Source organism: Musca autumnalis, unplaced genomic scaffold, assembly GCF_047663935.1.
Source record: "Musca autumnalis isolate F117 unplaced genomic scaffold, ASM4766393v1 scaffold_5, whole genome shotgun sequence".
Taxonomy (NCBI): Eukaryota; Metazoa; Arthropoda; class Insecta; order Diptera; family Muscidae; genus Musca; species Musca autumnalis.
The window spans coordinates 94300964-94544756 of NW_027412088.1; the positions used below are offsets into that span (position 1 = coordinate 94300964).

Here is a 243793-nt window from a genome sequence, read left to right on the forward strand (position 1 = left end):
CCTGAAAAATGGGCAGGTTGGTCCCGATGCTGAAACCTGACAAGGATCCCAGCAAAGGTGAATCGTACAGGCCGATCTCACGTCTCTCACCAATAGCAAAGATATTTGAGGCGTTACTTCTCTCCAGCATAAGATCGTGTTATCCAGTTCAGTTGCGGATCATCAACACGGGTTCCGGAAGCAGCATAGTACCACAACAGTACTGCAGTACTGTACCATTTCCACACACACACACATCAGCCGAGGTCTCAACAAGAACAGACCGTGCCATATGATAGTGATGGTAGCATTGGATCTGACTAAAGCTTTTCATACGGCCAGACGTGCTAAGCTGTTCGAAGATGTCGGGAATATTACACTCCGGCTGAAACGCTGAGTCACCAACTATTTATATGGTCGCCAGTTATACGTGGAATTAAGAAACAGAAAGTCCAAACCCCATAGAGTGAAACAGTGAGTTTCCCAAGGAGGGGTGGTACCTCCGGAACTTTTTAACCTCTAGCTTTCTGCATTTCCACGCCCTCTCGACGACACTGAGTTAATTACGTACGTTGCTAACATTCGTGTCAGGTAAAACGCATCTCATTGATCCTGTTGAGCTCTCGAGGAATATGAAAATATCCGCTACTAAGTCAACTGCCACGCTGTTCACCTCATGGACGGCGGAAATGAAGTTCCTACTGAATGTGCAGGCCAAAAGTCCAGTTGCGCCAGTGTGTTTTGAAAGCGTAAGTGATACGCAATGGAAAAACTTGCAAACCTGCCAGAATGCAGCCCTGAAAACAGCAACAGGGTGTCTCCTCATATCATCAGTGGACCATTTACATGAGTAGTCTAAGATCTTGCCAGAGCCGATGACGAACATGATGTTGTCGACGCAATATTTTCTTGGAGGCAAAACCATTCAAATCACCACCTAATGGATAGGTACCCCTGCCCAGGCGTATCAGGAAAGATCTTCATGCTCTAGATCTAGATCAACAAGCTTCTAAGGCAGGTTTGACAGATATTCATACCTAACTATGCAGTCGCCTAACGTATACAAGGAATACTGTGTCCTTGGTGATCATCACTATCCATGGCAGCGGTAGAACAACAGCTGCCAAGACAAGCGAGACTTGTTTTGGCGCAACTGAGGTCTGGTTGGTGTAGCCGCCTCAATTCTTACTGGACCAGGATTTATGATGCAAGACAGAATATCTGCAAAATTCGCATGATACTGCCCAGCCAAATCAACTCACCCAACTCCACTCTCAGTACGGACCAATCACATTTAAGTGGGGCCATTTCTGAATTTGGGATTGGCACGGCAGCCGGTTCTTTCGTACCGGATAGATCCGAAGCGGCTGCCAACCCAGCAACAAACCTATGCTTCAACATAGGTTTTTATGCTGCTGCAACAAGAACAACCATATATATTTTTTTCTAATATCCAGTGTTTGACTCTCCCTTTTTTAGGGTAAATTTGCTTACCATAACTTAAGACACGATAGACTTCCGCAAAACAAATGTATATCGTCATGAAATTTTTTGGCGGAAATGGATGACGGTAGGATTATATTCAGAATGGACAAAAAGATTGTGTGGGGAAATAGCCAACGTTTCATTCTTTTGCGAAGATCTCCGCAACTGATGTCGTCTCTGATGTATTCCAAGTGAATCCGCTAAACTTTAAATAAAAGTCGATATGCTATCCAAATTTTAATTGTTTTAAACATTTATGGTTCTCCAATCATAACCAGCGACAGAGGTCAAATATAGAAAAAATATCCAATTCAATTCACTTCCTTTTAAAGTACCTCTTTTTATAATGCTATTCAACTCCTGCTTTGATTGACTTGTGTTTTCAATCTATGGAACAAATTTCCTTAAATCCTGAGTTTTTTTAATAAGTACATAACTAAACGTATCATACACAGATAGTGTTTTTTATACTGATTCCAGCGATGTATAAGTTGTTGCGGAAATGTATACTTCCTGAAAGTTACACAAAGGACTGGCCGTAGGTCCTTTGTGTAGTCGAAATTTGCAGCAGTCTGTAGGCGAAAGTCAAATCCCCGACCGGATATTAAATAAGATTTTTTTCTTCAAGGTCAAATAGCTAAAAAATAAAGTGCAATATAAACAAATTTTGACTAAAACAAACTACAAAAACGTGTTACTTTTTGGGCAGTCCATTTTCGAACTTTCGAGGTCTATATCCTTAATTTTCTGCGAATGGTTGGTAAAGAAAATATAATCTTCAACTGTTCTTGTTTCAATCAAATTTTTAAAAATCCAAATTTTTTAATATTTGTTATGTATGATTTATGTATTAAAATGCATTTGTTGGCTTATATAAAGCTGAGCTACCGTTGCCGGAAAATTTTGAAAAATTTACCACATGTAGTATTTTTTGTGTTGATTTCAACGATATATTGTTTTTGTTCTGGGAAATGTATAGTTCTATAGATATGGTCATCTGAAGTTCCGAAAATCCCCTTGTTAAAGGCTGGTTACTTAGAGAAAATTTTTCAATTTAAAAGATAGTTTGTTCCCGTGCCTTAGATTGGCTCCTGTGCTCCTGTCCATAGGAGAAAGTTTTAAAGCCGAAGGCCGCCTATTTAGAAAAATCATTATAATTTTGAAGGAAATTTTGGCAACGGTTGCTCAACAAAATAGTCCATTTGTTTTAACTACAAACTCAGGTATATTTATTTTAAGATGTCTTACGTTTGCCTTGGCGTAAAAGGAAACCAGACCAACTATGAAATCTTTCTTTTTGAAAACAAAGAAAGATTTAAAATCTTTCTTTTTGAAAACAAAGAAGGATTTAAATGAGGTAATTTCAACCCCCATTGTTTGGCATGATCTAAGTATTCTGGGGATGTCGTTAGAGAAAACATGTAAGGGAATGTCAAGAAACACCCCTTGCTTCTTATCCTATTGCGTGAGAACAGAACAAGAAAAACTGGAAAATCCTGAAAAGACAAAAGAAAATGAAAATTTCCTTAATAAATCTTAAAAATATGCTAATGTTAGCAAACGCAGATGTTCATCCAACAGCTGCAAAAAAATCACCCCAAATTATAATTGAAATCAAAACTTGAGACGCAACAGGCACAATCCTTTTACGCGTTGTTGGTTGCAATCATATTTACAGGCCGGGGATTGTGCAATATGCTTTTTGAAAATACATAATTTGCAACAATCCACGGTCTTCAAATAATTATGCCTTTTCATCACACACACACACACATTAGCACTCACTAAAATCGCAAAAACATAAGTTAACACAAAGAAATCAATATCATTTAGACATAACCTCATTTTCTTCTTTGAATAAGCGGCAAAGTTAAAAGGTTTTTTGACCATGTTCTTGTTTAATAATAAATCGAACACAAACCAAATATTGTAATTCACGTCACGTCTCCTTTAAATATATAATTAAACTTTTTTAAATTGGCAATGTAAAAAGTTTTCCTTTGTTTTCTCTTTCTCAAAACCTTTGTTGTTTTCTCATTGTTGCTGTAGCTTTCGCGATTTTTTTTCCTCGCCTTCTTTGTGACTTTTCCGTTAAAACTGTAATTTTTAAAACGGTACTATTGTTGTTGCAAAATCGCTCACGAAGTTATTATTTTGCGAAAACTTAGAACTCCTATCCTCTTCGATTTTTGAAGACAAATGAAAAATAAATCAAAATTTTCCCTCCAACAAAACATAAAACGAAGTCGTTCTCGGGTATGTTTTAACGGCGGTAATTCTTTTCATACCGCCGTTGACAATCAAACACCAGGCCAATAGAAAAATTTAATGACGTCGTCAAAATTATGAAAAAGTAGTTAGTGAAAGACGTAAGGTAGTTCTTTATTGCTTAAACATACCTTTATACCCCGGTTACACTATTGAAGGTTATAGCACGGTTATACTACAGCTTTTTGGCGGGTTAACCCACTTCACGAGGATTTATTTGCTTAATCTGCTCAAATCTGACCAGATTTGCCATACAAAAATTAAATCCTCTCAAGGCTGGGTTTATTTTAAATCAGGCACAAATCCACCAAAAGTACAGTGTTGTATTCGCTATTTGTGCGAAAAAATGCAACTCTACTCAAAAACTACCAAAAGATGCAACTGTTTTTGCAACAGAGTTTATCGTGTTTTACACGTTTACGATTGGTCGCATGAGATTTTATGGAATTAATAAATCTAAAGTTATTTGGAAATCATAAAATTATTTATTGTTTTCATTAGACACTTTTTTAACAAAAAGTACGATTGATACCATGATACTGGGTGTTTTTTTAAGCCCGATAGAACTTGAAATTGTAAAAAATAACACAAAAAATTAAATTAATCAAATTAATCAAATTTTTTTTTTATTCGAAAGATCAATACGTGACATTAACATTTGAAAATGATTTCGGGCATATGGGCACCGCGGCTGTTCTTGACGAAGTGCATTCTGGACGTCCAATTTTTTGCCACTTTTTCGAGCACTGCTGGCCGTATGTCACGAATAACACGAACAATGCTGGCCTCCAAGGCATCAATTGTTGCTGGTTTATCAGCATAAACCAGTGACTTCACGTAGCCCCACAGGAAATAATCGAGAGGTGTCAAATCGCACGACCTTGGAGGCCAATTGACAGGTCCACTTCTCGAAATCAACTTATCGCCAAATTTTGATTTCAATAAGTCGATGGTTGCGTTCGCCGTATGGCACGTAGCGCCATCCTGTTGAAACCACACCTCCTCCGGATCAATGTCAACCATATTTTCAAACAAAAAATCATTGATCATGGTGCGATAACGATCTCCATTGACCGTAACGCGAGCTCCGGTCTCATTTTTGAAGAAATAAGGTCCGATGATGCCACCAGCGTGAAAACCGCACCATACGGTGCATTTTTCTGGATGTAATGGAGTCTGTAGGGTCTCTTGTGGATTGGTCTCACTCCATATGCGGCAATTTTGCTTATTAACAAACCGTTAAGCCAAAAATGCGCCTCATCGCTGAACACAATTTTGCGCCATACAAATGACGATGTCGTCTATAAGTTGCGCGAATCGACGACTGATTTTCAAAGTAAATTTGGATAATTTCGTAGCGTTGTTCAAGCTTGAGTCTATTCATGAAGATTTGTCAGAGTATACTGAAACAAATAAAAAAAAAAGTTTCATCAAAATTTAATTTTTTGTGTTACTTTTTACAATTTAAAGTTCTATTTAGCTTAAAAAACACCCTGTACAAAAATGTATCCCTGTGTGTAAAATATACCAATATGAGCAAAGAGGGAACGATATCTCATACGAGGAATTGTAAAGGTGTAACACACGACTTTATTAGTTATTTTGTATGTATACGTAAACAAACACCAGCTGACAGTTTATACCCTCGAAAAGCTAAGTGTAACCAGCAAAGATTAACCCACTGGATCTATTAAACTCAGTGGGTTAATACCCCGGTTACACTATTGAAGGTTAACCCACTGCGTTTAATAGATCCAGTGGGTTAATCTTTGCTGGTTACACTTAGCTTTTCGAGGATATAAACTGTCAGCTGATGTTTGTTTACGTATACATACAAAATAACACATAAATATCAAAAAATTAGTTTCCAAAAATTAAAATGGTAACTATTGAAGCATTACAACAAGTATTTAAACAGTATTGTGATTGATTGGAAGACAAAAAATATGGGACAAAATGCATAATTAGTGAGCAAAGAAAACATTTACCGAAAATGTAATAAAGTCGTGTTTTACACTTGTACGATTTATCGTATGAGATATCGCCCCTCTTTGCTCATTTCGTATATTTTACACGCAGGGATACATTTTTGTATCATGGTACTTTTTGTTGCAAAAAGTGTCTAATGTAAAAAAAAACAAATAATTTTATGATTTTCAAATAACTTTAGATTTATAAAGGCCATAATATCTCATACGACCAATCGTAAAAGTGTAAAACATGACAAACTCTGTTGTAAAAACTGTTGCAACTTTTCGTCCTTTTTGAGCATAGTTGGATTTTTTTGCACATACATCGAATACAACACTGCATTTTTGGTGGATTTGTGCCGAATTTAAAATAAACCCTGCCATGAGAGGATTTAATTTTTGTATGGCAAATCTGGTCAGATTTGACCAGATTAAGCAAATAAATCCTCATGAAGTGGGTTGACCCGGCAAAAAGCTGTAGTGTAACCGTGCTTTTAGAATAAATTTCAATAAATGTCAATTCTTGACAGTAAAAAATGTCAACCCTGCTATTGACAGAATAGGCCATAATAAGAAAAAAATTGAAATCATCTGTTAGCTGTGGCCTACCATATACATTATTGCACCATGGTACAGATATAATGTTATTCTAAGTTTACATTTACGAAATCCACTCGATTTCAACTGTCAATTCCATGGCTTAAACGTCAAATGAAATCCAATCGATTTCAGATGAGTTTTCATTTAACGTATACGCAAAGGAATTGACAGTTGAAATCGAGTGGATATCGTAAATGTAAACCAATCATTACATTCATATAAACATAAATATGAAGCAACATTTACATCTATATTATTTCTACAAAATCTAACAAACAATTTTTGTAAAAAATATTTTTCAAACGTATCGTTCGTACTCAAACGAATCCGTTTATAATTTGGTTTTTATAAAAAATTGATAACGAAAGGCACTGTATGTCAGTGTTTCCGTTATGTCAATTTTTTACATTTTTTGAATTGTTCTCATTAAAAAATATGTTCCTTGTAGCAATCCCAAAAAAATGTTCAGTAACAGACAAATGGTTTGTTCGAGTACTGCAAGAATCTACTAATTTTTACTATTTTTTCGATAACATAAAGGAAAAATTGATATCGTAGTAAAAACTTGTAGTTTCTTGCAGGTTCTGGAACAGAGCAAAAGTCAGGGATTTGTTGGGAATATAGTAAGAGTATTTTCTTAAGTCCCGGTCCACACTAGCATGAATTTCATTAAAAAATTTCATGAAATTAGGTGTTCTTAAATCGTACTACAGTAATTTTATGATTTTACTCTACCATGGATGTCGATCTAGAGACGCATAATTTCATGCGATTTTTTCAATGAAATCACTCTAGTGTGGACTGGGGCTAATCAAAAACCAAAGGATTGTCATGTAATGCTTGGTTTACATTTAAATGCTTTTATATACATTCTGGATATTTTGCAATGGCTTGTATTTTTATTGCATCTTTGAAGTGATTAAAAACACATTCCGATGAATTCTTTTAAATTTAATCCATCAAAAGGCGTGCTATGAAAGCAATATGAAATGCTTCCTAACCCCGTGCTCTCTTGTAAAATTCCTCTGTGAATTCATAGAAAAAGATGTAGTGCAGCGGCGCTGTACTAGTAATTACACTGCGTCCAAGTATGCAAACTTTCAATATCAAAAGTTATTAATTTAAGTCCCTGTCCACAAAGTGGTTTCATTGAAAAAAATTCAGAAAATTATGGCTTTCTAGATCGACTTCCATTGTAGAGTAATATTATGAAATTGCTGTAGTGTGGGATTCGATCTAAGAACGCCTAAATTCATGAAAATTTTAAATGAAATTCACTCTAGTGTGGACCGGGACTAATAGCACGGTTGCACTAGAGTTTTTTGCCGGGTTAAACGCCTATTAGACTATGAACTTCTACTATGATTTAAACTGTCAATTCCATACAATATACGTCAAATAAAATCCAGTGGATTTAGAACTACGATTTATTTGTCGTATATACTATGGGATTGACATTTGAAATCGAGTGGATTTATAAGTCTAAACGTACTATTAACCCACTTTATGAGGATGTTATTGACATTTGCGCTATGGAATTGACATTTGAAACCCACTGGTTTAATCCGTTTTATTGTAACAGGGGTATAACATTCAAATGTAGTATTTTCCCAAATGTATTACTAGGCGTTTACACCAGACAATTTGTCTTCAAATACAACTCTGATTTGCCAACACATACATACATTTGTCGCTTGTCTCCCAGCTGTCCATCATATTTTCACAGACAGTCGTGTTAACAAATTTCTGACATTTTCGTAAAAATAAGTGAGATAAGTGAAATGTGTTGAAAACAGAAAACAGAAGAACAAGAACATGTGTGAACGAAAAATAAAAAGAAATCGACGATTTTCATTCATAATTTTACAACTGTTTTTGCAGTTGTCTGGCAAGTTTTGGGTTTTTGATAAACAATTGACAATCCTGTCATATGCAAACACAGGGTTCATCGTTCGTACTTAACATGGTACAAATACACAGGTAGCCGCATCGGCAATTGTTGGTAACATAAGATGTCAAAATTTGACATCAATTCAATGCAATTGACACATTATGTTACCATCAGCTGGCGTGATAATGCTACCTGTATTATTGTACCATGGTACTTAAGAAGTTAAAGTGAGAACACAATGAGAAATTCATGCTTATCCAAGCCTGAATTTGTATAAAGGAATAAAGGAATCCAAAATCGCAATTGAATTAGGTAGTACCAGTAGTGGGATTCTGTAACTCATTTTTGCTGTTACCGACAAAAATCGGTAAAATTAAATCGCAAAATTATGACTAAAAACATAAAGAAAAGTTGGCAGCACTGTTTGTGTCGGTAGAGGCTAGCGACTACTTTTTATTCATCGTTAACTTACCGAAAATGTTCGTTAATTATCGAAATTATAAGCATTTTAATTTTACCGACAATTATCGATAACAGCAAAAATGAGTTACAGAATCCCACTACTGGCCTTTATTCGTTTACTTGAAATTGAGCGTGAAGCAAGCAACAAAGTTCATTGTATTTTAGCCCCGGTCCACACTAGAGTGATTTCATTGAAAAAATTGCATGAAATTATGCGTCTCTAGATCGACCTCCATGGTAGAGTAAAATCATAAAATTACTGTAGTGGGGAATTCTATTTAAGAAGACCTAATTTCATGAAATTTTTTAATGAAATTCACGCTAGTGTGGACCGGGACTTAAACTTTAAGGCCTGGGGGCCAATTCTTGTTCTACGAAAATTCAAAATGAAAAATATTGTCTTTATAATATTTTTCATTTGACATTTATTTCCTTTACTCAGTAGTCACACGCGCAAAATTTGCACGAAACTTTCCCATTATTTTGGCGTTCATAGACCGAGTTCCCCAATACAGCATTTTCATAAAATTACTTTAGTATGGAACTCGATCTGTGAACGCCAAAATAATGGGAAAGTTTCGCCGCAAATTTTGCGCGTGTGACTACTGAGTTATAAAATTTGTCGTTTCACATTTTAATAGAAACTGAATTGAGCCCCTGGGTACATAAGCTGCCTCGCCTGCTTGTCTTGCTTTCCTGCTTCATTTCTGACATAATAAAAATAAAAGACTAAAGAAGGCCGAGCCAATTTCGAACTAGGTTGCGCTTTTCTTTTTTATTCTTTTATCAGAAGCAAGAAAGCAAGCAGGTGAGGCAGCTTATATACCCAGGCCTTTATATGTCTACCGGCAAATATCACCATTCCCCATATACAAATGGTATATGTTTATTATAAACAAACTGCAAAAACTCACAAATTACATACTTTCACATTCATATTTACATACATATTTAGGGTCATAAACAACAGAAATTATCAACGTTTATTTGTTAAATGATCGAATTTGATAATCAATATCAATTTTGTTTGCAAAAAAAGTAACGAAAAAACCTAATGATAAGATTATATATGTATGTATATCGACACAAGTTTGATGGAAAATAAACACTTTCTTCGCTCTTTGAGGCTCTTCATTGCCTGTAATCCGATACACTTTATTTAGTTACTAATTGAACGGGAAAATTAAACGGTCGCTGAACTATGGCTCCGGCACCAAAATGTAATATTGTTTTAGATTCGCAGTTGCCCAATTGGCTAGAACAAATTAGTCTGGATACAGCGGTATCTCAGTCTATCGGTGATGATTTTCAAAAAGTGTTAAATGTTAAAATTGAAAATGCCTCAAAAGATGGTGAACATTATTCATCATTGATGATGCGTTTGAATGTAGATGTGGAATTGAAAAGTAAGTGAAAGAAATGTCTAGTAATTTCAAAGCAAATAAGTTTAAACTATTATTAAAAAATATAATTAAGCAAAGACATACGATGGTAAAGATTGGACATAGTGCATAAGGCCATGTTTATATTATAGCCTTTTGCAGGGTTAACCTTTTTAATGAGGATTTATTTGACGTATACGCCAAGGAATTGACATTTGAAACCCAGTGGGTTTGTTAAATCTTGTTATATATAAACGTACTATAATGCAGTTCAATTTTACTATTAAACCTTAGAGTACGTTTACATTTACGAAATCGAGTAGATTTCAACTGTCAATTCCTTTGCGTATACGTCAAATGAAATTACATCTGAAATCCACTCAAATCCAAATCAACCAATAAGATTTGAGTAAATTTGATGTGTACAGTCTTTTTTGCTTGATGTTGCCATGTTTTTACAAAATGTAACAATTATTTTAAATGGACTTTAAGGTAAGATGTATGAATGGGCCTTATGGCCCCGGCACATACGGTATTTTTGTTATACCACAAAAATGAACAGCCACACTAACAAGCAACAACAAAGCTGTCATTCAAAACTGACAATGTGTACCCAGCTTAAGGAACAAAGCTAATAACTAAATATGATACCTATCAAGGCATATTTATTATAAGGTATATGCATGAATTACAACAACAAACAAATTTACAAAAACAACATTGTTGTTATTGAAAATTAATTGTCAAAGACAAATATTGAATAATAGGGTCGTTCGAAAAATTTTTTCAGGAAAAACATAAATACATTTTGAAAATCATCAAAAATAGAACAAATTTGAATCAAAATGTAAATATAACGCATTCAGAACTCTCGTATGTAATTTTTATTACAGGTTTATGATGAAAAGAAGTATTTTATCGTAGCAAATTTCGAAGCTTCAAATTTCACGAGTAGACCCTATTACATTTTGAAAACCAAATTTACAAAAAAAGACAAAATACAGCTGATTGTCACTTCTACCTTCTATAAATGTGCCTTGATACCTATCTTTGTAAAATGTTCTCTACCTGTGAATTTTTGTTACAAGTATTTCCAATGGATATTTAATCTCAGCCGTTTTAGTTTTAAATCTTATTCCTAAACAATTGCATTTCCTGAAATGATTTGTTAGGTACATATGTAGGTAGTAAAAGGGGATTATTTCTTAATCCCATCGATGGCTAATCACGGTTGAATGGGCCGTTTGGAAATAGTACATTTATATTTACGAAATTGAGTGGATTTCAACTGTCAATTCCATTGCGTATACGTCAAATGAAATCTCATATGAAATCTATTGGATTTCATTTGACGTTTAAGCAATGGAATTGAAAGTTGGAATCGAGTGGATTTCGTAAACGTAAATCTAGCATAAGGTGGCAACATGTAAGCGAAATGTTTCTCGGACCACACTAACAGCAAATTCACTGAAATTTTGACATGAAAGTAAAAGAAAATTTAAAATAAAACGGTCTGTTTGTTTCATACGAATATTGCAATAAAGCAAAATTGCAGAACAAATGGAAGCGTGTACACCTGTTTCTTAAAATTATTGGTTTGTTCCAGAACTCAAGAATCTGTAACTTTTTACTATTTTTTTCGATTTGTTTTAATTTGGTTGAAGTTTCAATCTGGTGGCTTAACTTCAGCATTACTTTCTATTGGTACTGATCGCTACCAATATCATTATTTCATCCCGGCGAAGGGAATTATCAATTGGCTTTTCAGTTTTTGAAAGGATGCCTTTTAAGCAAAAAAACGAACTCTTTAAGTGTCTAGTATTCTCATATGAATTAGAATCACACTCATGGTATAAGTAAAGAGGTAGATTTAAATGAAAAAAATCTATAGAACCCTTGTTTTTCTTGAATTCCTAAAACTTCAAAATAAAAGCAACAAGTCGGTTTGTTTACAATGCATCTTTTGAGCATTTTATAAAAAACGCGAAAAATGAATGAAGAGTTAAGTTTTTTCCACATAATCGAGTTGTGAATATGATAAACTATTGTTTCAATGCAAATCTCACCAATTTCTTGCATACAAATGGTCTAAAAACAATTTTAAAAATCATTGAATTCGATTGTTTTTAAAATTGTTTGGCATATTATTCAAACACCACACACACATACACAGTTTGTTTATATTGTTTTGAAGTTTTAGGCATACTCGAATGAAAAAATTTAAATTGACATAAAGCTTTGGCTAACCTTTCTTATTAAACCATGATCACAATCACTTTTCGGCTTTCCCAAAAAACACCAAAACAAAATATTTTGCAACATGCCAGCACATTTAAATTAAGAATTCATCGAATTCTGTTGAAACTTTCATACGAAACTTTCACGGCTTTTGGGAGAGAGCGGACGTGAAGGAGCTATTTCATCTCCGCTCTCTCTAAAAAACTGTGAAAGTTTCGTATGAAAATTTCAACGTTTGGTTTTAGAGTATGGAACAAATAAAAATACAAAAAAATAAATGTTCTGTTCCAGAACCCGCAAGAAGCTACCATTTTTTACTACAAAAATGATTTTTCCTTTATGTTATCGGAGAAATATTAAAAATTAGTAGATTCTTGCAGTTCTGGAACAGACAAAAAATAAAACAAATAAAAGTTGACAAGACTGTTGCTGTCGGTACAAGTTTGTCTTGTGCCAGACTATAAAAATTTTCATGAAAATATTTTGAGGTTTTGGGTAAAAAGGGAGAAAGGGAGCTCCTTTACCTCCGCTCTCTCCTAAAAGCTACAAAATTTTCATGTGCTATTTTCAATGTCTGGCACAAGAGTTTACGACTACTTTTTATTAAGGCCTACGTACATAAGCTGCCTTGCCTGGTTGCCATGCTTGCTTCTGATAAAAGAATAAAAAAGAAAAGGGCAACCCAGTTCGAAATTTGCTCGGCCTCCTTTATTCTTTTATTTTTATTATGTCAAATATGAAGCAGGAAAGCAAGGCAACCTGGCAAAGCAGCTTAGTACCTAGGCCTTTATACCCTCAGCATTTAAGGCCTGCGTACATAAGCTGCCTTGCCTGGTTGCCTTGCTTTTCTGCTTCATTTCTGACATAATAAAAATAAAAGAATGAAGAAGGCCGTGCAAATTTCAGACTGGGTTGCCTTTTTCTTTTTTATTATTTTTTCAGAAGCAAGCAAGGTAAGCAGGCGAGGCAGCTTATGTACGCAGGCCTTTATGCTAACGAGGGTATACACTTTCATACGGGCAACATGTGCCCCATCGAAATAATGCTTTTAGACCCCAAGTATGTTTGGATGAAGTGTGTTTCAGACAATTTGGAGTTGATTTAGCCATGTCCGTTCCTCTGTCTGTCAGGCTGGCTGGAGCGCACGATAACTCTCGAATGGATCAACCGATTCGGTCCAAAATTTGGCTTTCGTAATATTTTGTCCCAACTTAGTTTAAGTTCGAAGATGGTCCACTCCTTCCGGTACCTCCCCCACGAAAGTTCGGAAAATTTCTGCGCACGCTAACTCTTGAAGGGAGTAACCGATTTGGTCCATACTTTGTACATCGTGAAATTTCTACCAGACTTAGATGAGGTTCCAATATGGACTCAATCGGTCCACTTCTTCAGGTACCTCCCACACAAAAATTCGGAAAAGTTCAGTTTAGGACCAGCTCTCGAATCGCTTTGATTTTTCTTGTAGCAACGTGCATTCACTGCCATTAATTCGACGGTATAATTTTCATCAGGGGCAAGTCCATACTTCCTGAGAAAATAGCCTGAAAGGTACAATAAACCCCTATGACACCGTGTGTAGTGGTTGGAGCGCAAGATAACTCTCGAACGGATCTGCCGATTCGGTCCAAAATGCGGCCTTCCTAATATTTTGTGCAAACTTAGTTTAAGTTCGAAGATAAGCCATATCGGTCCACTTCTTCAAGTACCTCCCCCACAAAAGTTCAAAAATGTTCGGAAAAATTGTGCGCACGATAACTCTTGATTGGAGTGGCCGATATAGTCCATACTTTACACATCCTAATATATCTACCAGATATAGATCAGGTTTGAATATGGACTATATTTGTCAACTCCTTCGGGTACCTCCCACCCAAAATTTCGGATAAATTCACTTTAAGACCTGGGGCTCAATTCTGTTTCTATGAAAAAGTGAAATGAAAACTTTTATAAAGGAGAAAGCTGTCAAATGAAAAAAATTATAAAGGAAATATTTTTCATTTCAAATTTTCATAGAACAAGAATCCAGCCCCTGCTCTCGAATCACTTTGATTTTTGTTGAACCAACTTGCTTTCGCTGCCTCAATTACTACAGTAAAAGTTTTTTTCAGGGGCAAGTCCATACTTCCTGGGTAACAGCCCGAAAGTTGTAAAAACCTCTATGAAGGCCTGCGTACATAAGCTGCCTTGCCTGGTTACCTTGCTTACTTCTGATAAAAGAATAAAAAAGAAAAGGGCAACCCAGTTCGAAATTTGCTCGTCAGAAATGGAGCAGGAAAGCAAGGCAATCAGGCAGATCAGCTTATGTACGCAGGCCTTGACACCATATGTAGTGGCTGGAGAGCTCGAAACGAATACTGCGTTCGTTCACACTATGGATATTGTAATATTTCTTCGAATATTAGATGAAATTCGAAGGTGATGCTTATAGGTCAACTCCTTCAGGTACCTCCCCCATAAAAGTTCGAAAAAATATTCGCTAAAATGGTAAGCGCAATTTCTCATAGACGTAGCAACCGATTTGGTCCAAACTTTGGATCTCTAATTATTGTCGAAACTTAGTTTATGTTCAAATTTGGGCCCTATCTGTCGAATCCTTGTGCTACCACACACACAAATGTTCAACATTTTCGTGTGGTTCGAGGATCCTTTGGACTTTTTGTTACCGAAGGTAATCCTAGGCTAGTGTGATAAAAAGCCCTATCTATCGATATCGATTTTTGAGCTTTAATCCTATCCATACTTTTTTCGGTTCATACGCCAAATATTTTGAAAACCCCCCTAAAAACATATATTTTTTTTTTGGAAAAAAGTATTTCAGTCCACACAGGCTGAGGGTATATCTCTGTCGGCGAAGCCGACTGATACTTTTTTACTTGTTGGTCTCTAACTTTCCGAATAATACCATTAATTACATTTTAATTTTACCGATTTTTTCGGTAACTCAAATAATAAGTCATGGTACAAGAATAGTAATAGTCATGGTAATAAAATAGAATATTCGAATATTTTATATTTTTTCACAAACACAAATTAATAACAAACTTATTTTGTTTTTATTCTTAAATGTCATGACTTATTATTGTTGTTCTGTTGTACAGGGTTGTATTTACCTAAATTTGACAGATGCGACTACCTTTTATTATTCTACCATAAAGTGGTCTGTTCCTTTACTTTTGAAAATGGTAAAACCGGCAAAAGTTGTAAACTGCTCCTATATGAATGGTATGGTGTCCGAAGTAAAGGAACGCTTTTCGAGTAAAAAGTGGTAAAACTTGAAGATTCTTGCACATAAAGGAACAGAGCTATAATGAGTTAGAGAATTGCACTACAGAAATTACTTACTAAGCCTACTTTATCGTATTGACGCACTTTCTGAAATATATTTATTGTACCTGAGAAAATGTGGAGCGATGCTTAGAATTTGTTAATCATCAAAACTGCAGCTGGGACATTCGATGGTTATTTTTTAAAAAGTTTGTAACATTTGTAGCGAATTTTTATGGCTTTGAAGGGCTATCTAATCTATACACGGAAACTTACCGAGAAATGAAAATGCGAAAATAGCCTGAAGTAACAATCAGTAGAGCTGTTTCCAACTCTTCATGTAATCTTTATTACATACGTATGTATGTAGGTTACAGTTGTGGAAAACAAGGTATTTATATGACATATTTACCATGGAATTATCAACTTAAATGACGACATTTGGTGCGTTTGGGTTACAAATGTCAATTCCGTAGCGTAAACGTCAAATAAGTCCAATTTCGTTTGAGTCAAGGCACATTTATATAAGGTGCAAGTGACAATCAGCTGTATTTTTACCTTTTTTGTAAATTTGGGTTTCAAAATGTAATAGGTTCTACTCATGAAATTTGAAACTTCGAAATTTGCTACCATAAAATACTTATTTTCATCGTAAACGTGTAATAACAATGACCTACGACGGTTCTAAATGCTTTACCCAGCAAAATTTATTTGAAGTTGTTCCTTGTGAAGTAGTGATTGAATAGCTTTTTTTGAATCAGTCCACGCAAAGTCATGAAAAATGCAGTCCGTTCTTCACATTTTGACAATGTCCGATTTGAATCCATTTCATAAAATTTTCACATTTCAAAAATTTCAAAATTTTGCAAAAAAAAAAACTTAAAAAGACAAAGAACATAATTTGTTTCTTGTTAATTATATTAACAGCAATATGTTTGCATCCATAAAAAGTAATTTTTATACAAAAAATAATAAAAGTGATTTCGAACTACATCTTTGTTTGTAGCCAAAGAAGTAGTTGAATCATATGTTGTTGTGATTTATTCACTACAAAGAACTAATGCAAAATGTGTGCTTAAGAAGTAAATTAGACAGTATCCTCACTGCACCATGCCCTTGTAAAAATCATGACTTCTTTCACGTAAAAAGATGTAGTCCGAAATCACTTGCACTCATGATTTAACTACTTCTTTGGCTACAAACATTTTGCTGGGTATATATACATTTTGATTCAAATTTCTTCTATTTTAGAGGATTTTTAAAACGTATTTATGTTTTTCCTGAGAACATTTTTAAAACGACCCCATTAATCAATTGCTCTGTTCCAGAACCTGCAAGAAGTTACTATTGTTTACTACGATAGCATTTTTTCCTTTATGTTATCGAAAAAAAATAGTAAAAATTAGTAGATTCTCGTAGTAATGTAACAGACCAAATATCTTTATCTATCTTGACATTAAATTTTCAATAACAACAATGTTGTTTTTGTAAATTTATTAGTTGTTGTAATTCATGAATATACCTTATATAAATATGCCTTGGTTTCTATATATACATCAGGGGAAACTCCTTGATTTAGTCTACTGGGTTTGAATTTCTTGTTTCTGAAGGTACTATTCTCGACATTCTCGAACAGCTTATCATGGCTGACCGTATCAAATCCATCATTGTTCTATGGCACGGTCTGTTCTGGTTGAAACCTGGGCTAAAATCTATGAAAATGGGGTGCAGTGATCCACAACTGGATAACAGTCTCAGATGCTGGGGGAAGAGTAACGCCTCAAGTATTTTTGTTACTGGTGAGAGAAATGCGATCGAACTTTACGATTCCCCTTTGCTGGCACCCTTGCCAAATTTCAGCAACGGAACCACCCTGCCCATTTTCCAAGGCTTCGGGAACTATTACGGTGGCTAACGATAGGTTGAGGACCATATTCAAATATTTCACTCCTGGGTCATGCAGCTGTTTTAGCATCACCAATGAAATGCCGTAAAGTCAAAGCGATTTGGATGATTTTGTGCCTGCAACATCAACGGACATCTGTAACCATCAACCATTTATGTCGTTTGCGATCTCTTCCAGCCAACGACATAAACACTTCTCGTCGCCCGGTCGCCATAGGGGCACTCGATAAATTGTCGGCAAAAGTAGCCCGCAGGCCTCTACGGATCTGTCATAACCACGCCGTTAAACATGATAGATGTCCGATCGCCTTAACCGTTGCCCTTCATATACTCTAGCCACCTTTTCTGCTTGTATTCACCGACTAACTTATTGACTTCCGTTTTCAATTCTCTGACTCTGGGGACGCTAGGGTTCGTACGGCGAAGCTCATCACTCTCATTCGCTAATCCCATTGCCACTGCTGGGAAATTAGGCATTATTTCAGGTACTCGACCAGAGGGAATATGGCAAGCGGTAGTAGCTGTGATAATGCCTCGGAACATCCTTTCTGCTACCCGAACATCAGAGGGATAGGGTAGTTCTCTAAAGTGTTGGTTGGTGAATTCTCTGAATCCTTTCCATTTGACAGGTCGCTAAGTCACGTAAGTCGTCAAACCATGTGACACGATGGACATGTCAGGCGAACTATAGCAGTCTCCTCTAGTCCTGGCGGGTGCGCCCTCGTTCACGGTGCAAAATTTGGAACTATCTAATTGCTCTGCTCTATGCCACCTTGGTCATTACTTAAGGCCTGAGTACATAAGCAGCCTCGCATGATTGCCTTGCTTTCCTGCTTCATTTCTGGCATAATAAAAATAAAAGAATAAAGAAGGCCGGACAAATTTCGAACTGTGTTGCCTTTTCGTCTTAACTCATTTACTTTTATTATGTCAGAAATGAAGCAGGTAAGCAAGGCAATCAGGGTTTGGGTAATAAGTTGCCTCTCCTGGTTGCCTTGCTTTCCTGCTTCATTTCTGACATAACATAAAATAATTTCGAACTAGGTTTCCCTTTTCTTCTTTAAGGTACATATGGCGCGTAAGCAATTCAATCTAGGTCTGGGTACATAAGTTGCCTCGTCTTTGCCTTGATTTCCTGCATCATTTCTGACATTTTAATAAAATAAAATAATAAAGAAGGCCGAGCCAATTTCGAACTAGGTTGCCTTTTTCTTCTTTGGTCGCGTTACAACAACCACATGAAAAATTCAAGAACAAACTTGGCATCACTTACACATTTTTCATGTGGTTGTTGTTTTCAACGCGTGACGCGTGGTTGTTGTAACGCGACGCTGAACGGACCGTATGTGCCGACGACTCACTGGGGATCAGGTGGGCGTAGCACGAAGCAACATAATCCCTATCGCTATACTCACTCAGCAAGTCGGCCCTGAACAATTTCTGAAATGTACCCATTCACGCCTCCCGTTGCATCTCACCGACTTAAGGCCTCCTCACATATGGCGCGTTGAGCGTTACGTTACAACAACCACATGAAAACTTCAAGAACAAACTTGGCATTACTTACACATTTTTCATATGGTTGTTGTTTTCAACGCGCAACGCGTCACACAACGGACCGTATGTGCCGGGGTCATTATGGTGGATGATATCGGTGTCGGTGAAAGTCCTTGAAATTTCAATTTCAAAAAAGTGTAAAACAGTGTAAAAACCTCGCAAAGATTTACTAAAAACTGAAAACAAAATCAACGTTCGAGTAAAGTTTACCGTTGGGCACTGAGAAAAAAATGTCGACGCCAGCGCTGTCCACATCCAAAAATGAAAAACGACCAAAACGACTCAAATCTTAACTCGAACGTTGATTCTATTTTGTCTGAAATGAAGCACAACAAGTCAAGCGGCGAGGCTTCTTAAGGTAGAAACGCAATGAAATACGCCGCTTTTTCACGCTCTGTTTCATGTAAAAGATTAAAGGCCAAGTACTACCTATTTCAAATGAATTGTATAGCATTGGAATTAGGTAGTACTTGGCCCTTTAATCCTTTACGTGAAACTGAGCGTGAACAAAGTCCCGGTCCACACTAGAGCGATTTCATTGAAAAAATTGCATGAAATTATGCGTCTCTAGATCGACCTCCATGGTAGAGTAAAATCATTAATGAACGCTGTGGCTTTGTCACGATTCCCTTGTATGCAACCTTTGCAATTAATCATATTTTACTATATTTAACCAGGCCACGACTTTCATTTTTTTTGATAGGTACACGCCTCAATTCTATGTAAAATCTCGTGAATCGTCACATATTCTCATGTTTTAACGCATAAAGCGAAGCAAATAGTGGATTTAAACATTTAAAATTTTTGTAATTTGATTTTTTTTAATTTTTCCGTTAAAATATAATTTTTTCTTTATTTTTCAGATGGTAATACAAAAAACGTATCATTTTTCCTTAAAGCTTGTCAGACCAATGAAGCTATGGCTAAAATGTTAGATCTATTTCGTATCTTTCCCAAGGAAAATGAAATGTATCACAAAATTTTGCCACGCTTCAAGCAACTCTATGCCGAGGCTGGAAAAACTGTGGAATTCAGTCCCAAGGCATATACATTTGATGCAGATGTCGATAAAGATTACGTCCTGCTGGAAGATTTACTAGTTAAAAGCTATAAAAATGCCAATCGTATCGAGGGTCTTGATATGGATCATATGCAAGCAGTGCTTAAGAAAATGGCAGAATATCATGCCGCCTCAGCATGTTATGTTGAAAAATATGGTTCGTACGGTGAAGATTTTACTACAGGTATATTCCGTGAAGAGAATCGCGGAATTTTAACTGAATTTAATAAGTCAACTGGATTCCTTACGCAATTAAAGAAATGGCCAAATTGCAAAAGCTATTATGAAAAGCTGGAGAAAAGTGATGATTATTTGGTTAGTTCTTTGCTTGAGAATCAACGCGTCAATTCGGGTGAATTTAATGTTCTCAATCATGGTGATTGTTGGTCCAATAACATAATGTTTCAATATGATGCCTTTGGAAAAATTAAGGACATACTTTTTGTTGATTTTGCTTTGGGCAAATATGGTTCGCCGGCAAATGATTTATACTACTTTATATTGTCCTCATGTTCGGCTGAAATCAAACTGACACAATTCGACTACTTCATACGTTTTTATTATGATCATTTGGTGGAAAATCTTAAGCTGTTGCAGTATACCCGTCCTCTTCCGAAATTAATAAATATTCATGGGACATTGCTGAAAAATGGTTTGGCTGGTGAGTAAAACTATAAATAAGATACAAATTAATTAATTATAGATTTGAAATTTATTGCCCATTTCTTTGGATAATCAATTGTTATTAATTTAAAGTTATTTCTTGTATTACCTTTCAGCTTATATGGTTGTATCCAAAGTCTTGCCTGCAGTAATTTTAGACAAATCCGAGGAATCCTATTTGGAAAACTACATCAATGATAAATCAAAAATGGTTTATTCTATGTTCAATAATCCTAAATATGTGAAGCAAATGTTAAACATTTTACCTTGGCTAGATAATCGTGGTCTTTTGGATTGGAAATTGACTACTGTTATTTTGTAAAAAAAAAATAATAATTGTAAATAAAAATGTTGTGCAAATATATTTTTAAATAATTATATACAAGGAAAATTTATATAATAGCATAATAGGATTTATTTGACGCTAATGGAATTGACATTTGAAACCCAAACTCACTGGGTTAATCCGGTTAAGTTTAACCGGGGTATAAGGTAAATGCATGAATTTCAACAACTAATGCTAAGTTTACATTTACGAAATCCACTCGATTCCAACTGTCAATTCCATTGCTTAATAGCCCGTTTAGACTATACCCTTATACGATGATTAAGGGCATTATTTCGATTTAAGTCCAATTTACATATGCATATTAAATGATTTCGTTTTACGAAATCCTAGAATCAAATGAAGTGTATTTACATCTGTTTTTTTGCGTCATTTGCTTACGCACACAATCGCACATACACACTTATACAATAACACAAACACACGCACCCAATATACATATTTATTCAGAAAAATAGGAATTTCAAATGTGTATCAAATAACTTAAATTAATTCCAAAAACAAAAATACATAATTTTTGCAAGTTTTTTAACCATTTATTTTCACTTTTGTCATCTTTTGTTTTTCTACAACACACACAAACAAACAAAGACATCATAAAACAGTTGCATTTTTTGGTAGTTTATGACGAAAAAGCAGGGTTGCGTATAAAAGTATGGTGTTTTCGTGCGTTGTTTAGAATAAATGACGTAGCTATCGTCATTTATTTTTGTATGGTAAATGACGCAAAATGTTGCCTGTTTTAGCAAATAAATGACGAAACAGCTCTAAATGACGAAAAAGTTGCTAATGTAAATTGGACATTAAGTGCTTAATCCACCCAAATCCACCTTGATTTACCATACAAAATTAAATCAACTCAAAACTTGGATTTGTTTTAAATCAAATGTTAAATCGAAATATTTTGAAATACAACACTGTTTTTTGCTCCTAAAATGCAACTATTGCAGTCTGTACCAATATTGGCAACTATGTTCATGTGTCGTTTATTTACTAGGGTTATGACTTTATGACCTTTTTTCTCAAAAATGATTTCCTGCAGCGAGAGTGAATGATCTTTTGCCTATTAATGCCAAAAATAACGTTCATTCCATTTAATCATTAAAAAAGGTCACGCACAAACCACTTTGACAATTTTTTTTTTTGGAAAATCCTATGAAAAAAAAAAATGCTCCAAAATTTTTTTCCTGTTGCACGAATAAATGACATTTTGCCTATTAATGACTAAAATAATTTTTATTCCATTTAAATATTGAAAAAGGTCTCGCACAAACCACTTTCAGTTTATGTGATACGTGGAATAAAGCTATATATGATATAAAATGATATATACCTATGTAACAATATGACGATAAAATTGGTAAGAAACAAAAGCTTATGTCATTCTGGATATGTCGTGTGGCTTTAACGATTGTTTTGAGTTATTTATGTGCTTAAAGTGACTCCCAAATTTTTTCCAAAAAGATCATCTATAAAAACTTTAAAAGCTTTTTGTGAGTGAGCTTTTTTCTATCGAATCACCTTGTAATTAAGATTTTATCTAATCTTATGCAAAAGCTCATCCAAATATGACACAGGGATATGAGGTTGTAAAAAAGTCATAACCCTATTATTTACATTTTTCAAATAACTGTAAACACAAACACACAAAACAAATAGAAGCGGAAAAATAGAAAAATATTAAATAAAAATAAAATGGATGTAGCTTTAATTTAATATAAATTGTAAACAACATATTTAATAGCAAATTGTCAGATTATTTTTTGCAGTATTCCACTCCATTTTTAATTATTTTTGCAAATTCGCGTATGTATACGTAAACAAAGATCAGCTGACTGGCATCTTATATCATTTTAGACTAGTCTAAACAACTAGGATTTGAAAGTTGGATTTAGAAATCGAGTCGATTTAAAATGACTAGTCTAAACGGGCTATAAACGTCATATGAAAACCAATCGATTTCAGAGGAGTTTCCATTTGGCGTATACGCAAAGGAATTGACAGTTGAAATCGAGTGGATTTCGTAAATGTAAACCAAGCATAACAAATTTACAAAAACAAAATTGTCGTTATTGAAAATTTAATGTCAGGACAAAACCTATAACTTTGCGTGTGCGTTTATGGCTATATTACACCATATGCTTTTTCACATGTATGACATCTGCTGGTCTGTATATTAGTATACCCAGAGTGACAACATACATGTTAAAAAGCGTATGGTGTAATGTAGCCATTAGAAAATAGAATAAATGTATTTCAATATAACATACATGTATTTCGTTTTTGTTTTTTGGACGCACACGCAAAGTTTTAAGTTTTGGCCTCAAAGAAAATATTGAATAATGGGGTCGTTCTACAAATGTTCTCAGGAAAAACATAAATACATTTTGAAAATCCTATAGAATAGAACAAATTTGAATCAAAATGTAAATATAAAGCATATAGAAGTATTTTATTGTAGCAAATTTCGAAGATTCAAATTTCATGAGTAGACCCTATTACATTTGAAAACCAAATTTACAATTATCACTTCTATCTTATATAATAGTACGGTTACATTAGAGTTTTTTGGCGGGTTAACCCACTTCATAAGGATTTATTTGAAGTTTGCGCTATGGAATTGACATTTGAAACCCAACCCCACTGGGTTAATCCGGTTAAGTGTAACCGGGGTATAAACTTGCCTTGATTACATATAATTTCCACATAGTCTTTGTCACTTTCTTCTAAAATTTCATTGACATCCACACATGTATATGGAAATTTTAATATTTTCATTGGTTTGAGAGTTATGAATTTAAAACATAGAATAATAGTACGGTTAAATTAGAGCGACATGACCAAAAAGAGAACGGAGAAAATGTGAATGTAAATTGCCGAAAATCATCGGCAATGCCGTGCCAGATGTGACCATGCTTGCACTAGAGTTTTTTGCCGGGTTAAGCCACTTCACCCCTTCTTGCCTATAAACTCATTTTCTTGTTAATGAAATGTTCATAGTCTGGCATAAGACATACATACACATAGCCCAGAAAGTCTGCGTTCACCTTACTACTTTTCAAAAAAAGATACTAAAACATTATACAGATGAACCTCGATTATCCGTGAATCGATTATCCGGGAACCTCCATTATCCGGGATAGATAAATGTTGGTCTTTTTTCCATTTCCTATATTTTTCGTTATAAACTTTATTATCCGGGAATAAAAGCACACTTTCCAATAAATTTGGTTAAGCAAACAAAAGATAAACAAAAGAAAACTGGAAATTCTCCCATATTACACAATTTGTATATTAATGGTATTACAAAAACCATGGGACAAGTCAAATCAGATGAATCTGAAGATGGTATTATGTATCCTTCTAAAATTTTGTATATTACCTTTACTAGGCGTTTACACACAGACAGTATTGGCAAGACAATAGCAAAGTAACAAACCATTTTCACCAATACATTCATATTTTTCTCTATACATATTTAAAAAATTATAAATGTATTTGTGAAAAAGGTTAGTATTTTTGCTATTGTCTTGCCAATACTGGCATTTGTAAACGCAGGGTTAGCAAAAACTACAGACTCTATTATTATTGTACAATACTATGCCATTTTTACTTAAAAATATGTTCAAAAACTGCATAAAAACATTCCCTCCATTATCCGTGAAAATCGATTATCCGGAATGCCTCCGGTCCCGACCATCACGGATAATCGAGGTCCGACTGTATACATAAATAGGTAAATGAGAACAGTTTTTCTTTCATAAATATTTTACTCCCACTCTTTAATACATGAATAAAAAGAAAAATTCCAGAAAATACATTACTATTACGAAGATAACGGTATAAAAGTGTTACAACTGCTAAATTTAGTGCCCCAAAAAGTCTGCGTTCCCCTTGCATGTTGTAATAGTACAGTTAGTTTTTTGAAATTTTTTGGCGTTTTCACATTTTTTATCAATATTGTCCCAACTGGTCATTTTATGAGCTCATTTGCACAAATATCTTAAAAAAGTGAATTACAGTCGAAATCGCTTATAACGTCGGTCAAGGGACCGACCAAATTCGGACGCTATAAGCGATAGTCGTTATAAACGATATTAATAAAAGAGGTCAAATCATGGTACAATAAATTATAGGTAGGCCAGGTATGAAAATCGCTGAAAAACACAACCCTGTAGCCATGGCTTAAAACGTCAAATGACATGCAGCAATAATAAAGGTAGATGTATCTGCATAGTTAGCCGATTTTACAAAAACATATGGATTTAAGAACTTCGCTGTTTATGATAAAAGCACCAAATAAAGTAAAATATAAAAATCACTAGCTATACTGCAGAATATTTATTCTGTTCCAGTACTGCTAGAAAAGACTTCCAAAAATAGCAAAAGTTATACCCAAACTTACGACAGTGAAAACAAATATGTCATTCGCTTCTATTATCTTCTACTTGACAAGTTTGGCTGATCAAACATCAAGATTGCGGGCATCTGCTTTGCATATACGTTGACATTGCAGCTAGAATTTTTACAATATTTGTAGTTTTTCCGTTCCCGTACTTTTAGAACAAATTTCAATTATAATCAATATTTTACAAATCATTATTTCGCAAGTATCACTATTAACCAATTTAATTTTGCCAATGCTAAAAAAAATTTTCGTCCTTGTTCTCAATTTTAAGATAATATCTTACAGTGAAGTTTTTGTTGGGAAAATTTACCGATGCCTCTACCTTTATTATTGTATAATGTCAACAACAGTAAGAAATGTCAACCCTGCTTTTGACAGAAGAAGCCATAAAAAGAAAAAAATTGTAATCCGCTGTTAGCTGTGGCCTACCTATGAATTATTCTACCATGGGTCAAATTATACTATTTATAGTGACTTTTGGGTATAAATACGTTGTTTTTATTATGTAAATCAATAAATTACATTCGTTTTTTTTTTACTTTTTTAATTCTATATGCACACGTATAAAAGACTTAAAAACAAAATAATAAAAAATAAGGACAGAATGAATTAATTATTCTGCAGGTATATTACGTTAATATAGAATATGGTTTTATTTAAAATAGCCTGTTATTTTAGTTTCGGCTTTTTTGGAATTCATAACTTTAATTTTAATGCAGATCTGAGTTTTGAAAGGGTTTCCAAAACACCTTCTTTGTTGTAACATCTTCTGAGTAAACACATTTTTAAAGAGTTTCTACTGCTAGGTATGTCTCTGACACTGGCGGTAATTGAAATTCTGGTTTTGTAGTATCCTCAATTTCTTCGTTAGATTTGCCTTCATCTAAGAATTCCAATATTATGTTGTCGTCATTATAGATGGCATCGATGGCAATTAACTCATCAACATCTTATACGTGTTGGAAGAAATGAGAATAGAGACAAATGTCTTCAAAATCGTTCAAAGGACCATCAATCCCGCATAATGAAAACAATTAGCAATGACAGAAGACGCTTCAGAAGACTCCAGGCTTCATCTAACAATAACACTGCATCCAACGCATTCAATTTCGTACTTTCATCCTTTTCTACAACAAAATATTCAGAAAAATTGTTCTTCCTGGTATGGTTCGACGTTATAATTCAAATATTTCACAAAAATCCGACGTTACAACCGATATGACGCTATAAGCGATGACGTTATAGGCGATATTTATTTGTGTGGAATGACGTAGGGGATGGAAGATACCAAGGAACGGTCCTGACCGCAATAATCGGCAATAAATCGGCTGAAGAATAATAAGGCAGCAGGGGCCGATGGCTTACCAGCCGAGCTGTTCAAAACCGGAGGCGACACGCTGATAAGGTGTATTCGTCAGCTAGTTAGCACCATCTGGCAGGAAGAACGAGTACCCGACGATTGGAACCTGAGTATCCTGTGCCCCGTCCACAAGAAGGGAGATAAGACTGTATGCTCTAACTATAGGGGCATAAGTCTACTCCCTATTGCCTACAAGATCGTGTCAGGGATATTGTGCGAACGACTAAAGCCAATGGTCAACGAGATTATTGGACCATACCAATGCGGCTTTAGACCTGGCAAGTCCACCATTGACCAGATATTTACCCTGCGGCAAATCCTGGAGAAGACCCAAGAGATGCAGATCGACACCTACCACCTTTTTGTCGATTATAAAGCAGCCTTCGACAGCCCGCTGCGCTCAAAGGTATTCCAAGCCATGTCTGAATTTGGTATTCCCGCAAAGCTCATCCGGCTTTGTAAAATGACTTTAACTGACACGAGGTCCTCAGTTAAAATAGGAAAGAACCTCTCCGAAGAGTTTGGTACCAAAAGAGGTTTCAGACAAGGAGACAGCCTTTCGTGTGACCTCTTCAACATCCTGCTAGAAAAGGTTATACGAGAGGCAAACGTCAAAAGAAGTGGCACAATCTACACCAATAGTCACATGTTACTTGCTTATGCTGATGATATAGACATCATGGGTCGATCAGTAAAAGAAGTAACTGATACCTTTATAAAGGTCGAAGGAGAATCTGCTAAAGTGGGTCTGGCGGTAAACGGTGAGAAGACCAAGTTGATGGTGTCGACGCGCAATGCGTCCATTGAGCTCGGACCGACTGTGGAAGTTGGTTCCTATAATATTGAGGTAGTAAAAGACTTCGTCTACCTCGGCACCTCCGTCAACACAACAAACGACATCAGTTGTGAAATAAAAAGAAGAATTGTATTGGCCAACAGATGCTACTTTGGATTAAGTAAGCAGTTTAAAAACAAAGCCACATCTCGTCAAACAAAAATAACGCTCTACAAAACACTGATACTACCCGTGCTGATGTATGGCTCCGAAGCCTGGGTACTTGCGCACGCAGACATGGCAGTGCTTGGTGTGTTTGAGAGAAAAATTCTTCGAAAGATCTACGGACCAATCTGCGTTGACGGTGAATCTCGACGTCGCATGAACCACGAGCTGTATCTGCTATACAACGACATCAATATTGTTAAACGTATCGAGATGCAGCGATTGCGTTGGCTAGGCCATATCATAAGAATGAGCGATGATGAACCCGCTAAAAAGGCGTATGAATACATGCCACATGACGGTGCACGCAGAATTGGCAGGCCAAGGAATAGATGGCGCAAACAAGTGGATGATGAGATGAAAAGGCGCGGTATTCCAGAGTGCAAAGCAACAAATAGAGAGGAATGGAGATCTCTTCTTAGTTCGGCCTATAGAACAAATGTTCTGTAATGGGCCAGCTAAGTAAGTAAGTAAGTAAGGAATATAAAGGGCAGAAATTCGGGACTTTTGGATTTCGTCGTTATAAGCGATATGACGTTATAAACGACGACGTTATAAGCGATTTCGACTGTATTTCAAGAATGGAAAACAATGACAAAGAAATTAGGATTGATAAAAGGAAAATTCTAGGTAAATTATGGAAAAAATTATCGTAATATTGGAGAAACAGAACATTGGTGGCGTTTATTTAATTGGGATAGCTGTTACAATTTTGATTTTTCAAAATAGTCTGGCTTAATCCCTTTTGTTGTTTTAATATTTAAAACAACAAGTTTATTAGTGGAGAAGGTTTGGCATTGTTCGCCAAGGGGTAAGGCAAGGAAGACTAGTTTCGATCCACGCCACTGGATCTCATCAGTTCCCTTTGTTTCTTGTTTGTGGATATTCTCCACCGAAGTTATTTTTCAATAACTTCTTCAACAAGGAACTTTTTATACCCAAACATCAATCGTCAGCTCGAAGTATAAACGTAAACAAAGAAAACCCTTCAATGAGAAGTTTTTCTTTGGGTACCTAACACAACTCCGACGAAAGTGTTTACGAAACAAAGCAAACCTTCTTCCACTCGTTGATTTTTCAACAAATGCACATACCCAAATGCTGTTTGGTAGCTTATATACCAACAACACACAAAACCGTGCCAGTGTTTCTCAAATAGAACATTGGTGGCGTTTATTTAATTGGGATAGCTGTTACAATTTTGATTTTTCAAAATAGTCTGGCTTAATCCCTTTTGTTGTTTTAATATTTAAAACAACAAGTTTATTAGTGGAGAAGGTTTGGCATTGTTCGCCAAGGGGTAAGGCAAGGAAGACTAGTTTCGATCCACGCCACTGGATCTCATCAGTTCCCTTTGTTTCTTGTTTGTGGATATTCTCCACCGAAGTTATTTTTCAATAACTTCTTCAACAAGGAACTTTTTATACCCAAACATCAATCGTCAGCTCGAAGTATAAACGTAAACAAAGAAAACCCTTCAATGAGAAGTTTTTCTTTGGGTACCTAACACAACTCCGACGAAAGTGTTTACGAAACAAAGCAAACCTTCTTCCACTCGTATGTGTCGTTGATTTTTCAACAAATGCACATACCCAAATGCTGTTTGGTAGCTTATATACCAACAACACACAAAACCGTGCCAGTGTTTCTCAAATAGAACATTGGTGGCGTTTATTTAATTGGGATAGCTGTTACAATTTTGATTTTTCAAAATAGTCTGGCTTAATCCCTTTTGTTGTTTTAATATTTAAAACAACAAGTTTATTAGTAGAAACACTGGCACGGTTTTGTGTGTTGTTGGTATATAAGCTACCAAACAGCATTTGGGTATGTGCATTTGTTGAAAAATCAACGACACATACGAGTGGAAGAAGGTTTGCTTTGTTTCGTAAACACTTTCGTCGGAGTTGTGTTAGGTACCCAAAGAAAAACTTCTCATTGAAGGGTTTTCTTTGTTTACGTTTATACTTCGAGCTGACGATTGATGTTTGGGTATAAAAAGTTCCTTGTTGAAGAAGTTATTGAAAAATAACTTCGGTGGAGAATATCCACAAACAAGAAACAAAGGGAACTGATGAGATCCAGTGGCGTGGATCGAAACTAGTCTTCCTTGCCTTACCCCTTGGCGAACAATGCCAAACCTTCTCCACTAATAAACTTGTTGTTTTAAATATTAAAACAACAAAAGGGATTAAGCCAGACTATTTTGAAAAATCAAAATTGTAACAGCTATCCCAATTAAATAAACGCCACCAATGTTCTATTTGAGAAACACTGGCACGGTTTTGTGTGTTGTTGGTATATAAGCTACCAAACAGCATTTGGGTATGTGCATTTGTTGAAAAATCAACGACACATACGAGTGGAAGAAGGTTTGCTTTGTTTCGTAAACACTTTCGTCGGAGTTGTGTTAGGTACCCAAAGAAAAACTTCTCATTGAAGGGTTTTCTTTGTTTACGTTTATACTTCGAGCTGACGATTGATGTTTGGGTATAAAAAGTTCCTTGTTGAAGAAGTTATTGAAAAATAACTTCGGTGGAGAATATCCACAAACAAGAAACAAAGGGAACTGATGAGATCCAGTGGCGTGGATCGAAACTAGTCTTCCTTGCCTTACCCCTTGGCGAACAATGCCAAACCTTCTCCACTAATAAACTTGTTGTTTTAAATATTAAAACAACAAAAGGGATTAAGCCAGACTATTTTGAAAAATCAAAATTGTAACAGCTATCCCAATTAAATAAACGCCACCAATGTTCTATTTGAGAAACACTGGCACGGTTTTGTGTGTTGTTGGTATATAAGCTACCAAACAGCATTTGGGTATGTGCATTTGTTGAAAAATCAACGACACATACGAGTGGAAGAAGGTTTGCTTTGTTTCGTAAACACTTTCGTCGGAGTTGTGTTAGGTACCCAAAGAAAAACTTCTCATTGAAGGGTTTTCTTTGTTTACGTTTATACTTCGAGCTGACGATTGATGTTTGGGTATAAAAAGTTCCTTGTTGAAGAAGTTATTGAAAAATAACTTCGGTGGAGAATATCCACAAACAAGAAACAAAGGGAACTGATGAGATCCAGTGGCGTGGATCGAAACTAGTCTTCCTTGCCTTACCCCTTGGCGAACAATGCCAAACCTTCTCCACTAATAAACTTGTTGTTTTAAATATTAAAACAACAAAAGGGATTAAGCCAGACTATTTTGAAAAATCAAAATTGTAACAGCTATCCCAATTAAATAAACGCCACCAATGTTCTATTTGAGAAACACTGGCACGGTTTTGTGTGTTGTTGGTATATAAGCTACCAAACAGCATTTGGGTATGTGCATTTGTTGAAAAATCAACGACACATACGAGTGGAAGAAGGTTTGCTTTGTTTCGTAAACACTTTCGTCGGAGTTGTGTTAGGTACCCAAAGAAAAACTTCTCATTGAAGGGTTTTCTTTGTTTACGTTTATACTTCGAGCTGACGATTGATGTTTGGGTATAAAAAGTTCCTTGTTGAAGAAGTTATTGAAAAATAACTTCGGTGGAGAATATCCACAAACAAGAAACAAAGGGAACTGATGAGATCCAGTGGCGTGGATCGAAACTAGTCTTCCTTGCCTTACCCCTTGGCGAACAATGCCAAACCTTCTCCACTAATAAACTTGTTGTTTTAAATATTAAAACAACAAAAGGGATTAAGCCAGACTATTTTGAAAAATCAAAATTGTAACAGCTATCCCAATTAAATAAACGCCACCAATGTTCTATTTGAGAAACACTGGCACGGTTTTGTGTGTTGTTGGTATATAAGCTACCAAACAGCATTTGGGTATGTGCATTTGTTGAAAAATCAACGACACATACGAGTGGAAGAAGGTTTGCTTTGTTTCGTAAACACTTTCGTCGGAGTTGTGTTAGGTACCCAAAGAAAAACTTCTCATTGAAGGGTTTTCTTTGTTTACGTTTATACTTCGAGCTGACGATTGATGTTTGGGTATAAAAAGTTCCTTGTTGAAGAAGTTATTGAAAAATAACTTCGGTGGAGAATATCCACAAACAAGAAACAAAGGGAACTGATGAGATCCAGTGGCGTGGATCGAAACTAGTCTTCCTTGCCTTACCCCTTGGCGAACAATGCCAAACCTTCTCCACTAATAAACTTGTTGTTTTAAATATTAAAACAACAAAAGGGATTAAGCCAGACTATTTTGAAAAATCAAAATTGTAACAGCTATCCCAATTAAATAAACGCCACCAATGTTCTATTTGAGAAACACTGGCACGGTTTTGTGTGTTGTTGGTATATAAGCTACCAAACAGCATTTGGGTATGTGCATTTGTTGAAAAATCAACGACACATACGAGTGGAAGAAGGTTTGCTTTGTTTCGTAAACACTTTCGTCGGAGTTGTGTTAGGTACCCAAAGAAAAACTTCTCATTGAAGGGTTTTCTTTGTTTACGTTTATACTTCGAGCTGACGATTGATGTTTGGGTATAAAAAGTTCCTTGTTGAAGAAGTTATTGAAAAATAACTTCGGTGGAGAATATCCACAAACAAGAAACAAAGGGAACTGATGAGATCCAGTGGCGTGGATCGAAACTAGTCTTCCTTGCCTTACCCCTTGGCGAACAATGCCAAACCTTCTCCACTAATAAACTTGTTGTTTTAAATATTAAAACAACAAAAGGGATTAAGCCAGACTATTTTGAAAAATCAATATTGGAGAAACTATAGGTAGAACATATTAGTCCATTAGACGGACAAAGCTCAGATTTGGAAAAATAAAAGAATATTACTAATTAAGGTCTGTACGATAACCCAAAAATTTGTACAAATTCGTACAAATTTTTACTGAATGCTGTTCGATAACAAAATTATCCTGCAAAAGAGAGCGAGTTTGGAGAGTTTTGTGACTGAGAACTTGCAAATTTTTCCTGGGAAAATTTGTCCCGTAAAAATTTTTAGGTTCCGCCAGCTGATTTTTAATCAGCTGTTAAATGTAAACAACTTGAAATGTTAACATTTGTAACCAAGAAAATTTCACAAATTCACATTTTCTTAGATTTTAAAGCGTTGTGGATAGGTTTAGTCCCGGGCCACACTAAAGTAATTTCAATAAAATTTTGACATGAAACTTTGCATTTTTTTGGGAAAAATTCATAATTTCAAGAAACTACTGTACACGGTTTCATGTGTTCTGCAATTTTGCTTTGTTGCAATATTCGTATGAAACAAACAGACCGTTTTATTTTACATTTTCTTTTACTTTCATGTCAAAATTTCAGTGAAATTACTCTTAGTGTGGCCAGGGACTTACTGTTTTAAATAAGTCAAATGCAATTTGAAAATTTATGTTTTTCTTCCATTTGGTTTAAAATATCAAAAGAAACAAAAACAATTTTCATACATTTTCGGAAACAGCTGACTTTCTTGCAAGTTTTTGCAAAATGTTGTTCGAATACTTTCTGCAAATTTTCTTGCTTGAGAGAGTAAAATTCATTGAGAGAGGAAATTGCTGAGTAATTATTGCTGGGAAAGTTGTCGTACACACCTTTACTAGGCGTTTACACCAGACAAATTGTCTTCAAATACAACTCTGATTTACTAACACATACATACATTTGTCGGCTGTCTCCCAGCTGTCCTTCAGTTTTTCACAAACAGTAAGGCTAACAAATTTTTGACATTTTTTGTAAAAATGTGTGAGATAATAATTGAAATGTGTTGAAAACAACAGAACATGAACAAAAACAAAAAATGTGAACGGAAAATAACAGGAAATCGATGATATTCATTCATAATTTTACAACTGTTTTTGCAGTTGTCAGGACGCCTACGTCACATAGGCAAGTTTTGGTATTCTGACAATCAATACATGAAGTCAACTGTCCTGTCTTGTGTAGACGCAGGGTTATATAAAAACCTCTAACCAAAACACACCTCAATCAGTTTAGGTTTGCCGTGCGACAAATTCAAACAAAAATATTATTTCATGATTGCCACCTAGTGGTCATTAGCTTTACTACACAATACACGTATGGAGGCAAACTTATAACGACATCTACCAGCGCTTAGTAAAGCTACCAAAGATATGTAATGCAATAAGGTGGACAATTCCATTGCTACTATACATCGGCAGATGGCGCTGCAGGTCCAACATAATGTTACAAAGAAAAAGTTTGCATCCGTGGATACAGTTTATTCAGTAGAAGTGTACAGTACACGCGCCGTTGGAGTACATCCCCACACAGCAAAAAGTTTGCATCTGCGGATGCATTTGAATCACTACAAGTGTACAGTACAAGAGCCGTTGGAGTACATCTTTTCCTATGAATACACTTATGAATTTTACAATGGAGCGCGCAGCTAGGATGCACTCCATTTTGCTTCCACAGCACACAGCTAGGATGCACTCTATTTTCGATCCAAATCACAGCTTTTGATGTAGTGTTTTGGATTGAATTTAAAGACACTCTTCGGAATGCATTTTTAGTCAGTCTAAAGATACAATAAAAATGCAAGCCATTGCGAAATATCCCAGAATAAATAAAATGCATTTATTATTTGTGAAAACAATAATACAAAGAACTTTATAATATAAACACAAATTAAAACAATGTTTCCATTAAATTCAATCACATTTGACTTAACTTTCTCCGTTCTCCAATTAATAAAAGCGCATCTGATTTTGCTTCATCATACTAAAGGTTTTTTATGTTGACTTCCCATCACTAGTTCAGCTTTCGACATGGACTCCAACTGCACTCCACTCCATTAAAAATTTCGGCCTCGTGGATTAACGCAAAAATGTTCGCAACTTAAGTTTTTAGTTTTTTATTTTAAACAAATTCTTAGAAATGTATGCACTCTCTCTTATTTTTAGAATAAATGATTTCGCCAGCGGTGGGTAGGGATCAACCAAGTGTTTTTTTTTTTTTTTTTTTTTTTTTTTGTAGGGATCTCTATAGCAACTGTTTATAAATTGTATCCAACGGAGTGCATTTTTCATAACTCCGTGTGGACTGCATCGAGAGATGTTGTGAAATCATAAATCCACATGCACAACTTCCAAAATTTTTTGCTGGGTTATTTTAAATGGATTTTAAAGGCAAGATGTAAGAATGGGCCTTAGGCCCCTTTTTTTGATTTTTACATTTTACATCGGACTAGGTTGCCGGCTTGGCCTTCTTTATTCTTTTATTTTTGTTATGTCAAAAATGAAGCAGGAAAGCAAGGCAAGGAGGCAAATAAATCTCATAGATTTTCGTGGTTTTATTCCGGGATATGAATAAACATGACATTCGAATCCACGTGATAGCTCGGCAAGGAATTACATATATGTTTGAAGTGGGCAGGACAGTGTAATCAGAATCATTGGTCAAAAGGTCACTTTGAAGTGAATTGTATTTTTATGCTTGTACAGATCAAGAAATTTTTAACACCGCAATAAAACGGAGAGTTAGTTTTGCTATATGAATATTGAGCTTTGAAATTTATATTCACATATTTAATTCACACCCACTCTCAAAGCGTAGGGTATGAAAAGAACATATACGCCATTTTTAGCATTCTGATTATTAGTGATGCTGAGTTTAAATCTATAATATTACCACAGCAAAGTAGGTTATATGAATACTCTACATATTTTGGCCTCGTAGAAAAATAGTGTTAAGGGCATTGGTATATGTCTTATATAATAGTACCACACTTGAGTTCTTTTGAAGCTTTAGCTAACGTTTTTCCTCTTTAATAATAAGGATAGGGTAGCATGGGGCAGCTTCGTCACTGTTGCGCCTTCGCCAGCGCCGATTTAATTGATGCTACATGAAGGTCGTCCAAGGGGAAGTTATGAGTTAATCGAAGATCTACAACTATCTCTTTGGTGATCTTTATGCAGCTTCATTAAAATCGGCGCTGGTACAACAGTGGCGAAGCTTTCCCATGTTATCCTACATAGTTGACCTTCATGTAAATGCCTTAAGAAGATTTGTCTCAATAAGGCGGAACTTACCTTGTGTAACCTCCTTAACATAACATATGTTCATATAAAAACGCCATTGTTAAAAGAAATCAGCTAAATATTGCAATAATGTTGTGTCGGTAACTCTAAACGACTACTTTTTTTTGGTTTTTAACACTAATTTTCGGTAATTAACAACAAAATTTACCGACAAAAATCGTTAAAAATTGTTTACAGAATAACACTTACCGAAAATTATCGTTAACTATCGACATTCGTCGTTAATTCTGTCGTTAAGGAGTTACAGAATCGCACTACAGATTTCGAAATTAACTCCAACTCCACTTTATTTTTTATTTCTTTATTTACAACTAATACTTAGAATTTTAGACACTCTTTTTCTGTATTTGGAAAAAAAAGACTGAGGCCCATACCTACCCAGTTGTTCGGGTAACTAGGGAATAACTAGTAATTTTGCTGCCAACTGGTAAACACCCCTAGTTACCACCCAATCTACTCGCAATGCTATAGACTGGTGAATTTAACATGGGGATGTCATAGGAAGGGGTCTCTTCTCACTGCATTACCAGTAACCACCCAATTCGATAGTCGTGTGGAAGGCAATTGTCTCTTCATTGCATTACCAGTAATCAGTCAATTCGATAGTCGGAAATGATAGCCAAAATGACTAGTGACTTGTAATCAGTATACAAATTTAAGCAATATAATTATATCAGTTAATCTGTACATTTCTTATATACGCTAACCACGCTTTATTTAATTACATAACGTGTGTATACATACATATATTGCAAATGACAATTTAATATTCATCAGGTTCCTTGTTGTGAATCCTTTATACTGGAACTAATGTTTATTTTGTCCTGGGAATGTGCATCTCCAGTGTGCTTCAGATAATTCAGAAGTATCTGAAATAAAATGTATACAAGTTTAATGAGATAATACAAAAATGTATTGTCCCAAAAAAGTATATTGGTACGAAATTAGGTTTAAATAATCTCCGTGTAGACGTTGTTTTATTCCCCAGTACGATTTGTACCAAATAAAACATGGTTCGTTTTAGATTACGTTTCTACAATGCTTTATTTACATTATTACACTTATTCGGAACCGACTGTAATTACGGAGCACACATCTTGTCTCTAGTTAGCACGCAGCTATTATTTAACCGATCTGTTCAGTTCAACGCTTAAAACACAACTAACTCAATGTTGCCGTTCCAACCTGTATTTATTCCCAAAATCTCCTTGGTCTAGAATTATCCAGAACATCTGGCAACACCTCGAATCTGTGCAGCGAACACACAGACGCACATTCGCACTAATGCTTGGTTTACATTTACGAAATCCACTCGATTTCAACTCAATTCCATTGGTTAAAAGTCAAATGAAATCCAATGGATTTCATATGTGATTTCATTTGACGTTTGAGCAATGGAATTGACAGTTGAAATCGAGTGGATTTCGTAAATATAAACCTAGCATAAGCGAACAACCATACTCACATACATGGGGGAAGACAAAGAAGTAATTACAACAACATACAAATGCAAGAAATAAGAAATGGCAACTAAACGATAATTACATGATTATGGCAAAACAAGAGCACATCAAATGAAAGGTAAAGTAAGAACTAGAATGATGAAGACAATTCTACATGGTAGTTGCTGTTGCTTAAATAAAGTAACTGCGTAATAAAAAACTTTACGTTACAATTCAAATTTTTAAATTAACGGAAATAAAACTAGATTAACTTAAAACTATCAGTTACATTCGTAACAATATATTACTTACCAAATATTCTTCTTAAAATATTCATCCTCATTAACACATTTTTCGCAACTTTATTTAACAATGAGTTTTTGCACTTCAAAAATACTGTTTCTTAATTCTGAATAAAAAAATAAATTTTAAACAAAATTACAAAACATTTATTCAATTTTGTTTTCAAAAAGAGAAATTATGTTGAAAAGAGATTTCAAGAGAGAAACATTGTTGGTCTGTTCCTTTACTTTAAAAAATGGTAACAGTGGCAAAAAATGGTAAAAGTGGTGAACTGGTCTCATATAAATTGTATGCTTGTTAAAGTAAAGGAACGCTTTGCAGGTTAAAAATGACAAGAAATGGTAACCTCAGGCAGGTAAAGGAACAGAGCTTGTATATTCCCATATCCACCAGTAGTCTATAAAATAGTCAATATATTACACGCTGCATTACCTGTAACTAGAGAATTGGCATGATAGGCAGGGGAGCCCATTTCTAGCCATAGCCATAGGCTATTTTGTGTGCCATTTTTGGGTGTGAAGTAACTAGGATCAATCAGTAACTAGTTACATAACTATGTCAAAGTATATAATAGCTATTTATTGAACAACTGGGTATATACGACCGTATGCCCAGGGCGTGTGTGGTGAAAAAAGTAGAACATATGTATTCTTATGAGAACTACCGAAATACGTCGAGCGTATACTTTTTGTAAGTTGAACAAATTCAACTATGACCCAGCAAAATGTTCGATGTCAAAGATGCTATTCAAGAATGGGTGCAAGTGAAATGGAATGTCATTTTTTTAGCATCTTCACTCATTCTTTTTACAAGAGCGTGACCCCCAAAAGATGCAATTCATTTTCAGATCCTAAGCATGTCATCTTTGCTCACTCGGTGGAATGACATCATCAACAATTCTTTGGCATGGCATCTATACCAATCCATTGGCATGTCATCTTAACCGATTGCCTAGAATAGCATTTTCACTAATGTTTAGCATGTCATTTTCACCAACCCTTTGGCATGAAATTTTCACGTCTTGTTCGGAAAATGGAAAATGCTGTATTGAAATATGATTTTTTATTAATTCATAGGAATTTGTGAAATAAATATTATTTAACTATCATCAAAAATATTACATCCATATTTGCAGTTTGTTGTTATGTTTGTATATCAGTTGTAAGAATTTCGATGGTTTGTAACCACAAAGCTACATACTTAAGTTTGTTAGTAGCATTGGTAGAGCAGTTGAAAATGTGCAGCGTGTCGTGCGGGTCTGTGCTGCATGATAGGCAGATGTTATGCACGGTGTCATCAATCCTTGCCCTATAGGAATTTACGATATCAATGCCGACTGCAGCGGTTGGAATTCAGGAGAGGTATAGGTTAGACAGTTCCGGAAATATCACCCCAACCTTGTACAACTCCCTGTCTCACTCTACGGATCTTGGACTTCTTGATCCTAAATTCTACGTACGACTGGCATCCACACATATAACACACACATATAATTTTATAATATAATCCAACGTTTTAAACTTGACAGGAGCGGCTTAGTCTGCTCGATGACCTCAAACAGCGTGGGGTGCTTGACAGTATCAAAGGGTTTTGATAAGAAAATCGTCATCATCACAGTTCTATCGCACGGCTGGCTCTGATTAAGTCCTCGACTAATATGTGTGGAGATGGCATACAGCGCAGTTGTTGTGCTGCTTACGGGTCCCATGATATTGATCGGCAACTGGACAGTTATTTCTGATGCTGGAGAGGATTAAAGCCCCAAAAGTCTTTGCTACGGGCGACAAAAGCGAAATCGGTCTGTACAATTCACATTAGCTGGCATCCTTGCCATGGTTCATTAGCTGGGAAATTTGCAGACTTCGGGAACGATGTGGGTGCTAGCGACATGTTGAGATCTTTAGTGAGATACTCGACTTCCGGTCGTCCAGCTGTTGGAGTTTTAGCACCGCCACTGCTCGCAACAGAGTTAACCTCATCCACAACTGATTTTGGTTCATCTTACAAAAGGTTTTTTACTTTCCATCACCAGTGCAGATTTCGACATGGACTCCAACTGCAAATTACTATTTCGTGAATTTTATTTTCCAACACTTGTAAGGCCGCCATCAGACCATCTGCTTTTTCACATGTGTGTAGTCACTTTGGGTACACTACATGGCACAATTACCCAGGTAGTGGCATCGTAAAATTTTGAATATGTTATGTCAAAACTTTCTTTATGTTTTTGGGGAAATTACAACAAAAATAATTTTTTTATAAAGGGATTTGACTTTTCATATTCGATCAGCTGGTGTGATACCACTACCTGGTAGTTCTGCCATGGTACACTAATATACAGAACAGCTGATCCCATACATGTGAAAAAACAGGTGGTCTGATGGCGGCCTAAATAATAGCTCTGTTCCAGAACTAAAAAGTTTTTACAATTTTTACCACTTTTACACATTTTGCGTTCCCGTACACAAAATTTATATGAAAATCGCTTACGACTTTTACAACTTTTACGACTTTTACCACTTTATAAAGTACGGGAACAGGCCATATTACTCTTTTTTGTTTTGTAGGGATCTACAAATCGATTTGCTTATAAGGTTTTGTAGAGCAGGGTTCTCTAGACCAGGTAAGGAAACTTTTATAATACCAAAGAGTTCAGTCCGACTATATTTTTATCTCACTGATTGGAATTTCTTAGCATAATAAATTTTATATAGCTTTAAACTTATTTAGATAAATAAAAGAAAATTTACATGTCTTTACAAAAAAACACAAAATGCAACTCTATTGGATCGATAAAATGGGTTTAAATGCTGATGAAAATATCGGATCTTTCACGACTTCATTTGAATGGGATCAAATGCTATTGAAAAAGATCGGATCTTTCACGACTTCCTTTGAATGGGTTCAAATGCTGATGAAAATATCGGATCTTTCACGACTTCATTTAAACCAATGCAAAAGATCTAGTGAAATCACGGCATCTCATGGAACCACTTCCATAAAATTTTACTGGGGACAGAACGTTATTGTTTGTATGTGTGTGTTTTGTATTTTAAAAACAAAAGCCCAACAAAACATGAAATACAATTCATTGCAAAGGAAAATTATTTATTTTACGAATGAAAACATTTAAATAAGTTTTGGTCGCGGATTTGGTGTTTTAAGTGTAATTTTGGACTCAACTTAGTTGGGTAATACGGACGCTCAGAGAGCGTTGTTGTAGTAGGTTGGTGAAATATTTGTGTACGTCGCGTCGTTATTTAGGTTTAGCAGTGAGACATATTTGGTCTGTTCCTTTACTTCTAAAAATGGTAAAACCGGCAAAAGTAGTAAAAGTTGAAAACTGCTCCCATATGAATTGTATTGTGTCTGAAGTAAAGGAACGCTTTTCGAGTAAAAAGTTGCAAAACTTGAAGATTCTTGAACGTATAGGAACAGGGCTATTTTGTCTTAAATATAGGTATCTTTAAGCGAGTGCTTCTAAAATGTATCAAACGGAGTGAATTTTTCATAACTTCGTGTGGATTGCATCGAAAGATGTAATGAAATCATAACTCTACATTGCACTATTTCCAAACTTTTTTGATGGGATCTTTTTCTATGGATTCACTTATGAATTTTACAAGAGAGCGCGCAGCTAGGATGCACTCCATTTTGCTTCCACAGCACACAGGTAGGATGCACTCCATTTTCGATCCAAATCACTATTTTTTCATATTTGATTGAATATTTGTTTTCTAACATGAATGAAAACTCGTTAGATTTTCAATTTGAATGTTTCCTTGTCATTCCACTAAATGCATAATTTATCGCAAAAAGTAGAGTTCATGCAAATAGGTTTGAGGTCGCTGGAAATTCATTGTTTCAATCTTTTGTTTTTGAAATAAAAAAACACATGTTTATTAGGGCTTCATTTTTTTCAAACTTATCAAAATACCACACCATATTAACAAATGTTGTACCGCCTCTATAAACGGTGTTTTAGTGTACAGCACGCCGTTCGTACTTGGAGGACGTTAAGGCCTGCGTACATAAGCTGCTTTGCCTGGTTGCCTTGCTTTCCTGCTTCATTTCTGACATAATAAAAATAAAAGAATAAAGAAGGCCGAGCAAATTTCGAATTGGGTTGCCCTTTTCTTTTTTATTCTTTTATCAGAAGCAAGCAAGGTAAGCAGGCTAGGCAGCTTATGTACTCACCCCTTTACATGTCATTGATATGAAGAAGTTTTTATGGAAATAATTTTTGTTCTGATGAAATTTGTGTGTCTAAACACAGACCAAGGGAACACTTTGCGGGTAAAATGTGGTAAAAACTGGTAACCTCAGGTACGTAAAGGAATACGGCTCAAAATAAATTATTTGCAGTTTCTACCGCCGCATCAAAACGCGATTTTGCCCAGGCCATTGTACCTATATTTGGTGTTCCGGTACATCGGCTATTGAAAACTTAATTATAAGCAAGGCCTATAGAATGTCGGCCATTCAGAGTTCTGTTAACAACTTTGACAACAAACATAATAGGTTTTTGGTCTTTTCGAGACCTGCAAGAATCTACTAATTTTTAATATTTTCTTCGATAACATAAAGGAAAAATTGTTATCAAAGTTTTTAACAATATAAATTGTGTTATTTGCGTGATTTATATTTTGTGGTCATATGAAATGGTATGCTAGTGTGAACGCAAAAACTAAAAGTGGTATGGACTTTGACAAACATAAAGGATGTCGAATGGATAAAAGAAGTAACAGCTTAACAGCATATGACATTGATAGACAGTGTAAACACCCCTTTAGTGTCCCACTGTATAAACTGTGATTATTGCTCTGTTCCAGAACCTGCAAGAAGCTACTATTTTTTACTACGATAACATTTTTTCCTTTATGTTATCGGAAAAAAATAGTAAAAATTAGTAGATTCTTGCAGTACTGGAACATATATGTCTTCAGTTTAAATTCTTCTTCGTATATGATCTTCCGAATTTGTGTAAATTGGTGCAAGAAATTCTAACACATCCAACATTAAAATTAGAAACAAAAAACTGGAAGCCTGTATACACAAACAATGTTTAGAAATGTCTTTCTCTCTCCTCGATTTTGAAAATAGAAAAAATGTATTGAAAGTACCAAAATTTTCAGAGTTATGTTGAGAATATGAATGAAAAGTGTGTAAAAATAAAACACACATTTGTCCCGGGCCACACTACAGTAATTTCACTGAAATTTTGATATGAAATTATGCGTCTCTAGATCGGCGTCCATAGTAGAGTAAAATCATAAAATTGCTGTAGAACACCTAATTTCATGAAATTTTTTAATGAAATTCACGCTAGTGTGGACCGGGACTTTGAAAGGAAGAATACTGTCTAAGGGGTAGTTTACACTATATGTAAATGTCATATGACATGAACTTTTCCATCGTTATATATTCGCTAATATGTGCAATATTGGAGATTTTCCTTACGCAATTTACTCCACACCAGCAATAATGTAATAAAACTACGTATCCACATTGCCTCCGTGGGTAGATATGGAATGATTTTATTTTGTGTCATATGACATTTACATATAGTGTAAACTACCCCTAATCGGCAGTGGGATTCTGTATTTTTTTGCGTTAGAGGTAGTTTACACTATCTATCAATGTCATATGACACGAAAAAAAAAACATTCCATATCTACCCACGTAGGCAATGTGGAGACGTAGTTTTTTTTACATGTTTGCTGGTGTGGGCTCACAGAGTAAATGACGTAAGGAAAATCTCCAATATTGCACATATTAGCGAATATATTTACATATAATGAAAACTACCCCTTACCGATAAAAATCTGTAAAATGAACACGCAAAATTATGAATGAAAAGTTAATTATCGAAACTATAAGCAAATGAAAATTTCCTGTTATCGATAATAGCCGGTAATTCTGTCGTTAATGGGTACTTTACACGACATGTATTTTACATGGTTTACTAGGCGTTTACACCAGACAGTTTGTCTTCAAATACAACTCTGATTTACTAACATATGCATACATTTGTCGTTTGTCTCTCAGCTGTCCATCAGTTTTTTACAGACAGCCGGGTTGACAAATTTTTGACATTTTTGTGAAAAAGAAGTGAGATGATAATTCAAATGTGCTGAAAACAAATGAATATGTACAAAACAAAATATGTGAACGGAACACAAAAAGAAATCGGTGATTTTCATTCATAATTTTACAACTGTTTTCGCGGTTGTCTGGACGCCTACGTCACACAGGCAAGTTGTGGGATCTTGACAATCAATACATGAAGTCAACTGTCCTGTCATTTGTAAACGCAGGGTTAATAAAGAGCAGTACACATTGTCAGTTTTGAATGTCGATATTTCGCAGTTATCGATAACTGTCCAACAGTCCAGCAACCACAAAACATTTGGTGGATGCATGATGAATGACAAAAATGAACGGCCACACTAGCATGCGCCAACAAAGCTGTCATTCAAAACTGGCAATGTGTACTCAGCTTAAGAAAGGTTAGCTAAAGCTTTCTGTCAATTTAATTTTTTTCTTTCGACTGTTCCTAAAACGTCAGAACAATATACACAATCTGTGTATGTGTGTGTGCTGTTTGAATAATATGCCAAAGAACTTTAAAAACAATAGAATTCAATGATTTTTATGATATGTTTACATTTACGAAATCCACTCGATTTCATCTGTCAAATCCATAGGTTAAACGTCAAATGAAATCCAATGGATTTCAGATGAGATTTCATTTGACGTTTGAGCTATGGAATTGACAGATGAAATCGAGTGGATTTCGTAAATGTAAACTTAGCATTAAATTTGTTTTTAGAACATGGTTATGGAAGAAATTCCTCAGCTTTGCATTGAAAAAAAAAACATTTTATCATATCCACAACCCGATTATGTGGAGAAATCTTGACACTTCATTCATTTTTCGCGTTTTTTATAAAATTCTCAAAAACGGTATTGTAAACAAACCCACTTGTTGCTTTTGTGTTTACTAATTTTGACGTTTTATGCTTGGTTTACATTTATGAAATCCACTCGTTTTCAACTGTCAAATCCATAGGTTAAACGTCAAATGAAATCCAGATGAGATTTCATTTGACGTTTGAGCTATGCAATAGACAGTTGAAATCGAGTGGATTTCGTAAATGTAAACTTAAGGGTTGCTTACACCATCTATCAATGTCGTATGAGATGCCAAATTTTCTACCTGCGAATGTTGTACACATAGTGTAACCACTATGAAAATTTTCATCTATCAAAATGATTTGGCAACTCATATGTAAATTTTTCATTTAGGGAGCGCTCTATTTGATACGGCATTCTCGTATGTAAGCATAAATTTATCAGCTGTTTTCTGAAATTCTCAAACAAAAAATGAAAAACAAAATCTTTTAAAAAAGAAAATGGAAAGGTATGTATATTTAAATATTCAGTAAAGTAAATAAATGGCGTTTATAATGTTATTTTCAGATCGATTGGTCGAAAGAAGCAGTCTTTGAAATGATTGTTTGGTGGCAAAAACATGAATGCCTCTATAACTCCAAACACCAATTCTACCAATTCAGTTTCCTTCAACCAAAATTAAAATTTGCGCAAAATTGCAACTCAACAATATGTGAATAATGACAAAAACAGCTGTTTTTATATTTTTAGGTTATGTCATACGAAAATAACACTTGCAGGTATGAACGCACAAATTGAACGTTGTATGGATGACGTCAATTTTGACAAACATAGAGAATGTCGAATGGGTGAAAGAAATGGCAGCTCATATGACATTGATAGATGATGTAAACAGCCCTTTAGCATTAGGAATTCAGGAAAAACAAGGGTTCTATAGATTTTTTTTCATTTAAATCTACCTCTTTACTTGGTATGGTATTTTACATATGTGCTGTCACTTTGCATATACATTTTTTATATAAAAAATGACAACCCATATGTAAAAGACATATCGTGTAAAGTACCCATAAGCTGGGTACACATTGCCAGTTTTGAATGTCGATATTTCGCAATTATCGATAACTGTCAAACCGTACAGCAACCACAAAACATTTTGCGGTTGCATGATGAATGATAAAAAAGAACGGCCACACTAGCAAGCAACAACAAAGCAGTCATTCAAAACTGACAATGTGTACCCAGCTTTAAAGGGGTGTTTACACTAGCCATCAATGTCATATGACCCGAAATAAAAACACACCATATAACATAACACACAGACAATGTGGAGACGTAATTTTACTGCATTTTTGCTGGTGTGGAGGCAAAAATAAATGGTTGCTGGACGGTTTGACAGTTATCGATAATTGCGAAATATCGACATTCAAAACTGACAATGTGTACCCAGCTTTAAGCGGGGTACAGACGATCAGTTTTAACTGTCAGTTTTGCTCAAATAATCGGTTGCTTGCCAGTGTGGCCGTTCAATTTTGTCAGTCATCAGGCAACCACAAAAGCGACGATTGATCGGGCCATGTACCGCACCAAACGTCAACATTTGTTCACACATTTTGACGTTTGGTCTCCCGATTATTGTTATCGATGTAACACCTTTGCTCTGTTCCAGAAACTGCAAGAAGCTATTAATTTTACTACGATAACAATTTTCTCTTTATGTTATCGGAAAAAATGGTAAAAATTAGTAGCTTCTTGCAGTACTGGAACAGGCCACTTATTATTCCACCATGCTAGTTATAGCCCGTTTCCACGGTACGTCGTTCGTTCTCTATTCGTTGTTCCACCCATAACTACGAATAAATTACTTATTTCCCCACACAAAATTCTATGAACGAACGACGATTTTTCTACGTTGTTCGAGTAGAAATACTCTCTGAACGACGAATAAGTATGTCCCATCCCTAACAAATAAGATAATTTATCGAAAAAATTAATTATGACATGTCTAAATTCAAAATTGAAAAATTTGTTATTAAACCAAAAAATTTTAGAAAAAAGGAAAAAGATGAATGATAATTAATGTACTAAACTTTTTATATAGATGCAGAAGGAAAATGGTTGTGTTTCCTTCTTAATTCCACACACATTTCTTGACCATTAGTTCAAAACCGCGTAAAAAATCAGAAACAAAAAAGGAAACAAATAACTGAAAGTTTGTGTACACAAACATTTGGTCTGTTCCAGTACTACACATTTCTACACATTTTTACTCCGATAACCGATTTTTCCTTTATGTTATCGAAAAAAATAGTAAAAATGTGTAGAAATGTGCAGTACTGGAACAAACCAATTGTTTTGACATACAGTTAGTCAACTTAATTATTGCAAAACCAAAATTATTACAAAATTTTAAATAAAACACCATTTTATTGGTATAAATATATATCATTATTAATATTTTTGTTAACAATACAATTCTTACACATGTTTATTAATATAATAATATAAAAAGTAGCTAAATTTCACTAAACATTTTCTTAAAATTAACAAAAATGAGTAAAACTCATTATTTGCACTGTCAACTAAAGAATTGCAAAATTCACAACTTTTCAGTCTTTCACGGTATTTTTCAAAAAGTTGGTTCTAATATTTCGTATTCCCACATTTGGCATCAAAACCAGCTTGAATTTAATAAATAAGTTTCGGAATGTCATATTCCAATGGTATTTTTTAGCCATTATTCTTTATTTTGTTTTATTTAGTGCCCCAGGTAAGTGGGCGACCTATTCCCGACTTTTTCCTTCAGGTGTACCTATGAATTTTCGATGGGGTTAATAGCTAGACACTGGAACGGGGTGTAAATGACTTTGGTACAGTTGTATAACAACCAAGTCTTACATAAATTAGATTTATGCTTAGGATCGTTGTCTTGGTAGTACTTATATTGCAATTTGTTTAAATTTCCAGGGTCAGCTGGCCCAAATTTCTTGACGCTTTTGGTTAAATATTTTCTTAAAGCATCTAAATACACCTCCTTTGTTATTGTTTCTTCCAAAATCAGGATTTTACCAAGGTCACTGCTTGGTATACAACCCCATACTATAAGTGACAGTTTTCCGAACATTACGGTATGTATTAAATTTTTGTTTTCCATGGCTTTCCAGGGTTTTCCCAATACTTTTTGAAGTCCATTGTGATAGGACAACATAATTTTAGTCTCATCAGAAAATATAACACCATCCCAATACTAAATATGGCGTGAAAAGTTGTCTATAACAAGTCGGAATAGTTTCTATATATTGTGATAGGAGGGCAATGGTTTTTACCTAGTCTCTCGTGATGAGTGTTTGTTATTATGTATCACTTTTCTGACTTTTCCATGTGACACACTTACTCCAAAATCATTTTTAATTAGAAAAAGCTATTTTCTGGTGCTGCTTTGGGCTATTTCGTTAATTTCTGTAATCATTCTACAGTCAATTCGTGAGGTTACTATTTTGGACCTGTCCTGTATCGCCCTCAGTTTGAACCTGGCTTCTTTCTCGGTGCGGTATATGATGTTGTATACACTTCTTAGCTTACGAGAGGTGATTTTAGGTATTTCTCTTTCGGATTTACCATTATTATAACTGGAATAGACCAAATGTAGCATATTTTCCGAAACCGTTAACCTGACTTTCTCTTTTTCTGAATATACCGTCTATGTTACACACACAAAAATTAATTTATGATCAAAAATTATGGATCTACATGTCCACATACCATAAAAATCCTTAAATGCAAAAAATCGCGGGTGAAACTCAACGATTTTTTGCACATTTATTCATTTTGCAATTATTTAGTTGACACCACAAAAACCATGGTAGAACAAGAAAAGGTAGCAGCAAAACCCAGCTGACTGAACTGGGTTGTAGTGTTAGTGTCAAATTCCATTCGACATTTTATGTATTTATTTCTATGTTCGATGTATATTAGGGATATATATTTTTGAAGAACAAATTTATTCATCAGAAAAAAAACTATTTCCCATAAAGACGGCTTCATATCATTGACATGTAACCTCCTCCAGGTCCGAACGACATGCCGCACACTAAAACATCGCTTATAGAGGCGGTACAATATTTGTTAATATGTGTGGTATTTTGTTAAACTTGAAAAGAATAAAGCCCTAATAAACATGTGCTTTTTTGTTTTCAAAAGCAAATGATTGAAAAATCTTCTCTTTTTTCAATGAATTACCAGCGACCCGAAACATTTTTGCAAGTATTCTACTTTCTGCGAGAAATTATGCATTTAGTGGAATGATATGGAAACATTCAAATTGAAAATCTAACGAGTTTTCATTCATGTTTTCCAAAATATTCAATCAAATGTGAAAAAATATTAGTTTTTTAAATTCCAATAATTTATAGACATTTCCTTGTTTTGTTTACATTTACGTTGACACTAAGGTTTACAAACAAAAACAAATTCCTTTGTGGTTGTTGTTCGAGTTGTATTTGTTGTAGTATTAACTTTACCTTGTATTTGTTCTACCATGACAAAAACCAGGTACCTATCCTTTTTGCCCGTTGTTTTTGTTATTTCCAACCGATTTCTGGATTTATTGGCTTGATGTTGTCATTAACAGGTTAATCAACAGATATTTACAAAAAGCCCAACATTATTGAAAGAATTTCTAGTAGTAATTCCTAATTAAACGTCTAAATTCTTAAAAATCCATCGTTTGCAATAATATAGTTGACTAACTGTATCTCTCTCTCTTTAATTTTGAAAATAGAAACATATAAAAATGTATTGAAAATGCAAATTTATTCAGAATTTATGGATAAAATGAATGAAATGTGGGTAGTTAAATATAGAAGATACATTTGAAGGAAAGTCTATTGCTTTTCCTATTCATTTAATGTATATTTTATATGTTTTCGGTTCAAATTTTCTTGAAAACAAGGAAACAAAAATTAAGGAAATTTTGTTTATGTTTCTGTTAATTACGAATGGTGTCGTGTAAACGGGTTAATTCATGTACGTCGTTCGACAGGCGAACAACGTAATTGAAACGCTAGTATGAACATGACATAAGCAAAGCCTATAGAATGTCGGCCATTCAGAGTTCTGTTAACAACTTTTGACAACAAATGGTCTGTTCCAGAACTGTAAGAATCTACTAATTTTTACAGCCAGTTTCTTCGAAAGAAGAATGTGTGCGAATGAAACACGCCTAAACTCTTGTGTGTTTTTTATTTTTTTTTCGTTTTGAAGCAAAAGCAAAGGTAACATTATTTCGAAAACTAAAGTTTGGGCGTGTTTCATTCGCACACATTCTTCTTTCGACATACAGAAACAGACTGTAAAAATTAGTAGATTCTTGCAGTTCTGGAACAGAGCATTTATATTAATGTGATTTGAGTTTCTTTGTGTTTTAAATCACAATCAGCGTTGCCAGTATTTTTCAGCCTCTTTTCCCCAAGTTCTCCAAAATGTTTCCCCAAAATTCCCCAGATTTTATTGAATTTCCCCAAAAAAATCCCCAAATATTTTTTTTTTTTTTTCAATAATTATTAAAAAAATCAAAAGTAGTTTTTTTTTATTTTACTACTGAAATTCATTTCAAGAATCTACTATTTTTTACTATTTTTTTCTATAACATAAAGGAAAAAATGTTATCGTAGTAAAAATAGGAGCTTCTTGCAGGTTCTGGAACAGAGCAAATTACAAAAAAATCAAAAGTAGTTTTATTTTGCTATTGAAATTCAATTCATGCATTTTATTTTACATAAGTGAGTTAAAAATTGGAAAACGTCAACAAAATGTTTGTACTAAATAATACTTCATTCATTGAAATTCAATTAATTTGGTTTCACATTCGTAAAGTACTTATTCTTATACTTTTAATAGAGTTCATAATAGAAAAAACTCTTTCTACAAATCCATTATTTGTAATTTCTTGAAAAGGAGTTAACACTGCTGCATCTTTATATAAGAAAATATAACGCCAAAATGTGTAAAAAGGTTCTTATCATGGTGCAAGAAAGAAGGTGATACAATAATTCCAACTGATGTCTTTATTTGCGGTCAAAACATATTTCTAAAGATTGGGTCACATTAGGCAAATATTTGCTCTAGCGACCGGCAGTGTGCGCTTACTGAGAGCAAATGAGCATAACAAATGCAATGAAATTTATGTTCACTTGCTCTCAGTAAACCATAGATGGTCAAAATTACTCTTAAATATGTTTTAAGGGAAAAATATAACAGCGTTTTTGTTAGAATTTTTTTACTTTTTTAATATTTTTAACACACAGACGACATCTAAACAATTACAAAAAACTATTTTATAAATAATAAAATAACTAAACAACATGTAAATGTTTATTTATGTTGTAACAACGAAAAAGAGAAACAAACCACAGCAACGCTGGCGTGCGTGAAAGCCCATCTATGCAGTAAACACACACTCGCTGGATCAAATATTTGCCTAGTGTGACCCTAGCTTAAGCATATTTTACCGTTTTCTTCTACATTTTGTGCATATTTCGAACAAAAAATTTTGACAGCAAAAGAAGACTACGGCCTAAATTCGTCTTTTGGATCCCCTTGGTTCTTATAGAACTAAAATTGGGTTGACCCAATGAATTGCAGCAAACATTGGGGGAAAATGCTTGTAAGTTTAAAAAAATGCATACGTTTCAGTATTTGTATTAACAAGCTTTTAAGATATTCGGCACAGGTATTTTTAACATTAATAATTTTTGACTCATTCAAGCATTCAATTGTTTTTTTTTTTTTAAGTAAAGCGTAGGTCTATGGTTCCCAATGGTAACCGATTATTTGAGCAAAACTGTGTGTTGCCCGCTTTATCGTGACAGTTATAGATGGTTTCAAAATTCGAGTGCCATTTATTAGAAGCTGTTCCCAGGCCCATTTTATCGCTTTGAAAACTTAGATTAACCATATAATTCTCTTTTATAATTGGAGCCATGAATGTTACATAAAGTTTAATTTCATCATTGCTTATTAATTCAGAAATCATTTGGCAGTTAAGCAGTTGAAATTATGAAAAAATTGTATTTTAATTCAACCCATTGTTCTAGTACACGATCAATTGCCGAACCGCATGATAGCACTTCAAATCTGTTATAAATTATACCAAACATGACGCATGTTATGTGTGCGTTTTGAATAATTATTTCAGATAATATGAAAAATAATTTCCCCAAAAATCCCCAAATATTTTTCAGATTTCCCCAAAAAATCCGCAATTCCCCAAGTCGAATTATTTTTCCCCATTTCAGAAAAAAATTCCCCAATTTGGGGAAAAATCCCCAATACTGACAACGCTGATCACAATAATGTTTTTGACAACAAACATAACAATCAGGTGGGTTTAAGGGGTGTTTACAATTGCTCTGTTCCAGAACCTGCAAGAAGCTACTATTTTTTACTACGATAACATTTTTTCCTTTATGTTATCGGAAATAATAGTAAAAATTAGTAGATTCTTGGAGTTCTGGAAAAGACCAAATATCTACAATATCTGACATTCATAGTCATATGAGATGTCAAATTTGCTACCTGTGAATGTTGTACACATAAGCTTTGTTCCCGTACTTTTTAATAGTAAAACTCGTAAAAGAGAGAAAAATTGTTGTCACACAAAAGTTTTTTCAAAAAGTTCGGGAACGCAAAAATGGAAAAAACATCAAAAAAGCTGGAACAAATGTCAAAGTCGGCATACCAGCCAATCAGACGCCGACATCCATGTTACTATTTTTTACACGCTCAAATTTGTCGAGTAAAAAGTTTTTAAAGAGAGCGTCATTCAGCGCCATTTTTGTTTAAAGAGAAATTAACATTTTACAACTTTTTTGTGTACGGGAACGCTTTTTCGAGTAAAATGTGTAAAAGTCGTAAAAATTCTAAAAACTTTTTAGTTCTGGAACACAGCTATAGTGTAACCACTATGAAAATTTTCATCTATCAAAATGATGTGGCAACTCATATGTACATTTTTCATTTAGGGAACGCTCTCTATTCCGCCATGTATTTTCGTATGCGGTTGAGAAATTAATTGTTAGAAGAAAACAATTTTACCAAAAAAGGAAGGAAATATGTAAAGAAAACGAAAATGTGAGTGCTATTAAAGTTTTTAACAATATAAATTGTGTTATTTGCGTGATTTAAATTTTGTGGTCATATGAAATGGTATGCTAGTGTGAACGCAAAAACTAAAAGTGGTATGGACTTTGACAAACATAAAAGCTGTGTTCCTTTACTTACCTACGTATCCACATTGCCACAAAATATTTTGTGGTTGCTGGACAGTTTGACATTTATCGATATTTCCGAAAGATCGACAGTCAAAACTGATCGTGTGTACCCCGCTTTAACTAGTTACCATGGCGGAATAAGAAGGTGTCAAGGCCAGAACAGAATCAATCGTCGCTTGCTTTGCTTGCTTCCCAAATGTCAAATTATAAAGGAATGCCAGAGCCTTCTAAAGGAGAACGCAGGCGGATTTGCAAAGAGTCTCTGGCATTGCTTTATAATTTGACATTTGGGGAAGCAAGCAAAGCAATCGACGATTGATCGGGCCATGTACCACTCCTTTCTTTATGTTATCGGAAAAAAATTGTAAAAATTAGTAGATTCTTGCAGTACTGGAACAGACCACTTACTATTCCACCATGCTAGTAACAGAATCGCACTACTGCTGTAAAATTTAAAAATCAGGTAATAAAAAGTGAGAGGGAAAGAAAGATATAAAAGAAAGAAAGAATTTTACTGTGAATTACGAATGGTGTCGTGGAATCATGTTAATTAGTGTACGTCGGTTGACAGGCGAACAACCTAATTCAAACCCTCGTGTGAACAGGCCATTAAAACCGCCAAAGTCGATCACAAGATAATCGATTTAGCGATTTTCCCTACAGTCAATAATCGACTTCGACTTTCCGACTTTTGAATACAAAAAGTCGATTATTCGATAGTCGACTTACCTATCCCTACGCTCGCATAAACGCAAATCGTGAAGTCGTCTCGCATAAACGCTAAAATAAAGAAGAAAATTAGAAAATTGAAAATTCGTGATTTTTTTGCAAATAAGAAACAAATAGAATATAGAAAACAAAACGTTGTTCACAATAATAGTGACAGAAGTGAAAAAAATATAGTTTTTTGAGTGGCAAAAATATCAACTACAAACAAAAGTAAAGTAACAAAGCCAACCAGAAAGAATAGAAGCCACTAAATTCCTTTCGATTTTTTATAGACGCGGAAAATAAAACAAGGTGAGTACAGATGAGAAGGAAAATGAAAAAGTGGTCAAGTCATCATTGGAAAACATCGATAATTAGTATGGAGCCGTTGATTTTTGATATGCAAAAGGGGCGGGCGGCAGAAATGTGCAAAAATATTTGTGGTTTTGTTTGTGAACAAAGTACTTTTTGCAAATATTTAATGTCCGCATGTGAATATATGTGTGAGTTCGTGTGTGTATATAACATATAACGAAATTATGAGTTTGCAATGCTAATTTCTTTATATTATTACATATTTCGGCATAAGTTGAATGTTTTCATTAAGCTCGGATCGGGACCAAATTTTTGTCACAGGTAGGTCTCGTCACCCTGATCACAAATATATACAACATTTATTGCGGAAGTCCATACTTCCCGAGATATGGGCCTCCGAAGTTCCGAAAATTCCCTTGTTAAATGTCGGTTACTTAGAGAAAATTTTTAATTTAAAAGAAAATGTTGTTCCCGTTCCCTAGATTGGCTCCTGTCCATAGCAGAAAGTATTAAATCCCCGGCCGAAGGCCGGCTATATAGAAAAAATTATAATTTTATCCGACCTTAATGCTTAAACTCAACTTGCTCCCATATTTCAAGAATTCTTGTTCATTTCTTGTTGCCCTTTGTGCTCGCTCTGCCTTTCAGCGGTTGCAGTACAACGGTACCGTCAAAAAATGCTATTGGTTTTATGGTTGAGTGATTTTTATTTTATTTTGTGGTTTATGTTGTGTATATTTTTTGGTTTCGTTTTATTTACATACATACATCTATATGGAGGTGCGTCGTCTTTATAAGAATGTGTGTGTGAGATGTGTTTGCGCCATTTATTATTGTATTGCTGTTTCCCTACCGCTTAATTTTTATCAAATCTTAAAGTGCTTTTGGGTTTTTGTAATGTTATTAAAGTTATTTATTTCTTGTGCAAATAATGTTTCATTTCTCATCATCATAATGTTTTTGTTGCTTTCTTCTTTCAATATGTATTATTTGACTTCATCTGTGGTGTTGTTCTTATTTGTGCGCCTGCGCCAGCAGAATTAGGGACAGGAATAGCAGTGTTGCATTTTTTTGACGAACAAACGAAAGTAACAACAACAAAAACAATGACAGTGGCATCTGCACCAACAACAGCAACAATTCATGCAAAAAGATGAAGATGGCCGCATTTTTTCTTCGTGTCATATTTTGCTCTTGTTTGAGAGGTGCATTAACCTTTTGATGGTTTCTTTTTCAAATTGAAAAAGGGTTTCTTTTTTTTCGTAGAAATTAATTCCAATTGGATGTTTTGTCTCTTTACTAATAAGAAGAATGGGAACAACTCTAGTTTAGTAAAAACTCTCCGATTTTTTTGAAAAATTTTCCAGAGGTAGATATTGGGAACAAGTGTCGTTTAGGGGCACCTCTCCTATCGGTCCGAAGTTTTTACCATAGGTAGCCCTTGGGTCCCTGATTACAACGATATATAATTTTCCGACCTTCGGCCGGGGATTTAAGACTTTCTCCTATGGACAGGTGCAAATTTCGGGAACGGGAACAAAATTTTCTTTTAAATTATAATTTTTTCTATAATTAGCCACTTCTAAGAGCCATATCTCTGGATCCAGAGAAGGTATTACAACATATAGCACCATTTTGGAAAGGTTAAAGTGTGAGCTACATTAAATGGCACCCCATAATGGGCCCATCTTCGAATTTTTGGAGGGTTTTATGGAAAAAACCGGGTCCAAAAATCCGTTTTTGGGTTATATCACCTGACCCCCTGAAAATAACCACATCATGACCACTTGTTGGATAGGTATTTCCATAAGCTTTAAAATGTAGCAATCGGGTCCAATAACCGGGTCCGTCCCCCAAGAAAATTATGCATTCCCGTGATCAGCGCAACAATATCTAGCTCTGGAAAAAATTTCAAAAAAATCGGAGAGTTTTTACTAAACTAGAGTTAAGCCGAAGTATTTCAGCCATGTAAAACTTCTCTACAAAAGTGGTGTCTTAGACACGCCGTTCGGACTCGGCGATAAACTGTAGGTCCCATTTCATTGAGCTAATATGAATCGGGGTGCACTCATTGATATGAGAGAAGTCTCCCTTGTCCCTTATGGGATGTTTGTGGAACAATTATTATTATATTATAGAGTTAAGCCGAAGGGGCCCCATTATGGACGACCAATAAATTTATCCCAAGTTAATGCTTGCACTCTAATTCTTAGTTTAGCTATAATTGTCGGTTAATCTGAAAAATGTACCATAGATACCTAGATATCGATGCCCTTATTACGAAAATGTTGCAAATGCAAAAAATATAGTAAAAATACAAAAAATCCCAAGCCGGGTTTGGCATCTTAACAGTGTTTTGAATCGGTTTTTTGATAGCTGCCGAGACAATGGCCAGGTTTAGATAAATCTCCTCCAAGCTTGGTCTTTTCGGGAAAAGAAATTTTGTTACAGTTGTTGTTGTAACAGTGTTTATACCCTACACCACACTGTGGTATTTGTGCTTTTGTATGTAACATAGTTTGAATGTTCCATAGTTCCTTTTTGCGTTAGGTTAGGTTAAAGGACGCGCAGCTGTCATATAGACAGCCACTCCACTCGGAGACCTTGTGGTCCACTGCTTTTGGGATATACCTAAATATAATCACATTCTGAGTCGATTTAAGCATGTCCGTCCGTACGTTCGCGACGTACAGGCCACATATCACTTTTTTTAACCATAGGAAGAACGATATTGCTTTTGGTGAAAATCGGTTCAGATTTGGATATAGCTCCTAAATATATTTGCGGCCGATTTCACTTAATCGATTTCGATGAAATTTGGATTGTGTGACTGAATATAATCACTTTCAGAGTCGATTTAAGCATGTCCGTCCGTACGTTCGCGACGTACAGTCCGCATTTATTGTCAGATACAGCTGAAAATTGAAGAGCACATATCACTTTTTTAACCGTAGGAAGAACGTTATTGCTTTTGGTGAAAATCGGTTCAGATTTGGATATAGCTCCTAAATATATTTGCGGACGATTTCACTTAATCGATTTCCATGAAATTTGGATTGTGTGACTGAATTCAGTATGGACTTCCGCAACACAAAATGTATATCGTTGTAATCAGGACCCCAAGGGCTACCACCAGAATATGTGACAAGGTGATACGGGAACAGTCCATAAACTTTTTTTAAGCAGAAATCGGTTCAGATGTGGATATAGCTTCCATATATATTTTCGTCAAATTTGAGGTATTTGATGCAGCAAACACGCCATATCTGTCAAATTCGACAAACTATCGATTGAAATAACTTGCGGATCAGTCACCAACGTCCTTCTTCCCAGGGTTCGAGAGTGTCTAAACCGTTGACAATAATATATTTATTCCGTCGACTTATGTTACAACTCTTCAGATAATTTGACCACTTGTTTCGCTTATGCTCCTGTTGTTAACTTTCAGTGTCAGATTCGGGGTCACTGGGGTTGACTCGACGAAGCTTAGCACGCTCATTTGCTAATCCCGTCGCCTCTGAGAAGTTTGGTCTCACTTCGGATATTTGATCAGGAGGCATATATTGAGCGGTTCCAGCAGTGATGATGTCTCGGAACATCCTTTCTGCTACCCGAACATCGGATGGTTTGGGCAGATGTCTGAAGCGGTGATTATTGAACTCTTAAACTCGGTCGGTCTGCTCATGGGGACAATTATGGGAGATATGGAGTCTGATCCAAGAGAAACGATGGGTTGTCATGTGACATAATTTATCAGACCAGGTGACACGATGGCCATGTGTGGCGAACTGGACACTCTCCGCTAATTCGTCGGGGCGTCCCCATTGAATGTGCAAAATGTAGAGCTATCAATCTACTCAGCCAGTCGTGCTGACCACTCTGGTCGTTTCCGGGAGAGAATGCCATAAGTCATGATGATCATTAAAGTTCCCTAAGGCCAGGCGGTTATGACCTTCAAAAAGCGGGACCTATAACTTGGAGTACAGCTATTTATGGGTGGGATCTATACATTCCGCAATTCCAACTCGGCTAAACTAGACCAAATATGAATTGTTGGAAGCAAAATGTTCAAAAATTTTATGAAATAAGGAGGGAGGGGGATAATCTGTGCCACACCTGGATACGTCCCTGCACTGAGGTTGCAGCCGTTTGCCGGAACACGGGTGTTGTTTGATTCCGGGTCAATCCGCTATCGAAAAACCCGCCGCCGTGGGGTTGCTTTTGGTTTCTTTGGCTTAATCATCGAATACTCGGTCAATTTCTCTTACATAATTAAAGAGAGTGTCTGTGGTTTAAAGGATTTTTTACAGACCCCTTTCTATCTAGACGTTACCCTCCTGTAGCCAAAGCCTGGCTACACTCATGTCAAAGCTCATCGAGTTACAGCTTATGTACAAAGAGTTATTTTTTTCAAGTTTCTTAAAAGTGAATGTTAGCAGCAGTATCCTCATCCATCTTATAAACATTTGTATTAAAAGCCAGACCGTATTGTTACACTAACTAGTTGCCGACTAAATGCACCATACACTGGTGTGCAAAATAATAGAGCCACAGTAGTTACAATGCATTAAACGTTTCTAAAAACACTACCGCGCAGTGTGTTTTGGCGGACTTAGCATTTTTATAATAAAATAGTATCCCATAAATAAAATTCAATCAATATTTGTCCAATTTGGGGTAGTGATATGATTGGGCCTATAAGGAGGTGTGAAAAATAATAGAGCTAACCAAAGTTAAAAAGAATATTTCTTAAAAAAATTGTAATTCGACCATTAAAATTTTAGAAAAAAGTTAGTTATCCTATCTAGCATTATTTTCCAGAATAAATTCGGCGCCACTTATTGCAATTTAGACCCCGGGAAGGGGCCCAGAAATAAAGATAATACCCAATACGGACCTCGAATATACCGCAATATCGTAACAATAGTTATAATTTGAATGGAACTGGCTAAACTTCCAGCAAAAATAAGGAAAAACTAAAAACCGATTGAACAAGTAAAAAAGTATCAGTCGGCTTTGCCGACAGAGATATACCCTCAGCCTGTGTATATTGAAACAAATTTTTCCCAAAATACGAATGTACAGTCGAAATCGCTTATAACGTCGTCGTTTATAACGTCATATCGCGTATAACGTCGAAATCCAAAAGTCCCGAATTTCTGCCCTTTATATTCCACACAAATAAATACCGCTTATAACGTCGTCGCTTATAACGTCAAATCGGTTGTAACGTCGGTTTTTTGTGAAATATTTGAATTTTGCTATCGGTTATAACGTCGAACCATACGAAGAAGAAAAATGTCTCTCAATATATTGTTGTATGAATATATGTATATGGGTTGGACAACTGAATTACGACTCACATGGAGGCGCTCTCAAGTCAGTGAAGCTAAAATTTTTGCCACCCAATGTCAAAAATTTATTTAATAATATGTTTTTAAAGGACCTTTCAAAACTCAGATCTGACATAAATTTAAAGCTTTCGTTGGAATTCAAAAGCCAAAACTAAAATAACATACTATTTTAAAGTGAACCATATCCTATATTTACGTAAAATATCTGCTGATGAATGTATTTAATATCGTTATTCTTTATTATTTTGTCAAGTCATTCATATATAGATGAAAAAGATGAAAAAGTAATAAAACAACGCATTTATACTCAAAAGTCACTATACATAATTTAATTTCACCTCTTTTATAAGTATCGTTTATAACGACTATCGTTTATAGCGTCCGATTTTGGTCGTCCCTTGACCGACGTTATAAGCGATTTCGACTGTATTTAGGGTGTTTTAAAAATGTTGGCCGTTTGAACCGACGAAAATGTTAATTAGGATTAAAGATCAACAGTTTTGCGGAGGAAATACTAAAAGGAATGGATCGACATTGACCGTTATGGAAGTGGATCTCCAGCCATAACATATGGTGCCATAGGGGGGTTTTACACTCTTCGGGCTGTTCGCTCAATAAGTATGGTCTTGCCACTAAAAAAAACTTTTGCCATCGTAATTGAGGCAGCGAATGCAAGTTGCTTGAACAAAAATCAAAGTGATTCGATATCAGGTCTTAAAGTGAACTTATCCGAAATTTTGTGTGGGCGGTAACGGATGGAGTGGACAAATATAGCCCATATTTCAACCTGATCTATATCAGGTAGATATATTAGGATGTGTAAAGTATAGACCAATTCGGCCACTCCCTTCAAGAGTTACCGTACGAACAATTTTTCCGAACATGTTTGAAATTTTGTGGGGGAGGTACCTGAAGGAGTGGACCGATATGAGTTATGTTCAAACTTAAAATATGTTTGGACAAAATATTACTAAGGACATATTTTGGACCGAATCGGCAGATCCGTTTGAGAGTTATCTTTCGCTCCAACCACCTCACACGGTGTCATAGGGGTTTTTTTTTTTTTGCAAATTTCATGATATTTTCTCAGGACGTATGGACTTGCCCCTGATGAAACCGTCGTATGAAATGCAGTGAATACAAGTTGCTAAAACAAAAATCAAAGCGATTCGAGAGATGGCCCTAAACTCAACTTTTCCGAAAATTTGTGTGGGAGGTACCCGAAGGAGTGGACCTATTGAGACCATATTGGAACCTCATATTACTCTGGTAGAAAGTTTACGCTATACAAAGTATGGACCAAATCGGTCGCTCCCTTCAAGAGTTATCGTGCGCACAAACTTTCCGAACATTTTCGAACTTTTGTGGGGGAGGTATCGGAAGGAGTGGACCGATGTAGCTCATCTTCGACCTTAAACTAAGTTTGGGCAAAATATTACGAAAGCCAAAATTTTAACCGAATCGGTTCATCCGTTCGAGAGTTATCGTGCGCTCCAGCCAGCAGGACAGACACTGAAACACATTTCGTCCAAACATACTTGGGGTCTAAAACCATTATTTCGATGAGGCACATTTTCATCGTGTCAAAGTGTATATACCCTCCTTAGCCTAAAGGCTGAGGGTATAAAAATGCTGGTATTTTTATGATTTCAGTGTATAAAATGGTGGATCTTGTAAGGAATATCACAAGTTTTGCCCCACCTTTGTACTAAAAATTATAATCACGTGATTTTGAAATAAAGACAGGATATGTTTATGCATCGATTTTTAAAACCACCCTAATGGACACCCGTTCTTTTACATTTTCATCATGCTAATCAAGGCTATATTGGGTACATATAACCGCATCACAATCACAGGATTTCCATTAGAGTTGAGTTTAACATTTCTGTCCAGATCTTTTAAAATTGTTGTTCCATGTCTACTAATTCTTTCCATAGAATTTCTTACATTTTAGAAAAATTATTCATTGAGTTTGTTTTTCAACTCGGAATTATTGCAAACATACTAGCAGAAAATATCGAAGCAATGTGCTAATAAACTCAGTTGTTAAGTAAAATGCTTAACTTGAAGAGCAGTTTGTCATGCCCAACTCATTCATATTTGTAGCTTAGCAAAGAAGATACAAACATTAGCTATTCCATTCTAAATGAAAACGAAATGAAGGCATTGTTGTCTTGGTTATTTATTTCTCACAACATTGCTTTCACGATTACGTTAAATTTTTTTTACGTAATATCAAGCTTTCCATTTACACCTAACTAACAACAACGAGTAAAGCCCTCCCCAAAGAACAGCTTTAAATGGAATTCATTCATGCCATGTCCGTCCGCCGTTGGTCTCAAGTTTACGAGCAAATGAAAAAAAAAAACAAAGCCAGTGAATCTATGTTATGACCGACTGCCAAAACAGACAACAATTATTGAGATTATTTTGTATGTGCTGGCGGACTGAATGACAGACAGACGGGTGGGCAGGCAAGTAGTGTGGGAAAATCTACTAAATATGGAATGCTGCTGCTGTTTGTGTTCTGTTGTCTTGCTTTTAATGATGTTTTTTTTTTCAATTCCAAACAAGGTAGTAGTAAAGTTATCTCCATATAGAACGAACGCCGTAAACAATAATGGTAGGTAGCTTTTCTGGTAGCAGAAAACCAGCAGCTTTAACACAGCTGAGTGCTTTAGTGTAACCAATCTTTAAAAGTCATGAACAATGTAAACCAACTACCAGCAGCTACTGGTAGTGAAAACTTCCATATTATTTGTGGTGTGTGTTACAAATCTTCCCAGGCAATATTTGTTGTTGATTCTATGGCAAACAATCGTCGTTGATGCCATGCTTGGTTCTTGCATCAACAACAGCAGAAAACAACAATGATGCTGTGCATCCATGATGCTGCTGCATTATTACTTTTGTAACCAAACTCCTCTCGAGTATGTATTGAAGATATGGTTACAAAACCAAAAACCAGTCAAGTCATGCAACAAACAAAAAATATGGAGAAAAGAATTTGGTTCAATGTCAGCGACAATAACAATGCTTTGCTTATTTTGGATACCATAACACAACAACACTGCACCAGCAACAGCAGAACCCCAGTACATGCCATAAGAAAAAAAAAAATAAACGCCAAAATGATATACTATGTCCATAAATAATAATAAACAAAAACATCGGACATGAAAAAAAATCATAAAAACAAAAAATTAGACACCAAAGAAAATAAATATACAAATTTATGCGATTTTTTTTTATTTTCAGTAATTTTTTTACGATCCATGTTGTGGTGACAAAGTATTTGTATGTTTTGGCCAAACATTGTCAGATGCAGTAATGCGCCTTTTTCTATAGAAGACGAAAATGAATTTATCTATTACTCATACTATGGAATTTATAAATGTTTTCCTAAAAATTCTCACGTGAGACATTTTAAATATATCGAACTTATGGCCTTGTACAATCGGGGGCGTTGACTGTATATATTGAATCGAAAATGGTTAGTTTATAGGATACCCAGCTGCCGTTAATTGTTGACAGCCACTTCACTCGGTGACCAGCGGTCCATTGTGTTCATCCTGAAATAAGATACGAAAGGGGGGTTGGAGAAGGGAGAAAGACAGGAAAGGGATAGAAGGAGATTAGATATAACAGAGAGATGGGGAAGCATTATTTAGTTGTACTTTCGTAGTCTATGATGACCCGCCCCATAGCCATTTCAGGCTTCTGCAGTAGGTTAACATGGCTGCAGGATCAATGGAGGATAAATACCCAGCAAAATGTTCGATGCCAAAGATGACATTCAATCATGGGTGCAAGTGATCTAGCATGTCATCTTTTTAGCATCTTCATCGATGAATTTTATATGAGCGTGGACCCCAAAAGATGACGTTCTTTTCTGGATCCTAAGCATGTCATTTTAACCAATGCGTTGACATGTCATTTCCACCAATGCTTTGGCATGTCATTTCCACCAATGATTTAACATGTCATTTTCACCAATGCTTTGACACGTCATTTTCACCCATGCTTTGACATGTCATTTTAACCAATGCTTTGGCATGTCATTTTCACCAACTCCTTGGCATGAAATTTTCATGTATTGTTTGGAAAATGGAAATGCTGTATTGAAATATGGTTTTCATGAAAAACAAAACTCTTTATTAATTCAAACGAATTCATGAAATAACTACAATTAATTTATCAGTTTAGTTTCTCAAAAGTTTACATCCAAAATTGCAATGTAATCACCACCGCTGCAACGCAAAAGATTACTTCCTCCGTTCTCCGCAACTGATATTCTTTCATCTTACAAAAGGTTTTTTCAATTATCTTCCCATCACCAGTTCAGATTTCGACATGGACTCCAAATGCACTCCTTTAAGTATTTTTTTTGTAAATTACTTTACCACCGTGGTGCAATGGTATGCACGCCCGCCTTGCACGCAGAAGGTCGGTGGTTCGATTCCCCGGCCAGGCAACATCAAACAATTATTCAACGGTGGCAAAATACCCCTCAGTAATGTTGGCGACATTTCCTGAGTATTTCAGCCTTGAAAAACTTCTCCACAAGTGGTGTCTTATGACACGCCGTTCGGACTCGGCGATAAACAGTAGGTCCCATGTCATTGAGCTAAATATGAATCGGGGTGCACTCATTGATATGAGAGAAGTCTCCCTTGTCCCGTATGGGATGTTGTGGAACAATGTTTTTTTATGTTTACTTTTATTTTATAATTTTAGTATTTTATAACAACATTATGGTAATTTATACTCTTTTGTTTAGTGACGGAAATATGTAGGGATCTACAACCCGGCTTGCTTTAGGGATCTCTAAGAACAAAAAGTAACGAACGGGGAGGAGAGACTTTTTATGGAAAATACCATTTATGCTTAATTAATTTATTTTTAATTGTTTCTTTCCAAAAGTAGTTTCTTCTTTATTTTCAGATTCTTGTTCCTTTTCGTTTCGGACTTTTTTTTTCAAATTCCAAGAAGCAAGATTTGATTGATTTCATTCTATGTCAGATTTAGAACAGACAAGGGAACTTTTAAAATAGCAATGTGTGCAGTCCGATTCTATTTTTAGCTCGATGGTTGGGACTTCATATAATACCAATTGTTTAGAAGTTTTAGTTGTTTGATATGCAGGAAATGTAAGACAACATCACGACGACAGTTCTAACAACTTTGGTTTGTTCCAGAAACTGCAAGAATCTGCTTATTTTTACTACGATAACAATTTTTCCTTTATGTTATCGGAAAAAATAGTAAAAATTAGTAGATTTTTGCAGTACTGGAACATACCAAAATGAAAATAAACAGGTGTGTAAATAAAAACACAAACATCATCTCTATTGGATCGATGGAATGGGTACAAATGCTGATGAAAAGATCGGATCTTTCACGACTTCCTTTGCATTGGTTCAAATCCTAATGAAAAGATCGGATCTTCCACGACTTCCTTTGAACCAATGCAAAAGATGACATGAAATCACGTCATCGCAAAGAACCCCTTCCGTCAAATTTTGCTGGGTAAGAGAAAGATACCAACTCATGCATACCAAACAGCCTATGTCTTTTGATTCACAGTGTAGGACACCTGCAGAGAAGGTGGTCGATTGTTTCAGTGTCTTACATAGCCTTCAATTCTCAATGTTGTTGTTCTCCAACTTGCTTGTCATAGATCTGTTGTCGCAGTAACCAGTAATCACCCCAGGGATATCAACTGTTCCGAGCTAAAATGAATTTTTACCCAGAAAGACAGAAAATTAAAAAATCGCACATACAAGTTTTTATCCATTTCTTCAATAAAATATCCTACTCCCATGCTTGTTGGGTAAAAAGCGCTACAGCCGCTACCTTAAACAGCCAAAGCCGCTACTGTAGCGGTTGTAAATAAAACATCGATATAACTCCTAAACAGTGGGTTTTGTACGTCAAAAATCACCACAATTAATGGGAATACCACCAACTTTGCATCCCTGAATGACCTCTACAGCGATTCTGATTTCTGATTTATGTAGTGGAAAGAGACGCAGTTTTACGCCCTGAGATTGCCGGTCAGATTGACTTCGATACATTACAACCAGTTACGTCTTGCCAAATACTTACGGTTATGTCTGCGTAGATCTTACGTCTTGCCAGTTCTTCAATTGTCTCATTTCACTCAACATTGCCAACAAAACTTAACAACTGTTTTACAAGTTGTTACGATAGATCTGGAGGACAAAATCAATGCCAATCTCACTTCCTACATTTTTGAAGGAAAGATACTTACAGCTATCATCGCTAAAATCCAAAGCCACCATCTTCCCGTCATGGAAGAACGAGGAGAAGAAGGATATTGGAAATGAAGGTTGAATAAAGGACAGTACCAACACTCCATAAACCTTAAATACTCGGCGAGATGTTCGACCACCTCCTTCCCATCCCGAAACATGCAGTCGCCTTAAAATCCAATGTCCATCTCTTGCACCACTTGGGGAAAGGACAAGGAGATCTAAACAATGCAGCCCCCTATTTGGACCTCACCCAAAATAATGCCTTTCGGCAGACCAGTAAGCCCTAAACTCCTGTGAAGTCAAATGTGTTCTGTAGCAACATCTTCCAGCGGTTATGGAGGTCGAACGGTCTCAGGAGAGGACCACACGAAACGGTACATATTTTCTATTGTACAGGAGGTCGTCTAAGAGGGAGCCACCGTGGCGCAGTGGTAATCACGTCAGCTTTACACTCAGAAGGTCTGCTGTTCAATCCCTGACCAGAACAAAACATTTTCGGAGGTGGCAAATTCTCTTTGTGTAATGTTGGCTTAAATTTACTGAGTATTTTAGTCATGAAAAACGTCTCTACAAGTGGTGTCGTAAGACACACGCCGTTCGGACTAGGCGATAAAAAGTAGATCTCCATATCATTCTGCCAATGTGAATCGGCGTGCACTCATTGATATGAGAGAAGTCTCCCTTGTCCCTTCGGGGATGCTGTGGAAAAATATGTAACGGTGCTCGTGAAACAAATTTAAATGGAAGATGCTTACACCTGGGAAAACTGCTTGAGTGCCTTTTAAATAAATCGCGATTCATGTTGACATTTTGAAGGATTTTTTTTAGGTTTTCACGATTTTTCTTGGAAACTGCAAGTCCTATCGAAATGGGGCTAAAGAAAATTTTATAGATAAGAAAATTTTCTATAAGATTGACTTTTATTATATCTTCGTAGCTTTTAGGTTATTGAGATATAGAAGTTCAAATTAGGACAATGGATTGACTGTTTCGCCGCCTTATAAAACGATGTCATGACTGCAATTTCCCACCTTAAACTTAAATACAGTCGGACCTCGATTATCCGGATGGTCGGGTCCGGAGGCATTACGGATAATCGATTTTCCTGGATAATGGATGCAATGCTTTTATGCAGTTTTTGAAAATATTTTGAAGTAAAAATGGCATAGTATCGTACACTAATACGAAAATCTGCAATTTTATTTTTAAGTTTGTTACGGCAATCCACCAAAATTTTAAAAGATACTTAATATCATCATCAGATTCATCTGAATTGACTTTGTCCCATGGTTTTTGTGATACTATAAATACACAAATTGTGTAATACGGGAGAATTTCCCGTTTTTGTTTGTTTACCTCTTGTTTGCTTAATCAAATTAATTGAAAAGTGTTCTTTTAATGCCGGGGGTAATGAAGTTATAACTAAAAATAGAGGAAACGGAACAAATTCCAACATTTCTTTTCTATCACGGATAATGGAGGTTCCCGGATAATCGATTCACAGATAATCGAGGTTCATGTATCTCAAAAATAGTACAACCTAGGAAAAAATTATGAAAGCCAATCTTTTAGAGAATTTTCACAGCTACAACAAATTCTTTAGTCCAATTTCGAAAGGATTTGCAGTTTTTGGTATATGGTTTTAGACCCCAAATATTTTTGGACGAAATCCGTTTCAGATAGTTTGGTTTGTTGTCGATTTAGCCATGCCCGTCTCTCAGTCTGGCTAGTTGGCTGGAGCGCACGATAACTGTCGACCCGGATACTGCGTTGGTACAAACTTTGCATTTCGTAATATTTATGCGAAATTTTAGATAAAGTTCGATGATAGTACATATCGGTCCACTCCTTAGGGAACCTCCCTCACAAAAGGTCGACATATTTGTTTAAGTGCAGTTTGCGTTCCTTTGGATATTTTTACTGAAATTACTCATTGTGGTCCTGTTTACGGCGAAATTATGTTTCTCGTGGTTAAGTCCATGCTTCCGGATATAAAGCTCCAAATTAATTACATTAATTTAATTAATTACACAGTGTCCAACTGAAATGAGAGATGGGCACGATATCTATCAAAAGAAATGTTTCCCAAAATAAGATCTACTTCCAAAATGGACTATGTCGGTGCATTCCTTCAGGTACTTCCTAAGCAAAATTTTTGAGCTTTAATCCAAATCGGCATTAATACAAAACGTTCAAAATGGTGGGCAAACAATTCTGAAAACCCCTATATACATAATTTTTTGGGGAAATGTTGACAGTTTTCGAACTGTCGGTAGATGAAAGTGACAATTTACACAGGATGAGGGCATATACATTAGACAAAAAAAGAAACAAATTTTTGATTGGAACTCCTACCCACCACCTAATTTTTTTCCATTTGACCCAAAAACCTTTTATATGAAGTTTTATGACGATCGGTTAACCCCTGCCACCCGAGCGATCTTTGCATTTTCACGAAAATTTTCTATAAGCCACATTTATGGTCCAATCGTTGACAATTTTTTACCAGTTCATCGGATCGGATTTTGATATAGCTCCGATAGGCCGATTTTAGTTATTTTTGGACTTATATTGCTATATCGAAATCTGATCCGATATTCACACATTATTGTAGGCTTCGTTTTTTAGCCACATTGGATTAAATTCGATTGGATCATAAATGTGGCTTTTAGCAAATTTTCGTGAAAATTCACCTTTGGCCCCATACAAATTACTATGGAAACAAAGATCGCCCGGGTGGCACGGGTTAACCTTAACCGATCGTCATAAAATTTCATATATATAGTTTTTGGGTTTTGGGAAAACATTATACATATATCTCTGTCGATCAAACAAAATGACACATTTTACATGTTTTATAGACTCTTTACGATGGCTTTTGTGCGTTCCACTGTAAATTCGAGTTGTTTGCAAAATTTTCATAAACATTAGCATTCTACTAATCAGCAGCCTTCCTTATCAATCAACAGCGGTAATCTGCTCAAAATAATTTTAAAATCTTGTCAAACTCATTCATATAAACCATGTCATTAAATTTCCAATAAAACGAGACAAAAAGTGCTACCATAGTCATTTGTATTAGCCCAAATTGGAAAAAAACTGCTATAAATTTAAATTAGCCACAGCGGCACGTTGTTGTCACCAACTTGCCGCCATCCATCTGCCCCCATATATTTTTTTTATGATTTCCTTGTGACAGCCTAATGTGCGAATATTTGCGGGGGTGTGAGAATATTTTCAACACAAACACTAATTTATCTCCAAGCAAACAAAAAATGAAGCTAAACAATTTGGGTTAAGAAACGGACTTATTTTAGAAACAAAAGCAAAAATTCCAAAGATTTTTATGCTCTTAGAAATTAATTGTCGTGTGAAATTTTGACATGTACTTTGGTATGTTTATGTTTTCATATTCTGAAAAGAGTTTGGCAAAATCACATTGTAAGAGGACAACAAGTTATCTTTATCTGCACCCCAAGAGCTGCCGGCAAGGGACTTGAATGAATGATGTCAATGAACTTATCTGCTTGTCGCAGAAAGCTGATAGCGACTTAAAAATGCTTTCTAATGTGGCCGAGTTCTTAAAGGTTTGGGTTGTTCTGCCCCTCTATTCTGCATTTTCATCTCCACAGTGCACGTAGTAAACAGTATGACTTCAGATTTAGTGGCTTTGCTCATTAGTTAGCAGTTTATAAAAAAATATTAAATACTTTGATAAATTTTCAACACTTTTACTAACGATTAAATTTTTTTCTTTCTTTGCAGGTAAGCTGAATAATTCATTTCTCGGAATACAATTTGGCAAAAACACGTACATATGTATTTATGTATGTTTAAATGCATGCAGTTTAAAGTTTTGTCAAACACATCGCACTGTGGTTCCGCACGCGGACAAAAATCGAAGAATTTATGTCGACAAATTTGATTGCGATTGAAATAAATATTCTCTAAACACATTAAATGTTTATTATCCAATATTAGTTTTGCCAATTTACAGCGGTAATATGCCAAGTTAAGTCGAAGAAGTTGAGATTTGTACGTGGTGCCTTAAAAACGAAAAATAGATCCGCAAAGCATTCGTAGCTTATGAGTGAAATTATAAAAAACAAGTAAGCAAAGGCTATAGTCGGACGGGGCCGACCATGTAATACCCTACACCTTTACCACTGGGTATTAGCTTTTCACAAATCAAAATTTCTTTATGGAACAAATAAACTTATTGTAAGAAATAACTTTGTGGATTCTGGTACCGTATCACACCAAGCTTAAATAATAATATAATAATTGTTTCACAAACATCCTACAAGGGATAAGGGAGTCTTGCCTCATATCAATGAGTCAGTGTACCCCTATTCATATTCGCTCAACGATATGGGACCCACAGCTTATCTCCGAGTCCGAACGGCGTGCCCTAAGACACAACTTGTAGAGCAGTTTTATATGGCTGAAATACTCAGAAAATGTCGCAAGCCTTACTGAAGGATATTTTCTACGGTTGAAAATGTAATTTTGGCTGCCTGGGGAACCGTTTTGCAAAAAGATGGCAAAGCGACCCATGCTGCAGTGTATGTATAAAAATCCAAATGGACAATTAACACGTTAAGGTACCTTGTAATTTGCAATAATGCAAAAACTGGGAATAGGAAAATGTGGTTCTCCACACAAAACACATTATATATTAAGCAGTAGGCCCGTTATCTAGCAGACACGTGATTGCAATTTGCATCAGGGGGAAGATCAGTAGTTCTATTTCCATATGTAGTCTACTTTACCGGCATATGCCCTCTAGGAAATAAAATATAGACCAAAAATATTTTTTTGTATTTTTTTATACAAAAGTAATGGTCCATTTCACCCGCTAAATAATATCAGATCATCATCCAAAATTTTAGACTTCTTCTACCTAAACTCTTACATAGTGCAAAATTTCGTGATTATTGAGCTATAATTGCGAACTCTAGCGTGATTATGATAACACTACAAACAAATAACTGGGTATATTAGGCTGTAACTCTGTTATCTTATCATGTAAACCAACACTATTGAAATCAATAGAAAGGTCAAGCGTTCCTCTTCCAAGTATAGCTTACATGCCCGGAATGTCTCCTCCTGGAAAAAATATATAAGCTGTATATTAAAAATTTTCACAATTTTCACACAAAAGTTCTGGTCTATTTAACCCTCTAAATATTATCTGATCACGATCTCAAATTGCAAGCTTCTACTTTGTCATATACTCTTACCTTATTTCAAATTTCGAGGCGGTCGGACTATTATTGCGACCTACAGAGCAGCTACAAAATCGGATAAAAATTATGTTTTTGGTCCATTTCATCCGCTAAATATTTCACGATCATCACCAATTAAAATAGCGATCTATTCTGATGTGAAACCGACCTCCATACCAAATTTCGTGACGATCGGTCCATAATTGCGGCCTGGAGTTTGATTACAATTTATAATGGACAGACGGACACACGGACGGACGGACACACATCTCAAAATCGCTTTATCTCGCCGAGATATGAAGATTGGTATACCACATTGGGGGTCTCCGACGAATATTTCGCGGTGTTACATGAATTTTTAGCAAAACAAACTTATAATGTGGTGTAGGGTATAATAAGAGGCAAATGTAAAATTTCCAAAATGAAACTTATAGTTGATGGCATTGGTAATATTCTTACGAAAAAAAACAACAAATTAAAAATTCGTTTTCTAAAGGTACAGTTACATTAGGCAAATATTTGCTCCAGCGACCGGCAGTGTGCGCTTACTGAGAGCAAGTGAGCATATATTCAATGTATTATAACACTCATTTGATCTCAGTAAGTGCACAATGCCGGTCGCTGGAGCAAATATTTGCCTAATGTGTTCCTTAAAAATAAATTCTTTGTAAATGACTTTTTGTGCTATTTTTAATATTATTGCCATAAACTTATCTTGAGTTTTACTAATGTTGGTACCGTAAGGGCAAGTCCATATTTTTTTAAAAATATAGGGGAAAGTCTCAAGTTTACGATAAAAAGAACTCCAGATGCCACCATATGCCACCCTGTAAGTTTTTCCCCTTATACCACGCCTGTAAAATCGCCAAAATTTCGAAAATCGGCAGGTACGTTTATATAGGAGCTATAACGAAACGTGGACCTATATTGAACATTTTTTGCAAGGAGGTATGGTGTTTCCTCACAACATAAAATGCAAAATTACAGCCAAATCGGTTGGAAAATTTGGCTAAAATCGAATATCTGGAGGTACTTTTTTATGGGAGCTATACATAAACTTGGACCTATATTGAACATTTCTTGCAAGGTGGTATGTTGTTCCCTGAGAACAAAAAATTCAAAACTACAGCAAAATCGACTGGAAAATTTGGCTAAAATCGTCAAAATATAAAAAATCGGGGGGCTACACCCAAATGTGGACCTACATCCATTAAATTTGTTTTTCTCCCTTGTAGGCTCGTTATAAAACTATGTTTAAAATTTCGAGGCGTATACTCGATTATAACTATTTTTGGCACTCCTTTCCATACAAGTGGGACCACTGTGCATCGCGCTGATTCTTCCACCTCGTTTTATGCAAATGAAGAAATGAATGTAAATTTAACGAGAGAAAACAACAAAAATGATGTCAAAAAACGAATTAATATGAAAATGTTTGTTTTAAGCATATTGCGGCAGCTCTTAACTCAAACATTATCATGCACACATAGGTGACAATATAATGACATGGACCAACACCACCAATATGTTGTTGTAGTTTTTTTTTCTCTGCTATGTGTTATATGGCATCATAAAAAAACAAATCTGTTTAAATACGCATTTGTAAAAAAAACAACAAAAACACATGGCATAACTATTTAAACATGACTTTATGGTCTGTCATTCATTGGCGGCTTTAAAATTTAAGCTTTTGTTAGCTCTTTTGACTGACGAGAACCAGTCATAGCTATTAATCATTTGTAATTATATCTTCAAAATATTTTTTGACACTTCTTCTGCTGCCTCTTTGTAGCTGTTGAATATGCAATTATGAATTTAAAAAAATAAAGAGATTGCAACATAATATTTTAGAAGTCTTCTTTAGGAGGCCCATATAGGAGGGCTTCTTCATATATAAGGCCTTTATGAGGTTATCTATAAAAAATTCCCTTTATAAGGTCTTTTGTATACAATACAACTATCAACTATAGAAGTTTCATTTAGTAGGTCCCTTTGGGAGACCTTTTACCTACAGAAGACACTTTTTTGAGGTCTGCTATCTACAAAAGATCTCTTTACGATATCTTACATTTCTATAGTAACCATTAGAACGCATTCTTCTATAGAAAAAAATCTTTAGAAAGAAGAAGACCTCCTATCCTTCTTGAGAGAGGAATATTCTCCTATAGACCTTTTGTCTATATGAAAACTTTTATTTATAGAAAACCCTTAGGATATATTCTACGGGTAGGAGGAAACACCTTTAAGAGTTCTCCTAAAGAGGTCCTCAGCAATCTTAAGATCTTCCAAATGTGTCGTCTATAGACCTACGTCTAGAACGAAGAAACACACAAGGTGTCTTAAGTTTCCCCAATATAGCCAATATAATAGAAAAAACCTCGAAACAATGCTTTGGGAATCTCCCAGTATTTGAAAAAAAAGGAAAGATGCTTTAACGGTAAATGCTACAATGCGAGGAAAAAAACCTTTAAATGTCTTAATGAATTTAGAATGCATATTACAAATGAAAACAAGGTGAAATACAATGAGAGTAGTCGACTTTATAAAGAGATGAAACAAGAGTATTACGTTGCTTTAGATAAAAAATTAGATATCATTCAAAATAGCAAAGACTGGTGGAAACTTGCTAAAGAAATACGGAATGATTGCAATACAACATGTATATTCGTCCCAACAGATGAGCTGAAAACATACTTCGAACATCTACTTAATCAGCCAAAAATATCTCCAGATATAGTCTGGCTTAATCCCATCGTTGTTTTTTTATACCCTCCACCATAGGATGGGGGTATATTAAGTTTGTCACTACGTTTGTAACTACTCGAAATAATCATTGTAGACCCCACAAAGTATATATATTCTTGATCAGCGTACAATTCTACATCGATATAGCCATGTCCGTCCGTCTGTCCGTCTGTGGAAATCACTCTAGCGTCCGAACGGATTGACGTAGGTTGATGAAATTTTGGGAAAATATGTTATTTTTACGTAGGACTTTTGGTATTGAAAGCGGGCTATGTAGGTCCACGCTTTCGTATAGCCCCCATACAAAATGACGCGTGACGCGTCGTCGTTTTAAGGAATTTTTAAGATATTTGGCCCATTTTACCACCGAATTGGTTGTAATTTGGTACTTTGTGTCTCCAGAGGCCAAAAAATATTCCTACCAAAGTTGGGTTATATAGGTCCACGTTTTGGTATAGCCCCCATATAAGGCCCCATATAAAGTACGCGTCATTTTAATATATTTTGAATGTATTAGACCCATTTGACCACAGAATTGGTTGTAATTTGGTATTTTGTGTCTTCAGAGGCCAGAAAACATTCCTACCAAAGTTGGGTTATATAGGTCCACGTTTTGGTATAGCCCCCACATAAGACCCCTTATAAAGTACGCGTCATTTGAATATATTTTGAGTATTAGACCCATTTGACCGAAGAATCGGTTGTAACTTTGTATTTTGTGTTTCCAGAGGCTAAGAAACATTTCTACCATAAAATGTTTATATAGGTCCACGTGTTGATATAGCCCCCCATAATACAATATCTCCCGATTTTCGATATTTTGAACGTTTTAGCCTCATTATCACACCGAGATGGCTGAAATTTGATATTTAGTCTTCTTTAGGCGTATAAAACTTTCCCCCAGAAATTGTTAGGTATAGGTCCACGCCATCATATAGCCCCCATAGAATGGTACCTTCCGGCCTTGGGTTTTTTAAGGTTGTAGCCACATTAATCCACCGAAATGGCTGAAATTTGTGGTGGAGGGTATAAAAAGTTCGGCACGACCGAACTTAACGCTTTTCTTACTTGTTTAATATTTAAAACAACTAATTTATTAGTGGAGAAGGTTTGGCATTGTTCGCCAAGGGGTAAGGCAGGGAAGACTAGTTTCGATCCTCGCCACAGGATCTCATCAGTTCCCTTGTTTCTTGTTTGTGGATATTCTCCGCCGAAGTTATTTTTCAATAACTTCTCCAACAAAAAAACTTTTTATACCCAAACATCAATCGTCAGCTCGAAGTATAAAGGTGAACCAAGAAAAACTTCAATGAGAAGTTTTTCTTTGGCAACGTCAAACTTTTGCAAACACTTTCGTCGGGGTTGTGCGAGTATAAAAAGAAAAATGAGATTACCAAGCAGGACTATAGGAAAAGTTTTGAGTTTCAATTAGCTGACATAATTTCGCATATACATTTATCTAATGAAGTGCGATATATATAATAGTTTCCAAGCTTTGCCTTCGTCTGCCGCAACAACAACATCCTAATAACCTGAAGATCGGCTTTACCACCCGTGAAACGTAGTGTAATGGTTGGATGCGTGGGACTTCGGTAGACTCCTAATTTTTCAATGTATCTCTAAAGGCCTAACAGCTCAACTCGAAAGAGAATTAATTAAATATCACTATAAATGGTTTTCGCCTTAATAAGGCAAAAATAAAAAAAGTTTTTTGTTGAAGAAGTTATTGAAAATTTTCTATCAAACCAATTACCTTTATTGAAGTAAAAGACGCTCTGAGAAAGGCGAAAACAAAAAAGGCTCCTGGTGAAGACCGTATCCCATATGAGTTCTTCAAATATGCTCCGGAAATACTCTTATATGAAGTATTAAAATCTTGCAACGATTGTATACAAGCGGAAAAATAGATACATCATTCGTCAACAGGTACCTAATTATAGCGGTATATCATTTATGAACTGCTTACCGAAGATACTGGTGAGGATTTTGACGGAACGATTATCCAGATGGGTGGAAAAATACAATAAATTAAATGAGTATCAATCTGGGTTAAGAAAAAATTATTTCACATGTGACAACATATTTAATCTCACTTCTGTCATTCATTTAAACTGGATAAACAATAAAAAACCTATGCTTTCTTTGTGGACTTCAAAGCGGCCTTCGACAGCGTCTCAAGGAAATCCCTCATGTATGAGCTGAATAACATAGGAGTCTCAACCAAAATGTTACAATTCATAGAAAATGTGTGCAAGAACACGAATTTCATGGTATGGACTGGTAAAGAGCTCTCCCAACACTTTTCTACGTCAGCTGGTGTAAAACAAGGTCGCAATATACCTGGATGACTTACACGATTATATTGGAGGTGGTATTAAGCTCGGCGAGCTAAATATACGAATATAGCTTTATGCCGACGATATAGTAATTATTGCCAATGATGTAGTCGTATTATAGAATACTAGCAAAGTGCCCGCTACTTCGTATGCGGAAAGGGTATAAAAAAAAAATAACAATATATAATATGGAAATGGCGAATTTTAATCAATATTTATATTAGTACTGTTCGTCCCTTTTTAGTTCGATTTTCAAAAAGATCAGCCTTATCTCACCTTTACACATTAACAGCGAGACAAACGTTGCAATACTCACTCTAACTCCGAAACATACACATTCCAGCACAGTCCCTACACCCAATAAATTGAGTACACTTATAGCACGTTTTTCGACGACATGTCTCAATCCATCACTAACTTGAATACAAAATAAAAACAGTAATCGTAATTCTAAGTCTCAAGATTCCAGGTGTATCCGTTCATCCAACTCCAAACTGTATCAACTCCAAACTGTACCATTTAGTACTTTTCGTAGCCATAAGTACAAATTTTCAAAACTATCTCAGTGCTATGTTCAAACAATAACCTTAATTCCAAATTTCAGGATTCCAGATATATCCGATCACTCAAATCCAAATTTAGTACCATTTAGTACTATTCGTATCCAAAGTACGAATTTCTAATCCTACCTCTATTAACACTCCAACATCAATTTAAATTCCCAATTTCACGATTCCAAAACTATCAATGAAATTCAAATTGTACCATATTTAGTACCATTTAGTACTTATCCTACCCATAACTAAAAATTTCCACAACTTTATCAATGCTACACTCCAACAGTACTCCTTATTTCAAATCTCGGGATTTCAGCTATATCCGTTCACCCAAATCCAAATTGTACCAAATTTTGTACCTTAGTATTATTCGTACCCATAAGTACGAATTTCCACAAATACCTCAATCCTACACGCCAACAGTAATATTAATTCCAAATTTCAGGATTACAGCTGCATCCAATCACAGCAATCCAAATTGTACCAAATTTGGTACCATTTAGTTATTTTCGTATCCAACGTACGAATTTCCAAACCTACTTCTATCAACACTCTAACAGTAATCGTAATTCCGAATTTCAGGATTCCAAATGTATCCGATCACACAAATTAAAATTGTACCAAATTTGATACTTTTTAGTACTTTTCGTACCCATAACTAAACAATTCAAAAACTTCATCAATTCTACACACAACAGTAATCCTTATTCCGAATTTCGGGATTTCAGCTATATTCGTTCACCCAAATTGTACCAGATTTGGTACCATTTAGTACTTTTCGTACTCATAAGTACAAATTTTCAAAACTACCTCAGTGCTAAGTTCAAACAATAAGCTTAATTCCGAACATCAGGATTCCAGATACATCCGATAACTCAAATCCAAATTTGGTACCATTTAGTCCTATTCGTTTGTACGAATTTCCAAACCTACCTCTATCAACACTCCAACATCAATTTAAATTCCGAATCGCACGATTCCAAATGTATCCTATCACTGAAATCCAAATTGTACCAAATTTAGTACCATTTAGTACTTTTCCCACTGATAACTAAAAATTTCCAAAACTTTATCAATCCTAAACTTCAACAGTACTGCTTATTCCAAATCTCGGGATTCCAGCTATATCCGTTCACTCAAATCCAAATTGTACCAAATTTTGTACTACTCGTACCCATGAGAACGAATTTCCACAACTACCTCAATCCTACACGCCAACAGTAAACTTAATTCCAAATTTCAGGATTACAGCTGCATCCGATCACCGTAATCCAAATTGTACCAAATTTGGTACCATTTAGTAATTTTCGTATCCAAAGTACGAATTTCCAAACCTACCTCTACCAACACTCCAACAGTAATCGTAATTCCGAATTTCAGGATTCCAAAGGTATCCGATCACACTAATTAAAATTGTACCTAATTTGGTACCATTTAGTACTTTTCGTACCCATAACTAAAAATTTCAAAAACTTCTTCAATCCTACACACCAACAGTAATCCTTATTCCGAATCTCGGGATACCAGCTATATCCGTTCACCCAAATCCAAATTGTAGCAAATTTGGTACCATTTCGTACTTTTCGTACCCATAAATAAAAATTGTTAAAACTACCTCAGTGCTATGTTCAAACAATAAGATTAATTCCGACTTTGAGGATTCCAGATACATCCGATAACTTAAATCCAAATTTGGTACCAATTAGTACTATTCGTATCCAAAGTACGAATTTCCAAACCTACCTCTATCAACACTCCAACAGCACTTTTAATTCCGAATTTCACGATTTCAAATGTATCCTATCACTGAAATCCAAATTGTACCAAATTTAGTACCATTTAGTACTTTTCCTACCATAACTAAAATTTTCCAAAACTTAATAAATCCTACACTCCAACAGTACTTCTTATTCCAAATCTCGGGATTCCAGCTATATCCGTTCAACCAAATCCAAATTGTACCAAATTTGGTACTATTTAGTACTATTCGTACCCATGAGTACGAATTGCCACAACTACCTCAACCCTACACGCCAACAGTAATCTTAATTCCAAATTTAAGGATTACAGCTACATCCGATCACCGTAATCCAAATTGTACCAAATTTAGTACCATTTAGTACTTTTTGTTCCCATATGTCCGAATTTCCAAACCTACCTCTATCCAACACTCCAACAGTAATCTTAATTTCCAATTTCAGGATTCCAAATGTATCCGATCACCCAAATCCAAATTGTACTAAATTTGGTACCATATAGTACTTTTCGTAGCCATAAGTACAAATTTTCACAAGTATCCCAATCCCACACTCCAATAGTAATTATAATTTCAAATTTCACTATTCCTGCTCTATCCGATCACTTAAATTCATATTGTACCAAATTTGGTACCATTTAGTACTTTTCGTACCCAAAAGTACGAATTTCCAAAATACCTCTATCCTACACTCCGACAGTAATCCTAATTCTAAATTTCAGGATTCCAGGTCCATCCGTTCCCCCAAATCCAAATTGTACCTTATTTGGTACTATTTAGTACCTTCCGTACCCATATGTACGAATTTCGAAAACTACCTCCGTATCTCAAACCTACACTCCAACAGTAATAGTAATTCCAAATTTCAGAATTCCAACTTTATCGGTTCGCCTAAATTCACATTTTACCAAATTTAGTGCTTTTTGTATGGCTGACTGATTAATAATCAACGCTCAGACGAAACGGCTGAAACTAGAATCTTGAAATTTTGTGTGAGGTTTAATCTTGAGGCGAAGGTGCTCGATAAGGCTGGGTTTTTGGAAATTCGTCCTAGAAGGATGCGAAAAGCACTAAAATGTACTAACAATTGTCTCATTTGTGTGGCTGACCGCCTTATAATCAATGCCCAGACGAAACGGATGAAGCTATAAGCTTGAAATTTTGAGTGTAGGTTGGTGTTGGTATGTTGGCGTGAGATAAGGCTCGGTTTTTGGAAATTCGTACTTTTGGGTACGAAAAGTACTAAATGGTACCAAATTTGGTACAATATGAATTTAAGTGATCGGATAGAGCAGGAATAGTGAAATTTGAAATTATAATTACTATTGGAGTGTGGGATTGGGATACTTGTGAAAATTTGTACTTATGGCTACGAAAAGTACTATATGGTACCAAATTTAGTACAATTTGGATTTGGGTGATCGGATACATTTGGAATCCTGAAATTGGAAATTAAGATTACTGTTGGAGTGTTGGATAGAGGTAAGTTTGGAAATTCGGACATATGGGAACAAAAAGTACTAAATGGTACTAAATTTGGTACAATTTGGATTACGGTGATCGGATGTAGCTGTAATCCTTAAATTTGTACTATTCGTACACATGAGTACACATTTTCAAAACCACCTCCTAATATTAACTTATCTTCTAAACCTTGATTTTCATTCCAAATTTCAAGATTTTAGCTCTGTCTGTTCACGTTATACCAAATGGTACTAAATTTAGTAAGTTTTAGTACTTTTCGTACACTTATAGTTCGAATTTCCAAAAACCCTTTGGTACACCTTTCTAACTCTCCATCAGTGATCCTCATTCCAAATTTCAGAATTCTAGCTCTTCGCGTTTGCCTATACTAAGGGTACCATATTTAGTACCTTTTAGTACTTTTCGTACTGTTCTAGTTCGAATTTCCAAAAACCGAGCCTTATCTGACCTATTCGGACCATGAGTCTCCCTCACCCAAAATTTCAAGATTCTAGCTCCAGCCGTTTAGCCTGGGCGTTGATTATCAGTCAGTCAGTCAGTGAGTCATAATTACTGAACTCTTTTATAAGTATAGATGATAAGTAAGTTAGAAAAGTACTGTAATGTTCCTCAATAAACAGAACATTTCCATTACATCTAAGTGGAAACTCTTTCAAACAGTATGTAGATCCATACAGCAATACGGAGAACAGATATGGGGATATGAACTTTTTGAAGAAATAGACAAAGTAGAGGTTTACTTTTGGAAGAAAGTTCTCAGACTACCAAACTTTACACCAACGTATATCCTGAGATGGGAGACAGGAACGGAGAATAACCATATTAGAGCATTAAATACACAACTGAAATATATAACTCGTCTACTATTCGACTACGGCGATAATCGCTAACCTAAAAAGCTGGCAAACAAAATTGTACAAAACCAAATATATTGGGCAAACGTCGTTAATAAACTCCTAAGTGAGAACTATATTGAACCGTTTGATACAAATAACACTAAGAGCCAAATCATTGCCAAAAAAGACTTTCTCAAAATATCGGATTAATAACATAAATAAAGCCACTCAATCAAGTCGGTTCTACAATAAGCTGGATCCAACCGTAGGCCAGATGTACCTAACACCACAAGAACAAATGGTCTTCAAGTCTCCAGCTGACAGCGCTTGGAGTGCTACTAAAGAAACATTTTTCATCACATATAACACGGAAAGTCGGTCGGCCATGCCAGTGTTGTTCGCGAATATACAGTGTTGTGCATATCAAAAGCAACAAATCTAGGATTTTGCAGTAATTCAATTTTTGGATCCGTTATAATTTTTAAAAATGTAATATATTGTGGCCAGTTGTTCTTTATTATGTACAGAGAGCTTCCAACAAGTTGTTTTTGTACTTTGTCGTTGGATAGGATAACAACAACAATAATATTGGCTGATCCTCGAGAACGGGGATTGCAAAACAAAAGCAACAATAGAATATTATTACAAACTTTAGTGTCATCGGTGTTAATTAACTGTACTTTTGACTTAAATTTGTATTTTGGGGCATGGTAGTGTCATCTTAAAAAGGATTTGCATTTGTTATCCTAACAGGGTTGCCACTTTCTACCACTTTTCCCATGGTCTGGGGAAAATCTCACAATACCCTCAAATCAAAAAAAATTTCCCTCATATAAACACTTAAATTTTAAAATATTCATTCGGAAAGTGGATTAATATCAACCGTTCTTTTGTTTGCCTCATAATAAAAAGTTAAAAAATCAAATATTGGTAAACACAATACATCCTTGTGTAAACCCCTTAAGGCCATCGGCACATTTTGGCGGAAAACGTTGGGGAAACTTTAAAAATAACGCTAATAGGAACTTCCAAGAATTAGTTGTAGGTCTTATTTCCGATATATGACCTAGAGTAATTCACAGAAGAAGTTTTGAAAACAATTTGAAAAGTTATACACTGGCCAAGAAACCATAGACATACCCAAAGAAAGACAATTTATGAAACACTGGTAGAAAATGCAATGTTTTATATGGTTTAAGCGACCCAATAAGATTTTTTTATTTTATTTTCAATAAATTATATTAAAAATAAGATTTAATAACAAAAAATATAAAAAACCTGCATTATTTAGCCATATGAGGATATTTTACTAACTGTTGGTTGAAACAATGGGTTCTTGACCGTTGTGTTGTTTGAGTTGAGAGCTGTATAACTTCTCAAATTGGTTTCAAAACTTCCTCTGCGAAGTACTCTGGGCCATGTATCAGAAATAAGAGCCCCAACTAATACTTTGATGCTTCTATTCGCATTATTTTTAAAGTTTCCCCAACGTTTCTAGCCACAATATGCCAATGTCCTCAAGGGGTTTACACCCGCATGTATCGTATTTACCATTATTCGGTTGTTTAACTTTTTTATTATGCGGCAAACAAAAGAACGGTTGATATTAATCCACTTTCCGAATGAATATTTTAAAATTTAAATGTTTTTATGAGGGAACAAATTTTGGATTTGGGGGTATTATGATATTTTACCCAGACCATGGGAAAAGTGGTAGAAGGTGGCAACCCTGTTAGGATAACAAATGCAAACCCTTTCTAAGATGACACTACGATGCCCCAAAATACAAATTTAAGTCAAAAGTACAGTTAATTAACACCGATGACACTAAAATTTTTAATAATATTCTATTGTTGCTTTTGTTTTGCAATCCATGTTCTCGAGGATCTGCAAATATTATTGTTCTTGTTATCCCATCCAACGACAAAGTACAGAAACAACTTGTCGGAAGCACTCTGCACATAATAAAGAACAACTGGACACAAAATATTACATTTTCAAAAAATTGTAACGGATCCAAAAATTGAATTACTGCAAAATCCTCGATTTGGTGCTGTATGCTCTAACTATAGGGGCATAAGTCTACTCCCTATTGCCTACAAGATCGTGTCAGGGATATTGTGCGAACGACTAAAGCCTATGATCAACGAGATAATTGGACCATACCAATGCGGCTTTAGACCTGGCAAGTCCACCATTGACCACATATTTACCCTGCGGCAAATCCTGGAGAAGACCCAAGAGATGCAGATCGACACCTACCACCTTTTTGTCGATTATAAAGCAGCCTTCGACAGCCCGATGCGTTCAAAGGTATTCCAAGCCATGGCTGAATTTGGTATCCCCGCAAAGCTCATCCGGCTTTGCAAAATGACTTTATCTGACACGAGGTCCTCAGTTAAAATAGGAAAGAACCTCTCCGAAGAGTTTGGTACCAAAAGAGGTTTCAGACAAGGAGACAGCCTTTCGTGTGATCTCTTTAACATCCTGCTGGAAAAGGTTATACGAGAGGCAAACGTCAAAAGAAGTGGCACAATCTACACCAAAAGTCACATGTTACTTGCTTATGCTGATGATATAGACATCATGGGCCGATCAGTAAAAGAAGTAACTGATACCTTTATAAAGGTCGAAGGAGAATCTGCTAAAGTGGGTCTGGCGGTAAACGGTGAGAAGACCAAGTTGATGGTGTCGACGCGCAATGCGTCCATTGAGCTCGGACCGACTGTGGAAGTTGGTTCCTATAATATTGAGATAGTAAAAGACTTCGTCTAGCTCGGCTTACGGAGGTGCAAACGACATCAGTTGTGAAATAAAAAGAAGAATTGTATTGGCCAACAGATGCTACTTTGGTTTAAGTAAGCAGTTTAAAAACAAACCACATCTCGTCAAACAAAGCCTGGGTACTTGTCCGAAGCCTGGGTACTTGCGCAAGCAGACATGGCAGTGCCTGGTGTGTTCGAAAGATTTACGGACCAATCTGCGTTGACGGTGAATATCGACGTCGCATGAACCACGAGCTGTATCTGCTGTACAACGACATCAATATTGTTAAACGTATCGAGATGCAGCGATTGCGTTGGCTAGGCCATATCATAAGAATGAGCGATGATGACCCCGCTAAAAAGGTGTATAAACACAGACCGCTTGGCGGTGCACGCAGAATTGGCAGGCCAAGGAATAGATGGCGCAAACAAGTGGATGATGAGATGAAAAGGCGCGGTATTCCAGAAAGCGAAGATACAAATAGAGCGAATTGGATATCTTTTCTTAGTTCGGCCTATAGAACAAATGTTCTGTAAAGAGCCAGCTAAGTAAGTAAGTAATTCATCAAAAATATTTTTAAAAAATTGTTTAATTTTTGGTTTTATTCGACCTTTTGAATTCAATTTAAGAAAACAAAAATCTTTTTCTTAAATATTTTTAAAAAATCCACGTTTTGTGGTCCGGTAATTCTTCAAAATTTTTTTTTAAAAAATCCACCTTGTGTGGTCCTTTAAAATATTTTTAGAAAAATTCTTGTAGATCTTTATAGTTGTTGTAGTTATTGTAGTCCATGAAGCTATGAATTCGGAGAAACGTACTTTATATGTATATCATTCGAATCTTGTGCTGAACTTTTATTAGATTTCCACATTCAACGTCAACCCTTTTGTTGACTTGTGTTAGTTACATAATTTTATAATTAAACTGCTAACATATCGTTTAGATTGAAATTTCCGATATAAAATATGAAAGACATGTGTTTTTCGGATATTTATTTCAATATTTTATGGATTATTTTGTGTTTTTTTGTTTTTTTTTTCATACGATAAACAATAAGATAATCGACTGACTACACAAATAGTTGTTAAATATTGCACATGGAGACAGAAAGACAGACATTTTGTCACGCCTTTACGCTATGCTTTTGAAACTAAACCCAAGAAAAAAAAGAAACTCATATTTTAAAGATTTAATGAAACATAAAATGGATAACATATTAAAACTAATATTTCAGGGTTAACAACAAAACAAAATATTATTGGGTTTATGCTTTCAACAACAAAAGAAAAAAATAACTTCTTTTTCGAATCCATCCATGCATAAATGGAATCGTAAACTGGTTTCTAAGACAAACTGGATAATTTTTTGATGTTACCTGGCGCTGGAGATGATTCAAGCAAAATATATTTCTCTTTAATCAAATAAAGCACAGAGGGTATCAATCAAATGTCGCTGGTAGTTGAAGGTAAACTAAAGACAACAACAAAAAGGCAAAGAATTTGCAAAATCTTATTTGTCTTGTAGGGGATTATAACGGCTATATAAAACAAGATTTCAATAGATATTTCTTTTACTTAACTCTACCATGAGAAGAGTCATTGAGATATCTTTAACCATGAATGTCATTTTTTTCCCACAACAATCACACACCACACACACATTCGCAAAATAATAAAGATATTTTTTCCAAAAAACTAGATTCTTAATTCGCTACCAATACTGCCGTGGTGGCATGGAGACTTGAACCAACCCAAAATAAATTTGCATATGAAAACGGAACATTTGGAATTTCAATAACACTCCTTCCTCTATGCCCATTAAATTGAAAACAATTCCCATTGCTATGTGTCTACAGCTTGTCATCTTGACAGACACTTCTTCTTAATGCTCCAATTTAACAAGTCGCGTGTCTTGCTCTTCTCTGCTGATCACAAAAACATGTGAACTGCCTGCCAAGCTGCCGTCTTTCGACCAACATTTAAGATAACGAATTCAAATCTGTTCTTTATCTATTTTATGCGACATTTAGCTTTTTTCTTTTTTATGGTCATAAAATTTTTACGATTCATCTGTATCTTATTACTGCTGATCTTATTTTCATAAACAACAAATATTTGCATTTCTTCACATGAAAACTTTCAAAAATATGGGCGTCTGAACTTGAAAATAAAACTCCGACGGTAATTTCACCGCCGGTAAATGAGAAAATTATCACCAGAACTTCAACAGTGATTTTACTTTCTAATGGAATTTGTCTAAATGAGATTATTATAGCGGGAGAGCTACGAAAGAAGAACAATTGGTCTTCCAACTTCATTTGGCAGAAAAACTTTCACCAGTGAGACTTTTCGATATGAAAAATATCACCAGCGGAATTTTCTCTAGGAAAAACATCACCAGCGAGACATTTCACAAGTGAGATTTTTCGATAGGAAAAGTTTTAACAGAAAGATTTTTCTGTAGGAAAATTTTCAAAGTTTCATCAGTGAGACTTTTCCATAGGAAAGGTTTAATCATTGAGGCTTTTCTATAGGAAAAGTTTCAACATTGAGACTTTTCCATAGGAAAAGTTTCACCATCGGAGAAATTTCATCAGTGAAACTTTTCCATAGGAATAGTTTCATCATTGAGACTTTTCCATCGGAATAGTTTCATCATTGAGACTTTTCTCTAGATCGAGTAAAATCATAAAATTGCTGTAGTGGAGAATTCGATTTAAGAACACCTAATTTCATGAAATTTTTTAATGAAATTCACACTAGTGTGGACCGGGGCTAGGAAAAGTTTTAATAGTGAGACTTTTCCATAGGAAAAGTTTTATCAGTGAGACTTTTCCATAGGAAAAGTTTCATCTGCGAGACTTTTCCATAGGAAAAGTTTCATCTGCGAGACCTTTCTATAGGAAAAGTTTCATCAGTGAGACTTCCATAGGAAAAGTTTCATCAGTAAGACTTCCATAGGAAAAGTTTCATCAGTGAGACTTTTCCATAGGAAAAGTTTCATTAGTGAGACTTTTCCATAGGAAAAGTTTCAACATAAAGGCTTTTCCATAGGAAATGTTTCAACAGCGAAACTTTTCCATAGTTAAAGTTTTATCGGTGAGACTTTTCCTAAGGAAAAGTTTCATCGATGAGACTTTTCCATAGGAAAATTTCTCTAATTTTCTCAAGGAAAAACATCACCAGCGATTTTTCGATAGGTATAGTTTCACCAGTGACACTATTCTATAGGAAAAGTTTCATCAGTGAGACTTTTCTATAGGAAAAGTTTCATCAGTGAGACTTTTCTATACTAAAAGTTTCATCAGTGAGTCTTCTCCATAGGAAAATCAGTGAGACTTCAATAGGAAAAGTTTCACCATTGAGACTTTTCCATAGGAAAAGTTTCATCAGTCAGACTTTTCCATAGGAAAAGTTTCATCAGTGAGACTTTTCCATAGGAAAAGTTTCATCAGTGAGACTATTCCATAGGAAAAGTTTCATCAGTGAGACTATTCCATAGGAAAAGTTTCATCAGTGAGGCTTTTCCATAGGAAAAGTTTCATCAGTGAGACTTTTCCATAGGAAAAGTTTCATCAGTGAGACTATTCCATAGGAAAAGTTTCATCAGTGAGGCTTTTCCATAGGAAAAGTTTCATCAGTGAGACTTTTCCATAGGAAAAGTTTCATCATTGAGACTTTTCCATAAGAAAAGTTTCATCATTGAGACTTTTCCATAAGAAAAGTTTCATCAGTGAGACTTTTCCATAGGAAAAGTTTCATCGGTGAGACTTTTCCATAGGAAAAGTTTCATCAGTCAGACTTTTCCATAGGAAAAGTTTCATCAGTGAGACTTTTCCATAGGAAAAGTTTCATCAGTGAGACTATTCCATAGGAAAAGTTTCATCAGTGAGACTTCCATAGGAAAAGTTTCATTAGTGAGACTTTTCAATAGGAAAAGTTTCATCAGTGAGACTTTTCCATAGGAAAAGTTTCAACATTAAGGCTTTTCCATAGGAAAAGTTTCAACATCGAGACTTTTCCATATTTAAAGTTTCATCACTGAGACTTTTCCATAGGAAAAGTTTCATCAGTGAGACTTTTCCATAGGAAAAGTTTCATCAGTGAGACTTTTTCATTGAAAAAGTTTCATCAGTGAGACTTTTTCATTGAAAAAGTTTAACCAGTCAGACTTTTCCATAGGAAAAGTTTCATCAATAATATTTTCCATAAGAATAGTTTCATCAGTGAGACATGTCTATAGGAAAATTTTCACCAGTGAGACTTTTCTATTGGAGATTTTTCTATTGTAAAAATATCATCAGCAATAGTTTTATCAGTGAGACTTTTGCGTAGGAAGTTTTTCATCAGTGAAAGTTTTCCATAGAAAAAGTTTAATCAGTGAGAATTTTCCATAGGAAATGTTTCAACAGAGATATTCTTGTATAGGGACAGTTTCACCAGTGAGACTTTTCTACAGGAAAAGTTCCAACAGTGAGAATTTTCTATAGGAAAATTTTCGCCAGTTAGAATTTTCTATAAGAAAAGTTTCAACAGTGAGAATTTTCTATAGGAACGTTGCTGACGTCGATTGAACGTTGCTGACGTCCTTACCTGGCTTTATTCCAAATTTTTGAGCAGGTACCTCTTTGATCATTCTTACTTACTTCTGAAAATATAAGATTACTTACTTACTTAGTTTGCCCATTACAGAATATTTGTTCCATACACCTCTCTGTTTTTCGCTTGACTTTGTGGAGTTCCGCGCCTTTCCATTTCTTTATCCACTTGTTTGCTCCATCGAAGCTTAGGCCTGCCGATTCTGCGTGCACCGCCATGTGGCATGTATTCATACGCCTTTTTAGCGGGTTCATCATCGCTCATTCTCATGATATGGCCTAGCCAACGCAATCGTTGCATCTCGATACGTTTAACTATATTCATGTCTTTGTATAGCTGATAGAGCTCGTGGTTCATACGACGTCGATATTCACCGTCAACGCAAATCGGCCCGTAGATCTTTCGAAGAATTTTCCTCTCAAACACACCAAGCACTGCCTTATCTGCTTGCTCAAGTACCCATGCTTCGGAGCCATACATTAGCACGGGTAGTATCAGCGTTTTGTATAGTGTTATTTTTGTTTGACGAGATGTGGCTTTGTTTTTAATTGCTTACATAGACCATAGTAGCATCTGTTGGCCAATACAATTCTTCTTCTTATTTCATAACTGATGTTGTTTGTTGTGTTTATGGCAGTGCCGAGGTAGACGAAGTCTTTAACTACCTCAAAATTGTAGGTACCAACTTCCACAGTTGGTCCGTGCTCTATGGACGCTTTGCGCGTCGACACCATCAATTTGGTCTTTTCGCCGTTTACCGCCAGACCCACTTTCGCAGATTCTGCTTCGACCTTCCTAAAGGTATCAGTTACTTCCTTTACTGATCGTCCCGTGATGTCTATGTCATCAGCATAGACAAGTAACATGTGGCTATTGGTGTAAATTGTGCCATTTCTTTTGACATTTGCATCTCGTATTACCTTTTCCAGCAAAATGTTGAATAGGTCACACGAAAGGCTGTCTCCTTGTCTGAAACCTCTTTTGGTACAAAATTCTTCGGAGAGGTTCTTTCCAATTTTAACTGAGGACCTAGTATCAGTTAAAGTCATCTTACAAAGCCGGATGAGCTTTGCGGGGATACCAAATTCAGACATTGCGTGGAATACCTTTGATCGGAGGGGACTGTCGAATGCTGCTTTATAATACTGTGCAACATTTTTAAGGTGATCTTGTGCAAACAATTCGAACTGAAGATTTTTTGAAAGTACAGACCCAAACGCCAAGAAACCCTAGATGGGTTTTGATGTGTCAGATCCAGCTCGGATTTTATGGCCCAATCTAAACATGGTTAAATATTGAATTTTTAAAGATATTAGGGGCTATATTCCTGAAACCAATGCTGAAGATTCGCAAATTTGTAGATAAGGACAAGAAAACAATATTTGGAGAAATAATGAACTCGAAAAACTACATTTATTGCCTCAAATTTCAAAATATATGCAAAAATACCACAATTTTTATACATTTCGCACCGTATCTCCAATACCGTTAATTTTTTCTGAATATTTTCTTTTGGAAAAATATTCCCTGGAATGTAATACACAACTCTTAAGAACATGTCATTGTTGTAAAATGCCTCTGTCCCGTTGTTTTCATTACATTTCTCAACGACGATTTAATAAAAATGTCAATAATGCAGTGAAATCCGAAATGCGAGAATAAACTGTTGGTGTGAACTGTGTTTAAAATACTTGTTGTAAAAGATATGATGCAAAATACCGCTGAAACAACATGAAGTAAGCATTTTAGAGTTTCAGAATGTTCTAAAGAATTGTTGAGAACTTTATTTGGAAGATTTGTGCAAAAGGTTACTTGGTTCAATTCCCAATAGTTTAGCCGATACTGACCAGAATTTCAGCAATTATGTAACATTTTCTATATTTTATAGATTTTGATGCCCTAGTTGGAGTTTTTCTTATGTGGTTTCTTCAAAAGATAAGTTCTACTAGTTTATGGCTACAATATTGCTAAAGACAGCAAGGCCAAATTCCTATTCGTTTCTGAGATAAAGGCCTGATAAATGCAAAAAAGTGTAGATTTAGCCCGGTTTAGATGAGGCCATAAAATCCGAACTGGATCTGACAGGACAAAACCCAACTAGGGTTTTTGTAGTCTAAATATGTACTTTCAAAAAATTAATACTAGAAGTTGTTTGCATTTTCAGTGTTGCATAGTGTAATCGACAAAAAGGTGAAATATGTCGATCTGCATCTCTTGGGTCTTCTCTAGGATTTGTCGCAGGGTAAATATCTGGTCAATGGTGGACTTGCCAGGTCTAAAGTCACATTGGTACGGTCCAATTATTTCGCTGACCATTGGCTTTAGTCGTTCGCACAATATCCCTGACACTATCTTATAGGCAATAGGGAGAAGACTTATGCCCCTATAGTCTCCTTATGGACGGGACATATGATGCTCAGGTTCCAATCGTCGGGTACGCGTTCTTCCTGCCAGATGGTGCTGACTAGCTGATGCATACACCTTATCAGCGCGTCGCCTCCGGTTTTAAACAGCTCGGTTGGTAAGCCATCGGCTCCTGCTGCTTTATTATTCTTCAGACGGTTGATTGCTGTTTTTACCTCATCTTGGCCGGGCGGTATACATTCTATACCATCTTTTGGGATTGGATCTGTGGTATCATCGTCTTCGCTACTATTGGATACCAGCAGATTGGAGAAAAGTTCCTTCCATACCCTGAGCACGCTATCTGTATCTGTTACCAAAGCCATCTGTTTGATGTTTCACTCTTTGGTAGAATTTTCGGACTTCATTCTGGCTCCTGTACATCTCGATTTTTTCACAATCCCGCTTTTCCATTTCTCTCTTTTTCTTGCGGAAAAGTCGTTTCTCTTCTCTCCTTTTCTCCCGATATCTCTCTCGCGCGCTACGCATTGCTACTGATTGCAAAGTAGCTCTATATGCCGCATTTTTCTCTTCGGTAGCAGCGCAACACTCCTGGTCATACCATGAATTCTTTTGTGGAGGTCTCTGGAATCCAAGTATGGATTTTGCGGCTGTTTGCATGGAGTGGGCAATATGTTGCCATTGTGTTGTTATGTTATCAGGACAAGGAGTGCTCGCGTTAAGCAATTGGGCTAGTTGAGTGGAATATGCTGTGGCTATCTGTTGTGTACGCAGCCTATCGATGTCCAACTTCCGCGTTGAGTCTGTTCGTGCTTTATTTGCAACGTTTAGACGGGTACGTACCTTTGCTGCAACAAGGTAGTGGCCCGAATCAATGTTTGCGCCTCGGAACGATCGTACATCCAACACGCTGGATGAATGTCTTCCATCTATCACAACATGATCAATTTGATTACTTGTTCTTTGATCTGGAGACAGCCAGGTGCCCTTATGAATATCGAGATGATTAAATCTGGTACTGCTAACTACCATGTTTTTTGCAGCTGCAAAGTCTATCAGCCTCATACCATTGTCAGATGTTTCACTGTGGAGACTGAATTTCCCGACTGTTGGGCCAAAGATATTCTCCTTTCCAATTTTGGCATTAAAATCGCCTAGAATGATTTTAATGTCATGGGCAGGGCAACGGTCATATGTTTCTTCTAAGCACTCGTAAAATATATCTTTGGTCTGTTCGTCCTTTTCTTCAGTGGGAGCATGAGCGCAAATAAAGCTGATGTTGAAGAATTTGGCTTTTATTCGAATTGCAGCAAGTCTTTCATTCACTGGAGTGAAGCTGGATACCAGATGTTTTAGTCTCCGACTAACTACAAATCCGCAACCAAACTCATGCTTTACGTCATGGCAGCTATAATACAGTGCGTCACCTTTAGGTGTTGTTGTGACGCCTTTCCCAATCCATCGTATTTCCTGTATGGCAGTAATATCGGCCTTGTACTTTTCAAGTACGTCTGCCAATGCGAAGACTGCACCTTCTCTATAAAGAGTGCGAACATTCCAGGTGCAGATTCGCAGATCATGGTCCTTAAAACGTTTGCGGGGTTCGTCAACTTTAGAGAGGTTTGCTTTTCTTTTCTTTCGTTTTTTTCATAGTAGGATGTTTTTTCTAGGGGAGGGTTACTAACCCGACGCCCAAACCCAAAGTTTTTAACGTTCTTATGGGTGAACGCGCGGCACATGTTAGCTCACTACTTTAAACGGGTGTTAAAGGCAGTTCCCCAGGTGACACCACGGGGAGGTCAGTGTCCACTTGAGATGAAAGAGGGACCAAGATAAATCCTGGGCTTTGCCATGTTAAAGCCGGTCAAGACCGTTGCTTGGTATCATTCATCCCCTACGTCACCCGAAAATATAAGATTGAAAGATTGAAACTGACATACATCATCAGAAACTAAATGAAAACAGTCGGACAATAACAATAATTACTTTTAAAAGTTTACTGTCTGACCATTTTTTACCCTCCGCTCAACCACAGTTACCTCTGTCCCACCCCCCACCATCAGAAACTACTCCGACAAACATTGACAAATATTGACACCATAATTAAATGACTGTCATGTGCTGCGGCGGTAAAGCGGTGGTGATGGTTTTTGTTTAGTTTAAAAACTCCTTTTCCGTTCGGTTTACCCAGCGGATACATGGTTTTTGATGGTCAAAAGGAAAACGAAGGATATTATGTTGATGATAATGGAATGAATGTGTTTCTTTTTTCCCCTCGCCCCATTTTATGAAGTGTGACGTGTGCACTATTCCTTTTTCCGTTTAAGTTTTTTTCCTTCAATTCGTAAAACTCCTATTTTGTTTTTGTTGTTTTATTTGGTTTGGTATTAATGTTGTTTTCGTTTCGTTTCAAGTAAAGTGTTAAGGCATTAGTCCTCCCTCCCTCCTTTCCTTGCTTAAGAGGGACCAACATAAAGTGTTTTTTTGTTGTTGAAATTAAATTAAATTTGATGTGAATTTTTTGTGTAAAGGAAGGGGGTGATTGTAATGATGACATTGGCTAGTGAAAAGATAAGAATAATGATGGTGATGATGACGTGATAGCGTACTACAACCATGACTATGATAAATATTGTTGGACGAAAATCAGGGGGCTTTACTGTGACAGGTGGTAAAGGACAATTTCTATACTGACAATTCTCATAGACGTTTTTCTGTGATCACCAGTGACACGTTTCTATAGGAAATCTATCACTAGTGACGCTTTGCTGTAGGAAAACTGTCACCAGTGACACTTTTCCAAAGGAAAACTATTACCAGTGACACTTTTCTATAGGAAAATATCACCAGTGACATTTTTCTATAGGAAAACTATTACCAGTTACACTTTTCTATAGGAAAACTATCACTTGTGACATTTTTCTATAGGAAAACTATCATCAATGACACTTTTCTATAGGAAAACTATCACCAATGATACAATTTTGAAGGAACTCTATCACCAATGACACTTTTTTAAAGAAAAATTATGAGCAATGACACTTTTCTATAGGAAAACTATCACCAGTGACACTTTTTTAAGGGAAAACTGTCACCAAAGACACTTTTCTATAGGAAACTATCACCGGTGACACCTTTCTATAGGAGAAATATAACGAATGACACTTTTCTATAGGAGAACTATCACCAATGACACTTTTCTATAGGAAAACTATCACCAATGACACTTTTCTATAGGAAAACTATCACCAATGATACTTTCCTATAGGAAAACTATGAGCAGTGCAACTTTTATATAGGAAAACTATCATCAGCGACACTTTTCTAAAGGAAACTATCACCAATGACCAGTGACACTTTTCTATAGGAAACTATGACCAGCGACACTTTTCTATACAAAAAGTATCATCAGTGACACTTTTTTTATAGGAAAACTATCACCAGTGATACTTTTCTATAGGAAAACTATCACCAATGACACTTCTCTATAGGAAAACTATCACCAATGATACTTTCCTATAGGAAAACTATGAGCAGTGCAACTTTTATATAGGAAAACTATCATCAGCGACAGTTTTCTAAAGGAAACTATCACCAATGACCAGTGACACTTTTCTATAGGAAAACTATGACCAGCGACACTTTTCTATACAAAAAGTATCATCAGTGACACTTTTTTATAGGAAAACTATCACCAGTGATACTTTTCTATAGGAGAACTATCACTAGTGACACTTTTCTATAGGAAAACTATCACCAATGACACTTTTCTATAGGAAAACTATCACCAATGATACTTTCCTATAGGAAAACTATGAGCAGTGCAACTTTTATATAGGAAAACTATCATCAGCGACACTTTTCTAAAGGAAACTATCAGCAATGACCAGTGACACTTTTCTATAGGAAAACTATGACCAGCGACACTTTTCTATACAAAAAGTATCATCAGTGACACTTTTTTTATAGGAAAACTATCACCAGTGATACTTTTCTATAGGAAAACTATCACCAATGACACTTCTCTATAGGAAAACTATCACGAGTGAGATTTTTCTATAGGAAAAGTATCACGAATGGCACTTTTCTGTAGGAAAACTATCACCAGTGACACTTCTCTATAGGAAAACTATCACCAGTGATACTTTTCTATAGAAAAACTATCACCAGTAACACTTTTCTATAGAAAAAGTATCACGAATGGCACTTTTCTGTAGGAAACTGTCACCAGTGACACATTTTCTATAGGAAAACTATTACCAGTGACACTTTTCTATAGGAAATCTATCACCAATGACACTTTTCTATAGGAAAACTATCACCAATGACACTTCTCTATAGGAAAACTATCACCTGTGACACTTTTCTATAGGAAAACTATCACCTGTGACACTTTTCTATAGGAAAATTATCACCTGTGACACTTTTCTATAGGAAAACTATCACCTGTGACACTTTTCTATAGGAAAACTATCACCTGTGACACTTTTCTATAGGAAAACTATCACCTGTGACACTTTTCTATAAGAAAACTATCACCAGTGACACTTTTCTATAGGAAATCTATCACCAATGACACTTTTCTATAGGAAAACTATCACCAATGACACATTTCTATAGGGAAATTATCACCAGTAATACTTTTCTATAGGAAAACTATCACCAGTGACACTTTTCTACAGGAAAACTATCACCAATGACACTTTTCTATAGGAAAACTATCACCTGTGACACTTTTCTATAGGAAAACTATCACCTGTGACACTTTTCTATAGGAAAATTATCACCTGTGACACTTTTCTATAGGAAAACTATCACCTGTGACACTTTTCTATAGGAAAACTATCACCTGTGACACTTTTCTATAGGAAAACTATCACCTGTGACACTTTTCTATAAGAAAACTATCACCAGTGACACTTTTCTATAGGAAAACTATCACTAGTGACACTTTTTGACAGAAAAATAATCAGCAGTGACTCACTCCTTGATATTGGAAAAGTTTCTACTTTGCTACACGAAGCTTTCTTTGGGTTAGGAAGAAATTTAAGTTCCGTCTGTTGTTCCTATTTCTCTTAAGGGAATTTAACATAACCTACAAAAGACAGTCCCAAAAGAATAGTGAATGACTTTGTGTTGACCGAAAAGCAAGGGGTTAGTCGACTGTTGTTGCCCTTTGTTTCTCTTTCACTTGTTCTAAAACAACAACAACCGTCAGTGTATCTAACAAATTACCTAAAATGTTTTCTTCAACATTGTAGAAATTGTAATTCGAAACAGGCTAGAGATGGGGTTTGTCAACCAACCAGAACCCAAACTTATCGTCAAAAAAAGAAACGCACACATACACTCTCAAAAGTCATGTCAAAATCACAGAAATTACCTCAATTAAATAATTTTACCATTAATATAATGTTGCTTCGTTGGTTGGTTGGTCTTCAGCAGAGTCGTAGCGGACTTCTGCTGTGATTTTGACTGCCATTGACATTTTTATAACAACAGCATTTCATCCATCCATCCATCGGAACATTACCAGCCAAAGTAATGACACACTAATTCGTATATTTTCCTTAAGTTTTGGCCAGAAAAAAATAACTGTTGAAACCTGTGATTTGTATTAAGGTTAAGGAGGAGAAGAGGAAAAAACCTTAACTGTAAATGGTTTGTTGAAAGTTAATTAGACCTCCCTAAATAATGTTCAGCAGCACGTTTTTGGTGTTGTAATAACAAACACGTGGTACATGTATTTAAATGTTTGTTATTTTCTTGAAGTTGTTACCTTGAAATAGGTTTCACTGTCTTTTTTATGAAAAAAAAAATCCTATAAAAAGTGTCATTAGTGATGCTTTTTATACAGAGAAGTGTCAGAGGTGACACTTTTCCTATAGAAATGGGGTACTGTGTTTTATAGAAAGGCGTCATTTTTAAATAGAAAGTGTCATTGTTGATAGTTTTCGTGTAGACGCTTCTCATTGGTGAAAATTTTCGTATGGGAAAGTGTCATTTTTGATACTTTTTGTGTAGAAGTGTCATTGGTGATATTTTTCGTATGGAAAAGTGTCATTGGTGATAATTTTTCGTATAGAAAGGCGACATTGGTGGTTTCTTTCGTATAGAAAAGTGTAATTGGTGAAACTTTTCGCATTAAAATGTGTCACTGGTGAAACTTTTCGTATAGAAAAGTGTCATTGGTGAAACTTTTTGTATAGGAAAGTGTCATTGGTGATATTTTTCGTACAGAAAAGTGTCACTGGTGATATTATTTCGTATAGAAAAGGCGTCATTCGTGATATTTTTCGTATAGAAAAATATCATTGGTGATATTTTTTCGTATAGGAAAGTGTCATTGGTGATATTTTTTCGTATTGAAATGTGTCACTGGTGATACTTTTTGTGTAGAAAATGTCATTGGTTATATTTTTAGTATAGAAAAATATCATTGGTGATAATTTCCTTATAGAAAAGTGTCATCGGTATTCATTTTTATATGGAAAAGTGTCATTGGTGAAACTTTTTGTATAGAGAAGTGTCATTGGTGATATTTTTCGTATAGAAAGCTGTCACTGGTGATACTTTTTGTGTAGAAAATGTCATTGTTGATACTTTCCGTATAGGTATTCATTTTTATATAGAAAAGTGTCATTGGTTATATTTTTCGTATAGAAAAATATCATTGTTGATAATTTTCTTATAGAAATGCGTCATCGGTATTCATTTTTATATGGAAAAATGTCATTGGTTAAACATTTCCTATAGAAAAGTGTCATTGGTGAAACTTTTTGTATTGAAAAGTGTCATTGGTGATATTTTTCGTATAGAATGGTGTCACTGGTGATACTTTTTCGTATAGAAGGTGGCATTGGTGATTTCTTTCGTATAGAAAAGTGTAATTGGTGAAACTTTTCGTATAGATATTTTTTCGTATAGAAATGCCTCACTGGTGATAATTTTTGTGTAGAAAATGTCATTGGTGATATTTTTCATATATGGTGATATTTTTTCGTATAGAAAGCCGTAATTGGTGATTTCTTTCGTATAGAAAAGTATCATTGGTGCTAATTTTCTTATAGAAAAGCGTCATCGGTATTCATTTTATATAGAAAAGTGTCATTGGTAAAACTTTTTGTATAGAAGTGTCATTGTGATATTTTTCGTATAGACTTGCGTCACTGGTGATAACTTTTGTGCAGAAAACTGTCATTGGTGATCATTTTCGTATAGAAAAGCGTCATCGGTGATAAATTTCGTATAAAAAAGTTTCATTGGTATTAATTTTTATATAGAAAAGTGTTATTGCTGATATTTTCCGTATAGACGCTTGTCTTTGGTGAAACTTTTCGTATAGAAAAGTGTCAGTGGTGAAACTTTTTGTGTAGAAAGGGTCATTGGTGAAAATGTTCGTATAGGAAGGTGTCATTGGTGATACTTTTTCGTATAGAAGGTGGCATTGGTGATTTATTTCGTATAGAAAGTGTAATTGGTGAAACTTTTCATATAGAAAAGTGTCATTGGTGAAACTTTTCGTACAGAAAAATGCCATTGGTGAAACTTTTTGTATAGAAAAGTGTCATTGGTGATATTTTTCTTATAGAAATGGTGAAACTTTTCGTATGGAAAAGTGTCATTGGTGAAACTTTTCGTACAGAAAAGTGCCATTGATGATACTTTTTGTATAGAAAAGTGTCATTGATTGGTGATACTTTTTGTGTAGAAAATGTCATTGGTGATATTTTTTCGTATAGAAAGGCGTCATTGGTGATTTCTTTCGTATAGAAAAGTATCATTGGTGATCATTTTCTTATAGAAAAGCGTCATCGGTATTGAGTTTTATATAGAAAGGTGTCATTGGTGAAACTTTTTGTATAGAAAAGTGCTATTGGTGATATTTTTCGTATAGACTTGCGTCACTGGTGATAATTTTTGTGCAGAAAAGTGTCATTGGTGATCATTTTTGTATAGAAAAGCGTCTTCAGTGATAAATTTCGTATAAAAAAGTTTCATTGGTATTAATTTTTATATAGAAAAGTGTTATTGTTGATACCTTCCGTATAGACGCTTGTCATTGGTGAAACTTTTCGTAAAGAAAAGTGTCAGTGTTGAAACTTTTTGTGTAGAAAATGTCATTGGTGAAATTTTTCGTATAGAAAGGTGTCAGTGGTGATATTTTTTTCGTATAGAAAGGCGTCATTGGCGATTTGTTTCGTATAGAAAAGTGGCGTTGGTATAAAAAATGTATAATAGATGATCATTTTCGTATAGACGCTTGCCATTGGTGAAAGTTTTCGTAAAGAAAAGTGTCATTGGTGAAAATTTTTGTGTAGGAAAGTGTCATTGGTGATATTTTTCGTACAGAAAGGTGTCATTGGTATTAATTTTTTTTATATTGAAAAGTGTCATTGTTGATAGTTTTTGTATATACGCTTGTCATTGGTGAAACATATCGTATAGAAAAGCGTCATTGGTGAAACTTTTTGTATAGGAAAGTGTCATTGGTGATATTTTTCGTACAGAAAGGTGTAACTGGTGACACTATTTGTATAGAAAATGTCATTGGTGATATTTTTGTATAGAAAGGTGTCACTGGTGATATTTTTTTCGTATAGAAAGACGTCATTGGTGATTTGTTTCGTATAGAAAAGTGTCATTGATGAAACTTTTTGTGTAGAAAAGTGTCATTTTTGATACTTTTCGTATAGAAACGTGTCATTGGTACAAATGGTAAAAATGTCATTGGTGATACTTTTATTGAATGAAAAAACTTAAAATAAATTTGTTTGGGTAAAAGATATTCTTTGTCGATTCTTCCATCGTCCTGGAAATATCGACAAAGCGGTTAGTAATTTGGATAAATGCGCCGATTTTAGTCATGTCGTCTAAATTCTATGTTATTTATTTTCGGTGAATCTGAGCAGTTACACACCGAAGTATGTAAACTCATCCTGGAAGGCAGACAGCCAGACCTGGACATACAAACGTACGATCAAAATACAAAAAAAAACATGTATCATCACGAAATGATGGCACGGAAACATAAATTGAAGCACTTGCCTGGACAATTGTAAGGATATAAAACTCGCGAAATGCATGTAAAGCCAACAAGACAAAGTATTGAAAATGGCATTAAAAGGAAAGAAAAAAAAACAGGACCTAGACATCGACAAAAATACCAGTGGATGGAAGAGAAATATGAGACTTAATGCCACAAGGGTACTGAAGGATGAATAAAAGGAAGTCCAAACAGATGGATGGCTAAAATTGAACGAATGGATGGATGGATAAACATAGCGATGGCGGCGAACAAACGTGCTTAATGTACAACACGCAAACCTAACTCACTAACCGCAGCCGGCCTTCATTTTAGCTCCTCAGCACACACAACGACAGAAGCCATCTATGTGAAATGACTGAATAAAAAACTAAAATAAAAAACGGAAACAGCAACGGAAGAACGGTTGTCTAACAACAACAGCATTTTAATATGGAGTAGGAGTAAATATTACCTGTGTTTTGTTCCTTCGGTTCCGTGGTGGGACAACACACAGAGAACGAAAAAACTACTAAACTAAAAAAACAAAAACAGTCCTTGGGACAAACACCACTCTATAATTTAGCGGAAAATATTAAATGGAAGTTATATCCTATGACAATTACTAATGGAACAACAGCAACAACAATACTAACAACATGTACATATCTCCCCAGTGTGTAGCAAATACCCCGCGCTACCGCAAACCACAACACGATACAATAACAACTACCATAATTATCGTCATTGCAACCTGGACAAACCAACAAAACATACACATGCATGCTCAACTAGGAGTAGAAGTAGTCCTTTGCCGAGCGGCGGTGCCAGCCAAACGAATTGAATGAAGAATTAAAGTTAACATGTGCACCTTCGTTCGTCACCATGACCAGCACCACTACCACCATAATAAGAGTATTATTGTTGTTGTTGTTGGTTGTTGAAGTTTTTCGGTTCACTTCGTTGGTCTACCAACCCACCAAGAGGTTTGTGAAAACGAATGACAATATGATTACGACCGTCCATCCGTCCGTCCGGCTTTATTGTAAACACTTACAGTAAATACAACAAGAACAACAAAGCTCGTATTTGCTTGCCCACTTGCTACCTACTCTTAATGACAAAAGGTATTACCATCATCATCGTCCACGCCATATCCTTGACGTCCTCATTTACGCAGAGCGACATTGAGGTTTGAATTTTCTTTCAGTAACGAACCGAGCCAAAGTTAACCAAATGAAAAGTGTCTCTTGTGTTATCTTTCTTAGAGAAGAGGGTCAATGATGATTTTTTCGTATAGAAAGGCATAATAGGTGATATTTTTCGTATAGAAATGTGTCATTGGTGAAACTTTTCGTACAGAAAAGTGTCATTGGTGATATTTTTCGTGTAGAAATGCGTCATTGATGATACTTTTTGTGTAGAAAAGTGTCATTGGTGATATTTTTCGTATAGAAATACGCCTCTAGTGATACTTTTTGTGTAGGAAAGTGTCATTGGTGAAACTGTTCTTATAGAAAAGTGTCATTGGTGAAACTTTTCGTATAGAAACGTGTCATTGGTGAAACTTTTTGTGTAGAAGAGTCTCATTGGTGATATTTTTCGTATAGAAATGCGTCACTGGTGATACTTCTTGTGTAGAAAGTGTCATTGGAAAGACGTCCTCATTTACGCAGAGCGACATTGAAGTTTGAATTTTCTGGGTGAAGACACTTTCAGTAACGAACCGATCCAAAGTTAACAAAATGAAAAATGTCTCTTGTGTTATCTTTCCTAGAGAAGAGGGTCAATGATGATTCGTATAGAAAGGCATAATTGGTGATATTTTTCGTATAGAAACGCGTCATTGGTGAAACTTTTCATATAGAAACGTGTCATTGGTGAAATTTTTCGTATAGAAATGCGTCACTGGTGATACTTCTTGTGTAGAAAGTGTCATTGGAAATACTTTTCTATAGAAACGTGTCATTTGTGAAACTTTTCGTATAGAAAAGTATCATTGGTGAAACTTTTTGTATAGAAAGGTGTCACTGGTGCTATTTTTCGTATAGAAAGATGTCACTGGTGATATTTTTTCGTATAGAAAAGTGTCGTTGGTGAAACTTTATATATATATATATATATATATATATATATATATATATATATATATATATATATATATATATATATATAGAAAGGTGTCACTGGTGATACATTTGTGTAGAAAAGTGTCATTGGGGATATTTTTTGTATCGAAAGATGTCACTGGTGATATTTTTCGTATAGAAAAGTGTCATTGGTGAAACTTTTTGTGTACAAACGTGTCATTGGTGATATTTTTCGTATAGAAATGCGCCTCTAGTGATACTTTTTGTGTAGAAAAGTGTCATTGGTGAAACTGTTCTTATAGAAAAGTGTCATTGGTGAAACTTTTCGTATAGAAAGGTGTCATTGGTTTAACTTTTTGAGTAGAAAAGCATCACTGGTGATATTTTTCGTATAGAAAGACGTCATTGGTAATTTATTCCGTAAAGAAAAGTGACATTGGTGTAACTTTTGGTATAGAATAGAGTCATTGGTGATACTTTTCGTATAGGAAAGTGTCATTGGTGATATTTTTCGTACTGAAATGTGTCACTGGTGATATTTTGTTGTATAGAAAGGCGTCATTGGTGATTTGTTATGTAAAGATAAAGTGTCATTGGTGTTAATTTTTATATAGAAAAGTGCCATTGTTGATACTTTTCGTAGAGGAACGTGTTATTGGTGAAACTTTTCGTATAGAAAGTTGTCATTGGTGAAACTTTTTGTGTAGAAAAGCGTCACTGGTGATATTTTTCGTATAGAAAGACGTCTGTGGTGATTTATTCCGTAAAAAAAGTGGCATTGGTGTAACTTTTGGTATAGAATAGTGTCACTGGTGGTACTTTTTGTGGAGAAAAGTCTCATTGGTGATATTTTTCTTGTAGAAAGGTGTCACTGGTGATATTTTTTCGTGTAGAATGTCGTCATTGGCGATTTGTTTCGTAAAGACATAGTGCCATTGGTGATAATTTTCGTATAGAAAGTGTCATTGTTGATACTTTTCGTATAGAAACGTGTCGTTGGTGAAACTTTTCGTATAGAAAAGTGTCATTGATGAAATTGTTTGTGCAGAAAAGCATCACTGGCGTTATTTTCTCGCATAGAAAGGCGTCATTGGGGATTTATTCCGTAAAGAAAAGTGGCATTGGTGTAACTTTTGGTATAGAACAGTGTCACTGGTGGTACTTTTTGTGGAGAAAAGTCTCATTGGTGATATTTTTCTTATAGAAAGGTGTCACTGGTGATATTTTTTCTTGTAGAAAGTCGTCATTGGTGATTTGTTTCGTAAAGACAAAGTGTCATTGGTGATAATTATCGTATAGAAAGTGTCATTGTTGATACTTTTCGTATAGGAACGTGTCATTGGTGAAACTTTTTCGTGTGGAAAGTCGTCATTGGTGATTTGTTTCGTAAAGACAAAGTATCATTGGTGATCATTTTCGTATAGAAAGTGTCATTGTTGATACTTTTCGTATAGGAACGTGTCATTGGTGAAACTTTTCGTATAGAAAGGTGTCATTAGTGAAACTTTTTGTGTAGAAAAGCGTCACTGGAGATATTTTTCGTATAGAAAGACGTCATTGGTGATTTATTCCGTAAAGAAAAGTGGCATTGGTGTAACTTTTGGTATAGAGTAGTGTCATTGGTGATATTTTTGGTATAGGAAAGTGTCGTTGGTGATATTTTTCGTACAGAAAGGTGTCACTGGTGATATTTTTTGTATAGAAAGGCGTCATTGGTTATTTGTTTCGTTTAGAAAAGTGTCACTGGTGATAATTTTCTTATAGAAAAGCGTCATCGGTATTCATTTTTATATAGAAAAGTGTCATTGGCGAAACTTTTTGTGTAGAAAATTTTCATTGGTGATATTTTTCGTACAGAAAAGTGTCACTGGTGATATTTTTTCGCATAGAAAGGCGTCATTGGTGATATTTTTCGTATAGAATAGTGTCATCGGTGATATTTCTCGTATAGAATAGTGTCATTGGTGTAAATTTTTATATAGAACGTGTTATTGGTAAAACTTTTCGTATAGAAAGCTGTCATTGGTGAAACTTTTTGTGTAGAAAAGCGTGATATTTTTCGTATAGAAAGACGTCATTGTTGATTTATTCCGTAAAGAAAAGTGGCATTGGTGTAAGTTTTGGTATAGAATAGTGTCACTGGTGGTACTTTTTGTGGAGAAAAGTCTCATTGGTGATATGTTTCTTATAGAAAGGTGTCATTGGTGATATTTTTTCTTGTAGAAAGTCGTCATTGGTGATTTGTTTCGTAAAGACAAAGTGTCATTGGTGATCATTTTCATATAGAAAGTGTCATTGTTGATACTTTTCGTATAGAAACGTGTTATTGGAGAAACTTTTCGTATAGAAAGGTGTCATTTGTGAAACTTTTTGTGTAGAAAAGCGTCACTGGTGATATTTTTCGTATAGAAAGACGTCATTGTTGATTTATTCCGTAAAGAAAAGTGACATTGGTGTAAGTTTTGGTATAGAATAGTGTCACTGGTGGTACTTTTTGTGGAGAAAAGTCTCATTGGTGATATGTTTCTTATAGAAAGGTGTCATTGGTGAAACTTTTTCTTGTAGAAAGTCGTCATTAGTGATTTGTTTCGTAAAGACAAAGTGTCATTGGTGATAATTTTCGTATAGAAAGTGTCATTGTTGATACTTTTCGTATAGAAACGTGTCATTGGTGAAACTTTTCGTATAGAAAAGTGTCATTAATGAAACTTTTTGTGTAGAAAAGCATCACTGGTGTTATTTTCTCGTATAGAAAGGCGTCATTGGTGATTTATTCCGTAAAGATACACTGGAATTAGATGAGTAGGTTTGGCAGAGCAGTTGAAAAGGTGTAGTGTGTTGTGCGGGCCCATGTCGCATACTGGGCAGATGTTTTATACTGTGCCATCCATCTTTGCCCTATAAGAATTTAGGCGACTGCAATATCCTGAGCGTAGTTGAGCCAAAACTACCCAGGTTTGTCGTGGCAGCTGACGCTCCTCTGCTGCGATAGATGGCGGATGTACTGCGAGGACTTTATTCACACTTTATTTGCTTATGGCCTTAGCAAATGTGTCCGTGTGAATGCTATTTAACCTGCTTGATATGCTTGTTGATCTACTAGGGGTTCTCTTCTGTATCGCTGGACCTCTTTCTCTAGAATGTGAAGATCCTCCTCTCACGAGAGCACCCAACCAAGTACTTTAACCAAAACATCTCATGGTCTTGCTGCACTGAAAGAATCTTTGCCTCCTCGTGTAGATGGTCCACTAAAGACATGAGGAGGTACCCTGTTGCTGTTCTCAGGCCGGCATTCTGACAAGTTGGAATATTATTCCATTGCGTATCACATAAACTCGCGGACCAAACTGGCGCCGCACAGCTCACCACAGACCGACCTAACGCTTTATATGTGGTCAACAAGATTTCTTTGTCTACACGCCATGTGCTGCCGGCTAGGGACTTGACCTAGTTCCTACTTTTCAGTTTGTCGCAGATAGCTGCAACAAGCGCAGACGACGTGAACGTTGTGTCGAATGTAGAATTTTGGGGCAGTTTGCGGTCAGAATTCTGCTACCATCGACCACGACATTCAATTCTCTTCTCACCTGTGCCATGGCGGATATCTGTATATTCCTCGCGTGGAAAAAGTTGGTAAGATCGGTTAAATAGGAGTTCAGTCTTTCACAGATGTCATCAGGGAAGGTACCTGACGCCAGGATCTTACAATCATCCGCATACGTTACGATCTCAATGTCGTCTGGAGGGGCGGAATACACTCACTCTACGTGGTTTGGACTTCTTGTTCCTGAATTCAACGAACGACTGACGTCCATACATATAATTGATTATCCAACGTTTCAGTCTTGGCCGGAGGTTTGTCTGCTCAATGTCCTCAAACATCGTGGAGTGCCCGATAGAGCTGGCAAACTATCGATAGTCTGACTATCGTTTTGATTGCTGTCGTAAAACGAATTTTACATCGGTCACCAAAACAAGTTGTTTGGGTTATCTGTAGCGAAGTGTTTAAAAAATAATGGCATTGGGGTCCGATATGAAGAAAGCTTTACGACAGCGATGAAAACGATAGTCGGACTGTCGATAGTTTGCCAGCTTTAGTGCCCGAGGCTTTTGATAAGTCAAGCACCACCATCGCTGTTCTATCACACGGCTTATCCTGGTTGAATTCTAGACAAATATGAGTGGAGATGGCGTGCAGCGCTATTGCCGTACTGTGCTGCTTACGGAATCCATGCTGATGATGGGAAACTTGATAGCTTTTTCTAACGCTGGGGAGGATTAAAGCCTAAACGGACCTTGCTACGAGCGACAAAAGCGAAAACGGCCTGTACGGTTCACTTTTTCTGGCATCCTTGCCTGGCTTCAGTTGATGTAGCAATCTTCTCTGTGCTCTGTCACTCCCGGGGTGCTCGAAAAACTGTCGATTAAAATAAAGCACCTCTTCGGGTCAGTCAACGTAACGTCACCAAACGTGACTGAGATCCTATCTTCCTTCTTTCCAGGGTTCGAGAGTGACTTAACCATTGCCCACAATTCACTTTTACCGGTTCCAATGTTGCAACTCTTCAGATGATTTAACTTCCAGTGTCAGCTCCCTGGCTCTGGGTTCACTGGGGTTGGCACGATGAAGCTCATCAAGCCCATTTGCTAATCCCGCCGCCTCTGCTGGGAAATTAGGTCTCACTTCTGGTATTCGACCACCAGGAATATGACGAGCGTCTGCAGCAGTAATGATGTCTTGGAACGTTCTTTTCGCTACCCGAACATCAGAAGAATTGGGCAGATCTCTGAAGCAGTGATTAGTAAACTCTCTGAAACTCGGCCAATCAGCTTTCCCATGACGAAAGTGTGGCGTTTAGAAGGGATGAAATCGGGCGGTCTGCTGATGGAGACAATTATGGGGAGATGGTCTGATCCAATATAAATGGCGGGTTGCCCGATTGCGTCATTTGTCAGACCAGGTGGAACGAACGTTATTCTGGTGAACTGTGACAGTCTCCTCTAATTCTGGTAGGGGCGTCTTAATTGAAGGTGCAAAACGTAAAGCTATCCATCTGCTCAGGAAACGCTGTGCCCCTATGGTATTTTCCGAGGACCGAATGCCACAACTCATGATGTGCATTAAAGTCCCCCAAGACCAGCTGGTGTAACCTGAAATACAGTAACTCCATCTCAGCAGTTCCACACCTAACTGCTACCCATACATTCCATGTACGGGTCATTAGGGTCAGGCTCAAGCGAGACTGGTCTGTATTGAACTGATTGGTGCAATAGGAAATCTAATACCCCACCTCCACTTCGAAAAATATCAAGATCGCGGCGGTGCAGAAAACCAAGCTCAACAACAACGTATTGAGGAAGGAATACGTTGTTGTTGAGCTTGGTTCCTGCACCGCCGCGATCTTGTTATTTTTCGATTCATGAAGTCCAGTATTTCCACGATCTTATCTCGCAGTTTATTGCAATTAAATTGTAAATAGGATGCACTTTCCGGGATTGGAACAACAACGGCTGGCGTTATATGCTGCGATTGCGGTTGCTGTTGGGGGATTTCGGGGGATTTTTGTAGTCTGACGACGATTTGTTGTGGGGCTTTAACGTAGCCTGTCGTAGTCCCTCACATGGACAAGTCTAGAGCAACTTCTTAGATGCCCCCACTCCTGACATCTATTACATCTCACCGAAGGCTGGATGTGGGGAAGATACTGATGTGACAAACCGAGCACAAATATATTTGTCTTGGGTTTTCCCTCGTCCAGGCACGGACCAAAAGAATCCGGAGCAGGTATCCCGGGATATGCTGATCCTAATAAAGGAAAAGGATACAAATACAAACATTTGTACACTGAGGTAGCAGCCGATGTCCGGAGCATGGATGTTATGTGGTTCCGGGTAAATACGGTACGAGAGAACCCGCTGCCGTGGAATACCTTTCCTAGAGAAAAGGGTCAATGATGATAAGTTTGCTATAGAACCAGGTCAGGCAATGTGCCCTTGCTGAGAGCAAGTGAGCATACACTTCAATGCATTTTACATTGAAGTTTTCGCTCACTTGCTCTCAGCAAGCACACATTGCCTGACCTGGCTATAGAATTTTATAGTTGGTGATACTTTTCTTATAGAAAAGTGACATCGATGATAATTTTCCTGGAGAAAAAGTTCTGCTAGTGATTCTTTTCTTAGAGAAAATGATGATGGTGATTCCATATTCGACAGTATCATTTTAATTTCCGTTATTTTCTATTGGTGTAATTTTACATTCGACAGAACTGTAATTAGGTTATGTGAAATATTCAATATGTTCCTTTCGTTGTTCTTGTTGTTTGTACCACGCCAACCAACATTTCATTTCGATTCCAGCGTTAAGGTATGGGACATCTAAATTGTTGACTGCAATTAAAAGATTTTAATTATTAATTTTAAAACGTTTATAAAATCAACATTTTAATTCAAACAAATTATATTACGATGTAAAGGGATTGACGAGGAGAATGGGATTGGGGAGAGTGAACGAATCTGTGGTAAATGATGAGAATATGACCACATGATATATATTCACTATACAATAATGTAGGTACGGTGGGGATGAGGGAAGAGTTCACAGTATGAAAAGGGTGTAATGATGGACATAACTAACAAATTATACCCATGTTGATGAGAGGTTTTGTGGTTGGGACGCCAATAAATTGTGCAACTCTTCAAATAGAAACTATAGTAACCTAAAAAATGTGTTTTAATTCCGTAAAGTGGAATTTGTTCTTCTGGTGATGTTCATATATTTTCTGATATCTGGTAAATTGAGGACACATATTTTCGAACAATCAGAAAGGACCTCAGCTACCTGAGAACACAGATGTTTCTATAAGGAAATATTCTTATGAACACAGTTTCTTCCAGTTGTCGAGGAACACAATTCTCAGTAGTTCGGAAGAAATATTTATTTTTATATTATCTCATCTGCTTCGAAGCCTCTCTATAATTCTTTCTGCCTTGTACTACTTTTCTCTAGTTTGTGACGTACTTTTTTCAGAATTCTGTTCGGACTCGCTTATGCTCCTGAGCATATTTTCAGCTCGTATTGTTATTTCTGTGTGTATTTATAGCATTTAAAAAAAGTTTAATTGTACAGTAGAATCTCGATAATTCGTAATCCAAGGGACCCGTCATTTGATACGACTTATCGAGGGTTTCGAATTATGCGAAGGAAATGGCTTCAAGGGACCGACAGCTTATACGAATTATCGAGAATTTCGATTTATCGAGGTACGAATTATCGTGATTCTACTGTATATATGAAAGGAAACGTTTAGTAGAGCATGACTCAGACTGACGTAGAGCCTTTTAAAATGGCTGTTTGAAATTTGTATGTATAGCCTAAAAGTATGCAACACACACAGTTTCTTAGACAACATTGAAAATTTAGATTTGAAACAGCTGTCCATTGATACGAAGTTCCACAGATAATTCAAAAGTATATTAAAAAATACATTTTCATATTTGTAAATTCATTGTAAACTGAAAAGCTGATGATTGCATTTCAGTTCAGGTCACTTTGTGTTTGTTCCCCTGGCGATGACGTTGGATGTTGATATTTCACCAATACACGACACAATGAATGAGAAAAAATATATAAATGCAACAAATACAAGTAAATGTGGATGTACTCTGGTTGAGTAGGTGGTTGTTTTGTTGGGACGGTTTCTGTATGTCGCCTGTCTAACAGTTGGTTGGCCAGTGGTTCAATTACTATAGGAGTGTAGTGTCATTTATTTTCCACAAGGTCTCTCTCTTGCCACCCACTATCATCTCTATTCCTCCTAATTATTGCAATTCCAATGTAATTAGCATAAAAGCATTGTGTGCCACGTCCGATAACAACTGGCAATAGTAAACAAATGACACAGAAACATATTTGTACAAATTACTTTGGCCATCAGAATGCAAAAAAAGGACGAGGCGACGAGAGAGACCAGTCAGCAAAGAGAGAGCAAACAAAACATTTTTCGTCAAGGATTTCCTATGGGACAATGCGTAACTTCTTTCATAACATGGAGTGATGTCGAGCTGCAATTTATGCTCAATTGTATGGCCTTCCTTATTGCCGCCGAGTGCGAAATTTATATGTTCTTCCCGGAATTTCTCCATTTATTTGTTTCGATAGTTATGGTGCCCACCAGCGATTTTAGGATTTTTTTTGGGAGGAAAAAAATTATAAAAAAATTACCGCAGAAAATTATGAAAAAATTACCACAGATAGTGCTTTTTATCCCGATTCCAACGATGTTTTGCTTTTGTTGAAATGTATACTTCCCGAGATATAGGCCTCAAACGATCCACAAAGGCCCTAACCTATTTTTCTATAAATAGCCGGCCTTCGGCCGGGATTTAAGACTTTCTCCTATGGACAGGTGCAAATCTGGGGAATGGGAACAAAATTTTCTTTTAAATTAAATATTTTTGTTGGATTCGGTGTAAAAAGTACTATCTGTGGTAATTTTTTAATAATTTTCTGCGGTGGTTTACCAACATTTTAGACTAGGGCCGTTGTGGAACTTTGGAGGCCTATGTCTCGGGAAGTATACATTTCCGCAACAAAAGCAATACATGGTTGGAATCGGGATAAAAAGCACTATCTGTGGTAATTTTTCCATAATTTTCTGAGGTGGGTCGGTAAAGGAAAGATAAGCCAAATTATTATTATAAAATTTTGAAGTTTTGAATACTAGAATAAGTTTGGATGGAATATTATAAAGTTTGGATCAAATTCTGTATCTCAACCGAAACTTGTCGTGTTCACCAGTCATTTACCTTTAAATTATCGAAGGTGAAAATTTCATAGCGATTCTCGAATAACATAAACTTCACTCGAGCGCGAATTTAATTTTTGGGGGAGGTCCTTAAACTATGGCTAATTAGAAAAAGGTTTTGTGTTTGTCGGAGGACTGACAAAAATGAAGGGCTACACAGGTAAGCAACCGATTATTTGAGCAAAACCGTCATTCACAACTGACAATGTATATACCCAGCGTAATAGTCAGTTTTGATTGTTATCTTTTCCTATCGATGTTATCATACAGCATTTGGACACTAAAAAATAACAGAAGCAAGATAATAAAGGGATATACTTAAGTTATAAGTTTGGCTTAAATTTATTCGCCAGTGGCTTCTCTATATTATTTTATGGATATAAAAAGTGCTGCTTGTTTTACGTACATAACAACTAAAAACAAATATTTTCTTTTCTTTTTAGGTAAGATTGGGTCCGACCTCGAGTCATCAACCTGCCACCTACCTCTCCTGTTTGGTAAGTTTAAGGGTTTTTTAAATGCAGTTTCAAATGGCCAATATAGTCGTTTTAGTCTCCGGTTTATAACCAGTCTCAAGTCTTGAACCATTGCACAGTGGTTCCAGCCATTGGCACAAAATAAATAAAACTGAATGTCAAATTTTTGGTACAACATCTAGCAATTATGACAGCTATGACATGGACCTCTTTCTACCCTTTCATAGGGGCAAAATGTGGCTCGTCGAAATAATGGTTTTAGACCCCAAGTATGTTTGGACGAAATCCGTTTCAGACAATGTATAGTTGATTTAGCCATGTCCGTCCGCGGCGGACCAGCCGCACGATAACTCTCGAACGACTCAACGGATAACTCTTGAAGTTTAACTTCTAAAGTGGCCCATATAGGCCCTCTCCTCAGAGTACATCCCCCACAAAAGTTCAACATTTGTGGCTATGTGCAGTTTAGGGTATATTCGAAAATGCGTTGGAAATGTATACCGATGCTGTTCGTTGTAGTCCTATATACAGCGATATTATTTTTTCCGTGGGCAAGTCCATGCTTCCTGGCATATTGATCCAAACGATCAAAAATATATGACTCCCAAAATAAGATCTACTTCTATAATGGACTATGTTGGTCCATTCCTTTAAGTACCTCCTCCGCAAAACTTTTGAATTTTAATCCTAATCCACATTTTTGTCGGTTCATACGCCCAACATTTTGAAAACCGCCTAAATACATACGTTTTTTAAAAAAAAAGTGTTTCATTTTACACATGCTGAGGGTTAGGCCGGGCCGATTTGTATGGAAGGAAAAAAACCTTAATGGGGCTTTCGCGTTTCTGTTTCCTGGGATTGAACTGAGCAAAAAAGTCCACTAGACCATAGGTCTACGGTGAAAATCGAGCCTCCCGGAGTTTGGTCGTACTTCGAACGAGTTTTAATTCGTAATTAGCGAAACAGAAAATAACTTTTTAATGCAGGTTTTTTTTTTTTTTTGAAATTTTGGCATATAACGGCCAAGCCATTGAGATTTTCGATCCAACACAAAGCACGATGCGCTTGAAACAATTTTAAATGGAAGGTGCTTACACCTCGGAATTTTTTTGCGGATTCTGAAACTACAATGTTTATAGATGAGAAAAATCAAAAAAACAAAAAAAAAAAAATCGCCGGAGCGCTTTTTAAATAAATCGCGATTTAAGTTGACATTTTTTGGGGTTGTTTAGGTTTTCACGATTTTGCTTAGAAACCGCAAGTCCTATCAAAATGGGACTAAAGGATATGTTGTAGCTATGAAAATTCCCTACAAGATTGACCTTTATGGTATTCTCGTCGGATTTACCGTTTTTGAGATATAGATGTTCAAATTGGGACAATTCAAATTCAATTCAATTCTGTATCGCCCCCTTATAAAATAATGTCATGACTGCAAATTCCCAACTTAAACTTATATATCTAAAAAAATTGTACAACTTAGGATAAGTTACTTAACCCAGATATGCCCATTGCTTGATCGTGATCATTTTAAAAGTATTTTTATATTATTTTAGAAGCAAATGTGAAATAATAAAAGTATGTTTATATGTTTTTTAAAAATTTTTTGAAAAAAGTGGTTTTCGAGGCCACTTTTGGACACAGGGTTTTATCATATAAATGGGAGTTATGGGACACGAAACTTTTGACATATAGTCCAAAGACACCTTTTCGGCATCTAGTTAACGTTTTTTCGTGGTAGGCTCCACATCGTGTATGTTTTCGTTATAAAATTACCCAATAATTAATCGGTCATAACGCAAATCATTGTAAAAACTAAGCGATCGGTGGCAACTTCGATGAACTAGACCTCAAAACTCAAAAATAGTAGCTCAAAATAATGGAATCACATAATATCCCAAGAGCTACAGATGTGTACTGAGTATATCACCTAAATAAACGGTACTTTGGTAAACATAACATATCAAATTAGCAAGAATTTTGTGTGTCCTATATATAGGACGCTGGGCATATCTGGGTTAAGCCAGTCTTGTAGAGAATTTTCACAGCTTTAAGATTTTCTCAGGTCCTATATCGATGAGACTTACCGTATTCAAGCAAAATCGCGAAACCCTAACAAAAAACCCTAAAAATGTAAACTAGCTTCTTTATTTTTTTTTTAATTTTGTTTTTTTCAAAATAGTCTGGCTTAATCCCATTGTTGTTGTTTTAATATTTTAAAACAACTATTTTATTAGTGGAAAAGATTTGGCATTGTTCGCCAAGGGGTAAGACAGGGAAAACTATAGTTTCGATCCACGCCACTGGATCTCATCAGTTCCCTTGTTTCTTGTTTGTGGATATTCTCCACCGAAGTTATTTTTCAATAACTTCTTCAACAAGAAACTTTTTATACCCAAACATCAATCGTCAGCTCGAAGTATAAAGGTGAGCAAAGAAAAAAGTTCAATGAGAAGTTTTTCCTTGGCAACCTCATACAACTCCGACGAAAGTGTCTGCGAAAACAATTCAAACCTCTTCCACTTGTATGTGTCGTCGAATTTAGACGAATGCACACACCAAAATTTGGTTGGTCTGCTTTACAGCAAAAACAACACACGTCGTGCCAGTGTCTTCAATTTGAAGCATTGTGGCGTTTTTTTACTGGGATAGCGTTTGCAATTTTGTTTTTTCAAAATAGTCTGGCTTAATCCCATTGTTGTTGTTTTAATACCCAAACATTTTTATACCCAAACATCAATCGTCAGCTCGAAGTAGCTTCTTTATCTCAAAAATGGCACAGGCTGGGAACAAATGTAAACGTCGATCCTCTAGAGAACTTTCACAGCTACAACATTTTCTTTAGCTCTTGGACTTGCGGTTTCCAAGCAAAATCGTGAAAACCTAAAAAACACCTAAAAATGTGGATTTTAACCGCGATTTATTTAAAAATCCCTACATCGATTTTTTCTTGTTTTTGGATTTTTCTCATCTATGAACACTGCTGATTCAGAATTCACAAAAACTTTCCCTGTATAAGCGGTTTTCATCAAAAATTAGTTAAGGCGGTTAAATCAGTGAAAATCTGTGTATCTTACATTTTCAAATTTAAACGGACATTTCTTCTTTTTTTCACATTGATCCTTCTTCTAAAAAATAAAATTAAACTAAAAATAAATAAAATAATAAAAAAGTAAATAAAGATAAATTAAATAATAACAAAATATATTAAATTAATAAAAAATAAATAAAATAATAACAAAATAAATAAATATAAAAATTGAAAAAAATTAAATATATAATAATTTGAAAAAAATGAACTTAAAAAAATCAATTAAAAAAACAAAAAATAAAAGTTTTTAATATAATAATATGTTGTGATTTTGACATCGTTCAACTATTTCTATTTAAAAATTAAATAAATCTAAAAAATAAAAATTAAGAAATAACATTTAAAATTATTAAAAATTACAAAAATAAAAACAAGTCATAAAAAATAAATTGAACAAAAAAAAAATCGAAATAAATAAAATTTATACAAAAATTGAAATTGTTATAAAATAGTAAAATAAAAATTAATCAAAAATAATGAAATAAAATGTAATAAAAAAATGTATATAAAAAATAAAAAATCAAAATAAATAAAAAAAAGAAAATAAATGAAAAATGAAATTAAAAAAAAAATTAAAAAATAGGAAGGTTGGTGTTTTTATTTGTAATGACGACTTCTTCTATATTTTGCTTTTCAAAATAGTCAGGCATAATCCCATAGTCGTTGTTTTATATTTTATTGAAACAACTTTGATTGGTGGGAAAATTGCCGATGTTTCCTTTCGTATGTTAAATACAAATGCACAAAGGCATAATACCCTTACCATAATGTGGTGTATGGTATAATAATAGAAAGTAATACATAAGCAAGAAATAAAATAAATTTAAAAATTAAAAAAAAGTATTTAATTAATTCTTTTTCGAGTTTGAGCTGTTAGGCCTTTAGAGATACATTGAAAAATTATGAGTGTACCGAAGTCCCACGCATCCAACCATTACACTACGTTTCACGGGTGGTAAAGCCAATCTTCAGGTGTATTAGGATGTTGTTTTTGTGGCAGACGAAGGCAAAGGTTGGAAACTAGTATATATATCGCACTTCATTAGATAAATGTATATGCGAAATTATGTCAGTTAATTGAAACTCCAAATTTTTCCTATAGTCCTGCTTGGTAATCCCATTTTTCAATGTTCACAAATACTATGGTAAGTTTTATTCCTACATCATTAGTAGTTGCTCTTCTATATCAGAAGATTTTTATTTTTGATTTGATCATCAATTATTGTCTACTAATGTTTTGACAAGTTGATGGTGACGTAGAACGCTAAGACGCCGGCAACCTTGACACTCAGTTGTCGGAGACCCAGGTTCGAATCAAATCAAAAATAAAAATCTTCTGATATAGAAGAGCAATTACTAATGATGTAGGAATAAAACTTACCATAGTATTTGTGAACATTGAAAAATGGGATTACCAAGCAGGACTATAGGAAAAGTTTGGAGTTTCAATTAACTGACATAATTTCGCATATACATTTATCTAATGAAGTGCGATATATATACTAGTTTCCAAGCTTTGCCTTCGTCTGCCACAAAAACAACATCCTAATACACCTGAAGATCGGCTTTACCACCCGTGAAACGTAGTGTAATGGTTGGATGCGTGGGACTTCGGTAGACTCCTAATTTTTCAATATATCTCTAAAGGCCTAACAGCTCAACTCGAAAGAGAATTAATTAAATATCACTATAAATGGCCTTCTCCTTAATAAGGCAAAAATAAAAAAATAGATTAAACAATAATTAAATTAATAAAAAGATTACAATAATAAAAAAAAAAACAAACAATAAATAAGAATTAAAATATAAGAATTTAAAAATAAAAATTTATTTAAAAAAATAAATAAAAATTGAGAAGGGTATAAATAATAAATGAATTATGAAAATAACATTAAAATAATTAAAATTAAATAATAATAATAATAATAATAATAATAATAATAATAATAATAATAATAATAATAATAATAATAATAATAATAATAATAATAATAATAATAATAATAATAATAATAATAATAATAATAATAATAATAATAATAATAATAATAATAATAATAATAATAATAATAATAATAATAATAATAATAATAATAATAATAATAGCAAAAATAAACTTTAGTTTAAAATGAGAAACAAACAAACATTAATGAAATTGAAAAATATAAAAAATGTAATGGGGAGTAATATAAAGTTAAAGCCATTGGGGGAATACTCCAATCAAAAATCAAAACTTTAAAAATATACATTTAAAAAATAAGAAGAAAAAATAAATTAATAAAATAAAATTAAAATTAATAAAATAAGAATTAAAAAAATAAAAATTAAACAAATACAAATTAAATATATAAAAACAAATAAAAATAAAAAATTAAAAAATAAAAATAGAAAAATTAAAAAATAAAAATAAGTAAATAAAAATTAAATAAAAAAAAATTCAAAAAATAAATAAATAACATCTACCAAAAAAAATTAAATTAAAATGTAAATTGAACTTTCATCTTCGGTCAGATCGAATGTATTAAGGGTCTTTTCAGTATTTTTGTGGCCTTTTTGGACATTTGAACTGTCGAAATATTGAAAATCTGGATTAGGATTAAAGTTCAAAAGTGCTGCGGAGGTGGTACTTGAAGCAATGGACCGACATAGTCAATTACGGAAGTCGATCTTATTTTGGGAGTCATATCCTTTCAATAGATATCGCGCCAATTAGTCATTTTAGTGGGTCATCGTATAACTTTTGGACCAGTATGCCAGGAAGCATGGACTTGTCCACGGAAAACATAATATCGCTGTAAACAGGGCCACAACCAACAGCATCGGTATACATTTCCAAAGAATCTTCGAACAGACCCAAAACTGCACCTAGCCACAAATGTTGAACGTTTGTAAGGGAGGTACCCTAAGGAGAGGACCGATATGGGCAATTTTAGAAGCTAACCTAAATTTGACAAAATATTAGTTTGGACCAAATTGGTTGCCCCGTTCAAGAGATATCGTGCATACCATTTTAGTGAAATTTTTTAAATATTGATGGAAGTACCGGAAGTTGTGGACCAATATTGCAAATCTTCGAACTGAAACTAAGTTTGGACAAAATATGACGAAGGCCAAATTTTGGACCAAATCGATTGATCCGTTCTCCAGTCACTACATATGGTTCCATAGGGATTTTAACACCTTTCAGGCTGTCTTGAAGTAAACTTATCCGAAATTGTGTGTGGTATGTACCCGAAGGAGTGAACAAATATAGTCCATATTCGAACATGATCTATAACTGGTAGATATATTAGAATGTGTAAAGTATGAAACAAATCGGTCACTCCCTTCAAGAGTTATCGTGCGCACAATTTTTCTGAACATTTTCGAACTTTTGGTACCTGAAGGAATGGACCGATATGGCTTATCTTCGAACTTAAACTATGGACAAATTAATACGAAGGCCAAATTTTGGACCGAATCGGCAGATGCGTTCTAGAGTTATCTTGTGCTCCAACCACTTTACCGCCGTGTGGTGGACAGTGAACACAAGTTGTCAAAACTAAAATCAAAACGATTCGAGATCAGGTCCTATACTGAGCTTTTCCGAAATTTTGTGTGGGAGGTACCCGAAGGAGTGGACCATTTTGAAACCTCATCTAAGTCTGGTAGAAATTTCACGATGTGCAAATTATGGGCCAAATCGGTTAATGCTCCAATCAAAAATCAAAACTTTAAAAATATACATTGAAACGGTCCACTGTATATATTTTGTAAATATTTTATTTAGTATGTAAAGTTAAAACTCATGAATTCATATCTAAACGTATATAGTAATTTAAACATTAATGTAAACCTAGTTTAAGGAAATGCAACCCTGAATTGACTTACAACTTAATTAATAAAATACAACTATGTCTAGACAACTTTCGCGCTTCTCATACCGAGCAGCTAAGCGGAAGAAAATTCAAAGAATTCGCTCATTCAGCAAACTCCATTCTAACGCGTTACATAGTAACTATCAGATAAGTTTGCTCAGAGTAGTAATAAAAGTGTCATTTGAAATTTAACTCTTCGGCCTTTTCATTTAATGCACGTTGAGAGACCAGCACCGTTTTATTGGCGCACCAACGTGAAGCACAACAAGAAGCTGTTTCATTGACGCCCAACGCAGTGGCCACGGACAACGACATTAAAGCCGAGGAAGAACAAAAAGCCGATAGTGACGAGTACCTGTCTGGAGACGAAATTATGGCGCAGTTTACCGATGCACAATTCCAACAACTTATCCAGGCAATGCGTAGAATTGGCCGTGCTGGGTCATTTGCGCATTGCACTGCTCGCTTCAAGGGAGAGCGAGACGCCGCCGTTGTTGAAGAATTTGTGACAGCGATAAGTGTGTACAAGGAAATTGAGTCGATTACAGATACAGATGCTGTTAAAGGGCTACAACTTTTATTTGAGGGTTATGCTGCCAACTGGTGGATTGGTGTGAAACACACAATCACCACATTTGATGCAGCAATACAACTAATCAAGAAAACATTTGCACCACCGCTACCTGATTGGCGCATTTTCGCAAGCATTGTTGAGACGAAGCAACAACAAAACGAACCCACAGACTCTTTTGTGTGTAAGCAACGGTTGTTGTTTGCACAGCTGGCCGTTCCTGTGTCTGAAGAGGTTCAACTCAACATTGTTTTTGGATTGCTCAATACAAACATTAGAGAGCGTGTGCGTAGAGAAAATGTGAAAACATTTGAGGATTTGCTGTCTACCTGCAGAGAAGTTGAGTTGACGCTGCTTGAAACACACAACAAGGGAAAACCAAAGTGTGCGACGGAGTTTGTGCGCTGTCGCTTCTGCCGCGAAACTAATCACAGCGAAGATCTGTGCAAGAAACTGGAAAAGCGAGTGGCACGCCAACAACAGCAGCAAGACGAACATGTGAAGACTCAAGTGAAGCAAGAACAAATGCAAAATGTGAGCAATACGCAGCAAGAGATAAAGCCATTTATTGCTTGTTATGGATGTGGAGCGCCAGGAGTTTTCCGAGCAAACTGTGCAACATGCAGCAACAGTAAAAGTAATGGTACCCAATCTTTTTCTTTCAACACAATTGATATGGAATTTGAAGATGACCGCAGCGTAAGGTATCCCTTCACCAATCCCAATCCTGTTGACTGCCGCATCCAGGAAGAACCAACGAAAACTGAGAATGTATCAAAGTTCGTCAAGTTCGTGGAAGGTAACAAAACCAATTTGCACCCACCGTCAACCACCGAATCTGTATCTTCGATGCCGTCGCAATCTTCATCCATTCCACTGTACTCTCTATCCAATGAAGAAAATGTAGAGGAAGTGCATCGAAACGACACAATATCTCCATACCGATCTCGTAGACAGAAGAAAAAGGTCGGAGCAGAAGTTCCCTTAGCCGCTATTACTCAGACAACGATGGTAACATTACTCCAGGGGGAGTCACATCAGTCGCCGGTACCTCTTCCAAACAACGCCGACTCCGTTGCAAGTCGAAGAGGATTGTATCTGCATTACCCACCTTTACTCCAGGGGGAGATCCAACCGAAGCAGCCTTTCCCTCCTAACAGATAGTCCAGTTTATTACGGATGCTTCGTCGGGACGTCTTCAGCATCCGAGGGGGAGACTGAAACGGTCCACTGTATATATTTTGTAAATATTTTATTTAGTATGTAAAGTTAAAACTCATGAATTCATATCTAAACGTATATAGTAATTTAAACATTAATGTAAACCTAGTTTAAGGAAATGCAACCCTGAATTGACTTACAACTTAATTAATAAAATACAACTATGTCTAGACAACTTTCGCGCTTCTCATACCGAGCAGCTAAGCGGAAGAAAATTCAAAGAATTCGCTCATTCAGCAAACTCCATTCTAACGCGTTACATAGTAACTATCAGATAAGTTTGCTCAGAGTAGTAATAAAAGTGTCATTTGAAATTTAACTCTTCGGTGTTTTCGTTTAATGTACCAGTTGAGAGGTAGAACTGTTTCAACATTTAAAAAATAAGTAAATAAAAACTAAAAAATAAAAATAAAAAAATAAAAAGTAAAAATTAATCAATCAAAAAGTTTTTTTTTTAAATAAGATTATATAACTTATTCATTTTACTACAATTAATCCTTAAACTTTGTAAGTTTTGTTAGGAGTAGTTGAACATCCCTCCCACTCCTTCCTGGAGTAGTTTTAATTCATGCATTATAAATCAAAAGTTTTCTGTAAGGAGATGCGAATCTATATTTTTTACCCTTTATTATGATAGTATTTTGTTTTGATTGGAGTAGTTTTAACACCCTTTCCTTATTAATTTTAAGCTACTATATAAAGTCATGCAATTTGTTATTTTAAATTCAAATGTAGTATACAGCACTAAGGTTGAAAGACTGGGCATTATAAAATGGAAATAAATTGAAATTGAAATTAAAAAAATTAAATAAATAAAAATTAAATAAATAAAAATTAAATAAGTAAAAATTAAGTAAATACAATTAAATAAATAAAAATTTAATAAATAAAAATTAAATAAGTAAAAATTAAGTAAATACAATTAAATAAATACAAATTTGAAAAATAAAAAAATCCAAAAAAAAAATAAGATTACAAAAAAATAAAAACTAATTTAAAAACAAAAATTAAATTAAAAAAGACAATAATTAAAAAAAAAATAAATATCTCTATAACGAATTCTTACTTCGATTGTTTTTATTCTAAACAGAACCTTTTGTTCCATAAGCCGAACTATGAATAGATTTCCAAACGAACCGATCTTCTACTTCTGCAATTTTGAATGCCATGTTTTTTGATACCATCTTCAACTTTGTCTTTCCACCCATAGTTTAGTCATATGGCTCGCATTCATATTCTTTTCTGACAGAGACATCGCAATCGTTGCACCCCCATAGGTTTTACTAAATCGATGTCGCTCGGCTGGGACAGTTCATGGTTCTTACGACACCGGTATACACCTTCAACATATTGGTCTATACATTTTCGAAGAATTTTCCTCTCAAAATTTTTACATACGTCTTTTTTATGTCCTTTTCTAGTAGGATGTTAAATAGGTCACCTTAAACCTCGTTTATGTCAAAAGGCTCGACGAGCTTCTTTCCTATTTTAACTGCTGACCTTGTGTCAATCAATTTCATTCGGTTTAATCGTGTTAGTTTTGCATCGTATTAGTTTACACCTTTGATCTAATATGGCTGTCGCAGGCGACCTTATTGTCGACGAACAGGTAGTATGTGTCGATTTGTCCTGCGTGGGTCTTCTCTAGTATTTGGCGCATTGTGAAGATTTGGTCAATAGTTGACCAAACACAGTGCCCTCGACAGCACTTGTATGCCTCTGCAATTGACACAAATCGTCTTGTCTCCTTTCTTGTGTACGGAACATAGTAAGCTGAGGTCCCAATTGTTGGGGGTATGTTTTATTCCTGCCAAATTTCGCTAATTAACTAATCAGCATTTCGCCACCGCTCCTGTACAGTTCTTGCTGCTTTATTGTTTTTCAGCCGATTAATTACTGTCACGACCTCGCTTTGGCTAGGTGGAAGACCTTCAACGTCGTCGTTTGCAATTGGTTCTGGGGGGTTATCTTCATCGCAGTCCATATTTGATACTAAGAGCTTCATGAAATGATCCTTCCAGAACCATATGTATCAGTTACTAGGTTCCCTTGTATCATCTTTTTCAGGACAATGTACCTGCAACCATACCCTTCAGTCTGGTGTTTACTTACTTACTTAGTTGGCCCATTATAGAACATTTGTTCCATAGACCGAACTAAGAAAAGATCTCCATTCCTCTCTGTTTTTCGCTTGACTTTTTGGAATACCGCGCCTTTTCATTTCTTCATCCACTTGTATGCTCCATCGAAGCTTAGGCCTGCCGATTCTGCGTGCACCGCCATGTGGCATGTATTCATACGCTTTTTTAGCGGGTTCATCATCGCTCATTCTCATGATATGGCCTAGCCAACGCAATCGTTGCATCTCGATACGTTTAACTATATTCATGTCTTGGTATAGCTGATATAGCTCGTGGTTCATACGACGTCGATATTCACCGTCAACGCAAATCGGCCCGTAGATCTTTCGAAGAATTTTCCTCTCAAACACACCAAGCACTGCCTTATCTGCTTGCGCAAGTACCCATGCTTCAGAACCATACATTAGCACGGGTAATATCAGCGTTTTGTTTGGTAATATCAGGCGCTCGTAGTATATATCCATGGCCTGTTCATCTTCTTCTTCTTCAGAAAAAAAAAACATTGCTTTTATACGGATTGTGGCAATTCACTGATCAACCCAGACGAGATTTTTAGGTCTCCAATTTTAACATAAATCCAACACCTAGCTAATGTTTCGTTTCATTGTAGCCATAATAATCTTATTAGCTATAGTAATCGTTTGTGATTTTTTTACGTCATTATCGGCTTCAGCTTTGTAAGCATTATCGGCTTCAGTGCGCAAACTACACCTACTCTGTAGAGTGGCCGGACATTCCAAGTTTCAGATTCGCAGATCATGGTCCTTAGAACGTTTTCGGGGGTCGTCAACCTTAGATGGGCTAGTTTTTCTTCTTTTTATACCCTCCATCATAGGATGGGGGTATATTAAGCTTGTCACTACGTTTGTAACTACTCGAAATAATCACTGTAGACCCCACAAAGTATATATATTCTTGATCAGCGTGCAATTCTACATCGATATAGCCATGTCCGTCCGTCTGTCCGTCTGTGGAAATCACTCTAGCGTCCGAACGGATTGACGTAGGTTGATGAAATTTTGGGAAAATATGTTATATTTACGTAGGACTTTTGGTATTGAAAACAGCCTATGTAGGTCCACGCTTTCGTATAGCCCCCATACAAAATGACGCGTGACGCGTCGTCGTTTTAAGGAATTTTTAAGATATTTGGCCCATTTTACCACCGAATTGATTGTAATTTGGTACTTTGTGTCTCCAGAGGCCAACAAATATTCCTACCAAAGTTGGGTTATATAGGTCCACGTTTTGGTATAGCCCCCATATAAGGCCCCATATAAAGTACGCGTCATTTTAATATATTTTGAATGTATTAGACGCATTTGACCACAGAATTGGTTGTAATTTGGTATTTTGCGTCTTCAGAGGTCAGAAAACATTCCTACCAAAGTTGGGTTATATAGGTCCACGTTTTGGTATAGCCCCCATATAAAGTACGCGTCATTTTAATATATTTTGAATGTATTTAACCCATTTGACCAAAGAATCGGTTGTAACTTTGTATTTTGAGTTTCCAGAGTCTAAGAAACATTTCTACCATAAAATGTTTATATAGGTCCACGTGTTGATATAGCCCCCATAATACAATATCTCCCGATTTTCGATATTTTGAACGTTTTAGCCTCATTATCACACCGAGATGGCTGAAATTTGGTATTTAGTCTCCTTTAGGCGTATAAAACTTTCCCCCAGAAATTTGTAGGTATAGGTCCACGCCATCATATAGCCCCCATATAACGTTACCTTCCGAATTTCGGTATTTTGAAGGTTGTGGCCACATTAATCCACCGAAATGGCTGAAATTTGTGGTGGAGGGTATAAAAAGTTCGGCCCGACCGAACTTAACGCTTTTCTTACTTGTTTTAAAGTAATCTGTCTTTTGATGGGGTGAGTTACGAGCCCAATCCAAGATTTTATGGCAAAATATATTCAAAATCATGTGTGTATATCAGAAGTTTTTCGTTTGAATTTTTGAAAAATAGGTTATTATTGTAGAAACTGTGTTAATTGGATTTGCCAGTGGAATTATTAGGACTACTGCCACTATAATCTATCGCACAAACTCATAACTGTGGTTTTGATAGAGAAATATCAATAAATTCTCTGTCAAATCAAATTGGGTAACTTTGCAACATTTTCCATATGGACCGCCTAAAAGTATGCATCACACATTTATAGGATACCAATCATTTAGCTTTGAAAGGTTTTTGAAGTGCGGTTTCTGGTTCTCTTCTTTCCAATTGACACAAAACACATCAAAGAAAATTGAGTATATTTTTAATGTCAGTCTTCATAATGGCTTTAGTGCTTTTAAGTAAAAAAATAATCCAACTTTTTTCTTAGTTTAATTAACATTTAATAACATTTAATAGATGGTATGACAACATTAATGCATATTGACTTAACTAAAGTTCTTGTTGCTGTTGTTGTTTTTGTTAACTATTCCTCTGTTTTTTTTTTCTTTAATATTTGCTTTGTAAAATATACACAATTTGTTGACTTTCTCAGGCATTTGTTTAACAATTAAGTAGCGTTGTTGTTGTTTTTTATAATTCTAAACTAAGCGGTTGACCACCAGATAGATAGATACCCAACCATTTTAGAATACCACATTTGCTTTGGGATGGTTAAAGAACCACCTATCTATTGTATCATCCTTGAGGTTGCAGTACTACAATTATAAATATTAAATGAGAAAAGCCAACGACAGGGAGAAACAAAATTATCCTTTTAAAGTCCTTTGTGTCACAGTTTGGTTGTTTTTTCTTCTGCTGGCTGGTTGGCTTTTTTTCCTCTATTGGTTAGCAAAACTACAACTAGAAATAGGGGCAACCTACAAATACTCTAGTATTTGTGTTTCATACATGCGTATGTTGTGTGTGTGTTTCTCTTAGGATGATAGATAGGTAGGAAGAGACATCTATAAATTATGTAAAATGCGAAAAGAATCAGCTGATATTGACACAACTAAGTTATAAGTATAAAGTAAAGGGCGAGTGAGTGTCTTGTTGTAGTGACTGAGGATATAATTTTATTTTCTGCTCTCCTCCTTGCGCTCCTCTTGCTATATCCTAAGCTTTTGTTATTCTGAAAAGGATGACTACTACTACTGCTATTATCATTATTTTGTGCCTATTTATTATGTACATAAATGATCATATGTAAATGGTTGGCAACGAGCATTTGTGCATGTATGTGTTGTTTTATTTCAATTTACCATACATAGATGAAATGTTGTCATTTTTTCTATCTTCGTTGGGATTTGGTTAAGTAAATGGGGGCCTTATTGGAATCCAATGGGATATTTTGTCGTTGGGGTTTGAATAACTAAATGGGGCCTTATTGGAAACCAACGCAATATTTTGTCAATTGTTCGCCTAAAAGTATACACCACACAGAGCTCTTTCCAAATATGTCGTTTTCGGAGAGAATGCCAAATAGCAGGCGGAATGAGAAAACATTGTCGACATTATACGAATACTATTTTTCCCGACCTCATTTCGTTTCCTGCAAAGTGGTCTCCATTCGTCTATAATTTGAAACAAGATCTATTTACAGGTCACGTAAAGAGCGCAACAATAACTACGATTTCGCCGAAAATTCTACAATCTGTTAAATTTTTTGTTTACGTTTTCATACAATTTATTCACAATAACAAAAAATTGACAGATTGAAACCAACCGCCACGCCGTTTTACGCCACCTTATAATTTCAACATGATTTGAACCATTGTTCTAGGCATCGATTTTCTGTTAGACTAAGCTATCGTTTAATGACTTTTACCCATCAGTTCTTGTTTTGCCTTTCGAGCAGGTAAAACGACTCAAAGTGATTCAGAGTCGTTTTTACTGGCCCAAATGTTAGTTTGCTATCGATAGAAGAGGTATATTAACAAATCGCATGGATCAACCGATTTGCCACAAACTTTGTACCTCGCAATATTTTTTCGGGTGCCACCGTGGTGCAGTGGTAAGCACATCCGCTTTGCAGTCAGGAGGTTTTCGGTTCAACCTCTGACCAGAACATCAAAATGTTCGGCGGTGACAAATCCCCCATGTGTATTGTAGGCGACATTCCCTGAATATTTCCGCCACCAACAAATTTCTGTCGTAAGACACGCTATTCGGACTCGGCGATAAAAATTAGGTCCTATATTATTGACCTGATATGAATCGGAGTGCACTCATTAGTATGAGAGAAGACCCTCATGTCCCTTCGGGGATATTTGATAACATATGTTTGTAGATTCACAGGCCAGACAACATCACATTTTCAATGGTGACAAAAATACCCTTCAGCGTAATGTTGGCGACACACAGTGTAAAAATGCACCATAGTCAAACTTCGGAGTGGGTGTATCTCAGGGGTCTCAGGGGTTGCTTTGAACTCGCCCATTGGAGAGACTACGAAAGGGACTATGTTGCTCCACACAGTCCCCAGTGATTTATCGTCGTCATCGGAGACTCCCCGCGGTCTCCCAGCGGTATCCACACACGCAGCACTGTTCTAATCCCTGGAAATGCCACCTGGCAACCCGTTGTTTCTTTAGGGTCCTACCATCTCCCTATAATCTCCATTAAGAGAGCGCCCGACTTCATCACCTCTGAATGCCGGACTTTCATCAATCATGGGAAAGCTTATTCGCCTATTATCAGAGAGCTCACCAATCACCGCTTCAGAGAACTGCCCAACCCTTCGAATGTTTGGGTAGCAGAAAGAGTATTCCGGGGGCATCATCACAACTGCATGTTTTTCGATTTTTGTGTTAAAAAATATTTCCCTTTTTATGTTTTTTTATACCAACATTTCAGTTCTTAAATACATAAAAAAAATTGGCACGATCGTGTCACGCAGGCTTCGTGTGTGTTACAGTTTTGCCTTTAAGCACGAATACGCGCGGCAATGAAACTATTGAACCCGAAATAACACATAATAACATAATATCAAACAAGTCTGCATAAGGTCAAATATTTTGATTTTTGTGTTTAGTAAAAAATTTACTATATTCCAAAATTTCAGTTCTTGAATAAAAGAATTTGGCGCGATCGTGCGGGGTTCGTGCTTGCAACAATTTTGCCTTTTAGCACGAACAGGCGAGACTATTAAACTAAAGAACCAAAAACGACACAACACAACACTGACCGTACCGTAATACTTTGAACACAAACATTTTTTACGATCGTGTTATGCGGGCTAGGGTTTATTTCATGAGCACGATGTCACACATGTCAGCATAAGGTCAAATATTTCGATTTTTGTGTTGAGTAAAAAATTGAATAGTTTCCATTTTACTTTTTTGAATTCCACAATTTTAGTTTTTGAATAAAAAGGTTGACGCGATCATGTCACGCGGTTTTCGTGCGTTTTACATTTTTGCCTTTAAGCATGAGCACGCGCGACGATGAAACTAATGAACCCAAAATAACACAAAACAGAACACTGATCGTGCAGCCCTCGTTTGATCACCAAAATTTTGTACGATCGTGTTAATCGGGCTAGGGCTTATTTCATGAGCACGATATCAAACAAGTCGCCATAAAGTCAAATATTTCGATTTTTGTGTTGAGTAAAAAATAAATATTTCCCTTTTATGTATTTTTAATACCAAAATTTCAGTTTTTGAATAAAAGAATTTGGCACAAAAGTGCCACGCGGGCTTCGTGCGTGTTTCAGGTTTGCCTTTAAGCACGCACAACTGTGAAACTAATGAGCAAAAAATGTGGTACGATCGTGTTATGTGGGCTAGGGCTTATTTCATGAGCACGATGTCAAACAAGTCATCATAGGGTCAAATATTTCGATTTTTGTGTTGAGTAAAAAATTGAATATTTTCCTTTTCATTTGTTTTTAATACAAAAATTTCCTTTTTTTGAATAAAAAAGTTTGTCATGATCGTGTCACGCGGGTTTTGAGCGTGTTACAGTTTTGCCTTTAAGCACTAACGCGCGCGACGATGAAACTAAAGAACCCCAAACGACACAAAACACAACCCTTGACCTAGTACTAGTTTGAACACAAAAATTTTGTACGATCGTGTTATGCAAACTTCGGACTCATATCACGAACATGTATCACAAACAAATTTTTATAACCGCGCCCTCTAGTTCAAATAGAAGCGAAAAATTCTGTTAGAAGTAAAGTTGTATCTATTGCTATAATAGAAAGATAAATAGATACAACTTTATACATAATATCTGACTTTTCCAATCAAGCTCAAAATTGGACATCACTTATACATACCCTTATACATTTGTTAAGGAGTTTTAATTAGGGAAGTTGTTACATTGACAAATTTTCTCAAAATTAACATTTATCTTGGACGACAAATCAGTTGACAGTGCTTGACAATTAATAAACAATTCCATAGTACTTTTGGGCCATTTGTCGTCTGTGAGCAGATTCAGCCGATAAATAATAAGTAGCTCCCTTTTGGCTGATAAGTAATTTCCTTCTTGTAGAAAAAAACAACGAAAATTAACAAAGAAAATGTTGTGAATACACAAATTTTCTTGTCAATATTAAATGTAATTTTATCAAATGTGTTTTTGTATACAGCAACCACGCTGCTCCCCCTTTTTATAACTCCCATTTCTTTGTTGGTTGTTCCATTTAGCTTTGGGGAGTTCCCTTGAATTTCATTAAAATGAACGCCCCCCATTTAAAGGCCTATTTTTTCGACAACCACGATGATGATGTGTAGTTAAGGCATTTTTCATGGACGTTGCAAGTTGTACAGTCCGTGGGTAATTATAGCCCTTTTTTGGTTGCCATGGCTACCCAATAACCTCGTGTCCATTTTATTTCCCCTAATTTGATATTATTTGCTGGCAAGAAGTGGCAAAAGGGGACAATGTAATTGTCCTGTAGTTTCTATCTATTTCATTTTTTTAAGTCCGCATGTTCCTGCTGCCTGCCACCCATATCTTCTTCGAATATAGAATATTTAATGATCAATTTATGTGTTGGATTGCCATTGGTGTTAATGTCGTCCGTCTGTCCTTTCGTGTTTTGTGTGTCTAACCCCCAAATGCCACGCGATTTAATAATTCTCATGTGCATTATGCAAGTACTGCGGTAGGTGGGTGGGGGTCTGGAGACCCCCTTCCCCGTACCACTCCAAATGTAATTGTCTTATCTGGCAGCAAACTCGGCTAGCTAAAAGGCTATTTCCGATCGAAAACTAAGGGTATTTGTGGTCATTTCTATTAACGCCACCACCCACATAAATATTAACGGGGGCTCTATTTTGGGACCTGGGGAGTTACTATGGCCACAAAATATTGTGGCCATAAAGTTCTTTTTTTCACACATCCTGTGATTGGTCAATCATTTCCGTTTGGTCAAACCCCTTTTTTCGAAAATAATTGGGGAAAGACAATTGTCAGTCGTCTATCTATCTGTCTCGTTTTCAAACTACTCGTTTTGGAGCTTTTTGCCTTGGGGCCTGAGCTGTACACATTTTAAAAAATATTCTAGTATTTTCTTGCCATAAATAACCGTGCTCCATTTTTTGAACTATTAGTCCTTTACAAAACGTCTTGGAGTTGAGACCAACCACTAAATCTCTTCAATTTTTTTCTACTTTTTCAAAATCAGTCTTCTGTGATAAAAAACATTAAACTCTAGTTTTATATTGTAAAAAATAACAATAAATGTGATAATTAGTGCAACTAAAATTATTTGAAAACCAAATAATAACACTAAAAAATAAAAAATAATCGCTTAAATGAAACTACTTATTATTAACTGATAACTATCGATAATAAAAAAAATAACATAAACGTTTTTTATATCTCCACCGAAAATATCAAAAGAAACTTCAAAAAACATTTAATTTTTGTAATTAACACCAAAAAAACAACATCATAAAAAGGTAAATTAATTTTATGCAAGTAATATGTGGAATTGAAGCGAATATCACGTACAGAGAAATATTTATTAACTCATCGTTTTGTTATAAAAAATACAAGTTAATTGTTGCTACTGACCGTATTATGTCATCTTTGCTAAAGAAAAACCCTAAAATAGAACGTGTTTGCCTTCCGAGTGCACTGTACTCATAAAATACTAAAGTTAATTTGAAATATTTTTCAAAAATATTCGTAACTAACATGGTTTTTAAGCTTGCCCTGCAGTGTATTTAATATTAAAAATTGTTAAATATTTAAACAATTCAAAATATGTGCTCTGTTCCAGAACCTGCAAGAATCTAATATTTATGATATTTTAATAATTGTTCCTTTATAAATTTGAAAAGTTTCTGTGTACGGGAACACATTGTTTGTATTTGTTGAATTTTCAACAATCATCTGGCAGTTGCCTTAAAGTAGGCTGCGTTGTTTTAAAACGTTTGTTGTTTAAAATACTTTGCCAGATCATATTCCTGGCCTGATGATGATCAATATAATATATAATTGTTCCACAAACTTCCGAGGCGGGACAGGGGGGACTTCTTTCATATCAATGAGTTCACCCCGATTCATATTAGCTCAATGATATGGGACCTACTGTTTATCGCCGAGTCCGAACGGCGTGTCTTACGACACCGCTTTATAGAGAAGTTTTATATGGCTGAAATACTCAGGAAATGTCGCCAACATTACGGAGGGGTATTTTGCCACCGTTGAAAATGTTTGATGTTGCCTGGCCGGGGAATCGAACCCACGACCTTCTGCGTGCAAGGCGGGTGTGCATGCCATTGCACCACGGTGATGATGATCAATGCCTCAGTCTTTTCTAAGTTGATGACAAATTACTGTGGTCCATTTGTCTTCATTGATGGACAGACAGTATTTGAATAAAAAATTGGCACTATCGTATCATGCGTGATTCGTATACATTGTTTAAATACGTTAACCATTCAAAATATTTGCTCTGTCACAGAACCTGCAGAAATCTATTAATTGTGAATTTTTTACAATTTATTTCATTAAAAATTTGCATTGGTTGAATTTTCCAACAATAATCTGGCAGTTGCCTAAAAGTAGGCTGTGATTTTCTATAAAATACTTTGTCTGATCATGCCTCAGTCTTTTCTGGGTGGATGAAAAATCACTATGGCGCATTTGTCTTTGCCAGATTTGAAAAACTTGGTATTTGATGTTTGCATTAAAGTGGAATTGTATACAAAAAATTGGAATGAACGCGTCATGCATGCCTCAGGCATGTTTCAATTTTTCCTCTATGCAGGAGCACGAAGGACAAAAAATTGGGTATCGTGTGTAGGGCTGTTGACTTACATAGCTAGATGGCTAAACAGAATGTTATGTTTCATAGGCCGAACTAAGGATAGACTTCCAAACTCGCAGATCTTCTACTTTACTTCTCCAGTTATCACCAAAAATGACATCCAGCATGTTTTGTGATATTAGCTTCAATTTGGTCTTTCCATCGAAGTTTTGGTCTTCCCTTAGGACGTATGCCCTCAAATGGTTCGGATTCATATGCCTTTCTGGTGGTTGCATCTTTATCCATCTTATTTACATGACCGAGCACAACGGAATCGTGTAACTCGATACGTTTTACAACTCCTGGTTCTTACGACGCACAATGGTTCAGTAATCGATTTTCCTGGCAGAAATTCAAAATTTTGTTTGTTTTAATTTCTATATGGGATTCGATAGTAAACATATTGAAACTAAGGAAACCAAGAAAATAGTTCAAAACATTTTCCCCATTTTTTGGGAAATACGTAATTTTTGCAAATATCTGGAAAAAGAATTAGCTATTTCTCGGAAACTATAACAGATACCTCTATTCATTGTTTTCTTGTAAAGTATATAGGATTGTTGCCTTTAAAAAAGTTTTAGTAAATTACCAACATGAGCTATTTTATTTTTCCTCAGGCACTAAATTTTATGAAATTCCAAATTTAATGGACTAGAACTTTTTGCCACCATGGTGCAATGGTATGCACACCCGCCTTGCACGCTAAAGGTCGTGGGTTCGATTCCCAGGCCAGGCAACATCAAATTTTCAACGGTGGCAAAATACCCATCAGTGATGTTGGCGTCATTACCTGAGTATTTCAGCCTTGTAAAACTTCTTTATAAAGTGGTGTCTTAGGACACGCCGTTCGGACTCGGCAATAAACAGTAGGTCCCATATCATTGAGCTAATATGAATCGGAGTGCAGGCTATGCAGCTCAATTTTTTATACCCTCAGCATTTATGCTAACGAGGGTAAATCGGCAATATTTTTGAAAATTTAACATAGTTGAAGCCAAGGTTTACCCGTTTATAACTTGCGAATTGTGGTTGTATATTATACAAAGTAAATACTTTAGGATAAAATTAAATGTTTTTAGACTTGGCAACAAATATTGGTCTCAAAAGTTAATTTGCGTGGAAACTGTGGCTATAGTTATGTTATGTAAAAATAACGTGTCTTTTTTTGTTTAATCTCGATTTAAGAACTGGCAACATTCCCCATATACACTTTCATCGAAATAATGGTTTTAGACCCCAATGTTTGGACGAAATCCGTTTCAGACAATTTGGAGTCGATTTAGGATTGTCCGTCCGTCTGTCTGGCTGGTGTGCATGATAACTCTCGAACGGATGAACCGATTTGGTCCAAAATTTGCCCTTCGTAATATTTTGCCCGAAAGCTGTAAAAATCCGCTATGGCACCATGTGGTGTGGATGCAGGGAGCGGTAACTGTCGAACGTATAAACCGATACGATCCAAAATTTAGCAATTGTAATATTTTGCCCAAAGTTAAATCTAGTTCTAACATGGACTTTATCGGTCCACACCTTTGGGGGGTACCTCCGCCTTTGGGGGGTACCTTCGGGCATGAAAACTTTGGACATCGGAATATTTCTACGAGACATAGATTCGGTTAAAATATGGACTATATATAAGTCAACTCCTTCGGATACCTTCCACACAAAATTTCGGAAGAGTGCAGTTTAGGACCTCCTCTAGAATCGTTTTTATTTTTCTTGCAACATGTTGCGCTCAAAGCCTCTTTTTCATGTTTTTTGAGTGGCAAGTCCATACTTGAGAAAATGGCACGAATTCTTAAAAAAAAACACTAGGCCAGCATGTGTAGTGGCTGGTGCGCACGACAATTCTCGAACCGAATACGGCGTTGGTCCTCACTTTGCATATCGTAATATTACTTCCAGTGTGTGACGAAGTTCATCACGCTCATTTGCTAATTCCGTCGCCTCTGCTGTGAAGTTTGGTCTCACTTCGGGCATTCGACCAGTAGGTATGTAGTAGATATGTATTTGCAACTGGAATGACTAGTTCATATTTTATATAGTTCTGAGGTAGTTTGTGGATTTGAAATGCCAATATTTTTGTAGATTGATTGTTTATTGAATCCTTTTTAAAGATTTAAAAATTAATTTGCAAAAATTTCTTTTATTTTACAAAAAATATAAAAAACAAAGCTCGAACTCACTTTTGGTTCTGTTCAAAACATTTGCAACAGAGAAAATTTTATTCAAAATCTGAAGAAAATATTTTTGTTTTGATAATATATTGTGAATTAAACATTTTATTTATTATCTGGAGACATCGTAAAGGAAACCAGTTAACTAAATAAGTTAATATATCCTTTGTAATCCTGTGCTCTAAGGATAATTGTTAAATACCAAGGTTTTATTCGATATTTAATAGTCTAAAGTCCAGATTAGAGTCCCGGAACCTCCTATATGAATTTAGAGTACTATAGCTGATTGCGTCCGATAAGAACTTAAGCATATTTGCAAAAATACTATTTTTACGTGGTTATATATACGTTTAGAAGCGGTATTATGTCAAAACATTCTGTTATACGACAATTCTGGAGTGTACATGGTGAGATTTTGACATGCTACCTGTCCGGTTAGTTCTTGGATCTGATAAATATCTCGACCTCATGTATCCTGCACCATTTCTGTCCATAAAAATACCTCCAGGGCAACATAAAACACCTTCTACATTTTGGGTCAACTTTTTCGTATAAGGGGACAAATTCTATTATCTTTAGTTCTGGTGATCAATCAAATTTTTTCAAGTCATATAACTTAAATATTGATTTATATCGAGAAGTACTCGATTTCACTACTCCAAAAATATAACCACACATTTTTTGAATAATTTCTATGAAAAATTCCATTTTTCCAGGAAATTACTGTTTTCCCAAAATTTGCCTATTTTGGTATACCGGTGTCTTTGGTATGTATCGGAGGTTTTTGTATAGATTTTTTTTTAACATCTGTTGATGACTTCTGAGAGATCTGCTTAATAATTCGTATAATTTGTTGATCATCCCCTGCAGGAGATGTTATTGTCCTTGCATCTCCTTCCCATCTTATTGCGATTTTAGTTCTTTTTACGCGGTATCCAGCTCTGTTTTAGATATTGTGATGTTCCTATGTTTAGTTCTGGACCTCGTTGGATCCACAATTTTCAAAAATTACCATTTTAGCAAAGCGTTTCTGGTCGTAATTTAAGTTTTTCTTAAAAAATTGGACATGTCTTGTTTTCGGCATACTTGTCTATCAAAAGTAAACATATGTGGGATAAAAGTACTCCTCATGAAAGCTTTTTGCTCCCTTTTTCTGATTAAAATCAATTTGATGCCAATCAATACAAAAAACTCGTCAAAAATTAACTAATTGATATTCGTACCACGGAGTTGCAAATGTTTTGAGCAGGCTAAAACATGTGGTCCTCCGATATTTTACACATTTTTTAAGCATAAGTGTTCATAAATGGATAATGCTTTTTAAATCTTGAAAATATGGTCAATAAAAAAAATCAAATAACAAAAACAAACATATTCCAATACTCAAAATGTCCCTAAAAATAGACTGAATGTGATATAGGCATCTGAGTTGCAAATGTTTTGAGCAGCACTGTATATGGCGAGCGGCTGCAGCAGTGATGATGTCTCAGAACGTCCTTTCTGCTACCCGAACATCGAATGGCTTGGGAAGATCTATGAAGCGGTGATTAGTGAACTCTTTGTAACTAAGAAAATTAGCTTTTCCATGACTGATGAAAGTGTGGTGTTCCGAGATAATAAAATTTAGCGGTCTGCTGATTTAGATTATTATGGGAGATAGTCAGACTCAATAGAAACGAGAGGTTGCCAGGTGGCGTCTATTGTCAGACCAGGTGACACAATGGTTATGTCTGGCAAACGTGACACTCTCCGCTAATTCTGGTAGGGGCGTTCTCATTGACCGAACAATACGTAGAGCTATGAATCTACTCAGCCAGTACTATACCCCTCAGTAGTGCGATTTTCTAATTCATTTTTAGAGTTACCGACAAGAAGCGGTAAAATTTAATTGCTTATAATTTCGGTAGTTAACGACATTATTCGGAAAGTTAGTGACTAATAAAAAGTAGTCGTAAAGCAACAGTGTTGTCAACTTCTATTTGAGATTTTCATTCATAATTTTGCGTTTTAATGTTACCGATTTTTGTCGGTAACTCAAAAAATGAGTTAGAGAATCGCACTGCTGGTCGTTACCGAGGACGGAATGCAACAATTCATGAAATAAACGTTAGCCTTTAATAGGGAAATGTACTTTTCATTCGTGCAACAGGCAATCATTTTTGAGAATAAAAGTCGAAAAGTCACCGTCCGTCCTAATGCCGGTTTGTAAGTAATTACGTATAAAAAATTACGAAACCATTATTTGGTGATATGTTTCTTTATTGCTGGCAAACCTACTTATTTACATGAATTCCTAAACCGAAGCAAAAATAAAAAATAATCTTCTAATTGCAAAAAATTATAATAAACCTACACTCTACCCCAAAATACCACCAGATGCTACATTCTCCCTTCTATGGAGGCAACAAAATATTTTATAAAAATAAAATATTGTGTGTAGGAAATTATGAATTAAATAAATTCTGCAATGAATGCAGAAAACAACAAAACTAAGAACACAAAGAACGGAGTCTACAACAAAACTCTGGGGTGCATATTTTTTTCAATTTAATTAATTTAAAAAATGTGCATATTTAAATAAAGAACATAATTGTTGAATTGTTTTGCTGAGAGTAGGGGGAGGGTATTCGATGCTTTTGTACAATTGTTGTCGTCGTGAGAGACGAACGCCCGCTCAGTAGTAGGTGAATGACAACAATGGCACACTTTGTACACTTTGTGCTGCTAGTTTTGGAATGCAGGCGACAAAATTGTTATATTATGCAGCACAAAATAGATGAATGTCCAGAAAAAAATCCATTACCAAATAATGGAGCACATTTTGGTAATCATAACTACTTACAAATCAACCTGCTTACCCATTATTTTAACAAGGATATGTCGTATGAAATAATTTATTATTATTAAAGGCCAATAATTAATTTTTAAAAAAAAATTTCTTCTATTTTAGTTTAAAAAAATGTATATAAGAATAAAGTGATTGAGAATTATTTCCATAAAAATATGAATAATAAATAGCATATAATAATAATCTCATGAATTAAAATGTCATTTTCGAAAATTATATTAATGTCTGAAAAATGTTTAAAATTAATTTATGAAGAAATTTTAAATTAAAAAATACAGTAGCATTTCTTATTAAATCAAAAATATTGAATCACCAAAATGTGCTTCAGATTAAGACAAATTGATAAGCAGGAATAGCTTAAAACCGGACTCTGTTCAAATGAATAAAAAACACATAATTATAGCAAAAAAGCGGTTCCGGTTTAATATAACATGACGCTATAATATAGTAGAAGTTGCTTGACATTTTGTGAAGTGCCATTAAAAATAACAGTTCCTTTAATGACTCAATTTTGATGTTGAAAATTAGTACGTACTCGTATGTACATCATGTTATACAATACCTGACAACTTAAGTAGATAATTTGGTTTAAAGAGGAAATTCTTACGAGTAGAAGTGATAAGTTTTTTTTTTTTTGTTTAAAAAAGTTTCTCACTGTTAGTTCACCCTTACCATAGTTTTTTCGAACAGGAACGGGTCTATAGTCCATTTCTATCAGGAATGGACCTATATGAGCAGCTTTCTTTCAGGAAGAGGTTTATATAAGTACCCATTCTTTAAGAAAGGGTCTATAGAAGCACCCTTTCTTTCAGGAAGGGGCCTATAGAAGCACCCTTATCATTCAGGAAGGGGTCTATGAAAGCAGCATTTCTTTCAGAAAGGGGCCTATAGAAGCACTCTTTCATTCAGGAGAGGGTCTATAGAAGCACCCTTACCTTTCAGGAAGGGATTTATAGAAGTAAACTTTCTTTCAGAAAGGGTCTATAGAAGTACCCTTTCTTTCAGAAAGGGTCTATAGAAGCACCCTTATCATTCAGGAAGGGGTCTATAGAAGTACCCTTTCTTTCAGAGAGGGTCTATAGAAGCACCCTTATCATTCAGGAAGGGGTCTATAGAAGCACCATTTCTGTCAGGAAGGGGCCTATATAAGCACCCTTTCTTTCAGGAGAGGGTCTATAGAAGCACCCTTACCTTTCAGGAAGGAATCTATAGAAGCACCCCTTTCAGGAAGGGGCCTTTTTAGCGCCCTTATCTTTCAGGAAGGTGTCTATAGAAGCAACCTTTCTTTCAGAAAGTGTCTATAGAAGCACCCTTTCTTTCAGGAAGGGGCCTATAGAAGCACTCTTTCTTTCAGAAAGGGTCTACAGAAGCACCCTTTCATTCAGGAAGTGGCCTATATAAGCACCCTTTCTTTCAGGAAGGGGTCTATAGAAGCGCCCTTATCATTCAGAAAGGGGTCTATACAAGCACCATTTCTGTCAGGAGTGGGCCTATATAAGCACCCTCTCTTTCAAGAAGTGGCCTATAAAAGTACATTACCATAGTTTTTTTCAAACATTGCGTTATTATAAAAGTACCCTTTCTTTCAGGCACGGGTCTATAGAAGCAACCTTTCTTTCAGAAAGGATCTATAGATGCAACCTTTCTTTCACAAAGGGTCTGTAGAAGCGCAATTATCTTTCAAGAAGAGGCCTATTTAAGCACGCTTTCTTTCAGGAAGGGGTCTATAGAAGCACCATTTCTGTCAGGAAGGGGTCTATATAAGCACCCTTTCTTTCAGGGAGGGGTCTATAGAAGTACCCTTTTAAAAAACGTCTATTGAAGCATCATTTTCTTTCAGGACGGGGTCTATAGAAGCAGCCTTTCTTTCAGAAAGTTTTTAGTTGAATGCGCTACGGCAGGGCATACGGTCAGATATTTTACACGGTGTCGTCAATCATTTCTCTATAGAAATTGAGACTGCTACATCATTTTGTTGTTGTTGTAACAGTGGCTCTGGGTCTATATCCAGTTCCAGAAAAGTGGCTGCTTCGATGGGATGTAACCACAGAGTTAGTAGATGAGTAGGTTGACAGGGCAATTGAAAAAGTGTAGTCTGTCGTGCGGGCCCATGCCGCATGCTGGGCAGATGATTTGCACGGCGCGATCGATCTTTCCCCTATAAGAATTTAGGCGACTGCAATATCCCCACCGTAGTTGAGCTAAAACTACTCTGGTTTTCCTTGGCAGCTGACTGTCCTCGGCTGCGATAGATGTTGTTGTAACAGTGTTTATTATTGTATCGCAGAGTTACCGCTCATTTGCCGAGAGTTTCGCATAATTCACCACAAAAATTTTTTTTGAGCTTATGAAGCACTAAAACATGCTTGATTTTGCACAGAAATTTAGCACTGATATATGGCTAGCTGTTTACAAAATATGGCCAAAGTAGTTATTTTAGTTTTTTTGGTAATAATCTTTTTAAATTGGGAAGTCAAATTTTAATCGCCAACTTAAAACGCGTTTTTCTCGAAACATGTTTTTTTTGAGATGTGTTACTCCTTCAGTAAATGAGCGATATGTTTGCGTGTTCGTTATTTTGCTCAATCTGGCCCTGGGTCTATCTCTACTTCCAGAAAAGTGGCTGCTTCGATGGGATATAACCACAGATCCACTGGAGTTAGATGAATAGGTTTTGCAGGGCGGTTGAAAAGGTACAGTGCGTAGAGCGGGTCCATGCCGCATGTTGGGTCGATGTTTTGTACGGTGCGATCGATCTTTGCCCTATAATAATTTAGGCGACTGTAATATCCCGATCGTAGATGAGCCAAAACTACTCTGGTTTATCGTGGCAGCTTACGCTCCTTAGCTGCGATAGATGGGGGATGTACTCCGAGGACTTTATTCACACTATATTTGCTTATGGCCTTAGCAACTGAGTCCGTGTATATGCTATTTAAACCAGCTTGATATGCCTGTTGATATAGTGGTTCTGTATCGTTGTACCTCTTCCTCTTAAACGTGAAGATTCTTCTTAATGTGCCCGAGTGTGTCGGGCCTACCCACCAGATGGTGATTTGGATGGGTCTCACGGTGACACCCAAGCAATTACTGCAACGAAAGGATCTCATTGTGTTGTTGTACTGGAAAAATCTTTGCCTCCTCATGTAGATAGTCCACTGATGGACACACACGAGGCACCCTGTTTCTGTTCTCAGGGCGGCATTTTGACAAGTTTGAATCTTATCGGGGACGAAACTGGCACTCATAGCTTACCACAGACCGACCTGTCCCGTTATATGTGATCGACAAGGTTTCTTTGTCTGCACCCCAAGTACTGCCGGCTAGGAAGAAGGTCCTCTTCCTACTTTTCAGTTTGTCGCAGATAGCTGCGGTATGCGCGAACGACGTGAACGTTATGTCGAAAGTGGCCCCTAGAATTTTGGGCAGTTTGTGGTCGGAACTCTGCTACCATCGACCACGACTTTCTTTTATATTGTGAGGTCCATGTGGTAAACAGAGTGGCAGTAGATTTAGTGGCGGATATCTGGCGGATTCTTCGCGTGGAAAAATGTGGTAAGATCGGTTAAATAGTAGTTACGTCACTCGCATATGTCGTCAGGGTAGGTACCTGGCGCCAAGATCGTACAATCATCCGCATACGTCACGATCTCAATACCTTTTGGAAGGGGCGTAATACAGGAGAGGTAGAGGTTAAACAGTTCCGTAGATATCAGTCCACCTTGGGTAACTTCCTATTTCACTCTATGGGTCTTTGACCTGTTGTTCCTGAATTCCACGTACGACTGGCGTCCATACATATAATTGATTATCCGACGATTCAAAACAGCATGGAGTGCCTGAAAGTATAAAATGCTTTTGATAAGTCAAGTGCCACCATTACTGTTCTATCACACTTATTATCCTGATTGAGTCCTCGACAAATATGTGTGGAGATGGCGTGCAGCGCTGTTGTCGTGTTGTGCTGCTTACGGAATCCACGCTGATGATCGGCAATTGGATAGCTACTTGCGATACTAGGGATGACTAAGACATCAAGGGTTTTTACTACAGGTGCCAAAAGCGAAATCGGACTGTACGATTCTCTTTAGCTGGCATCCTTGCCTGGCTTCAGTAGCGGGACCACCCTGCCCATTTTGCAGACTTCGGGAACAAATTAGTGTGGCTGGCGACAGGTTGAAAACTTTAGTTAGATATTCCACTCCCCGTTCATCCAGCTGTTTCAGCATTACCATGGAGATTCTATCAGGGCCAAACGCTTTGGATGATTTAGCTAGCGTTCTTGATGGCACTCGCAACATCGTTCAGTGTAAACTGTGGTGGTTCATCCTCGGCAGGAAGAGATGCGACGTAGTACTCTCCTCATCGCCCTGTCACTCCCGGGATGCTTGATAAAGTGTCAATTAAAATAAATTGAGTACATGTTCGGGTCAGTCAGTGTAACGTTGACAAATGTGGCGGAGGTCCTATCTTCCCCCATTCTAGGGTTCGAGAGTGACTTAACCGTTGTCCACAATTCACTTATACAGGTTCCAATGTTGCAACTCTTCAGATGATTTAACCACTTGTTCTGCTTATGATCGCCGACCAAACTGTTAACTACCAGTGTCAGCTCCCTGACGCTCATTTATATTTATTTTTATTTTATTGGAATCTAGCAGACCCTGATCCCCGCTGCCCGCCCGTCGTAATGAGTTTCAATGACAACTCTTTATGGACTTTATGCTTGACAATTCAAAAATAGGTATTTTCTACCTCACTTCTTCGGTCCATTGTCAAACTGATGAGGATTTTAAATTTATCTTCATAGCGATTATGAATCTTCACGTAGGGAGCTACTCACAAGTGAGTTGCAGTTCACTTTCACCTGCTCGAGCTATTACGATTGGGCAGGGAGGAGCACAAAAAGTGAACAAGGGTTGACAAGTCGGAAAATGGAAAATAATGGCGCGACTTGTGAACCCTTGAAATAATAATTTGTGTTACCATACCGTCATTTTTGGCACAAATAACTTTGGGATTATTAAATTCTTATTTTTTGCATAAAAAGTAAATAAATTTTCAAATTAGTAAACATTTCTAGCAAGAAAAATGTCGGTTACTAAAAATCCACTGTAAAAGAACATGAATATTGGTAAAAGAAAATACAACATTGAAACAACATGGCAACATCTGTAACAGCTGTTCTTTTGTTTTGACAGATATGTGAAAATTGTTTATTTACACTGAAGAATTCGTGAAATTTATTGGAAAATCGTAAAAAAGTGAACAAATGTAGTTTAAAAACGTCATTAAATGGCTACAATAAGTAAATGTTTAATGTTGCATTTTGGGTGATAACAGAAATTGCAAGTTCTGAGGAATACCAAGGAAATGGAGTGGAAGCTGTACCAGCGATGTTAGGACATCACAGGAGATCAATGATTGGTTCAAATGAGGTTCAGCATTTAGCCAATTCCAAGAATTGTAAATACAATTCGTGAAACATCCGATATTTTCTCCAGTATAAGAACCAATTCTATGAATGCTAAGTATAATTCCTAATGCTTTCTTCAACACTTAAACCAATTTAATGAATATTAAATACAATTTCAATAAATTTCAATTGTAATTCCAATTTTTTTTTTGTTCATGGCATATAACAACCGGTACTTAAAATACTATTCCAGGAAATTGCTTGGTGTAGATACCATTCCACTGGGTTATCGACGATGACGTGATTAAGATCTCAAAATGGTTTGGATCTTTTTGGGGCAACGGTCTGGACTTATATTCCATCAAAATATTTGATTCTATTCAAGCTTGAGGGCAGTATGCACCTTTTTGATCTGTCCATACCTGAAAACGGGGAACGCTTTAGTTACAGTACTTGCTTGGGCGTTACCGTGAGAGCCATCCCAATCACCATCTAGTAGGTTGGCCCGACACACTAGGTCCATCAAGAATGATCTTCACTTTCTAGAGAGGAAAGCCCAACGATACAGGAGAGAACCCCTTGCTCAACAAGCATTTCAAGTAGGTTTGTATAGCTTTCACTTAGTCGCAGTTTCTAATGTAAACAAATATAGTGTGAATAAAGTCCACCACAAACCAGAGTAGTTTTTGCTCAACTATACTCGGGATATTGCAGTCGTCTAAATTCTTATAGGGCAAATGTTGATAGCACCATGCATAGCACTCTTCGTCTTTTAAAGGTGCGATGCCAAACCTAGTCATTTAACTTCAGTGGATAGTTACATCCCATTCTTGGAACTGAAGTTAGACCCAATTTTTTACCAAATTCTGAAAGAATTCAGAGATTCAGACCGAATTTGTAAAGAACTCTGAAAAAATGTTAGCGGTAAATGTCCTAATATTTGTTTTTGTCGAAAACATATTGCGATTAAAAATATAAAGAAACTCTTATCACAATAAGGTAGAATCTATTCCATTTCCAATATTTCAACCATCTTTGATGGTCATCCTCAGGGATTGGCTTTCAAAAACAAGAACATTTGTTTTATGCAACTATAAACAATATGGTAGAAATTTATAATAACAATGATATTTCTTTCTTTTTATAAGAATAAAAACAAAAAAATTTTAATTCTTAAGTTGACCTCAAGCCAAAATTAAAACCAAAGAAAAAAGCGTCCAAAGGTCAACAATAACCTCAAAACATAAAAAATTTCTAATTATTATTTTTTGTTGCTTTCAACCTAAAATACAATTAATTATCATTACAGATACAAAATATTCGTATTTTTTAAAATAAATGACCACACTTAAATTTTTTTGTTCAACTCACTTTGATTTCGGTAGTGAGAAATTTCAGCACAAATTTGCCTCTTTTTCTCACTTTTTTTACATTTGTAATAACTAATTTTTTCACGAACGTGAGTTTTGCTTACCCTCTTGTTGTTTATAATAAGGGAAGAGTGAGAACATAACAGCACTCACGGCGATATGATGTTTATAATAGGGGAGGAGGCGAGAAAGAGAAAACTCACGGTGAGATGCCGTTCATAATTGGGCTGCTTATTTATCTTTTCTCTTACGGGCTTTGATTTTATTATTTACTTAAAGTGGCTCTATTATTTCGCACACCTCTTTACAGGCTCTGCCCTGCATAATACAAGGTCAACCCCCAATTTGGACAAATGTTGACTGAATTTTATTTAATTGCGCCATATCACACTTTTCAGAAGTAATTTAGAAACGTTTAATGCGTTGTAACTTCAGTGGCTCTATTATTTCGCATACCAGTGTATGTCCCAAATATACTTTGCAGCAAACATATATTTGTTTGCAATCAGTCCCAAACAAAACATATATTTGGGTCCTGCAAACAAATATATGTTTGGGTGCAAACAAATACAAACCCAAAAGCCACAAAAAACAAACACCTACTAGTGGGCGCTTTCTGAGAGCAAGAGACCGTAAATTTCAATGTGAAAAACATTGAAATGTATGCTCCCTTGTTCTCAGCAAGCGCTCACTGGCTATCTCTAACATAAGCTGTGTTCCTTTACTTACCTGAGATTACCATTTTTACCATTTTTAACCTGCAAAGCGTTCCTTAACCCCGAAAAGTGGCAAAACTGGAAGCAATTTTTAAGAGAGTGAGAGTGGAAAGAGAGCGAAAATGGCTTTCTCTTCTGCCAAAGGCTACCAGCAAAATATCCCCAGGTAAAAAATGGCAGAACTGACAATAGACACATAGGTACATAAAAATTCCAAAGAAATACAAAACAGACTTTAATAAAAGAAAAAACTGAATGAAATACCTTATAAAAGTCGCTCTTTTAAAAAGAAAAAAAAAATGATATAGAAACATCGTCGAACGCTTCTCCTTGGTTGCGAAATAAAACACATTTTCTTCAAAGTTGAAATCAGCAGCGGGAAATCGGCATCTGGAATCAAATGATTATATAATGTAATAAATAGGTATATCCATATTTCAAATATACGTACGTATGTATGTATATGAAAAATGTATTGATGTAATTACCAATATTAAGTGCGATTTCTTCCTTGTGCAATAAAATATTTCCATTCACCTTTTTGATTCAATTATAAAATGTATTGGACATTTAATTTACTAAATAAAAAAGCACAATTTCTTTAAGAAACGACAAAACACTGATTTATTCATATTCCGTCTTTACGCAACGATTGTATTTAGTCGACTGAAGAAAAAAGAACAACATAATTAATAACATTATTTCTTTACCTCTTCGCTTGCTACGTTGGTTAACAAGAACAAAGCACGAAACACACGTGTTTTACCGCATACACACTATCAAAGCTTCAGCGTCTCCTCTTACACCATACACACAGCTCTTTATTATAAACCGGCATTCCGCAGCGCGAGAGCCCTGTTGTTACTTTCTTTGACAAAAATCTTCTCTCCAGCCATAAAAATATGTTCTAACATAAAAAATTTGTTGGCACCCAAACAAATAAAATTGAGATATGTTACAAAATGTTGCAAACATATATTTTGTTTGACACAAACAAATTATGTTTGGATCCAAACATATATTTGTTTGCAATCTCTAACATATATTTTTCTTCGTGTAAGTTTGCCTTATATATAGCGTTTAAAAGAAAGGCGTGGGGAAGGTACCCGCCTCCTCCGAAATTCATAAAATATGCATAACAACGGCAAACATTAAGCTTTTGGTGCAAATTTGATGGAAATCGATTCTGTGGTATTGGACATATAACATATTTTAAAGAAATGGGTCTTTAGGGTCCAAAGAAGTACCTAGATTTTAGATTAATCTGTAAATTTTAAATATCGAATAGGGGAGGTACCCGCTTTCTCTGGAATTCAATAAAATATGTTCGGGGCCATGCCTATACATTCCCTGCAGAAAAAAATTAAATTTAAAATTGATAAAAGTGGGTGTACTACAATTTTCTTTCTATAAAAACCTAAGTTGGATTATGATGGCTTTTGATTTTTATTCATACAGATATGGCGAAGGGAACTATCCCGCCCCTTCGAAATTCAAGGAAATATGCATCTTGTTTTCACCGTAGGCCATCCCTGTACATTAACTGAAAATTTCAGGAAAATCGGTTCAGCAGTTTTGTAGATGTAACATATTTTAAAAAGTGGGCATGATCAAGCTTTTGGGTCCTAAAAAGTGGTTAAGGTCGGAGAGACTACCACAATTGTCTCGCAAATAAATTTCCAAACCGATACATTCGTAATTATTGTAAATATAGCATTTTTTTAGAAATAGGGTATAGGGGAAGTACCCCGCCCCTGCAGAAATTTAATAAAATATGTAGCCAATTTTCACCGAAAGCCATCCCTGTACATTCCTTAAAAATTTCAGCAAAATCGTTTCAATATAGTTTTATAGATGTAACATATTTTAAGAAGTGCACGTGGCCAAGTCTTTGGGTCATAAAAAAATAGGTAAGGTCGGAGACACAACCACAATTGCCTCTTAAATCAATTTCCAAACCAATTCATTCGAAATTATTGTAAATACAACATTTTTAAAGAAATAGGGTATAGGGGAAGTACCCTGCCACTTCCGAAATTCAACAAAATTTGTAGCCCATTTTAACCGGAGGCCATCCCTGTACATTCCCTGACAATTTTAATTTTCAGAAAAATCGGTTCAGTAGTTTTTGTAGAAAAGATAAACATTTAAAATTAAAAAAGTGGGCGTAAAAGTGGGAGTGGTCAAATTTTCTTTGCATAAAAACCTAAGTCGGCTTATGGCGAACATTTCACAAAAAGAATTATCCAAATCGGTCCAGTCGTTTTCAACTGATTCCATTACCAACGAAAGACATTTGATTTTTATTTAAAAAGATTTGTTCAACTTTATGAAACAAAACCTACTTAAATATTAAAATTGTATTTTACATTACATAAAACAGTGTAGGTCTTGATTGGATTGCTGTCACTACTGTCAAAGTGTAAATGGACGTATTTTTCCATTTGTTATATTTTCAAAATTGTATATTGCATTTGTTTACCGAACACAAATAAAAAAGTACTTTTAAATCAATCACTCGGAAATAAGACGGCCCACACACAAGAGCTAAACAAATGTGTGGAATACCCTTCCCCCTTTTCCCCTCTTTAAATAATGTTTAATATGTCATATTTTATATAAATAATCTGACATTTGTTGTTTTTTTTTTTTAATGTTATCTTAATGACCTTTTTAATGAAAATATTATAAATCATAACTTAAAAGTCAACCTTAACAAATAACAGCAATTTCCTTAATGAATCTATTAGACTAACATGGTGAAAAGAAATCTTAGATTAGAAACAAAATGTTAACCTTTTTAATTGAAATACCCTTTTCAAACAATAGATCATATCAATGTTTTGTAGATTGGCAAACATACATACACTTGAGTGTATGTATTTTGGGCCTTGAAGTATAGAAAACATGAACATGAACAATGAATGATGATTTTAATTTATATCTTAAGAAATTGATTTGCAAAATACATATTAAATATCTTCATTAAGAGGTGTCTGCCTTATCTGCAAGCGCAAGTATTATTTTAAGTTACGATAATTTCTGCAGTTGGCTTATAAAGAATCGCACTACTGACCGGCACCATTTGTATGGCTAAATACTCATAAAATGAAGGAAGACGTCATTTCGCTGAGGGTTTTTGCCACCGGTGAAAAAGTAGTGTAGTTTTGCCAAGGAGTCGAACACAAACATACTGACCAATGATTAATAATTCCAGAATTAATAATTTAAAATTTTAAATCAATCATTTTGTTACAAAATGCTTATTTATGTATATTTCACTAGCAAAATACCCGCTACTTCGTATGCGGAAAAGGAATAATATACAAATAAACAGTATTTAATATGGAGAATACTGAAAATTTTGATGTGAATTGATATTTAATTTCCTTCAAGTACTGCTAGTACACGTTTTGTTCGAATTTCAAAAAAAAAGACCTCTACACTTCAACCTACATTTTAAATTTCAGTCCATGTTTTATTAGAACGATATGGGTATTTTGAAAATTGTATCCACATTTTCTAACCCAATTTTGGAATTTGTGATATAAAAATGTAGAATACTATTATTCAGAGGATGTTACCCTATATAACAGTTAATTCTTGAGACATTTTATTTTAGGCCTTTTTTTCACAGGATGTAAAAACCTTCAGTACATTATTTAGAAACCGAATTCGTGTTAACCTAGAAACAATAGTACATTATTCAGTACAATTTTTAAAATCCAGGACCTTAGCTGAAACGTTACAGTTTTAGTTCTACTTGTTCACCCAATGTCAATGGTATTACATGTAGAAACCTTTCATACATTTAAAGGCGGATTTAAATAAATATTCTGATCCAATCTAAACAGCCATATACCAGTGCTTCAATATTCACCCAATACCATTGCTTCAATATTTAGTATTATTTAATACTTCTAATACACTTATTGTACAACCACCTCTACCAATGAACCTGACAAATCAATAATATATCAGAATTTCACTTCTATTCCTCAGCCCATTACCCCAGCGAAAAGTTTGCCTCCAAAGAGGCAGTTAAATGATATGTACAAGTGATTTGGAAGTGCATCAAATTATGCATTTTCACTCATGATTTTTACAAGGGAGTGACCCCGGAAAGAGGCACTCCATTGCACCGCATTTTAACTGACCCTTTAGCATTGCATTTTAACTGAACCTTTGACACTGCATTTTAACTGACCTTTTGGCATTGCATTTTGGGGTAGAATAGGAGGCAGTCCAGAGCACGTGTTTTGAATAACAAAATAAAATGCATTTATTATTTGTGTAAAACAAAAATATTAATAGCTTTATTAAATTAACACAAATTACGAAAATTCTCTATTGAATTCAATCGCAAACATGTGTGTTTCCTCCGCTCTTCATTTAATCCAAGCATAAGTGCTTTTGCTCCATCTGCTAAATGGGTTTGATATTGTCTTCCCATCACCAGTTAAGATTTCGACTCCATTGGGAAATTTTCTTCTCGTGAGTTACCGGAAAAATGTTCACAAATTAAATGTTATTTAGTTTGTTTTAACAAATGTTTGGAAATGTTAACACGATTATCTCTTTTTGGAAATGTATTCTGCTGCCTGTAGAGATGTACAAACTGATTTATGTACATGTATGGATCTCTAACAACTGCTAATAAAATGTAGTGAACGGAGTGCCTTTTTCACGACTCCGTTTGCACTGCATCCGGATGCTGTTAAATTGTGAGGAATTGGAGTGCCTTTTTCACGACTCCGTTGAACTGCCTCCGGATGTTGTTAATATGTGACAAATGGATGTGATTCTTTGGATTGCATCCAAATGCGGTTAAAATGTGAGGAATGGAGTGCCTTTTTCACGACTCCGTTTGAACTGCATAAAAACATGCCGTGAAAGAACTAGTCTACATTGCACTACTTCCAATTTATTTTGCTGGGACAAATTTTATTGCAATTTTGTACTTTTCACGCACTAATGATATAATTCCATCCTCCAACCCAACGTCAAATTTAATAGCATTTAGTAGATTTCGTATTTCTCAATAAATCATCCAGCCCTCAGCCTAATTTTAGAATTTGTATGCATTACAAAAAATCCGTATCTATACATATACCGCGGTTTAGTATTTTTCGTATAAATTAGTACGAATTTCCAAAACATCCTCTCTATTTTTACTCTAAACGTCAACTGCTATGCTAATACCGGATTTCACAATTTCAGCTCTACGCCTTTGCACAATAACAATTTGTCCCAAATTCTGTGCCACTTAGTAATTTTCGTAAACTTAATAATAATAATATAATTGTTCCACAACATCCCATAGGGACAAGGGAGACTTCTCTCATATCAATGAGTGCACCCCGATTCATATTAGCTCAATGATATGGGACCTACAGTTTATCGCCGAGTCCGAACGGCGTGTCTAAGACACCACTTTTGTAGAGAAGTTTTACATGGCTGAAATACTCAGGAAATGTCGCCAACATTACTGAGGGGTATTTTGCCACCGCTGAAAAGTGTTTTGATGTTGCCTGGCCGGGGAATCGAACCCACGACCTTATGTGTGCAAGGCGGGTGTGCATACCATTGCACCACGGTGGCACCCAATTTTCGTAAACTTATTGTACGTATATCCACAACCGCATACATATCTCAACCCTACACACCAACAGCGGCTACAATACCAAATTTCCGAATTCCACCTCTATTCATAATACCATTAATACTTTTGGTAAGAAAGTACGAATTTCAATACTACTCGTATCTCCAACAGTAATTGCGAATTTTAGGATTCCACCTCTATCCGTTCATCCATATCTAAGTTGTATCATATTTAGTAGCATTTAGTACTTTTCGTACCCATTTCCAAAACTTCCTCAATCCCATACTCCAACAGTAACCTTAACTCGAATTTCAGGATTCCAGTTTCAGTTCTACACTCCATAAGTAATCTTAATTATAAATTTCAGAATTCCAGCTCTATCTGTTCACCCAAATCCAAAATGTACCAAAATTAGTAAAATTTGTTTATCGAATTTCCAAAGCTTCCTCAATCCTACACTCCAACAGTAACCGTAACTCGAAATTTCAGGATTCCAGCTGTATCCGTTCACCCAAATATATATTGTACCAAATTTAGTACCATTTAGTACTTTCCGTACCCATAAGTACGAATTTCCAAAACTACCTCAATCCTACACTCCATAAGTAATCTTAATTATAAATTTCAGGATTCCAGTTCTATCTGTTCACCCAAATCCAAAATGTACCAAACTTAGTACTATTTAGTACTTTCCGTACCCATAAGTACGAATTTCCGAAGGTACCTCAATCCTACACTCCATAAGTAATTTTAATTTCAAATTACAGGATTCCAGCTCTATCCGTCCACCTAAATTTAAATTGTACCAAATTTAGTACCATTTAGTACTTTCCGTACCCATAAGTACGAATTTCCAAGACTAACTTAATCTTACACTCCAAAAGTAATTAAATTCCAAATTTCAGAATTCCAGCTCTATCCGTTCACCCAAATCCAATTTGTACCACATTTAGTACCGTTTACTACTTTTCGTACCCATAAGTAAGAATTTCCAAAACTACCTCAATCCTTCACTCCATCAGTAATCTTAGTTCCAAATTTCAGGTTTTCATGTCTATCTAAATCCAAATTGTACCAAATTTGGTACCATTTAGTACTTTTCGTATGCATAAGTACGAACTTCCAAATCTACCCCTATATCTCAATCGTACACTTCAACGGTAAACTAAATTCCAAATTTCAGGTTTTCAGCTCTATCCGTTCACCAAAATCCAAATTGTACAAAATTTAGTACCATTTAGTACTTCTCGTACACATAAGTACGAACTTCCAAAATCATTTCCTTATATCAACACCACTTCCCAACTTTGATTCCCATACCAAATATGAAGATTGTAGCTATATCCGCTTAAAATATACAATTGGTACCAAATTTAGTAACTTTTCGTACACTTACTGGTCGAATTTTCAGAAGCCCTTTGGTACATCTTTCTAACTCTCCATCAGTTACCCTCATTCCAAATTTCAGAATTCTAGCTCTTCCCGTTTGCCTAATACAAAGGGTACCATATTTAGTACCTTTTAGTACTTTTCGTACCTTTCTAGGTCGAATTTCCAAAAACCCAGCCTTATCTCACCCCTACACACCGACAGCAACCCACAGTCAAAATTTCAGCTTTCTAGCTTCAGTGGTTTCATCTGGGCGATGATATGTCAGTCACTCACTCACTCACTAAGCTCTTTTATATATATAGATTACTTTGTTCTAGTTTATATGTTTTTGTTGTTACAATTCATTTTCTGGGAAATCAAAGTTTTTCCAAAATAAAACTATTTTTCTGCTAAATGTCACAATGCACAGTGGATCCACCCATTGGCCAAAAATAAAAAAATAGTGTCAAAATTTTGGTACAACATCTGGAAACTCTGACAGCTATGACATGGACCTTTTTAAAAATATATATATTTTTGTTTTATTCGAACGCGATCTTCTTAAGAATAGCTTCAAAAGTCAAAACATTTGACTAATATTTTTTGTTGTAAGTACAACCTATATTTTAAGTGCAGGTAAATGTATTAAAAATATCGCGAAACTAATATGTATAGCAAAATATTATAGTGGATTTTGAAGGAGGAGGTAATAGCTTAATTTTAATTAAAAAGTAGTGTTTTAGCATGTTGTGGAATTCTAGTTAGCTGCATATTTTCTTAGTGTATTTTGTAATGCCAATTCGATCATATACATACTTAAATTTGACCTAAGGTTTTACTCATGATGCCCACCAGTGCCCACCTCGGGAATAATTTTCCAAAGTAGGTCATGGGTCTAAGATTATTTAGTATTAAAATCAGCTGCCATCTAGTGCCAGACTATAAATGGTGCGTCGCTGACTAAAGCTGCCCTAAAATAGGGTTTCTATGGATATATTAGCGTATAACTCTGTTATTTGACCACGTACATTAACATAATTGGCATCCATGGCAAGATGAAAAAATCTTCTTTCAAATTTGTCTTACGTTGGCGGTACGTGCCTTCCAGGAAGAACGCTATAAGATCTATATTAAAAATTTTACCAATTTTCAGACAAAAATTTTGGTTTTTTTTAATCCGCTAAATTGGTTAGATTTTATGTTGTTTTGGAGATTTTTTTGTTTCCCAAAGCCTATTTTTGCATCATAAGATAATCGGGACCTTTGTTCGGGACAATTTGTATTAACAGCATAAAACAATTCTTACCGCATACCCCCTCCAGAGGGGAAAGGGGGGAGAATGTTACGCTCGTGGTTTCTTAAAACACTCTTCACAGCAGCACAAAGCTGTAAGCGGCGCATTGGCTTGATTTTTACACTCTAAATATTTTTGGCCACTTTCTCCATACAAGTGGATCCACTGTGCAATGGTTACAATTTATTTGAAAAAAAAAGAAACTAAACGAATAAATAAATAAATATTCCAAATATAAATAAATCAATTGCATCGACAATTGTTGTTGAAAATAATTCGTAACTAAATACGACAAGTTTTTAAAATAAATACATATTTTATATTTTCAACCTTTTTTTGATGGCAAAAATTATTTATTTGTTCGATTCTTTTCTATGTGTTCTTGTTTGTGGCCAAATGCAATTGATGATGTTTTTTTAGATTTTGTTGTTTTTTTTTAATTTTTTGTTCTCATATGTATATTAAAACAATTAGTCATCACAAATAACAATCATACAGTCTTCATTCTACATTGTATGCCAAAGTGAGTTATTTCTACGCTATTGGAAACCTTGAATGTATTAACCCATCATCACAACCATTGGCGATTGGTTGGTTTTGGTTTTTGTTAAGTTGTGGTTATGAGGGGAGGTATCGCTGCTGCTCTTTATGCTGTGGAAATCGTATTAAAATACAAATAAATAAAAAACACTTTTTGTTTTATGAGAATTTGTAATAATAATCCCCTACTGCTTTATATTGTTTTTGTAGCAATAATAACAACAACAATTTCAATTGAATATTGAAAAAAAAAAACACACAATATTTCTGTTTTCATTCATTCATTGATCTGACAGACAAACCACCAAACAACGCCACTCAAATCAAATCACTTCAACTCACTACTCATTCATTGTTATTCAGGTGGATAGTTTCAGATTTTTTTTACATTTGTGTTTTTTGCTTTTTAATCATCAACACCGCCAACTCCTTCCCCTCCCACCTTTTTGTTCCTATAATAAGTATCCAGCTGCTGCCTTGCCACCCATTGTATGTTTGTTTGTTGTTACTTTATCAACAACAACACCTGTTGTTGTTTGAACAACCACCACCATCAGGGCAATATTTGCAAATTAATAAAACAAAAAATTACCACAAATTAAATTGCCAATACTTGAGAAATTTTTCATTGGAATTTTTATTTATTTATTTTTTTTTTTATTATTAACCCATAAATGACGAGGAACCGTCCATCCACAAAAGGTGAACAATCAAATCCATCTTCTCTGGGAGATTAGTTGTTGTTATAATTTTCATATTTGTATGCATTGTTGTATAGAATTTTCAGAAAGAGATGTATATTACACCATTTCCAAATTTGAAAATAAGAGGTAGTACAGTCAAAATAGACATTGAAATACCAAAAATCCCACAAAGCTGAATTTTGGTGGAGAGCTAGGATTTTCCATTAGAAGCAATGTCCTAAAAGTTCCCCATCAATACCATGTGTGCAAAAACAGTTATTCGGGGTCAAAGGTCAAAGTTTAGGTATTTTTATACCCTCCACCATAGTATGAAGAAAATATTAAGTCGAACTAATTATTTGCGACCCTATAAGGTATATATATTCTTGATCAGGATAAAATTCTAAGACGATCTAGCAATGTCCGTCTGTTGTAATCACTCTAGCGTTCGCAATAATTGAGCTAGAGCGCTATATTTTTGCCGAGTGTCTTTTTTCCATAGGCAGGTCAAGGAGATGGGCTATATCGCACCACTTTTTGTTATAGCCTATATACTCGTACAACGGTACCTCCCGATTTTCGGTATTTTGGAGATTTTAGCTGACTTTTTTTTACAGAACTACCTGCAATTTTAGGCTTGGGGTTCGCAGTGGTCACAAAACATCTCCACCAAAAACCGTCAACATAGTTCCATGTTTTGGTAGAGCCCCCGTATAACGGTACCTCCCGATTTTCGGTATTTTGAGGATTTTAGCTACAATTTTTGACCGAACTATCTGTAATTTGACAGTTGAGATTCCTAGAGATCACAAAACATCTCCACTAAAAACTGTCAATATAGCTCCATGTTTTGGTATAGCCCTTACATAACGATGCCTCCCCATTTTCGGTATTTTTGACCGAACTATCTGTAATTCGAAAAACTGTCAACATAGGTCCATGTTTTGGTAGAGCCCCCATATAACGGTACTTTCCGATTTTTGAATTTCAGCTAAAATTTTTAACCCAATTATCTATTCGACATTTGAGGTTCCCAGTGGTCACAAAACTTCTCCACCAAAAACATAGGTCCACACTTTGATATAGCCTAGCCCCATATAAGGTTCCCGATCGAATACATTTTATATGTTTTTTTTTACCTTATTTAGGTATCAGTGGTCACAAAATATCTCCGCCTAAAATTGTGGACAGGAAAGAAAATATTTATGCCGTTTTAGTTCAGAATATTTTATGGTGGAGGGTATAAAAAGTTCGGCCCGGCCGAACTTAACATTTTTGTACTTGTTTAGGTTTTCAGACCTTTTCTTGAAAACGGTCGGTCTAATCAAAAAGTGACTAAGGCAAATATTGCAGGCAAAAAAATCTCTACAAGTTTGGTCTCAATAATTTTTTCCTAAAAGGAACCATTCTTGAGATATAACGGTTCTAAAAAACACATATAAGGAGAATACGCACATATTCAGGTGAAACGGCTAAAATAACCGGATTAACCGGGTCTGTCTCCCTGAAGAGCGAAGTTATACCTATCTTTTAAAAAAAATTCAACAAAATCGGAGCGTGTTTAGTAAAGTTATTCCATGTTAGAGTCATTTTATGCTAAAATAGCCCATTTAACCTACAGGAACGACCCCAACGAAAACTCTACGATTTTTTTTTTAATTTTTGTCAAAAGGTAGGCTTTGTTGCGCTGATAACGGAAATGCATAATTTTCATGGGCGGCGGATCAGTTTCGCTGGTTATTTGATCCGAAAGGCCAGGTTTAAAACCGGGTTAGACCCGGTTCTACAGAACCGATTACAGCAAAGTGGGTATTTTTATTTGATTTCTCGTTGGAATCGAGCTAAATTACCAATGATGCAAGTGAAAAAGCAAAGCCGAAGATTCGACCCCACACAACCACCACAATGTGACATGCATGCTTCGCCTTTGGCAAGTGGCTCTTCAGACATATCGGCTGTGGAGGGGCTTGTCTGTCATCGAACTTTTCTTCTTTCAAATGCAATTTTTTGTTTTTTTTTTTTTTTACAACACCAATTGGTATTTGCCCACTTAGTTGTGCTTTCATGACAAACGTTTAGCGCTGCCTTTGCCGAGGAACAAGTCAATTGGCTAGGATTCATAGAATTCACCAACTAACGCTTCAGAGAACTGCCCTATTCATCTGACTGTTAATGAAAGTCAATAGATTAGTCTGTGTTCGAGGATGTTGAGAACTATCCTTCGTACTTGTTTGAAACGTTGGGTCACCAAATATATGTGTGGTCGCCCCGTAGAGTGAAACAGGGAATTCCCAAAGGAGGGGCTAATCTCCGGAACAGTTTAACCTCCACCTTTCTGCAATTCCACGCCCTCCCGAAGGCACCGAGTTTATATCATACGCAAATGATTGTACATTGATAACATTTGTGTGAGGCGAAGCGCCTAATCGCATTGATTTTATTGAGTTTTGCCACGCGATGAATATAAAAATACCCGATTCTAAGTCAACAGCCACCACATGGACTGCACTCCGAAGTGCTGGGGGACACAATCGACAGATTGTATAAGTCTTCTGTATATGCCACTGCTATCTGCGATAAGATGATAAGTAGAAACCAGGTGCTAAAGTTCCTTGACGGCAGCACTCGGGGGGCAGATAATGTAAACTTATTATCCACATACTACGCGATCGGTCGGTCAGTGGTAACCTATACGTTGTCAGTGTGGTTTGTCAACGTAAGTATATGTAAACTTGTCAGAATGCAGGCCTGAGAATGGCAACGGGGTGTTTCTTTATAACTTCAGTATAGCATTTACATGAGGAGACTATGGTCTTTCCGGTCGTCGCACAGAGGGGAAACATAGGCCTAAAGTTGCTCAAAACTCAAAATATGAAAATCGTTTTTTTTATCAAAAAATGTTGATAAACGGCAGCCAGACTCTTTTCTACATTTGCTATAACCATCCTCGACTTTGTAAGATTAACCAATCCAATGCAGCAGTCGATTGAAGTCAGCCATACTGAAAACAAAAAGTAAATTTTCGAAAACTAAGAAATTAGGTGAACATTAAAATGGCATTATTTTCGCGAAAATTTATATTTTTCAAGATTTATTGTTTTTGTACAGTCTCCGAACAAGATTAGCATTTAAAATTTTCATATTGATTTTACATCTTTGCTCTTTGATAATGGTGATACATATCATCTTTATGAAAATTTTTTATGATAATTTTTAAGATTACTACAATTTCAATAGAGAAAAAGTCTACTTCCCAGTCGTTTCCCGACCATAGTTTCTTCTAATGTTTTATGCGCTTGAGTCTCAAATATCAGATTCAATCATAAAAAATTGCGCATATTTGCGCCATTCCGAAAAAATCTAATTTTTCTTAACTAAAATATGAAATATTTTTATATGGAATTGCAAGGTTTACCCACACTAAATTTTGTTCCACCTTATAACCGGGACTCTTATTTATCACACTAAACCAACACCTATCAAATCTGTTTGCATTATTCAGAAGCATTCACGGCTTTTCTCATGTGAATTGAGAAAAAAATAATTTAAGTAAGTTTCAAAAAATAAAATTTGGAATGAAATATATGTATATGGGACTATATATACATCTGTACCGATTTGTTTGAAAATTGGCTCAATGGTTTTTTAGGCTAGTTCAGGTTGCATGTCTCAAATTTCAGTGATTTTGGTGCATTTTTATCTCATATCAGATGCGAGTATATATGGAAGCTGCATCCAAATCTGGACCGATTTTCATTATTTTCTATAGGATTAATCTTTGTACAGAAGATATGCTTTGTGCAAAATTTTATATCAATCCGACTATAAATGAGCTTTCTAGGGCTTTTGATCAACTTTTAACACACATTTCCCCTCTGTGCGTCGGTACAACAAAATGTTGTCGATGCAATAGACAAAATTATCCAAATCATTATCTGGTGGATAGGAGGTACCCCTTGCCAGGCATGGACAGGAATGATTTTATTTATTTATTTTTGAGGAATATACTGTTGCAGTCGCCGAGGCTATAAGAAGTACCATGGTGTGATGCTAGACAATCGGCTAAGATGGAAAAGGAAGGAATACTGAGGAATACACGAAGGGAATCAAAAGTTGGGTTCTCAACCCGCTGTATAGCACAGTGGTCTGTCCCATCTTAACTTAGGGATGTCCTGGTGGTAGAATACCCTAAGTAAAGTTTAAATCTTGCCAAGCTAGAGACTGTGCTGCATAACTTCCCATTATTGGGTCATTGAAAACCACTCCAGTCGGTCTTAATTACTGTTCTGGATATTCAGCCTCTGAATATTCAGATTCAGCGTCAGGCAGCTAGTAGAATCTGGCAGGATTCGATACGATGCAGTCAATTACTCGCCGATAATTTCAGGACTTAGAAATCCAGAGATCACAATTGATAAGGGTCAATACTGGCACCTGCCGTACAATATCTTTAATGTTCAGTGCTGTAACCGCTCAGCGCCAAAACGACATAGCTCACATGTTCAAGAAAATCAAACTGACTACATAAGCATAAGTGGGAACACGAGGCTTAATCATATGAATTGTGGGCAACGATTAAGTCACTCTGGAACCCTGGAAAGAAGGATGATATGGCCTCAGTCACGTTTGGCCACGTTACTTTGACAGATCCGAAGAGGTGCGCAAGTTATTTTAATTAACAACGAAGAGAAGAGTATTACGTCGCATAAGATCTCTACCTGCCGAAGATGGACCACCCCAAGTTGCAAAGGATGATGTTGCGAATCTCATCGGGAACGCTAAATCATCCAAAGCTTTGAGCCCTGATGGAATCTCCATTGTAATGCTACAACAGCTGGATAAGCCGGGAGTAGAGTATCTAACCAAAGATCTCTCTCTCTCTCTCTCTCTTGTAGATAGCCACCCACATCGTTCCCGAAGTCTGGAAAATGGGCAGGGTGGTTCCGCTACTGAAGCCAGGCAAGGATGCCAGCAAAAGCGAATCGTAAGACCGATTTCGGTTTTGTCGGCCGTAGCAAAGACCCTTGAGGTTTTACTCTTCCCAGTATCAGAAATAGCTATCCACTTGCCGATCATCAGAATGGGTTCCAAAAGCAGCACGCCATCTCGAGGACTACTCAACCGATAGGACGGTGATGGTGGTGCTCGACTTTTCAAAAGCCTTAGAATCTGTTAAGCACTCCACGTTGTTTAAAGACATTGTGCAGACTACCCTCCGGCCAAGTTTGAAATGTTGGATAATCAATTATTTCTGTGGACGCCAGTCGTACGTGGGTGGAATTCTGGAACAAGGATTCCAAGCCCCGTAGACTGAAACAGGGAGTTCCCCAAGGTGCGGCGATATCTGCGGAACTGTTTAATCTCTACCTCTACTGTATTTCACCCCTCCAGACGGCATTGAGATTGTAACGTATGTAGAAGACCTGTTAAATACAATTTGGCCATCGAATATCTGTTAAACGTCTTCCATCTGTAGAAGATACGTTAAAGATCTTCTGTTACTGCAAAAATAGTTGTTAATTGAAATGGTGTGTGAAGACGTATGACTTCTGACTGCATTTATGACGCTGTACCAAAGTAGGAAACGATCAGCCAAGTATTTACTTTAAAGTCAACAAAAACATCTCTTTACAAACCCCTCTCTCTCTCAGTACAATACTTAATAACCATTTTTCTAGCAAACCAAACAGTAACTTCTCTGTTTAGCTATTGTTGTCACTCTCGCTGTTTAGGTTGGTTGGTGGCCAGACAGCCAACCAACCAACATACCAAGCAATGCTGTTGATGGTTGTTGGTTGAATGGTGGGTTAGTTGATTGTGGTCTGCCGCCGCCTGAATATTTCAAAATCAACATCGACGACTATATTATTATTTTTTTCTTAAATTTATTTATTACGAACAGAAAAAACAGCAACAACAACAAATACACAAATCAAATGTGCATTTGAGTTTTGTTTTTGCTTCTTCAGTCTTCAGCTATTCAAAACAAATTCCAAGTTTTAGTTGTCTTTAAACACTTCAACATACTACTCTGACAGATTTATTGTTGACGCTCGCGCTGCTTAAAAATTTGAATATTGAATTTGAAATTATTTGGGGTTTTTGTTTATAAACAAAAACGAACAAGAACAACAATTCAAAAACCGTGTGAACAAAAAAGAGGCGGGAAAGAATTTCCAAAAAGTACTTGTTATTTGACTTGATGATTTTTCTTTAGAAATGCTCTGATGCAACTTATTGCTAATTTTGTTTATTTTCGTCTTCTTTCTCTTTGCAGCGCAATCATGAAAATCAAACGTGAAAATCACGATGATGGTCCTCACTCAGAGAAACGTAGCCGCCACGGTGATGATCAAGTTCGCATTTTGATACCCAGCAATGTAAGTTTTACAATTACAAAATCAAAAATTAAATTCGAGATTTGAGCAAGACGGATGACTGATTCACGTAGTTTAATCAAATCGTCTAAACGCATTACCATGAGAGCTGTTTATGGCATTGAACAGACTGGTGCAACAGGAAATATAGCGATGCTGTGGCTTAATGCCACAATTCCTTAACTCAATATCCTGAAAATGTTGATCGGAAGGAAATTTTAACCCAGCAAAGGTTATTGACTAGGTGAATAACTCTCTTACGGATTAGAGAGTCTTAAACAAACGCGAGCTTATCTTCGTCCCAATATTTGTAGTTAGGGCACCAACTGTACTAGAACGGGCAATTGTTGAAACCTAGGTGTCTCAACGTAGAATAGGCTTAGTTGACAAGTCCTTGCAAGAGTCATGGAGAACCGCTAAGCCGACTTCTAATGACGCATGGACCAGCAACGTCCATACACAAAGAAAATGATAAAAACAGGACTGGGGAGAGACAGTAGATTCGGTAGGGGTCTGATAAAGGGTGCTCAATTTCGAAGTTGTGTAAGATAGAGTGGCTGTTCTGAGTCTCAGTTGGGGTAGAGTTTCTACTGACGCCGAGAACAGTTTATCTCTTTAAGAACTTGAGTCCACAGTCGTCCTAGCGGCCGTTGTAGCCGATAAACTGGCCTTGGCGTCAGTAGAAATCGCTAACCCTTGAAACCAGCACCGTCGAAAACCCAGAACGACCGTCTATCGACCAATGAATTACTGTTCCGAGGCAGAACGCTGTTGAGAAAGGAACCTCGACTAAAGTCTTGGTTAGCTACAGAGAAGCGTTCTTACCTTAGGTGGATGTACTACCTCAGGAAGTTCATCGGCATTGAACCCTCGTCCATTTCGTTAAGAAAGTTCAGGTTAATCTGGATCAATCTCAAGGTGGTGAGCAAATTCGATAGAAGATACCCTCACTTGCCATAGCGAAATCCTGATCTTAACTAGCTCTCTCTCATCTCGATGACGGCAGAAGCCAAGAAGAGTTCAACGACAACATTCACAATAAGACCACAAAGTCGAAATCAGGTGACTTGAGTCAAAGCCCCATGAACAATTCACCCCATTTAACTCCAACACCTTCTTCCAAGAGAGGCTCTGCGATCTTACCGACAGAACACCCCTAAAATTTGAAGTCAAAGGAGATGAAGGTTATCCCTTGTACGAGGGATATTTTCAGCATGGACGCCACCGCGCCCTGTGGATACATCGGACAATACTCGGTAGACAGAATCCCAACTTCCTGACAAACTCATGGAAGATTATCGATCATCCACAGAAGAAGAAGATAGGCAGCAACCACTTCGCATCAACCAGATCAATCCAGCAGGTTCAGGGAAGATGATCAGCCACAGTCCGGAGAATGGGGGTCTTGTCATGATGGGGGCCTTGCCATGAGATGAATAAGATTCCGCCTAGCCCCTGTAGAAGAACGTAGACAGCAATCACTTCGCATGATGCAGATCAATCCAGACAAGCTTTTGGAAGATGATAAGCCACAGTGCGGAGAATGAGAGAAAACAGAATATTGGTCTAGGATGAATAAGAATCCGCCTAGCACCAGTAGAAGACCGTAGACCGCAGATCAATCTGCACCGCTACAAAGTGGCGGATATTGAACTTCTTTTAGCCTTAACGAAGTCTGAATTTGGCATACTCCAGTAGCAAAATTAATCATGGGCAATTGGCATAGTTGCGATAATTTAGGTCACCAACCCTAGTTTTGTATAAATATGGCTCTTGGACTAGAACGATGCCAACTTCAGACTTCGTGAGGGCTAGAAAAGGTCGCCGCTTTGCAGTGATGCAGATTCATCGCCATAGTGCTAACTGATGCTGCCTACAGTTTTCTACTTGTGCTAGACGAAAACTTAATCATCCTAGATCAAAATGTTGTTTGCCCTCACTCGTCCTTAGATATTCTTGTCCCTGAGTGTCTATTGACATCCTGATGAGAAGGTCGGACATTGGCGGATCATCTTTCATGAGCTTTTGTCTGGAGGTTGGCATTCATTCTGTTCGGATCTCCTTCGTACTCACAATCCTTCCCCTTCGAGGTTATCAACTGTGTTAACAAGGAATTCTAAAGAATTCCACATTACCTTGACTCTCCTGTAGGTGGCAGCGCTACTGAACTCGAAGTTCTTCCGAACCTATTGGTCTTTTGGCACTATTCAGTTCTGCTACCCGTGAGAAGCGACCCGGAATATACCATGTGACTTTGATTATCTTGTGAGACTACTTTGGAAGTGGTATTTTTCCTTTTCTCAGTGTTTTGATACCAGGTAATGGAGGCAGGAGGTTGTGGTTACTCTGTTGACCTAACATTCTTCACCGTGTTTACCATAGTGGAGAAGGGTTATTTATGGTGGAAATCACACACCCGTGTCGGGTTAACCAAGCAACCATCGCTCCCAATGTGAGGTGGCCAAGCCGTCATTTTAGATGGGGATGTACATACAATATCGTAATATTTGATATTTATTCCCTCAGCCTTTAGGCCAGGGTCGCACATCTGTACACTGCGGGCGCCCACTGAGTTGTTTTGCTTTTGTCATTCTCCCTCATTCACAGTGTACGTGTTTGTTTTTTTTTTACATAAACTTATACATAAACACTTGCTTCAGTTTGATGGTATTCTGTTGGGCGACGCTGCTTTAGGCTGAGAAGGGTATATACATACACATTGATACGACCACTCCATCCGGTAACTACCCCACAAAAATTAAAAATATTATCGCTAAAATGGTGCGCACGATAACTCTCAAAGGGAATAACCGAATTGGCCATAACTTTCTATGTGGTAATATTACTTCCAGTAATATATCGGTTTCGAATATGGGCAATATCGGTCCAATTCTTCGGGAACCTCCAACACAAAATTCGGAAAAAGTGAGCAGGTTGTCCTTGCGGCCCCCTTTACGTACAATTTTTTCGGGGGCAAGTCCATATTTCCTAAGATAATGGCCTAAAGGTCCAAGAAAACCGCACGACACAAACTAAAATGGCAAATCCGCAAGGAGTTTTTTATTGTTCCAGACTTTTCACATCGTATTATTTTATCTAGTCATGTATCAGGTTGGAAAATGGACTATATCGGTGCAGTCCTTCGGGTACCTCCCACACAACATGTGGGAAAAGTGCAGTTTAAGAGCTCATCTCAGATCGCTTTACAATATTTTCCAAAAAGTTCTTTCTTGCAAGTCCATTCTTCCAGAGATAATGGTCCGAAATCTCCAAAAAGCCTGCGGCACCGAAGGGAGCAACCTATTTGGTCCAAACGTTTTACATCGTATTTTTTCTTAAAGCCCCGAATTATATCCGAATATTGACTAAATCGGACTTATCTGGGATCGTTTTTAAATTATTGGCAGCATGTCGTGTACGCGGCCCTAGTTAAGGCGGTACAATTGTTTTCGGGGGGCAAATCCATACTTTCTGAGAAATTGGCCCAAAGCTCAAAGCTGTGTTTACTCCCTTTCTTTAGGTCCAAGGTTCATGGTATATCTCTGTCGGCGCAATTAACTGACACTTTCTTACTTGTAATTTATGAATTAAAAGTAGGTCATACTCTCATCTTCACATCAAAATACTAACATTGTTTTTCTCTTAATTTTCAGATTGCTGGCGCTATAATTGGTAAAGGAGGTCAACACATACAGAAAATGAGGACACAGGTATTGTAAAGAACACACTCTACATATATTAGTAACTTATGTTAATTTAAACAAGAAATACCATCAACCTATACATTCTACTTACTATCTATTTTGTTTACTACCAGTCGGCAGATTGTTACTTTCCTTTGTGTCCGTTCATACCTTCTTCCAAAAAAAGACAACACCAAACCATCAAAGTCCACAACAGTTTTATTAGAAACAAAAAAGTCCCACAGTTCCTAACAAATATTTCTTCTAGACCTAAATGTGTTGTCCTATGTAGAAAATGGGGTTTCATGGCCTCCGGAGAAGTACACATTTGTCTCTTGTGGGTTATCTATTTCTCTCTCGCCCTCTCTGTCTCTCTGCCGCCTTTCATTTACCATTTTATTTGCTCAACTAGTTTTAATGTGGTTTAATTGGTTTTAACAGTAATTAAGGGATTTCCTCCTTTTTCTACCATTCCTTGGGTTGCTCTGTAACTTACCATCCATTCATCTATTTGTCTGCTATTGCTTCTTCTTTAACATTTCTTCTAATTTCCAAATAAACAATTCGATTTCTTTCTTTCATCATAAATTGGTTTATACTCGTTAAGATCTACTACTTCAAGTTCTTTTTTTGTTTTAAATAACCTTTAGTGCTGCTTCGGCTGCTACTCGCCCCTGTGCTCTTCTTGGCCATTAGGATTGGGGGGGATCTCTGCATCTATTTGTCTTATTGTTTAAAACACACATAATTTATTGTAGAACCATTTCAAATGTTTGTAGTTTAACTTTTAGTTAGTCCTCCATCTCTTCTTAGTATAAATCTTTGAAATGAGAGATCATTTAAACTGAAATAAACAAAAACAACAACAACAAGAATAATAGATTTATCAACTTTGCAATTAATCATTAATTAAATGAACAATTTTTCTCTTTCTCTTTTTCTCGCCCCCACCACCTCTCTCAAAATAATTTAAAAATGAACCAAATCTAAATCCAATAAATCTCAATTATTGACCGACCTCACCAAACAAACGACCAACCAAAATTCTGGTTCCCGTCTGTGCCTGTATTACCTGTTGTGCCCGATCAAACCAAAACCACACTGACCATGGAACCTCCTATTTTGATTGATGTGGTTCTAAACTCTAAACTGCAACAACAATTTGTTTGTCTCAAAACAATAATTGAATTTTTGAAAAATTATGCGGCCCCACCAAATGATTGACCAAACAAAATAAAACTCTCTGAAACCAAAACCAAACATCTGGTTCCCGGATTGAATGACCATATTATATATGTATGCCCGACTATGCCCGAAATCTTAAACCTGAACACCACAACGACCACCAAACCAAACACCAAACAACGTCTTCTATTGTCTCTCTTGTGGATCTGTTTCAAAATCTGTGTCTCTAACTCTACGACCCGACCAACCAACCAATCAATCAATCAACGACCAATGTCTGTAACTACACCAACACCAACAATATTACCAACCATAAAAAAATATTACAACTACCCCCCACTACAACTACCACCCATCTTTGTTGTTGAGCAGTATAAAGCCACTGTGTCTGTCGATGATTCCCAAGGCCCCGAACGGTAAAGATCTTACTATATAAACTCACACTCATACATACATATACAATATATATTTCTTCTTCTACTTCTATTATATCTCATCATAACCTTTAATTAAAACAAAAGAACCCACAAAAATAACCAAACAAATTTTAGGTATAAGTTTACTGAGAAGAGGATCGAATTTTATTTGCCTTATATAAAATTTGTAGTGTTAAGAAATATTGTTGTCTTGAAAATAGGTTATATCTATGTTTTGTGATACATGTATTGCCTGCCTTGTAGACTAACAATGCTAATTTCTTTCCCCCCAGTAGAGTATGTAGAGGCGCTTTGGTAAAAGCTTCAACAAATGCTAAAGTTGAGCTGAGAATACATACATATGTCAGTTAAAGAAAGCTTATTGAATGCCGCAACTTGAAATATCCCAACATCAAATGCTAACTATAGTTGTGATCTACAATGATCGAATGATCGGATATCCCGAAGTTGATTATAAATGTTTTTAAATTGATGCCAAAACCCCAAACTCGAACTCACAAAAACAGAATCTGCAACAATTCAACAAAAACCAAAAAATCTCCACCAAAGAACAAGGATGAAGAGAGATAGGCCAGTACTCCCTACATCCAATCTTCTCTACATGCTATCAAAATACCGAGAGTCGAAAAGACGTCACTCACAAGCTAACCAATGCCACAGGGTATCTTCCGGGTCGCAGCGCTGAAAAGTGCACGAAAAGACTAATGGTTCCAGACGAACTTCGAGTGACGGTTACCCTGATGGAAAAATCAGTGATAATCGATGGCTGCTTATCTTCACAAAAATACGTTATCTGCTTGTTGATAGCATCGGCGTACTCTGGGAAGGGTCTCAACTAGCGGATATGAGTATGAAACATAGGTGCCAACGCCTCCTGTGGACCCTTGAACGCATACTTACAATATGAACTCTGTAGACAGAATCCCAACATCCAGACAAGCTCCTGGAAGATGATCAGAGACAGAATTACAAGAATATGTAAAGACGTGTGGGGGCAATCTGCATTTTGATCTAGGAAGACGTAGGTAGCAACCACTTCGCATCATACAGATCAATCTGAATCACTGCACAGTGTGTCCTAATCCAATATTTTGTGCCAAAAATGCTAAAACATTTTTTTTTTTCAAAAAAAAAAAAAAAAATAAATAAATAAATAAAAATAAAAATTAAAAAAATATAAATAAAAATAAAAATAAAAATAAATTACATGAAGTAATAGAAAACCAGCTAGATAAGAGAGAAAATGTCGTTGATTGTACCGTTATATTTGAAGTAACGGTACCTATAACATGACCTTTTTTTGATATAGTCCCCATTTAACAGTACTGTTAATTTTTGTAACTCTGCAAAATAAAAGATAAATATATCCCCCAATTTCATAGCTCTATCTTCATCCGTTTAGAAAAAAAAGATTTTTGACACAAAAAACCCATTTTGGACACACTGTGCACTGTATATTTTGCTAACATAACCTTCGCATTATTCTGATCAATCTGCATGACTGCAAAGCCGAAGCTTCTGAACTTCTAGCCCTCACGAAGTCTGATGTTGTCATCGTTCTAGTCCAAGAGTCATTTTATACAAAAATAGTATTGGTGGGCTAAGCGATGACAACTATACCTTCGCAGTTCACACAATTAATCTCCACTTTGGAACAAGCAATGTTCAATATTTCGAACTGAAGAATAATTGTGCGAATTCCGAAGGTAGTATAGTTGGCATCGTTAAGACCACCAACCCTATTTTTCATAAATAATGCTAGAATGATGCCAGCTTCCGACCTCGTGAGGGCTAGAAGAAGTTCAGCAGCCGCCACTTTGCAGTGATGCAGATTGATCTGCATTAAGCGAATGGTTGTTGTCTACGGTTTTCTACGGCTTTTGTGTTTGCCCTCACGATTCCTTCGATATTCTTGTCTCTGAGTGTCGTATATTGACACTCTGATAGCAAGACTACCATTCTCCGGAATATTTTAGTGTCAAAAACGTATACAGAAATTCATTTCGGAAGGCCCACTGGCCAAATATGACTTCTTTGAAGCATATATTCTGCTGCCTACGGTGTTTTACTGCCATTGTGCTAGGCGGACTTTTATCCATCCTAGTCCAAAATGTCCAAAATGCAGTTTGTCCTCAAGCACCCTAATGGAAACACCACCATTCTTCGGGCTGTAGATGATCATCTTCCATCAGCCTCTCTGAAGGTTAGCATTGTACCTACCTAGTATTGCCAATATAGGTCCTCAAAAGCCGGCGCACCTATGATTACAACGCCCTTCTACAGGGGATCTCCTTCATACTTACAGCCGCTAGTCGGAGCCATTGCAAGGATTCCTTGTTCTCACAGCAGATAACCATGACTCCCATATAGCGGCATCCCTACCGTACTGCGTATGTTTGGGACACCGCCGTAGCCAGGACACCATTTTTAGACATTATTTTACATTTACTCCCACAATTTAAAATTTTGTCAATTGGACCACCTTAAATTTCTGTGGCTACGTCGCTGGCTATGTAGGATCCTCTTTGCCTAACAATAAATTACATCTCTCAGACCTTCAGAATCAGTTTGGAACCATCGATCTTTTGGTGAAATTTTCAACACTGCTACAGTGAGAAGTAACCAGGAAGATACCTTGTGGCATTGGTTAGCATGTGAGGCTTCTTTGGCAGTGGTATCTTTCGGTCTCTTAGTTTTGGTATTGGTTGAAAACATCCGTCCAGGTATAGGGCTTTGTGCATGCTTGTTTTGGGGCTGATTTATCTACCTGCCTTTAAAGAAGGTGCTGAGGTCAAAAGAGATGAATCGCTAATGTTGGTTTGAGTCAAGTCCTCATCGGTCCCGATGTGGCCTTTATGGGCTATTGAGTCGATGTAGACGTTGAACTCAACTTTGCATCTGCGAACATGGGGATGACGGAGAGAGCTCGTTAAGATCGGAACTTCCCTTGTGCAACTGAGGGTATCTTCTATCGAATTTGCTCACCATCTTGGGATTGATCCTGACCAACCTGCACGCTCTCCTCGATATGGACGAGGGTTTCTTGCGTATGCATTTTTGCCAATCTCGTTCAATTCTTCCACGAAGGGTTAGTTCTATATGCTTTGGCCAATGGGAATAGTCCTTCTGAGGGTTTCGACGTTCCTTCAAAGAGTTAGCACTTTGTAATGAGGCCGACGCTGGGACGATTGCGTTCAATCGACCTCAAAAGAATCACTACCCTCATTGTGACCCAGGGCCGCCATGTACTATGGAAGGACAGCAATTGTCTGGTTTGCTAAGCCAGACTATTCTTCACTACATCGAGATGGCGTACCCCTTGTCCGTCTCCTTCCGGGTTAGCTGTCCCGTCTACGGTAGACTGAATCTCCCCATTTCTCCCTGAGGTAGTACATCGACATACCGTAACACCTCTTCTATTTCGCCAACTGAATTACGATACTATTCAAGCCGATGGAGACATTCTCAACCAAGCCTTTGGTGGAGCTTTCTTCTTGAATAGTGTCCTGCCTCGGAAGGAGCTAGTTCTATCGGCAGGGACCGATGGACAGCCATACCGAGTTTTTCGACGGTCCTTTCTTTAAAGTTTCAGCGCTTTCCTAATAGTGTCCTGCCCCGGATGTTAAGTTTTATCGGCTTCGGCCGATGGGCAGTCATCCTGGGGTTTTGTCGGTCCTGCTTTCAAAGGGTTAGCGCTTCAATTCTTCCAATTTTTTTCGATGGTCCTGTATTTAGAAAGTTTAGGATTTTTTTTTTAGGCCGAGGGCAGTTTATCGACGACTACAGTCGATGGGACGACAGTGATTTCAAGTTCCTCATTTGATATATTGTCCTCGCCTAGGCAGAAGCAATACCCTGATTGAAGGTCTAACAATTGTCTGCTTTGCTCAACTAGAATATCCTTTAAAAAATCCCGTCCCTTTCTTGTACACTAAATGCAGACCTTGGCGATAGGTACGCGTTCGCCTAACTCCCCGGCATTAGGGTATGACTAATTCGTAGAAGATGACTTCGTGGATAACCGGAGTATTGAGTGAAGGAAATATTGGCTTTTTTGTGACTTTGGAGCAGGAAAATCCACTAGACCTTCATCAAATCTTCGAGATTACTCAAGAGAACCAGGTGGACTTTTGTAGCCCAATGTATCTGTAAAAAAAGGGCGTATTGCAACCATTTTTTCTTCTTATTGTGAATAAGGCATAGAATATTTAGGTTACAATCGTCTGGTCGGCGTTCCTATTACCAAGTGATGGTAACTTCTGATGCAACCACTTCATCAGCGTATCCCCTCCTCCAGTGTTCATGGCTGAAATACTCAGAAAATGTAAACCAGCTTTACACCATTGATACACAAGATGAGCACTCGCCTTTACGTTTTCGTAGGATTCGGCATACAAATGCTCTCTTCGTGTTCATCATTGCTTTATACTGAGTGCATGCTTACTTCTGCACCACGGTGGCACCCAAATCACTTACAGAAATATTTTTCCGATTCAATGTTTGTTTCTCGTATCTGAATATGGTGCTGCAACCTAAATACTTCACTGTGGAAGCTTAAGTGTCCAAAATTGGCCAAGCTATTTTTCAATTTTAATGTTATGGCCAGGACAGAGCTCATGTGTTCCTTCTAGCTATATGTTAAATACATCTTATCTACTTGTTCAAGGCATCCGAGCTGCGCCTCTGCAGATAAGAAGTCTAAGACGGCTTTAGTTGACACAAAGCTCCACGTTAACTCATGTCTAGTTTCTTGGCAGTTACGGTTGCTAACCCTTAGTTGTTGCCTGTAATATCAGCCCTGTACTCTCCAAGTACATCCGCCAGTGTATAAACCGGAACTTCTCTGTAAGGGGTCTGAAAATTTGCAGATTATTTTCTTGGAAGGGTTTAGGTGCTCTTCGCACCACCTGTTAACACTTTACTGACACTACCTATAAATGTCCTTAAGGGACATTTTGCATAGCATTGAGCTAAAATAGAATCGGGTTGAACTCCCCGTCCTTTCTGAGCAGTTTGTAGAAAACATTTTTAATAATGTAGTTAGCTTCCCCTTTTTTCTTATGGAATAAACCAGTAACGATATTTGAAACATTACCTTTTTGAACTAACTTACCATAACCTAGTATGTACATATATTTTCCAAGCTCTCATTAGTTCAGTTCATTAACTCACCTCACATGTCACTAAACTGGATTGTTAACATAGCAATAAAGCCAATTCCATATGGAATTTACATTTCCTTGTTATTATTTTTATATTGTGTGGTTAACCATAATGAAGCAACCAAACAACCAACAAATCTATGGGAGCGGTCAGAAAACCATTTAGTTTAAGTTCAATTACCGGAGTACATTGTCCCTAACACCATCACCTTGCCTTCAAACTTATGGACAAACATATATACCCATCTGCCCTGCCACCACTTCCTTGTTTTTTTGTGTTATACCTATTATGTCACTAATACAACTAATTGATGATGATGATGATGAGACACAACCTTTGGTTGTGTGTAGGTAGTACTGAACTTTAAGTGATGATTACCTTGAAAAGGATATTGACCAACCAACAAACAACCTGTCTGTCTGTCTGTCGTAACTAACATTGATGATGATGACCTTTTGGTTACTGGTTTTATATGTTTCTGTTTTTCCCCCCTTAAATGTTTGTGTGTCTACATCTTTTAAATTATAATTTTTATGCACATATGTATATCTCTAAAATAAGAACAAAAAGGAAAAATTATTCTTTTTTACTTTGTAAATATATTTTACTTTATCTTCTCAGATTTCTTGGTCTTTATTTATTCTCATGACTTTAGTTCATTGCACCATACATTGTTTAAAAAGCAAGAAAACCCATTTGTTTAGACCTTGAAAAACTCCTTTTCCCTTTACAAAATGTTTACTACCACTTAATGTAATTGTGTGTATGTATTGTGGGATAATAGTAATTTTAATTAAAAGCAAAACAAAAACAAAGTTTTTAACTTTTTACTCCATTTTTTCTTCTTACTATCTATGTAATTTACAATTGTTATTATTTTTGTTGTTTATATATTACTATTTTGCTAATAATATTTTTAACTATTTTTTCTTCTTTTTCCACATAATTTTCCAATGGACTCTAGAACAATTTTGATATCAGCCGAATTGGATGATACCATATCAATTATCACGGAAATGATGAAATACTATGAAGAGGTAAGTGAAAGCAAATTTATTGCTCCAAGTTTTGTGAGAGAGAATAACATTTGCACGTGAAATAAAATTACGCCTGAAAATATGCTCTATTTGCTTAACATCAAACATTTCTTTCACCAACGATATATTGGAGGATTCAATTGGAAATGGGTGCCACAGTGGTGCAAAGCCCCTTGCACTCAGAGGGTCTGCGCTTTGATTCCCAGGCTAGGCAACATCAAATTTCCAACGATTGCAAAATACACCTCATTGTGATGTTGGTGACATTTCCTGAGTATCTCAACCATGAAAAACTTCTCCACAAATGGTGTAGTAAGACACGCCGTTCGGGGCCGGCGATAGGTAGTAGATCCCATGTCATTGAGCTAATATAAATCGGGTGCACTCATTGTTATGAGAGAAGCCTCCCTTGTACCATATGGGATGTTTGTGCAACAATTATTATATTAATTGGAACACTTGAATCCTAGGCTACACTGGCCTAGGCTGCATCGCGTGTTGCCAGGCGCCATTTGATTTTTTTGAAAAGTTTGACAGTTTTTAAACTAGACGTACTCAGTTTGTTATACATACGACCATGTGATGTGTTGTCTACAGTGACTTGAAAAAAATCACTTTGCAAAACAAAACAAAAAATGGAATTTACTTGTACACATTTTCGTCCAAGAATTTTTCACAATTTTCGACGTGGATAATCAAGGCAAGAGTGCATCGATCAAATTAAATCTTTGTGTGTCGGTACAGGACTATGAAAAACTGGTTTAATGAATTCAATCGTGACCGGCACTCGCCAGAAAACGAAGGTCTTGAGTGTCGCCCAAAATCGGCTGTTGTCCCGGAGAAAAATATGCCGTGCATGGATAATGCGAGATCGACATGTTTATATACCGTGAGATAGAGGCCCAAGGATGCATTTCTACCACCAAATAACATTTGCTATTCCTGGCTACGCCCATGCCACGTGTTGTGTATGCGGCCCTAGTTACGACGGTACAATTTTTTTATTATTGCATGTTTGTGTGTTCGTTCTTCTGCTCAATCTGGCTCTGGGTCTACCTCCAGTTATAGGAATGTGGCGGTTTCGAGTGGATGTAACCACAGAAATACTAGAGTTTATTGAGTAGGTTTGGCAGGGCATTTGAAAAGGTGCAGTTTATTGTGCGGGCCTGTGCATGCTGAGCAGATGACATGCCCTATAGGAATTCTGTTGAGCCAAAACTACTCTAGTTTTTCGTGGCTACTGATGGTCCTCAGCTGTGATAGATCGGGGATGTTCTCCGAGGACCACATTCACACGATCGTTGGTTATTGAATCCGTTCTTATCCACTATATGGTGATTAGGATGGCTCTCAAGGTATCACCCAAGCAAGTACTGCAAGAAAAGCATCTCATTATGTTGCTGTACTGAAAAAATCTTTGCCTCGTCATGTAGATGGTCCACTGAAGACATGAGGAGGCACCCTGTTGCTGTTCACAGGGCGGCATTCTGACAAGTTTGAATCTCTTTCCCATTACGTATCACATAAATTCGGGACCAAACTGGCGCCGCATTGCTTACCACAGACCGACCGACCAATCGCGTTCTATGTGGTAAACAAGGTTTCTTTATCTACACCCCAAGTGCTGCCTGCTTGAGGACCTTGTTCCTACATCTCAGCTTGTCGCACATAGCTGTGGCGAGATCGTGCTGTAGATTGTGACCCTTAGTATTGTGTGGTAGTTTGTGGTCGGAATTTTGCTACCATCGACCACGACATTCAACGCCTTTTCTCACCTGCGCCGTCCATGTGGTGAACAGAGTGACCGAAGATTTAGTGGCAGATATCTGCATATTCCTCGCGTGGAAAAAGGTGGTAAGATCGGTCAAATAGGAGTTCAGCCTTTCACAAATGTCATGAGGGAAAAGATACCTGATTCCAAGATCGTAGTATCATCCGCATTTGTTACGATCTCAATGCCATCTGGATGGGGCGAAATACCGGAGAGGTAGAGATATCCAGTTTCTAGAGATATCACCCCTCCTTGGCTTCTTGTTCCTGAATTCCACATACGACTGGCCCATCACTGTTCTATCACAGGGCTTGCTCTGTATGAATCCTCAACTAATATGTGGGGCGATGTCGTGCTTTGCTGCTTACGGAATCCATACTGATGACCGGCAACTGGATAGCTATTTTTGACGCTGGGAGGACTAAGGCCTCAAGGGTCTTTGCTACGGACGACAAAAGCGAAATCGGCCTGTACGATTCACTTCGGCTGGTATCCTTGCCTGGCTTTAGTAGCGGGTCAACCCTGCCCATTTTAAAGACTTTGGGAACAATAACGTTGGCTAGCGACAAGTTGAGAACTTTAGTGAGATACTCTCTCCACTCCCGGCACATCCAGCTGTTTCAGCATTACCATGGAGATACCATCATCGCCCAATGCTTTGGATGATTTAGCGTTCCTGATGGCATTCACAACATCATCCATTGTAAACTGTGGTGGTTCATCCTCGACAGGAAGAGTTCTAATGCGACGTAGTACTTTTATCTTCGCCCTGTCAATCACGGGGTGCTCGACAAACTGTCGATTAAAATAACTTGCGCATCTCTTCGGATCAGTCAGCGTAAGGTCACCGAACTTGACTGAGATCCTATCTTCCTACTTTTCGGGGATCGAGAGTAACTTAACCGTTGACCCCAAATTAACTTAGTCTTGCTCCAATGTTGCAACAATTCAGATGATTTAACCACTTGTTTCGATTATGCTCACCGACCAACCTGTTAACTTCCTGTGTCAGCTCCCTGACACTGTGTTCACTGGAGTTGGCACATGCTGGGAAGTTCTGTCTCACTTCGGGTATTCGACACTACTGGTATAAGCCGAGCGGCTGCCGCAATGATGATTTCTCGGAACGTCCTTTCTGCTACCCGAACATCAGAATGGTTGGGCAAATCTCTGAAGAGGTGATTAGTGAACTCTCTAAACTCTGCCAATTAGCTTTCCCGTGATTGATGAAAGTGTGGCGTTCAGAAGTGATGAAATCGGACGGTCTTCTGATGAAGACAATTATCGGGAGATGGTCCGATCCAAGTGAAAGAAACGAAGGGCTGCCCGGTGACGTCATTTGTCAGACCAAGTGACACGATAGTTATGTCTGACACTCTCCAATAATTCTGGTAGGGGCGTCTTCAATGACCGTGCAAAAAGTAGAGTCAGTAATATGTTCATCAGCACTATACCCCTCTGGTTGTTTCAGAGGACCGAATGCCACAGCTCATGATGCGCATTAAATTCCCCCAGGACCAGACGGTTATGACCTACCAAAATCGGTCTAATGCTGGGCTTGTAACCTGAAATACAGCTGTTTACCAGCGGGGTGTATACGTTCAGCAACTCTACCTCGACAGTTCCACATCTAACTGCTACCCTTATACATTCTATGTACGGGTCATTAGGATCAGGCTCAAACGAGATAGGTATGTATTGAACAGGCTGGTGCAATAGGATTAGGATGGTGCGATTTTTCCTCAGCAAGTTGTATCCATCACAACTCTGTAAGCTGCAGTTGAGTTTGGTTTTCTGCATCGCCGCGACCCTGAAATTCTTCCGACTCATGATCTTACCTCGGAGTCTATTGCAATTAAATTAAAAAAGGATGCATTTCAGGGATTGAAACAACAACGGCTGGTGTTAAGTGCTGCGTGTGTGGCTGGTGTTGGGGGACTGCGGGGGAGTCACGTATTCTGATGACGACAACAACTCACTGGGGCTGTGTTCATGCAGCATGTAGCAATATATTCCCTCGCATGGACTAGTCCAGAACAATCCCTGAGATGTACCCACTGTCGACATCTATTGCATCTCACCAAAGTTTGAGTGTGGTTGATGCCGATGTGATATTCCTCGGATATTCGCTTCGAGGATATTGTGCGCACCAGCCAGCCAGACAGATGGACAGCCATGGCTAGATCGAAAAAATAAATTGTCTAAATGGGCTTCACCTTAGCACATGTGAGGTCTAAAACCACTATAGGCACATAAGCCAAAAAGCTGAGGTATACTTTTTTGACCACAACATTAAAGTGGGTTTCTGTATTTCCGGTGACTAGCTACAAGTTTCAGGACTCCCAGTGATTAAGCAAATTCTACATAGACATCAAATGTTATTCTCTGTTAAACCTTATTATTTTGTATGTATATGTATTTGTTTGTAATAACTATGTTGTTGTATAATTTTCATTGTAGCGTGATAATGAATACGATGTTCGTCTACTCATACATCAGAGTTTAGCCGGCTGTATTATCGGCAAAGGTGGCCAGAAAATCAAAGAAATTCGTGATGTAAGTACCTAACAGCATTTATTATTTTCTTCATAATTAACTAAAAATAAATTATATATTTTAAGGGGTTATGACCACTTATTGAGCACGTAAAATTACATTTTTCATGATTTTTGTACAAGAAATCTACCAAGTTTTTAGAAGATTTTGTTTTTATCTGATAGACCATAGCTTGAGCTACTTTCGGATTTTTTTTTTTGTTGAAAAATATTGCACATTGTTCTGGCAAATGACCTTAGTAGGCGGTCTAAACACACCTAATAATCTTGTACTTAAGCGAAACGGAATTAAAAATATGGATTTTTAAAAATGCAAACAACTTCTAGTATGCATTTTTTGAAAGTACATATTTAGGCTACAAAAACCCTAGTAGGGTTTTGTCCTGTCAGATCCAGTTCGGATTTTATGGTCTCATCTAAACCGGGCTAAATCTACACTATTTTGCATTTATCAGGTCTTTATCTCAGAAACGAATAGGAATTTGGCCTTGCTGTCTTTAGCAACATTGTAGCCCTAAACTAGTAGAACTTATCTTTTGAAAAAACCACATAAGAAAAACTCCATCTAGGGCATCAAAATCTATAAAATATAGAAAATTTTACATAATTGCTGAAATTCTGGTCAGTATCGGCTAAACTATTAGGAGTTGAACCAAGTAACCTTTTGCAAAAATTTTCCAAATAAAGTTCTCAACAATTCTTTAGAACATTCTGAAACTTTAAAATGCTTACTTCATGTTGTTTCAGCGGTATTTTGCATCATATCTTTTAAAACACGTATTTCAAACACAGTTCACACCAAGAGTTTATTCTCGCATTTCGGATTTCACTACATTATTGACATTTTTATTAAATCGTCGGTGAAAAGTGTACCGAAAACAACGGCATACAGGCATTTTACAACAATGACATGTTCTGAAGAGTTGTGTACTACATTCTAGGGAATATTTTTTCAAAAGAAAATATTCAGAAAAAATTAACGGTTTTGGAGATACGGTGCGAAATGTATAAAAATTGTGGAATTTTTGCATATATTTTGAAATTTGAGGCAATAAATGTAGTTTTTCGAGTTCATTATTTCTCCAAATATTTTATTCTTGTCCTTATCTACAAATTTGCTTCAGAGGTCAGAAGAAGATTCGCATTGGTTTCAGAGATATAGGCCCGAATTTCTTTAAAAACTCAATATTTAACCATGTTTAGATGGGGCCATAAAATCCTAGCTGGATCTGACACAACAAAATCCAACTAGGGTTTCTTGTCGTTTGGGTCTGTACTTTCAAAAAATCCTCAGTTTGAATTGTTTGCACAAGATCACCTTAAAATGTTGCACAGTGTAATTGTCCGTTCAACTCGAAACTTTTTGCAACATATTCTTTTGTATCTTATCTTTAAAATGAGCCAATAAAAAATTTTCGATTTTGTAAAATTCGTAAGTGGCCATAACCCCATAAATTAAATATGATATTAAAGATAAGGTTATGTTATTCATTTCACAAAATGAAGGATTTACATTTTATTTTTTAATTTAAAATAAGATTATTAACATTTCCCACCGATGTTAATGGCTTAACATTGCTTTTAATGTTGTCGAGAGCCATTGCAGTGATTTGCCCACATAATATGTTGCCTACTTTTAGGCATTATTATTAGTGGAAAATATTTAGTGTTGCCATTATTTATTTTAAACATAGTTTTTTGGTTTGTTTTATGTCAAAACTCCCACAAAGAATAAAAAAACCGTACGTATCTTCGGCAATAAACTAATCATATCCAGAAATTGTTTTTCATATCACAAAATTGAGTTCCCGGCCTGAGAATTAAATTTAGTAACCACTCAAAAATATTTTTGAGCGATGTAAAAATCGTTGCTTTGATGTGGCCCTCAATTAGGGTTCTACTCAAGTTGGTATATTTTAGTTTTCTGTGCAAATGCTCTTTCTATATATTTTCCCTACATTTTTATTTGCTTTAAAAACAACTTTCATTATTCAATCTCTAAGGCTACCTTTATATCAAATGTCTTTCTTAAACGTATTGTCGTTACCAATTTGATAAAAAAAGATGTCATATAAAATGTATATCAGGAAAAATGTGTAAAATTGTCTTTTCCATTTCAAAAAAAATCAAAAAAAGATTTTGATACTACATCAATGATTTTTGGTACATAGATTAAGAAAAAAATCCGCATTCCAAATCTGTTTTCGTTACTAACATTGATCGTTGCGCGCAAAAGATATGACCGTTTTAATTATGATAATTAGAAAAAATTCATAAAAAAAAATCGCGGCTTAATATATTTAGCTGTTATATCCTATTATCGTTAACTGAATTCGTAACATTTGCGATGATGCAAAAAATAATCGCAAAGTCTCAATGCATTCGCGAAAAATCAAATTTGTTAAATAATTTCACGTATTTAAAAACATATTTTTGAAACAATAGCGCTCATACTTACGAAAAATATATAAAAAAAATTATAACAGCATCCAGACATTTTGAGGAATAAAATGAAACCTAATTTGTGAAGGTTGGAGGTATAGTATTCATGTTATTTGCAAAAATACGAAGAAGATATTACGAAAAAATTAAAATCATATTATTCTAATTTTATTTTTTTTATGGTTTTATAGGAAAAGTTGGAGAAAAAATGTTTGAGTTCTTCAGCATTTTCGTCAAAATTTCACGCCATAATGATGATATTCCGTTGTAACAAATTTTCCGCTTATAGTTTTCCTATTGGATAATATTATTAGAACCTTATATTAAATCACGAGGAATTCCAATTGTGGCATAACGTTAAAATAATGTTATATTGAATATAATAACATTTGAGATGCATATAAACCGCGTAATTATGAAAATGACATGATGCGCATCCGATTTTCCAACACAGCGAACCAATCCCTTTTATTTGATGTACGGCTTGTCAAATTCTATTTAGCGACCACGATGTAGCATCTGCTGCATATTAGGGTTCAAAATACTGTAAAATGGTCATAATTTCCGCGAAGTTCATTTACATTTTATGCGCATCCGATTTCAATAATCACCATTAAAAAATACATCATTCTATGCCGTTTCAATGCGATCCATCAAGAACCGTGGATGTAGCATCGCACTCAATTTTTAGAAAAAATCTATTATATCTCTGGATTTACGAGAGTTTTTAAATATCTGTTTTCGCGCAGTTTAAACACGCGTATCGATCTATTTATTTGAGTAGAACTGACACATCCAAAACGCGTTTTATTATGCGATATTTTCAAAATAGTTTTTTGCAAATTTTCGAAATTTGAGGGGTATCATATCCGCCGATCTAGTGGGCGGATTTTTACGCGTCGTGGCTTGTTAGATTCAGAACGCAAAAAAACTAAATTTACGCGGGTTTCCACGGAAATCGATTGACGTTTGTAAATTTTAAACCAAACAAATAGGTTTTTGAGAAAAATTTACGCACAAAAATTTCGTGTTTGGGCGCAGATTACTGCGATCCTGTGAGGGCTACACCCTCATGTTATACATTAAAAAATGCGAAATCGCGAGTACTACAATCAAGTAATAAGCTTTTAGGGAAATCCAGCTGCGCGTCCCGATTAGAGCAAAAATTCAAAAAAACCCATTTTTCTCGTTTCAAAATGTCAGCATCCGTTTGAGGTAGATACAGTGGATATATTAAAAAATCATACATTAGAAACATCAACTCTGAAGTGTACTCTTTAACTTCTCCTTTGAGCATTAAGCTCTACATTGTGTTGTAAAACCACTAATTGGAAAATAACATAATAAAACTCGTTTTTTTCAACGATTTTTTCCGATTTTTTTACATTAGTACGACCACAGCTTCCGCTCAAATTATTATTTTAAGAAACACCTCGGTGAATCGGGCTAAAACAGTTTATTTTACCGAAATGCGGTCAAAAGTTATGATATAGTAAAACTGATCGCGAGTTACAATACCCCATACCTCAGTTTCAACATAAGTTAATTTTCTACAAAAAGCTTGATATTTCAGGCTTTAGTGTGTTGTTGTTATTTACATTAACCTATTTATGTGAAATCATACATATAATTATAATTTGAGGTATAATTTTTGTTTTGTTAGATATTGTTGCCCTAAATACCCAGTTCTATAAAGACTTTTCTTATAATTAACAGGGTCTTCTTGGAGTATTAGCATTTCACAATAACCACTGACATGTTGGTTCACCAACAAAGTAGTTATTAAGTCCTTTTATCAAGAACACTTAAGCGGTTCTATGGCAAATAGCTATTAGTCACAAATGTTCCCACCATACATTCATATGTACATACATATGTCAAATGGCAATATAGGTTACGAGGAAATATGTTCCAGTGTCATCGTAAATTTAGACATCAACCTACAACTCTATGACAATTTTTAGAGTAGATTTTCGACAGAATTTCTTCTACAGATACTTTCACAATGTTGTTGTAATTGTTGTTTGTTAACGATGTGTGTCCTTAGCTACCCAGCAAACCAAATGTCTGATGTCCGACATATCGGAACAATTTCGGAAGCAAAATCGTTCAGATTTCGTATCGATTTCTATTCGATTTTTCGTGGGGGAATTCGTTCCGATTTCGGAGAAAATGTCGGAAGTAAATTTCCCTTCGAATATGCTAATGTTTTTCTTCCGATTTCGTTACGAATTCGGATCGATATGTCGGAAACAAATTTCCCTTCGCACAACAACCACCTTTTGTATATATCTAACAAGCAACATTTTAGTTTGTTATCGAAAAACAAAATGGTTGGTTATAAAATTCGCATACACATTTTTTTAAATATTTTAAATATAAATGCAACATATAATAATTCAAGCTAGTGCTGATAGACTCAACATATTCGTACACAAAGTTTACATTGTTCTACTGTAACTACAAAATTATAACAATAGTGAAAATCATTAGATAACTTTGAAATTAAAATCTTCCAATAAAAAACATAAAGAAAATTTATCAATAAAAAGGGAGGCATCAGAGAGAATTTTTTTCCTTCGATAATCATACGAAATTATTCCAAAATCGTTCGGAAATCTTTACGAAAGTTCGGAAGGTACCTCCGATTTTCATACGACATTATTCCGAAATCGTTCAGAAATCTGTACGAAAATTCGGAGGAAAAAAATCACATTCCGAATTTCCCAAGGATTTTTTTCCGATTTCGTTGCGAATTCTGAACGTAATCGATCCGATTTCGCTCCGACATTTCGTTCCGGAATTATGTCAACCACTTCATACAACTTTCGTTAAGATATCGTTACGATTTCGGATCAGATATCGAACGTAACGTCCGAATTTTGTTCCGATTTCGTTACGATATCGGTACGATTGGTTTGTTGGGTACATACATATATGTAGAAGAACAACAACAATATCCGTTATTGGTGATTTTGTGTGTTCCGAGTAGTTGAATGAAGAGGGAGACTGAAGTGTGTGGGTGAAAGACATGCTGGGAAAATTTTCAATGAATTTTTGCAAAATATTTTTAATTATTTTCTTGTTTTAAATACTTTTCTATGCCAAGGGATTTAAAAAAAAAAAAAACTTGTGAACATAAACTCTCTCAGGGTGGTCCTTTATCTTTTTGTTGTGGTTTTTGTTTTTTGTTTATTTCAAATTCAACCTACATTCACATAATTTGTAAATTTAATAGACTTTTATGGTTGGCATCCTTTGCTGCCCTTGTATTCTGAAATTACAATTGGTTTTGATAATACACATACAAAATACAGCAATAATAAGACCACAGATATTGCGTCGAATGGGATTTTAAGAAATTTCGGGTTTTGTAAAGTCTTTTAGGACGTACAAGGTTTTAAGTAATTGTAGTCAAACTACTTTTCTAAGAACCGAAAGAGGACATGTATATTAAAAGACTTTTAGATGAACCCAGAAACGTTAATAGTCGTAAATTTGCATAGAAGAACCAAAAGTATTCAGAAGTCGTGCATTTTAAAAGAACTTTTATCAGTCAGCAATGGATGATTGTGGATTTAAAGGAATTTTTGGAAGGGAATAAAAGATAATTTCTAAAAGATTGTTAGAAGTGCATAATAAAGAAGTTTTAGTGGATTTTAGGGAAGTATTAAGAAGACCACTATCGTGAATTTGTAAAAGACTTTAGAATTTAGTAATCAAGGACTGTTTTTAAAAGCGAATGCATTTTGAATTTATAAAGGAGTTTTAGGGGATCCTTGAAATGAATTTTGAACGTTTTAAGGTATTTATTGTAAACTTTTAGTAATAAATAATCATGGAAAGAAGTTTTAAGGGGCCATTTAGATGTTCGCAACCCTGGACGTTAAAAGACCTTTTAATGAAGAAATGAAGGCGACCCAAATAATCCATCATACGGGATGGGTCTAATCTTATGATGGCTCCCACGGTAACACCCGAACATGCCATGTGTTGCTGTACTGGAAGAATCTTTGTCTTCTCAGTAGATGGTCCACTGAAGACATGAGGAGGTAGCCTGTTGCAGTTCTCACGGTGGTATTTTGACGGTTTTGAATATATTTCTATCGCGTTATACGCGTATATTCGCGGACCACAAACCTATCGCGTTATACATATGTAGTCAACAAAGTTTTTTATCTGCACCCCAAGTACTGCCAGCTCGTCGCAAATAGCTGTGACATGCGCGGACGACATTGAACGTGCTGTCGAATGTGACCCCTAGAATTTTGGTGTAGTTTGTGGTCGGAATTCTGGGCTTAAATGTCGTTTATGGGCACCTCTTGGATCGGGCTGAAATTTTTTACAGTAAACAGCCCTTGGTATCCTGAATACAACGCTATATAATTTTCCGGGGGGAAGTCCATACTTCCCAAGATATGGGTCTTGATATTTCGGAAATTTCGTACTTTCACACCTTTAGGTTGTTTATGGGCACCTCTCGGATAGGGCTGAAATTTTTACAGTAGATAGCCCTTGGCATCCTGAGTACAACGATATATAACTTTTCGGGGGAAGTCCATCCTTCCAGAGATATGGGTCTTGACATTTTACAATTCTAACGATATGGGCATCGTTTTAGAGCTTATGGAGAGTACTTTTATGCACGCGACCTATTTTTACACCTGTTTATAGGAGAATGTATTAAATTCCTGTCCAAAGCCGGCTACTTAAGAAACTTTAACTTTACAAGAAAGTTTTGTTTGCGTAGCCCACTTTTGTCATTGTCCATAGGAGAAAGTCTTAAATCCCCGGCCGAAGGCCGGCTACTTAAGAACACTTCCAATTTAAAAGAGAGTTTTGATCGCGTAGCCCACTTTTGTCCCTGTTCATAGGAGAAAGTCTTAAATCCCGGTCGAAGACCACCTACTTAAGAACACTTTCAATTTAAAAAAAGTCAAGACCCATATCTCGGGAAGTATGGACTTCCCCCTGGAAAATTATATATCGTTTTATTCAGGATGCCAAGGGCTTCCTATGGTAAACATTTCGGACCGATCCGAGAGGTGCCCCTAAACGACACTTGTTCCGAATTCTGCTACCATCGATTATGACATTTACATATGTCCTACGTCCATGTGGTGAACAGAGAGGCTGCAGAATTTGGGGCGGATATTTGCAAATTCCTCGTGTGGAAAAAGGTAAGATCTGTCAAATAGAACATCAACATGTAGGGAATGTACCTGCCGCCAAGATAGTACAATCATCCGCATATAGAAGGATCTCAATGCCTCCTGGAGAGTGAAGTACAGTAGAGGTAAAGGTTAAACAGTATTGGAGATAACCCCCCACCTTGGCTTGAACTTCTTGTTCCTGAATTCCACGTACGATTGGCATAGACTCATATCTTTGGTCAATGTCCTCAAACGGCATGGAGTGCTTGACAATATCGAAGGCTTTTGATAAGTCGAGCGCCACTAACACTGTCCTATCGCACGGCTTGTTCTGGTTCTGTCCTCGACTAATATAATGTAGATGTCGTGCAGAGCTGTTGTAGTGGTGTGCTGCTTACAGAATCCACGCTGATGATGTTGGTGTTGTTGTAGCAGCATATAAACCTACGTAGAAGCATAGGCAGCCGCTGGTCGAAACACTATGGTTTCGGGCCAATCCGGTACGATAGAACCCGCTGCCGTGGGATTGACGCGACATTTCCTGAGTACTTGGCGATAAAATGTACGTCGCATATAATTGAGCGAATGTAAATCTGGGTGCCACCGTGGTGCAACCGGTGTACACACCTGCGGTCTGCGGTTCGATTCCCAGGCCAGGCAACATCAAATTTTTAACGGTGGCAAAATAACACCCGTCAGGGTAATGTTGGCGACATTTCCTGAGTATTTCAGCCATGTAAGACACCCCATTCGGATTCGGCGATAAACATTAGGTCCCATATCATTGAGCTAATATGAATCGGGGTGCCCCTTGTGGGATGTTTTGGGAACTGTTTTGTTAAGTTCGTTCTCGTGTAAACTGTACTCGGCCTCAGCAGCCGCTAAAATATTGTCATCATTAGGATTATTGAACGTTGTTTTTGTTTCTAATAGTACGGTTATACTAGAGCTTTTTGCCGGGTTAACCCACTTCGAGAGGATTTAATTGACCCACTGGGTTAACCCGGATATGTGTAACCGGGGTATAATAGTCTTCCAGAATCCATGAGTCATTGCGTATGAGTCCTGAGTTGAGCCCCATCTTTCTTTACCATGGCAAGGACTTCACCGCTGAAATTAGTGGTTAGATGGCGTTTAATCGCTTTGAAATTTTTAGTGGATGTATTACTTAATTTCATTTCGGGCACCCTGAAAACCACACAGCGCTCGCCTCTGAGTTGAATGGTTTTCTTTCGGGTTAGATATCGATAAACGGTTTTTAATTTTGCTCTCAAAATCGGGGGTTTATTTCTGTCGGCAAAACCCGACTGATACTGTTTTTTTACTAGTTCTCCTTACGCAAACAGAACCTTGTGTGAGGTCATCAAAAGAATTGCCAGCAATTTAACAAAGGTGAACAAATAAATCTTGTAACAAAAACAGCAACGCACTATTTTGTATGCGAAATTAGAAAGAGGACACGGAACGGCAGACACAACAAGCAAAGTACAACAAAAAAGCCTTTCAAATGCAAAACTCAAAAGAAAAGCAATTTCGTTTTTGTGGCAAATGCGAATGTCGCCAAAGGTCATTGCTACCCTTAACAGAGAAACAAAAATTGAAAACTTAAACGAAAGCAAGATAATGGAATGCATGGAATACGACAAGAAACAGCGGTATCACACAAAACACTTGGCAAATAAAGAAAAGAAAAACAAAAGTTTATAATTCTTTAAAAACAAGTTTGAACTCGATTGGATGGAAATTAGTTCAGATATCAAAAATAATCCCGGTATTTTTTAATAAGTCGAGAAAATGACCGTGTTCACTTTAGAAATTTATCGTAATCGATTTTGAAAATGTTTAAATCTAAATTGGAACTGCGCAACCCAAAAAAAAAACAATAGCAAATCCTTTTCCACCTTGTCCTTATTTTTTGTACATCCAAAACTAAAACAATTTAAGATGGATTAAAATACAAAAAAAAGAACGCATGGAAGTTTGAAACTCCTAATTATATGTATGTGTGAGTTTTTTGTATCTGTGTGTAATATACAACTACCTGAAAATGTGTAGCATGTACGCTTCTTAATGTGCGCTACGTCCTCCCAAAACAGCTACAACAATACAAAGTCAACCATTTATGATTTCCTTCTCAGACACTCCTTAGCTAAAGAAGAAACACATGAAAGGAGGAAACAGCTGCCATTGATGCTGCTTAGAACTATTATCCTAGTTGTTGTTGTATTATCGTATTTTTTCTTGATTTGAATTTTAAACGCAACATCTCTCTCAGCATCTCTGGTTGTTTTCTTTAGAATTTCTGAAAAAAAAAAATGTTTGGCAGCTGAATTTCTTTTATTATTGTTAGGTAAATCTGTAGTGTTTATCTTAGTTGCTTCTCTTTGGAAATCCGGTTTTATGTTGTTTTTATTTCTTGTTTGCAAATAATAAATATTCGAAATTTGTAGCATTGCGAATTTTTGCCATAAAAAAAGTTTCTCAGGAACTGAGGTTGACTTTTTTCTATATAGAAAAAAATTCCTCAGGAACTGAGGTTGACTTTTTTCTATATAGAAAAAAAGTTCCTCAGGAACTGAGGTCGACTTTTTTCTATGGACGAAAAAAGTTCCTCAGGAACTGAGGTCGACTTTTTTCTATGGACGAAAAAAGTTCCTCAGGAACTGAGGTCGACTTTTTTCTATATAGAAAAAAGTTCCTCAGGAACTGAAAAAAGTTCCTCAGGAACTGAAAAAAGTTCCTCAGAAATTGAGGTCGACTTTTTTTTCTATAGAAAAAATTTTCTCAGAAACTGAGGTTGACTTTTTTCTATAGAAAAAAGTTCCTCAGAAACTGAGGTTGACTTTTTTCTATAGAAAAAAGTTCCTCAGAAACTGAGGTTGACTTTTTTCTATAGAAAAAAGTTCCTCAGGAGCTGAGGTTGACTTTTTTCTATAGAAAAAAGTTCCTCAGGAGCTGGGGTTGACTTTTTTTCTATAGAAAAAAGTTCCTCAGGATCTGAGGTTGACTTTTTTTCTATAGAAAAAAGTTCCTCAAGAGCTGAGGTTGACTTTTTTTCTATAGAAAAAAGTTCCTCAGGAGCTGAGGTTGACTTTTTTTCTATAGAAAAAAGTTCCTCAGGAGCTGAGGTTGACTTTTTTCTATAGAAAAAAGTTCCTCAGGAGCTTTTTTTCTATTGAAAAATGTTCCTCGGGAACTGAGGTTGACTTTTTTCTATAGAAAAAATTTCCTCAGGAACTGAGGTTGACTTTTTTCTATTGAACAATTTTCTCAGAAACTGAGGTTGACTTTTTTCTATAGAAAAAATTTTCTCAGAGACTGAGGTTGACTTTTTTCTATAGAAAAAATTTCTCAGAAACTGAGGTTGACTTTTTTCTATAGAAAAAATTTCCTCAGGAACTGAGGTTGACTTTTTTCTATAGAAAAAGAAGAAAAAAGTTCCTCAGGATCTGAGGTTGACTTTTTTCTATAGAAAAAAGTTCCTCAGGAACTGAAGGTTGACTTTTTTCTATAGAAAAAAGTTCCTCAGGATCTGAGGTTGACTTTTTTCTATAGAAAAAAGTTCCTCATGATCTGAGGTTGACTTTTTTCTATAGAAAAAAGTTCCTCAGGAACTGAGGTTGACTTTTTTCTATAGAAAAAAGTTCCTCAGGAACTGAGGTTGACTTTTTTCTATAGAAAAAAGTTCCTCAGGAACTGAGGTTGACTTTTTTCTATAGAAAAAAGTTCCTCAGGAACTGAGGTTGACTTTTTTCTATAGAAAAAAGTTCCTCAGGAACTGAGGTTGACTTTTTTCTATAGAAAAAAGTTCCTCAGGAACTGAGGTTGACTTTTTTCTATAGAAAAAAGTTCCTCAGGAACTGAGGTTCACGTTTTTCTATAGAAAAAGTTCCTCAGGAACTGAGGTTCACGTTTTTCTATAGAAAAAAGTAACTCAGGAACTGAGGTTCACGTTTTTCTATAGAAAAAAGTAACTCAGGAACTGAGGTTCACGTTTTTCTATAGAAAAAAGTAACTCAGGAACTGAGGTTGACTTTTTTCTATATAGAAAAAAAGTTCCTCAGGAACTGGAAAAAGTTCCTCAGGAACTGGAAAAAGTTCCTCAGGAACTGGAAAAAGTTCCTCAGGAACTGGAAAAAGTTCCTCAGGAACTGGAAAAAGTTCCTCAGGAACTGGAAAAAGTTTCTCGGAAACTGAGGTTGACTTTTTTTCCTATTGAAAAAGGTTCCTCAGGAACTGAGGTTGACTTTTTTCTATTGAAAAAAGTTCCTCAAGAACTGAGGTTGACTTTTTTCTATAGAAAAAAATGTCCTCAGGAACTGAGGTTGACTTTTTTCTATAGAAAAAAATGTCCTCAGGAACTGAGGTTGACTTTTTTCTATAGAAAAAAATGTCCTCAGGAACTGAGGTTGACTTTTTTCTATAGAAAAAAATGTCCTCAGGAACTGAGGTTGACTTTTTTCTATAGAAAAAAATGTCCTCAGGAACTGAGGTTGACTTTTTTCTATAGAAAAAAAATTCCTCAGGAACTGAGGTTGACTTTTTTCTATTGAAAAAAGTTCATCAGTTCCTGAGGTTAACTTTGTTTTTATAGAAAAAGTTCCTCAGTTCAGGAGGAACTACTGAGGAAAGAATGTCCTCAGCTACTATAGGGAATCTATGGCGCCAGTGTGACCGCCGATCATAAGTTCAGCACGATGGAACAATATTCAATTCTGTCAAAACACCGCCCTAAGAACTGCAAGAGGGTGCCTCCTCATGCCATCAATGATTCCTGCATCTCAAAAGTTCCAAATCTTCGCTTAAGTGGACTTTTGAATTTTTAAGGACCACCAAATACTTTACCCGCCGTTTATAAACGAAAACCACAAAATGAAACTTCAATTTTCTAATTAAATAACCATTTAAACCACAACGCACTGCTGTACACACCTTCTAAATGGAACTTGTTGTAATTGAACAAAAGCAAAGCTAGCATGTAAGCATAAATTATAACAAATGTTTTAGAAAAAACGTTCTAAACTAGCAGCTGTTTAGCTAAACCAGCCAGCTAACACTCGATTGTAATACACTTCTTACCATTTAGCATTACATAACATGCTGGTAGGGATATAATTACGAATGGCGGCAGGCAGGATTGGTGGTTTGGTTAGTTGCGACAACTAAAGATCATTTCATGGCAGAGGGACAAAGAGGCAAAGGCATGTAAAGGTGGAAGAGTACACAACTATTTCAAATAAAAAAGATATAAACTAAAAAAAGGAAAAAAAAGAGTCAGTCATAATACATAGAAAAATAACAGCTGCGATTATTGTTGCTTACATTATCCTGCACAAACACATTATTATCCTTCAAGCGTGGACAACTACTTTTAAATAATAACAATAACAAAATATAAACTGAAAATGACTAGAGCAATGTTGAAAGGGCGACGAAACAGCACCTGTTAAAAAAGACTCAGCTATGTGGAATAGAAAACTATTCCAGGATATTTTCTAATACAATACCCAAGAACACAGTTGTCCTATCATCACTCATCGCCATCATTATGTTTTACAAGCATCCTTCGACTTGAACATTAGTGTACAACCCAAAAAAGGACAGCTGTAAAAAGTTAAGAGCCTTACAATAATTGAAGAAGAAGAAGATTTCATTTCCTCCTACTTCATCTTTGAAGATTTCTATTTTTAGTTGTGCTGATGCCACCCATCCATCTCCACCATCCACCTTTGCCTTAAAAAAAACATTTGTTACACATTTTATGGACAATGACTTTTAAGTAGGGATTTAAAACCGGAGACAAGACACATTTCATCGATGATTAAGTGACAACATGTGTTTTAAATTTAGACTTTTAAATGGAAAATTTCCCTAATGCTCTTCATGAGAAAATTGTAAACTTTGTCTTCTTCCGTATGACGACAAGGCAAGGGAGATATTAGATATTAAAGATAACAGTTTAAAAATAGTTTCAACTACAACATCCCTTGATATCGAAAAACAACACCTCCTCTAAAACACCCCCAAAATTTTATAACACGAAAAAATGTACCATAAAAAATCTTTTAAACCAAAGAAAAGATTTAAACCAAAGAAATAGAACTTTTATGGATTTTAAAGGTGCTTAGGTGAAACTTACAAAACAAATTGATGACTTCTTTTAAATTTCAAGAGAATGATTTTTTTCAATTTTCGAGGATAAATACCTTTCATTGACTTTTCAGAAATGTAGGATGACTTCTTCATATGTTCAAAAATTTTCTCAGTTCGACTTCTTAAAGGCAGTAATCTCACGCTGTGAGTATGACTTATACAAATTATTCAGGCCTTAAATATAACTTGTAAAGGGAAATAGGGCCTGATGAATGAAAATTATTATGCAGGCCTTAAGTATGAAAATTTCCATTAGGGACTGAGGAAATTTTTCCTAAAAGTAAAATTTCTCAGATCCTTAGTATCACCTTTATTCTTAAGCCTTGAAAATGAAACTTGTTCCTATGGGTAACATTTCTCCGAACATGGGAATACCTTTTTCCTAGAGAAAAACATTTCTAAGGTGCTGAAGGAGACTTTTTCCTGTAGGATCTAATTCCTCAGACCCTGAAGAAAAAGAAGAAAAAAAGTAATCCTCAGATTTTAGAATTACTTTCCACAGACCAATAGAATTTTTATATAGAAAGAAGACATATTTCTATATAAAAATGATAAGATAATTTTTGCTACAGAAAGAATTCCTCAGGACTTTAGGATCCTATTGAAAAATAGTTCTCAAATCCTGGGAATCCTCGGGCCCTAAAGATGACTAGTTTTGTATATGGAAAAATTCTTCATGCCCTGAGGATAACTTCTTTCCATAGGGAAAAATGCCTCATGGCTCTACGCAAATGTTTTCCTAACGGCAGAATTTCTCAAAACCCTAAAATGCCATTTTTCTAGAGGAAAACATTCCTTAAGCTCTGAAAATGATTTTTCTATATACAAAGAGGAAGAATATGCTTCAAGCAACCATATTCTGAGTGCAACCATATATTTTGTATCATGCTGGTTGAAAAACATTTCTAAGGCGCTGAAGGAGACTTTTTCCTATAGGATCTAATTCCTCACACCCTGAAGAAAAAAAAACAATCCTCAGACTTTAAGAATTACTTTCCACGGGCCAATAGAATTTTTATATAGAAAGAAGACATATTTCTGCTACAGAAAGAATTCCTCAGGACTTTAGGGTCAATAGTACCTATTGAAAATTATTTCTCAAATCCTGGGAATCCTCGGGCCCTAAAGATGACTAGTTTTGTATATGGAAAAAATCTTCATGCCCTGAGGATAACTTCTTTCCATAGGGAAAAATGCCTCATGGCTCTATGGAAATGTTTTCTTCATATTGAAGACCGGCCTCAATGTCTGAGGAAACTTTTGCCTAACGGCAGAATTTCTCAATACCTTAAAATGCCATTTTCCTAAAGGAAACCATTCCTTAAGCTCTGAAGATGATTTTTCTATATACAAAGAGGAAGAATATACTTGAAGCAACCATATTCTGAGTGCAACTATATATTTTGTATCATGCTGGTTGACACAAAATATATGGTTATTGCAACAATATATATTTCTTACATATTTACAATACCCTAGTTTGCTCTCAGAATATGGTTGCTTGAAAAATGTTCCTTCATCCCGCCATTGAGGATGACTTTTCTACAGAAAAAATCCTCTGGACTTGAGGATGAATATTTCCTATTGGGAAACACCTCTCAAACCCTGTTTTCTTATGTGGGAAAAATCGTCGGAACCTGAAATGACGTTTTGGTATGTACATATATGGAAAAATTAGTCAGGTCCTGAGGTTGACCATTTTTACAGGGAAAAATGCCTAATATATATTTTGACATATTTGCAATAGCCTATTTTCCTTTCAGAATAGGGTTGCCGCAACACGGTTCCTTCTCTGTTGTAGAAACAAATTTCTTAGGCCCTGAAGCGAATTTTTTCTATAGCAATGAATTCCTCAGGTCCTGAAAAAAGAAAAATTCCGCAGGCTCTGTGAATAATTTTTTCATGAAAAAAAAAAATCCTTAGGTCATTAGTTTGTATTTTCTTTTTCTATAGAAAAAAATATAAGGCCCCAAAAATCCTTAGACTCTGTGAATGACTTTTTCCCATAAGAAAAATTCTTCAGGCCACGAGAATGGCTCCTGAGGATATTTTTTGCTACAGGAAAAATACTCCGGACTTGAGGGTGAATATTTTCTATTGAGAAACATTTCTCAACCCCTGTTCTTATTGTATAAGGAAAAAATCTTCAGGGCCTCACTTTTTTCTACAGATAGAATACACCGCTTTTTATAGACAGAAGACAAGATCTTCTATAGACAGAACGATTTTCTATGGGCAAAAGACTTACCAATAGACAGAAGACCTCCGAACAGTCTTCTATAGACTGAAGATCTCCAAACTGTTGTATAGAAAGAAGACCTCCAAGCAGTCTTCTATAAGCAGAAAAACCACAAGCGGTCTTCTATAAATAGAAGACCTCCAAATGTTTTTCTGAGACAGAAGACCTCCAAACGTTTTTCCGAGACAGAAGACCTCCAAAAGGTCTTCCGTAGACAAAAGACCTCCAAACGGTCTTCTATGGACAGAAGGCCTGTAAACCTTTTTCTATAGCCAGAAGACCTCCAAACGGTCTTCTATAGACAGAAGTCCTCCAAATTGTCTTCCATACACAGAGGATCTCCAAAGTGTCTTCTATAGACAGAAAACATCCAAAGGGTATTCTATACACAGAAGACCTCCAAATAGTCTTCTATATACAGACAAGATCTTCAAAAGGTATTCTATAGGCAAAAAACCTCTAAACGGATCTGCTAACAGAGGAGGAAAGGAGATCACCTACCAAGTGGAAAGCCTTAAACGGTCATTTATAGATAAAATCCCTCCAAACTGTTTTCTATTGGAAAGAAGACCTCTAACATGGTATTCTAGATGGAATTGATAGAACAACTCCATAAAGTCATCATTCCTAACAGAGGAGGAATGGAAACCTCCAAACGGCATTTTATAGAGAGGAGCCCTCCAACGGTCGTCTAGAGATAGACGACGTCCATCGGTCTTCTATATATAGAGTTACCTCCAAAGGTCTTCTATAAAAATAATTATGTCCAAACGTTCTTGTATAGGAAAAAAGATCGTCCCATTTGTCTTCTTAGGATAGCAGATTTCTAATCTGTATTCTATGGAAATGCGATCTTTAATCGGCCTTCTATAGAAAATTTATGGCCCTCGTTATGGCCTGAGGGTTACGTTACAGAGAACTTCTTTTTCAATAGAAACAAAATCCGGAGCTACTGAGAATGAATTCTATATAGAAAAATTCCTGAGGATGACTTTATATGAAAAGAAATAATAATTCTCAGCTACTGAGGGTGACTTTTTCTATAAACAAAGCAGGTAAAAAAGTATCAGTCGGCTTTGCCGACAGAGATATACCCTCAGCCTGTATATATTGAAACAATATTTTTTTTAAAAAATTTTAGGGGTCTTTAAAAATTTTGGGAATTTAAACCGACATAAATGATCATTAGGATTAGAGATCAAAAGTTTTGCGGAGGAGATACTAAAAGGAATGGATCTACATTGACCGTTATGAAAGTGCATCTCCAACCACTACATATGGTACCATAGGGGGTTTTTATACCATTCGGGATGTTTGCATAAGAAGTATGGACTTACCCCTGAAAAAACGTTTACCATCGTAATTGAGGCAGCGAATTCAAGTTGCTTCAACAAAATCAAAGTGATTCGATAGCAGGTCTTAAAGTGAACTTATGCGAAATTTTGTGTGGGAGGTACCGGATGGAGTGGACAAATATAGTCCATATTTGAACCTGATCTATATCTAGTAGATATATTAGGATGTGTAAAGTATGGACCAATTCGGCCACTCCCTTCAAGAGTTACCGTATGAACAAATTTTACGAACATTTTTGAACTTTTGTGGGGGAGGTACCTGAAGGAGTGGACCGATATGGCTTATCTTCAAACTTAAACTATGTTTGGATAAAATATTACGAAGACCAAATTTTGGACCGAATCTGCAGATCCGTTCTAGATTTACCTTGCGCTTCAACCACCTCACACGGGGTCATAGGATTTTTTTTCCAACTTTCAGGCTATTTTCTCAGGAAGTATGGACTTACCCCTAATGAAACTTGTACCGACGTATGGAGGGCAGTGAATACAAGTTGCTAAAACAAAAATCAGAGCGATTCGAGAGATGGCCTCAAACTGAACTTTTCCGAAATTTTGTGTGGGAGGTACCCGAAGGAGTGGGCCGATTAAGTCTATATTGAAACATTATCTAAGCTTGGTACACATTTTACGATGGGCAAAGTATGAACCAAATCGGTTACTCCCTTCAACAGTTATCGTGCGCACAAATTTTCCGAACATTTTCGAACTTTTGTGGGGGAGGTACCGGAAGGAGTGGACCGATATAGCACATCTTCGAACTTAAACTAAGTTTGGGCAAAAGCGAACATTTGAACCGAATCGGTTTATCCGTTCGAGAGTTATCGTGCGCTCCAGCCAGACAGACAGACGGACGGACATTGCTCAATCGACTCCAAATTGTCTGAAACACATTTCTTCCAAACATACTTGGGGTCTAAAACCATTATTTCGATGAGGCACATTTTGCCCGTATGAAAGTGTATATACCCTCGTTAGCATAAATGCTGAGGGTACAAAAATCCTCAGCTACTGAATATAACTTTTTTCTATAGAAAAATTTGATCAGCTACTGAGGACGACTTTTTTCTATAGGAAAAATAATCCTCAGCTATTGACGATGACTTGTTTCTATAAACAAAAAATCCTCAGCTACTGAAGATGACTTTTTTCTACAGAAAAAATTCCTCAGCTACTGAGGAAAACTTCTTTTTTAGAAAAATCTTCAGCTACTGTGTATGACTTTCTATAGAAACAAATTCCTCAGCTACTGGGGACGACTTATTTCTATAGGAAAAATAATACTCAGCTACGGAGGATGACTTTTTCTATAAACAAAAATATATTCTCAGCTATTGAGTAAAACTTATTTTTATAGCTACTGATGATGTATTTTCTATACAAAAATCAGATACTAAAGATGACATTTTTCAATAAAACAAAATTACTCAGCTCCTGTGTATGATTTTTTCTATAGAAAAAATAATCCTCAACTACTGAGGATGACTTTTTCTGTGGAAAAAATAATCCTCAGAGGATGATTTTTCTTTAGAAGATAATCTTCAGCTAATGAGGGTGACCAAAGAAAAAAATCTCTCGACTTACTGAGGAATATTCCTCAGCCACTGAAGATGACTTTTTTCTATAGAAAAAATAAGCCTCAGCTACTGAGCAAAACTTCTTTTTATAGAAAAATCCTCAGCTACTGAAGATGATTTTTTTCTATAGAAAAAATTACTCAGTCACTGAGAATGACTTTTTCTTCCGCTAATGATGATGACATTTCTCTATAGAAAAACAAATTCTGAGCTCCTGAGGATGACTCTTTTCTATAGCAAAACATTTCCTCAGTGACTGAGGATGACTTTTCCATAAAAAATAATTTTCAGTTATGGAGTAAAAATTCTCTCAGTTAAAGTGCATATTTTTTTCTGTAGAAAAAATGTCTTATTTGGTGGAGATGACAAAATCATCCTTCACACCTCTCCCTTCCTCCACCAAGAATATGCAATCGATTTGAACAAATCATAGCAACCAACAACAAAACTATTTGTGGTACATGAATTTATTTGTTGCTGTCACTAGCGATTTTTTTCCAGCTATGTGGTTTGGATTTTTTTTCACAAATACCAAATAGCACCAGTGATGATGATGCTGTTATTCTTGTTGTTGTTGTTGCTGCATTGTGTTGTATCCTTTTGATGCCATATAAAATTACTTTGACCCAGTTTTTGTGTGTATTTTTTTTTTTTTTTTTTTTTTTTTTTTTTTTTTGGTAAGGGGCGAACAAATTTTGGGAGGACAACAAATTTTGCAATGAATGATGCTATAAAGTACACACTCACACACACATACATACATAAATGCCACACGCATAGAAGAAGAAAAGGATACAAAGGTTACTCCATTTAAGAGCCTTGAACAGAGAAACATAACAAATTGGAAAAAATGGTTTTGTTTGGCACAAATTTGTTTTCCAAGAATTTTGTATTTCTTTCTTGGGAAAATGAAGGTAAGGTGTTTGTTCATTCGTTCACATAGTAGAACCTTGCGAGATGATGGTGGGAAACAAAATCCTAAAATGGCAAAATGGCAGTCAAACAACAATTTCACTTGGAAGAGGCAATCAACATTTCAAAGCAATAACCTCGGACCTAATGAATTGCATTGCGTGTGGATTTCTTTGGTTTGGTTGTTGGTGATGGTGGTCCTTTTTTCATAAATTTCTTCATTCTTCAAGGATGTGAATTCCTCTATTCACATTTGCTTGAAAAGGATTGTTAAGCATTGTGGAAATGGGTACGGACCCCTCACGTACGTCCACGCAGAATTGTAGTTCATAAGTCGTTTTGGCCACACACGCACATACAGTTAAGTTGTTGTTCTTGTTGTTGCATTACACTTTATGACCCAATACGTGCATTGTTACCAAGTGCATGAAAAAAGGATTATTTGTTGTTTCATTGTTTTTCAGTTTTCTAATCTCTCTACTGGTTTGTTATTGCAATTCTATTTGGCGGCTAGTTTCTTCTTTTTTGCCTAATCCTCTACACCACTTTCTCTAGAAACTTAAAATGTGCGTGACAAAGTCATTGTTTTTAATAATTTAGAGGATTTATCCAAGAAACAGGGGATTTTTTAGCAAAAGAAAGAAGTCATTCTAAGCATATCAGAATTGTTTCTAAATGAAGAAGTCATTTTCTGGGCCTAAGGAATGTTTCCTCATGGGAAACTGGCATTTTCAGAGCCTTCGGGTCCTGTGAAATTATTTTGTGAACCTGAGAAGGTTTTCCTATAGCTGAACTAACACCCTCTGATCCTAAGAATTTTTTAATTGAGGAAAAAGTCCTCCTCCTCAAGGCCTGAGCATTTTTTTCGCCCATAAAAATTATCCTAAAGGGGTGAGACTTTTTCCTTAAAGGAAAGTCATCCTAACCGCATAAGGATTGTTTTCCTTTAGGAAGAAAATATCTGAGGGTATAATAAATAAGGTACATATTAAAAATGCACAGCCAGGTCCTGCGGAAGTTTTTTCTATCAGAAAAAGTCATCTTGAGAGCCTACGGAATTTTTTCCTTTGGGAAAAGTCGTCCTTGTCAACCCCAATGCCAAAACAAAGTTTCCTTTAGAAAAAAGTTATACATTATCTGAGGAATCTTCTCTAGGAATAACCGTTCAGAGAAGAAGAAGAATTTAGCTTCTTCTTTAAGAAAAAGCAATTTTTGGGACTTGAGAAAAGTATTTTTGGGGCCATAGCACTTTGTTCTATTGAAACATTTTATCCTCAGGACCTGTGCAATTTTCTTCTACGAGAAAAATCATTCTATAGGGTTAGGGAATTGTTTCTCTTAAGGTAACTTCAATGACAGTGTCTAATTTTTTCCTTTAAAAAATTATTACAAGGCCTGAGGATTTTTTTTTTAAATGATCCTGAAAGTATTAGGGGTTTTTCGGTCCTTAGAAAGGTCATCTTCTGGGTCATCTGAGGAACGTTTTTCCTTTAATAAGGATTTGTTCACAGGATTTTGTTTTAGGGGGCCTCAGGGTCTAAGGAGTTCTTTAAGCTTGATGGTGTTTTATAAGAAAAAGTCGACCTCAGGCCCTGAATACCTTGTCCTATGAGGAAAATTCATTCTAAAGGGTATGGTTTTTTTCCTGTAGGTCAAAGTCATCTTATTAGAATAATCGTTCTGAAGGCAGGAGGAATTTGCAGCTTAAGGGAATTTCTTCTTTAGAAAGAAGTCATCCTAAAGAAGTGAGAAATTTTTTAGGTCTTGAGAAATTGTCTTTCTCGGGCCTGAAGAACTTTTTCGTTTAGAAAAATTTCATGCTCAAGCTTTCTGAAATTTTCTCACAAGAAAAATCATCCTTAAATTCATTCTAAGTGTTTAAGGTTCCTTCCATTAGGACAAAGTTATCTCCAGGCCTGAGGATTTTTTTGCAAAGAATATGTTTTTTCTCGGTCTTCGAAAGGTCATGTTCTATACCTGAGGAAAGTATTTTCCTTTAGGAAGAAGTTGTGCACAGGGCTTAAGATTTTTTAGGGCATCAGGGCCGAAGGACTTGTTTAAGTCGCCCTCAGGTCTTGCAATTTTCTCTATAAGATAAAGTTATTCTAAAGGGTATTGCATTTTTCCAACAGTTCAAGGTCATCCTCGGGGTCTAGGGATTTTTTCTTGAGAAAAAATACTAGAGTTGGGTAATCTATTTCTACTTCCTTGTATTAGTTCCAAAACGTATGAGTAGCATCATGAAACATAACGTGTGATATTGAGTATACGCACATTGTTGAAAGAAAAAAATGTGTTCCATATAGTTCTTTTGGCACAACTCAAAAAATACCCCTAAGATTTTTTAGGGCCCCAGGGGCTGAGGAGTTGTTTAAGCTTGAAGATTTTTTAGAAGAAAAAGGGCGACTTTTTGGCCGGGAAATTTTTCCTCTGAAAAAAAAAATATTCTAAAGTGTATGGAATTTTTTTCCTGTTGGTCAAATCGTCCTCAGGTTCTAAGGATTTTTCTTCAGAAACATGGTTTTTTTCCTATAGGAACAAATATCTGAAGGAAAAAGTTCTCCTCTATGCCTGAGAAATATTTATACCCTACACCACCATGTGGTAAGGGGTATTATGTCTTTGTGCATTAGTTTGTAACATGCAAAAGGAAACGAGATAGACCCATAGACCCTTTTAGGGATATACATAGAATCACTTTCTGAGTCGATTTACGCATGTCCGTCTGACCGTCTTTCTTCTGTCCGTCTGTCCATGTATTTTTGTAAACAAGGTACAGGTCGCATTTATTGTCCGATTCGCATGAAAATTGGGGAAGATAGTTTTTTTGGCCAAAGGACGAACGGTTCAGATTTGGATATAGCCCCCATATACATATATCTTCGCCCGATTTAAGGCATTTGGTGCACGAAACACGCTATATATGTCCGATTTCAATGAAATTTGGAATGTGCGACGGTATTTAGTCTAGAAATAAGTGTGCCAAATTATATAGAAATCGGTTCAGGTTTGTATATAGCCCCCATATATTTTTTCGCCCGATTTAAGGAATTTGGTGCACTAAACACGCTTTATATGTCCGATTTCAATTAAATTTGGAATGTGCGACGGTATTTAGTCTAGAAATAAGTGTGCCAAATTATATAGAAATCGGTTCAAATTTGGCTATAGCTCCTATATGTATTCTCGGCCGATTTTAAGTATTTGATGCACGAAACGCGCTATATATGTCCGATTTCAATGAAATTTGGAATGTGCGACGGAATTTAGTCTAGAAATAAGTGTGTTAAATTATATAGAAATCGGTTCAGATTTGGATATAGCCCCTATATATATTTTTGCCCGATTTAAGGAATATATGTCCGATTTCAACCAAATTTGGAATGTGCGACCGTAGTTAGTCTAGAAATAACTGTGGCAAGTCATATTGAAATCGGTTCAGATTTGCATATAGCTCCCATATATATCTTCGACCGATATAGGTATTGGATGCATGAAACACGCTATATATGTCCAATTTTGATGAAATTTGGACTATGTGACGGAATTTGGTCTACTAATAAATGTTAAAAATTATATCAAAATCTGTTCTGATTTGGATTTAGCTCCCATATATATTTTACATATTCACAGTGGTGTAGGGTATTATATAGTCGGCCTCGCCCGACTTTGATCCTTTCCTTACTGGTTTTCTTTGTGGAAAAATTATCCCAAAAGGATGAGGAATTTGCTCCTTAGACTCATCCGAATATTTTTTTTCTTTAAGGCCTGAGAAATATTTTCCTTTAGGAACAAGTTTTTCTTGATACCTGAGGAATTGTTTACTATAAGATAAAAAGTTCTCCTAGGGTCCCTGGGGCTGATGAGTTGTTTAAGCTTGAAGAGTTTTTAAAAGAAATTTTTCCTCAGGTTCTAAGGATTTTTCTTCAAAAACTTGGTTTTTCCTATAGGAACAAATATCTCGATGGATGAATATTAGTTTAGGAAAAGCCGTCCTTAGGGGCTTTCGGATTTATAGCGCTTCAGGGCCTGAGTTTAAGGCCTGGAAATTATTCAAAAAAAAAAAAAAAAAAAAAAAAAAAAACATTTATACCAAAGTGTGTGGAATTTTTCCTGTAGGCCAAACTCATCCTCAAGGCCTTCGGTTCTGAGTTTTTTTATATATGTGAAATATCCCGAAGGGTCAGTATTTTTTTAGGAGCTGTCCCCAGGTTCCTTGATTTTTCCTAAAAAAAGAACTGAACCTCTTTTTCCTTAGGCAAAAGTCATTCTCGCAGCCTGAGGAGTTTTTACTTGTAAGAAAAGGTTCTTCTCATGGTCTGGGGAATTTTTCCCTGTACTGTGCCTGAGAAATATTTTTCTTTGTGGATAAATTATCCCAAAGAGATGAGGAATTTTCTCCTTTAGACTCATCCGAATATTTTTTCTTTAAGACCAGAGAAATATTTTCCTTTAGGAAAAAATTTTTGTTGGGACCTGAGAAATTTTTTTCTATAAGATACAAAGTTATCCTAGGGGCCAGAGTATTTTTTCTCCAACCAAGGAATTGTTTTCTGTAGGATACAAAGTTGTCCTAGGGGCCTGAGTACTTTTTTCTCCACCAAAACCACCGCCGTCGTGCTCAGGCACTGGGGATTTTATCCTACAAAAAGGTCATTCTAAAGGGTTTTTTTCCTTGATTTTTTCCTTGAGGATACGGACACTTTCGGTACTGAGAATTTGTTCCTATAAGATACGCGAATGGTTACATATTTTTTGTAGGAAAAATGTTTTTCCTTCAGCAAAAAGTTCCTCTCGGGACCGAAGGTTTTTTTTCCTAAAAAAAAGTTCTTCTCAGGATCTGGAATTTTTCATGTAGGTAAAAGTTTTCCCTTGAGTCTGAGAAATATTGTCCTATATTGAACAATTCTTCAGAAGGGACGATGATTTGTTTCCTTAGGAAAATTCTTTATCTAGGCCTGGATTTTTTTTCTTCCAATCCTAAATTTTTTTCTTTTAGATTCTAACGCTTTTTAGGTTGAAGTTCTTCCTGGAATCTGAGTACTTTTTCCTGCAAGAAAAAGTTCTTCTAGGGTCCCGAAGATTCTTTTCCTGTAGGAAAAATTACTCCGAAGGTATGATAATTTTTCTCTTCTGGGGAAAATTCATCAATAGGGCCTAAGGAACTTTTCCTTAGGGAGGAAATCATCCTCAGGACCTGAGACATTTTTACAATTGGAGAAACTCATCCAATGAGCCTGAGATTTTTCTAGTAGGAAAAAGGCTTCCTCAAGACCTGGTAATTTTGCCTATAAGAAATAGTTCCCATCCGGGCCTGATGAATTTTTTCTTGCAGAAATAAGTTAATCTCCTAACGTGAGAAATTCACACTTATAGGAAAAACATCACAGGGCCTGAGGAACTGTTTCCTGAGAGAAAAGGACTTCTGCATGGTGTCTATCGCTGTTTTAGATAGAATATTATTCATAGGTCTTAAACGGACTTCTACAAAGAGAAGACCTGAAGTGGAATTCATCAGACAGAAGATCGACCATTAAACGGTCTTCCATGGATGGAAGACATACGGTCTGGTGATAACATTCTAAAGAAAAATCATCCTCATGACCTGAGGATTTTTTTTTTACTACAGGGAAAAACCAATTCTTTGTTTGAGTATTTTTTCCAATATTTGCTTTGGGGTCTGAGAATTTCCTTCCTTAAGTATCCAACCATACTCAAGCAAATGACAAACACGTTCTCGGCCGTTGAATCCACACCATATTACTTTACTATTATCGACATCAACTATCTTAACGACGAAGAGGACCCTACTTACAGGTCTCTGTAATTAATGTAAAGGAGGTTGTTGCTTTGTAAATAATTTCCTTTTCTTTTTCAACAGAAAAGAAATTATTTCAAACTGTGCCAGTCATCGCCTACTTCTTGGATTGCTGGACGGACTACACACACCCATCGAACAATAACAACATTGATGAGCAAACATGGTGTTGTTGTTGATGATGATGGACGGTGCCTTTGAATTGTTGTTTGTCCTGTGTAACACCCAGAATTGCTTGAGTGGTGTTGGCCATTGTTGTTGTTGCTCCGTACAATGCCACATGTTGCGTTTCATTGTTTCGAAATTGTTTTTGTTTTGCACTCGTTCTTAGATTCTAAAGAAAAAAAACTAAAAACCAGCAAGAAGTCACTTTTGTTCAATGTACATACACATATGGCCAAAATAATAAGTACATCATACTTTATTTTTGAATCTGTACTTAATCTTCAGTTTTTTTTCTCGATAAACATGTGAACTGCTTTACATTTCGAATCCCCTATTTGTAATCATTGATGCGACGACAATAAAAAACGAAAAAAATTATTAAAATTTTTTTCTGAGTTACTTTTGTGTTAAAGTCTCAAATTTGGCTGGCCAAAAAAATAAGTACATTTTGAATTTTTTAATATTTGTCTATAGTCGAGTAAATTTTTATAAAGTTTGGATAGTAATTTGACTGTGGTAATAATATTAAACCAAAATAAAATTAAAATTAATTGCTGGATGAGTCGAAAAGAGCATTATTGCCCTGAAGATGGAAGATTGGCGCCAATATTTAAGAATCAGGAGAAAAATCTTCGATAATAGCCAAATCCCTGGAAAGGATGGTGTGTTTTCTCCACAATGCATTGAAAGGAATACAAACCTGAAGAAACACGCTGTAGGACCAAAAAGACAGCAACCACAATTGATAGTCCCTTTGTAGTACTCCCTATAGAGACCCATTGAACTCATTTTGGGTAATTTCTGTTGACATAGGAAACATTATATTCATCCAAATGGCTCGGAGGAGAAAGATAAAGGCCCGCCAAATTCCCAGAGCGATAAATAAAACAGCTTCACTGCCTCGGACAAAAATTGAAGATGGGGTCAATCTTCGATCCTACCATCCCCAACATTCATATGGAATGATTCGGAGAGGTACATAAAAAATAGGTGAAATATCTTCTGGAGCACTAAAATAAAAATTAATTTCTTTGCGAAGCGGTTTACCCACCCGTCGGTAATCGTCATATAAGAAATTAATTTTCATTTTAGTGCTCGAGAAGATATTTCACCTATTTTTTCATGTACCTCTCCGAACCATCCCATATGAATGTTGGGAATGGTAGAATCGAAGAATGACCCCATCTTCAATTTTTGTCCGAGGCAGTGAAACTGTTTTATTTATCGCTCTGGTAATTTGGCGGGCCTTAGTCTTTCTTCTCCGAGCCATTTGGATGAATATAATGTTTGCTATGTCAACAGAAATTACCCAAAATGAGTTCAATGGGTCTCTATAGGGAGTACTACAAAGGGACTATCAATTGTGGTTGCTGTCTTTTTGGGCCTACAGCGTGTTTCTTCAGGTTTGTATTCCTTTCAATGCATTGTGGAGAAAACACACCATCCTTTCCAGGGATTTGGCTATTATCGAAGATTTTTCTCCTGATTCTTAAATATTGTCGCCAATCTTCCATCTTCAGGGCAATAATGCTCTTTTCCACTCATCCAGCAAATAATATTAATTTTATTTTGGTTTAATATTATTAGCACAGTCAAATTACTATCCAAACTTTATAAAAATTTACTCGACTATAGACAAATATTAAAAAATTCAAAATGTACTTATTTTTTTGACCAACCAAATTTGAGACTTTAACACAAAAGTAGCTCAGAAAAAAATCTTAATAATTTTTTTCGTTTTTTATTGTCGTCGCATCAATGATTACAAATAGGGGATTCGAAATGTAAAGAAGTTCACATGTTTATCGAGAAAAAAACTGAAGATTAAGCACAGATTCAAAAATAAACTATGATGTACTTATTATTTTGGCCATATGTGTAAATGGTAATGTTGTTGTTGATGTTGTGTTTTTTGCTTCCAAAGGACTTCATCAAGTCGCATAGACGCACTCACACTCACATAAATGGCAATTGTTATAGGTATTGTTATTGTATTTCTCTTTAAAGAACGAAAAAACCAGCTGCCTTTCTAAGGCTTACCTTGTCGTCGTTTGTCCTGATTGTGTGTTGTGTCGTTTTTACTTCTTTTGAAATGAAACCTGTAGAAATATGGGGGAAGGACCTACAGACATGTTTCTGTTGCGTTTTCCTTTTTTACTTAGTGTCGGTGTCTATGTCCTTTGCATTACATGCAACAGAAAAACCGATTAACTTTGTCTTGTGCCGTTTGTTTGCCAGTTGTTGCCGCTGTTGTTGTTATTATTGTTGGGTCAGTTGCATTTTACACATTTGCCTCCACATAGGGTATGTCTGGCATTGCAAGCAACACTTGGCAAGATGACCAGATGTGTGGACAGTGGTGGCAAGTTGTTGCTAATGTATTTGCTTTAGATAGAAAACTAACTTCGGTCGATTGACCGAAGACCACTTAGAACGAATACCTTCGATCCATAGAAGTCGGTTTAAAAGTCTTCGATCTGCAGCAGACTATTTAGTTGTCCTGTATGCATAGAAGACCGACCGGTATGAAGTCTGCTTGGAAGTGTTCAATCCGTAGAAGACAGTTTGGAGGTTTTCTATCCAATGATGAGGTCTTTAGGGGTTCTTTATCCAATCAAAATAGTTTAGAGGTTCTGTATACACAAAAGATCGCCTAAATGTTTTCTACAGATGGAGGAAAGCCAGCTTTCGGTCCAAAGAAGACCACCCAAATGCCTTCTTTAGATGGAGAAAGGCCAGATTTCGATCTATAGAAGACCGTATAGAGTCTTCTTTCCATAGAAGGCTATTAGAGCCTCCGATCCATAGAAGATCGTATATAGGTTATAAGATAATTTAGGATCCCCCCATCAATTTAAAGCTGCGTATTTTTCTTTGATCCATATAAGATCCTCCATATCTTAAAGGTCATTCATGGAAGACAATTTAGCTGCCTTTAATTCATATAAGAACTTTTAGAAGATTTGCATCCATAAAAGGTCGTTTAGAGGTTTTCGCTTTACAGAAAACTATTTACAGGCCTTTGATCCACAGAAGACCGATTACAGGTATTCTTTCCATAGATAGTTGTTTTTACAATGTTTGACCCGTAAAATACCGTTTAGTGGTCATCAAACCATAGATCTTTTATAGGTCCTGTGCATCCATAGAAGGCCGTGTAGAAGTCCTGCATCCATAGAAGGACGTGTATAAGTTTTTCATTCATAAAATACCATTTAGATGTCTTCGATCCATACAAGAGCTTTCATAAGTATTCAATCCGTATAACATCTTTTGTAGATCCGCCATCCAAAGAAGGTCGTGTAAAGGCTTTCTATGTATAGAAGGTCATTTAGTGGTTCTAGATTCATAGAATACCATTTAGAGCTATTCGATCTCTAGAAGTCCGTTTAGAAGCTTTCGTTCCCTAAAAACAGCATAGATGTCTTCACTCGAAGATCCTGTAGAGGTTTTAGATGCAAAGAATATCGTTTTTAGAGTTCTTCAATACATAAATGACCGTCTTGATCTATTGAAAGCCCTTTGGAAGCCTTCGATCCATAAAAAACCGGTTATATTTCCTGCATCAATTGAGATTGTGGGGAAGTCCTGCATTCATGGAAGGTTTTTCATTCATAGAAGATCTTTTAGAGGTCTGCGATCCATAGAAGACCTTTCAGAAATGGAAATATTTAATCCATATAATAACTTCAAAGATCCGCCATCCTTAGGGGGCTTTTTATCCATAGTAGGCCATTTATAGTTTCGCGATTCATAAAATGTCGTTTAGAGGTATTAGGTCTCTAGAAGTCCGTTTAGATTGTTCGTTCCATAATAAACAGCTTAGAGGTTATCAATCCATAGAAGACCCCGTCCCGTGTGAAAGCGTCTATAGGTTTTCCATTCATAGAAGAACTTTTAGAGCTCTATCCATCTATCTATCAATCTATCCAGATTGAGGCTCTTCTAACCATTCTTAGAAAACTGTTCTCGATCAATTGAAGACCGTTTAATAGTCTTTTATCCACATACCACGAAACTGTCTTCAGTTGATAGAATACCTCTAATTCGTCATGAATGCATTAAAATAGTTATTACGCCCTTGTTCTACACACTGAATAACTCTAAGGCATGAGATGAATCTCCGGCAAGGCGACATCATATTTTTCAAAGGTAGTTAAACCCCTAACCGCAATATTGTCGACATATATTCGATCGTGTTAAACTGCATCAAGACGTGTTTCTATTGCTTATGTCTGTTCCCTTCTATAATTAAATTATAAATGTAAATAGTAAAATTGGCGGCCAATATGGAACCATACTTCATCACGCTTTTATGGATCGAAAAATGAACCCATGCCTAGTAACTGGAAAATTTGCCTTTATCGTTTAAAAATACGACAAGTTGGGCAGCAGATAGTCTAAGATATTCATAAATAATTTTGATCCTAGTTGTGGCGCCCAACATGGGGGACCATATAGCAATTACCAATCCAACTACCTGCAAAATCTCCCATCAACATTCATGTACTTAACGCTTTTAGTGATAATGAAAATATAAACTAAAATAGTAGAATTGGCGCCCAACAGAGACCCCGGTATCATCACGCTTTCTTGATTGAGGAATGAACCCATGACTAGTATCTGCAAAAATTCCCATTATCGTTCTAAATCGTACAAACAAGTTTGGCATCAAATAATCCATGATATACCTTAATAATTTTGATCCTGGATGTGGCGCCAAACGAGGGGGGCATATGGCAATTACCAATCCACCTACCTACAGAATTACCCATCAACATTCGTATACATCGCGCTTTTTGATGATAATGATAATATAAATTAGAATAGTAAAATTGGCGCCCAACATCGGGTCAGACATTTTTCATGCTTTGCAATATTTCCCATTATCCGTTAAGATGTATAGAATACATAAAATAAATTATAGGCGTCCGTACAGAGGTCGCGTATCCATAGAAGATTGTTGTATCTTCACGCTTTTGTTGAACATTTCCCATTATCGTTCCAAATTCCAACAAGTTGGCCAGAAAATATTCCTTGATATTTGTTGATAATTTTGGTCCTAGTTACGGCGCCAAGTAATTGCCAATCTAACTACCTGCAAAATTTCCCATAAACATTCATATACTTCGTTTTTTTGTTAATAAAAATATATATAAACTAAAATATTAAAATTGGCGCCCAACATAGGACGCTTCACGCTTTTGTTGGTTGAACAATGAACCCTTAGCTGGTTCATGGTAGTCCATGATATGATATTCTCTAATAACGTTGATCCATGTTGTGGCGCCCAACAACAAGTTGGCCAGGAAGTCCATGATATTCCTTAATATGTAGTAGCGCCCAAGGTGGGACCATATAGCAATTACCAATCCAACTGCCTGCAAAATTTCCCATAATATTCATAAACTTCGTGTTTTTGTTAATAATGAAAATATTTACTAAAATAGTAAAATTGGCGCCCAACATAGGGTGATTCACGCTTTAATTGGTTGAACAATGAACCCTTAGCTAGTATGTGCAAAATTGTAAATTATCGTTCCAGCAATTAGTCCATGATATATTCCCTAATAACTTTGATCCTTGTTGTGGCGCCCAACGTGGTTTCATATAGCAACTACCAATCCAATTACCTAAAAAATTCCCCATGAATATTGCAAATGGCGCCCAACGTGAGGTCATATATCTTCACGCTTTTGTTGATTGAACGATAAACCCATACATTTCCAAAATGTCCCATTAGCATTCCAAATTATAACAAGTAAGGTAACAAAAAGTCCTTTATATCCCGTTCTAATGTTGACCTGGTAATAGCGCCCAGCGTAGGGCCACAATCACCTTACTTTTGAAAAATTACCAATCCAACTAACTACCGGCAAAATTTACCCATCAACATTCCAAAATCTTAACTTGTTGCAACAAATCTATTTAATGATGTCTGTGCTGGGGAATTTGCCGTAGTGTTAGTGTTTGTCTGTTTTCTTTCGTTAATCCTTGTAGATTTGTATGGCTGCGACCTGGGCACTTTCCTCCTTTTATCCATCGGTAGGTAGGTAGGAGTTGTATTGTTAATTTCATTTCGTTAACACTGATCCATCCATACGTCGCTTTATACGCATCGTCTGCAACATTATCATCTTCCAGGCAAAATACAAATGCAACAACTGTCAAACCAATCGCTCAGCTGTCGTGTTTTATTTCATTTGGTGTTTCTCTTCTTCTTTTCTTTAAATGTACAGAATTTGTTTTTCGAAATATTTCTGGTTTTTTAGTGTTGTTCCTGTTTTGCAGTTACTCCTGCTTCAAACAGGATTTTTATTTTCTAGCTGTGAACATTTGTTTCCTTGTTTCTTGAAGAATTTTAATGATGAATGCTGCTCTGCTTGCTTAACAGGTGCTACAGAAAGTCTGTCTTCATCGCTTCGTTTCCAGTGCAGACATCTCCAGCAAGGAGCGAAGAAGAAGTATTATCCTGCTGTTTTAGTATTTATTAAGCAAGCCGCTAACATCCTAAGGATAATTTTTCGTTTATCTTTCCTCACGTTTTGGTATTTTAAGCAGCTGGCTGACTGACTGACGGCGGCTGATTCTTTTTTTAATGCAGACACAGGCATTTGAATCATTGAACTTTGATGTAGTCGTCCTTTAAGGTGCTCTTGGTTGGAGGGTGTTATGTGTGTGGGTGTAAACTATGAGAGAGATAGTATGAGAATTCGATTCTGAGAAATATTTTTTTGGTTTAAAAAAAAAAACTATTTATTTTTAAGAACACTGAATTTAAGTAGAATTGACCTATTAGGATATTTGCATACTTTTAGGGTAAATAATTGGACGTTTTAGCAGTCCCTTCTGTAAATTAAATTAAAAAAAAAAACATTCTTCTGCCGTTTTCCTAAATTAAGTCTTCACCTGCCTCTATCCACAAAAGACCATCCTGATATCTACTTGTGGCGCCCAACGTGTGGGTATACAACAATTACCAATCCAACTGCCTGCAACATTTTTATCGTCATTAATATACTTCGCGCTTTTGTTGGTAATGAAAATATTAAATAAAATAGTCAAATTGGCGCCCAACAGAGGGCCCTGTATCTTCCATGCCTAGTACCTACAAAGTTTCCCATTATAGTTCCAAAATACAACAAGTTGGGCAGCAAATAGTCCATCATATTCCTTAATAATTTTGATCCTAGTTGTGGCGCCCAACATGGGTCAATATAGCAATTACCAATCCAACTACCTACAAAATTTTGCACATAAACATTTATATACTTCGCGCTTTTGTTGATAATGAAAATATAAATTAAAATAGTCAAATTGGCGCCCAACAGAAGACCCTGTTTCTTCAGGCTTTTGAATGCATCCCTTGTACCTGCAAAACCTCCTATTATCGTTCCAAAATCTATAGAAAACCGTGTTGACAAGATCTCAGTATTGTGATCACCTCTTTGAGATATAACACAGTTCGGGAACCTTAAAAGATCAATGGTGTCGGTGCTTGTGTGGCAGTAGCGACGTTTTGCTGAAAATAAACGGTGTCCAGATAAATACCACCAGACTCCTATCATTTAAAACAATAATCATCTCTATGGCGCAATTCATTAACAGTAACTGTTGATCCAACCTAATGTTCGAAGAAGTTTGGGGAAATCCCACAGCAGCGATTTCATTCGTACCGGATTGGCCCGAAACCATAGGTTTCTATGCTGCTACAACAACAACACGTAGAGGATGGAAAGGCTCTCATCAATAACTCTTCGGTTTTCCGAGCCCCATATGCGACAATTTTGCTTGTTAATGTAGCCACCGAGGTGGAACTTCAATAGTGACATCTACTGAAATAGCGGGTAATTCAAAATAACACTTCTTGTTGGGGTCTTCTATCCATGAAAGTCCGTTTACAGGTCCTGCGTCAATAGAAGGGCTTGTTGTAACGACCTTGATCCCTAGAGGCCTTCGATCCATAGAAGGCCGTTTAGAGGTCTTTGATGCATAGATGACCTTTGGTGGTCTTCGGTCCATAGAAGGCCATTTAAAGGTCTTCGATCCACAGAAGGCCGTTTGAAGGTCTTTGATCTATAGTTGAAGACCGTTCAGAGGTTCTCCATCCACAGAAGTTCGTTGAGGGCTTCTCTATCCATAGATGACGGTAGAAAGCCGTTTAGAGGTCCTCGATCCATAAATGACCGTTTATAGGTCTTCGATCCATACTTGACCATGTAGAGGTATTAAAGCCTTACAATACCGTTTAGAGGTACTCCATCAACAGCATTTATCAGTTTGTGGTCCTTCAGAAGGTCGATCGGTTAATAGACGACCTTTTAGAGGTCTTGGATCCATAGGAAACTGTTAAAAGGTGTTGAATCCATAGAAGACCTTTTAAAGTTTGGAGGTCTTTGGTCCATAGTTGCGGATCGTTTAGAACTTTTCCATCCATAGAACGTCCTTGAGAAGGTCCTATATCCATAGAAAACAGTTCAGAGGTCTTCGATCCATAAAGAGCCCTTTATAGGTTATCGTTTCATAAATGACGGTTTATAGGTCTTCGATCCATACTTGACCGTGTAGAGGTATTAAATCCGTACAATACCGTTAAGAGGTCCTCCGTCAACAGCATTTATCGTTGTGAGGTCATTCAGAATGAGGTCTTCGATATATAGAACATCGTTTGGAGATGTTCTATCCATTGGAAAATGGTTATAGGGTGCCTCATTTCATATGAGGTCTTTTATAGGTTCTCCATAGACGACTATATATTTATAGATTACCGTGTATATTTCGATCCATAGACGTCCGTTTTGGGGTTCTTCGATCCACAAGATACCGTTTAGAGGTCATCCATCCATAAAAGGTCGTTGAGAGATTCTCTATCCATAGAAGAACGTTTTGAGGACTTCCATAGAAGGCCGTTTGGATGTCTTCGATCCATAGAAAACCGTTTAGGGGTCCCCCATCCATAGAAGGCCGTTGTGTTAATTCGGTTCATTCTATGAAATTTTAAGTAGTCTTTGATGAGGGATGAGCTTCAGATTTAGGCTAAATAGGGTAAACACATTTCGATACGACCAATATTGTGCCTCATAGAAATAGTGGTTTTAGACCCCAAGTATGTTTGGACGAAATCCGTTTTAGACAATTTGGAGTTGATTTAACTATTTCCGTCCATCTGTCTGGCTGGCTGGCGCGCACAATTACTCTCGAACGGATCAACAGATTGGGTCCAAGATTTGGATCTCGTAATTTTTTGTCCAAACTTAGTTTAAGTTCGAATGTAGGTCATATCGGTGCACTCCTTCCGGTACCTCCCCCACAAAAGTTCAAAATTTGTCTATAAAATGGTGTGAACGATAACTCTCGAATAGAGTAAACGAATTGCTTGTAACTTTGATCAGATCAGGTTTGAATATGGATTAAATTGGTATACTCCTTCGTGTACCTCCCTCAGAAAATTTGGAGGAAGTACAGTTTAACAGCTCGTCTCGGATCGTTTTAAAATTTTTTGCAACAAGTTTTTCTTGCGGGCCCTATTACGACGGGACATTCTTTCGGGGGAAAGTCGATACTTCCTGAGATAAAATGGAAAATCCACAAGATAACTCTCGCAGGGAATTTGTGATTGGTCCATACTTTTCACATAATATTATTTCTTCCAGTCATGTATCAGGTTTGAATATGGAGTATAGCGGTCGCGTCCTTCGGGTACCTCCTAAACAAAATTTGGGAAAATGCAGTTTGTATACTCGTCTAGGGTCTATTTGAAATTTTTGCAGAAGAATGTTTTCACCGTCCCTGTATTTTCCAGAGTAAGTCCATAACTTTGAATGTGGTGATATTACTTCTAGATATATGTAGATCAGATTTGAATATGGACTAAGTCCAGTATACACTCCGTGTACCTCCAACACAAAATTAAAAAAAGTGCAATTTAACAAATCGTCTCGGATCATTTGGACATTTTTGAAAAACTCCTTCGCAATTTTTTGGGGGGTAAGTCCATACTTACTGAGATAATGGCCTAAAAGCTCTAAAAAATCTTTCCTCCTCCAACTAAACTGGGTAGTACGTAAGATAGGCCTCGAAGGGGAAACTGATTTTGTGCAAACGGATTATGTCAGAATATTGACGACATCGACCACTCGTTCGATTACCTCCCACACAAAGTTTGGAAAGAGTGCAGTTTAAGGACTCGTCTGGGGTAGTTTTTAAATTTTTGCCAACATGGTGCAAACCCATATTTCTTGAGAAATTGGTCCACTCAAACCCCCTATAGACGTCAGAAATATAGTGTTTACTTCTTTTCTTTAGGTCCGTGGCTGAGGGTATATATCTGCAGGCACAGATGACTGGTACTTTCTTAATTGTTTTTTTTTTCATGTGTTCACAATGTTTGTTCTTTATGGCTTACAGTTATTAAATTTTGCCTCAGAGAGTAAATCAAAATTCCATTGTTGTCGTTCGTCCATTCCATGTGTGCTGCATACTTTTAGGATGGCCATCAAATTATCTTCCATTAATTTTCCTTTTTTTTAAATCAATGCCATATTATTGTTATTTTATTTAATTTCTATATCAAAGCCAAAAAATGTAAATTTTAAAATAAGATTTTATGGCAAACATCACTGCCCGCCAACCAAACTTCCATCAATTCATCCATCCATCTGTTGTTCATCCATCAATCAGCCTTATAGTGTAAAATGTAAAATAGAATTTTATGCCCTATAATTTTCCACACACACACACATATTTCTACACTTTAATTCCGGAGCTGTTGCTGCAACCACCCACCCTTGGAACAAAATAATGGTGGCTACATTTCCTGATTGCATCGGTATTTCGGTATATATTCTTGTTGCTACAACTAATACAACAACAAAATCAATAAACCCACTTTGATATTTTCATATTGTCGTCTTGTCTTTTAGTCTCCTTGTTGACGCCAGTTTGTCAGTTTCTTTTTTTTCATTGCTTTTTTCTTGTTTCCCACTATCAACGAAACTCAATCTCCACCTTCAATCAAGCAAACAACAATTCCAAGCAAGCAAGCAACCATCCATCTATGATTCACTCCACCACCACCCCCATATGTTGTTTAAGGTAATTATGAATGGAGGAGCAGGAGATGATGAGAAGGAAAAAAGCAAAAACTAAGGCAAAAAATCTAAATGAAATTTCCTCTAAATTATCTTATTTTATTATATATCATCCATCTACATCTCCCTCCAGTTTATTTCTCACTTCTCACACTTTGTCATCGTCCTCGTCATCATCGGCGGTAGCGGCAGCAGTAGCATCGAATTTACTGATGTTGCTGCTTCCTCCCTCTTATGCCATAGCAGACTTCCGTCTGATTTTATTCGAGGACACCATTTTTAGCTCCTTGGGGTTTTCTGTCTCCTTGTACCCCAAAAAGCGTGTCACACAATAACTTCATTAGATGCGTTGCCATGCATTTCCTGCGCTCGCATCTTTAGTGCATTTCTTCACTTCCCCCATCCCTTTCCTGGTGTTCTTCATATTTTTTTCTGCCTGTCTTCAATTCCATTACACTACTTGTTTTTGTCGCCGTCGTCGTCTTCGATCCTTGTGTGTAGTCCTTGTTTTTAATTTTCGCTGTTGAGCTGAAATTTAAAAAAATATGTCATTTGTGTGATTGTGTGTGTAGCTACCACTTCCTTCCATGGTGCTTTTAGCAATGATGATGTAATTGATTGGTGGTTAATATTGTTATAAGATTCCAACAGAGTGTTCATCATTTAAGTAAATGTCAAGGTATCCATCCCAGTGGAAAGAATCGCTAAAAACCTGAAAAAAATCTTATAGTTTTTGCAGATTCGGTTGTGGTTCACAAGCGTATCAATTAATGGTGTTATTCTGAATGAAAACTCCCCTTCAGTTTTGCCTCTCTGCCGTTCCATCTTAGCGGTTAGAGTGAGAAAATCACAGAGAGTTTTCAGAGTTTTCTTATTTGGCTGTCGAAGCTGTCTTTATTGTGGCACAAGAACTGATAGCGGTCTAGCGGATTTTTTGGGTCTTGTCCACGATTTCTTAGGGGTGGCTATGACAGAACATTTTTTCTTAAAGCCTAACATTGAATATACTTTCACGTGACCTGTGCTCTTCACCAATAGAAGCCAAGTCATTCATGGGTCTTCGATCCATAGAAGACGGTCTGAAGATATTTGATCCATAGAATACCATTTGGTCTTCTTTTAGCCATAGGGGATCCATAGAAGACCGTTGAAAGTCCATCCATCTATATGAGGTTGTTTAGGCGCCTTCTATCCACTGAAGTATGGACTTGGCCCCGAGAAAATGTACCGTGGCAACTAGGGCCTCATACACAACAAAAATTTAAAAACCATCCAGACGAGCCCTTGAACTGCACTCTTTCCAAACTTTTTATTGTTGTTGTAACAGTGTTTATTCTTGTATGTTTGTGTGTTCATTCTTCTGCTCAATCTGGCTCTGGGTCTATCTCCAGTTCTAGGAAAGTGGCTGCTTCGATGTGATGTAACCCAGTGATGCTCAAATATTTAATGCATTAGCCTCTCTGAGAGTTCCTTTCCTTGCTAAACAAAGGCAGATGAACCACTGGATGCTCCACTGGAGTTAGATGAATAAGTTTGGCAGTGCAGTTAAAAAGGTGCAGTGTTTTGTGCGGGTTCACGCCGCTTGCTGGGCAGATGTTTTGCACGGTGCGATTGATCTTTGCCCTATAAGAATTTAGGCGACTGCAATATCCCGAGCGTAGTTGAGGCAAAATTACTCTGGTTTATCGTGGCAGCGGACGCTCCTCAGCTGCGATAGATGGGGAATGTACTCCGGCTAGGGACTTGAGGACCTTGTTCCTACTTGTGGCATGCTCGAACGGCGTGGACATAGTGTCGAATGCAACCCATAGAATTTTGGGGAATTTTTGTGGTCGGAATTCTGCTACCATCGATCACGACATTCAACTCTCTTCTCACCTGCATGGTCCATGCGGTGAACAGAGTGGCCGTAGATTTAGTGGCGGATATGTGCATGTTCCTCGCGTGGAAAAAGCTGGTAAGATCGGTTAAATAGAAATTCTGTTATTCACAGATGTCACCAGGTTAGGTACCTGACGCCAGGATCGTACAATCATCCACATACGTTACGATCTCGATGCCGGTATACAGGAGAGGTAGAGGTTATACAGTTCCGGAGATATCACCCGACCTTGGGGAACTCCCTGTTTTCACACATTTAATTTATTATCCAACGTTTCAAACTTTGCCGGAGGGTTGTCTGCTCAATGTCCTCAAACAGCGTGGAGTGCCTGACAGTATCAAAGGCTTTTGATAAGTTAAGCGCCACCATCACTGTTCTATCACACGGCTTAACCTGGTTGAATCCTCGACAAATATGTGTGAAGATGGGGTGCAGTGCTGTTGACATGCTGTGCTGCTTACGGAATCCATGCTGATGATTGACAACTGGATAGCTATTTCTAACGCTGGGAGGACTAAGGTTCTTACTACCGGCGAGAAAAGTGAAATCGGCCTGTACGATTCACTTTTACTGACATCCTTGCATGGCTTCAGTAGCGGAACCACACATCCCATTATCCAAGTCTTCGGAAACAGTGGCTAGCGACAGGTTGAGAACTTTAGTGAAATACTCCACTCCCGGCTTATCCAGCTGTTTCAACATTACCATGGAAATTCCATCAGGGCCCAACGCTTTGGATGATTTAGCGTTCCTGATGCAATTCGCAAACTCCACCCATTATAAACATCTTCGGCAGGAAGATATCTAATACGACGTAGTACTCTACTCTTCGCCCTGTTACTCCCTGGGTGCTCGACAAACTGTCGATTAAAATAACTTGTGTACCTCTTCGCTTCAGTCAACGTAACGTGGCCAAACATGACTGAGGTCTTAACTTCCCTCTTTCCAGGGTTCGAGAGTATCTTAACCGTTGTCCACAATTCACGTATACCGGCTCCAATGTTGCAATTCTTCAGATGATTTAATCACTTGTTCCGTTTATGCTCTCCGACCAACCTGTTAACCTCCAATGTCAGCTCCCTGATTCTCTGGGGTCACTGAAGTTGACTCCACTATGCTCATCGCGGCCATTTGCTATTCTAGTCGCCTCTGTTGTGAAGTTTGGTCTTACTTCGGGTATTCATCATTTGTTAGACCAGGCGACACGATGGTTATATCTGGCGAACTATGACAATCTCCGCTAATTCTGGTAGGGGAGTCTGCATTGACTACGCAAAACATAGAGCTACCACAATTTGCTTAACCAGCACTATAACCTCTGTTCATTGCCGAAGACCGAATGCCACAAACTCATTTTGAGAATTAAAGTCCCCCAAGATCAGTCGTTTATGAAATTTCAGGCTATTGTTGGGTCTATAAAATGGAGTATGTATATGTCCGCCAAGACAATGATAATCTTCCGACTCATAAAATCCACTATTTCCTTGATCTTAACTCGGAGTCTATAAAACCCATATCATTGGGTTTTCACGCAGCATGCAACAACATAGTCACTCACAAGGACGAATCCACTCCCGGCATCTATGCCATCTCCCGAAGTTTGAGTGTGATGGATGCGGATGTTACAAACCGAACATATCTATATTGGTGCATGGGTTTTCCTCCGTCCCGGCTCGACCAAAAGAATCCGGAGCAGGCATTTCGAAATATGCTGTTCCCAACACAGAAGGTGGCATCCGCTGGCCGGAACAAAATTGCCTGAAGGACCGTTCCAATGCTTTTGCGATGAACTAGAGAGTTCTTAATTATTGTCTTGGCAACAATTTTTATCTTAGTGATGAATCGAAAATCTCAATAGTTTGCCAAAATATATAAAAAAAAAACTTGGATAAAAACTTGAAAATCGGGAGGCTCCATTTTTACCGTAAAATCAGAATCGGAAGGGCCAAATAAGGTGTTCAGATCGCCGCAATGTACATCCGTCTTGCACACTGTAGGTGGTGTGTTCGATTTGTCGGACAAGAAACATCAATTTTTCAACGGTTGCAAAATACCCCTCAGTAAAGTTGCCGATATTTCCTGAGTATTTCAGTCATGTAAAATTTCTCTACAAGTGGCGTCTTAAGACACGCCGTTCGAACACGGCGATAAACAGTAGGTACCATATCATTGGCCTGATATGAATCGGGGTGAACTCATTGATATGAAGGAAGTCTTCCTTGTCCCGTCTGGGATGTCACATGTAGTAAAGTCCATTTCACAATCTGTTTTTACTTAAAATAGAACCTTCCCCTTCTCCTCCACCCATTTCACTCTTATAATTGATACCCAATTGTTTCAATTAATTGTAAAAATAAACTCTGTAGAAGGAATTTCCCGAAGTCCTTTTTGCATCTCTTACAAAATGAACATCAAATGTGTGGTGCATACATCTAGGCATCTAACATATTAACATATGTTCGAACCACAAACATGTGATGTGATGGTGGTATTTAATAGCAAATGTGAACATTTTATATTTATTTCGACTTTCTAACCTGTATTGTCTACAATCACACATGTTGTAGCTAAAAATGGATTTCCCATCCATTTTCAATTGAAATTATCCTTCCCCCTCCTCCTCCACTTCACAATTATTAATAACTAATTATTTTAATTGAAGTTAGAATGAATATACAGATAAATACTGTAGCGGGTACGTTTAGCTTAAAAAAAATAAAAATATATTTATTCTACTTTCTTTACAAAACTATTGTTAAATATGTGTGTGGTGCATACTTTCAGGGATCTAATTAACTCTAAATTTAAACATATGTTCCAACCGCAAACATGTGATATTTTGTGGTATTCAGTATCAGATGTAAGGTTTTTTTATTTTATTCCGATATTTTAATATCACAGGTGTAGGTAAAACATATTTTCCCATTAGCATACAATTTCAATTGTATCCCCATTCCCCCTCCCCTCCTCCACCTCCATTACATTTCATCATTATCATTAATACCCAATTATTTGTAATTAAAGTTACAATATTTATTTTCCTATCTAAAAACCCTTTCTAAACCAACTAGGCTAGTAAGGATAATAAAATTGTTTAATATAAATATACAACCCCCTCCACCCCCTCTTCCTTCCTCAATGAATAATACAACATAATTACATAGAAAAAACAATTGTTATGGCCCGAAATACCTGCCAATCAAAATCGAAAGTTTTTTTGTTACTTTCCAAAAAATGGACACAATTATCCTAACATCATTAAGGAGGTGGGTTATTTCTACCAACAACAATAATAATTTGTTATTAATTAGTTGTTTTTGTGGTGTCTTAACAATTCAAGCATGTCACAATTTTACTGTTCATTCATTCACTTATTTGAAATGCTTACTGCTTGTCATAATGATATCATTTCCATTGGATTTCTGCTTATTCACCCATCGAAACACACCGCATTTTCACTCCCTTCCATTAAATGAACGAAAAAAAAACTTACAATGATATTTGAAAGTTCAGTTCCTTTTATTTGCTTTGCGCGCCCAGCAGTTCCTTTTGCTATTCATGCTGCATGTCATTCATTCTTCAGGTTCCTTAAGAAACCAAGTTACAAGTAACTCAAACTACCTTCTAATTGTCTTTCAATCCACCAATATTCTTTGGCACACACACACTTATACAGTTTGTCATTCAACCAACCAACCGACCCGCCAACTAGTTAGCCTTGTTTCTCACCAAAAGTGTAAATTTAAACACTGTTTGTGTGTTTTCCTTGTGTAACACTGAAGAGGGCTTGAGCTAAAATTGTTGAACAGAGGATAGAAAGTTAGCTAGAAGAAGAGATTGGGTGGGGTGGCTGAGGTGTTGAGGATAAGAGGGGTACCAGTTATGATTAAAGTCATTATTAAATTCTAACATTTCATGCACTGGCTGGCGTCAGCTTTAGCGTCATTTGGCGGCACTACGACCGTCCAGAGCTAAAAACCATAAAATGCGTGATTAACTTAAGTTTTTTTTTTGTTAGTTTACAGAAGAACTTTTTGCTGGTGTTGTTGTTACTTTTTCCACTTCTTCTCTATGTCGACTTTCTTTATTTACCCACATTCAGTTATATATTTTTATAACAACATTCATTCTCTGTGGTGCCGTCACAAAGTCGTCGTAAGGCCTTTTTCTCCTTGCTGCTCCTGGTCTTCTCCTCTTTGGTTGTTTGTAGCTTGGTTTATTCACATTTTTTGCCATTCTGTGTACATTCCTTGAAAATGTTTTAACCTTTTTTCTTCCTTGTTGCCTACATTTATATTCTTTCTAATTTTCTCCATCATTGACAATAATATCCTGACGCTCTTTCTCTCTCTCTCTTGATTTGCTCCTGAGAACCTTGACAATTCTCCCAAAAAAATCCCCTTGATGGGACTTTTTTCTCATTTTCTCACTATCGTCATTGATGTGACCCAAAGTGGAACCAAAGGCTCACAAAATTTTGAAATTTCTCTTTAGTGACGCGATAAACAGAAGAGAGTTATTATAAGGGAACTACAGTGGAATTTTTCCCTAAAAAATATTCAAATTTTCACAAAAGCTCACTCATGACTTATTTCCTTGACACAAATTTCCATAGTACAAGACCCAGAAAAAAGTTACGGGTCAAAATTTATGGGTCGATTTTGTCCAATGCAAACTATAGCAACTTCCGAGATACTAGATGAAATATTGCTGTTTATTATACCCTCCAACATAAGATGGAGCGTTTGTAACACATCGAAATATTCGGAAACCCTATAAGGTATATATATTCTTGATCGGCATAACATTTTTGTCGATATAAACATGTCAGTTATGACCGTCCATCAAAATGTAGCCCCCAATATTTAAAATAGCGCTTTATAATTTGGCACAGAAGTTTCTAATACTCCTTGGATGTTTAGTATTGAAAATTGGTTATATCGGTCCATACTTTGATATATAGCCCCCATAAAACGGTACCTCCCGATTTTCAGTATTTTTGAGGTTTTAGCGTAATTATCCAATCAAAATGGCTAACTTTTGGTATTTAATCTTAGTTGGTGCAACAAAACATGTATTCCGAAATTTGTCAGTGCAGGTCCACATTTTGATCTAGTCCCCATAGAACGATACCTCCCTATTTTCGATATTTTTTTTAAGGTTTTTGGCCTCATCCCTCCGTAATGGATGATTTCATTTGGTATTTAAAATTCGTTGGGACTACAAAGCTTTTCTCCAGAAATTTTTCAGAACAGGTCGACGTTTTGATACAGACCCCATTGAACGGTACCTTCCGATTTTCGATATTTTGAAGGTTTTAGCCTCATTATTCCATCGAAATGGCTTAATTATTGTATTTAAAGTTCGTAAGTAATGTAGTTCTATACTTTTCTCCAGAAATTTGTCGGTTCAGGCCGACGTTTTGATATAGCCCCCCATAGAACGGTACCACACGATTTTCAGTATTTTAAAGGTTTTCGCCTCGTTATCCCTTCGAAATAGCTGAAGTTTTTTATTTGGTTATCGTTGGGGATTAAAACAGTCCCACAGCAAATGTTCGGTGCCGCTCCACGTTTTGATATAGACCATTTAGAACGGTAGCATACGATTTTCAGTATTTTTAAAGTTTTAGACTCATTATCCCATCGAAATGCCGGAAATTTGGTATTTAATCTTAGTTGGGGCTACAAAAGTTTTCTCAAGAAATTTTCTCGGTGCAGGTCCACGTTTTGATACAGACCTCATAGAACGGTACCTTCAGCATTTTAAAGGTTTTCGCCACATTATTTGGTATTTAATCTTAGAAATTTGTCGACGCAGGTCCACATTTTGATATAGGCCCCATAGAAAAATGCCGACAGGTTTATGGTATTTTTAAGCCTTTAGCCTCATCTCTTCAAAATGGCTGATATTTGGTATTGAAATTTCGTTGTGGAAAAAAAAACATTTCTGCAGAGAATTGTAGGTATAGGTGGTCCACATTTTGATTTACCCCCCATAGAACCGTACCTCCCGATTTTATGTATTTTAAATGTTTTAGCCACATTGTCCAACCGAAATAGCGCTGAAATTTTGTGTTTAGTCTTCGTTGGGGGATTAAAACATACATTCCCCGCAGAAAATGGTGGGTGCATGTCCACGTTTTGGTATACCCCCTTAGAACGCACATTGGCCAATTTTACGAAAAACCTGGCCAAAACTCTAAAAATGAATGGACTTAAACCTAACCTTGGCTTCACATGTTTTTTGGGTCGCTGGTTTCATTTTTCATAGTTTTTAACCCTTAGACGGTCATTAAAGGGGTGTTTTTGGTCCTTTCTCCTATAAAATGTGATCGTTTCAGATCAAAATATTCTACAAATTTGTTCGCCATCAATTTTTACTATAGGTCTTAGAATACAACAAAACTCTACATCTTACTAAATTCCAGAAATATGCAAAATTCAAAACAAATTTTAGGGTTAAGGTCGTACTTCATGTGAGTTTTGGCAAAATTGTCATACAAAACATCATTTTAAAAGAATGGCGCCAAAGACAAAAATTTTCTCCGCTAAATTTTACTATAAGTCACCAAAGAAATGAGAAAAGAATTTTGCCAAAAAATCAAGAAACTACAATAGGGTTGCAAGCTTCTGTCGTTTCTAAAGTTCTGGAAATATTTGAGTTAAGATTACTTGGCTTAAGATTACACTTAAAGTATATAGTGTCTTTGCTGCTTTGCTTTGCAACTTTACTGACAAGAATGCGAGGAATATTTTTCTTAAAAACCCTTAACCCTCGTCGTAGAAGGAGTCTTTTTGGTCCCTTTTTCCACATATCTTCAAAATCTCGAATAAAATGTGATTGTATCAGATCAAAATATTCTAGAAATTTGTCCGCCATAAAATTTTACTATAGGTCCTAGAATACATCAAAACTCTAAAATTTACCGAAACGCCAGGTAGTTACCCTGACATTCTGAATCAACGAAAATTTGTATATATCTGCGAGGCAAAATAGCACATAAAAACGAAAAGTGCAAATATGTGCAGGATGTTTCGATGGAAATTGGTAAAAAAGTCTTCCCTTTTTATGGAATAATAAGGTACACAGCCCAACTCGATCTTACTCACAACTATTTCCATCGTTTATTGTGAAAATTGACCTTGAAAAAATCAACAAGTACGGACATCAATTATTAAAAAGCGCGGACTTCGTTGGCGACACTGAAAATTTTAAATTTGTTTCACAGACGTTTCATTACAAATAAAAAAAAAATATATTTAAAACCCGTTGTTTATTTTGAATATTATAAAACATATTTAAAAAAAACAACTTAAATTATGAGATTTTTTTTTCAAATAGGGTCACTTTGACCTGCTTTTATGCCCACTTACTAAACAAGAAACGTATGTATTCTTTCATAACTACACGCAGTGAGATCCTATAAACAAGATTTGCCACTATTTTGTGGAAATTGACACAATTGTTTTTCTATTTTTGGCCAGGTTATTCGGAAATTTGGCCACTGTGGAACGGTACATTCTGATTTGAAGTCGGTTTAACCCTATCCGTCCTGGCTGGGACACACGATAACTCTCAACTGATATTGTCCAAATGTTGCACCTCGTAATATTTTAGATCAATTCCACAGATGGATCATAGCTGTCCATTCTTTCGGGTACCTTCCCTACACAAATTAAAAATTGTTCACTAAACTGGTGCACATAGCAACTCTTAAGGGGGGGAGTAACCGGTTTGGTCCATATATTGCACATCCTAATATTCCTTTCAGGCATATATCACGTTCGAATATGATATAAAATCGGTCCTCCCATTTGGGTACCTTCCGCACAAAATTTCCAAATTGTTCGCAAAGTGCAGTTGCAAGGACATGTCTCGTATGGTTTTGATTTTTTTTGAAGCAGGTTATAATCGCAGTCCAATTACGACGGTACAATTCTTTATTTTGTGTGCAGGTCCATCCATACATCCTGAGATAAAATAGCCCAAAAGCTCTAAATAAACGCTGTCGGCACCAAATAAAATGACTAATGAACACGGTTTCTATGCTCATACAACAACAACAACAACTTATGAACACGATAAATTAAGAATTTGAATAAAATTTAAACCGAACTTTTACGAAAAATTTAACTTTTCGTGCGATTTCACACCGGTCCTGTAACGGACCTTAAATAGCAATTAAACGAAAATTTTGAACTCGCAGCAGTAGTCCGATATAGACCTTCTTGGGCTTCATTTATGTTCAAGAGAAATATTACGATGTGCAAAGGTTGGCCCACTGTCATTCATTCCGTTTGATAGTTATGGTGCCTCAAGACATTTCAGTTGGTCGCCTTAAGATTTTTTAAATTTTTTTTTTACGTTCCACGATAACTTATGAATTTATTAACAGATTTGACCGAAATGTTGCACATGGTAAAATTTCTTCAAAACGTACATACATTAAGCAACAGGGAAGGTATATCGCACAACAGCTTCGGGTACCTTCCTCATAAATGTTCAACATTTTCGCTCAAGTGCAGTTTAAGGGCTGTTCTAGGATTTTATTGAAGTTTTCATTGAATGTACTCTATGTGATTCTGATTACAACGGCAACTACATCACGGTGCTCTTGAGGCAAATTTAAATGGAAGGTGCTTACACATCGGAAGTTTTTTTTCGGATTCTGAAACTACAATGTTCATAGATGAGAAAAATAAAAAAAGTAAAAAAATGGCCGGAGCGCTTTTAAATAAATCGCGATTCAAGATGGAATTTTTAAGGGTTGTTTAGGTTTTAACGATTTTGCTTGAAAACCTGAAAACAAAAAAAATCGGAAAGTTTGATCTGAACCTTTCCAAGCAAAATCGCGAAAACCTAAAAAAAACCTAAAAATGTGAATTTCGATCGCGATTTATTTAAAAATCTCTCCAACGATTTTTTCTTGTTTTTGGATTATTCTCACCTATGAACATTGCTGTTTCAAAATCAGCAAAACTTCTCTTAAAATGCTAACTTGAATCGCGATTTATTTAAAAAGCGCTCCGGCGATTTTTTTTAGTTTTTTAATTTTTCTTATCTATGAACATTGTTGTTTCAGAATCCGCAAAAACTTCCGAGGTGTAAGCACCTTCCATTTAAATTTGCTTCAAGAGCACCGTGACCTGCTTCCTGACATAATAAAGCTCTTAAAATCCTACGATTACGGTCAAAAATGGCTGGCTGGCACGATAACCATCGAAAGGAATGACTCCCAAAATTAGATCCAGTTCCAAAATCGTCTATGTGGTTGAATTCTTTAAGGGCTTGTATCTTTACCGCAAAATTACAATACTTTTGCACTTTAATCCAGTTTGAGGATCGTTTGGCTGAGAATAGGTTGTTTGAATCATTCCTTAGGTCTTTCCAACATTCTTACTAATTTATATAAATGGCTCGGGACGTAAAGTTTGAAAATGTTTAGCATGGACATATTAATTCATTCTCATAGCACGAACTAGTCAATATATTCGATCTAAATTGAATCTCAAGCGCCTTAAGCTTCTGCAAAGGAAGTCACACAATGTTCTGGGGTGACTTTCTTCCTCTGCTTTAGTTTCCTAGGCTTTTCCCTTCTTTAGCGGAAGCCGATTCATCAAAAAAACCAGTAAGGAAAGGATCAAAGTCGGGCGGGGCCGACTATATGATACCCTACACCACTGTGAATATGTAAAATATAAATCGTAGCTATATCCAGATCTAAACCGATTTTGATATAATTTGGCACATTTATTTCCAGACCGAATTCAGTCACACATTCCAAATATCATTGAAATCGGACTTATATAGCGTGTTTGGATCAGCAAATACGCGAAATCGGCCGAAAATATATATGGGTGCTATATCCAAATCTGAACCGATTTATTTCTAGACTGAATTCAGTCACACATTCCAAATTTCATCGAAATCGGAAATATATAGCGTGTATGGTACAGAAAATACGTGAAATCGGCCGAAAATATATATGGGAGCTATATCCAAATCTGAACCGATTTCTATATAATTTGGCACACTTATTTCTAGACCAAATTCAGTCAAACATTCGAAATTTCATCAAAATTGGACGTGTATACCGTGTTTGGAGCAGCAAATACGTGAAATCGGGCGAAAATATATATGGGAGCTATATCCGAATCTGAACCGATTTTCACCAAAAGCAATAGCGTTCTTCCTATGGCTAAAAAAGTTGTAGTCCCCAACTTTCAGCTGAATCGGACAAAAAATGCGACCTGTACGTTGCGAACAAAAATACATGGACAGACAGACAGACGGACGGACATGCATAAATCGACTCAGAAAGTGATTATATGTATATCCCCAAAAGGAACTATGGGTCTATTTCGTTTCCTTTTGTATGTTACATACAAATGCACAAAGACATAATACCCCTTACCACTGTGTGGTGTAGGGTATGAAAAGGTATCTTCATGATAGAAAACCCCTGGTAATATAAGACTTCATAACAATTGTATATTCTTATACAATTGTATATTCTTATACATATTGTTTCCACAACATCCCCGAAGGAACAAGGGAGACTACTTATCTCATATGAATGAGTGCACGCCGAGTCATATGGCTTCAAGATATTGAACCTACTTTTTATCGAGTCCGAACGGTGCGTCTTACGACACCATTTGTGGAGAAGATTTTCGTGGCTGAAATACTCAGGAAATGAATGCCAGCATTACACTGATGATATGTGTTATTGCCGAAAATTGTTGATGCTCTAGTCTAGTCAGATCTGAGTGCAAGGCGGATGTGCTTACCACTGCACGGTGACTTCCATTAATAGAAAATCACGTAAAGGTATTTAACTCTCTGGCAAAATCTTCAGACTTCATACTGGGGGGACTTTGCATCCGACTAGCTTACACTTGCGGTTTTATTTAACCTATATACTTATAGCTACTGATATCGAAATAAAATCTTGCATTCCCATGTATTTCACTTTAAAACATGTTTATGAAAAGATTTTATTCGATTCCCTAAAAGTATGCACCACACTTGACAATTTAATTGCATCATATTTCAAAAATATACTTTTTTTAATCCTAAAGGCGAATATTTTATGTGATTTTTCAGAACAAATTCAATTTTTACCAATTTCTTTAGAAAAATACTAATTTTTACCGCAAAGCATTATAGAAGTTGGCATTTTTTCTCACATTGATGTTGGGATTGTAGCTTTTCTAGCAAGTGAGAACCCTACATGCAAAATTAGTTGGTTGGAAACGGTTCTATACCGATAATATTATTTATTCATTTTTTTAAACACACAGGGAAAATACCTTAATTATCCTTAAAGGCTTCATATCTTGCTGCAGTTATCTCATTAAAATACCATCATAACATCACTGTCATGCCCACAAAATATGACATTTCGGTGATTGTTTTGTTTTTCTTTGACAAATAACACGTTTCCTTAAGAAAAAAAATCTCTCACATTATTTGAACTCATCAAATATGTTGAACCTACAAAAAATGTTCCCAAAAAATATTTTAAAATTTTTTTTATATACAGTGCGCATGTTTATTTTCTTGTCGCGTTTTTTGTGTCCGTTTCCACTTTGTACAGAGAATACCGGTTCCTGTTTTCCTTTGCATGTTTTTTTTTGCATTATCTCAAAAGGATATTTTTTCAAATTGTGTTCCACAAAATATTGTTCATGTTGTTAGTCCTTGCTATGACATCACACACATGCCTTCACTTTAACCAACACGCACAGCAATGACAAAAACAACGTGCTATTGTTGAACGTCAACGAATATTGAGGAAAATTTCCTTTTGTGTGATACGCTTTCTGTTGTTGTCTCTGTGCCCTTAAATAAATATTCTCTTTACATTTCTCATGGTGTCATCTGTGCTCTGTGGTTATTTCCTGAATACTACACATGATGACAGAGAGCATCTGCAGGAGGAGTGTTGTCAATTTGGCGTTTTTTAAATGGAATTCCTCAATACTTCGCATGATGCAGAGAGCCAATTGCCAATTTGGCGGTTTTTTTTAATTAAATAAACGTCTTCTGAGATACTTCTGTAGTAGATCAGATATTTTATCTCTATAAGCTCTTAAGGTCCTTTTGAAGCACTTCATGATGTCTTCCATTAAAGCGGTATATCACTAAGAGGCCATCTATGAGCAAAATGCTTACGAATTATGTCTGAGGGTATAAAATAGAGTCGTATACAGAGAAATACCATATAAGAATACATATTTTTGCTGCAATTATAATATGGAGCTTTTTATAGAGTAAATACTTTACTTCCTAAGGATATGGTTGAATTTCGAAACTTGTAGTACTGAAACGCATTGTTAAACTTGGGATAATTTTCTTTCCAAAATCGACATCACTTATGTATGTATGTCACAAACGTTATTTCTCACTTAGTTGAAACTCTTAAACTCCTCCATATCTCTCTTTCACTCTCTTACATAGTCCTTACAATTTCGTATACAACACATTAAATGCGTGAGTGATTTTAAGTATCGCTGGTGTGTTGTATCCTTTGGGTTTTTACTTACATGTGTACCTAACTATCTACCTGCCTGACTGGTTGCCTGCCTAACAAACAGTTCAAGCAACTTAAGCGGTCCTTAACTTGTGGTTGTTGTTGTTGGCGGCGGCTTCATAATACCGACCGGCTTAGTTACTTCCTTAAACATCTGTCTACTTTGTATTTCTTTTAATTTTTTTTTCCATTGAAAATTAGGACTGGACTATGTTAATATAGTTGTTGTTGCTGCTGTTGTTTCTTCTCTGCCAGGAACAATGAACGAATGCGAACGCACACCAAAGAGAGAGCAAGGGATGAAAATGAAAAATAAAGTACACAAATTTGACTCGGTCGTACATAGTCATCGAAATTTCCCATTGCTAATCAGTATCACATTAACTCTGGTCGTGTAAAGAACTACTCCTAAATTCGTTCTTCTACTCTTCCTTTGTAAATTAGAAAAAAAAACAAAAATTTTTTGAGTAGCTCTCGTTGTGTCAGTCGTGACGTGTTTTTAAGAAAGAAAAAAATTAAGGAATTTTAAATAAAAAAATTAAAAGAAATATTTTAAACATGTATTTTTGTATTGAAAATTGAAAAATTTCCTCTATTGGTGCTAAGAAAAATATTACCATCATATCAAATATCCTTAGTGTCGTCCTCAACGGGCCTAAAATCACTTGATATGGAATTTAAAAAAAATATATATAAAAATGAAAATTTTACTGAAATTTTTGTTTTTGCCGCCTTGTGGAATACCGGCCGCAAAATGGAATCTATACCACAACTTTTTGTGCTGAATGGTAAGTGTGAGTTCCGGCAGGTTGGAAAAAAAGAAGAGGGACTTTATTTAAGAATGAAAGATTAAAGTTGTTTTTTGTTTCTCCCCTTCCCCATGGAATTGAAAGTCTTTTGTGAAATTTTCTTTAATCCCAAACAAGTTTCTGCTTCATCACATCATTCGAACATCAAATAATGGACAGTGGAATCAAAGTATTGCAACACCGAAAAAATTTGTTTCTTTCGAATTGTTTTTCTTCGTATATCGACACAAATGATTTAAAATCGCTTGAACATTAAATTCAAAAAAATTACTGATTGGTCCTGGTCCTTAATGGAATCAATTTTACGATATCCCAGCTTCGAATCAAAAGCCGATTTTCACGACGTTTTCATATAAAATGTGTAAAAACTTCAAGTTTGAAGGAAACAATTTCTCTTGGCGAAAATTGTATTAAAAAGGTATTGTAACAATTATAAAAATATATATAGTTGCTGCAATCATATACTTTGTGCCCAACACCATATTCTTGTTTCAGACAGCAATGCCATTTATTGTCCATTATGCTCTCAAAATATGATCTTATAAATTCTCAATGTGTTTATCTTCTCAATACCCAAAATTCAGTTCCAACCATATATTTTGTGTCAAACACCATATTATGGTTTCAGACAACAATACCATTGTCATCCATCATGCTCTCAAAATATGACTACACTGATTATTTTAAATCTCGAAGTGTCTCCTCCACATTACTTTCCCTTCTCGATGATCAGAATTTGTTTGTCAGACACCATATTATTGTTGCGATAAAGTTACATTACAAATTATATTTTCAAAATATTATTCTTTCTCTGTAAGTCGAATGTACGAAGTACTAAATTCTGTTGATAATAATTTCCCCGAAATTGCAGCATTTTCATGATTTCATCCCGACAATGTACTGATTTTCGTGGCTGTACAAGGTTTGGAAGCCATCTTGGTTCACTGGTTAGTGTATTATTTTCTTACATGCAGAGGGAAATGGATTCGAAATCCTTTGGTGAAATATTGGTACCCTATTTCCTGTGGATCTGCACAATTTAAAAATTCTTTACAGAGGTGTCGTACTAAGTTCAAGATAGTGTTCCGCCTTGACGACAATGTAGAGTTCCAAATAGAATTCGATATTCTCTTTTTATTCCTTACTTCATGGCTTCTGATAGGTTTCAAAGCGGAACAATTAAAGATAGGATCTTGAAATTAAAAAAAGTGTGATTCAGTGCGATAGGAGAGGCCCAAATAGAATTAGACATTCCCTTTTAAAGCGAAACAATTAATGATATGATCTTAAAATTTAAGAAAAGTGTCATTCAATGCGATTGGAGAAGTCGAAATAGAATTCGATATTCTCTCTTTATTCCTTTCTTCATCGCTTCTGATAGGTTTCAAAGCGAAACAATTAAATATAGATCTTGAAATCCTTTCTTCATTGCTTTTGGTCGGTTTCAAAGTAAAAGAATTAAAGAAAGTTTCTTGAAATTTAAGAATAGTGTCATTCAGTGCGATGGGAGTACATATTTTTGCGAATTCCTTGAAGATTGATTTACATCTTGTAATGCCACATATTTTTCAAATTCAACAGCGTTCTTTGAGAAATACACTTTAATGTGCATACTTTTAGGTAGGAAGTCTCTGACTATTCCGATATCAGTCCCAAAGCGAAACCACTAAACCTGGGATATTGAAATGACGCATTATGGGCACTATTTTGTGGGATCCAAGCAACCCTAGCTTCAAGAAATCCCTTCCAATACAATACAAAACTTGTACCGCCATCTATACTTCAAACTTCACGTGGGTATTTGGCGAGTTGTATGAGAGTCAGCATACTTTTAGGCCGACTCGTTTTGATATGTGAGAAGTCAGAGTGTAGCAACACACTCCACCATCAAAACGTAACAATTTAAGCAGGGATCTTGGATTGCTTTATTCCATACAATATAAGACGCCTTTAGACCTCTTCTATAGAACAGAAGACGTCTATTCTAAAGAATAGAAGACGTTTTTGCAGCTCTTAAGAGGTCTTCTATAGAATAGAAGACACCTTAAGAGGGATTATATAGAATAGAAGACACCTTAAGAGGGATTATATAGAATAGAAGGCGCCAGAAGAGCTCTTCTGTAGCATAGAAGACGCGTTAGACTTGGAATTGAGGGAGAGTTGTCCGAGAATTATGTGCATGCTTTGAGGTTATTAGGAAAAAAATTTTCTGGTTATTGAAGCTAACACCTTCAAATTTTCATCAATTATAAGCATTTTAATTTCACCGATTTTTGTCGACAACTCATAAAAAGAGTTGGGGCATTCACTACAGGTTATAATCTACAAATTGAACATTATCCAAAAAATAAACGCATACTTCTAGGCGGAATATGTATGTAAATAAACTACATAACGGACTACTGGGTTTTCATCATTAGCATAAATGAGGAAATCACCCTAGAGAAGAGTGGGGGGGGGGGGGGGTATGGCTTGTGGAATGTGACCTCAAGGAATTTACAGCAACAAAACACTTGTACTACTATCTCTCGGGTCAATCATTACAACATTGCATAAAACCACGCAAATAAAACAACAACAAAAACTCTAAAACAGAACAAAACATGACTCATTTTAGTTTAAATAGAAATATGATATGACATAATTGAGAGAAGCAAACCCAAACCAGTAAAACAGCCAGCCAACAAACCAACCACTCAAACATCCAGCCTGGGTTATCCTGCTGCCGCCTGCCAACACACAACATTTAAAACAAAAGCCATAAAGAGGAAGAAGACGACGAGAAGGAGGATGGGTGGCAATGAGATGACGAAATGGCGGAATACAACACTTTAAAATATGGCACAATTTTGTCAAAGGATTTATGGGCGAGATGGGGAGGGAGTACTACCAGTGATGGGATGGATGATGAAAAAGTACTGGGGACACACTACAATAGAAATAATGTGTGTGTGGTGAATGATTTCAAGTGTTCTCCTATGTGTGTGTGCGAAAATGAAAAATGAACTGGACTTGATGGGGTTAAGGGTCGGTCCATTGTTTTGGGTTTGGGAAAGAGGAAACTTAGTAGTGATAATTTTGTGTGTGTTTTTGCGAGAGTGATGTGATATCACTGCCACGGCTATCATTTACAACAAGTTTTGTAATTTTGTTTTTTGGGTTTGGCTTGAATTGTTGTTCTTTTATTTTTGTATCCAATTTCATTAGCTTTGGGTGGCATGGTGGCTGATAATTATTTTCTATTTTCTAAGGACCACAAATTGTTAATGACATGATAAGCAAACAATAGCTAGCTCTCTTTCACATCTGCGGGAGCTGTGATAATTTAATGCAAAAACAAAACAATTAAGGATGCTTGGCGAACCTTCAAAAGAGCATGACATCATGGCTGATAAAGTCCTGGAAATTTGGTTAAATTGAAATATTCTTTCAAATGTAGGTCAAGAGGAGGGGTTGTGTTGATAAAGAGTGGGGAGACACAAACACAAGAATTTAATAATTCTATTGCAATATCTCATCTCGAAATAGATATAACAACTCAAAATCTTTGAAGTCTGTAATCAATTGCTCTACAAAAGCAGATTACTTACACTATATGAATCTCAACGTCTTAAGAATTTTATATAACACGCAAATAATTCTCATTTTAGTGGGTTTCAATAAAGATCATAACCTTGAGTTCTTTTGTAAATATTTATGAAAGTTTTTCCCTTTTGGAAAATTAATTTTAAAGCATTTGCTGCATTAAGAATTTGAAATAACACACAAATAATTCTCATTTACGTGAGCGTTTTTTTGCAAACATTTTTTGTAAACATTTATGAAGGTTATTTTTTTTTTCATTTATTAACATTCCTTTGAATGTTTTGCTATTTTTATCCTTGCCTCTCGAACAAACGAAAATATTCTTTCCTTCAAAAAAAAAAAAAAAAAAAAAATCTTGTGTAATTTTGAAATTTATTTCCAAGTCGTCCTATCCACTACTTTTTTTTACTTCAGACATTCTTTACCAACAGGATGTGATTTTGATATGTTGTTGTTGTTGCTTTCCTTTTTAGTAGCTTCAGCAAATACAGGATGTTTGCCTTTTATCTTTTTCGTATCTGTATTTTCGATAGTTCCTTTAGATTTCACAGTTTTCAATTACTTTGCAATAACTCGCTTGGAGTTTTTTCTTCTTCCTCTTCTTGTTTTTGTTATTGTACTCTCTCAAATCAATCATGCAGAAAACTTGAAGAAAAAACCTGAAAAAGAAACAGGATATAAAACAAGAATATGTAAAAAGCAAAGGGATAAAAGGAACAAGTGAATGACATGTCTTCTAAGCCGATAAGGGATATTATTCACATTGTTTTTATCCCTCCTCTCTCTCGCCCCCTTCCTTTGCTGCTTTATTCTTCTTCTTTATTTCCTTTGAGAAGGGTATGGCAAATAAGAAATTTATAATTTCCGCTTAGCAACAGGTGGTTGATAAAAAAAATAAACTAATATTACCATTTAGCAAAACGCAGGAAGGGGAATTTCATTAATTTTGTATATAAATTGTTTGATTTAATACAATTTAGCTGAGCTGAATTTAATAATAACTTAATTAGGAATTTATTTAATTATTTTTTTAATAAAAAAGCTAGATTAAATGAAATTCAGCTAGCTGAATTGAATATTTTAATTTGTATTTATATATTTTTAAGTGTTTTGTTATAAAATCATAAATAAATCATAAATAAAAATTCCATTCAGCTAATATAATAACAATTCAGCTAGCTGAATTGAACAATTTTAGTACTAAAAAAAATTATATTGAGTTTAAAATAAATTCTTTTGTAAAAATTTAATTCAGCTAGCTCAATTTAATATTTATAATAGAAATTTTTCAGTTTTAAAGGTTTCTTTATAAAATAATTTAAAAATTGCATATCAGCCAACTGAATTGAATATTTTTAATACTACCAAAATATTTTCATTGATTTTAAGATAAAAATGCAATTCAGCTAGGTGAATTTAATATTTTAATAGAATCTTAGAATAAGAAAAAAATAATAAAATAATTTAAAAAATTGCAATTCAGCTAGCTACATTTAATATTTAAAGTAGAAATTTGATAATTTTAAATATTTCTTAATAAAATAATATAAAAACTTGCAATTCAGTTTGCTGAATTGAATATTTTTTATACTACAATAATATTTTCATTGATTTTAAGATAAAATATTTTACAAAAATGCAAATCAGCTAGCTGAATTGAATAAATTGTAATTCAGCTAGCTAAATTGCATATTATTTGCAAGAACAACTTACATTTACGGATGTTTTTAATAAAATTATAAAAGAATTACAATTCAGCGAGCTGAATTTAATATTTATAATAAAATTTGACATTTTTAAAGATTTCTTAATAAAATATTTTTAAAATTTGCAATTCACCTAGCTGAATTGAAGGTTTTTTTATTAAAACACATATTTTCAATAATTTTATTAAAAAAAAAATTTAAATTCAGCTGGCAGATAGCCTATTCAGCTAGTAAAAAATATTTATTTTATCTATTTGAATTAACTTATTCCTTATAAATAGTTTAATTTTAGATTGTTATTAGAAAATCATTGATTGATCATTGACCATTCAGCTAGCTGTATTTAATATTTTAGGAATAATTTGAAACATTCAGCTAGCTGAATTACTAATTCTTTGTATTTTTACGCAATTTAGCTAAGAAATTTTATGAAAAATAAATAAAACTGTAATGACATTTCTCAATAAAAATCTCTATGCAAAAATTTTACTTATTAAGATTATATTTTTATTATTATTTTAATATTAGGTTGTTTTTCTTTTAAATTAATTGAATTTATTTATTTACATTTATTTTTTTAAGGATTGCAAGTTTTATTTGACATAAATTGTAGGTTTTCTGATTTTTAGAAACATTTAAATTGTTTAAATTTTAGTTTCTTCTAATTCAGCAAAGGCTGACTTTCTCATTATTTGTATTTTTCATCAATTTCAATCAAACCTGAATTTTTATTTGGCATATTTCACGAATTCAGCTTTGCTGAATTAGTGGCAAACCACATTTTTGACAAATTTAATAATTTGAAATGTTCCTAAAATCAATTTTTCGAAAATTCATTTTTTTACTTAATCAACAATGCCGGTTTTCTCAATATTTGAATTTTTCATCAATTTCAATCAAGCCTTCATTTTTAGTTAGCATATTTTACAAATTCAGCTTTGATGAATTAGTGGCAAACCATATTTTTTGACGAATTTAATAATTTGAAATGTTCTAAAAACAAAGCAAAGCTGAATTAGTTACAAATTGCATTGTTAACAAATTCAGCATCTTAAAATAATATAAAGTTATTTTTAGGCAATTCAGCAAAGGCTGAATTTCTCAATATTTGAATTTTTCATCGATTTCAATCATGCCTGTATTTTTAATTTGCATATTTCATAAATTCAGCTTCGCAAATCGCATTTTTAACAAATTCAGCATCTTAAAATAATATACAAAATGTTATTTTTAGCCAATTCAGCAAAGCTGAATTGCTTCATATTTGTATTTGTATTAATTTCATTGACTCTTTAGCTTGGAAATCACACTTTCCACAAATTCAGCTCAGCTGAATTCCATAAATTGAAGCAAAAAATACTTTAATTTAATTATATTCATAGATCTATGTATAATAAAAATTTCTAATTGTTGCTGAATTGCATATAAATTGTTGTCCTCACAAGCTTATTAAATTCCTAAACTTTATACCTCGTTTTATATGCCACTCATAATTTACCCTTCTTTCACAAGAAATTACTCTACTAAGAGCTTATTTTGTTGTTGCAAAGTACGTAGAGGAGGTTCCCATAATTATCATTATTGTCATCTACAAAAAAAACTCATGTGCGTACGATTGTGATGAGAAGTAAAACAGCTTGCTTTCCTTGTGCTTAAATTAAACCTCTACGTAAATATACATAACCTACATACAATAACTACTAACTACCTCTGAACATCGTTGTGTATTCACGTGTGTTGTATGGATGTTCGTTCTTGCATTTTGTGACATGCTTTATTTGTCTCTAAGTGCTGCGTGTAACACATACTGAGTTCCTCCTCTATGTACGTTCGTTCATAAGGATACCCAAGCCAGGCAGAGTGTGAGAAATTTCCATATGAAGAGCCCACAACAATGGCATCCGTAAGCGCCTGTCTGCTGCTTACTTCTCCCCTCACTCTCTCGCTCTTTGTATGATTATAGTAGGTTTTTGAGTAGTAATTTATATCCTGTGTGTGTGAACGTGTATGTTTGACAATTCACATGTACATGACCTACAAAACCAACAACACATCAAAACAAAAGGAGGTGTCATCTACATTCTACTCTTGATAGTAGAGTCTCAAGTTGTTGTTGTTTTTATTATAATATGATGGTGCTGTGTATCATCATCATCATCCTCTCATCATAATCAACAACAGCAGCAATACAGTTTTCATGCTATGGTGGTGGAGCTGAACACAAGGTACTTTATCTGCTATTTGAAATGACAGCTACTCATGCTTTTACTGTCTTTGTTGGGCCCCCGAAAAAATATATCATAACAACAACAAAAACAATGTTGAAAACACTTCACACAACATTCCTGCGGTCCTTGCCAACCAACCAACCACCTTGTCAATAGTGTTTTGTTTTTAGTGTCCCTCCATTCTTCATTCATATTCCTCGCTTGTCTGGCTATGACAGTAGCCACGGAAATCAGGAAATGTTTGTTGTTGCTGTTGATATGTTGCATAGATTGTAGACTTTACTGCAGTATTTGACATGTTACCTTAAAGGTATTTACTTGTGGATTGTTGGACAGACACACATGCTGCTGCAGCCTCCTTTGTGTGTTGTGGATTGCTTTTTTGTTTTGTTCCTCTCCTTTTTTCGACAATATGCTATTGGTTTTGTAAGGATTTTTTGATGTCCAACTACTATTCTTCTTGCATCTGTCGCTTATTCCTAGGTATAGTAGTGTGCTGGTTTCAGGGTGTGTGTGTGTGTGTGTGTTTGCCTTTGTGGGAATCAACAGCAAAAAATTCTGCAAGATGCCCAGGCTGGCCGGCGAAACACACAAAGTGTTTTTGGTTTGTGGGAAAAAAATAAATTGCCTTGGAAATCGTTGTTATTGGTTTTCTTTTTGGGTATAACAAGAAGAAATCCTTGGGAATCATGGTAATTCGACCTTTAGATTTTTAAAGAGATTTTGTTACAAATACATACTGTGGGAAAATATTGGCAATTGATGCTATTCAGCTAGCTGAATTAAGGAAATTATAAGAAATTTGTATTTTTTTTTTTTGTCAATTTAGCAAAATAAATACTATTCAGCTAGCTGAATTGAAGAAAATAAAAGAAATTGCTAGATTTTTAGAAATAATTTAAAAAAGTTAATTTATTTTATATTCAGCTGAGCTGAATTCACTTTAAAGGTTTCAAATTTTGAAAATGATAGCAATTGATGCTATTCAACTAGCTGAATTAAGGAAAAAATAAAAAAGTTGTATTTTATTATGTCAATTTTTGGAATAGCTTTAAGGAAAAAGCAATTTATCTTCTATTCAGATGAGCTGAATTTATTTTAAAGACTTTAAAACTTGAAAATCTTAGCAATTAATGCTATTCAGCTAGCTGAATTATGGAAATTTTTATATTTTTGGAAATTACTTTCACAAAATTAATTTCTCTTATATTCAGCAGAGCTGAACTCACTATAAGAGCTTCAAATTTTGAAAATATGACAAAATTTATAATATTTTATGGTATTCAGATTTGCTGAATTAGAGTCAATGGGTTAATATCTAATTCAGCTAGCTTAATTTGAAGAAAATATAAAAAAATAAGTAATTTCCTTTGAATTTTAACCGAAATAAATGCATTCAGCTGAATTGAAGAATTCGAACAAAATGTGCAAATTCCTGACGAATTGGTTTGCAAAAAAGGCTATTCAGCTTAGCTGAATTGTATTGAGAAGTCTTAAATTCAAAGATAACACCATGGCTATTTAAACAATATTAAGCTAAGCTGAATTTGCTAAAAGATATTTCAAATTGAATATACTGCAATATAATCTAACATTCTTGATTTTGTTTATATTCAGTCCGACTGATTGGAGTTTTAATGATGACTAAGTTAGCTGAATTTGTTAGAAAACCTCCAAAAATACAAAGCCAATATCAATCTGTTCAGCTCAGCTGAATTCATTTAAAATTACTAACAAATTTTAAAATACAAAACTTAAATGGAATTTTGGCTATTTAAACGATATTCAGCTGAGCTGAATTTGCTGAAAGATACTTGAAAATTGAATATATTGCAATATAATCTTACATTTCATTATAAAAGTTTATTTTTCTTTTTAATAGATTTTTGTCTTCATTTTAAATATATTCAGCTTTGCTGAATTTGCTTAAACTTTCATGGGAATACAATTTAATGACCTTTTCCTGATAAATTTTACAAATTAGTAATTCTCCTCGTCTTTTTTGTCTTTTTAGAAAATTGGTTGTCGCATTTTAAAGGTCTTCTCCAATGTGGCACCCCAGAGCACAGATCGTGTTGTCCAGACAGTGGGAAAACAAAATGAAGTCATTGATGCCATACGTGAGGTCATCACATTGACACGTGAAACACCCATTAAGGGTCCCGTCCACAATTATGATCCGTTGAACTATGATCGCATGTATGCCGATGAATATGGCGGTTATGGCAACATACCCGGCAGCAGTCGTCCCTCCAGAGATGGTGGTCGTCGGGGAGGTGGTGGCGGCGGTGGCATGGATGATCGTGATTATGGCCGTGGTGGTGGTGGACGTCATGATGATCGCAGCCGCAGTGGTGGCCGCAGGGATAATCCATTTGTAAATCCTTGGGCCACAGATGATGGTGGTTATAATGGCGGTGGTAATGGTGGTTATGGCGGAGGTGCTGCCGGCGGTTATGGTGGCAGTGCTGGTGGTTTTGGCAATAGCTTTGGTGGTGGTGGCGGCGGCGGAGGTTTTGGCAATGCTCCGGGTGGTCCCATGCCTGTTAATAACTATGGTGGTGGAGGTTATGGTGGTCAAGGTGGTTTTGGTGCCACCAATGCTGCTCCTGGTGGTTATGGAGGAGGTGGCTTTGGTGCACCTGCCAATCAAGGATATGGCGGTGGTGGTGGCGCTATGGGTCAGGGAGGTTTTGCTGGTGGCCCAGCCATGGGTAATGGTATGGGTGGTGGCGGTGGACCTGCACCGGTGTTTGGTGCCAATGGTAATGTACCGAATAATATTACCGGTACTCTACCAGAAGGCCACGATCCAAAGAATAGTACGCAGGTTTCCATACCAAAAGAGGTAAGTTGGAAATGAAATTTAATAAAAATATTTTGTTATTCATGTTGTATCCTTTTAAAACTTTGCAGATGGCCGGTGCTATTATTGGCAAGGGTGGCAGTCGTATACGTCGCATACGTAATGAATCGGGTGCTTATATAACAATTGATGAACCCTTGCCGGGATCCACAGATCGTATTATTACCATTTCCGGTAATCCCAAACAAATACAAATGGCCCAACATTTGTTACAACAGAGGTTAGTATCAATTAAAAAAACTAATAAGGAAATAACACGAACTCAAATTTAAAATCAAAAAGAACCCTTTCATGGAACTCATATAACTCCCCCATCCGTCATCAAGGTTAAGGTTTAAGTGGCTTAAGTGTTAGTTTTAAGTGGTGAATTGTAATTGTCAAATTTTTTTTTTTGGTGAAGGTGTATCAAAAATTCATAAGTGTGGTGTTTTTTTTCTATAATAAGTTCATACAAAACAAAATAATTCCCCCGTTAACAAACAACAACAAAGGTTCCCATCATTCACGATACTTATTGTTTGGAAGACTAGTGATTTTGTTGTTTTGCTTTAGATTTAAACAATAAATCCCTTGTCTTCTTACAATTTGTATTAATATCTACACATTCAAAACTTTATTAACGCTCATCATGAATTTCAAAAAAAAAAAACAAAAAGTAAAATAAGTCAACTAATAATATTCATTTGTATTTATAATTCATTAACTTAGAAAATAATTGAATAAAATAAACAAACAATAAAAATAATAAATAAAATATTAAATTTATATATATAAAAAATACTCCACTCAAACAATCGAAAATATAAAAAATATTTTATCAATAAATGAAATATAAAAAATTATATCATAAAAATATAAATACTTATGTTCTATGTAAAATTGAATAGGATATAGACATCTTTTTAAAAGTCCATTTCCTCTTAGTTCAATCCATTACCTCTTATTTAAAGCATTGCCGTTCGGTAATATTGTTGAGGTTACGACTTTTTCCTTACTTTTGGGCTATAACAACATCATTTTAGTTCTTGAACTTTAAATAGACACAAAATTATGCGCTACTCCTACAGTTTGAATCCCCAAAAGAATCGATCTCATCTTTGTTTTCTCTCTATCAAAGTTTAATGACTTTTTGTGCAGTATTTAAACCCTAGTCCTATGAGACACTTTGTTAAGATAGATGTTAAGTTGACTTCGAATAACTTAACATCTATCTTATCGTGTTCTAAGCGGGTTCTTCAACTGACACCAAGTTTTGAGGTGATCACCATTAGAGCATGAGAGACTTCCTCTCTATTCTGCTGGAAAGGATTGTCGGATTGTATTCAAAAGGATCAACTACACCCATTCACTATAATAGCAAACACATTCACATCACCAACCTTGTTGATGATCATATTAGCGATTAGCTAAATCTAATCGTAGCAAGTAGAGAAAGAAATCTAGGCTAATGATAAACTATCTCTAGACGGTCTGGAAATATATAAAAACAGATCTAACACAAAATTATGCGCTATTCCAACTGGCAGTTTGAATACCCAAAAGAATCGTTCTAATCTTAGTTTTCTCTCTATTAGAACGTTATCAAAGTTTAATGACTTCTAGTGCAGTATTTAAATGCCTAATCCTAAGAGACACTTTGTTAAGATAGATCTTACAGTACATTTGTTCTTTAAGACGAATTTAGTATATGCACATACATGTTCTTCGAAGTCCCTCGTGTACTAAGCGGGTTCTCCAACTGACACCAAGTTTTGAGGTGATCTCCATTAGAGCTTTTGCGACTTGCTCTCTCTTCTGCTGGAAGGGGTTGTGGGATTGTATTCAAAGGGATCAACTACATCCATTCACTATAATAGCATACACATTCACATCACCAACCTGGTTGATGATGATCATATTAGCGATTACATAACCTCCACCTTAGTCAACTCTGACTAGGTAAATCTAATCATAGCAAGTAGAGAACGAACCTGGGCTAATGATAAACTATCTCTAGGCAGTCTGGAAATATAAAAAAAAAAACAAATCTTATATGGAGGAAACCTCCTATGACAGTTTTTGAGACGCAACACAATACCAGTTCTGGGGCTTTTGGATTTTGTTCGGGACAAAGTAAAATTTACAACTAAACCCAGTGTAACAGTAAACAACGCGCAACAGACTAATCTGGCATAAGTGTACGGCCCCTATTATCAAATTATCAAAAACTCAGCTTCGTGGCTAAGGAGGGTATTTACATTTTGATATCAAAAATTTGTCAGATCGAAATAATGGTTTTATTTAGACCACACAAATGTTAAGACCAAATGCGTTTCAGACAATTTGGAGTCGATCTAGCTACTTCCGGTTAGTATGCACAAAGCAATCCAAATCCAGGAATAACCAATTCGGCCCAAAATTCAAAGCAACATCCTAGTATTTCTCCCAAATTTACATAGACCAGCCTCCACAAAAGTTCAAAGTTTATTTTAAGGGATATTCAGGTTTTGGTTTTAAACATTTACACCCACCCCTACTGGTAACAGCGTCCACAATAGTTCAATGGTTCTGATCACAACGACATTTTTTTTTTGACAAAGTCCGTAATTTCCAAAGAGTCCCCAACTAAAATCACAAATGATCAAAATTAATCTCGAAAGGAGAACCTCATTTCGTGCAAAACCAGCACATCGTAATTGTTTTCTTCTAAACTAAGGTCAAGTCCAAAGATGATTGGATATATCGTTCAAGTTATTTTTGTTCCTCTCCCACAAAAGTCAAACATTTTCCGATTGAATTCAGTTAAAAAGCTGTTTGCCAATCGTTCTGAAACTTGGACTTGTGATCCTGATTACAACGATATACATTTTTCTTGAGGAAGTCCATACTTCCTGAGATAATGGGTCAAAGATATAAAAAAGAAACTATTTCTGACATCGTCAACTGTAAATGAACCTGGCAAGGATGCCACAAAAGGTGAATCATGCAGACCGACCTCACTGTTGTCACCTGTAGCAAAGATATTTGAGGTGTTAGTGCGTGCTATTCAGTTGTGAATCATCAACACGGGTTCCCGAAGTACCACAACTGCAGTGCACGCCATTTCCATACATATACCAGGTCTCAACCAGTAGAGACTCGGCCATTGTAGCATTAGACCTGACTAAAGCTTTTGATACGGTCTGTCATGCCAAGCTGTTCGAGGATATAGAGAAAACTAGCCACCTCCAGCAGCGTTTAAAACGTTGAATAATCAACTATATGTGAGGACATCTGTCATTTATGGAATTTAGGAACAAGAAGTCCAAAACTCGTAAATTGAAACAGGGAGTTCCCTAAGGCGGGGTGATATCTAAGGAACTGTTTAACCTCTACCTTTCTGAAATTTCACACCCTCCCGACGGCATAAAGATTGTAATGTATGCGGACGATTGTACGATCTTGGTGTCGGGTTCTATCGTTGACAACAAATATGTGCTAAGTTAAATGTGTACATAGCTGACCTAGTGGAGTTGTTCCATCCGAGGAATATGAAAATATCCGCCGCTAAATCCACTATCACGCTGTTCACCACATGGACATATTGGTCGATGGTGTTCTGATTCCGATCTCTAACTACCCCAAAATATTGGGTGTAACATTCTATAGCATGTTTAAGTCGTTCGCACAAGCCACAGCTATTGCGATAATACAAAAAGTATGAACAAGGTTCTCAAGTCGCTGTCCAGCTGACAAAGAAATCTTGTAGACCTCTTTCTTACAAAGCAATAGGACGGTCTGTGGTAAGCTATGCGGCGCCAGGTCGTTCCAGCCGCCTCAATTCGTATTGGGCCCGAATTGTTGCCACGATAACCAACACATGCCAGGCATGTGGACTGGGACCACACGACAGCTAACCCACACACCTGTCTCCTGATTCTTTGTGGACGCAACCAGTCCAGGTTGCAGAATTTTTGAGTCTGGATACAGAAGTATCAGAACCAGATAACTGAAATAATACACGAACGAACAAATTTGCGTTGCTACAACAACAACAATAACATGGACTGCACATATGAGTTTCCTACTGTATGTGCAGGACGATGGGTCACAATATTTTCGACCATTAATCGCCCCAAAGTCCTGGGAGTCACTTCGACGTATGCCCAAGAGAATAGATAAGAGAAGAATTAGGAACACGCTCCTCAAGTCCCTAGCCGGCAGCACTTAGGGAGCAAATAAAGCTACCATTTTAACCACATACAACGCGATGGGTCGGTTTGTGGTAAGCTATGCGGTGCCAGTTTGATTTGCTAACATAATTTATACGCAATGAAAGAACTTACAAACTTGCCAGAAAGTAGTAGGGTGTCTCCACATGACTTCAGTGGACCACTTACATAAGGAGACTAAGATCTTGCAGGTGCGACAGCCCAACTGCTTTGGCGCTTTAAGCAAAACCATTCAAATCACCATCTAGTGGAAAGCTACGCCCTCCAAGGCATGACAGGAACGATTTTCATGATCTAGAGAGGGAGGTACAAATGAGAACCTCTAAATTATTGATGACCAGCAGCAAATCCCACGGCAGCAGGTTCTATCGTACCGGATTGACCCGAAAACATAGTGTTTCGGCCAGCGGCTGCCAACCCAGCATCAAACCTATACTTTTGTTTTATGCGGCTACAACAACAACCAGCAGAGTAAAAAAGCATTATTTCCTTAGGCATTGGCGGTGTTTGTGCTTACGCAGCTTGTGTGATTAGAGTTTGTAGAGTTGTGGTGGTCTTGTGTCTGCTACTAATTTTGTAAGCAGCAATGTCTTGTCAATCATAGGAGGCTATCGTATGAATACCGTCCGACCATCCGTGGCAGCGAAAAACCAACAGCAGCCTAGACAAACAAGGGTTGTTTTAGTGCAACTAAGATCCGGATAGTGCAGCCGCCTAAATTCAGAACATCTGCCCTGCATGCAATGACGGTCTGCATGATACGCTGCAACAGTTCAACTGCCCAGCCAAACCAACAAAACTATCTCCTGTTTCATTATGGACTTATCCTAATACTATATGCCCCGGCAATATATGTATTATCCGTCCCATGTAGTAGTACGGAAACATTTGCACAACCCATGCTGATGCTGAGGCAATTAAGAAACTGCTTCCCTTCGTGGGAGTAGTACCTTAAGAGTCATCTTTATTAGTCTCTACGATTCTCTTCTACATTCTCAACGGCATTACTGTACTTTTAAAAGACCTATTGATATTTGATGTTTAGATAGAATACATAATAGGCTATGTCGAAGTCTATCGGGAATCCATTTCCATAATTTTATAAAATAATACTGGCGTTAAAATCTAACCAAAAACTATCGCTCATTTACTGAAAGAGTAGCATTGTGTCAAATTTTCATGGTCATATTTCTTAAACTCAACGAGTTATAGCTCATTTATTACGGGTTTGGCATAATTGAACAAAGTTTTTTTTTAATTTATGAAGTACTAAAGCCCTTCAAATCATGCTTGATCATGCACAGAAATTTAGCACCGATGTGTGGCAAGCTGTTTGAAAAAATATGGTTCAAGCAGTTATTTTATTTTTTGTGTAATAATATTTTTAAGTTGTGCTAGTCAAATTTCAATCGCCATTTTTAAACGCGTTTTTCTCCAAACTGGATTTTTTGAGATGGGTCACTTTTTGAGTAAATGAGCGATATGTATATTCATAAATACGATATTTTCAACTCTAACATATATTTTACATTTATTATTTTAAATACGTTTCTATATATAAATAATTTTTATATTTTCTTTATAAAAAATGTTTAAAATTCTAAATTAGAATTTATCTTGAATTTTCTCTCTTTCTTCTCTTTACAGTGTCCATGAAAATCAGCGTAAAAATTTCTAAACCAGAAAACTTTTGAAATTCCTTAAACTAAAAACAACAAGCAAAACAAACAACAACAACAAAACAAGAAAAATAATTATATTTTTAAAAATTATATATTAAGTAAGAGCTCCACCAAAATATTCTATAGATGTCACGTACCCCTTTCCCCATATAACCGACCCTTTTTGGAAGAAATGTAGAAGATGATATGATACAAAACAATGGAAATTCTCCCTCCAGCACTTCAACAAGTTCCAGCATCCATCATGTTCCCCCGAATAGCATTAAAAGTTACATGCGGAGAGAATTTAACATACAGCAATTACGAAAAAAATAATTGCAAGAATAACAAAAGGAATTTATTGAAAAAAAGGAATCTATAACTAACTAAAAATTTAAACAGCCAAAAAAAAATTAAATCTGCAAAAATCATAGGCAGACCCCAGCCAAAATGAAGAGCATCTCTTTTTTCTTTCTCTTCCTTTTCAAGCAACAAAACAAGCAAACAAACAATTAAAAGTTTGATACTTTATTTCAATATAAGTTTAAGTATAAATATATTGTGTAATCATTAAAACATAGAACAAT

At 36.0% G+C, this 243793-nt stretch overlaps 2 protein-coding genes and 1 long non-coding RNA gene across 8 annotated transcripts; all 3 read left to right on the forward strand.

Annotated features, from left to right (window-relative positions):
* The first annotated feature begins 9816 nt into the window (after positions 1-9816).
* Positions 9817-21124, forward strand: LOC141405546 (uncharacterized). Its single transcript, XM_073990010.1, has 3 exons — positions 9817-10061; positions 19865-20722; positions 20841-21124. Exons 1-3 carry the CDS (start codon positions 9857-9859, stop codon positions 21044-21046), a joined length of 1269 nt encoding a protein of 422 aa, XP_073846111.1. The 5' UTR covers positions 9817-9856; the 3' UTR covers positions 21047-21124.
* A 32348-nt stretch (positions 21125-53472) lies between these two features.
* HnRNP-K (Heterogeneous nuclear ribonucleoprotein K) lies at positions 53473-243542 on the forward strand. Of its 6 annotated transcripts, none has more exons than XM_073991383.1 (9): positions 53473-53796; positions 158907-159009; positions 162660-162716; positions 164247-164290; positions 170439-170511; positions 174743-174838; positions 236504-237337; positions 237406-237575; positions 243193-243542. In XM_073991383.1, the coding sequence occupies exons 2-9, from the start codon at positions 158914-158916 to the stop codon at positions 243221-243223; spliced, it is 1401 nt and encodes a 466-aa protein (XP_073847484.1). In that variant the 5' UTR covers positions 53473-53796; positions 158907-158913; the 3' UTR covers positions 243224-243542. The 6 variants fall into 6 exon arrangements, with proteins under 6 accessions (XP_073847484.1, XP_073847489.1, XP_073847488.1 ...); XM_073991384.1 differs by lacking the exon at positions 53473-53796 and adding an exon at positions 128772-129257; XM_073991386.1 differs by lacking the exon at positions 53473-53796 and adding an exon at positions 158432-158812.
* LOC141406190 (uncharacterized) lies at positions 184892-187703 on the forward strand. The gene is made up of 2 exons (XR_012413334.1): positions 184892-187102; positions 187221-187703. It is a non-coding gene; the product is annotated as an uncharacterized lncRNA (long non-coding RNA).
* Positions 243543-243793: the final 251 nt, after the last annotated feature.

Coding starts and splice junctions, on each gene's coding strand:
- LOC141405546 (XM_073990010.1), top strand. CDS start 9,857: ATGGCTCCGGCACCAAAATGTAATATTGTTTTAGATTCGCAGTTGCCC. Junction 10,062..19,864: donor TGTAGATGTGGAATTGAAAA/GTAAGTGAAAGA, acceptor TTTATTTTTCAG/ATGGTAATACAAAAAACGTA. Junction 20,723..20,840: donor GCTGAAAAATGGTTTGGCTG/GTGAGTAAAACT, acceptor ATTACCTTTCAG/CTTATATGGTTGTATCCAAA.
- HnRNP-K (XM_073991383.1), top strand. CDS start 158,914: ATGAAAATCAAACGTGAAAATCACGATGATGGTCCTCACTCAGAGAAA. Junction 159,010..162,659: donor GCATTTTGATACCCAGCAAT/GTAAGTTTTACA, acceptor CTTAATTTTCAG/ATTGCTGGCGCTATAATTGG. Junction 174,839..236,503: donor AAATCAAAGAAATTCGTGAT/GTAAGTACCTAA, acceptor TTGTCTTTTTAG/AAAATTGGTTGTCGCATTTT.